Raw genomic sequence first — 287,616 nt, forward strand, 5'->3', positions numbered from 1 at the left:
GCCACAGCTGGCTCCTAATAAACTATTTTTATTACCTTTTACACTTTATCTCAGCTAAAAAGCTGAGAAATGATTTTTGTTTCTTTTTAAAGCTGTTATTTTATGTAGACAGGGGTGGGAGGGGACAGGGTTCCTGCTGGGCAGACACAAAGTGGGGTAGACATACCCTAGAGACCCAGAGGTACTAGCAGTCAGCCAGGAGCGTTCCCCAGGACAGTTTGAGTGCTGTGTGGTACCAAGGTAACGAAGCCTTTCTACCCCAGCCTTACACTCCTGACCTCTCCTGCACTCCCCTGGTGTGTGGCTTTGGAGAGTCAGCAGGACACCAGCCCCTCTGTCTTCTCTCTCTCCTTCTCTCCCTTCCCAGAGTCTTCCTCTTCTCCCAGACCCTCCTCCTCTCCCCCTAAACGGGTAGGTTCCTTCCCTCGCTAAGGTTTCCTGGTGCCCTTTGCCTCCTCTACCTTGAGCCCAGCCCTACATTCTGACCTCCTCAACCTCCCTGCAGGCACCAGATTGCAAAACAGACTCTTCTCTGTTTACCACTTTCTACTTCAGCTAGGGGCTGCAGGGACTCCCCCACCCTGCCCTGTAGCTTTCCCATGCCTTCCTTCTCTGGCAGAGGCAAGGCCACTTCACAAGGTGGGAAGGTGTGAAGTCAGCCATTGAGCCCCACCTCTGACACCTGCTTCTGATGAAGAAGGGGGAGGGGTGGAACTGAATGCAGTGGGAGCAGGGAATGACCCAATCAGCAATGAGACATCTTCCCTAAGCATTTCTAAACAATGAAACTCCCTCTGCTCTGTGTGCTTTGAAGGTAACTTTGTATTAGAGGTGATGGAGAGTTGTGTAGGTGGAACAGTGCAATGGGGGCTTTCTTGTAGAGTCCTCACTTTCATAAGTCAAATCCTCCCTTCAGATGGGAGCCACAAAGGGCACCAGGTCTGGGTAGGTTTCCAGGAGGACCTTGAACTCCTGCGGGTTCACTTTTGTCTTTGCAGACTTGGATACTTGGCTTGTCAGCACCCTTTAGGATACCCAGTCTCTTGGGGATAGTAAACAAATGCACTGCAGGGTCATTGTGGAGTGCAACTGCCAGCTCATCATGGCCAGGAATGTGTCAGTGTTCTTCCGTCCCCAGGAACCCTGCAGGGATCAAAGTGCCTAGGAAGCAAAACCAGCACTGGGAGCTGTTTGGAGGAACACAGAATGACAGTCAGGAAGTTGAATGGTGAAGACAGGGCAGCTCTGGGGGAGTCTGGAAAATAACCAAATCTGATATGTTGGATTTGGCTTTTATAAGGAAAGCAGGTTTTATAAGGAAACCTGCCCAAAGGTGTGGGCAGGTTAAGGACAAGGGAGGCTGGACTCTCTAGGGACTTCTCGGTGGGAAGGATAGCCTCCTGGGAGGATGGGGACAGCTTCTAGGCCTTGAGCCTAAGGTCTGTGAGTCTCTGTACTGGCTACCTTCCCTCCTTCCTTGTAGCCATGTTTTGCTTTGTTTTTTCTGGTGCTGGGGATCAAACCCAGGGCCTTGTGCATGCTAGGCTAGCACTCTACCACTGTGCAGTATCCCAAGCTCTTTTTATTTTATTTTATGTATTTGTCTAATTATTTGTTTATGAGACAGGCTCTCCCTGTGTTGCCCAGGCTAGCCTAGAACTCCTGGGCTCAAGTGGTCCTACTGCCTCAGCCTCCTGAGTAGCTGGGACTACAGGCATGTGCTACAATTTCCACACATAAAATGTATTTAATTGAAAGCAAGAAAAACTATCAAGTCAAGCTGAGGTTGTGCATTTTCAGCTTCTCTTAAAAACGAGGCTATTTGGAACCCTGAGGGTGACCTTTCTAGCTGGAAACATCAGACATAGCTCTACTGGGCTGCCCTTAGGATGGACTGTGTCCTGTGGTCCCTCCATTCTCACTCCCAGCTCTGTCCATCTGTTTCTCTGATTGCTGGCCTGGTACTCTAGGAGTGTAGGTTGTTTTTTGTTTTGTTTTTGGCAGTTCTGGGGATCGAACCCAGGGTCCTGTGCATGCTAGGCAAGTGCTCCACCACTGAGCCACATCCCCAGCCCTTTTTTTGGTTGTTGTGCTTTGAGACAGAACCTTGCTAAATTGCCTAGCATGGTCTGGAATTTGTGATCCTTCTGCCTCAGCCTCTGGAGCAGCTGGGATTGCAGAGCTGGTTTACAAGCATAATTTTTAAGTTCAGTTCTGTATTATGTGGGTGTGATGACCCAGCCATACTTTCAGTGTCTTTCCATCTTGCTACCATCTGCTTCCCCCTCCTGGCTACAGTTTCAGTTCCTTCTAACTCTGGCCTGCTGGCCACAGACCCCAGCCTCTCCTGTCCAGACTCCACCTCCTGCATATCCAAGGCAGTCCTCACCTTTAATGGCAAATGCTCTCTTCCACCTCTGGGTTCTGATTCTGGAGAGAATCTCCTTAGTTCAGATCTGTTGAGACAGAGCTGAACTGCTTGGGTAACCAGGCAGCCTGAGTGCTGGTTACTGTAGTTAGGAACCCCACTCTGTCTGAAAAAGCCGGGACCAAGGGGGGAGTTGGAAGGGGGAGCAGTGCCATGTGACATAAAGCATGTCCTCCTGGGCAGCAGGGACTATGGGTAGAGAGGCCTAGCAATGAGGCAGTGGCTAGACACCCAGCAGAGAGCTCCTTCTGGAGGACACAGTGTTCCTGAGCCCCAGTCCCTTCCCATGAAGCCAGCTTTGCTGCTCTGACCCCCCCCCCTCCCACTGCAGGCTTCTAATCCAACTGTTTTCTTTGTCAGCTGATGTCACCATGGTGAGGGGACCCTTTCTCTACTCTCCCAACTTTGCACTAAAAAGTATTTTGCCTCTGAGCCTTATGAACTGATTCTGTTGATACACTAAAAGGATTCTAGCTGGGTGCCAGTGGCTCAAGCTCAATCCTATAATCCTAGCTAGTTGGGAGGCTAAAATCAGGAGGATCAAGGTTGGAGGCCAGCCTGGGCAAATAGTTTATGAGACCCCCATCTCCAAAATAACCAGAGTAAAATGGACTGAAGGAGTGGCTTAACAGTAGAGGGCCTGCTTTGCAAGTGTGAAGCCCTAAGTTCAAACCCCTGTCTTACAAAAAAAGAAAAAAAATATTCTAAATGTATCCTTTTCCAACTCTTAAGTAGTTCCTGGATATTTACCTGATTCTTAAACTTTTCCAGGAAGGGACTTGGTCCTGCCCTACCTTTCTGTTCATGTGAACCCTGCTTCCAAGACACTTAATGACTGTTTCTCAGACCGTGCACACTCATGTGATCCTTGCATTCGGATTCTTCTGGGCTTTCCTTTCCTCCCAGTGGCTCTCCAGTGTGTTTAACCTGCTGACTATGCCTCCTTATCTGGTATGCATGCTCACGCGTGCACATGCGTAGTTTTTACTTTCCTAAGTGACATTGTGCTGTAAATCTTGTCCTGTTTCCTATTTTTCTCACCCAGCAGCACGATTTCAGCCCATCTCTGTTGAAGTACGTGGAGTTCTAGTGCAGTGTTTTACAAATGATTTACGTCCTGCTAGTGGTGAGTGAACCCCATGTGACGGGCACAACAAGCATTTGTAAAAAGTGAATGTCCTGACACAAAGAAACCTGCTACTTGCTCTGTTGGGAAATCTAAGATAAGTAGATCTAGTGTGTCATTCGGCTTTCCTAAGCTGTGACAATCTATGCTGAGATCATTGATGATAAATTTGTGAGGTGACAGATATGGCAATTAACACAGTCTGATTATTACACATTGTATACATTGAGTGAAAAATCGCCCATAAATATCTATGACAATTACATGCCATTTAAAAATAACTATGTATAACGAATAGGAAATAGCAGAGTGGCTCACAAATAATTAAAATATCTTTTCATGAATTTTTTCCAAGGCAGATAAGTTGATTGCAGGTTACAATGTAAAAAGTGTTTCCTTATTGTGCCACAGTAAGTTCATAAGCTTCTGATCTAGCTGCTGCTTCTCACTGCTGAGTTTGTCCTACTGTTCATCCAGCTATTTTGTTTGTTCATCTCAGTAATGAACAACTAGGTCACTTCAGCGTCCCTATCCCACCCACCCCCAACCACACTGATGAATTCCTTTGTCTGTGTTCTGTCATGTGCAGAATTGTCTTTACGCTGTAGAAGGCTCCAGTATACTACTTGGGCAGGTGGACCTAGGGGTCAGAGAATAAAAAAGCCTCACAGATCAAATGCGGATGCCTGGGCAGAGTGGGGAGTGTAGCTCAGTGGTAGAGTGCACGTCTCATATGTGCAAGGCCTTGAGTTCAATCCTCAGCACCATACATATAAAAAATATTAAGGTGCCTGAGTCACATAACTTATCAGATCATTTTAAAGTACACAGCAGTTTCAAGTATGATATATTTGATATATCATAAGAACTTTTGTAAATGTCACAATGTACCCCCACCCAGCACAACAATAAAAACAAAAGAAGGTACACAGCAAGAAGGGATGGAGAGGTTTACACACCTTGGGTAGAGTGCAGGTGCATTGGACTATCTGAACCTTGGGTAGGTCGTGTTCATGTGTCTTGTCTACCCCCACTTACTTACCCTCTGGTATTAATCTTTGTCACTAAAAGTGAGTTACAAGAGCTAGACTTGAGGTTTGAGGGAGCCCAAAGGTGCCCCAGGGTAAACACGCATATTTGCTCTGTTAGGGAGTCAAGGATAAGTAGGTCTACTGTGTCAGTCAGCTTTCCATTGCTGTAACAAAAATACCTGAGATAATCAACTTATAAGAAGAAAAGGTTTATTTTGGATCTTGGTTTCAGTTCATGGTCGCTTGGTCCTATTGCCTTTGGATCTGTGGTAAAGCAGCACATCATGGCGGGAGTACACAGTGGAGCTAAGCTGCTGGGGTACCAACATCTCCTCCCTAATGACTTACCTTCCTTTCACTAGGCCACCTCCTGAAGATTCCACTACTTCCCCACAGCACCACAGGTTTTCAATACATTAGGTTTTGAGGACATCTCAGATTCAGACCAGCCAGGCATAATGGTGCACACCTGTAATCCCAGTACTTGAGAGGCCGAGGTAGGAAGACCATGCAAGTAGCTTGGGCTACATAGTGAGACCCTGTCTCAAGAAGAAAAAAAAATCAGACCACACACCTAGGCACAATGATTTCATATGGAAGCAATCCAGAATATGCTACCATGCCATACAAATTGTTTTGAATTGAAGGCATTTGAGAATAATTTTGTTTTTATTTTCGCTAAACTCCCTAAAAGCAAAGCCTCCCAAAAGACCAACTAGGGGAGGAAAACACATTTTTTTCCTGGACCCACATGTTAGGTTCAGTGGCTGGGAACTTGTAAATTAGATTGACAAAGGTAAGTTAACGGGAGGAAAACAAACTTAGTAACAAGTGCATCTTGCTTACTCAAAGCGATAGGTAGAATTTAGGCATATGTTGCATCCTAACAAAAGCATGATGCATGTTTGGACAAGTAACAAGACAAAGGGCCAAGGTTTTGAGTTTCTAGGACCTCAAATAGTGTGAGGGAAAATACAGTGCATGGGTAACGGGTGGTAGAGAGGGTGAGTTAACACCTTTTGTTATACAGTAAGCTTGCCTTATTTGCAGATTTATTGCAGACTGTTCTGACCAAGGGCATGCACTATAGAGGTCAGTCTATGCAGAGAAGCTCTCAGTCACTCCTGCATTATTGTCACTTGTGTTTAAGCTCTATGCATCCTGGGCATTCATGATTTTTCCTCAGTGGTGGTCTTGGAACTATACACCCACAGATACCAAGATCCACTTCCTCTGGTGTATCTCCAGGCTGAGAAGGGTGTAGAGTTGGCTCTGGTGGTCAACTTCTGACTGTCCTGATAGAGAAGGTAGGGGGAGGACACCTTTACAAATTCATCTCATGCCTTTGGGGAAATGGAGGATGACAGAGAACTTGTCTGGTATCTATCTGCTTCTCCTCAGTTGCCTTCAGCTCAAAATAGTCCTTATGTCAAAAAAGCATATTTTGGACTAGCAAAGTTAATTGTCATAAGCTTTTCCTCCCAGGGAGCAACCAGGGAATATGGACTTGTTATCAGAAACAAGAAGCGGGCGCCACATCTAAACAGATGCTGTCAGGAGACTATCATGTGTCATGTCTCCCCTCTGTCCTGCAAAGGGCCATTTATCTTTCCAAAAAGTTGTTTATTTGTCCTTTCCACCTCCTTCTCCTAGTAAGACTTCCTTCCTTCCTCCCTCCTTCCCTTCCTTCTTTCCCCCTCCCCTCCTTATCTCCCCTTCTCCTCTCCCGGCCTCCTCTCGTCTCCTCCTCCTCCTTCTTCTTCGAATTCCCATATGTATTTGATGAAAATTTTTCTCTTTTCCTGCTTGTCAGTCTTTTATCAGTTTAATTCACAGACCTCACCCCGCCAATAAATGAAAGTAAAGGAATAGAAGAAAAGGTTTTCCTTGCTAAGAGTAGATGATATCTCCTTATTTTCTTTCCTGTACCAATGTTCTGTTTCTTGGTGACTTTTTCCCCTAACCAGTGGTTCCCCCATCTTTGACGTTGAATGGAATCCTGTGGAGAGCTTTGAAAAATGTGGGTGGCTGGGAGCCACTGCAGAGGATCAGATTTCATGGCTGGGGCTGGCCTGTTGACCACCAGTGTCCTCTTGAGTTGTGGCTAGGACACACTGAACCCCAGAACCTCCCCAACATTCTCCACCTTTCTTTCCTTCCTTGACCTGGAACTCAGCTGGGAGTGAAACTAACTACCACTAAGTTGTTAGTGGCCAATTTACCCTCCTCTCGGACTTTTTTTTTTGCTGGGATTTGAACCCGGAACTTTATGCATGCAAAACACATCCTCTGTCGCTAAGCTCATCCCTAACCCCAGAAGTGAACTTTAATGTGAAGAAACTGGTTAATAGCAACAGGTCTCTGGCTCTCAGACTGGCAGTGTGGAAACATAAATCGAAGCTCAGAGTGTTGGGCAGACGTCAGATCCTTAGTCAGGAATCCTGACTCCGAATGCGCAGTACAATTATCCATGGGAAACTTCGAAAATGAACACCTGCTCAGCCCAGACCACAAGCATCTCTGTGGGGCAGGGCACTGACATTCATTTATGAAGCTCCCTGCTTGCTTTGAATATATGTTCCCCAAAGGCCATCTATTGATGGCTTGGTCCGTATCGGGAGGTGGATGGAACATTTAGGAGGAAGGTCATTGAGGGTGTGCCCTTGAAGGGTGTATGGGGACCCCAGCCCCAACATTTCCTTTCTTTTTACTTTTTTTTGGCATTACTGGGATTTGAACTCAGGGCCTCACACTTGCTTGGCAGGTGCTCTATCACTTGAGCCATTCTGCCAGTCCTATTTTGTGTTGGGTATTTTTGAGACAGGGTCTCATGACCTATTTGCCTAGACTGGCTTCGAACCTCTATTCTCCTGATCTCTGCCTCCTGAGTAGCTAGGGTTACATGCGTGAGTCACCAGTGCCCAACTCTCCCTTTCTTTTCAATTCCTAGCCGTCATGAGGTGAACAAGTGCTTCCAGCACCGTGGCAGCCCTACCACTCCAAACAGCAGGCCAACTGACCATAAACTGAAACCTCTGGAATCATGAGCCAAAATAAGACTTTCCTCTTTTTAGTCTGGTTATCTCAGGTTATTTTTTTCAGTAACGGAAAGCTAACACATTCCAACAGATTTTTTTCTTTTTTCCAGACCTGATCCTGCCCCCTCCAACAGCGATTTTAATGTGCAATTGTGGTTGAAAACCTTGACCTTGAAGGCTTTTTCTTGCCTTGTTCTCTACCCCTCTCTGGATTCTCAGAAGATATCTTATCCAGTAGCTGATGGTTATACATCAGAGGCTGCGTGTGTGTGCAAAAACACACGTGGACATCTGTGTATTTGCATCTGTTCACATGCATCATTGGGAGAGAAGTTATCCTTGGTCATCTGTGTGCCAACCTCCTGGCGATTCACACACATCCAACACTAGTGAGAACCAAGCAATAAACCCTCCCGAAGTCTTCAACAGTCAAATAGAGTCCCAGAAGTCACTATTAAATTAACTTGGTGCCTGGATTGATGTTCTCATAACTCCAGGGCTGCAGGAAAGGACAACTTCTGCTTGCTTCAGAAGGCAGGATGCCTTCAGTCCTTAAAAAGGTTTTTCTCCACTGCTGATGGATTGTTGGTTCCTGAAGGGGTCAGGTGTAGAAACTGGGGGGATGGATTACATGCAGTCAGGTAAGTAGGGTATATAAGATAAGGACACATAATAAAATAATAATATTTGTGGAACACTTATTGATATTGTGCTGAGCGTGCCAGAATGCACCATTTCTTTTATTCCTCACACCAGCCTGTGAAGATAGGTACAACTGTATTCCCATTTCAGAGAGAGGAAACTGAAGCATGAGAAGACCAAGTGACAGACCCAGGCACACAGACTATAAAGGCAGTTGGGGTTTCAATCCAGGCCTCTCTGTAGGATTGGTCCCCCTGCCCAAAACCCACAACCTGGACTCACCTGCCGGGGTACAAGGACCTGTGTCTATGTCAATGTAAAAGAGGTGCTTAAACAGCTTTTGCTGAAAAGCACTGACTCCTTCCTTGGACCTACAAATGAACTAAAAGCAGGAAAAAACTTGGCATCCCTGGCTCCATTTTGTATTTGTCTTTGTCTGAGCCATTCTCTCCTATAGTCACCTTGGGTCCCAAAAAAGGACAGGACTGATCCATAACATCTTTTTAAGAAGGGACTGAAACTGCTCCCAGGCAATGGAGGGCCTTGCAGGACAGACCACCCCCAAAATGAGGGCAATCACTGGAGCTGGAGAAATCCAGCACCTTGGAGCAGGAGTGATCATCTCATGGGAACCAGGTTGCTCCCCTTAAGTGATGACAGCCATAACTTCTCAGGAATCCCTAAAGAACGAGGAATGAGGTAATGGTCAGCCAGGCCACACCCAGCCAATCCTGAGACAATGGATGCTAGGCCATCTGCTGCCTCCTCTGACCACAGAGTCACCTGTGATTCAGACTGTTTAACTGTCATACATCTCTCCTTCTGTTCCCAGTCCTTCCAGGTCATGTCTGTACCTGAAGATGGCAGAAGTGCTGTCTCCTGTGCCACACAATAAACCTCCTTTCTCTGCCATTCACCATATCTATTTGGCACATAGCAGCGAGTGACTGGACCAATGTGTGGAATCCCAGGAGTTTGGGCCTAGAATCTGAAACTCCAGGTTCAAATGTTTCCTAGAGCCTTTTCAGAATACCCAGCTGCTTAGATGATAAGTGGAGAAGCAGGAAAGGCCATCTCTGGGGACAATTCTGGGGGACAGGGTAGGCTTGAGAATCATGGGCCTATAGTTCTCAGCCTGCCTGCCCCATGCACCTGGGCAGGCTGGTAGAGCTGGACAAATACACATGTCCTTTTGTCCACCCCATTCCCACAGCTAAGCCCCTCACTCTCTCTTGAGCATGGATAGATGCTTTCAAGTCACCCAGGGGTCCAGGTCCTGTGTTTTTAGTTTAAAACGTCATCAGGACAAGCCTCAGTTTACCCAGTGACATGGTCTCATGGCAGAAGCTCTCCCCATCCTCCACCCAGCCTCTGCCTGCGGTGACACTGGAACCTACAGAAGCAGCATCTCCCACATGTCCGCACACGTGAGTTACAAAGGGCGAAGATTTAATTACCATTTCCCCACAACTGGAAGTCCCAAATGCAGCAAAGACAATTAAAAGTGCCAGTGTTGGGGATCCAGTGGTAGATCACTTGCCCAGCAGGTGTGAGGCCTGGGTACACACACACACACACACACACACACACACACACACACACACACACGAGTGCCGATTCTGCATTCTGGGGATGGTGGTAAAAATTCCCTTTTTAGAGAAGATTTGATTTGACTGGGAGAAGTCAAAAGAAAAACTTTGAGAAAGTCCCCCACTCCCACCAAACCCTTCCCCCACGTTTTAGACTGAAGAGCTTGATCTAATCATAAACCACCGAATTTCTGAATAGTCATCTGATGTTAATCTTTTGTGCTTGAGCCACTCTGCCAACGCTATTTTGTGATGGGTATTTTCGAGATAGGATCTCATGAACTGTTTTCCAGGGCTGGCTTTGAACCACCATCCTCCTGATCTCTGCCCCCTGAGTATCTGGGATTACAGGCGTGAGCCACTTACACTGGCTTGGTTTTTCTTTATTATTATTTTTTTGGTGGTTCTTGGGGTTGTACTGAGGGCCTCATGCTTGCTAGCAGACGCTCTACCACTTGAGCTGAGTCCCCAGTCCTCTCTGTGTTGGTTATTTTTGAGCTAGGGTCTCGCTTTGTGCTGGGACAAACCTGAAACACGATCCTCCCATTGTGCTTCCCTGCATAGTTGGATGACAGGTGTGCACCACCACACCCAGCCACTGGTCAAGATGAGGGTCTCATGAACTTTTTGCCTGAGCTGGCTTCAAATCACCATCCTCCTGATCTCCACCTCTCGCACAGCTAGGATTACAGGCTTGAGCCGCTGTGCCCAGCAATCTTTTTTTAATTCATTTATTCACATGTGCATACATTTTTTGGGCCATTTCTCCTCCCTGCCCCCACACCCCTCGCTTCCAGGCAGAACCTGTTCTGCCCTTTTCTCCAATTTTGTTGAAGAGAAGACAGAAGCAGTAATAAGAAAGGCAAAATGTTTTTGCTAGTTGAGGTAAGGATAGCTATACAGAGAGATTCCTAGCATTGCTTCCATGCACAAGTGTATTACAACCTGAGTTGATTCATCTCTACCTGACCTCTTCATTACCTCCCAGTCACCTTCCCATATTGACTTCTATCATTTTAAGGTTACTGTATTAGCTCCTCTGCAGTGGGCACATCAAACACTTTCAAGTTTTGGGTTTCCTACCTATCCCCATTCTTCCCATATGTGCTCTCCCCTTAGCGTGTGACCCAAGTCCAACCACATTGCTGTATTTGCCCTAGATCTAAAGTCCACATGTGAGGGAGAACATGTGATTTTTGTTCTTCTGAGCCTGGCTAACCTCACTCAGAATGATGTTCTCCAGTTCCATCCATTTACTTGCTAATGATAAGATTTCATTCTTCTTCATGGCTGAGTAAAATTCCGTTGTGTATAAATACCACATTTTCTTAATCCATTCATCAGTGGTGGGGCATCTTGGCTGTTTCCATAACTTGGCTATTGTGAATAGTGCTACAATAAACATGGGTGTGTAGGTGCCTCTGGAGTAACCTGAGTCACATTCCTTTGGGAATATCCCCAGGAGTGGTATTGCTGGATCATATGGTAGATCTATGTTTAGATTTTTCAGAAGCCTCCAAATTTTTTTCCAGAGTGGTTGTACTAGCTTGCATTCCCACCAGCAGTGTACAAGTGTTCCTCATACAACACCTGTTGTTGGTGGTGTTTTTGAAGATGGCTATTCTAACAGGGGTGAAGTGGAATCTTAGTGTGGTTTTGATTTGCATTTCCTTTATGGCCAGAGATGGTGAGCATTTTTTCATGTGTTTTTTGGCCATTTGAATTTCTTCTTTTGAGAAAGTTCTGTTTAGTTCAGTTGCCCATTTCTTTATTGGTTCATTGATTTTGGGAGGGTTTAGTTTTTTGAGTTCCCTGTATGTTCTGGTTATCAGTCCTTTGTCTGATGTATAGCTGGCAAATATTTTCTTCCACTCTGTGGGTGTTCTCTTCAGTTTAGAGACTATTTCTTTTGTTGTGCAGAAGCTTTTTAATTTTATGAAGTCCCATTTGTCCATCCTTTCTCTTAGTTGCTGAGCTGCTGGGGTTCTATTGAGGAAGTCCTTGCCTATACCTATTGCTTCCAGAGTATTCCCTGTTCTTTCCTACACTAACTTTAGAGTTTCAGGTCTGATATTAAGGTCCTTGATCCATTTTGAGTTGATACTAGTACAGGGTGATAAACATGGATCTAGCTTCAGTTCTTTTGCAGGCGGATAACCACTTTCCCCAGCAACATTTATTGAAGAGGCTGTCTTTTCTCTGTTGTGTATTTTTGGTGCCTTTGTCAAAAATAAGGTGGTCATAGCTGTGTGGATTCATATCCAGGTCCTCTATTCTGTTCCACTAGTCTTCATATCTGTTTTTATGCCAGTACCATGCTGTTTTTATTGCTATTGCTTTGTAATATAGTTTGAAGTCAGGTATTGTGATACCTCCAGCATTGCTCTTTTTGCTGAGTATTGCCTTGGCTATTCACAGTCTCATGTGTTCCAAATGAACTTTAGGGTATATTTTTCAATCTTTGTGATGAATTTCATTGGGATTTTGATGGGAATTTCATCAAACATGTAGACTGCTTTTGGTAATATAGCCATTTTTACTGTGTTGACTCTACCAATCCATGAACTCGGGAGATCTTTCCACCTTCTGTAGTCTTCCTCGATCTCTTTCTTCAGGGGTTTATAGTTCTCCTTGTAGAGGTCATTCACATCCTTTGTTAAGTTTACTCCTAGGTATTTGATTTTTTTTCAGGCTATTGTAAATGGAATTGTTTTCATATATTCTTTCTCAGTTTGTTCGTTATTGGTGTATAGAAAAGCTAATGATTTCTGTAAGTTGATTTTGTGTCCTGCCATCTTGCTATAGCGATTTAGGAGATTTTGGATAGAGTTTTTTGGGTCTTTAAGATATAGGATCATATCGTCTGCAAATAGGGATATTTTGACAGTTTCTTTACCTATTTGTATTCCTTTTATTTCTTTTTCTTGCCTAATTACTCTGGCTAGGCATTCCAGGACTTGGTTGAATAGGAGTGGGGAGAGTGGGCACCCTTGTCTCGTTCCTGATTTTAGGGGAAATGGTTTCAGTTTTTCTCCATTGAGTATGATGTTCACTATAGGTTTGTCATCTCTAGCCTTTATAATGTTGAGGTATTTTTATTCTATTCCTAGTTTTCTTAGAGCTTTTATCATGAAGTGGTGTTGGACCTTATCGAAGGTTTTTTCTGCATCTATTGAGATGTCAAGTGGCTTTTGTCTTTGCTTCTGTTAATGTGCTGTATTACATTTATAGATTTGCATATGTTGAACCACCCCTGCATCCCTGGGATGAAGCTGACTTGGTTGTGGTGAATGATCTTTTTGATGTGTTGTTGGATTCGTTTTGCCATTATTTTATTGAGGATTTTTGCATCAATTCATTAAGGAGATTGGCCTATAGTTCTCCTTTTTTGCAGGTGTCTTTGGTTTTGGGATGAGTGTAATACTGGGTTCATAAATGAGTTAGGCAGTGTTCCTTCCCTTTCTATTTCATGGAAAAGTTTAAGGAGAATTGGTATTAGTTCTTCTTTAAAGGTCTGATAGAATTCAGCAGTGAATCCATCAGGTCCTGTACTTTTCTTTTTTGGGAGACTCTTTATTGCTGCTTCAATTTCATTTTGCATTATAGATCTATACAGGTGATTAGTATCTTCTTGGCTCAGTTTTGGATGGTCATAAGTTTCTAGAAATTTGTCCATCTCTTCAAGATTTTCAAATTTATTGGAAAATCTTGAGAGACTACTCAAAGTAGTCTCTGATGATTCCTTGGATTTCTGTGGTGTTTGTTGTTATCTCCCCTTTTGCATTTCTGATTTTACTGATTTGGGTTTTTTTCCCTCTCTTCATTTTAGTCAGGTTTGCCAGGGGTCTGTCAATATTGTTTATTTTTTTTTAAAGAACCAGCTTTTTGTTTCGTTGATTCTTTGTATGTTTTTTTTTTTGCTACCTATTTTGTTGATTTCAGCCCTTATTTTTATTATTTCTCTCCTTCTGCTTGTTTTGGATTTTGCTTGTTCTTGTTTTTCTAGGAGTTTGAGGTGTAGCATTAGGTAATTGATTTGATCTGTCCTTTTAATATATGTACTCATGGCTATTTACTTTCCTCTTAAGACTGCCTTTGCTGTAATCCCATAGGTTCTGGTAGGTCGTGTTTTTATTTTCATTAACTTCCACGAACCTTTAAATTTCCTCTTTTATTTCATCAATGACCCATTGATCATTGAGCAATGTGTTGTTCAGCTTCCAATTGTTTGCATGTTTTTTACTGCTGTTTTGTTGTTGAGTTCTAGTTTTAATGCATTGTGATCAGATAGAATGCAGGGGATTATTTCTGTTTTCTTATATTTGCTGAGGCTTGCTTTGTGCCCTAAGAAGTGATCAATTTTGGAGAAGATTCCGTGAGCTGCTGAGAAGAATGTATATTGTGTGGAAGTTGGATGAAATATTCTGTAGACATCAGCTAGGTCCATTTGACTATGGTGTGATTTAGTTCTAGAATTTCTTTATGGATTTTTTGTTTGGATGACCTATCTATTGGTGATAGAGGGGTATTAAAGTCTCCCACTACCACTGTGTTGGAGTTTATATATGTTTTTAGGTCGTTCAGAGTATGTTTGATTAAATTGACATTGGGTGCATATAGGTTGATAATAGTTATTTCCTTTTGGTGTATTTCCCCTTTTATTAGTATGGAGTGTCCTTCTTTATCTCATTTGATCAATGTAAGTTTGAAGTCTACTTTGCCTGAGATAGTATTGCTACTCCTGCCTGTTTTGGGGGGCCATTGGCTTGGTAAATCTTTTTCCAGCCTTTCACCCTAAGCCAGTGCTTGTTTCTGTTAATGAGATGAGTCTCCTGTAAACAACAGATTGTTGGATCTTCCTTTTTAATCCAGTTTGCCAAATGGTGTCTTTTGATGGGGGAGTTAAGCCTGTTAACATTCAGTGTTAATATTGATAGGTATGTGGTGATTCCTGTCATTTAGTTGTTTTTGTTGTTTAAGGGCTTGATTGTGTGCAGCTGAATCAATGTTACTCTCTGATTCCTTGTCTTTTCTTCTCCTGTGGTTTGGTACTGCCTATCCTCTCATGGTTTTGTTTGCTTTCATTTTCTGTGTGCAGAATTTCTTGAAGAATCTTCTGTAGTGGTGGCTTGGTGGTCATATATTGTTTTAGTTTCTGCTTATCATGGAAAACTTTTATTGGTCCATCTATTTTGAATGATAGTTTTGCTGGGTAGAGTATCCTATGGCTGAAGTTATTTTCATTCAGTGCCTGGAATACCTCACTCTATGCCCTTCTTGCTTTTAAGGTTTCCATTGAGAAATCTGCTGTGATTTTGATGGGTTTACCTTTGTATGTTATTTGTTTTTTCTCTCTTACAGCCTTCAATATTCTTTCTCTATTCTCTGTGCTTGTTGTTTTAATGATAGTATGTTGTGGGCTAGTTCTATTTTGGTCAAGTCTGTTTGGTGTCCTAGAGGCTTCCTGTACCTGATTGGGCATAGCTTTCTCTAGATTTGGGAAATTTTCTGTTATTATTTTGTTGAATAGATTACAAATCCCTTTTGCTTGTACCTCTTCTCCTTCCTCCATGCCCATGATTCTCAGGTTTGGTCTTTTGATGGAATTGGTGAGTTCTTGCATATTCCTTTCACAGGTCTTGAGTTGTTTGAATAATAGCTTTTCACTTTTTCCCTTAATTTCCATTTTATCTTCAGTTTCTGAGATTCTGTTTTCCTCTTGTTCTAGTCTGCTGGCGTGGCCTTCCATTGTGTTTTGTATTTCTGTTTCATTCTTTTTTCTGAGGTTTTCTGTATCATGGGTCACTTCCTCTTTAATATTGTCAATTTTTGTCTTTAATTCATTTATCTCTCTATTTATAGTGTTCTCTGTTTCACTTTGGTGTTTATTTATGGCTCCTGTGAGTTCATTTATTTGTTTCTGTGTCTTCTCATAATCTTTATTTTTGGTGTCTTGAAATTTCTTGAGTGCCTCTTGCACATTTTGGTTAACCATGTTTAGTAACATCTCCATGAAATTCTCAGTGATTACTTGCAGGATTTCTTCTTTGAGAATGTTCTTATGGGCATCGTTGGGTTCCTTGGTGTCCTTTATCTTTGTTTTGTTGGAGTCTAGGATTGGGTATCCATTTTCTTCATTTCCCTCTGAATCCTGTATTAAATTATTTTGGGGGAGATAATGGTTTCCATCCCTTTTTCATCTTCCCATCGCTCTACTTGGTACTGTGTAACTATGTTCTTGATAGGCTATTGGTGGTTTCAGTCACCTGTTTTCTTTCCCTTGGTTTAATTTTGTTTTGTGGCTGTATTAGATTTTCAGCTAAGTGTGTGTGTTCTATTTCTGTCCATGATCTGGGTGTAATTTAGTATCAACTAATTCACAATAGTAAAACTAACAACAACAAAAATATCCAAAGAAATCAATGGGGAGAGATGAACAAACAAACAAGAAACAAAACAAACACACAGAAAAAAACTCCAGGTTCAGGAACAATAGAATTTCAGTCTTACTTTAAGTTCTGATGTTACTCCTCCAGCATTCAGTCCTGGTGTTGGTATTTAAGCAGAAGCTCTGTCGTAGTCTCACAGGTGGTTGGCTTGTGGGTAGTGATTTATTTTTCTTCTGTCTTTCAGCAGCTGCTTGGTCAGCTCCTCCCTCAGTGAGGTGTGGCAGTTTAAGTTTGTATGTTATCCTCAGGTTCCGGAGATCAGCTCTGTAGTCCACCAGAGATCAGCTCTACAGCAGCTGTCCTGCTTTGGTGTTGGGTTATCATTGTGCTTATTTACTGGGGACTTGTTTCCTTGCCTTGCCACCTTTCTCTAGGGCAAGGTCATTGATCTGTCAGCCAGACCCCTGCTGTCAGCGTGTCATGATGGTTTGCTGATTGTTTTTCAATTTTGCAGAGCCATTTGGCTTTGGGTGTTGCTCACTGGCTCAGGAGATGAGTTTTGTGGACTGCTACTTGTCCTATTTTAGGCAGTGGCTTATCACCCTCCCACTGTTAGCCTTCCTGCCTTTCCAGGGCTTACTGAAAGTTCGAGGCGTGGAGATCAGCTCCTTGCCCCTCCTCCCTTCTCCGGTGCGCTTTCAGCTTCCTGCACCCTCTGCTGTGTATTAGTTTTCACTTCCTTGTTTATTGTTCAGTTTTTTGTGTCTGCGTGTTGGGGGTCAGTCTGCCCAAGGGACTATGCTGGTTTACCCCAGGGGTGCCTGGGGGAATACTGCATGATGCTTGGTGTGCACCTGTTTGGTCTGCTGGATGTCTCCGAAACAGGTTTGGAGCCAGTGCCTGGTGGCAGTGGTAAGCCTCCTGTTTTCCCAGTGCAATGTGGCATGGAGAAGTTTTCCATGGACTAGGGGTTCAGGGTGTTGAAGTTTTGATTCTCCTTGGTGCTTTATTTCCACCAAGTGTGGTTCCAGTGTCTCAGCAAGATTTTTGACTCACAGAGCTCTCATTGTCTGCTTCTGCGCCCTGGTTGCCATCTTGGATCTCTTGACATTCTTTTTTTCTCTTAACCTTCTCTGAGGGATTTGGAAAAAGGAATGTTCAAACAAGACCCATCAGGGTACCAATGGCATCTCCCATTGATGGGCTTAATCTCCAGAATGCAGAAATAGTTATAATTTTAAAAATCAGGAATTTAGGGCAAGGGGTGTCAATCTGTGTCAGAGGGCATGCTTAGCATACAAAGGCCCTGGGTTTGACCCCCAGCACCACACAAAATAGTCATCATTGAGAACTCAGTTTTTCCACATAAGCTGGTGTTTGGAAGTCCAGGATCGATGTAGCAGCCTTGTGTTGCTGTCAGGGACTCAACTTTTTCCATTTTTCTCCTCAGCCATCTTTAGCAGGTGCATTTGAGTCTTGAACTGGTCTTCTCTTTTTATAGCTTTCCCCCGAAACAGATGGGATCACACTGTGTAGCCCAGGCTGGTCTCAAACTTACAATTCTCTTGCCTCTGCCTCCCGATTATCTGTGAGTACAGGCATGTGCTCCTGTGCCCAGCTGTCAAGTTTGTCTCCTTGTGCCCACAGTGGCTACTCCACCTTCACTATGGCATTTCCATTCTAGGCAGAAGGAAGGGGAAAAGCAAAGACCAAAATCACACATCCCCCTTTCCAAAGATCTCAGAAGCATCCCTATCAACTTCTGCTTCATCTTCTTGTTCAGACTGGCCATTTTGAGCTGTGATTAAGAATGGAAACTACAGCTTGTCACTGGCACAGTAATTTCCCATGCAATATTAGCATCCTGTTAAGAGAAAGACAGGGGGAGTTGATACTAGTGGGTGATGGGCAAGTCTGCCACAGTCATCACACTCGATCCATGCTGGAATGTTCTGAGGTATGCATCGCCTGCTAAATACCCACTTAATGGTTCTTCTTATCATTAGCATTTGGTCTCATTTTCTGTTTGCAAGTCCCAAATAAATATGGATTTTATGCACAAAACTGGGTGGCATTACTAATCTGGGTAACTTACACAGGAAGGCCCCTTTTAAAAAACCTGCTAAGGGCTTGGGGGTGTAGCTCAGTAGTGATGTTTACCTGGCATGCAAGAGACCCTAGGTTTGATCTTCATTACCATAAGAAGAAAAGAAAAGCTTTTAATCTGGTTGGGACATAGCTCTTGGTAGAGCAAGTGGTAGAATGTGCTGGGTAATGGATTTAATCTCCAGCACAAAACCAAACCAAAACAAACCCAAAAACTGTGATCTGATTTGTGGGAGTGAGTTCTTGGCAATGTCAAAGTCAGTTTCTGCTAACAGTCAGTCACTCCCAAGTCTTCTTCTGGTCCTCCCCCCACAGGAGTGTAGTGAAGTTTTGTTGGGAAGGACTGACAATGGACAGGTTGACAGGAGAAAAGCTGTGCACATTTACTAGTATGCATAAGCACTGGACTCACACATACACAAAGTAAGAGACTCAAAGAAAGGGCAGATGGCTGGATCTTGAATGGCATTTGTGCTGCAAAAAGAAATAGGGGCTGGAGGTTTCCAGGTAGAGTTGGGGACAGGTGACATGAGGGAGAGGGAAGAGACCTACTAGAATAAAGATCATCTTATCCTGAAAATAAGTCTTCTAAACAATCTTTTGGAGCTGCTCTCAGAACAGCTGAAAGCTGGTTTGCATTGTGATGACTTTAGTTTCTTCTCTCCTAGGTTAACCTGTGCTGGTTAGTTAATGAGATTGCCAGGGAAGGGGATTTAAGCCGATTGCATTTCTTCTGAGAGAAGTTTGCTCAGTTAGATGGGGGAAACTTCAGAGAAAGCCCTTCCCTTTCCCCACAAGAGAGAAGGGTTGCAGAGATGTGAGGGTGGGGCTGGAGTCTAAGACTTTCTCCACCTCAGTATGCCACTTTGGTGTATCATTTCCTGAATCCCAATACAATAGAGCAAAATACCAGGGAAAACAAACCTGTCCCCTTCTTACTAACTTCCTAATTAACTCCAGAATCTCAAACATGTTGGAGCTACAGACTTGAGTACTAATCCCTTGTTCTGTGTGGGATGTGACTTTTCTTGTCAGAAAGGACAAACTCATCCTGGCTTCCTCTAGCTCCCCAGATAATTTAAAGATAAAATTGCAGGGGCAATTTGCTTCTGCTCTGTCATGGTCAAAACCTTGATCATGGACAGGAGTAAATTATTGCTCTCTGGTAAGAACTTTTTTTGTGTGTGGTGCTGGGGATCGAACTCAGGGTGTCGAGTGTGCTAAGCATTCAGCTTTTGTAGAAGGTACAATTTTGTCAAGGGAACTTTTGGGATCAATTAACTGGCAGCTCCATTAATTCTTCTTGGGTTAGTGAATTATTCAGTATCTTTTAGGATTCTAGAAAAGTCTGTCCATCTGTCTCTCCAGGCATGCATGCACCATCCTCAGCCACTCAAGCAGTGGATTTGTAGCATCTTTGATGAGATTTCCCTAAGGCTCTGATGGCTAAAATGGCTTCCTGAACATTCCCTCAAACCCAAGAGAGTTAAATGAGGCTTCTGCCTGAGACAGTAATGCAAAAGGGTTCCTTTGTGAGGTTCAGGGGAACTGAGAAGACTAGAGAGTTAGCCATTCTTTACCTGCTGGAAATCAGAACCCTTGGAGAATCCCAAGACACTCTTGTACCCTCAGGCAGAGACATAGGTGCCCAGGTCACGCATTTTAATATCTTCTTCAGGGTAGTCCTAAACCTATTGATAGTAAGGGCTTATGTTCTAAATTCTGAGCAATTGCTGCACAGACAGAAAGCATGTCCCTGTCTCCCCTGCTATGGGGGACAGTGAAGGAAGAGAACTAGAAAGACATTAGGAAAGGGCAAGGGAGCAGGACAGGAAGCAGGAGCAGGACAAGTGCCTCCTGGCCTTGAGGACCTCCAGTCTTCCAAGCCAGCCCCATCCTGCCCACTACTAGGTCAAGTCCAGACTCAGAGCCCAGGGTTGTGCCCATTTCTCATCAAGAGAGTAGAAGGAAGCACGTAGTCACCCTTGCTTCTGCCCATTCTGTCCTTGAGGTCTAGGAGCCAGGGCCTGCTATATTGGGGGCTCCTGTCCCCTCCCCCACCTTCACTTCTGTTTCTGCTTGTGTGTTAGTGACCAAACTTTCTTAGTCCAGGATCGCTCCTTGTCCTCTCCTTCTCCCAGCCCAACTCTACCTTTTGAAGGACTGGAATTGCTATGGAGTGTTTGTGCATCTCCAAAATTCTTGTTGACACTTAATCCCAAATGTAACATTATTTAGAGTTGGGATTTTTAGGAGGTGATTAGGCCATGAGGACCTCACCCCTGTGGATAGAGTTAGAGCTCTTCTAACAGGGCTGGAGGGAGAGAAGTCATCCCTTCCCTCCTTTTTTGCCCTTCTATCCCCTCTACCTAGGCAGAACACCTAGGCAATGGTATCCATGAAGAGGCCGACCAGACACCTGGCTCCTTGATCTTGGAATTCCCAGACTCTAGAACTACAAGAAATAAAACTTCTGTTCTTTATAATTAATCAATCTCAGGTATTTTCTTATAGCAACAGAAAACAGACTGAAACAACTGCTACAGTTTAAAGATGGCTGAGAAGCATGGCTGGGAGTAAAGACATCTTTCTAGAAACCACCAAGCCTAAGTACCAAAGCCTCTCTGTTGTATAGTCTTCTTTAAGTAAATAATGAATTTTTTGTGTATGGTTCTGGGGATGGAACCCAGGGCCTTGCATATGCTAAGCAAGTGCTCTACCATTGAGCTACATTCTCCACCTCAAATATTGGCTCTCAAGCATAATATGAATTGAACTATTTACGTTATTTATTTTAAATTGGCCCCCCCAAATGCAATGAGCCCACAAAACCTGCCTCCATCTGGGCAGTAGGAGAGCCTCAGGAAGAGCCCAGCATGACTTAAGGAGCAGTGAAGCAAAAACATACAGTTTTGCTTTGTTTGCTGGTGTTCGTGAGTGGTTGCAGCAATGTGGGTCTATGAAATGGTTGGATCTGAGGTTGCTTTTCTCAGGCTTCTCCACTGACTCTGCCCATGGGGTGATCTCGGTCCTCCTAACAGCATGGCAGCATGGAAACAGAACTGCTTCCATGGTGGCAAAATGGTCCACAGCAAGTACTCCAGCGAGAGATGCAGAAGGGCATGGCATTTAACATCAGTCTGAAGCTTTCCCTTTCCTGTGGGGTATTATCTATCCCTTGAACTCATGAGGCTTTTTTCTGTAAGACCCAAGGGGCTCCACCCAGCTGCATGGGGGCAAAACCAAGGCTCTGTATTTCATGCCAAACTCCAGCTCCTAGAATATCACGGAGGCAAAGACCCGGTATCTTCCTCCTTCAGAGATCACTCAGCACCGTGGGGACAGAGGTGTGGTGGAATCAGGTAGACTAGAATCTGATTCTTAGATGCAGGATCTTGGATGAGACTCAGCCTTCTGTGTCCTCATCAGAAAAACTGGGCTAACGCTCAAGGCTGGTGCAAAGATCTGTTGGGTGTGGAAACCCAGTCACGGCCTGTAAACCATTTAGTAAGTGTTGCTCCACCTCACTCATTCCCTTACTTCCCTTCCCTGGGGAAGAAGACACAGCATTTACTGCTTGGGTAGCTGCTGGGCCTGGAGCATCTGGGAGTGGAGAGGGGTTGGCCTGAGTCTGGTGGCCTCCTCCATGGGCTAGCCTCATTCCTGCACAGTACCTCCAACAACAGGAACGACTCAGGCATCCTGAACCAGGCCTAGGACTCCCTACTTCAGCTAGCCTTAACCCTCTGTGCCTGGAAGTTGGGAACCCCTGGAGGGGCTCGCGGGGCTGATCCTCTAGGGCCATGGAGGGCCTTTCTGTATACCAGTCCCCAGTTCACTGGTAAAGTTTGTATTTTCAGCACTGGACTCTGGTGTGTAGCACACAGCAGCATTCAGCAAATGCTTGGTGAGTGAATGGATGGAAGAATAAATGAAAAGTGTGAATGGTACCTGGAGGGAGGGGAAAAATTCTTCTCCCAAATGCCTTCGGGGAACTGTATTTCAAATGCTGAGCAGAAACTCCCCTGAGGCCCTTGTCCAGAGTGGAGTGTGGCAGAATGGGTCATAAACCAGAGATCTTTGGCCCTGTACTGTGGCTGCTGTTTAGAGTCTGAGCATGTTGTGACAGCCTTTGGTGCTTAGGAAAGCACTACCTTATCACACCTGCTCTCTCGACCCTTGTGACAGGGAGTTGCAGATCCCATCCACATGGTTTCTTCCCACCTGGTGCTTGCTGCAGGATGGGGCCAGAAAGAGGGAGCAGAGTTCAGAGCAGCAGTTCTCAAACTGGAGTGTGCATCAGAATCACCAGAAGGGCTGTTAAGACCCAGATTGGGAGGGCTGGGACATGTGTGGTTCAAGTGGCAAAGCACTTTCTTAGCAAGTACAAGGCCCTGAATTCAAAATCCCAGTACCACCAAATAAGATAAGACAGATAAGATAAAACCCAAATAGCCAAGCCCCACCCTCAGCGTCTGGGATTCAGGGGGTCTGGGGTGGGGCTGGAGACTTGGCCTTCTATGAAGTTCCTGGGGGAGACTGAGTCTGCTGATTCAGGAGCCACACGATGTTCTAAACCATCGGTACAGAACATTGAACCAAGAGTGTGGAGACTGGTGCTGTGCTGCTAAGTCCCTGTGTGACCCAGATAGCCCTTGATCTTCCTCCTGCCCACATTTTCTCATCTGCAAAATGATGAAAAATAACAATCCCAGACCCAGTCATTGTGATAATTAAATGAGATAATATGTGTGAAACACGTGCCACAGTAATGCATATAGTAAGTGCTCGATAAATGTTAGCAATTATTATCTATAAAATAAGGTGTTTCCTAAGCTTGGAATAGTCGGTGCCTGACGTGTGTGCACTTCTATAACTCCCCCCCACCCCGACACCCAGAGCAAGCTTCACTAACTAATCAGAGGTTTTTACTGAGGTCTGGAGTGGACTTCAGAATCCACTCTCCGGGCAGCAACTCCCAACTGATCAGTTGGGCTCAGTCCTCAAGCTGAATTCTATTTTCTTTCCTTCCATGTGGAGACCAAAAGCCCTTCCAGCGCTAACAATCAGATATAAACTGAGTCACACAGCCTCTTCCCTATCTGAGAGGACATAAGTTAACCTGAGGGGTAGCAAGTGGGAGGAAAGTCCGCAGGAGGAAGGAAGGAGTGATGGTTGGTGCCAGGGATCACAACAACTTGTCCAGGAAGGAGTCCCTCAGGGAGCCATGGTGTGCAGGATGACAGGCACCATGAACCACTGATGCATTTAATGCCCTTCTGTCAAACAGGAAGGAAGGACTCAGAAATTCTAGCCGTGTGGTGTGGATGCATGGACAAGTTCCACACAGAGGAAGTCATCACACTAACAGTCATTGTTATTTTCTCTGTATCTATCAATATTAATTTTTTCATTAATTTTTAAATCTCTAGTTACTAAGGAAAATTTATAGAGAAAGCATGATAAAGTGAAGACATTGTACTCACCAGCTTGGAAAAACTACAGTCTCGTGGTGGAAGGATGGAGGCTGTGCTGTGAGATTGACCTGGCTAAAAGCCACTCAGGTGTGGGCTGAGGTGGCCATTTGTCCAGGTTTGCACCAGACTGAAGGTTTTCCCAGACACGTGACTTTCACTCAGAAAAGTCGTGAGTGAATCTGTGAGGGGTGGCTCTGCCCACCTGCTGTATCCATTTGAGTGCCAAATAAGCTGAGAGCCAGGTGGACAGTCGCTATGTTTTGAACATGAAACGTCCCCCACAGGCTCATGTACTGGGGACTTGGTTGCCAGCTGATGGGCTTTGGGAAAGTGATGGGATCCTGAGGTCTCTGACTTAATTTAATCCACAGATGGATGCATATTAGGAGGTGGTGAAAAGTAGGAGAGGGGGCTAGTTGGAGGAAGTTGGTCCTTGGTGGCCTATAGGTAAAACAAGAGTGTTCATGAGTTCATTCTTGTTGAAGATGGGTATGTGGGGGTTATCTCTGCTTTTGTAAAGGAATTTTAATAGAATTCACGATCAAATAAGAGCATAAATGTGTAAATAATCAATGATCCTATTTGCAGCCCAGGCCTCAGACCCGAACCTCCACATATGGATCACACCTTTCCCACCAATGGGCACTGAGCTGTCCCTAATTCACAGAGGCCAATCCTTGGGACTGTCACCCCAGCTACTAACAATAAGCACTTAGCAACAAGTACAGTTGTGTTAAGATAGTTTTAGAAAACTAAAAAGAAAAAAAAAAGATAGGTTTAGGTCCCTGTGACCAAAGACCTGAGAAAAACAAGGGAGGAAAGATTGGTTTTACTTCAGTTTTAGAGGTCTTGGTCCATCATAAAGGGAAAGACATGGCAGAGCAGAGCAATTCACATCTTGACAGCCAGGAAGCTGAGGCAAAATACAGGAAGTGCTCAGGACATATTCCACAGGGTGTCACTGTGTAGCCCAGGCTCGCCTTAAACTCACAGTCCTTCAGCCTTAGCCTCCCCAGTGCTGGGATTACAAATGTGAACCACCATATCCATCTTCCACTGGATGATTTTTAAAACAAATAAGTCATATTTCATCCATAAATACCTTTGTATCTATCTATCCAATATAAATATTTTATATTATATTATATTTATAAAATTCTTTTTGGTGGTACTGGGGTTTGAAGGCAGGGACTCATGCTTGCTTGGCAGGTGCTCTACCACTCGAATCACTCCATTAGCCTATTTTAAGAAATTCTGATTGGTGAGCACTGGTGGCTAACTCCTATGATCCTAGCTACTTGGGAGGCATTGATCAGGAGGACTGTGGTTTGAATCAGCCTGGACAAATAGTTTGCAAGACTCTATCTTGAAAAAACCCATTACAAAAAAGGGCTGGTGGAGTGTCTCAAGGTGTAGGCCCTGAGTTCAAACCCTAGAACCATAAAAAAAAAATTCTTTTGGGGCTGGAGGAGTAGCTCAAGCAGTAGAATGCTTACGTAGCAAGCATGGGGTCCTGAGTTCTAACCCCAGTACTGCCAAAAAAAAAATTTCTTTAAAAAACATAATCCAATGTAATTATCCCACTCTCCCAAATAAACAGTAATTTATTAATATCATCAGATTCAAAAGTTTTGCTTGTCTCATCACTTGAAAAAAGTTATTTCGTTTAAATCAGTATCTGAACGGGGTTCATACACTGCACTTTGTGGACTTGTTTCTCAGGGGCTCTCCTTCCCTTGTTATTTCCCCCAGTGTGGTGTGCATGCATATGTGCATGTACATATATGTGTATTATACATATACATACATATGTTGTGGGAATCTCAAGCTGAGATATGGGACACTGAGGCAGTTTAGCAGGAAGCAACATTTTATTGTGCTGGCACAGACTCACCAGACTCCTCTCCAAAGGCTGAGCCCCGAGAACCAAGGGGTCTCACCTTATACACCCTTGCAAGCAGGTTACAGAAGCAAAAAGCAAAGCTTAACCCATATATGGTTGCATGTGACTGTATTGGCTATTTCATTCCCCCAGTGCTACGTGACCTTCTTCATGTTTCAATTCTGTAAGTTTTATCTCTCTGCTATGCTTCCCTTCCCCCTGTTACATTATCAGAACACAAACTTGTCTGTTTCTCTTCTGGTCTTCCTCCCTGCTACATATATACATACATCTCTCTATATCTGCATATATATATGGGATTGTTTGCACTGTAGAGTTTGTACCATCCGAACCTTGTTGGTTACACCCCTGTGGATTAGTTCAATGTGTTATTCCTCTGTGCCCTGTATTTCCTATACTCTGACATTAGATCTGGTGTTTGGACCAGGCTGAGGTCATGTTATTTGGCAAAGAAAGCTAGAGATGGTGCAGTGGTTGCATTGCACCACTCTCAGGTGACAGAGCTTTTGCAAGCAGGGACAAGTCTTACTGATTCACTATTTCCATGGCCTAATGCAGGCCTGCAATATGGCAGAATACATTAGACAGCTTTCCATTGCTGAGACAAAATACCTGAGATAAACAATTTAAACTTCAGAAAGGTTTATTTTGGCTCATGATTCCAGAGGTTCTGGTCCACGGTCACTTGGCCCCATTGTTGCAGGTCTAGGGTGAGGCAGAGAGCATATGGTGGAACAAATCTGCTCACCTCATACACACACACAGGAAGTGAAAGAGAGGAAGGGGTGGGGTCCCATATCCCTTCAAGGTCAAACCCCCAATGACATTCCTTCCTCCCAGTAGCCCCAGTCTCCTAAAGGTTCCACCACCTCCCAGTAGCTCCACAGGCTGGCCACCAAGCCTTTAGCATATGGGCCTTTGGGGACAGTTAAGATCCAAATTATACCACCACTCCACATAATGGTTTAGAATAACTGCATATAGCTCCCACATACACCTTAGTTGGTATTATTTTCAAGACTAGCTGAACACTCAGGTAAGTGCCGAGGTCCTAAATGGGGTGCAGGTCGGGAGACACGAGGAGCCTCAGTACAGTTTTCCTGGCACCTCTTGCATCTCCAGGGGTAAACAGTGCCCTGTTTCTCATTTCTCTTTTTGGAAAGCAAATGTTTCTACAGCATTAAACCCTAAGCATGATGAAAGAGAAAAATTCAGAAAGTAGAGGTTTCTGCTAAGGTCAGCTCTGCCCCAATCCTTAGGAGCTGTTCACAGGTGAGAGGTTCTGGGCCAATGTCGCTCCTTCCGAATGGGGGCAGCCCCAGGTTGTTCTGGAGCATCTTTTCCAGCGTCATATCAGAGGGAACACGTGCATGTGTTCCTGCAAGCCTGGGGTGGGGGTGGGGCATGTGAATTTAGAAAATAAACTAGAATTACAAAAGTTACATTCAGAAAAGGGGAAAAAAAAATCCATAGCTTTGCAACATAGCTCGCGAAAGTAGGTTCAGAAATCAGAAAGCTGTGATTGGCTTGGGCTAGAGCGACGGTGTTGAGACAGGGTCTCCCGATGGATGTAGCTGGGACTGGCCTGGAACTCACGATCTTCCTGCCTCAGGCTCCGGAGTACTGGGAGATCTGGGATTAAAAATGTGCCCCACTATGTCCAGCTTGTGAAAGATCGTCAAAGATGTAGAGTGGGCTCTGGTGGCGGGTTCCATCTATGGGTTTTCATGAAACTGGAAAAATGCGGGGTGGCTCAGTCAGCCAAGGCGACCGCCGCGCGCCCTCTAGAGGCCAAGGGTCAAAAGTACAACACGGGCCGAGCCGCCTGGCTCCATTCTTCAGTCTGGTCCACTGGGGCTGGGTACCGAGGACTTGCCCGTTACTGGCGTCTCCGTCTCTTCTGGTTTAACAGAGACTTCTGCAAAGACTTGGTCTCTTCAGACTTAAGATTCCTCCTGTTAGGATCCCCCCACCTCTCCTTCCAAGGTGACAGGGGCAGGGGCGATGGGTCCTGGCATTGAGCTGTTCAGAGTCCTCACTGTGCCCTCTCCCGTGCCCCTGGCTGGCTTGCCTCACCTCTGCTCTGGCTGGGGCTGCCCTCCTTGAAGCCTCTCCTTGAGACAGAGGTGCAGCGCTCAGGCCTGGTTTCATAATCCTTTGTGTGTCACTCCCTCCCCAGAGCCCTCTGCAGCCTCTTCCTCAGACCAAGTCGGCGCCTGGGTTATCTCTGGGCAGTGGGCATCTTGGATCCAGGAGCACTCACAGCCCTGGCCCTCCTCACCAGAGCCCTGATATCCTGGGCAGGGGCCTTCAGGCCTCCCCGAGACCCAGCTGAGTGAGAAGAAGCAGGAGAGGCACCAGTCCTGAGACTTGATTTACCCCCTCAGTATTGGACTGAAGACAGAAGCAGAGAAAAATCTGGGGGCTCACTTATGGCCCTCTTCACCATCTTCTGCCAGCTTCCTCCCCCAGACCTCCTTAGAGGGTTCTTCTTGGGGCCATGGAGCACAAACACCCATGGCCCTTTTTCTTCTCTGCTTTATGGGGATGGCTCATTCCTGGTCCTCTGAGCTTTCTTGAGTAACGGAAGTTGTTGGAAATCAAAATACCTTTTCTCTCTCCATAAAGTTGGCTTTTCCAGATTGTTCTTTCTCCTAGTATTTTTTTGGTCATATTGGGAATTGAACTCAGGACCTTGAGCTCACTAGGCAAGTGCTCTACCACTTGAGTCACATCCCAGCTTTCAATATTGTTCTTTCTTGGTTAAAAAAGAAAAAAGTAAGTTTGAAGGGTGAGACAGATTTGTAACTTCAGAGACATCTCAACAGAACTATTTTGCCTTAATTCTAAGTGTCTGGGTTTTGTACTCTAATGTAATTCTACATCAAGGTAAATCAAGTAGAAGGAAACTGATGTCCTGTCCATGTTCTGGGAGTAGAAAAAGATCAGAACGGGCTTACAATATTCTGCTGTTAGCTCCAAACACTGGAAGATTTCGACTATGTAGTGTAATAACCAAAGGTACTGCTTCACCAATCTGTAATAATTGGGAAGAGTTTCTCATAATTTGAGTGTCAGAATGGAATAATAATTGTAGTTTAAGAATAGATGTAGTCAAAGAAGACATGAGACTCTGATACCTGGAAAGGGAGAAGTTTATATAAAGTGTACAGACAGTATTTGAGATAAACATAGCAAGCAAGGAGAGTGTTGCTATGTGTAGATGTCTTGGTTCTTAGCCCATGTCTGCTTATAGAGCTATGTGTGATGTTGTCTCCACTGCTGGGTGGGAAGGCTAAAACACAAAATGTGAGCAAGTGAGAGAAGACCAGAAGTAGGAAAAGACTGATCAGCGTTGGTCATCACACAAAGTCACAAGTCAAGAGAGGCCCCAAGAGTGCCCTGTCGCATAATGACTTAGGCAACTTCCCAAAAGGAGGACCGCCTGCCTAGATGTCATTCCTTGATTTCTGGGGATGAAATCTGTAGTTGTCCTAATTAATCAAAATGAATGTTGCTAAAACAATCGTGTGTTTCTCCTTTCCTCCCCTTCCTCTTCCTTTCTCCCTTTTTCCTTTTTCTTTCTTTCTCCTCAATTTCTAGTTTCTTTGTACTTCATCCCTTTAGGTGTTAAAAATAAGCACTATCATCATCCTAAAAAGGTAAAAGAATAAGTGTAAGGGTGGTGGTTAGAAGGTGAAACCCGTGGGTTTGATACTTATTCTGCTGAGGATTGAACCCAGGGCCTTGTGCATGCTAGGAAAGTGCTTTACCTGAGTTATACTGCTGCCCTGTAAACCTGTTTTAATAGCAACCCTGGGATGGGGGTATAGCTCAATAGTAGAGCACCTGCCTACAATGCACAAGGCCCTGGGTTCAATCCCCAGCACCACAAACAAAACACAGTAACAACAAGGCTTCTAGTAAGTGCACTGGGAATAATTTCCAGATCCCAGTGAATATCTGAAATTAATAGTACTAAACCCTGTATGGTAGTTTATTCCTAGACATACACTCTATGATAAAGTTTAATGTTTAAATTAGGCACAGTAAGAGATTAACAATAACTAATGATAGAATAATTATAAAAATATACTGTAATAGAAGTTATGTAAAATATATAGTCTCTCTCTCTCAAAATATCTCATTATACTTTTGCCTTTTCATTTACAAAAGCACTTTATGGCTTTTCTTGTGGACATATAAAAATTGTCAGTGCCACTACTAGTAGACTTTGGGACCATTATTTAGTAAAACAGTGTTACTTAACAAAAGCTCTGTGATACTGAGACAGTCCATCTGATAACCAAGATGGTTACTAAGTGTCTCACAGGCAGGTAACATATACTGTGTGGATACTCTGCACAAGGGGATGATTCAGCTCTCAGGCAGGACAGAGTGAGCTGGCATGAGATTTCATTACACTACTTAGAACAGTATGTAATTATAACTTAGCAATCATTTCTTTCTGGAATTTTTCCATTTAATATTTCTGACTGTAGGTGACTACAGGCAACTGAAACCATGGGGAGAGAAAGCACAGATCAAGTGAGACTACTGTAAATGTAGTACTGTAATTAGTTTTGTTGTGTTTGTGGATATTTTGTTTTAGTTTTGGCCCTACTGATGGTCTCTTGCAATTACTCAGCCCTGCTCTTGTAGCAGCAAAGCAGTCATAGCATGCAGAGGGTGTGTCTACTTGCTAATAAAACTTCATTTTTAAAAGCAAGCAGTGAGCTGTAATCTTCTGACTCCTGGACTAGAATATGTGAGGTTTCAAATAACTAGTCATGATAAAACTATGTTTTTGTTAAATTGTTTAGAAAATGTATTGAAGTGTGTAATCACTGTTACATGTTTAAGAAAAATCATTTTCTAAATGTAGTTTATTAAAATTGGATTGTGCTTCATAAAGGCAACATTATTGTCACATAAGTAACATTAAGTGTTCCTCTCTCCTTACAAAAGCCCTCCTGCTGTTAAAATAGTCTATTGATGTTAATGACAGAGCTGAAGCTAAATCCTCAAATCGGTCACCTGGAAAAGAATTCCTATTAAAGTGGTATGGCACTGGACGCTGGTGGCTCACACCTGTAATCCCAGCTACTCAGGAAGCAAAGATCAGGAAGATTGAGGTTTAAAGCCAGCCGGGGCAAATAGTTCTCAAGACCCTATTTCAAAAATACCCATTACAAAAAAAAGTCTGGTGGAGTGGCTCAAGTGGTAGAGTGCTTGCCTAGCAAGTGTGAGGCCCAGAGTTCAAATCCCAGTACTGCAACAAATAAAATTAATAAATAAATAAAGTGATAGGGCAGGGACTTGGCTGGCTGCTATGCAAACCCATTTTCTCTTCTCTCTGGGTACATGCAGCGAGATTACATTTCTCAGCCTCCCTACAATGAGAGTGCCATGGGACTGAATTCTAGCCAATGGAATGACAAGCACATAAAACCTCCCTTGTCTTTCCCAGGCCACAGGCTGAACGCAGAGGATGTAGCGGAGGGCAAAGGCAGAATCCGGAAGGAGCCATCCTGGGAGCAGGAGCCCTGTTTGGGTTTTGCATGGATGACCAATGACATTCTATTGTATTGAGCCAGGAGGATTTTTTTGTTTTTGTGTGGGGAATTGGTGCTCCACCACTGAGCCACACCCCCAGTGAGCAGCTGAGGTTTTTGACAAAGCTGTTACAGCAAATATCATTATCTTAATTGTGAATGATTGATAGCAGTGGGGAGTTACTAATATAATTTGTTTTGAAATACAGATGGTCACCAACTTCGGATGGTTAGATTAAGAATTTTAATTATACAATGCTGTGAAAGTGAGATCTGTTGGGTAGAAACCTTACTGCCCATTTTGAACTTTGACCTTTACCGGGGACTAGTGATATGCAGTGTGATTGCAAAAAGGGCAGTCCCAGTCACCCACGCAATCATGATAGTAAACGATGGACATTCAACAGGGTCCTGTGCTGCTAAGATGCAGTGTTTGGCCGTTAGTACTTACATGTGTTTCCAACTCATGGTGGATTTTTTGGAGGCAACCCCAAAAAGCATTTGTTCTCTGAAGAGGTAGAGCTGAAGAAGGCAAGGGGATGGAATTCTGATACCCATCCATCCCCTCATTCAACAAATATTTAATGAGAACTTATGTGGCTGAGTCTGGGGATACAGAGATAGAGAAGAAGATACACCCTTGTCTTCAAGAACCTCCAAGTCCCAGGAGGAAGCAGGCAGCTAACAAAATACTTGTACTGTGGTGTTTAGAGCTGTCTATGTGGGTAGGTGAGGTAGAGGAGGGGGCTACCAAGTGCTGGAGAGTTGGGAGCAGCTTTCTCAAGGGTGGTCAAGGGTGCCAGAGACTGGGGTTAGGTTGGAGTGGGGAAGAGCACGGAAGAGGTGAATCCAAGAAGCAGGTGCTGTACAGGTCCCACCAGGCAGGAGGCAAGAGGTAGGTAAGTGGGGTCTCAGATTGACATCTGCCTAAAAAATTCAAGACTCAGCAAGAATCTACCTTCACAGTGCTTATTCCAGCCAGCACAAAGAGAAGCTGCACCCTCAGTGTGGGTTCCCACACCCCCCTCCCAACCCGCAGAACTTAAATAAGCTTGTGGGACCCCTGCAGGGAAGGTTGGTTCAGCTGTAGTTATTCTTTCAACCACCAGATGGCGCGCCAAAGCTTCCCTTAAAGGGTCATCATTTCCGTGCACTTAGTGAACGTGTGCTGTGTGCCAGGTACAGTTCCCGTCCCACCATCCCGAAGGCCCAAGGGGCAACAGATACAGAAACAGATCATTTAGATCCATGCACGTGGTTAGTCCACTGGCCCTTATGCATAGGATATTACAGGAACTCCCGGGCGTGGTCAGCTGTGTCCGTGACAGGTGAGGACTTTGTTCTCATTTTCTGGAATTTGTACACCAAGTCCTAGTTGCATCCACGCAATAAAAGTTGTCTGACTTATTGAGCAGACGCCAGGTACCAGGTCCTTTATACATTTGAACACATTTGATTTCATTCAATCCTCATAACATAAGAGAAAAATAGTCTCAAAAGCATTAAGTACCAAGTGGTAGAGACAAGCTTTGAACCCACAGCTGAGGGGATCCCATGCCTTAAGCACTATCCCCCAGGCGCCCTCGCTGGGGGTTGCATATTTGTTCACACGCCCCAAGGACTGCTTCCTCCAGACCTGGGCCCACTCTGCTAGGGATATTCATGCCACTTCTCTGTATGTCCCTCTGGAAGCCTGAGAGTGGGTCTCTGGGCTGTCCCTACCCTGCTCCACCTTCCTTCGCCATGCTGGGCAGAATTGTAGGGCATCTTCTCAGAGATGCGGAGCAGTCAGGTCTCATCAGAGCCTAGCCACCTTCTCCCCTTCTCCTGCACAAATGTCAAGGCTGTTGTCACCTCCACAGCTTTAGGATTGGGGTATCTTCACCTCTAATGCCGTCTTCTGTATCGGCCCCAAATTCTACTCAGCGCAGCTTCTGCCTCAAATTCCGCCTTCCCCAGAATGAGAACCTCGGCTCATGAAAGAACTAATTATTTCTACTGCTGGGACACTACTAATTGAATTATCACGTATCGCCCCATGATCTCTCTCTTCTACAATACGTTATTCTAGTACAGTTATCGTACATGTGACAGCCCTTTTTACTTTAGCTAAGCAAGAGGTGTGTCCCAGGGGATCCGGAGGCTTACTGTGTAAGATAAAAGTAAAGTGCAACTTTTTTCCTTCAATAATCATTTCTTGTTTTTGTTTTTAATTGTTTTTAAATTAACTTTTTAAAATTTCTTTTTCTTGTCTTTCTTGTCTCTCTCCCTCCCTCCCTCTCTCCCTCCCTCCCTCCTTCTTTCCTTCCTGTCTTTCTCTCTCCCATCCCTTTCTCCTTTCCTCTGCCCTGAACTCCTGAACTCAAATGATCCTCCCACTTGAGCCTCTCAAGTGCTGGATCTACAACACAAACAAAAAAAAATTATTGAGGCATAATTTAATATAATAAAGTGGACCCATTTTAAATGTACATTTTGATAAGTTTTGGCTGATTAATATAACCAAGTTGGATCATCACTATCAAGATAGAGAATATTTACGTTACCCCCAAAGAGTTCCTTTCTGGTCATTTCCAATCAATTCCTCCCCGGGATCCTGGTCTCGGGGAAACCCGATTAAAAAATCACTCATTTGAACCTGGTGTGGTAGCACGTCTATAATCCCAGTTGCTCAGGAGTCACAGATGGGAGGATCACTTGAGCCTCTGTTCAAGTCCAGCATGGGCAACATAGTGAGGCCCTCCATCTCAAAAAAGAATTGCTGGATTGGTTTCTGACACTATAGATTTGCTCTACTTTTCTAATTTCTCTTTTTCTTTTCTTCTTTTGGTGCAGTGCTAGGGATTGATCCCAGAGTCTCACACATACTAAGCACCATGCTTGACCACTGAGCTCCATCTCCACACTACTGATTTGGTTATTTTCTAGAGTTCATGTACATGAAATATAAAATATGGACTCTTGTGCCCAACTTCTCTCCCTTAGCATAACATTTGGATGTTCATCTGCATGCCTGTGGGTAGTTCAGTTTGTGGCTGGAAGTAATTCCATTGTATGAATATATCGCAAGTTATCTTCCCATCCTGCTGTGATGGACATTGGAAGGGCAGGGAGACAGATCCCCAGATGGCTTTGACCAACCCAGCTCTCCCACTTTTGCTTGCAACTTTCCAGCACAGAATAATGAAAATGCAGCATCCCAAATAATGAGGATTGTCTAGAAGGAGTGAAGGCTTTGTCTTCATCACTCCTAGATCAGTATGCCTACAACTCTCATGTTCAGACATGGGGGATCCCAGTATCCCTCACAGCATAAAACCCAGAGCAGACGGCAGTGCAAACTGGACGAGACTCCACCCACCCAGGCAGCTGTCCTGGGTCAATTCTTTTTTTAATTTTCCGTTTCAATTTTCAGTTGTTTACTTCTGGCATATAAAAAAATTGGTTTGTAAATATTTACCTTGTATTCTGTAATATAGCCAAGCTCCATTATTAGTTCTTGTAGCTTCTTTTGAAGATCCCCTTGGGTCTTTCTCTAATTGCATCTATGACATTATGCTTTTTCCTTTGCAATCTAGTTGGCTGTATTTATTTTTCTGGGTACATTACCTTACATCTTCCAACATTCTATGAAAAGAAACAGCGAGAATGTATGTTTGCACTTTGTTCCTGACTAGGGGAAAGCACTCAGCCTGTCACCCTCAAGAATGAGGCTGGCTACAGTTCTATTATTCACGCCCTATATCAGGTTGAAGTTTCCTTCCAGTTAGTGTGTTGAGAGTTCTTGTCATGAATAAGGGATGAAATTTGTCCAAATATTTTTTTCTGTATCACTTGAGGTGACCACATTTTGGATTTTTTACTCTTTTAGTAGGATAAATTACATCAATTGGGTTTTTAAAAATTCTATCATCTATTTATCTATCTATCTATCTATCATCACCTCTTTTGTGGTGCTGGGAATGGAACCCAGGGCCTTGAGCACTCCAGGCAAGTGCTCTTCCATTGAGCCACACCCCCAGCTCAGAAATTGTTTCCTGTATGTTAAGTCAACTTGTAGTCCCAGTATACATCTCACTTTAATATCTTGATGGATTTGATTTGCCAGTATTTTGTTAAAAATTTTTGCACTGCTGTTATCATTTATCCCCTCCCTTCATTCACTGTCTGACATTTATCAAATTGTCTCCTGAGTTGTAGTTTCTCCATTCATTACTGCATATTAGTCCATTGTGTAAACATTCCACATTATTTAATGAGTCTCCTGTTGATAGACATTTGGGTGGTTTTCCATTTTGTATTATTTTTGAATAGTGCTAGTATGGATATCTTTTTACAAGTTTCATGTGTGTGTGTTGGATTTGAACTCAGGGCTTTGCGCTTGCTGGGCAGGAGCTCTCTATCACTTGAACCCCACCTCCAGTAGTATAGGACTTTTCAGGGACAAGTGTGTGCATTTCAGCTGGGCACATGCCTAGGACGTGAATTGCTGGGTCACACAGTACACGTGTTTAGCTTTAGTGGATTCTGCCAGACATTTGTGCACAGTATTTGCCCGGAGGGATTTGTGCCATAGGAATGTCATCAGTATACAAGAGTTCTCATTTCTCCACATCTTTGCTATTTTTTTTGTCTTTTTCACTTTTGTCATTTTGGTGGCTATGTGGTTGTATCACATTGTGGGTTTAATTTTCCCTGATGACGACTGATACTGAATGCTTTTTCATGTTTATTGGCCATTTGAGTGGCCCCTTTCTAGAAGGTCAAGTCTTTTATCCATTTTTGTTTTGTACAAGTTCTTTGTATTTTGTAGAGCAGATGTACTGCAAGCATATTTTCACTCTGCATGCCTTTGCACCTTCTTGCAAATATTTTTCCCCATTCTGTGAATTTTCTTCTCATTCTCTTGACACTCTCTCTTTTTTTTTTTTTTTGTGGTACTGGGTCTCGAACTCAGGGCCTACACATTGAGCCACTCCACCAGCCCTTTTTGTGTGAAGGGTTTTTCGAGATACTGTCTCACAATCTATTTGCCTGGGACTGGCTTTGAACTGCAATCCTCCTGATCTCTACCTCCTGAGTTTCTTGAATTACAGGCATGAGCCATCGGTGCCCAGCTCTTGACACTTTCTTTTGCAGAGTTGTTTTTAATTTGAATGAAGTCTGACATGTCAGTTATTTCTTTTATGGATCCTGCTTTTGGTGTTGTATTTAAGAAGCTGTTGCACAGCCAACGTCGCCTGGGCATTCTCCCATGTTATCTCTAGGAGTTTGTAGTTTTGCATTTTACATTGGATCTATAATTCATTTTGAGTTAGTTTTGGTGGAAGGTCTGTGTGTGGCTTCATTTGATTGTATGGAGATGTATCGTTGCTCCCGCACCATTTGTTGAAAATACTATCATCTCTCATTGTATTACTGTTGTTCGTTTGTCAGAGATCAACTGACTATATTACATGGTTCTGTTTCTGGGCTCTGTATCCTGGTGTATTGATATGTTTGTCAATACCACACTGTCCTGATTATTGTAGCTTTGTACTAAGCGTTGACGTCAGGCAGTGTCAGTACTCTGGCTTTTACTCCTTTAGTAGTGCTGGTCATTTTGGATCTCTTGCCTCGACACATAAACTTTAGAATCAGTTTGTCAATGTCTATAAAGTAACTGCTGGCTTTCCCCAGCAGGCTTTGTAGTTGGCCGGTTTCCTGCTACACAATAAAGTGTTCTTAGATGCAGTGAATGAAGCCTCACATAAAAAATACAAGTGTAGAATTTCATTTTTATGAATTTGCAGAACAGGCAAAGCTAATGCATGGCAGAAAAAAAATCTAATCTAAAAATACTTGCCTCTGGGAGTGTGTAACAGACATTGACTGAGAAGGGGCATGAAGGAAGTTTCTGGATTGAAGACCGTGCTCTATGTTTTGATAGGATCTGTGTTGTGCATGTATATGCATTTGTTAAAACTCATCAATTGGTACACTTAAGATCTGCACGTTTTGTTGTGATGTTAGCTTTTCATTACTGTGGCAAGATGCCAGCAATAAACAACTTGAAAGGAGGATGAATTTATTTTGGCTCATGGATTCAGAGGTTTAAGTGTATGGTCACTTGGCACTATCATTTTTGGGCCTGTGATGAGGCAGAATGTCATGGTGGAAGCACATGGTGGAACAAACTGGCTTACTTTTTGGTAGCTGAGAAGCAGAGAGAGAGAGAGAAGAGAGTGAGAGAGAGAGAGAGAGAGAGTTGGCATCCCAATGTCTCCTTCAAGGATGCACCCCTAATGACCTAACTTCCTCTCATTAGGCTCCACCTCCCAGAGGTTCCATCACATCCTGACAGCACCACAGGCAGGTGACCAAGATTTTAACTCATGAAATTTTGGAGGACACTTCAGATCCAAACTATAATAGTTGAATAAATTTTGCCCCCAAAGAAATGCTAGAACTGTCTACAAACACTAGTGCTAACGTTGTACGTGCTTAAGTAGTAGAGGCAAGTGTACCGAGAGCTGACACAGGCCAAAGAGTGACTCAGATTGCTGGAGAGATAAAGGGGTGAAAATTTGGTCCGATGTATGATAACACAACCAGAGTCAAAATACTGTGATGAAATTTACTTAGTGGACATGTGGGTGTCCATTATAAAATTCTTTCGACTTTCCTGTGTGTTTGAAAGCTTCATAACAAACTGGTCAGGAATAGTTTGGTGTAGCTGAAGGAATGTTCTCTGTTCTGGCCCAGGATGCCCTGTCTTGCCTTTCAGTCCCCTGGCTTCAGCAGCTACTTGGCCCTCTCTGTGTGTCCCCCTGTCTGTCCTGAGGCTCTTTCTGCTGGAAAGTGGCTTCCTCCCTTCAGACCCCAAAAAGCACTTCCAGATGACTCAGTCTGCCCACGCAAGACTGTCGGGCTCCTTTTGTAAGCATTTGGATCCTGGTTGCATGTGTTGTTGTGGAGGTTTGCTTCCTCAAATGCTGGCTGCAGGGAGTCCCGGAAAGGCTTGGCTTTTGGCAATCCCTGAATGCCACATCCGGCCCCAAGAGGCGGTGCTGTTGTGTCCCACAGAGCAGAAATGCGCACTGCATAGCACTGCGGGCTCCAGAGGGCACCTGCTTAACCATTTCACGCACAGTGTCTTGCTGAGTGGAAACCTGGACAGCTGTTTCTAAGTACGATTAGACTTTGAGAGTGGGGTGGATCTGAAAAAAAAAGTCTACTGAGAGAGAGAGAGAGAGGAGCAAACATTGTCGAACTCTCTGGGGTGTCACTGCAGGGCTGTGAACCATCAAAGGGGCAAAGATTTTTGCTACTGCTGTCTTGCAACATAGATGGCACTAGTGGCAAATTTCTTCCGTCCACAGGGAAAGTGAAGGGTCACGAGAGAAGGAATGGGGCAAGGGAACTGAGAATTATGGAGTCCCCACTGTTGGCCACTGTGATGGGAACTTTACACACATTATGTCTCATTAATCCTTAGAACAGCCTTGTGAGGTGTGTCCTGTAATAGATAGAAACCTATCGCACGCGAATAAGCAAAAAGATGTATTGGTAATGTGATTGAAGAGCTAATGGATAAATGGATTAATGTGTTATCCCCAGAATGACTCTGTCATAAAAGCCAGTTTGGCTAGGTCTCTCCCCATGTGATGTTCTATATCACCTCGGGACTCTGCCAGTAAGAAGCCATCACCAGATGCAGCCCTTTGGCCTTGGGCCAGAACCATGACCCAAAATAAAAATCTTATCTTTATAAATTCCCTAGTCTGTGGCATGTTGTTATTAGTAACAGAAAATAGACAAAGATGCCCTGGAAATGAACTCTTGATTTTATCTAGGTTAGTGCTGAACTCACTCGTTCTCGTAGCTGGGGATGGCTGTTTGGTTAAATTTTGGCCAGTGAGATGCAAGCAGAGTGTGTGGTCCTTTCTAAACAGATTCTGCCTCAGTTTCCTATTAATGACCACAGATTTAGTAGCTTAAAAGACAAATTTATTGTCTTCCTCTTCTGCAGGTTGGAAGTCTGACACAGATCTCACTAGGAAGAAGTCAGGGTGTCACAGAACCATTTTCCTTCTGGAGTCTCCAGGGGAGAATCTGTTTGTTCGATTTTTCTAGTTTCTAGAAAAGTCTTCAAAGTCAGTGATGACAGGCTGGGTTGTTCCCACCTCACACCACTCCAACACTGACTGTTCTGCCTGCCTCCTCCACCCTAGGAACCCTCGTGTTACATTTGGCCCACCTGGATAATCCAGATACCTTAAATTAGTGGGCCAGCAACCTTACTTCCACCTGTTCTCTTAGGCCCCCTTTGCTGTGCAATCTAAGGTATTTACAGGTTCTGGATATGAGGACACAAATGTCACTGTTCTGCTAACCATGAATCTTTAAAAAGCAGTAGCCTTTTGTTCTTTCTTCTTCCTTCCTGCTACCTTCAATGGACTTGTGGGACAGTCACTTCCGGAATCAGGTACTGTGATTAGCAGTCTGCCAGATCCACCTTTTGGCAGTTGTCCTAAAGAAAGAGGATTTGTTCTTAATAAGATGGGAGAAGGGATGCCAGCTAGCCAGACATGTCAGGAGCCTACAATAAACATTTCATGCAATGATTCTGCAAGGCTGACTAGTCATGACAACATTGACCCAACTCTTTTTAGCTTTAGTTTTTGGTGGCTCTGCCAAGGTTGTCTGCAATCAGTTGGACTTGACTCCATTTGGGTTGAGTTCAAGCGTGTCCTACCTGTCTTTCACCCACCTGGCAACAGCTACTCATCAGGCACATTTCTCTCATCGCAGATGCAAAAGGACAAGAGGGCTGTGCTCATGGAAAGCCTTTGCTTGCATCATGCCTGATGACATTTCATTAGCCAAAGCAAGTCATAACCAAGCTGGGACCAATGGGAGTGGGGGATGAGCCTTCCTCCTGCTCTCAGAGGCTCTTCACAGTGGTGTAGAAAAGGGCATAGATATCTAGCCCATCATAAGCACTTTGGGAGTCACCATCTACTCTACCACACTTGGCTAAGCCACGCCACCTCTCCCATCAGAGGGGAGTCTTGTGGGATCCTTCTTTATGCCCACTTGACCTGGAGGAGTATAATATGGTGATCTTCTGCCCCCACCTCCACTATTGTTAAAAATACTGAAAACACTTAGACAAGTGCAGAGGCTAGTATAACAAATACTGAATATATACACTCACAACCCAAATTTATGAGATCTATCTATCTCTCCATCTATTCTGCCACTTAAGCCACACCCACATCCCTTTTGTTTGTACTTTGTTTTTTGAAATAAGGTCTTGCTAACTTCGTTCAGTCTGGCCTCAAATTCACACTTTTCCTACCTTCACCTCCTGAATAGCTGGGATTACAGGCATGGGCACCACAGCCAGCATAGAATTCTTATTCAAAAGGATTCCCTACATTTGCATCCTGCTCTGTTTCTATTTCTGGAGTATCACATTTTTGAGACTCTTAAATATCTCTAAATGCAATAGTTTCTTGTGCAGAATTCCAGGTCCCACATATGAAGATTTTACCATAGTGACCTAATTTGGACACAGAACCTGGATCACTTAGGAACTGCATTTAGCTGTGTGTAACAGTGGCCTGGAAAAGATGGTTTCGACAGGCAGACATCTAGTCTGTTATGGAAAAAAATCTTCAGGTAAGCAGCCCAGGGATAATTCAACACTTCTTCAGTATTCAGGAATCAAGATCCTTTTTTTTTTTGCTAGGAGCTGGTGCCTCATGCCTGCAATCCTAGCTACTCAGGAGACAGAGATCAGGAGGATTGTGGTTTGAAGCCAGGCCAGGCAAATAGTTCTCGAGACCCTATCTCAAAGATACCTAACACACACACACACACACAAATAGGGCTGGTGGAGTGGCTTAAGGTGAAAGTCCTGAGTTCAAACCCCAGTACCACAAAAAAAAAAAAAAAAGATCATTCTTTTTGTTTCCATTCTCAACTTCTCCCCATGGTTCAAGATGTCTGCTGAGGCTCACTTCATTGTAACTGCTCCCGTGTCCTTTTTCTCCCTCATTGCTTCATGTGCACTGCTTCTGAAATGAAGGACTTGGTTGCAGATAAGGACCATCATGGACCAAGGGTGATAGCCTTTGTTCAGGAACAACAGAAGTAGAGTACTCATTGTGATCTAGGACTTCCCAGCTCCCATGCCTACTTTCTCTTCTAGATTGTTCTCAATTTTTCTCTTCCTCCCCTTATGGCAGAAATACATATCCATGCCTTTCCCATGAAACTTTGCCTTCTAGAGTGGCAGAATGAACATCCTTGCCCTTTGGATTTGGCCATGAGACTTGATCAATGACACGGTGAGACAGCATGGTTGGCTTCTTGCACTTTCTGCATTCTTCCATCAGAAGACTGCTTCCCAGGTAGCTGCTGGTCCAAGAACAAGGAGACACATGAAGCAGACATGAACCCAAACCTTAACCTGGAGGCAAGCTCAGCTGATCTCAGGGAAATCCATCAGGGTCATCGCTGATCTGCAGACTTATGAGTGAGAAATGCATACTTGTTTTTGTAAGGCATTGAGTTTGGGGAATTTGTTACCAGGCATTAGAATAGCAAAAAACTGACTAATACACTCACTGCTAGTCAACTCAGGAGAAAGGGTTAAGGATTCTGCTTTGTACTCTTACTGTTGAAAGTGATGAGAAGCCAACTCATATCAATATGAAAAGGGAGGACTTTTTATCCAGGCCTAGCCAATTGATATGGTTCATGCCCCTGGCATGGAATTGGCAACCCAAGGAATCAGTGTTCCCTGAGATTTTCATGCTGAGACCCTCAGGGAAAGCACTCTCTCTTATAATCTAGGGTTCTGATGGGTTCCAAATGCTAGGACTAGGGATGGCAGGGTGGGGGTCAAGGGATTAGGCCCCAAAAGAAAAAATGCTGGTCCAAGCACAGAAGACATATAGTAGAGGACTAGAGGAGAGTCTGGGCTTCCTCTATCCAGAATGCCTCAACTCAAACCCCTAAAAAAAACTGATCCATTCTTTACTGATTCAAAACTCATTGCTCCCATGAATTGATATTTCTATTGTGTTGTGAACTTCAATATCTTCATGTAACCCAACACCATAGGAGTTATCCCCATCTTATAGCTCAGAGATAACAAAGAACTTGTTCAAGATCACAAAGAACAAAAAGGGCCTTGATGTGAATCAAACTCAAGTTCATCTACTGGAGGTGTATGCCTGTAATCCCAGCACAAGGAGGCTGAGGTGAGAGGGTCTTGAATTTGAGGCCAGCCTTTGCTAACTGGAGAGACCCTGTTACTACCAAACAAAGAAAGGGATGATCACTTTCTGGGGTTCAGTTACCTGCAGTCAGTTGTGATCCAAAATATATGAAATGAAAAACCAGAAATAAGCAATTTAAACTGTGTGCTGTCCTGAGTAGCGTGAGATTTCATGCTGTTCCCCTAGGATGTGACTCATCTCTTTATCTAGCACAGCGTCTATCTAGCACAGACTAACAGGTCTGCTAGTCACTTAGTAATGATCTTGGTTACTAGATCAAATGTCTTGGTATCACAGGGCTTGTGTCCAACTAAGCTTTATTTCGCTAACACTGGCCCCAAAGTGTGAGAATAGTGATGGTGGCAATTCGGATTAGTCAAAGAGAAAATATACAGTGCTTCCTTTAAAAGTGTTTAGAAGCCAGGTTCTGTAGCTCATACCTGTAATCCTAGCTACTCAGGAAGTGAAGATTGGGAAGATCATAGCTCAAGTCCAGCCCAGGCAAAAGGTTCCAGAGACCCATCTCAACCAATAAAAGCTGAGTACGGTGGCATGTGCCTATCATCCCAGCCAACTAGGAACTTTAATAGGAGGATCATGGTCCAGGCATAAATGCAAGACCCATTAGAAAAAAATACGTACAGCAAAAAGGGCTTGGGGGTGTGGCTCAAATTGTAGGGCCTCGTAAGTGCAAAGCCAAGTTCAAAAAACAGTACTGAAAAAAAAGGTATTTGAGAGAGAGCTAACATTCATATAACTTTTATCATATACATTGTTATAACTATCCTGTTTTATAATTAGTTACTGCAATCTTTTCCTGTGCTTAATTTATAAATTAAAGTTTATCATATGTATGTATGTATGTATGGGGGAAAATACGGCATTTATAGCATTTAGTATTATCCCTGGTTTTAGGCATCCCCTTAGGGGTGTTGGAATACATCTGCCATGGTTCACAGGGGACTACTGCATTTCCAGATGAGGTCACATTTATAAACATAGGGGTATGAACTTGTACATATTTGGAGGAGGGCAAAAACCTCAAGGTTACCCATCCTTAGTGCAGAGCCCTGTGCTATGTTTGACATGCACTCATTTTTCTGGAAAGACTTTATGAGACTATCATAAAAACCCAAATATTTACAGTCTACTTATGCTCATTCTTTGCTTAGCAAAAGTACTTACTGAAAAACAAAACAAAACAAAACCCATAAAACATGAGGAAAAGCTGTAGACTGACTCCTGGTCTTCCAAGGGTCAAGTTGTAGCCCAGGCAGGGTGTTGCCAGCAGGGGTGTTCTGTTTGTGGCTTTCAGGTCAAGAGTGAGTCTTAATTATCTTCACACCCTGGGGTCCTGCTCGGGGCTCCTTCATTCCATTTCCTCACAGCTACCCCTCATCCTTTTAGAGGAGAGGAGGAGCCCTGTCACAGATGAACAAACAAGAGAAGAAGTGTCCTGACCTTCTCTACCATAGCACTGCCAAGAGCATGGGACCGTATAGCCCAACCCAAAAGTACAACTGCTGAAAGTCCGCCTTGTTGGTGACTTCTCTTGGCTCATCCTCAGCTCCAAATACCTATAATTCCATTGAAGCACCTTTAATCACCTTGCTGCTTATACCACCCCCTCACAACTTCCCAGCTTGGCTCTCAGCCTGGCTTCCCAAGCCACTCACCTATAGTGGCCTTCTCTTCCCTTTCTCTGGCTTTCACAGGACACCAACCTTCTGCTCAGCCCCATTTTATGGCTGAAGTGACTGAAGCTTGCAGAAATGACATAACTTGTGACAGCAACAGAGCCAAAGGCCCCTGACTGGCAATCCAGTGGCTCTTCCCTGTTCCTTTGAGAAGTCAGGTCCTCAGACTTCTGGATCGTGGGGCATCTTTGTGTGGGGAGGACAGTCTTAGACAACTCTCATTTGCTTGCATGGTTGACCCCCCAAATTACTGGAGTGCTGTCAGACCAGGATTTGTACAGATAGCAGGGAGGACAGTTATGAGCATGCATGCTGGGAAGACCTCCAAGTGGCTGGCAAGTTGCTGTTAGGAAGGCCTTGTGAAAGCACTTGACATTTTGTCAGTCCTGCAAGGGACAGATTCTCCTTATTTACAAGATGAAGGGACTGAGCTCACGCCCACAGGGTAAGTCACCCAGCTCCTGAGAGTGAGGCAGATTCACAAAAAGCCACATTGGAGGTAAGACATGCCACAGAGGGGTTGAGGTTTCTCACAGAGAAGGGAGATGGGTGACCCCCACTACAATGCCATTTGTTCCTGGTAACATCCTGTGAAACCCCTTTGGGTTGTACACAGGAAAACAGCCAAAGGCCTCTTCTGCCTCGCTCTCAGAACACCTGCCAGTTACTTTCTGAGAAGCTGGTACTTTGGCTCTCTAGAGCCTGGGAGAGGGTACCTCGCAGACCCAGCTAAGCCCTAGAATCACCCAAGGTGCTGAGAAAGCAGATACCTGTCATCCCCACTCCCCGGGCCCTGCCCCCAGCTTAGAGATGGGACCTGCTTGCGTAAGCCGGGGCCTCGGGAACAGGATACACACTGAATGTGGAATTTCACATCAGCAGTTCAGGCTAGCCTGAGATGTCACTCTTGTCATCTGACAGAGCTGCGTGGTCACAACAGGAAACATGACAGAAAGTGACAAGCAGGGTCTCCCCATGCAGAGTGCTGCCTCAGAATCCCTTTCCATCACCTGAACGTCATTTCCTCATCTGGATAATGGCAACAGGAATCTCTACGGCCCCTTCTGTCTTTTGCTCTCTGTGGTCTCATTATCTGTGATAAACAATGGTCTAAAAATACCCAATGAAAAATTTCAGAAATGAACAATTCCTACGTTTTAAGTAACTTTTATTATAGAATTTGTAACTGTTTGATTTGATCAATGTAGTTGTTAATCTCTTGCTGTGTATAATTTAGAGATGAAGCTATATCATAGATATTTGTATAAAGGAAAAGCAGTACATTTGTAGGGGGTGGGTCTATCATGGTCTCAGGCATCTGTGCAGTGTCTTGGAAGGTACTCCCCGACCACTGTAATGAGACATCTCACTGTAATGAGGTGTATGCTCCACACTGGAGGACTGTGCGATGAAATGCAAGCACTGAAGTAAAGAATCTTAGTTGGAGCCTGGCCCTAACAGATCCCCAGTAAACAATGGTCACTAATCAGAGACCACAGCAGCAGTGGCTGTGATGGACCTCTGATACATGCCTTTCCATTCTCAAATAATGGTTCTTATCCCAAGACAGAAGCGACATCAAAATACATCTTAGCACAACCTAACTGCTGAGTTCCAGACTGCCCACTATGTGAGGGCTTCCTTATGCAGAGGCCCATTTTCTGGTTCTGGCCCATGGTAAGGTGGAGACATGGTGCCTGGGTTCCAGTCTGCCGGCCCATCTGCCTCTCTCAAGTCAGAAATGGGCTGGAAGCCTGGATAGGGCCTTATCCACTTGCTCCAATGATACTTTGCTCATGGACTAAGTCCTAGACACATACGGCTATGACAGGAGGGGTTGCCAGGGGTAAGAGATGGTTTGAAAGCTGGTGGGGAAAAAGATTTCTGATAAAGTGGCAGGTGCTGACATCCACTCCGTGTCAACTTCTCATGCAATCTCACCGTCACCCTCCAGGCAGGTGTGCTCCATGGAGTCCTGAGCCAGGTCTGGCTGGACAGGAGCATGTTGGACCTCATTTAAGGCTGTTTTCCTTTGATTCTCTCTCCCTCTGAACTCCTGGACTCATGATCTGCCTTCCTTAGCCTCCTGAGTAGCTGGGATTACAGGTGGGGTGCCATAGTGCCTGGCTCTTTTGGCTTACTCTTGAAGCCATAAAAGCTGAGCAAAGGAACTGATCCAGATATGGGGGCAGGCGAGGGGTTGCTACTTTCCTTGGGTCTGAAGGAGGAGCTTGTGAGTTTGGTGGTCTGGACAGTCTTGGTGAGTAGAAACAAGTGGGGCCAGAGCAGGACTGTGGGCTCTCTGGTCAGTTACATCAGCACCCCAAAAAACTAACTCCACTGTGACACTGCCACTCAGACACTGAGGCCCTGGGACACGAGGGGGACTTTGGGACCTTGGCCCTGTGCTATGATAGAGCAACCTCCCCATCTACTCCTGAGCCAGATCTGGAGCCATCACTTTCTTGACATCTGTCAATTTACTCAGATGGCCTTCTACCACATCCATGCCACTCCCATAATTCCATACTCTCAAGAGTCTCCACTCTCCAGTCCTGTCTTTAGAGGGTCCACCTTAGCTCCACCCCACCAGGCAGCTGCCCTTATATTTCCATTTCTCTGGGCGCTCAGGTTTCAGGACCAGATTTGCTTAGAAAGCTGGTTCACAGTCTATTTACCAGCAGAGACTTTTGGCAAGTTATTCTCATGCCTCTGAGGCGAGGGTGAACTATGTTTAAGGTCAGGGTATGGACACTGGAGGGAAGAAGATTAAGAACTGCCTGGCCTCAGAGCTTCTCCTGAATTCCTTTTGGCCTCAGCATCCTCACCTGCAAAAGGGAAAGCCACTACCAGACCCCTCACGTGGAGTGCAGAAGGGACCCATCTGGCAAGGACAGTCTTATCTGCTCTGTTTTCCTTTCTTCCTTTTCAACAACCAGGGTTCTCCATGAAACTCCAGCTTTTCTTCTCTGCAGCCTCCCAGGCCCTGCTCCCCACTTCTTTCCATTGGCTCTTTGGCTCCCCACCTCTCCGTCCCTTCTATAACCCAGCTTTCAAAGGAAGAAAACACCTTGGGCCCGGTGCACACTCTGTTCTGGATGGGGGCTCCTACTCTTGATCCATGGGCTGCTTGGACCTCAGACAAACTTCAAACACTTGTCAACTTGCCTTCCTTGAAGCCTGAAGCCAGCCACGTCCCCGACAGATGCCTGGAAGTTCCTGCAGGATGAAGTTCCAGCAAGTGCACCTGATCTCTCTTGGAGTGGCTGGAACTGGGAGGAAGAAGGGGGGGAAAGGCTACTTCTATAACCCTGTTACCCCCACAAAGCTGAGCACATTGGAGGCTGGGAACAGGTGGGACCACCTGACTCACACCAGCAGGGTACAGAGGAAGGTGGCAAGAAGGACATCTTTAAAAGAAGCAGGAATAATCAGAACAGAATTTTGGAAAAAATTATTTCAAAAATCCATCCCACTAAAGACTTAAAGTAACAAATGTACTTTTAATTGATTTCAGATAAAAACTACTAAGGGAGAGCCAGTAACTAATTCTGTCCTTAATCTGTTAAGAGCCACATCATCCACAGTATTAGAAAAAAACAAGGCATTATGCATTATTTTAGATTAAGTGTGTGGCTGACAACCAAATCCAGTCTCTTAGATTCCATATTTCCCCTTTAGCTCTTCTACTTTGTCGATGTAAGCTTTCATGGCATTTTCCTTGGATGTCCCTGTAAGAAATCAACAAGATTATATGTCACGAAGGTAGCAAGGTAGAGGAGAAAGCAGGCTTCAGGGCCCTAGCTGTTTTTCACCTGTCAAGTGGGGCTTACAACTGGTGGAGTGGTCAAGTGGTAAATCGCCTGAATAGGAAGTGGGGCTTACCCGTCTCAGCGACCCACTGACAAAAGCACCCAAGGAGCATGGTCCAGAGTTCTGCTCCATAATGCATTGAGTTCATGCATGGTAGGGCTGGTCCGAGGTGACCTCATGACAGTGGGGGAGCAATCCTGGCTTTCCAGACAGGTAGGCAACGGTCACTGCAGTGACTTCATTGGTTCTGCAGATCTCATGGGTGGCTTTGGTTTACCAAGTATCTTTATGTTGGGTTTTTATCTCCCAGAGCTTCTACACTGGCCATGCAAAAGCAAAGGCAGCCACCCTCTTCTCCCCAGAGAGAAGCAATGAGAAGAGGTCTGAGACTGAGCAAAAGCAACTGGCTCTTAGAGGAGAATGAGACAAATTTTTGTCTCCTTGCTGCAGCACAGAGTACACTGAATACATATTCACAGAGACAGTCACATCCAGTCTCCTGGATTTCCACGAAGGGAGAGGCCCTCTGGGACTGGGAGCTTGTTGTAAGGCACTGGAGAGGGCTTGGGGCTGGAGAATGGGGTGGAAGTGTCTGATGAAGATGGACAGCCAGACAGACAACCTGACTTCTAAATCCTGCAAGTGCATTTTCTGTATTGTGGTCTTTCTGAATTCATGGGTTTCTCATCTGCAGGAATACAGAGGGCTTATTCAGCAACCAGCTAGTGAGGGCGAAAAGCTGCTAGGATCTTTGGTGCCAGATTTTGGGCTTTGATGCACATAGAGCACGTGATGCAGGGGGAGCCTGGACACTTCTTGGCTGTTGGTGCTCAAGCAAATAATAGCTCCATTCACTGAGCCTAGCAGCGGCTGGCCAGGCATTACCTCACTCTCTTCTTCATGTGCCCTTCTGGCTGGAAAGGAACAGGGGATAGCCACTTGGATAAGGGGTCACTGCTCAGAGAGGGAGGTGTGGACAGGAAACTACCCCTATCCAGTGCCCACACCAACATGACCTTTTAGCCTGTTTCTCAGTGGGCAGTTTCTCTAGCTCCTCCTCTCCAGATTGATACCCTTGCCCAGAGATAGTCCTTTTAGAAAAGGCCTGAGTAGTATTAGGGGAGAAAGTAGGTGGCCCAGTTACCCTCTCTGCCCCAATCTGGCACAGGTTAGGCTGGTTTCCAGCATGTGCCTTCTGTACTGTTTCTTCCCCTCCCCCTTATACTCCATAATGAAGAGCCTTTCATTACTGGGCTTCACAAGGAGGGAAAATGCTCAGAACAATTACCTTTCAGCTGGTTCCAGGCATCCCACTTGGCCTTGCCTTTGAGGTCCAACATCCCTGGCCGCTCTGAATCAAGGGAAGGACAGACAGTATTTTAAGTCTGCTTCAAGTTCTAAGGGAGAACTCTTCCTATAAAGTCATCTTTTATTATATCAATTCTCCATGGGTCTTGCATGGTGGGTTCTGCCTTATGAAACCCAGATACCTCTTTTTTTTTGTGGGACTGGGGTTTGAACTCAGAGCTTTGTGCTTGCAGAGTAGGCACTCTACCACTTGAGCCAATTTCTAGCCCCATTAAATATACAGAAATACAGAAATCCAAACTTAAAATTGAGAAATTAGGAAAGCTGTTCACATTTTAAAAAGTTTTTAAGTGCAAGTTAACTATTTAAACTCCAAACTTTTTCCTTTTAAAATTTGTCAATAAAATATTTTTAAAGTATCTATTCACATGGCTCAGAATTTCAAAACTACAAAGAGAAATTTCAAGCTTCCCTCCTACCTCTGCTCCCCACTATTCAACCTCTCTCCCTGCTGCATTAGTTATCAATCTTCTGGGTGTCCTTATCTGTCAACTGTCTGTTTATAACCTGGTCCCAGTTTTCTACCTCCTGTTAAGTCTATTCATGTTGCTTGCTGGGAGTTTTTACTGAGGGCAGGGTTTCTTTAAGTTATGCCATGATTTTATGCTTTCAGACCTGCAATTATCTGATGCTCAGAAACCCTTCCTCCCTAGGGCCTATTTCACTGTTAAGTAGAGCAACTGCAGTGTCCACAACCTGGTGTACTCTGTGTGAGAAACATCGAGTGTCCCAAGCATTTTCAGACTCCTAGAGCTGCACTTCCTTCCCGTCAGCCCTTCTGCCACATGGAAACAGATGTTTGCAACATCCAACTCAGGACACTTGCACAGGTGGCTACCAAGTCCCTGAAACTGAAATATGTGGCTAGAGACTGGCTTGTGACCTAATTTTTTTTCTTTCTCTCTCTTTTTTTTGGTGGTACTGGGGTTTGAACTCAGAGTCTCATGTTTGCTAGGCAGATGCTCTACCACTTAAGCCACTCCGCCAGCCCTGTTTTGTCGGGTGCTGCTGGCTCACTCATGTAATCCTAGCTACTCAGAAGGTAGAAATCAGGAGGACTTTAGTTTGAAGCCAGCCCCAGCAAATAGTTCACAAAACCCTATTTGGAAAATACCTAACACAAAAAGGGCTGGTGGAGTGGCTCAAGGTGTAGGCCCTGAGTTCAAGCCCTGGTACCGCAGAAAAGAAAATAAAACCCAGATAGGGTCTCTCGAACTATGTGCCTAGCGATCTGCCATCCTTCTGATTTCTGCTTCCTCAGTAGTGACGTAACCTCATTTAATTTTAACTATTTTTAGCTAAAATGTATGAGTGGCTACTGAATTGAACAGTATAGACCTAGAAGGTCAATACTTCCCTGATCAGGTGGTGACATATTACAAAACGGTCTACTTACACTCATCTTAAGACTTTTTTTTTTTGAACTCAGGGCTTACATGATTGCTAGGCAGGTGCTCTACCACTGGAGCCACTCCACCAATCTCAGTCTACTTACACTCATATTAGATCTAGTACCTCTAGCATAAACTGAGGCCAGGCTCTGGGAAAAGCATCTCAGTCCCTTTGGCCATCCTAACTTCCCCTCCCTTTCTCCTCCTGGGGAGAAGAGCTTATAAGCTCCACTGTAAAACTCATCTTTGACACAAGACCTTCCTTCACTAAGCCCTTGCTGTGAACTACAGTGTTTGACTTGGCAGTGCCTCTGATCCTTTGTTCTGGGTACCATCTCCTGCTGCAGCAGGCTAGCAGCCAGCCTACCTGCTCCACCAGCCACCCTAGTTCCAGTGGAATCAGGAGCCATGCTCATTTTCCTCCTGAACAGGGGAGGGGAAGTACCTTCTTCTATGCTGCCATCACCACCAACTTTTGAGTCCTTTCATGGAACACACTGTGCTGTTGCCTCAATACATAGCCACATTTCAGGGACTTAGGGACAGGATGAACACTGCCCAAGGCAGGAAAGACAATATTATAGACTATTACGGTAGTTCGAAGCATAGTTTCAAATCTGTACCAAAACTTTTGGATAGAGAATAGTTATCAGGAAGGTACAGACTGTGGCCAGCAAAAACACTTCTGATTTGCCCCAGGCTACCAGGTGTCCCAAAAACTCCAGCAGGCTTGGCAGGTTGCCAGGTACTCTGACTTTGACCCTGTCCATCTGGCAACAAAAGCAGTAGATCAAAAAAGCCACTAGAGTGGAAAGCTTACAGCAAGCTTCTTCTGCTGGGGCCTTGCTTCCTGCGTAGTAGATGGGAGTTGCTGATGATAACTGGCAGAGCCTTTCTAAAGTCAGGTTTGGAATTCTGCCATCCAAATCACTGAGAATCTAGGAAGATGGTTTTTTGGGGGAAATTCTCCCAGGTGAAACCCCAGGAACCCAGTGAACTGTGATCCTGCCCCCTCCAGAAGGGAAGGCCTTGGGTGGTTTCAAGTTCCCACAGACTTCCAGCTCTGCCAAGAGCCTGATTTGATTAGCAGTGCGGCACACCTGTATTTATGTCGCCCACGGTGGCTTGTTTGAAGTGGCTGTAGATGAACAGCATCTCAGCGTCTGATGGCTGTGTCTTGAGGCGCTTAACTTCCTCAGCAGCTTTGTCAAACTCAGCCTGAGTGGGAGGGAGGGAAGAGGAATGAAGACTGCCTTGAGTGGGAAGGACAGCAGTCCTGCCCTCAGCAGGTCAGGAAAAGCAGCCCTGCTTCAGTGGAACTCCTCTCTTCCCAACGGGACAGCTAGGAAGAGTTGCAAAACAGGAAGGGGAAGAGCATCTGTTACTCATTCAACTCTCAACTATCTGCTACTCTCCCTACAGCAGACATCAAGCCAAGACTTGGCCTACGGTTAAAACACGTTAAAACAGCGTGGCCAACTGCCTGGCCATCATCCAACCAGGCCCGGGAATGGTGGGTCTCAGTGAAGCCCTAACCTATGGATGGGGGACACACGGAGTTCTCAAAAGAGCTGATAAGGAGGGGGGCATCGCTGGAGCTCAATGGCTCCTTCCCGCTGGGTCAGGGCGGTCAGCGGTGACCTCTGTCCGAGTGCCCAGATTGGGGAGAGGCAGGTGGGAGGAGCCAGAGGTCGCTCCACAGTCGGGGGACCTAGTCAAGGGTCTACAGTAGAGGGAAGGGAAAGGCCTTTGGGTGACTTCTCCCCGGGTCGGGACTCTCCTCTTGGGGGCACGCAGGGCACTCGGCATCAACTTCCCCTGACTTCCAAGCTCCCATCTACAGCCTCCATGCTTCCTCCCCTTCCTCCCGCCCCCCCTGTCCTTCCGGGTGTGGGGCTCAGCCTCCTCTCTTCTTCAATTCACGTAAGTCTCCATCCCCCAATCGCCCCATATTTCTATCCAGGACCCTGCCTCCCATTCTTGTGGCAGCAACACCGCGATGTCCACCCCATGGGCAACTTTCCAGCAGTTGCGGCGTGGGTAGCAATTTTAGAAATCCTCAAACAAAAAGTTCTACTCCCAAGGTTCTGTGCAAAGAATGAGGACTTGGGCAGGGGTCCAAGGGCAACCGCGACGCATTCAACGGAAAGACCCCGCGGAGTTCTGTCTGCCGAAGGTTCCCTCCACGCGCCTCCCGCCCAGCTCCACTTTCGCAGCCTGGCTGGGCACGCGCACTACCTGAGACATGCTGGCGCGGTCACGAGGATCCCAGAGAGCCGGCCAGGAAACCAGGGAGCTGCACGCGTTAGCGTAGAAGAGCGAACTGGCAAGCACCTTTAAATGCCCAGCCTCTGCGTTTCCACCCGGCTCGGGCGAGCGTCAGCAGCCAATCAGAACACGACTCTATGTTCGGGGCGTGGCCAGCCTGGCGGCAGTGCTAACTCCGCCCCAAACCGGGCGGACCTGATTGCGCACGCGCGGGAAGGAGCAGCGGGGCACGCTGGGAGCAGGTGGGGTACGGGGGGGGGGAAGGGGAGGCGTGGTGGGAAGGGCTGTAGGTCAGCATCTGGGTTCACTCTCGGGATGGGGATGGGGGCGAAAGTGGGGGTGTGTACGGCTGAAACCTGAGGGCATAGGCCTTCTTGTGTGTTTCCCTTAAATCTCCTGCCGGACGTGAAGAGGCCGCACTAGTAACTTCTCAGGTCCGGGGATGGTGAGTGGAACCCGTTGGAAACTAGGGGGACCCTCTTTAGTAACTGCCTGATGGTAGCAAGCTGAACTGGTCCCCAGAAAGGCAAAACCCAGGCCCTTTCCTCTGAACTTTTGGCATTGTTAGATCTGTTCCTGTACCCGCAGTTTTCAGCCCTGAACACGTGGTGCAGTGCTCTATCTGAGCGTTGAAGGCAGAGACAGTGACTTTTCTTGACCTAACAAACTTGGACGGGAAGAGGTGCACACAGACCTCTAGGTGAATGACAGTTTATTGAGAATAAACACTAACACACTGTTCTAGACCTTGGGGTATATAACAGTGGACAAAACAACTGAATCCCTGCAATCATGGAACTTACTGTGGGATAATAGTTAAAATATTAAATTAAATAGGGAGTTTTTTAGGGGCACGGAGACTGGGAAATTTAAGTGTTTGTAGGGGGGGCTGTTGAGGGAAGGTGACATTTGAGCAAGTCCATAAGAAAGAGGAGAAGAGTGAACAAGTGTAAACAAGGTGCGAGCAGGGATTGAGGGTGAGAGAAGAAAGGGATGAGGCTGGAGAGTTGAAGAGGTGGCGGGATGGCTAGCTGATGCAGAAGTTGGCCATTCTAGGGACTTAGACTTTCATTCTGATTACAGAAGTTTTTGTGTAGAGATGATGGTGATGATGGAGGGGGTGTCTGTAAGGTTGTTACATAGGCCATCTCCATGGGAGTGGGAAGCAGCACAGAGGGATGAAAAAGCCTGAGGGTTGATGTTTACATGAGGCTAAAGGAAGATTTTTCTGGAAGTGGTTAGGGGGAGTCAGTGAAAAAAGAAGTTATGGAAAATTCTATGGAGATCATTAAAAAATAAGTCATTTCTTAGCAACTCCTAATTTGTGCTGAGGACTGGATGGCAGATCGCATCTTTTCTACCTTACTGCCACCATCTGTAGCTGTAGGTGTTTACAAAGGTCGGCCAGCAGGGCTGGTCATAGAGCTCAGTGGTAGAGCACTTGCCTAACATGTGAGAGACCCTGGATTCCATCCCTGGCCAGCTTGCCAGCCATGCTGATCCAGCCAGTCAATAGAACCATTGTCATGGTTGCACTTGTCCCCTTGTCCATGGGATACCATTTTGACTGCCCAGGGGCTCACTTGCTGTCTCTTAGCTTAAGCCAGATAGGCAAGATACATTAGCAGGTGAAAGCTGTTCTTGCCCAGTGGGTGTGAATAGTGTTTGATATCAGGTTTCTTGGTATAAATGAAACCTCTCATTTCTAAAAGTAACCTAATTGTTAAAAAAATGAACTATAGTTGCAAGAGAGCTTTACTGGAAGAAAATGATGAATTTCGTTCATTCCATACGTGTGTTCCATTTTCTTGGAATGTGACTCCCTTGGCAGAGCTCCAGCAAAGCTGGGAGGAGATGTGTGTTTTAAAGGGAAGGAGGCATTTGGGAAATTCTTCTGGGATAGGAGTGGGAAGATTTGAATGGAGATGTGGGTCTTGTGAAGGTTGAGTGTGGTAGGATAGGATGGCAGCATGGGAAGAGGAGGGGTGGCTGGAGGTCTTAGGAATCCTCCTTTGCTGTTCTTACTCTGTTTTTCCTCAGGATGTTCATGTTTAGAGAAATTGTAGCAAGGCAGGTGCAAGAGAAGTGTGTGTGTGTGTGTGTGTGTGTGTGTGTGTGTGTGTGTGTGTGTGAGAGAGAGAGAGAGAGAGAGAGAGAGAGAGAGAGATGCCGCTGGTTATCATTTTCTCCCTTCCTGTTTCTACCCAGGTAGCTTGAGGAGGGTGGAAGTGCTGAGATGACACATGGAAATGTCCTAAATTGACAGAATAAGGAAGAGAAGACTTTAGAATCGTTTATCTACAGGTTGGCCATCTACTGGTCAACTGTATTCTGTTTAGAAATACTTATTTTTTATTTTTCCTATTAAAAACAATTTAAAAAAAATTTTATTATCATATTACTGTTGTACTGGGGGTACACTGTGACATCTACAAAAGTGCTTACAATTTATCTTAGTCAAATTCACCTACCCCATCATTCTCCTTTATCTCCTCCCCGTCCCCGCTCAGGAATACTAAGGATTGGAGCTGGGTTTGTAGTTCAGTGGCCAAGTGCTTCTTCCTAGCATAGATTTGATCCCAAGTACTGCTAAAAACAAAAAATAATCCCCCATACAAATATAAATATTTTTGATTGGGCATCACATGAAAAGTCCACAGGTCAATGCTGCAGTTCTTGCTTGGTGTCATTAGAAGCACGCACTCTCTTTGAAGTCTAATTGTCCTCAGCATCTTTGCTTGTGCCCCTAGCTCCTAGTTGCACATGACAGGTCAGTAAGTGCTTCCCAACTAAAACTGTTGTAGATCAGTTTTTTTTGGCAGCAGTGGGGTTTGAATTCAGTGCCTCACGCTTGCTAGGCAGGTGATCTACTAATTGAGCCTCTCTGCTAGCCCTTGTGATGGTTTTTATAGAGACACAGCCTCATACACTTACTTGCTGGGGATGGTTTCGAACCTTGATCCTCCTGATCTCTGCCTTCTGAGTAGCTAGGATTATAGCAGTGAGCCGCCAGCGCTCCGCAAGATGAGTTTTCTTTTTTTTTTTTATTTTATTATTCATATGTGCATACAAGGCTTGGGTCATAAGATGAGTTTTCTTAGTGAGCTCTTTGATCGCTTGGCAACAAGAGAATTAGAAATATTGAAATCTGGTAGCAGATGTTTTGACTGATAATTCCTTGAGAGGACAATGCCATTAAATAAAAACCCACCTTTACTTTGAGATGCTGTTATTTATCTACAGAGTCAAATGCAGTTATATGAAATCATGTAGAGAGATCCTTTGTATCTGTAACCCCGTTCATCTGAATGGTAATTACTGTAGTTTGAATATGGACAGTGTTACCAAAGGTCCATGTGTAACAGCTTGGTCCCCAGAGTGGCAGTATTAGGAGGGATGGGCCTGGTGGGGGGTCCTTAGGCTTTTGGGGGTGTGTCCCCAAGGGGACCCTGGTCTCTTTGCTTCTTGGCTCACGATGTGACCAACATGCTGTCCTGCCATTATGTGCCACTCTTATCAGAGGCACAAACCAGTGGGGCTGCCCACTCTTAGACTTGAATCTCCAGAACCAAGAGCCAGAACAAAACTCTGTACTTCATAAGTACCCTGTGTGAGGTATTTTGTTACAGTGATAGGAGGTGAACACAGTAAAACCATCTATAATGCATAACGTACTCAGCACATGGGTAAATTTCAATAAGACAAGAGAACATTACCATCATAGAGGACCCCTCATGTTGCCCTGTGATAGCCATTACCCCTCCTCCGCAGCCCTAATTGAAGAGTACAATATGAGTGAAACCACGCAGTGGTTTTGGGATTAGTTTTTCACTTAGTTCTCTAGAGCCATCTAGGCTGTTCGGTACAGTAGTTTGGTCCTTTTTATTGCTGATATCTGGATTATTGCAGCCTTGTGTCTACTCTGAATTAAGCTGCTGCTAACCACTCATGCACAGAATTTTGTGTGAACAATGGTCTTTGTTTTTCTGGAATAAATGACGAGTACAGTACTGGGTCATATGGTAATTCAATTTGTTTTTTTTTTATAAGAGACTATCATGCTCTCCAAAGTAGCTATACCATTTTACATTCCCACCAGCAAGCAATGACAGATCGTTTTTCCTCATCCTTGCAGACATTTGGCATTATCTATTTTTTATTTTAGCCATTCTCTCTCTCTTTTTGGTGGGACTAGGGTTTGAATTCAGAACTTCACACTTGCAAAGCAGGCATTCTACCACTTGAGCCTCTGGTCTATTCTGGTGTTGAGTCTCTTGAACAAACTATTTGCCTAGGCTGGCCTCAAACTGTGATCCTCCGGATCTCAGCCTCCCAAGTAGCTGTTATAGGCTATTTTAGCCATTCTCAGAGTTTTGAAGTGATATTGCTGATTGTGGCTTTAATGTGCTTTCCCCTAATAGCTGGCAGTGTTGAATATCTTTTTGGGCTTTCTTTTGCCATCTGTACATTTTTTTCTGGGAAATGTCTTCATGCCTTTTAGCTATCCTCTCATTGGTTGTTTCTTTTCTTTCTTTTTTTTTTATTTGATTCTTCATATATTCTATTTGCTAGTCTTTAGTAAGACACATGGTTTTCAAATATTTTTGCCCAGTTTGTAGCTCTTCTTCATTTGCTTAGCAGTCTTTCACAGAGCCCAAGTTAAAAACTTTTTTTTTTTCCCCTTGAGACAGAATCTTGCTATGTAACCCACACTGGCCTTGAACTCTCCATCCTCTTGTCTTAGCCTCCTGACAATTTTTAATTTTGACGAAATCCAATTTATCCATTTTTCTTTGTATGAATTGCATTTTTCATTGTCAAAGCTAAGAACTCTTTGCCTAGCCTTAGAGCCTCAAGATTTTCTCTTTTTTTTTTTTAAGCAAATATTTTGTAGCTCTAGCTACATGGGAAGTTGAGGCAGGAAGGTCACTTAAGCCCAGGAATTTGGGGCCAGCCTGGGTAACATAGAAAGACCTTATCTCTTAAAACAAATGACAAACAAACAAATGATTTAGGTTAAGGTTATTCTTCCCTACCACCTGTCCAGTTGTTCCAGCACCATTGGTTGCAAAGGTATTCTTCCTCTGTTGAATTGGTTTTGCACCTATGTCAATAGGCATGGCTTTGTGTCTTTTTCTGGGTTCTCTGTTCCATTGCTCTGTGTGCCTACTCCTCCACCAATAATACCTCATGGTCTTGAGCACTAAAGCTATATAATAATTCTTCAAATGGGATAAGCTAATTCCTCCCCCTTTATTCTCTCTCATAGTTGCTTGAGCTATTAGAACAGCTCAAATAGTTCCTTTGTTTGTATAAATTTTATTTCTACAAAGTCTCGCTGTGATTTTGATAGGAATTGTGTTAAATCTATATATGAATTTGGAGAGAATTGATGTTTTTATTCTGTTGAGTCTCCTAGTCTATGAACTCAGAATGTTTCTGCATTTATTTAGATCATTGATTTCTTTCATAAGTGTTTGATAGTTTTCAGCATACACGTCCTGCACGGTTTGTTAGATTTACATTTAAATCTGCTTCTGTTGGGAAGGGCACCTACCTAGCAAGTGTGAGGCCCTGAGTTCAAACCTCAGTGCCTCCAAAAACAAAACTTAAATAAATAAATCTTTTGAGTGATTGCAAATAGTATTATATTATTAATTGTGACCATATATTAATGGTTAGAACACAGAAATAGACTTGGATTTTATGTATTTCTTTTGTATCCTGGACTCTGATGAACTCACTAATTCCAGAATTATTTTGTAGATGCTTTGGGATTTTGTGGGTAGATAATTATTTCATCTGTAAATAGTGACAGTTTTGTATCTTCTTTTCAGTTATGTGTGCCTTTTGTTTTTTAGAAATGAGATAATATTCATACATCACAAAATCAACCATTAACCACTTAATAGCAGCATTAGTACATTCACAGTGTTTACAACCATCATTTCTGTCTAGTGCCAAGATATTTTTGTCCCTCAAAGAAACCCTGTGTTCATTGAGCAGGCCCTGGTAATTGTCCCCTCCTCTGAGCCCCTGGTAATTATTAGATGGCTTTCTGTCTTTGTGGACTGTAGACTCATGGGATATGTGATCTTTTTTCTGTCTTTTTGCACTTAGCATAATGTTTTCAGGGTTCACTCCTGTTGTACCCTGTGTCAGTCGTTCATTGCTTTGCTTGTGGCTAAATGCCTTTCCATCATATGTGGAGTACTGCATTTCATTCATCTCTGCGTCAGTTGGCAGGTGTTTGGGTTGTTTCCTCCTTTTGGCTATTGTGAACAGTGCTACTGTGAGCATATGTGTGTACGAGTATTTAAATACACACCTGTTTTCAATTCTCTTTCTTTTGCTTACTGTTCCTGTCATAGATTTTTTTTCTACCTTTTTCCTTTAACCTACTTATTATTTGAAGTGAGGTTTTATCATAGATATCATGTAGTTGAGCCCAATGTCTATCAATTAGGGATTAGATAGTCTAGATTTAGTATCACTACTGACACATTAAGGCCTGCATTTTATTGTTTGTTCCTTCTGTTTCTTTTCTGTTTTCTATTTCTCTTTTCTTTTTCCTACCTTTCTGTTGGTTACTGGACCATATTTTAGAATCCCTTTGTATTTACTGGTAGAGGTTTTGTATTTCTTTCTATGGTTTTTTTAGTGGTTGTTCTAGATAGTATATATTTTCTATCACAGCCTCCTGCTGTCCTCATTTTACCAGTCTGAGTGAAGGATGGAATCCTTACCTCCCTTATATCCTCCTTCCCTTCCCTATTTATAATTGTGGTAAAACTTCCTCTACGTATATTTGAATCACATCAGGTAGTGTTATAATTTTTCTCTTTCTGTAATGCATATAATTTTTGCTGTAACTTAGAAAACTCAAGAGGAGAAGGAAGTCTTGTATTTGCTCGTGTTTTTCCTTTGTGTTCCTCATTCCTGCTGGTTCAAGGTACCTTCTCTGGTTGCTTTCTTTCTGTTTAGACTTCCTGTTTCTGTCCTTTGTGGAGAGGTATGCTGGTGACAAATTCTCTCATTTTCTTTCCTCTGAGAATATTGAATTTTTAATTTCTGAAAAATATTTTCACTAGAGATAGAATTTGGGGTTGACAGTTTTTTCTCTCCAGTGCTCAAAAAATACTGTGCACTTCCTTTTGACTACCATGATTATGGGAAATTCCCATTGCCATTTGAATCGTTTTTTCCCTGTAAGTATCATATTCTTTTTCTCTCTGGTTCCTTTCAAGATTTTTTTCTTTGTTGAAAAGGTTGATTATGATGTGTTTTGGTGTGGATGTCTTTGGTTGTGCTCACTGTTAGGTTCACTTCTTGAGTCTGTAAGTTTCTATCCTTTAATAAATTTGGGGAGTTTTCAGCCATTGACTTTTTGGATCCACCATGTCCTCTTTAGATGGGAATCTGTCTTTGTTGCCCAGGCTGGTCTTGAATTCCCGTGCTGGCATTCTAAGTTGTACTTAGCAGGAAGAACAGGTAGAAGTGCATCTGTTCCATGTTCTACAGATAGGACAATGCTATTTAAAATTTATTTTTGTTATTTCTCTGAAGTACGTAGGATCCTGGATTTGTAACTTCAGTTGTGGCTTAAAGCCCACTGATGACTTGTTCTCCTACTTGCTCTCCTTTTCTTTCTGTTTTTTTTTTGTCTGTTTGTTTGTGTGTGATTCTGTGGTTTGAACTCAGGACCTTGTGGTTCCTAGGCAGGTGCTCTACTGCTTGAGTTGTTCCCCCAGCCCTTTTCCCTTTAGCTGTTTTTCATGTAGGGTCTCAGACTGTGATGCTTACTTATACCTATGCTTCCCGCATTTGCTCGAATGGGGTCTTGCTAACTGTTTCCCCCAGGGTGGCCTGAAATAGTGATTCTCCCGATCGCTGCCTCCTGAGTAGCTGGGAATACAGGTATGTGCTGCCATGCCCAGCCTCATTCTCCCAGTTTCTTCAGGAGAGCATTAGTGCTGGTGTGGTTATTGGGAAGATGGGTCACAAGGCTGAAGATTCTTCTCTACCAAATCTAATAATAGGGTGTTGGTGTTCTTAAGAATCCAAATAGTTTATTGGTTTGTCCATTAAACACGAGTTACAGTAAGCCCAAATCCAACGTTAGTGCTTGATAAAATGTTCATTTTTGAGTATTAGCAGTAGAAGTAGTTTATTTTAGAAAGCATTCTTCCTGGCTTAAGTGTTGCTGAAACTGTGGAATTTACCTTTCCCAAGTGTCTTTCCCTTCTTCACAGTGTGTCAAATACTGTATTAGTGCGGTGTAGTGGTTAGCTTTTGATGGAAGTGAGAAGATCTGTTTAATCTCAGCTCTGCAACTGGATTAGCAGCATTTTTCTTAACACACACCTTCATTTTCTCATGTGGAAAGTGGGGGTAATTAGGATTATAGGTGAAGCGTTCAGCCCTATGTTTGACACACGCTGATCAGCTGTTATTACCATCACGAATGTAGTTTCTTAACACAGCCTTGAAGCAAATGCACAACAAAGCCAAAGGTCAAATAACTCATTTCCATTCTGAAGTTGTAGAATTGAGTCGAACAAGCCTGTGGACTTCAGTGACACCATTGTAATTTGTCAAGAACTGTTTTGTTCTTTTTAGCATGCACTAGTGTAATAAGAGGCCTGGAAGTAAGACCTCACTTTAACTGTAGTCTATGTTTTATAATTAGGTTACTTTCAAAAATGAAAGTTTTAGTTTAAACCAAAAAACATAATATTAAAACTGCCGTTCATGCCTCCTCTTGCTTCACCCATTCCCCCTCAAGAGCCATGGGAAAGACTCTGGTCTTTCTAATTTGGCATTTGTGTGTGGTTCCTAGGCCTGCCAGAACAAAGTACCACAAGAGAATGGCGCAAAGCAATCGGCACTGACTGTCCCTTAGCCTTGGAGGCCAGATGTCCAAGTTCGTAATGTCGGCAGGGTCGGTAACTTCTGAGGCTCGGAGGGATATCTGTTTCTTGCCTGTCTTCCAGCTTCCAGTGACCCCAGTCCTTCTCTATAGTTCAGTCCTTTGTCTTCTCTTGGCGTTCTCCACGAGTATCTGTCTTTATGTAAGGATACCAATCTTGTTGAATCGATTAGGATCCTGCCTTGTCTGAGTTTGTTCAGGCTGCCACAACAAAATGCCAGAGGCTAGCTGGCTTGTACACAATAGCAGTTTGGTTCTAACAGTTCTGGAGACCGCAGAGTCCAAGATCAGAGGGCTGGCAGATTTGGTGTCTGGTGAGTGCCTCCTTTTTGTTTCATAGGCAGTGCCTTCTAACTGTGTCCTCACATGACAGATAGGACAAGGCAGCTCTCCAGGCCTCTTTTACAAGGTAGTAATCTCATTCACAAAGGTACTTCCCTTACAACCTAATTGCCTCCCAAAGGCTGTACCTTCTTTTTTTTTTTTTTTTTGTGGTACTGGAACTTGAACTCAGGACCTTCACCTTGGGCCACTCTAGCCCTATTTTTGTTGAAGATTTTTTGAGATAGGGTCTTGCAACCTATTTGCCTGGGCTGGCTTTGAACTGCTATCCTCCTGATCTCTGCCTCCTGAGTAGGTAGGATTATAGGCATGAGCCATGGCGTTTGGCTAGGCTGTGCCTTCAGAGATCATATTGGCATTTAGGTTTTGGAATACAAGTTTTGGGGGAGTTCTGCCCACTAAGCCAAGTGACCACATCCATTTTCAGTTCCTCATATCTGGAGCTAGGCTGTACCATCAGAGCAGCCTGGGGGATGCCACTGTTCCAACTTGGCCAAGCCACCTGTGAATGAGGCCTCGGTGTCTAGGGGAAGCTCAGTGACTGGAGGATCCTTAGGATATAGCAGCTTTGCTTCAGTGACAGTGTGGCAAATGAAGTTTTCCTTAAAGGGAAGCTGCCACTTTTCCACATGAAGCCGATAATGCTGCTGAGGTGACCAGCCGAGTTTGAATATGTCATTTTCATTTGGCAAGTGAGCTTATTTGTCCTTCTCACCCTGTCAGTCATTGAGTTGGTGTTGATTTTTCCAAAATGGGAATATGAGGCCCAAGAGTGACAGGACCCCATAGGTCAGGCCATTAGTTTCCACAGCAGCTTGTCAAGAGGGCATGTGAGGGAGGCAAAGTGTCTAAGCAGGGCCACTTCCATGTGGAGGCTTGCCTCTCTTTGCTAGAGGCTCTAGTTGACAGAGTCATCAGCCAGAGAGACCACTGTTTCAGAGGACTGTTAGGATTGTGGAGCCCCAAAGGTAGAGAATGTGCCATAGCTTGCTGGTGGCTTTCAGTGTGGCCGGGTGGTTTGGGCTCCCCTCGGGGTGCTGGTGTGTGAGTTAGCCAGCATAAAAGACCAAGGAGAATGTGCAAGTTGGTCTGTGTCAGTCAGAGTCCAACCAGAAAAGCAAAAGCATTAGAGAAAAAGCACTGTACTTGTGTATGTACACGTATATGTTCATACATGTACACGTGTGCATGCACAGACGTGAATTGTTTTAATCACTGTGGGTGCTGGTTAAGCAAGCTTGAAGTCAGATTGGAAGTCACGAAGGGTGGATATGGAGAAGGCTGGGCCTTATAGGCATGAGCTGAACCTGGTTTTCCCCAGCAGTGCCTAGGAGGGGGCCCTAGGGTAAGGGAGAGCAACTGCAGACCCAGCTGAAGTTTGGTGTCTCTGAAGCCTACATTCACCTAAACAGCTTCTAATGCAGTAAGGCCCACCAGGGTCACCTTTTGGCTAAGTTGAAATCAGTTGACTTGAGTCTTGAATCATGTCACTAACATCCCTTCTTAGCAGCCCTTGATATGATTAAATAATTGGAAGGTGTGAGTATGCTCTAAAATGGCCAATGCCATGTTCAACCTCTAACTCTCAGGAGAAAATGCCCCTTGCAGTCCACATGAGTCAGAAACATATTAGAAAATGTGTTTTGAGGATTATAACTCAGCCTGGCCCACCTGACACATCACAAAGCCATCCCAGGCACAAACTGCCTCCAGTACCTAAGAGCTCAACAAGGTGCCAGATTTCCTTTTTGGTGGTGTGAGGGTGGAAGGACAGCCCTTTTTCCTTGGTGGCCAAAGGATGGGCATTGCGAATCTACCTACCTAGTCCCAAGAACCATAGGCAGTCTAGCACAGTGGTTAACAACAAAGGCTCTGAAGTCAGACTTGTCTGAGTTCAAATCTGAGCTCTGCTGCTTGCTTATTCCATAACCTGGTAACTTAGTTAACTTCTTGAAAACTTGACTTTGCCCAGTGTGAAATGAGGACAATAGGATTAACCACTGCTCTGAGTTGTTAGGAAGATTAACATTTGGGGGTGCAGCTCAGGGATAGAGCATTTGACTACAGAGTCCCAAGAAATTGAACTTGGTGAGTAAGCCCCTGATGCTACTTGTAGAGGTGGGACCATGGCACTATTTGTATCAGTTTCTCTCACTCTGGAAGTGCCATGGGGACAGTGTGACGTGGCCTGGATAGGTGTTGCACCTGCAGTGGGTTTGTGTAATACAAACCTCAGTGTTGGCAGAAGACATGAGTGGGATTCTTGGGTCAGTGACAAAGGGTGCTGGCTCATGGCCTGGCCAACAGTGTGAACTCTTGTTTGTGTCAGTCAGTTTCTCTTGCCTCAGAAGTCCTATAGAGTCTGTGTAGGGTAGCCCAGTGGTTGCTATGCATGTGGCATGTTTGTGTCACAGCTATAGAACCCCAAGTTTAGGTAATCCAAAATTTTTATAAAAGGCTGTAAGCAACCTTACCATGGAGGGAGATTCTGTCTTTATTTTACCGTTCTGGTGGGAGATGCCTTCTGTCTTGCCAGGCTGTTCACTATACATACCTCCTTGAAAGACAGTTCAGAACAAAAGCAGTCACCTCTGCTTGTAACACTTACAAAAGTGTTAGAGAAACACCGAGAAATACCTCCTAACACGCAGAGCAAGGATTCACGTTCTCTCTGATGATTGTGAATCAAGAAAAGTAGAACTTACATTTAGTATGCCTTTAAGAAGGAAAGTGTTAAGTCTGTAACACTTTGGACAATGCAGCCATCCAGAATCATTTCCTGAGAGAGTTACACGCCTTGAGCAGAGAAAACAAATGATGATTTTGTGTCTTCTCTAGATGGAAGGTCACAGTGAAGTACTGGCAGGTCTGTGCAACTGTAGGTGCTGATGTCAGCGCATGGTGTACTCTAGGTGTGAGCAGGTCTCTGTTTATGTTTTTAGCATTGACTGTGACCCATCCTTAGATTGGCCGGCTGCTAAGGTCATTGTGCAATAAAGCAGGGAAGATTTTATTTTGTTTCATTTGTGGACTGGGGTTTGAACTCTCCTTCGTGCTTGCAAAGCAGGGGCTCTACCACTTGAGCCACACATCCAAGAATTTTATTTTTCTTAACCATTTAAAAATGGTTGCAGTTGAAAAGCTTAAAATCATTCATAAATTTATATGTTGGAAGTATTTTTCTCAAAAGTTTTCTTTTAGTGAAAGATGAATAATCTGATGTTTTTCTAAAAAAATGACACTTTGGCTTGAATTACACAATTAAATTCAAAATGGCCAGGAAGTTTTCAAGTGTTTATTTGATTCTCACATGGTGTGTTAATTATATGTATGCTTGGTTTCATCTCATGATATAAATATAACTATATATTTATTTGCTTTTATATATATATATTTGTTTATTTTTTTAAGACAGGGTTTCACTAGGTAGCCCAGGCTGGCCTCAAACTTGAGATCCTTTTGCCTTAGCCTCCTGAGATCTGGGATTGCAGGCATACAACCACCACATCCAGCTTAGCTTCATATTTTACACATCATGCTTTTGAAAAAATGTAAAGCAAATTCTTTTAGCTTTTTTTTTTATCATAATGACCAGCTTTTGGCTTTTCATTGTTTCCAAAATTTTAGAATAAAATTTTGTTTTCCATCTAAGAATTAAAAACGAAAATTACACTTTTGAGGTAAAATTTGATTTTAGATTAAAATTGGCCATAGTCTTAAATGTAAATTGATTATAATTGTCATTCTCTTGAACTTTGTTTATTATTATCTTTTAGGCAGTACTGGGGTTTGAACTCAGGGTCTCACACTTGCTAGGCAGGTGCTCTACCACTCAAGCCCCTCTTCCAGCCCTGTTTTGTGATGGGTTTTTTCGAGATAGGGTCTCGAGAACTGTTTGCCCAAGCTGTCTTTGAACTGAGATCCTCCTGATCTCTGCCTCCTGAGTAGCTAGGATTGCAGGGTAAGCCACGGTGCCTGGCCTTTTGAACTTTCAACTGGAGTTTTATATAGACTTTTTGCCAATGTTAAGTTCTCATTGACAGGTAAGCCCTATCTTTTGCCTGCTAGCACTATACTAGATGTTGAGTGTTTTGGGGAAGGGAAATTAAGGAGGACAGGTTTCTTTATCACCCCTGTCCTTAAACACTTCTTTTTTTTTTTGTAAAATGATATATTTGAATGTTACTTTTCTCATTTCCATGACTAAATGCTGGATGAAAACAAGTTAAGGGAGGAAGGCTTGTGTTAGTGTACACAGTTTCACAGGGTTCAGTCTGTAGTCTGACTAGGACTTGGGCAGAACACCATGGCAGTGGGAACATGTGTGGACAGAGAGGAGGAGACCAGAGACCAGGTAGCCTTCAAAGGTGTCCTAGTATCGCATCTCCTCCAGGTGGGTCCCACCTCCTAAAGTTTCCAGAACCTCCTACTAAGATTGTGCCACCAACTGGAAGCTAAGGATTCAGCACAGAAGCCTGTGAAGGACATTTCATAACCAAACCATAAGAAAATGATATTTATTATAACTTCAGGGTTATTCAAGATTATTAAGGTGCAATTGCATATTCATTTGCATATTCAGTGTTTTTTCCCTCTTCCCAGAACTCTATTCTTTCTATGTGTTCTTTTGTGTGTGTGTTGGGGGTAAGGGAAGGTGGGGTCTTTCTGTATTACCCAGGCCTTCACCTCCTGGCTCAAGCTGTCCTCCTGCCTCAGCCTCCCAAGTAGCTGGGATTCCAGGTGTGCACTACCATGCCTAGCGCACTTTTTCTACTTTTATTCCTGGTCATATTGCCGATTTAGTCACCTCACACCAAAGGACAAAAAACTGGTTTGTATCTTCTTTTTATTGATAAATTGTTTTTAAAGGAAAGTAGTAGACTTTTTTTGACCCTTAATACTGCTTCCTAAACTTGGAAAGTTTACATATTACTATGGTAATAATTATTATATATATATTACTAAGTGCTCCTAATTATATATACCAATTATATTACTAATCTATTATAATTATTATATATTATATATTACTAATTGGACTATATATGTTTTTTGTGTGGGTTAGGACCATACTTTTTTCAGGTATGGTTAAAACCAGTTTTAAAGCAAACTTGATAAATGACATTTTGAATTTATAATACTTAAATGGAAGGAGAGATACAACTTTACAAAATATTTTGGTTTTTCAAAGTGATTTCTTCTAGGAGTCTGCTGAGCTTCTGGGCATACACCTCACTTCTTGGACACCTGCCTGTTGCATGATGGAAGGTCAGCCAGCGTACTTCTGTGCTGGTGGCTGCAGACATCTTCAAGTCACTGCCTTGGTGCTTTAGTGCTTTCCTGCCCCTGAAATGTCTGATAGTTAGCTCATCTTGGGTTCCATTCTCTTTGATAAAGGTCAAGAGTATGCTTGCTTTAAATACTGGAAGGCAGTGCCAGGCACGGTGGTATTCACCTATAGTCCCAGCTACTTGGGAGACTGAGGTGGGAGAATCACTTGAGCTCAGGCTCAAGACCAGTTAGACAGCACTGTGAGATCTCAAAAAACAAACAAAACAAAAGTACTGGAGGTCAGGCATTGTGGCATGTGCCTATAGTCCCAGCACTCTGGAACTCTTGAGGGGAGATGGAGGCAGGAGAATAGTGAGTTTGAGGCCAGCCTGGGTACGTACCAAGATCCTGTCTCAAAAAAAAAAGAGCTGGGTACTGTAATCCTAGCTACACAGGAGGCAGAGAGCAGAGAATTGAGGTTCGAAGCCAGCCTGAGCAAATAGTTCCTGAGACCCTATCTTGGAAATACTCAACATAAAAAAGGACTCAAGTGGTAGAACACCTGCCCTGAGTTCAAACCCCATTATTACAAAAACATCAAATACAGAGGAAAAATGTATTATTATTTTGCTAAGTCAGTCCTACTTGTTTGCAGGTTCTGTAGTTGAGAATTCATGTACTTACTAAAATTTACTCATTCCCTACACCCAAATCCAATACTCGGGGTGCTTTCTTGGTCACTCTTGGGTATGTGCAGAATTGTGAAAAGTTTTGAGTTGTTCTGTGCTGGTCTTCCCAGCTGAGGGGAGACAAGGCAATGATGAGCCTTTTTTACTTCAGTGTGTTGCAAACAAGTGTCCAGTTTGTAGTTGTTTAGTGCAGTTTTTGCTTCTTTGTGTTTTGCTGTACATACTGCCCTGATACAGTGCCGAAGTGCTGTTGAGTGTTCCTGAGCACATGAAGCTGTAGTGGGCCTTCTGGAGAAAATGCATGCTTTGGATAGCTTTGTTCAGGCATGAGTTAAAGTAACATTGGCTGGGAATTCAGTGTAATGGATCAACAATGTATGTCAAATAGTGTCTTTCAACAGAAATGCTCATAAAATGAAGTTGCGTCTTGATCGATTGACAAAAATATTGTGACCAGAAACTACGAGGAACCTAAAAAAAAAAAAAGCCTGTATTTGACTTTGGAGAGTGGTTCAGGATTTCCTAATTCACTGTTTGTAATAGACAGTCACTGCCACCAGTAGTCAGAGTCAGTTGTGGTTACATGTTTTTCTTTCAGCAGATGGAGATCAGTAATCTAAAGTCAACAGTCTGAGCATGATGCAAGCACGTGGGCTCTGAGGTTTTACCTGCTATGCTAGTTTTTCGCCCCAGGAACCAGCCTTGCTGCTTGATGACTCTTCAGCTGATCCCTGTTCCCGGGGAAGGAGGAGCCAGCATGGGGAGGGTGCAGCCAGGATGATTTGGGAGCCTGGTAGCAGCTTGTCTGGCTTTTCCTGCTTGCTGGATTTCCACTTCAGGCTCAGAGGCCTGGAGGCTGAAGCCCTGTCTCAGCTGATGGTGCTCAGGATGCTCAAGCCATGCTGAAGTCTGGGCCAGAAAAAGTCCTAAATTCCCAGAGAGGACCAGGAGAGGAACAACTGGCTGCAATGATGCGGTGAGGCACTGGCCAGGAGCTGAGAGTGCCATAAGGTTCCAGCCAGAACTGGTTTTATAGGTGGGGAGGCTTAAGGACCTGCCTGAGCCCAAGTTTGCTGACTTTTCAAAGCCCCACCCTATCTCATGTGTATTGAGATACACTCATATCTCACAATAAATCGAACCTATATGTAATTTTAAACAAATTGAGTTACTGTCATTATGTTTTACAGATATTTAAATACTGATTTTAGTTTTTAAAAAAGTTTTCATACACTGAAGCAATAGATTTTTTCCCAGGTCTTAAGCATTTTCTTTCCTTTTTTTTTTTTTTGTGGGGGGTGCAGTGCTAGGGATAGAACCCAGGGCCTTGCATTCCAGGCTGGTGCTCTACCATTGAGCTGCACCCCAGCTCTCCAGCCTTTGCGGGGGCCCTGGTCTTCAGTGCAGGATTGCTGTGTCAGTGTGTCCTGGGAAAGAGGTTTTCCTCTACCCTCTGGCTGCTTGGCAGCTCTACAGACTTTCCCAGGGCCTTTGCTGAGTGTAGATGTATAAACCTTTCAATGTTCTTTCCTTCAAGGAGCCCATGGCTTGACTCCTTCAACAGGCAACTTCAACATGGAAGCAGAGGCCTGTAGGTCAGCCTGGGGGAGAAGCTGACCTTGAAGGTGGCCTGCAGAAGATGGTCTCTGGAATGAGCCTTGAACAGTGCTTATGTTGGAAGGGGTTTGGAGAGAAGCTAAGAGTGGGAAGGTGTGGCACAGGCTTGGTGTCAGCAGAGGGAGCTGTGAGCTGTCCTTGCGGCTAGAGGGATATGTGAAAAGTAGATTTGTGATGGTGAGGCATACCTTTCAAGAGTTAGGAAGGGATGGAGTGTGGAAAGTCATCTTAGACAATCAGACTCCTCTGGGCTTGGGAGCTGCTTCGAAATGCTAAATGCTTTTTGGTTTATTTGCTACCTTCAGTCCATAGCAGGAATATAACCACCTGGTGCTGAGGTTTAAATCCAGCAGGCTTCACATGTACTGTACACACTGAGCTACACCTTTAGCTGAGGCCCTGCCTTTTAAAGGTGCACCTGTGCACACAACCACACTGAAGACCAACTTTCAACGTATAAACCATTGAGACACACTTAAACCATGTATAAAACATAGCATATCCATAAATATATAGTGCCCTTTAATGCATGCAAGATATTTTATGGTGTGACATAATTTATTTCACTAGCTCTTCATTGATGGACATTTAGATGGATTCTAATTTTGTTAACTATTAGAAACACTTCAATGACAGAACATCTTTCTTAAATGTATATCTTGTGTACTTATCTACTCTTAACATGTTTTTATTCTGAAAAATTTCAAGCAAATGCAAAAATAGGATAATTAGAATAATATAATGTTTTATATACACCCACCTTCAACAATTAACAGTGTTCTACCATTTTTTTTTTTAAATGCTGGGGATCGAACCCAGCTCATGTATTTTAGACAAGCACTCTATCACTGAGCTATATCCCAGCCCTATTTTTTTTAACCTACATTTCCATAATTGTTTTTTCTCAGCCAGTGTATTTGAAAACAAATACCAGTTATGTCATTTCATCTATACAGACCTCAGTCTTTTAAGATAAGAATTTTTAAACCTAACCATAATTCCATGTAAACAGAGTTAACATTCATTCCTAATGTCATCTCACACTATGCAAATTAGGATCCCTACAAGGTCTGAATGCCGCATTGGTTGTACATCTGTCTTAAGTCTCTTCTAATTTAAAACCTTCCTCCTGTTCTTTCTCATGTGATTTATTTGTTGAAGAAACCAGGCCACTTCTCTAGCCGACTTTCCCACCATTGGACTTGGCTGATGGCCTCCTTGTGTCATTTAACATGCACAAGGAGATCGGGGGTTTGATTGACTCACGAAGTTGTTAGTCCCTGGTGCCTCCATTCTCAAGTCTTACCTGATGTATTGCCTACATTCATTGTTTCGTAAGGGTTTCCAGAATAAGTTTTTACTTTGAGATAATTGTAGTTAGTTGTAAGAAATAATCCCTCACTCCCTCCAGTTTTCTCCAGTGGTGGTATCTTACTTGACTATAGGCCATAGTCAAAGCCAAGGAATTGCCATTGATACAAGCCATGGTTTCAGTCCAGATTTTGCAAGTTGTATGTGCATTTGTGTGTGCGTTTATTTCTGTGTGGTTTTATCACAAGTGGAGAAAGCATGGGTGACACCATCACAAGGATCCTTTGTCCTCTGCTCTTACAGCCACCTCCTGTCCTTCCTCTTGCTTACCCATGTTGGTACTAATCTGGTTTCCATCTCTATAATTTTGTTATTATAAGAAAGACAGGAAATTATACAGTATGAACCTTTTATGATTGACTTTTTTTTTTAAATCACCTTAATTTCCCATGTGGTCCATCCAGATGGTTGTGTGTATGAATACATTTTTCCTTTTTATTTCTGAGTACTTGTAACCTATCACACGTTGAAGGACATGTGAGTTGTTTTCAGTTTGGGGTATTGCATATGGATATGCCTCAAGCATTCTCATACAGGGTTTGTTCTATTCTCTGGCAGATTCCCAAGAATGCAATTGCTGAGTTACGTAATAAACATGTTTAGTTTTGTAAGAAAGTACTATATTCTCTTCCAGGGTGGCTATGCCATTTTATATTGCCACCAGCAATGGGTGAGACATTCTGATTACACCAGCATTTGGGGTCATCACTGTTTTAGCCATTCTGAGAGCTTTGTAAGTGATTTTTATATTTTATCTTTCAGTACTTTTTAGTTATGATTCTTCTGTAAAGAAGAACCTTTCTTTATGAGCTGTTTGAGAACCCTGAAATAAGTCTGAACAAGAAAGGAAAAGCTAAAGTTTGTTTTACTTCTGCATAAACCCCCATAAGTCAGTTTTCGGAAAAAAACAGAACAAACTTACCTGTTCCTTGCTCGCTTCCAGAGTGACTAGATTTTTTTCCCCCCTTTAAGTATCATTATGAACTCGTGGATTTAAAAGTATTTAGTGTGATTATTTTCTCAGGGTTTATTATTAGAAGAGAAATTGCCATATGAAAGGATAGGTAAGTTCAAAGTTGGATAGATTACCCTTCTCACTGCCAGAAAGGCCATATTATTTTATGTCCTTACCGATAGTATGTAACAATATTTAACCATATCCTTGCCATCACTGATTTGGCTATTTTAAAATTTTTTGTTATTTTATGTTTTAATTTTACTAATCTGATGGCAAACTGGTATCTTACCATTTTTGTTGTAATTCTTTCGTTAGAATTGAAGTTGATCTATTAACAGTCTTAAAAATGTCATCAATTCGCTATTAATATATTCAGCTATGTTTCTATTAGGATATTGTCTTTTCTTAATTTTTATGTTGTTATACCTACATTTTCCTTGGTGGTTTCTGTATTCTGTTTACTTAGAACCTTTTTTAGCTTAAGATTATAAAATTATGTCCCTTCTTTTCTGGTGCCTCCCTATGACTTCATAGGAAATTTAAATATGTGCCCATGGACAGTTTTATCTTGCAGAGGGTGATGTGAGAATCCAGCATTAATTTTGCCCAAATGTCTGACCCGTTCTCCAAATGCCAACTTGTTAAATAGCTCTTTTTCCCCATTAACTTTGTTACCAAACCCAAGTCCACTTACCTCTAGAAAAGAGGCCCAGTGAGTCAAGGACAAGTTGTTAGGACGAGGAGATTTACTTGGCAAGCCAGGAAAATCAAGAAGGTAGTGGCTTAGCACGTACAGTGACCATCTTAGCTCAGCATGAGTCTCAGGCTCCTTCTGTCCATAGGCAAGGGGGAAAGAAGTGGGGCTTGGGTTTGGGCAGCATCAATGACCGAGACTTCTAGATGCAGCTGTGTATGGAAGGGGCCATATAAAACCTGGTCATCACTGTGCCCCTGAGACTCGTGCACATATTTTAGTCACGCTTGTCTTGGCATCTTCATCTCTGAAGGGGAGAAAGAGACAAGGGAGGCTTCAGGTATATCAGCTTCTGCCAACTCTGGACATCAATTGTCTCCATGCAGAGTTGAGCAGAAACGGTCAGATCCAGAGGTTAGGGTAGCAAAGGAACCAGACAATGCCAAGCTTTGCCCCCCATTTCAGTCACCTGTCAGACACTTGCACAGGCCCAGGAAGAGTCAGTGCTTTGCACAAAAGAGGCATTCAAGTCCCTGGAAACTGCAAGTCGGGTGACCGTGATCAACATAACCCACACTGCAGAGGTGTCAGTTGCAGCAAGCCAGTGGGGGCGGGGGTGGGGGGGGTGGGCTAACACTGCACTGCTCCTGCTACCTTAGTGTTTATTACTATAACTTGATCATCCTTTGTCATTTTTATTATTGGAGTTTGTAAAATTATGGAAATCTCACAGACTCATTTGTGTATGTCTGTTGATGTATAATGATATTTGTGTGTGAGGTGCTGGAGATGGAACCCAGGGCGTCAAGCCTACTAGGCAAGTGCTCTACCACTGAACCACACCTCTAGCCCCTATAATTTTTATTTGTTTATTTAATTTTTGTCATACTAGTTTGAACTCAGGGCCTACACCTTGAGCCACTCCAACAGTTCTTTTCTGTGAAGGATTTTTTTTGAGACAGGGTCTCCTGAACTATTTGCCCAGGGCTGGCTTTGAACCTTGATCCTCCTGATCTCTGCTTCCTGAACAGCTAGGATTACAGGTATGAGCCACCATCACCCAGTGTGTGTTTTAATAATTGTTGCTGCCATTGTCTTTCTTTTTTCTTTTATGATTTGCTGGCAGTGCTCACAAATTCATCCAGAAATATTTTTGTCAAGTTCCCCAAACATCCCTTTCACATTTTGATTGGGATTTTCATCAATTTATAGATTATCTTAGGACAAATTGCTTTCTTTTTGTTGTTGTTGTTGAGACAGGATCTAACTATGTTGTCCAACTCTGGATCCTCCTACCTCAGCCTCCTGAGAGCTGTGATTACAGTTGTGCACCACCATGGTGGCTTGATGGAGTTTCTTTACAATTTTGAACCCTCATCAAGAACATAGTTTTTCATCTATTTAAGCCACTTTTTATGTCTTTGAATACTTTTATTAATTCATCCCTAAATTTATTGTTGTTAATTTCTCTGTCCCTTCAGCGATGCCTTTTAAACCTGATCAGATTCTTTTTCTTTTTTTTAAATTAAGTCAGATCTTCTAGGAAAATTGTCAGATTTTATAGTCTGTAATATTAACTTTCTAAACTACCTCTCCAAGCCACCAAAGTATAGCAAATTAGATCATGGTAGCTATTGTGGAGTTGCTGAGTTTAGTTACAACAAATTTCTGAGAAAGAAATTAAATATTGTTGACCAAAATTAAATATTAATGCAAATGTGGACATTTATTTATTTATTTATTTGAGACAGAGTCTCTCTGTGAGACTTGAAATCATAATCCTCCTTCTTCAGCCTCTTGAATGTTGGGTTACAGTTGTGTGCCACCATGCATGGGAAATTTGGAGGTTTAATTGAAAACTTGAGTTCTTTTTTTTTTTTGTACTAGGGATTGAACCCAGGACCTCATGCTAACTAGGCAAATGCTGTACCACTTGAGCTATGCTGCCAGCCTTTTTGATTTTATTTTGTTTTTGAGAAAGGGTCTCCTGATCCTTCAGAGTAGACTTCAGAGTGGCCTTGAACTCCTGATCCTTGAGAGTAGCTGGGATTATAGATGTATGTTACCATGCTCAGCTAAAATGAAATATTTCAGTACTGAATTTGGGCAACTTTTTATTAAGTGACAAAACAAACCTACAGTTATAAAGAAGTTTCATAAGCCACACATCTGCCATCTTGCCTGGTCTTCTTGTTTGGATCATCTATATGAATCATTTTGTCATACGTGGAAACTCATTACGTTTATTTTCTGCTTATATGAGCTGTCTTAATGCTCAAGGCTATTTTATCCCAAATAAAATAATAATGGTAAAAACAGCTACTGTGTGCTGAGATCCTCCTGTGCTAGACACTGTCTTGAGTGTTTAACACATTCATTACCCAAATTCACCGAACAACATTCTAAGGAATTCTCCTTATTTTACAACGCTTCTCAACTACAGAGGCTTTTAAAATACAGGGTCTCATTCTCAAGAGCTAGTCATTAGGCACCTCAGTATCTTTACAAGTTTTACTTTGTAGATTCTGTGAACTGTTATTATTGGTAGACTCTAGGATTGCATTTTCTCTTTTTAAAATAAATTTATTTATTTATTGGGGTTTGAACTCAGGCTTTCAGCTTATGGGCAGGTGCTCTGCCACTTGAGCCCACACTTCCAGCCCCTAGGATCAGATTTTCTTGAAATCTATGTAAACCAGAGTTAATAAGAAGTGTCAGAACTATGAAGGGATGCATTAGGTTTATTAGCCACAACACAGATTATAAGGTGACTCTTTACCTTACTTTAGGGGGAAAGTCTACTTTCAGCTCTTTTAGAACCCGTTTTAATTATAAATAACATGCTAATTATACTTACAAATTATTCTTTTGCATTCAAACAGCTGAACCCTTGGCTTTTCATACACAATGAGCTTCACATTTTCTTAAATTTAGTAAAATAGTTTTTTTTTTATTATTCATATGTGCATACAAGGCTTGGGTCATTTCTCCCCCCTGCCCCCACCCCCTTGCCTTACCACCTACTCCACCCCCTCCCTCTCCCCCCCACCCCCTCAATACCCAGCAGAAACTATTTTGCCCTTATTTCTAATTTTGTTATAGAGAGAGTATAAGCAATAATAGGAAGGAACAAGGGTTTTTGCTGGTTGAGATAAGGATAGCTATATAAGGCATTGACTCACATTGATTTCCTGTGCGTGTGTGTTACCTTCTAGGTTAATTCTTTTTGATCTAAGCTTTTCTCTAGTTCCTGGTCCCCTTCTGTTGGCCTCAGTTGCTTTTAAGGTATCTGCTTTAGTTTCTCTGCATTAAGGGCAACAAATGCTAGCTAATTTTTTAGGTGTCTTACCTATCCTCACCCCTCCCTTGTGTGCTCTCGCTTTTATCATGTGCTCAAAGTCCAATCCCCTTGTTGTGTTTGCCCTTGATCTAATGTCCACATCTGAGGGAGAACATACAATTTTTGGTCTTTTGGGCCAGGCTAACCTCACTCAGAATGATGTTCTCCAATTCCATCCATCTACCAGCGAATGATAACATTTCGTTCTTCTTCATGGCTGCATAAAATTCCATTGTGTATAGATACCACATTTTCTTAATCCATTTGTCAGTGGTGGGGCATCTTGGCTATTTCCATAACTTGGCTATTGTGAATAGTGCCTCAATAAACATGGGTGTGCAGGTGCCTCTGGAGTAACCTGTGTCACAGTCTTTTGGGTATATCCCCAAGAGTGCTATTGCTGGATCAAATGGTAGATCAATGTCTAGCTTTTTAAGTAGCCTCCAAATTTTTTCCCAGGAGTGGTTGTACTAGTTTACATTCCCACCAGCAGTGTAAGAGGGTTCCTTTTTCCCTGCATCCTCGCCAACACCTGTTGTTTGTGATGTTGCTGATGATGGCTATTCTAATGGGTGAGGTGGAATCTTAGCGTAGTTTTAATTTGCATTTCCTTTATTGCTAGAGATGGTGAGCATTTTTTCATGTGTTTTTTGGCCATTTGAATTTTTTCTTTTGAGAAAGTTCTGTTTAGTTCACTTGCTCATTTCTTTATTGGTTCATTAGTTTTGGGAGAATTTAGTTTTTTAAGTTCCCTATATATTCTGGTTATCAGTCCTTTGTCTGATGTATAGTTGGCAAATATTTTCTCCCACTCTGTGGGTGTTCTCTTCAGTTTAGAGACCATTTCTTTTGATGAACAGAAGCTTTTTAGCTTTATGAGGTCTCATTTATCTATGCTATCTCTTAGTTGCTGTGCTGCTGGGGTTACCTATACCTACTAACTCCAGAGTACTTCCTACTCTTTCCTATATCAACTTTAGAGTTTGTGGTCTGATATTAAGATCCTTGATCCATTTTTAGTTAATCTTGGTATAGGGTGATATACATGGATCTAGTTTCAGTTTTTTGCAGACTGCTAACCAGTTTTCCCAGCAGTTTTTGTTGAAGAGGCTGCTATTTCTCCATCATATATTTTTAGCTCCTTTGTCAAAGACAAGTTGGTTATAGTTTTGTGGCTTCATATCTGGGTCCTCTATTCTGTTCCACTGGTCTTCATGTCTGTTTTTGTGCCAGTACTATGCTGTTTTTATTGTTATTGCTTTGTAATATAGTTTGAAGTCAGGTATTGTGATACCTCCTGCATTGTTCTTTTGACTGAGTATTGCCTTGGCTATTCGTGGCCTCTTGTGTTTCCATATAAATTTAACAGTAGATTTTTCAATCTCTTTAATGAATATCATTGGAATTTTGATGGGAATTGCATTAAACATGTACATTACTTTTGGGAGTATCAACATTTTTACTATGTTGATTCTACCAATCCATGAGCATGGGAGATCTCTCCACTTTCTATAGTCTTCCTCAATCTCTTTCTTCAGAAGTGTATAGTTTTCCTTGTAGAGGTCTTTCACATCTTTTGTTAGGTTTACACCTAGGTATTTGATTTTTTTTGAGGCTATTGTAAATAGAATTGTTTTCATACATTCTTTTTCAGTTTGCTCATTATTAGTGTATAGAAATGCTAATGATTTTTCTATGTTGATTTTATATCCTGCTACCTTGCTATAGCTATTGATGATGTCTGGAAGCTTCTGAGTAGAGTGTTTTGGGTCTTTAAGGTATAGGATCATGTCATCTGCAAATAGGGATATTTTGACCCTTTCTTTACCTATTTGTATTCCTTTTATTCCTTCTTCTTGCCTAATTGCTCTGGCTAGGAATTCCAGTACTATGTTGAATAGGAGTGGAGATAGTGGGCATCCTTGTCTGGTTCCTGATTTTAGAGGGAACGGTTTCAGTTTTTCTCCGTTTAGTATAATGCTGGCTGTAGGTTTGTCATATATAGCTTTTATAATGTTGAGGTACTTTCCTTCTATTCCTAGTTTTCTTAGAGCTTTTATCATGAAATGATGTTGGATCTTATCAAAGGCTTTTTCTGCATCTATTGAGATGATCAAGTGGTTTTTGTCTTTGCTTCTGTTAATGTGGTTTATTACATTTATTGATTTTCGTATGTTGAACCACCCCTGCATTCCTGGGATGAAGCCTACTTGGGCGTGGTGAATGATCTTTTTGATGTGTTGTTGAATTCGGTTTGCCATTATTTTGTTGAGGATTTTTGCGTCAATGTTCATTAAGGAGATTGGCCTATAGTTCTCCTTTTTGGAGGTGTCTTTGCCTAGTTTTGGGATAAGTGTAATACTGGCTTCATAAAATGTGTTTGGCAGTTTTCCTTCCCCTTCTATTTTGTGGAACAGTTTAAGGAGGGTTGGAATCAGTTCTTCTTTAAAGGTCTGATAGAATTCAGCAGAGAATCCATCAGGTCCTGGACTTTTCTTTTTGGGGAGACTCTTGATTGCTGCTTCAATTTCATTTTGTGTTATAGGTCTATTCAGGTGATTAATTTCCTCTTGGTTCAGTTTTGGATGATCATATGTATCTAGAAATCTGTCCATTTCTTTTAGATTTTCAAATTTATTTGAATATAGGTTCTCAAAGTAGTCTCTGATAATTTCCTGGACTTCCATGGTGTTTGTTGTTATCTCCCCTTTTGCATTCCTGATTCTACTAATTTGGGTTTTTTCTCTCCTCATTTTAGTCAGGTTTGCCAGGGGTCTATCGATCTTGTTTATTTTTTCAAAGAACCAACTTTTTGTTTCATTAATTCTTTGTATGGTTTTTTTGGTTTCTATTTTGTTGATTTCAGCTCTTATTTTTATTATTTCTCTCCTTCTATTTGTTTTGGGATTTGCTTGTTCTTGTTTTTCTAGGAGTTTGAGATGTATCATTAGGTCATTGATTTGGGATCTTTCAGTCTTTTTAATATATGCACTCATGGCTATAAACTTTCCTCTCAGGACTGCCTTAGCTGTGTCCCATAGGTTCCGGTAGGTTGTGTTTTCATTTTCATTGACTTCCAGGAACTTTTTAATTTCCTCTTTTATTTCATCGATGATCCATTCTTCATTAAGTAATGAGTTAGTTAGTTTCCAGCTGTTTGCATGTTTTTTGTCTTTACTTTTGTTGTTGAGTTCTACTTTTACTGCATTGTGATCAGATAGTATGCACGGTATAATTTCTGTTTTCTTATATTTACTGAGACTTGCTTTGTGCCCTAGGATATGATCTATTTTGGAGAAGGTTCCATGGGCTGCTGAGAAGAACGTATATTGTGTAGAGGTTGGATGAAATGATCTGTAGACATCTACTAGGTCCATTTGATCTATTGCATATTTTAGATCTTGGATTTCTTTATTGATTTTTTGTTTGAATGACCTATCTATTGATGATAATGGGGTGTTAAAGTCTCCCACAACCACTTTGTTGGCGTTTATATATGCTTTTAGGTCTTTCAGGGTATGTTTGATGAAATTGGGTGTGTTGACATTGGGTGCATTCAGATTGATGATTATTATTTCCTTTTGGTCTATTTCCCCTTTTATTAGTATGGAATGTCCTTCTTTATCTCGTTTGATCAATGTAGGTTTGAAGTCTACTTTGTCAGACGTAAGTATTGCTACTCCTGCCTGTTTTCGGGGGCCATTGGCTTGGTAAATCTTCTTCTGCCTTTCCTCTTAAGCCTATGCTTATTTCTGTTGGTGAGATGGGTCTCCTATAAGCAACAAGTTGTTGTATCTTCTTTTTTAATCCATTTCATCAAACAGTACCTTTTGATGGGTGGATTAAGTCCGTTAACATTAAGTGTTAGTACTGATAGGTATGTGGTGATTCCTGTCATTTAGTTGTCTTAGTTGTTTGAAGGTTTGATTGTGTGTACCTAAGTTGAGGTTACTCTCTACAGTCTTGCTTTTTCTTTTCCTGTGGTTTGGTGCTGCCTGTCTTTTCATGGTTAAGTTGGGTTTCACTTTCTGTGTGCAGAATTCCTTGCAGAATCTTTTGTATTGGTGGCTTTGTGGTCACATATTGTTTTAGTTTCTGCTTATTATGGAAGACTTTTATTGCTCCATCTATTTTGAATGATAGTTTTGCTGGGTAGAGTATCCTGGGGTTGAAGTTATTTTCATTCTGTGCCCAGAAGATCCCACCCCATGCTCTTCTTGCTTTTAATGTTTCTGTTGAGAAGTCTGCTGTGATTTTGATGGGTTTACCTTTGTATGTTACTTGTTTTTTCTCTCTTACAGCCTTCAATATTCTTTCCTTTGTTTCTGAACTTGTTGTTTTAATGATGATATGTCGTGGGGTAGTTCTATTTTCATCTGGTCTGTTTGGGTCCTCGAGGCCTCTTGCATCTGTATGGGAATATCTTTCTCTAGATTTGGGAAATTTTCCATTATTATTTTGTTGAATAGATTACGCATTCCTTCGCTTGCACCTCTTCTCCTTCTTCGATGACCATGATTCTCAAGTTTGGTCTTTTGATGGAGTCAGTGAGTTCTTGCATTTTCTTTTCACATGTCTTGAGTTGTTTAATTAATAGTTCTTCGGTTTTTCCTTTAATTACCATTTCATCTACAAGTTCTGAGATTCTGTCTTCTGTTTGTTCTATTCTGCTGGATTGGCCTTCTGTTGCAGTTCTGTTTTGTTCTTTTTTCTGAGGTTTTCCATATCCTGGGTGGTTTCCTCTTTAATGTTGTCTATTTTTGTCCTGAGTTCATTTATCCATTTATTCATCGTGTTCTCTGTTTCACTTTGGTGTTTATACAGTGCTTCTGTGGTTTCCTTTATTTCTTCTTTTGCTTATCAAATTCTCTATTTTTGTTGTCTTGGAATTTCTTGAGTGTCTCTTGTACATTTTGGTTGACCCTATCCAGTATCATCTCTATGAAATTCTCATTGAGTACCTGTAGTATGTCTTCTTTTAAATTATTCTCGTGGGCTTCATTGGGTCCTTTGGCATAGTTTATCTTCATTTTGTTAGAGTCTGGATCTCAGTTTCTGTTTTCTTCATTCCCCTCTGGTTCCTGTACTGATTTTTTGCTGTGGGGAAACTGGTTTCCCTGTTTTTTCTGTCTTCCCGTCATTGTCTTTGGTGTTGTTGCTGTCCCTGTACTGTGTGCAATTAAGTATTTTCTAGCTTGTAATAATAACAATGGTAATATTTAGAATGGAAGGGTGAGCTGAAATGGAAAGCAAGAAGTTAAAGAAAGGGGGAAAACAAATACACAGACAAGAGGGAGAAAGCAGAACAAGGTTTCAGACAAGAAAGTTTCAAAGGTATAAACAGGGAGCGTTAGTGTACTAATTGACAGTAAGTTGAACAGACATTAGAGAGAGAGAGAGGATTGAAAATCAAACATAAAAAAAATAAAAAATAAGTAAATGAAGGAAATATCTATATATAAATATGAATTAAAATAAAATGGAAAATAGAAAATTAAAAAAAAAAACCCAAAAAACCTCCAAGTTCAAATGCAATGAAGTTTCATATAATAATTTTCATATAATAATTTGGGTGTCTGTCTCAGTCTCCAGTCCTGGAGTTGGTGCCTTAGATGTTGTTCTGTAGTTGTCTCATCAAAGGGGACGCATAAAGTAGAACAAAACTACACACACACACACACACACACACACACAAAACCCACCAAGTGTCCCAAGTTCAAATGCAATACAGTTTCAGTAAGTTCTTCCTCTTGCAGGTGTAATTCAGTTGTTCTCTCATCAAAGGTAGGGAGAAAAAGAAAAAAAAAAAGAGTCTGAAGACAGTTCTGAGAATGGTATCTGCAGCTGTGGCTTGCCTGCCTGCTGCTGTCAGCCTGCTGTTGCTGGAGGCGTTATTTATGCAGATCTGTGGGGTGAGCTTAGCACTCATCTAGCCCTGCAGGCTTTGTTTACTCAGATTTCTACTGTGCGTGAGCCTCTGCTACAAGCTTTCCCCTTTCCCAGCACACTGGGAAAGGTGATACTGCACCCGCCTTGTCAGGCCTGTGTGTTTATTTACAGTTCATGTGGGAGGTGGGTCTTCCCCCCTCTCCTGTGGAGTTTTCCTCCCACCACCACTTTCACAAGCTTTCCTGCTCCTGATTACCGGGCAGTGCTGCTGCTCCTGCCAGCCGCCATGTTTGTTTGCAGTTCACGTGGGAAGTGGGTCTTCCCCCCTCTCCTGTGGAGTTTTCCTCCCTCCACCACTCTCACCAGCTTTCCCGCTCCTGGTTGCTGGGCGCGCGCCCCCGCTCCCGCCAGAGCCTGCCCGGCTTGTTTATTTACAGTCCCGGGAAGGATTCCCTTCCCCCAATCTTCGGCGCTCAGTGCACCCCACCCTCTTTCCCAGTGTCTTTATTGTTCTTATTGCTTATTACTCAGTTTCTCTTTTTTCCCGGGTGGAGGTCAGTCTGTCCAGGGGCTATGCTGCTCTGGCCCAGGCTTGTCTGTGGGAGTACGGCGGTACCGTGAAGCTCACCTGGTCCGCGTCTTCCCAAGCCGTATGGGCGCTGGCGACTGGCATCCCCGGGGACCCTCCTGGTTTCTCCATTTAACGTGAAGTGGAGAGCCTCTGCGCCGGCTGGAGGTGTGGAGGGGTCAAAATTATGCCTCTTCTCAGTGATTATGCCTGCAAAGTGTGTCTCCAGCGTCTCTCCAAGATTTCACTATAGGAGGCTCGCTTTCTGCTTCCTCCCTCTAGCCACCATCTTGGAATCCCTCTAGTAAAATAGTTGTATAAGTATTCTATAATTCAGACTGTCCAAGTCACATTAATGCAACTCATTTGCATATGACAGGAACTATCTCAAACACACTAAAGGCATAAAGAATATGCATTTCCCATATACCTACCATCTTGCTTAAGCATAGAACATTATCATATAATGGAGCCCTGTGTACCCTTCCTTAAGTGGATAACTTCTTTTGCCTCGGAAATAGCAATTGATTATCTGCATTTAAAAAAAAAGCACCATCTCTGCAGTTTGAATGAGTGATAGTTGCGCTGGTTGCTGTGTAACTTGCTTATTTCACTCAGCATAGTTTGTTTGCACTCATCCATGATAACAGGTGTGGTCTGCCTTTATACTGCCTGTGATATTCCACGATATGATATGCCATCATTTACTTACCCACTCTCCTGTTGGTGAGTTTCCAGTGTTTGCACTTGACAAGCTCTTAATTGTCTCTTACAGTTCTCTCCCTGCATATATGTGAGAGGCTCCTGGGGCAGCGCCTGTGAGTGAAGTCACTGGATTGAAAGGTACATATTTTCAGTTTTAATGCCTGCCTTCTCTGATCAGGTTCTCATGGCTATGCCCTTGCAAGCACTAGGTATTGTCACATTTTAATTTGCGATTTCATGAGTGGTGAATCTCATTGTTATTTAGAATCTCCTGTATTATTAGTGAGATTGAATTTTTCATCTTTTTTTTTTAAGACAGAGTCTTGCTATGTAGCACAGACTGGCCTCCAACTTTCCATCCTCCTGCCTCAGCCTCCTGAGTGCTCTCAAGCCCTGCTGAACTTTTATTCTTATATTTATTAGTGTTCCAGATATTTTTTTCCTATTATGGTCAACTCTCCATATCCATGGGTTCTGTGTGCATGGCTTCAACGAACTGCCAAAAAAATCCTCAAAAAAGAATTGCATCTGTACTGAACATGTAGACTTTGTTCCGTCATTCATTATTCCCTGTAGTTAACAGCTGTTTCCATGTGCATATTGTGTGGGCAAGTAAGCAGTCTAGAGAGGGTTTAAAGCATGCAGTAGGCTGTGCGTAGGCTGTGTACAAGACGATGCCTTGTTCTGTGAGGCCTCAGCATCTTCACACTGTGGTATGGGGGGTGGATATGCTGGAACTAATCTCTGAGGATACCAGGACCACTGTACTTCCTCTTGTATGTTATGGTTGAAAAGTTGAAAGTAGCATGGCACAGCTACCACTTGTATCTTTAAAATGCCAACAACGGTGCAGGTGTTTGTGACATATAATTTGTGTATTAGAAAGCATGGACTTTGGAATTAAATCAATGCCTGAATCCTGATTTTGTTAGCTATATGTAATCTCTTTGAGTGACTTGTCTCTTCTTCTTTAAAATGGGTTTGATACCTCATGGTTTGATGAGAGCCTTAAAGGAGACAGCATTAGCCCCTGGCACATAGGACTAGTACAGAGTTTTAGGATGAAATGTCCATACGTGGCCTCAATAATGAGAAAGATGGGCGATAACATGGTGTATATGTATATAGAGCAGTCCTGACATCTGGAAATATTTGTGAGATCAAAATGCCTGCTGGTAGTGACTGTAACATCAGTGCACTTTCATCCCAGGGCCAGTTGAGGAGACTGCTGACAGGAGATCCAAAGCCATCGTGTGTCTGTGGGTACACACCCCTCCTCACTTCCCTTCATCTTCTCTGATCTGGCAGTTTTCTGCAGGTCACAGTATCTGTGACAGTGGCAGGGCAGTCTAGGATCATAGTGGTGGCTGGACATAATCTTGGGACCTGGCCTCTGGAAGCTGGCCTCCGTCAGGGAATTCTGCCAGTAACAGCATGGCATGGGGGGACCCGATGCCAGAAAGCTGATGTGCAACAGACTCGCCACTGTAGAGAATTGTGAGTTGATTTCACTTAGATTGTTTTCATATTTTTACCGCAGGAATTTCATCACATGGCGGCTGAAGAAGTGACCATTACGGTTCGTCTCATTCGTTCCTTTGAACACCGAAATTTCAGACCTTTAGTGTACCATGGAGTTAATTTGGACCAAACCGTAAAGGAGTTCCTAGCATTTCTAAAGCAAGGTATGCACATAAGGTCTTTCTGTTTTACTATGTTTTTAAAATTAGCTGGCTGTGCCATTAATAATCCTTAAAAATAAAAAAGTAAGTTGGGTGTGGTGGGGCATTTCTGTAATCCCAGCACTCTGGAGGTAGAGGCAGGAGGATCTGGAGTTTGAGAGTTTGAGGCCAATCTGGGCTACATAGAAAGTTCTAGGCCAACTGAGCTACATAGTGAGATCCTGTCTTCAAAAAAATCTTGAAGATGTTGATGTAGATGCTGAGCTAGGGGCTGGGCTGGCTGCTCTTCTGACCTTGGCATAAGCCTGCCCCAGTGGTTAACATGCATCCTCACCAGGTATTGTTGCCATCGGGTTTGACTGAAAAAAAAAAAATTAAATCATGTTTGCTTGTGATGGCCCTGTGTCTTTGGAGGTGGATTAACAAGGGACTCAGCACAGCCGCTTGTGTTACACAGCTGAGCACACAGGGGACCTCGGTCCAGGCATGGCAGAAAGGTAGCAGAGGACTGTACAGCCAGGAAATCACCAGAGTTGATGGTCACTGTGGTTACAGAAGTGACATCCATTCTAATGCTCTTGGTTTATTACTTTGAACTTAAAGTAAGCAAGAATTTAATCTTTACTTTGATAGATCCTTCATGGGTTTCTCATTATTGAGTGTTGCATTTGATAAACACCTAGCATAAACTTTTATTATTTTAACTGAAGTTGCAAGAGGACAAAGCATCTCCCTGGCTGTTCTTCGTGCTGAGTCCCCAAATGCCAATGTATGCTGGCTTTATTTTCCCCTTCTCACTCCTCTTCTCTGTTCTCTCACTTTCTCTATCACCCTCAAGCCACTTTTTTTCTTTCTGAGCCATTTAGAAATACATGCCTGACAGGATTCCCCATTTCTCTTCACTATTTCGGTGTGTCTTTCCTTAAAAAAAAGGAATTCTCTTTTTTACAAAACCACGGTGCAATGATCAAACTCAGGAACTTGACATCAAGATTTAATTGAGATTTTATTGAGACTGTAATTGTCCCAGTAAGGTCTTTCATGACAAAAGAAATGATAAAGTCATATGTTGTACCCGTTCCTTTAATTGGACACGCTTGTGGAGTGTTTTGTTGTATTTATCACCTTGACAGTTTTGCATGGCACAGTCTGTTTTCTGGAATGCTCCTCCTTGGGTTTGTCTGATGTTTTCTCCTGCTTTAGATTTAGGTTCCACTTTGGGTAGGAAAATCGTAGAAATGATGCTGGTGCCACCATACCAGGATAGGTGCCCAGGTTCAAGCAGTGGTGAAGGTGGTGTCTGCTTTTTCAGTTGTAATTGAAAAGCTTTCAATGGAGACAGAGCCAGGGGCTCTGCAAAGATCCTGTCACTTCTCTGCATTCACCCACCAGTTAGCATTCTTTGGTAATTCTGCAGTGTCAGTTATGGTGACTTTTTATGGTTATTTTTTTCAAACTGATTTTTCTACTCCCATAATTCCTTTTTACAGATATTAGTTGGCTTTTTACAGTAAGAGCTTTCTACTTTCCCCTTTCTGATTTATTTAATAATTTGTTTATATCACTGTATCATGGATCCCTACTTTATCTAAAGGCTTGGCTGACAGAGTGGTATAAGTGGTAGAGCGCCTGCCTAGCAAGTATGAAGCCCTGTGTTCAAATCCCAGTGCTGACAGAAAAAAAAAAACCCACGCAAAATTAAAGACTTATAACTCTTTATTATCATTGGGAGCCCCTACCATCTGGCTTTGGAATCCTTTTAGGATGTCCCCATAGTCTTGAACACTACCTTTTGGTATAACTAGATGTTCACTCTTATTGTATTCTTTGTCTTCCCACACTCAGTGTCAGCCATTTATTTCTCTGAGGAGGTCTCATTCCATTACTGGAGAATGGTATTTGAAAATCAAGATTTTAGTTTCTATATGTGCAATGTGTGTATAGTTAGATATAGAAATACACATTGTATTATATATAATGTGTATGTATATACATACACATAGACATAGATGTATTTATTTATTTATTTCTGTGGGGCTGGAGATGGAACCCAGAGCCTCTCACATGCTAGGCAAGTGCTCTAACATGGATCTGCATTCTGAGCCCTACCTAATTTTTAAAAATGTAGGGAATGCTTAATATTTCAATTCCTGCTTGACCTTGTAAGCTCTTCTCCCTAACATTTTTAATTCCCTGTGTATTTGGGGGTAGTTTTCTTACTACCCTGTATTATGGAGAAGTAAAGGTTTATAGATCCTTGAAGAAGACTAAAATTACAGTCTAACTAAGGGAAACCTAAACAAAGCGTCTAGCTCCACTTGCTTGTAGCTGACTCTCAGTCTCTTATTTGGAGGCCATGCAGGGGTAGTGTGGTATTAGTTTCCCGACTTGCTGTTGATGACACCTCTGACGTGTGGGTCATGATGACCATGGTCACCCAGCTTACTTTCCAGGAACTTAAAGTCCACTTTTGTACAAAGCATTGACTCTTCCCTGGCCTGTACAGGTGACTGAAACAGGGACAAGCTTGGCATCTCTGCGTTCATGCTGTGCCTGTCTTTTTTGCTACCTTAACCTCTGGGACAGACTGTTCCTGCTGAACTCTGCATGCAGACTGGTTGGTTACTCAAAGAATGTTTGTCCCAACTGGTAGTAAAAGTGACTTTCCTTAAATTCACCTAATCTCTCCTCCCCCTTTACAGCTGGAGACACCAAGATAAGAGTAAGATACATTCAAGCTTTACAGGGGCATCACAGTCTTGTGATTACATGTGTACTAGCCACCAGGTTTCACAACCCGTCCTATTCTATGCCACCAGAGAGGTGTCTGGAAGTCTGCTTCGGCAGTCCTTTCCTAGCCAAGGGTCCCTTCTTTCCCCCTTACCTAAGGATCAAAGGAGCTCAAAACTTGCGCTGAGTTAAGCTGGGGTTTTTCCAGGGCACTCACCTGCCCTCTTCTTAACTTTGGTGGCCTTCTGAACAAATCTTTTTCCTTGTCCCAACAGTTTGTTCTCCACTCATTAGGCCTCTATTTGGGAAGTGAGTAAACAGACTTGAATTTGGTGACAAGTCTACTTTGTAGAGAGTCTTTAAAGGATAAAGTAACTTTATTGACTTATATATACAGTATAGTTTTATTGCTGTCTTCTAAATTATTAAGGGAAAATTGACAGTGTGTACTAAGAAATAATGCTTTAGGGGAGAGGAAATAATTGATTCTTCAACCTTATAAGTTCTTGGGTGGAAGAGTCACCTTTAACAAAAGACAGATTAACAAGAGAAAACCGAGTCATTTTATTAGTGACTATCTTTCGCTGGGAAAGACTCCCTGGGACTGCCCAGGGAGTGACACATTCTCACAGTGGAGGTCCTGAATTCCAGCTTATATGGCATCTTTTTTTTTTTTTTTAAATTGGTAAATTTAATTGTGTATGAACCATGCCTCAATACAAGCAATTGGAAGTACTAAGCAAAAGACCTCAAATAAAAACCTGGAGAGGTCACCATTGTGATCTTGGGATTAGCAGTAGGAGAGTTAAGTAAGGACTGAGAGTTTGTATATGGCATCTTCAACAAAGAGCAGTCGATTTTTAGAGAAGTGCTAAGACATCGGAAAATGAGTCCTGAGGGAAAGGAGCAGGCAGCCTTGGTACAGCTCCCTCTACTGCCATCTGCTGGCTGGTAGGAAAAGTTGTCTTCGGTGGTTAACCTTGCCCTGGTGGAGAGGGGTAAGGATATCCTTGTCTTTGTAAATCTAAGTGCTGCTCTTAGGCAAATACAGAGCTTTCTGTGTCTTTAGTTCCAAACAATCCTTATGCGAAATAGGCGTATATTGGGGGCGGCACATTCTGTCTCAAAAAGAGTATACTGCTTTTGAGACAAAAGTATATTGACATTTTCAACTAAAAAATTCCTACATTTTGACATGAAACGTGTATTGAGTGTTACAGCATTTCTTGGTGTTAAGTGCTCTGATGTTCTTGATACAGGCGGAATGGGTTCCTTTGGAGTAAGATATACTTTTAAAGCTGCTGCAGGCTAAGGCAAGTTGTCCTCTGTCTCCCCAGGTCCCCAGAATGATTCGTTGATTGCAGTGAGTGCTGTAGTTGTCCCCAGCAGAGCGTGGCCCCGTCACCGGCAGATGGTCAGGCCTGCCTGCTCAGGCCTTCCCATTAGGAGTAACATAACTGCTGCGCATTTGGACTGGGCACATGAGAAAGTGTGTTCGTTCCACTGCCACAGAAAGTGAGCTAGGGGTGCAGACTCTGAGCTGTGGGTTCAGTGCTCAAGCCTGTCTTTGTCATCTGATTTGTGGTCCTGTGGAACTCTGAAAAGTTGGTGGGGCACACATTTGCATTTTATAAATTGTGTGCATAACAAAGACCAAATATTGGATGGTGAGAAATTTCTGCAATATCACAATGATCACCATGGATCAGAATTCTGCCTAGACTGCCCCATTTCATCCTCACAGTAGAAGCTATTTTATTCCCATTTCACAGGTGAAGAAACTGAGGAACAGAGAGGCTAAGAAACTTGCCTGAGGTTACAGGGCTAATAAAAAGCCATGCTATAAATCAACCCAAGGCAGTTCAACTTTGAATTGTGTTCTCTTAAACGCTACACCAAATTGCTATTTCAGGCTTTTTCTGTGCCTCACCTGCTTAAGTAAGATCTCTGAAAATAAGTGGATTTCACTCAGTGTCAGAAGCTTTTGCAGCGGGCATGGTGGTGTTACCTGTAATTCCAGCACTCAGGAGGGCTGAGGAAGCAGGACTTTGGGTGTAAGGCCAGAGGCTACATAGCAAGACCCTGTCTCAAAACAAAACAAGTCTTTGACATTCACTCATCTTGCTCCACTGTCTGGAATGCTGAAAACTGGAAGGTTGGTTGATATTGTGGCACAGTGAACTGTGACAAGTGATCTTCTGGGACAGAAGATCTTGCTTTGCTAACCACTCTTTTCTCATCGTAGTTACTTTTTACCATCTGTGGTTTAACCTGGTCACCTGCTGTTATTCTCTGTGTCCTCCCTGGAGCAAGGAACTTCAGTTCAGTTTGCTTTACTCTTCATTGAGAGCATACCATTCAAACATAATGATGTATACACGTAATGTGTAATAAATAGACTGTGTATATCTATAAATAAATATAAATACAAGATACAGTCAAATGTAATAAAGCTGTGACAGGTGAGGAATGGATATTAATGCACATGTGTGCACACACACATGCACACACACACACACACACACACACACACACTTGTACTTGAGTTTACTTTTTCTTATTTCTTTTTTGTTTGTTTGTTTGAGACAGGGCCTTACTATGTAGCCCAGGCTGGCTCTGAACTCATCATTTTCCTGCCTTAGCCTCCCAGTGACTGGGATTATAGGCATGGCCCCTATGCCTAGCTTAACCAGATACTTTGGTTACAGAGGTATCTATCATCCTACCTTATATAGAGGGCTAATTTCCTAGATTCAGAACAGTATATAAACCAATTAGCTAGACAATATAAAACATTTTAATTATTCTTTGGTTTGGAGCAAATCAGTACTTTGCAATATGTTTGTAGGGGTTTTTTGGTAGCAAAAAATATCTGTTTTTATTATTGCTGTACTAGAGTACATTGTGATATTTACCAAAGTTCTTACAATATATCACAGTTGAATTCACCCTCTCCATCATTCTCCTTTATCCTCCTCCCCCATTCTGGGAATAGTTTCAACAGGTCTCATTTTTCCATTTACATACCTGAGTACACATTATTTCCACCATATTCACCCTCCTACACCCTTTCCTTATATCCTCCCCACTCCCACTGGTACCAATCCCCAGACAGGACCTGTTTTACCTTCTTGCTCTTCATTTTTGTAAAAAAGTGACATTTTTGTTTAAAATAGCTATACAGGGAGTTTCCTTGTAACATTTCCATGTGTATATGTATTATAACCTGAATTAGTTCATCTCCTCTATTTTTTTTCTTTCTACCTTAGTTCCCTTCTTGAAATCACCTGTTGTGATTTCAACAGGTTTAAAAAATTCTGTATTCATTCTTGTATAGAGAGTACATCACCTTTTTAACTTTGAATCTTACTTCTGAATGAAACTCAGTCCACCTCTGACAAAGAAGATTGTTGGGACACTTTAGTGCGTATCCTGTCACTGCTGGTGGTGCTCCTTTGTAAAATCATCTGGTCTATTGAGAGAACTCTGGAACTCCCACCACTCTAAGATTTTCCTTTCACAGTTTTCTGTGAAAGGTCCCTCTGTCAATACATTGTGTATTGCTATGTTGCCTTGGGTACAGACAGTGAACCTGTGTCCACACATTGTCTTTCACTGAAGTCCTTACCTTATTCACATTTCCTTAGTTTTTACCTAATGTCCCTCTTCTGCCCCAGGGTCCCATGCAGGGACCCATGTTAATATGTGGTTGCCATGTCCTCTTAGGCTCCTCTTGACTGCAAGAGTTATTCAGACTTTGATTTTTTTTCCATGATTTTGATAGTTTTAAGGAGGACTATTCCGATATATTGTGGGATGCCCTCTACTGGAGTTTGTCTGATATTGTCTCATGATCAGTGTGGGGTCACAGCACTTTCAGGCCTGTGGGACCAGGGAAAGTAGATCTTCTGTAATGCAAGATTTAAAGAAAGAAGAGGTGTACTAAGCTACAGCGAAGGCTGCCCAAGATAAATCAAGAGTGAGATGGAAAATGTGGCTGCTTTCTAAGGAAACAGATTTTCAGGTAGTGATAGAATTAAATTTTCCACCTCTTTTCATCCTATAGATAATCCCAGAAAAAGTTGTGCAAATGTTACCAGGATGAAATTTAAATATTGATGCTCCATCCTTTGCACACTGCTCTCTTAAAGAAATTCCAGAGAACTCACTGGCGGGGGAAGAAAATTTTCTGAGTTGTAACTAGTTTGTGTTTGTGATTTGACTTGAAATTTCCTTTTTAAGATCCAGCATTGTATTTTAATAAGCTTTTTGCATTCCCTCATAACCCAGCCCCCAGAATGAATCAAGTTTATTTTTGCAGCATACATAGCGTGGATACAGTGTAGATGTTATGAAAAGTTGTTCTCATTGTCCATGGACGACTTCATCTTGTAAAATCTGTTTCATACAGTTCAATAAAGACCTTCCACGACCAACACCAGGTCATTTAATGGACCTTGGTACACCCAGCCCCGAGGCTCTCCTATTACCTGAGCTCCTCCACATTAGCCACACTCCTGGCAAGAATCCTCTTTTCCCGGTGAAGCTTCTTGATCTCCAGTTTGAGAATTCTCATGTCCTCCACCCTCTGGTTGTACTGGCTCTCACCCTTATTCAGCACGGACTGCTGGATCTTGATCTTCTCATAGAGCAAAGCCAACTCATCATTGCGCCGGACAAGTTGGGACCCCAGGATGTCTGTCTCACTGATGACCTAGAAAGGTGGGGAAGGGCATGGAAAGAGAAACCAACACACAATAAATAATGTATTTTATTTTCACAAAAAAAAAAAAAAAAAAAAAAAAGAAGATCAAGGGTCATTTTTATCATATCATATCAAGGGCACCTGCCTTGCACATGGTTTTTGGTTATTGGTGTTGACCTTGATTGCGTGGCTGGAGTAGCCTTCGTTTTTGCCACTGGAAAACAGTTCTTTTTCCTCCCTTTTCGCACCACACTGTGGGGAAGCAAGTTATGTGCACAGACTGCAGTTCAAGAATGGGGAGTTGTACCCCTACTTACGGTGGAATATCTGTGTAGTGTACAGAGTCCTTCCACATGGCAGCTTTTATCCATTGCTGGCTTGTTTTATTAACTTTCTCTAGTTGCTCTGACTTTGGGCCCTAGGAGTTCTTCCAGTTGGCTCCCATGCCCCCTTGCCATGTGCTGTGTGTGTTCATATGTGTGTACTGAGTGCTTTCTTACTTTCTGGTGCAACACAGTGCTCCAGGCTCCTTCCTCTCTTTCCCTTCTTCCCTTCTTTATCCCTCCCTCATTTCCTTCCTTCCTTCCTTTCTTTTTGGTAGAACTGGGGTATGAACTCAGGGCTTTGTGCTTGCAAAGCAAATGCTCTACCACTTGAGCCACACTTCCAGTTCACTTTTTCTGTAGTTATTTTGCAGATGGGGAGGGGGGTCTCTCAAACTGTTTGCCTAGGCTGGCCTCAAACCACAAGCCTCCCAGTCTCAGCCTCCCAAGTAGCTAGGATTACAGGTGTGAGCCCTTGGCACTTGGCTCAGGCTCATATTTTGTGTTTCCTGTTGAGTCCTAGACACCTTGGTCTGACAAATTTCCTTTTAGGGGTCTTGGTGCTCACAACTGCTGGTTGAAAGGATTAAATTGTGTTTATCCACTCACAAGTGTTTTTGAGTGCAGTCCACATACAAGGCCCTATTTTAGGTACTGACAACACAGTGAACAAAACAGACAGTGGTCTCTGCCCTCACGGGACCAGGTTTGTTCATCCATTCTGTGCTGGCCACAGTGTTTAATCTTAAGGAATTTATGAATCAGTAGAGAATATAGACAACAATGGGTACACAGGCAAAACCGACTGAAAAATGTACTGTGCGGGAGGGTCACAGTCTGAGGCTGGCCCTGGAGAAAACGGGAGACCCTCTGAAAAACAACGAAAGCAAAATAAATGAAGGAAGGAATGAATAAATGAATGCTGGAGGCACGGCTCAAGTGGTAGAGCACCTGCTAAGCAAACGTGAGGCCCCGAGTTCAAACCCCAGTACCTCCAGAAGAAAGAAAACGGTGTTGAAGGCAATGGTATGAGGGTGGCCAGCGGAGCCTCTGGAGGTGACACTGGAGAGGAAGACAGCAAGTGCTCTCGTGTGACTCTCTGTCTGAAGTCTCTAAGTGATGACAGTGTCATGGAGCTGTCTGTTCTTCACCTTTTCCCCTTCTTCTGGGGTTTTCATTGTCTAATTCAGGAAATATCAATGGCAATTCATTAAACAGATTTAATTCTGCTTTTTTAGTTTTTGGCAGTACTGGGGTTTGAACGCAGGGACTTACACTTGCTAGGCATTTGCTCTGCCACTTAAGCCACTCCACCAGCCCTTTTTTTGTGATGGGTATTTTCGAGATAGGGTCTCGCATACTATTTTTCCAGGGCTGACCTTGAACCTCGATCCTCATGATCTCTGCCTCCTGAGTAGCTAGGATTATAGGCATGAGCCACCGGCACCTGGCTTAATTCGGTCTTCTGATGTTTAATGACTACTGTTTTTCTTTGGCCTGTAATTCATAAGCAGTGAGAAGCAAGACAGGATGAAGAGCATGTGCTCAGGTTTCATGGTGGTGTCTGGCAGGCAGATGCTGCCTTGAGAGAGCTTGCCTTTGGCCTCCAAGGTTTAAATGTCCAGAATTTTCACCTAACTCCCCAGACTTAACAGCATTTCCACTAAAATATCTAGGTGTGGCCCCAGGGCCTGTGTCCTGCAGAACCGTGGTCACTCAGGACTGGACAGGAGCCCCTGTGATGGGGTGCATGCTGTCAGACCTCACAGCTTCCTCTTGCTTCCCTGCTGTCCTCACCTGCTGTTGGAGCAGTAGGAACTCCATATTGAAGTGGTTTCTTAGCCCTAGAAGACAGACATTTGTGAGAACTTAATGGCTCACCTGTGGCGTCACTAACACAGAGCAGACATGAGCACAGCCTTTCAGCATCTGCGTTTCTGCACACAGGTGGCAGGAAGCATATGGTCTCTTAATGGATAGCTGGAGGCGGCTATCTCTACTGACAACAAACTGAGTCACAGAAGCCCTGAGAGGTCTGGACAGCGTCAAGCCAAGACAGCCTCATGACACCTGTAGCCTGCAATTCAAAAATAACTTCTTTTCAGCTGGGTATGGCAGCCAGTGCCTGTAATCCCAGCTACTCTTGAGGTGGAGATCAGGATGATTGAGGTTCCAGCCCAGCCTGGGCAAGAAATTAGTGAGATTCCATCTCAGTCAATAAACTGGGTCATGGTGTGCACCCAAGGTCCTAGCTATGATCATAGTCTGAGGCTAGCCGTGGGCAAAACTGTGAAACCCTACCTGAGAAGTAATCTATAAAGCAAAAAATGGGCTGGGGGCATGACTTAGGTGGCCTAGCAAATGTGAGGCCCTGAGTTCAAACCCCAGTACAGCACCCCCCACACACAACAACAAAGAAAAACCCAAACTTCTTTTATGAGCCAGGTTATCCTCCTTGTCTCCTGGCTTCATTAGCCTGCTGTTGCCAGCAGACAAGCTTGGGTCCAGTAGCATTGTCACGTACCTGGGTCTTCTGTGAATGCTTGACCAAGTCCTTTCAGAAGGTTTTTTTATGTGTTTAAATATCTCCCACATATGTCTGTTCAGCATTCCCAGTACCATTGTGAAGAGGCTGGCTTTTTCCTCAGTGGGTGTTCTTGGCCTATGGATTTCTTTCTAGACCCTCTATATTTGCTCTGTTGGTCTGTGTATCTGCTGTAAGCCAGTTCCATGCTGTTTGGATCCCTGTTGCTTGGTAGTATATTTGAATTCAGGCCACTGGTGTGATAGCGCCAGCATTTTTTTTTTAATTGAGATAGGGTCTTGCTTTGTAGCACAGGCTGGCCTGGAACTCACAATCCTCATGCCTCAGCCTCCCCGTGCCATACCTGACCAGCTTTGTTGCTCATCCTTGTGTTGGCTATTTGGGGGCTTTTGTGGTCCCTATGAGTTTTAGGATTTTTTTTTTTTATATTGTTGTTAAGAAGGACATTGGTGCTGGAGGTATGGCTCAAGAGGTAGAGTGCCTGCTTTGCAAACGTGAGGCCCTGAGTTCAAACCCCAACCCCACCAAAAAAAAAAAAAAAAGACATTGGTGTTTTGATAAGGGTTACATTATCTTTGCCTGCTGCATCTGATCTGCTGATGCTGGGCTAGATGATTCCACCATGCACCCAGGGGTAAGAACGACACCCCTGTCAACTTACCCTGTCTCTAGAGTCACCTCTGGCCTGCACTTGCAGGGGTGGAGACTTCTCTTGGCATCCACTCATTTGTCCTGTCCCTGGTAGGCAATAAAGGCTTATAACGTAAATGAGTACATTGTATTTTAATTTCAGTATGTATTGGAGCTCTAAAACACATTTTCTAATTCAGATGGATGGATTTTCTTTGCTTAGCTTTCTTTAATAGCTAACACATCCATGTGGTCTAAGATCACAGTGTACAGTGGAACACGGAGGAAATTGTCTCTTCAGTTGCTGTCTGACAGTGCACCAGGCCTGCCCACACACAAGTGCAAACATGTATTCTTGTTTTATCTTATATTTTGCTCAAAAGGTAGCTTATTAAAGCAATGTTCTCTTTACACCTTGATATATTTCAGAGATCTTATATTAATAGAGAGCTTTCTTTCTTTCTTTCTTTTTTTTTTTTTTTTTTGAGACAGGATCTTACTACATAGCTCAGGCTGGCCTCGTAATCGTCCTGCTTCAGCCTTCCAAATGCTGGGATTACAGACATGAGCCACCATGCTCGGCTGCCTTTTAACAGTTAAAAAAATACCTTTCATTCTTTGTGCAAATTATAATTTTTCAAACAAGTACTTCATTGAAGGACATTTGGATTTCTCTAGACATTTGCTACTGCAAACAACTGCAGTGGTACCCTCATCTGTGTGTCTTTTCACACACACATATACACATGTGGGTAAAATATATCTCTGTAATAAATCCTGAGTGGAGTGGCTACAAGTGTATGCATGTATAATTTTAATATATGTTACTAAATTACCCTGTGTAGGAGTTGTACTATCAGATTTATTATTTAAAATTAATGCTGGTATTTAGAATATGTTTTAAAAAGAATATTTACTCTTTGTATTGTTTTATTTTCTTTGAGGATTTATTTTGTAGGCTCTCTGAATTTTGATAGGAGTAATAAGATTGTTCTAGATCATTGGTTCCTATTAATGGTCAAAGACCCCCACGGGGTTCTCAGACTCATGTGCTGAACAAACATCAGCTATGTAGGAAATAAGCAAGGCATGTTACAGGTGTCAAGCGCACATAGGCACTGTCACAGGTAATAAAGCAAGAATTCTTTTAATGGTGTTTCTGAATCCTTAGTTCAGTTAATAACAGCTTGACAGCTTACTGATGGTTCCTTTATTTAGATGGCCTGTGGGGTTTTTTTTGGTGACACTGGGGTTTGAACTCGGAGCCCCACGCTTGCTAGGCAGGCACTCTGCCACTTGAGCCACTCCTCCAGCCCCACGTGCATTTTGATGCCATGTTAGTTTCATTTGGTTTTCTGTCAGTGTTTTCAAAGTAACTTAGTCTATGGATATAGGGAACAGATGACTATTTTGTAACAGAACTCATCTTTCTCTTGTAGATGTCCCTTTGAGAACCAGCCTGCCACTACCATTCAGAAATTATAAATATGGTAACTATTTTTTATTCTTTTAAAATGTATATAGGGTAATTTTGCATTAGTTTTTTTGTTGACGTGAATTCAAATTTGGTTTTGAAAGTTTAATTTAACATCTGGAACTAAAAGTGAATTTGGAGGCGCTGGAGGTAGAGCTTACTGGTGGTCTACATGCGCTTAGTATGCACAAGGGCCTGGTTTAGTCCCCCAAACCCCCCAGAAAAAAATCAATTCGGAAGTTTCTTAACAAAAATGGAAATTCTGGTATGCTGTTCAAGTCCATATAACCGTTTAGGGAAGTGGCACGTCTATGAGGAATAGCATGGCTGGCAAACCTCTTTCTAAAATGGGTTTCTTTGTCAGATAATCTGAGAAGAAAAATGATTGAGGACTAAAAATTAAAAGAAGAAATTTAACATTTTAAATGTCAATAGCTTGAGCAGATTAGTCTTACGTGTTGCAGTTGGTGATTTAAAAAATATAGTAATAAGGCCAGAGACTGGGTGTCGTTATTCAGTGTAAAGACGGTACAGTTTCTCTCAGCATTGTGACATTCAGCAAACATGAATTTGCAACTTGACTTGAAAATTATGATGCACCTAATAAATATCTCTGCTAATTGGCACAGACATTTTAAAGTATAAATTTTTTATTACCTTAGCTCATGTTTTGGAGTGGCTTTTCATTCTGTTGCCATTCGGTGGGGCACCCAGTGACCCATCGTCCTTTGAAATCACAGTCTGCTCATGTGTCTGCATTTTAATATCCAGAGACTAATTGTGAGGTCATAAGGGGTAGTCAAGCAGGAGTTGAAGGCGCTGAGTGGAAAGGACCTTGACTGATTGCACCCCAAGAATTTACACACTCAGTATTGAGTAAGAGAGAGGAATAAAACCTGATTAAGGTAAATAAGAAACTTTTCAATTGTGGCTTTCATGGCCTTTGAAGAAGAGTGCCTTGAAATGGAACCTTCAGCTAGAATCACCCTGCAGGTGCCTCTTAAATCATAATAGTTACATAAGGTTTCCTTTTGTGTGTGTGTCTGTATTCAAACTTGTGTTCCTACATTATTTCAAAAGAAATTTTAAAATAATGTTGGCATCAGACTATCTGAAATGCTGAGCACCATTGTGGTAGGTAATGACCCTCTAAATTATTTCGTCTGATTAACCCCCTTGTATCCTAGCATTTCTATTCAGATTTCTGTATTCAGGTGAACTGGAAGAAGAATGACAGGAAGAACTTATAGAACAACTGGAGTTTTAAAAGGCTTCAGAGGCCCTTTGTCTGGGTTTGGCTCTTGAACAATGGGCTGCTTTGTGTTCAGCAGGAGAGGCTAAGTTACTTTTTCACCTGTCCTCGTCACCCAGTGTTGCGACATGGCCTGTGTGAACAGAACACTGCTATGGGTGTGGGGAGCAGGAAGGGGGCAGAGTCAGATTTCAGTGTTACTTCTTTCTGCTCTTGGCAAAGGGCTGGCACTCTGGGTATTGGTTGTTGACTTAACCACTCACACTACTCATTGTTTGATCCTTTCCTGCCTAGACATCACACACTCAGGCACACGTTAACGTTGACTCATGTCCAGGGCGCATATGCTACTCCCAGTCTGATTTAGAAGGCTGTGTAAAATTAGATTAAACATCACAGTGCCAGCGTGTTAAGTGCTCCACAAATACATGGTACTGTTTTTATTCTTTTCTCTTTTGTATGTGGTACTGGGGAAGATACTATTTTTATAAGGTAACTTTCCTCAAGGATTTTCATTAAATACAAAAGCCACAGATGTTGTTTTTGTTAACAATGAGCATATTTTTAGCAAGTCAAAGTAAGTGAAGTAGACCGCTTACGTAATGAAGACCTTCTGCTAGCCCGCTCTGCTTGCATTTCACCAAATTCTGTTGGAGAGAAAAAGCAGGTGAAAATTTCTATTAAGTGCATTTCTTTTTCCACTTAGAAAAATGTAGTTTTCTTGTTGTGGGTTTGCCAAACCGATTTAGACAAAGTTATTTCTCATTCATAGGCTATTAGCAAAATACCTAGAATATTATTAATATTTCTAAGTTCAAACTTCAGTTTGCAGGTTGATTGTAAGAGATTTTAAGCTTTTTTATTAAAACAAAGTCACTGTTGGCTTCTCTAACTTGTCTCAAGTAATAAATGGATACAGATTTATTATTGAGAAAAAGAATATAATAAGGTAACTCAGAACAATAGATAATGCAAAAGTTACATTTGTTTATTTTTTTAGGACAGTGTTAACTGATTTTTTAACATTTATGGCATATTTACATCCCTAATATGCATATTTTACTTAGAGTAGATTTATTTTTACTTAAGAATATAGAGTTATAAGCTGGGTGCCAGTGGCTCACGCCATTAATGCCAGCTACTTGGGAGGCAGAGATTAGGAGGATCACAGTTCGAGGCCAGCCTGAGGGAATAGTTTGCAAGACCCTGTCTCGAAAATACCCAACACAAAAGAGGGCTGGCAGAGTGGCTCAAGTGGTAAGAGCACCTGCCTAGCAAGCGTGAGGCCCTGAGTTCAAACCCCAGTGCTGCCAAAAAAAAAAAAAAAAAAGAAGAAGAATATACAGTTATAGACCTAGTGGTGCTGCCCTTGTGGTAAAAATGGCAATAGAAAAAAATTGTAAGATGGTTGAAAGTTAACTACTTAAAATGCCAGGTAATTCAGAGTGCCAATTCTTACCTAGGTGATAGGTACCCTAGTCTATATTTTGACAACATAGTTAACTCTAGGTCTGTTTTTAAACAGATCCTTCCATTTCATTTCCCCACTGGAATTTCTTGTTACAGTGTGACCAATTTTTAGTTTTCCGTTGAGAGGTTATGCAGATGTAATAATACATTGTGATCATTAAGAATTAAATGGCTAGCTAAAACTGAGTGGAGAGCTGGGGCCTCTTGGAATTTAAACCTGTCGAATAGCTACATCCGCTGTGTAATTGTGCAAGAGGTGATTGTCGCAGGTAGAATTTTCCCAGGGTGTGGAGAAATTGCCCATTACAAAAGCTCACCTTGCTTCAGAATAAGCAGATTGAAGCTGGGCATAAAGCCCCCTACATGGTGACAGCCTGTGTGGTATTTGAAAACCAAGACGCAGATATTGGTAATCTTTGGGTGTTGGCAGCCTGGCTGGGATTGCCAGTGATCCAGATAACGTGTGACTACCGACAGTGATGACACTTCCAGCACGGTCATTCGACCTCCTGTCACTGTGTCTCCCCTGAGCTCAGTACGCTTTTAAACCGCTGTTGTTAATGTCTGTCTTAATTTAAGATACATATGTACTGTTTTTTACATTATTTACTTATCGTACCCTTAAATGATTCTAAAATACAAAATGGAGTGATATGATTCTCTTTGCTCGTAAGGGAAAATATGGGGGTTGACTTCAGGTGCGATACACACACTGTGGCTGGTGTCAGAGGCCAAAGCTTTAAAGTGTCTTCATACTTTTATCTTTGTGTGTGTGTGTGTTTTTTTCTTTTTCCGGTTCTGGGGATGGAACCCAGGCCCCCATGTGCTAGGTGAGTGCGTCACCACTGCGCCACCCCTCCAGTAACTGCAGATGGCGCTTTAGACAACCTTCTAAAGACAACTTGCTTTTTTCTTTCAGATAAACTAAAGATCATTCATCAAGCACATAAGTCAAAGGTATGTAAAGTATATTGTACACATGTATGAAAATGTTGTAATGAAACCCATTGTGTATACAATTAATATATGCTAATAAAATTTTTAAATAAAATAAATCACAGGTCCGCGTATAGCAGTAACCGGTGTGGGTTGAATTGGTGAGTAAGTGAATGAACACGTGTATGTTTAATATCTTTTCCAGTATCGGAGCATTTTTTATTTTGTAGGGTTTCTTTCTATAGCCTTCCTTTCCCATTAAATAAAAAAAATAATTCACATATACTTGTTAGTAGTAGATGCTTTATAAAGATGTTAAATAACATGGTATCCTTTAAAAATATATCTAGCATGTGTTTATATAAAACTTGGTGAAGTCAGGTTCCATATAAGGAAGCCACTTCCTATCTGGCAGTCTGGCCTCTTTGACTTTTCCTAATTCTGCACCAGAAGAAGAGGGCAGCCGTGGACACTGGCAGAAAAGCTGCTGTCTTGGCACTGGTTGTCCAAGAAGGCCAGGACTGGGTCTTAAGGCCCACAGGCCACAGCCTGAGACTCTAAATTCATCTTCTTCAGCCAGAGCTGTTTACATATGTGCACATTGTGTGCTCATATTTCTGCTTCTTACTTTTTACAGTAATGTTTCGGTGAAGTTATAATCAAAGATAGAGTGGTCTTTTCTTGAGTCCCAGGCCGTATGTGGGGGCTCCCTGAAGCAGCCATCTTGCTCTATTATCTGAACTGCTCAAGAGCAAGGCTCCATATCTTATTCTTCATACTTTTTTTTTTTTTTTGGTGGCACTGGGATTTGAACTCTGGGCCTCAAACTTGCTGGGCAGGCACTCCACCACTTGAGCCACTCCATCAGCTTATTCTTCATTCTTCTTGGTTTCTCTAATACCTAGTTCAGTGCCTGAGTTGTAGGCGTTATGTTATGGAAGCATAACAATTTTTGGAACACTTTGTTCCATTCTTGTCTCTAGTCAGAGGTGCACTCATAAATTCAGTCAACTTTCAGGTAAATATATGCCTCATATCACAAAGACAATGGCAGAGGGGTGTATCTGATTATGGGTTAGCACTTCATGGGGATTCTGTTTTGAAGCACTGTTCACTGTCAGATGCTTCAAAATCTTGTGCTTATGTATGTGGGGGCTTCGGTGTGGCTTCTGCCCCTTTTATGGCCACTAAAATGGCCTACCACTGTGTTTGGACACAGACGTTATCTACTTTCTCTTCTCAGGAATGTTTTAACTTGGTTCCTAAAATGTGGAGACTAGGCAGTGTGGTCCTCCCCTGGGACTGGTCCTGGGACTGTCTTGGAGACCAAAACCCACAGGTGCTCGAGACCCAGAGATAAAGTGGCAGGTGTCTGTGTGTGACCTACACACACACGTCCTCCTGTATACTTAAATTATTTCTACATTACTTGTAATGCCTAATAACTGCAGTGTCATGAAAACAGTTGTTATACTGTGTTGTCTAGGAATAATCACAAGAAAAAAAGATCCTTACATGTTCCACATACACACAGCCAGTGTAGCTTAGTGATGTTTCCAGTCCACAGTTGGTCAAGGCAACCGCGCCCATCCTTGGATACAGAGGCCGACTAGGCTGCACCTTAGGCCTTTTTGTTTTTGTTTTTCCATTTGAACAGTTCGTTTGTTAAGGGGGATTCCCAAAACAAATTTAAGTCACTTTCTGGACCCCAGCTTTATGAAGTCTGTTGCAAACCATACAATCCCAGGTAAGTGCAGACTCTGTACCTGGAGGAGGAGTCTGCACGTTTCTGAGGAATTCTGATTTCCTTACAGAGTTTTAAAACATCAGAAAAATGCCTTAGCCGGCCGCCACATGTTTTCCTCACCTCCAAATGAGTGTCCTTTCCCACCCTTGTCACAAACACTTTGGAAATAGGAATATAAGCTCTGTGGTTAATTGCCCAGATGCATTAAAGTGAGCGCCTCCTAAGATCTGTGCATTTTATTATGTTGAATTCATCTTCAATTTAACAAAAAAGTAAAACATGTTATGAGGGATTCAAAATAAGACTCAAAAGTGCTGAGGACGTTTGGATAGTGACATGCAACACAGCAAGGTGTCACCTCTCAGCCTGGTTCACACCCGTGAAGCTCCTGAAGGTAGGAGGATCCCAGTCCAAGGCTGACCTAGGCAAAGTGCGAGACCCTACCGAAAAACACACTGAAAGCAGAAGGACTGGGGGTGTGGCACCTGCCCAGCAAACCCAAGGCCCTGAGTTCAATCCCCAGTACTGCCAGGAAAAAAAGTAAAGATGTCAGTTCTCCCTTTCTTAATTTACAGATTTAATGCTGCGCAATAAAATACTAATAGTGGTTGTGCGATATAGTTGATTATAAAGTTATATTTAAAAATCAGTAGTCAGGAGAATTCTGAAAAGAAGAGAAGGAATGGTGACTGGCCCTATATTAAGGCACGATACAAAACTGTAATAGTTAAAGTAGGGTGGCACTGGCACATGAACGGGAATATACACCCGGAATATAGTCCAGAAATAGACCCAAACATGTGCAGGAAGTTAGTACACAGCAAAATGGCAATCTTCTTTATAAGTTCAGAACATGAAATTCATAAAAATACTTGTGTGATATAAAACAAAGCAACCATAAAGGTCTGATACATTTACTTTTCATGCACTTACTAACAGAAATTTATTTAGCACCTTTTTGTGTGGTACTGAAGTTTGAACTCAGGGCCTTGTGCTTGCTTTGTAGGCATTTGAACCATGCCCTCGGTCCTTTTTTTGCTTTTGTTATTTTTGCCCAAGGAGGATTGCAGCCTTGAACTGCAATCCTCCTGCCTATGCCTCCCACATAGCTGGGACTATAGAAGTGTACCACCATGCCCAGCTTGTTGGTTGAGATGGGGGTCTTGCTAACTTTTTACCCTGGCTGGCCCTTGAACTGCAGTCTTCTTGACATCTGCCTCCCAAGTAGCTGGAATTACAGGCATGGCCACCACAACTGGCCCTAGCACTTTTTTTTTTTTTTTAGAGAAACACTGTAAGAGCTGGGGATGGTGACTCATGCCTGTAATTCCATCTATGTGGAAGACATGGGTAGAAGGATCACAAGCAGAAGGCCTGAGTTCAAACCAAGTGAGAGAGAGAGAGAGAGAGGGAGAGAGAGACAGAGAGAGAGAGAAACTCTACAAGAAAAGTCAAGGAACAAATAAAAAGTGGAGACATTTTTTCTAACATAGATAAGGCCTAAATTTCCTTGTATATTAAGATATTATACAATTATATTAGATAAATTACCCTACAACTCCTTTAAAAACCAGAAAATATTCATAACTTCATTGATGACAAAATAAATACAGATTAAAACTGTATTTAGTGTACATCTGTCAGACCTACACAGAACATTTTGGTAAGTCATGTCGCTGTTGGCCAGAGCGTGGGCAGCAGGTCCCCTGGTGACTGGTGCTGCTTCTTGGGACTGTTGGTGACATCTGCTGGAATCAAAGTCACGCACAGCTCTCTGACCTGATGACTCTACTTCTAGGAACTTATCATACAGATCAAACTGTGCGTGTGTCCTGCACGAGGATATTCATTGCAGGATTATTTATGGTAGCAAGAGGTTTGGTACAACTTAGATGCCATCAGTAAGGACTGAGCATGTGTGTCCTTCAATGAAACCTGTTGCAGGTGCTTACTGATGCTGATGGGTTGAGCAGAAGTGCAACGTGAGAACTCGGCAATTAGTAAGCCGCAGTTTGTGTAGACGTTTCTGCTGTGTTGCACAGAGACAGCGTCTGGCAGGATGCATAGAACTAGGAACTGGTACAGCTTCTTTGGGGGAGACCTAGGTAGCTGGAGGGCAGGGGTTGGAAGGAGACCTACTTCTCTCTCTCTTCATATGTGATTAGTTAATTTTGTGTCATATTACCTGTTCTGGATTGAATTTTTTACAAAAGCTTTTTTTCCTTATAGTGCATGCGCTCTGGAGCTTGAGTCCCTGTGCTCTGGGGTGAATGAAGTTCACGAGCTTTGGAACGTGGCCTCTGGCTTTGGGGGCTTCATTTTGGCAGCAGAGAGGCCTTCCTGTCCCAGCTGTGTTATAGAAATAGGACATGTTGGTAACTGGCTGCATTGTGGTTGACAAGTGGGACTATGTGCCCAAGTAACAGTCACTTCCGTGTGCTGTTTGGGGACAGTTCTCAGCTCCAGACTGTTCCTGTATTTATGATGTCTAACTGGCTTTGTAAATATCACTGGACAGCAAAGTCATCCCCCTCACCACAAATCCCGTAGAGAAATAGTACAGTTAATATGACATGAGATGACATCCTCGTTAGCCTGGGCAAGGTGTTTGGATATGTGGACTTTGGGCCGTTTGAGGTTGAGTTGCTTCTCTCAGAAGTCAGATGGGTGGGAGCCTGGACCCAGCTCCAGTGGACTGTACCTTAGCCTTGTGGAGGCAGTGATGACATCAGATCACAGCTCTGTGCTTACCATGTGTGCCCAGGGTCCATGCACTTCCTCTTAGGTCCTCACTGCAGGGTGACGGGAAGACACAATCTCTTCCCCTTCTGTAGAGAACACCATTGGTTCTGAGGGAGTCTGAGTCTGAGCCCAGGTCTCACTCCAAAGCCCATGCAGTAGCAAGGTCACTGCAGCACAGTGTGTGCACGTAGTAGGTGTGTACTGTGTATCTGCTCCCTTCTCTCCTGCACAGTGGGAGTGGAATGTGTTAGGTTATTGCTCTGACTCTAGAAGCGCCACTGAAATGCAAGTCTTCTTTCTCTGCAGACGAACGAACTGGTGCTGAGTTTGGAGGAGGATGACAGACTTCTGCTGAGGGAAGACAGCACTCTGAGAGCAGCGGGAGTTGGTGAGCATGGGACTTTGTGTCCAGGAGGGATTCTCTGCAAAGCACAGAATTCTCTGCTCCCCCACTGCTTGTTCCCCTGTCCCTCACTTCTCAGGGGACAAGGATGCTCAGTGTTCCCATCATTTGACCAGGGCAGTGGCTGTCTGCTGTCCATCTGTGCAGAATGCAAGCAGTTCTTCTCAGAAGGCTTGCTCAGAATTCTGTGAGGGTCGTTCAACATGACTGGCAGGTCACTAGTGTCATGGTACTTCCTCACATCAGCGTCATTGGTGTGGACGGTGTAAGGGAAGAGGCTGTAGAAGAGAGTATGGAATGATAAAATGAGATGTTGTTTGTACAACATGCACGTGGTTTCTGGTACTTGTCCAAGCCACCCAGGATCCATCAAGGTGCAGAATTTAAAATAGGCGCTTAGTGTTTGCAGCTTAACCTTTCAACCTACAACATGCATGTAGTTCTGTTTTAAAGAAAGGCTATGTGACATGTCCTATGGCCATTAGATGTCACTGTTACCCTACTTATATGCTACTTAAAGATGGGCTGGCTGTAAGGTGTGAAGACAAGCAGGGAGTCCTTAGCAGTTGAGGGCATCATGCCTCTGACACGCCTCTGTGGCTGGTGACCATAATGGAACATCACACTTCACCCTTCCTTCATAAATCTCTGTGCACGCTGGTTAAGGAACACTCAGAGCAAGGTGCATGCTGGGAAGCTGGGCATTTTTTTGACTGGTGTTCTATTGAGTTACTTTAATCACACGTGTCAGGAATTCACGTTTGAGTGATTTGCATGACCTATGTGAATTCGTGGCAGAGATCTTTCCATTTTGATAGGATGTAAAATAATAGGTTGTGAAACTACAGACTTCTTTTCCAGGTTAGGTTTACACTATGTGCTAGAATTAATGTCTTCTCATATTATGAATGCATAAGATTGATTATTATTTGAAAAATGGATTTTCACTTGGTATTTGTTTCTTCAGATGAGATATGTGGCCCCTAGAGTAGCTTGGCTTGTTTTTAAAGCAGAAGCTATAATAGATGTAATAGATTGCTGTGGGTGTGGGAATTGACAAGTAGTTCATGGAAAAGTCTGGAAAATCCAAAAACAAACTAAAAAAATAAAAAGGTAAGATTTTGTAAGATGATCAAATTGACATCTCTGATAAATGGAGAAAGAATGAATGAGCCAGAAAATTGAATCAGGCCCATTGCCAAAGTAGTCAGGAAAATAAATTGCAAATTTTTATCTCAGTCTTTATTTCAAAATAAATTCTAGGTGGATGAGATATTTATAATGAAAAAAAATTCTTTGAAATGTAGCTTAGTGATTTCGTAATCTTGGGGAGGCAAGCTTTCAAAGTATGATATCTAAGTCAGGTCCATGAGGGGAAAGGTGATAGAAAGGACCCTATAAACTATAAACAGAGCTAAAGGAGAAATAAGCAACCATGAAAAAATGTGTGCAGCATACATGACAGATAAAAAAGTTATTGCCCTGACTTTATAATGAGCTCTTATAATTAGCATGAAACAGATAAACAAGAAAATCTACTGACAAAAGGAACAGCTAACACAAAAATAGTTCCACCTTGTTGATACTGAGAGACAGGCACTTTAAAATAGACACTCCTTTGCACAACTAGTCCAGTGGTTTGGAATTGCAGCCCAGAGCCAGGGTGCCTGGGCTCCAGCCGATTGCACCTCTTACTGGCTGAGTGACCCTGGGACAAGCAGCCATGATTACAGGATTAGCGTCTGTGGCGTGTGGGAATGCGTGCTGCCTGGAGTTAGTCCTGAGCTGTGGCATACCTTCAGAGGGTGGGGGTTCTCTCTCTCTCCTTCCGATTGTGAATCTCGTAGAAATAGAATGTATGGGGTGATACCGTTATCATTTAAAAATGTGTGGTTTACGTGTTTGCAGGTGCAGATGGAGGAAAGATCACAAACCAAAACCATAGAAGTGGCTTCTTGGGGTGCTGGCCTTGCCAGCATTTGATTTTTTTTCCCCCTTCTTCTCTGTTTTATCTATTATTTCCATTTAAAACTTTCTATGTATTATATATTTATGTTTATATGTGTTATTTGTAATTAAGGAACCAATTTCTAAAAAAGAATAAATCATTAAAGATGGGGAAAGAAATCAGTTTGAGTGATGTCTGTACATCTTACTCACTTTGTGACCTTCTATGAGCCAGTTGGCTTCTCTGAACCTCTGTTGCATTTTCTGTGAAAATGGAAACCACAAAGCCTATTTCAGAAGATTGTCATAGGGTTGAGTAAAAAGAATGGAGGTCTGGGAACAGTGCAGGAAGGTTGCATTGTCTTAGGGTTTTGTTTGGAAACCGTTCTGGAGATGACAGCTGGCAAGTATTTTGAGTGCACTAACACTGAGTTGGCGTCACATCATTCATTTCAGACTCACTTATTTAGCACACCCCCTGCAAAGGCGAGAACCAGGTCCACCTTTCTGTTATTCTTGTTTTAAGCCAATGGGACTTTGACCAGTCAGATTCTTTTCATGGGTTCTACATTCATTTCAGGGTGGCCTGGGGACCCCAAACTGCCCTTAGACCCTGGCAGGCAACAGCAGTGGCCATACTGTGACATCAGCCCCTTGACAGAGGGGAGTGACTTCCTCTTTGTCCCCTGGAGTCATGTTGCCACATTGCTTCCTCCATGAAGCAAGCCCAGGTTGTAGCTGGGGAAGAAGATGAGGATCCCCAGAAAGCAGCAGAAAACTCTGAGTGGGAATCAAGTTGTCAGACCCATACTTGAAGTGTGTGGCTTTCCTGGGGAATTTTCCCTCCCTCTGCACCGCATCCGCTTAGGTTTCAAAGAGGAAACTTAGGTCCTCCCTCTCCCTTTCACCCTTGATCCCTCTGGGGGCCCTCAGTCTGCTCTCCTGACCTGTTGCCATGGAAATAGTGCCAGTGTAAGAAATCTGTCGTTGTGATGATTCTGCAGGAGTGAGTGGTGGAAGAAGGAGAAAGGTCAGGAGCGGGAAGTGAGGGGAAACTTGTGCTCCAGTTCATACTGGCCTTCTAGGTGCACTTCGAGTGCCCCCTGTTCTGCACCTGCTTCCATTCTAGAAGGAAGAGGAGGATTTTTACCTCTAGATGTTACTGACAGCATACAGATTTTTTACATTGCTTTAGCAATTATAGTTTACCAACTAATTCTCTCAGTAAGAAAGTTGCATGGAAGGTGGGTTGTTGTTGTTTTTCGTGATGTTTTATCCTGTTCATTTTGCTGTCTCATGCTCCTGTTGTCTTTTGACTCTGCTCTGTTTTAAGAAGCAGTTGTGGCAGGGCAACTCTTCTAACACCAGTTGCTTTTTGAAAATATTTTCAAGTGAGTTCCAGTGGGCTAAATTCTAAGCACTTACCTGAGAGAAGCGTTCTTGTCAACCCTGTCCTTGTAATAATCTCAAACTCCCCTGTGGTGTGTTTTCATTTTGCCTGGCGTTCCTGCCACCTGCCCCCAACTGGAAGCTGTCTTCATGCCTTGAACCTTTGGCTGTCTCCTTCCCACATTTAATACTGCAGGAGTCTTGGGCTCCACTTCTTCATCAGGGTCGTGTTTCCTTAAGGGTCCGGCACTTTCCCATTCCTTTTCTGGGTAGTAATATCTTGGGACAGACATGTTTTCTTCCTTTGACAGAGTGTCATGGTAGCCATTCTTCATGTTAACATCCTAACAGTGACATAGTCTGGGTCTTAGTAACTTAGGGGACAACCCAGGGCATTGAGTGGTTCCAAAAATAGGGAGTCAGAATGTACCCCATAGGTTCTTCTTTTATTATTGTTATTATTTTTTATTTATTGCTTTCTTTTGGTAGTGCTGGGGATTGACCCCACAGCCTGGAATATACTAAAGCACTCTCCCACCAAGCTGTACCAGCAGCCCTATTTTTTCGCACTTAAAGAAAAGATATTTTTGATAATAATAATTTTATGTATTTGTAATAATTGTATGTACTTAGAAATAAGTAAACGTATGTGTCCATAAGCGTATTTATGGAATACAGTGTAATATTTTGATACATAGGTAATGCATAGTGATCAAATCGAGGTAATTAGTGTGTCTGTCACCTCAAACATTTATCACTGTTTTTGCATTGGGAATGTGGAAAATGCCTTTCTTTTAGTAGCTGTTTTGGAATAGACAATAAATTATTGTTAAATGTAATCACTCTGCTGCTCTATGGAGAACTAGAACCTATTCCTAACTGTAAGCTTTTTTATTTTTTTTTTTTTGGGTGATACTGGGGTTTGAACTCAGGGCCTCACGCTTGCCCACTTGACCCACTCCACCAGCCCCAGACTGTAAGCTTTTACCCATTGACCAAGCTCTACCTTTCTTCCCTCCCCAGCTTCTGGTAGCGCCTCTTTTACTCTCTAATTCTATGCAAACAACTTTTTACATCCACATGTGAGTGAGAACCTGCAGGACTTGTCTTTCTGTGCTGGCATATTTCCTTAACATAATGGCCTCCAATTCTACCCAGTTCCCAGAAGTGATAGGATTTTACTCTTTCCTGTGACTGAATAATAGTTCATTATTTATATGATTCTTCTTCCCTTTTTCTTTTCCCCTAACCATTGGGAGATTACAGGCATGTACTTGTTCTGTGAAAAGTCAGCTTTTCCTATTTATTGTCTTCTATGATATTTGAAATCTATGCTTGCTATCCAAACAATTGATCCAAAACAGACATTTGAAGTATAACATGAAAAGCACAGTATTTGAATGCTGGGCATGGTGGCTCACACCTGTAATTCTAGCACTTGGGAGGCTGAGCCAGGAGGATGGAGAGTTTCAAGGCCAGGCTGAGCTATGTGGTGAGTTTGAGGCCAGCCAGGGCTTTGTAGTGAGACCCTGACTCAAAATACAACAAACAAAAAGCACAGTTTTTGAGACCTCTTGTATAGATTGTGGTCTCCTTGGGTAAAAACCTAGTAGTAGAACTCAGCTGTGAGCACTTTGGAGGTGGGGATGCTCCTGAGCAGGAGAGGGGGCCACATTTTGTCCTGTTGGTCTCAGATTTCCCACGAACTTCAGCCCGCCTGCCCTCCACTTAGCATTTTTAATCTGCAGTTGCTCTCACGTGAGCCCCGTCCTGATTGTCCAGAACTCAGTGCACGTGTCTCAGTCTCCTTTCTGTGGCCCACAGGGCTGTGCCTTATGCCAGTAAGGGACTCAGGAAGTGTGCAGTGGGCCCTTGTCCACAGGCGAGGAGTTTGTATACAGCGCATTTAATTTTTCTTGAGATTTCATGGTTAAAATGGTTTTCCGTGTTTTCTTTTATTTCAGGTCATTATTATTTTCCTGTTAAAGGTGTCTGTGTGTGTCTGACCTGTTTGAAAGCTTTATAAAATTCTTAATTTTATAGCCAAAGCTTGAATGCCTGGCTTGTGTTCATTTCATCAGACTGGAACGTCAGAATGAAAATGGTCCACCAATGTGCTTGGAAAGGTCCTACTGGATTCATTTGGCGGGGGTGGGGGGACGAGATGGCTGCATGGTTATTGGATTTTAGATTGCATGTTCACTTCCGATTCCCGCACTGGGGCTCTGCACCTGGCTGCACTGCCGCCTGCAGCACATTTAATTTAAAGCCAGGGCCCCAGGGGACAGCATGTGGCAGGCTTCCTGAGGGCTTCTCCCTGCCACGTTTAAAGGAGCCATTTTAATAGAATTTGGGCAGTGGGAATTTGGGGGGTAATGAGGACAAGAGTGATTTTGAAGAGGTCTTAAAATCACGTAATTTGTTTCCACCTGAACTGCAACGTCAGTCCAAGCACAGTGACCCGAGCCTGTGGTTCCAGCTACGCTGGAGGCGGAGGTGGGAAGATCATCAGCCAAGGCCAAAATTCACTCAAGACCCTGTCTGAAAAACAAACTAAAAGCAAAAGGACTGGGGGATCTGGTTCAAGTGGTAGATGCTGGCCTCGTAACCAGGAGGCCCTGAGTTCAATCCCCCAGTATGGCAAAAATAAAAATTAAATAAAACATTACTCTTTCAGCTTTATGAACAACAAAAATAAATAAATGAATAATAAATACATTACTCCTTCCGTTTGAAGACTACATTGCTACAGTTTAAACTCCATTTTATGTTTTCCTTTTGAATGTTCAGAGTAATGAGTAATTTGTATGTTTTCCAGTTTGTTAAGGATTTTTTTTGTGTGTGTGGTACTGGGGTTTGAACTCAGGGCCTTCACCTTGAACCACTCCACCAGCCCTTTTTTTTCTAGTTTTATGCTGAGTATTTTGGAGATAGAATCTCTTGCACTATTTACCAGGGCTGGTTTCGAACCGCAACCCTCCTGATCTCTGCCTCCTGAGTAGCTAGGATTACAGACCTGAGCCACCGGTGCCTAGACATGTTTTTTTTTTTTTTTTTTTTTTTTTAATTAACTTGAAGTATTTGAGTTTAATCTCTTTGTCAATCCAGTTTTCCTTTAAAAAAGAAAAGGTCTGAAAATAAAATCTTTACCCTAGATGGTTTTATTTTGAGCCTGTGAGAGATGGCATGTCTAGAGAACCATTTGCTCTCACAGCTAATGAGGCCCGAGAGGACAAAACTGCTTGGTCAGTGGCTGCTTCCTTTCCACCTTTTATTCTGATGAGGAGCTGCGAGAGGAATTAGCGTCTCATATGGGGCACCAGTAAAGTGAACGCCGTGATTACAGCCAGCATGGCGTGAGCACAGCACTGTGTGCAAGTAACATGTCACAGGTAAAGCCTTGCTCTGCCTTTTGCCCATCCTTTTAGGAAGATGGCTACAATCACTTGCAAATTATGTAGGTCCACCTCCAGCAGGTTTTCCTTCAGAAAGGAAACCCCAGGAGGCTTTGTGTAGAAAAGATAGGTCTCCAAATATCCTTCCTTTGAGCCAATTTTTTGAAGTCCTTTTTTAACAAGTTACTGGTTCCAAGTGTGGCGCCTCCTTGCCACTCTGTGAATGCGCTTTCTTGTAAAATTTCCTGCACACTGACCACTGTCTGCCCTGTGCCTGTGTTTGTTGCTTGGGGACCTTCCTCATTGACCCAGGTCCTTCCTGCCCAGCAAAGGTTTCATCTTGACACGGTGGGGCTAGAATGAGACTTGAGAATATGGCTCATTCATTTTCTTCTCTCAACTTTAGTTTATTTTCCGTAGTGCACATAACTGCTCATGGAGAGATACTACATTTGATATTCTTGCAAACAGCAAAAACAGTTTTAAGGAAATGTCATGCTAATCTCTTTAATTTCTTTCTTTCCTGATAATTCTAGTGATGAGATTAGAGCTATAAACTACAGACCTCCGGTAATCCTTGCCACTCTCCTTCTTATCCTATTTGTTTGACTTGCAAAGTTTTACTTGTCTGTTTTCGAGTGTATGTTAATTGAGTACTCAGTATTCATTACAAATAATCCTGTCTGCTTTCTCCCTGAGATTCTAAAGGCCCTTTTGCTCTTTCTGTGAAAGCCAAGCAGACTGTATTAACTTCTGGTTTAATTTATAAAACCAATGTGGAACTTGTTGGCATAACACCTTAAAGAATGGCGTATTTAATAATTGGAAGTCTTTCCATCAGATTTGTCTCCAGTGTGAATTAATATGTTGCTGACTTAGTGTTTGAGAAGACGGAGTCCTTGACCTGCTAGGTTGAAAGAATTGTGACTGCTCTGAACCTCTGTGGTCTTATAGCTGTGCCATTTCCCCGGTGAATAATTAGAGGCATTTGAAGGTAGTGCGGCTGAAGCCAATTTGTGTCTTTCACTTTGCATATTGTTGAAGGCTCATGAATTAATCATAAGCAGGGCAAAAAATTAACTTCTTCAGACACATACTTTGATGGGTCATGAGGGAGAATGTAAAGTGATCTGTAAAATATTCTACTGATCCTCTAAGTATTAAATTATTATACCTACAGGCTAATTTCGGGGGGAAGAGTCCCCCCTTTCAGGAACTGAGTAACATGTTTGAAAAAAGATCAAAGTTTGTTATTTTCTAGGACTATGAAGAGGCCTAGAAATGAGCAATGTTATGATTTCCTGAAAATCTTAACTCTCATGTTGTCTTTATTTTAATTTCAGGTGTATTTGTTTTACTTTTAAATTATTCAAGTTTTATGCTCTTATAACCACACCTGAAACTTCTTATTGATTTGGCCAAACATATTGTGCAAGCCAGCAAATTACTTATCCTTGCCATCCTACTCTAAAACACGAAGCCAAAGAATACAGACCTCCATACTTGTTGAAAACTTAGTTTTACATTAAAATCTTTTCCCATGTTCTCTTTTTCTTTCTTTTCAGCGAGCGAAACTGAAATTGCATTCTTCTGTGAAGAAGATTACAAGAAGTACCAGGCTAATCCCGTTTCATCCTGGTGAAAAAGTCCCAGGAGCTGCAGTTCTGCACACCTGTCTTAAGCTCTTTATTCCCCTAGTGAGTTTTTGAAATTGACAAATAAATCTTAAAAAATTAATCCCAGGCTTGATGATTTCCCTCTCTGCAGATCCCTTCTCTCCCCCCTTCCCTTCCTTCCTTCCATTCTTGTTGTGAAATAATATGAGAAAAACACTTGATTTTTTTTTAATGCAAGAAATCTTTATTAAAAAATCATAATTTGTTTTCTAAAATTAGGGATCCTTTGGGTGTTTTTCATGTTGAGCTCTTTGAAAAGACAAGACTAAGATCGTATTTTTTATTAGTATTTTTTCCATAGGTTCTTATTGATAGTGGATTGTTGATCCTGAGTTCGTGTCCTGGCATAGTCAGTGATCAAAGATGCCAGACCAGGAGTTCAGTTGAAGCAAGCGCTAAGTTTATTGATGGGTGGGACTTGGTGGAAGAGAGCCAAGAATGGCTGAAGTCTAGGAGATGGTGCAGGGCACTAACTGGCTGAGGTCCAGTATTCTACCTTGAAACGATATTTGTGATTGGCTGGTGCCAAGTCAGCTTCTCACTGAACGTGGCCACCTGTCTGCACCTCTCATTATTGAACTGCTTATTTGTAGATGGTCTGGTCAGTTTGTCCTGGCCTCAGGGCCCACATCTTGCAGCTTCATTTTGTTATTTTTGTTAGAGGCTTGTTATTTTTGAGAGAAACCTTGTTTCTCACGCACCTTTTACATGTCTGTTTCTAAAGTGCCTCTCTCGTCCAAAATGGAGTCATCTTTGTCATTGCTCCCCTTACATTATTAGAGCTCTTTGTCTACCAGGATGGTCAGGACCCTCCCTTAGTTCAGGGAGTGTGGCATTGAATGGCACTTGTTTTGGGGAGGTCTTCAGATGTAAGAGGGTTGCTTTTTTCTTTTTAGTACCTTAGTCTGCACAAATAACATTGTGACAGTTTTTTCTGGATTGTGTTTCCTGACCGTTGTTATTGTTCCTATAATGAGACCAAGTTCACTTATTTGGAGAGAAAGTAGTCAGATACTTCTGGAGAAAATTGTTCATGGAGTACAAGTCTACATCCTGGAAAATGTGTTCTTTCAAAATGTTCACTACTTGGGGTTTCTGAGAATGGCTGACTACCAGTGCCTGAGCAGTGGTTGTTCAAAGTGCATCTCAGTTCCCTGCATCCAGTCAAAACTCCCAGAGAGATTTCTAGAATTACTGTTTACCATGAAGTCGCCACTGGGATTTCAGGTTTTGTGATGGTAGAATCCAACTTAAGAAAACAGTGTATTCACATGTGAATAAATGAATAAAAAAAAAGAAAAAAGAGAAAACCTATTATATATTTTTTTGAAGTCAGCATTGAAAGTCTGATTAGTATGGTCAGAAGCAGCTTCACTTTGTTGAAAGATTTAATAGAGTTTTATAAAACAGAAATTTATTTTATTCATTCATTCATTGTACAAAGTACTGAGTAAACAGATGACCTGGAACACAATTTTTGCCGTGGTGAGTGGGGAAAGATATACACACCAGTGATTTTGGTAGCAAAGCAGAAAACTTGCTGTGGGAGCATTGACAATGGGCTCGTTAATTCTGTGTGGGATTGTTTTAATTTTAGTTTTTAAAAAGTGATGATTGAGGACTCCAGGTATGGCTTAAGTGGTGGAGTCCTTGCCTGGCAATGTAAGGCCCTGAGTTCAAATCCCACTAGGAGCAGAAGGAGTGCTGGTGGAGCTGTACCTTCAGAGATTTAACAGGTATTTTTTCGTAGAAAAAAAGAAGGGAGAAGCTTTCTGGAAGGGGGGCTGGCATATGCGAAGGACAAGTCCTGTGAGGCAGCTTGGGGTTTCAGTAGAAGCACAGCTTTCAACTTGCCGTGCACCAGAGTGTGAACTACAGGAACAGTGAGGTCAGAAAAGTGGGGGAGCCAGGCCTTGGAAGTCACACGGAGGCCTTGGACCTTGACCTAGTATGCAGTTGGGAGCTAGTGGCAAGATTTTAACAGGTGAATTGTATGATTCCATTTGTATTTTAGAAAATGAATTGTGGCTGCTGCAGTCCAGACACAGTTTCGTGTCTGGATGATGGAAAGACTGGAAGCCAGCTGTCACAGGCAAGGTGAAGATAGGAAGGCCTGGCCTGGGCAGGGGAATTTCCGAGGGGATATTGAGGAGAGGAGACCACCTTGGCTGTGTTCCCCAGACCTAAGCTGTGGCAACAAGGGCTTTATGTGTGTGATCTCATTCAATTTTGACCATAGCTCTTCAGACTGGATGAGGAAATTGGGGTTGCGGGGAACTTGAGCCAGGTCTGCCTTAAAATCCTGACCTCTCCCATTCCAACTGGTGGCCTCCCAGTGGAGAATAGAATGTTTAGGACTTGGTGAGTACCTGGGGGTGGGCAGTGTGGAGAGGAGGGAGGAGTGAGGACGCCAGTGACCTGCTGTAGAGCAGCTGGGTTGATGGTGACAGCTACAAACCAGTAGGGAGCTCTAGCAGAGCAGGCTAAAATGTATTCTGTTCATTCATTTCCAGAACATTCAATTTACATACAGGCTTTCTCTTTTATCTGAAATTAGCATGTCTTTACCTGTATGTTTTCTTTTAAATAAACAATACAAAAGTATGTATAAATAATGCCTTTTTGGTGGTATTTTGTCTTATAAAAATCAAATATAGGCTATTTTTACTTGTAAATACAGATTTAAATTTAAAAAATATGGATTGGAAGTATGGCTCAAGTGATCAAGTGCTTGCCTCATAAGTGTGGAGCCCTGAGTTCAGACTCCAGTACTGCTAAAATAAACAGATGATAGATAAAATAAATACATTATGACTAAAAAGGACTTTTACCAGGAATGGGAAATTGGTTCAAAATTAAGAAAGGTATCTAAGTAATTTACAAACTTTACAAGTTAAGGACGAGAAGTCGTGCTTATCTCAATTGACGCCAAAAGAGCATATACCTGAATGAAAATCAGCAATGGGTAGAAACACCTTTGACTCAATGAAGGTTACTCACAAAAAAGCTACACAATGGATAAGGGTTTCAACAGATATATTTGGTATGAATGAGACAAGGGCGGCCGGGTATTGTTCTGTATTGTTCTGCAGGTGTCATTGTAGCCAGTGCAGTACGAAAAGTAGTAAAAGCCACAGATCTTGGAAAGGAGGAGCCAAACATTCATCTGCAGACAATGATTGCTAGAGAATCAAGTGACAAGTGACAAAAACTAAGAGATTTCAGGAGTGCTGGATAATGAGCCAAAAATGAACTACTCACAAAAGCTATAAAGCATTATTTGAGGGTTATAAAAGACCTAAATACAGAGAGGGGTTCCATGTTCGTAGGTGAAGATACAAGGTTGTAAAGAGGCAGAAGTGCTCCTAATCTGTAATTTAGTGCAGTCTCTATCAAAATCCCCAGGGAACTTGAGCGTGGATTCTAAAGTTCCTTTGGAAAAGTAAGTATGCAAGAATAAGATCAACTTGGAAAAACAAAAAGTGGGTGTTGGGGGAGGGTTGCCTACCAGACTTCAAAATATATTTGTAAAGTCGTAGTAATCAAAGTGGCTTGGCGATGATGCAGAATTAAGAAGGCCTGTGGAACAGTGTGGAAGCCAGCAGATTGTAGGGAAATTTAGTGCGTATCGGTGGTATTAGCAATCGGGGAGGAGAGAGACAGCACCTGGGCCACATTAAAGATGATCGCTTGACATCATTCACTGAATTTCAGATGCATTCAGTAAACATGAGAAAATGAGTTTATTAGAAAAAAATGGGAAATTTCAAAAGGCCTGGGCAAGCATGGCCTCCAAGCTTGCCATTGTGGGCAGGTTGTCCCCAGACACGATGGAGCGTGAAGTCACTTAGCATTAGAGAGCACAAGGTAGCAGGAAGTTTCAAAGGCAAAATACATGAAGACCTGAACTTGTGACTTCATCGCAAGTTGTAGGCAGTGCAGCAGGGACATGGAAGGCATGCTGGGACAACTGTTATCTCACACAGTAACAAGGGGCCCAGAAAATGACAAGGTGGCACTCATGATGAGTGGGAGAGTTAAGATTGTTCTGTGAACTTTCAAATGTTCTGCGAAATACTAAAAGCTCTCTGTGGGCTATAAATATATAGGAAATGAAAAAGATAGCAAAACTAATATTTAGTGCAATGTAACTTAAAACATTGTAAACATTAATAATTAAATGTTTTATTTCTTTGTTAAGAAATAAAAACAAAAACCCAAACATCTTGGAGGTGAAAAAGTAAAAATCTCTTTCTTCAAAGGTCAGTCCTTTGCATAACTTAACGTACATACTTTAGCATGTTTTTCTGTTTATATATCATTTAAATATGTATCTATGAACCGGGCACAGTGGTATGGATCTGTTTGGGAGGCTGAGGTGGGTAGATCGATTGATCTACCTACCTATCTATCTCCCTACCTGTTTATCTATTTATCTTTCTATCTGTCCATCTATCTATCGATCTCTATATAATATTAATGTGCCAGACAGTGTACTGTTGTTTAATGCTCACAGTAGACTTGTGGTAGAACTTCCTCAAAGCTTGGTTCCCCCTAGAGAAGAGAATGAAGACCATCTTGTAGAGTTTGGAGGAGCAAATGAGACGTGGCCTCCAGAGCCCTTGGTAGACAGGCTCTGGCATGCAGAAAATGCTGGTTACATGTCTTGAGATGAGCAGTATGGCAGCTACAACCTCATTTTGAAGCAAAGCTCTGACCCTCACACATATTACACAACTGGCCAGGTAATCTAGCAAGTCAAAGAGCAGGTGTCTCTGGCTTCAGACTCCACTTTCTGCCCCACTCTGAGAACATGGGAGCACCAGGAACTTGGAGAAACTGTGGGAAGGGTGCCAACCATGGGTCAAAAGACAGCACGGCCATTGGTAGCCTGTTGTGCATCTCCCTACGCCAAGACTCACAGGCCCTCACCCACCAGCTAGCCAAGCTTATGTGAGTCGGAGGAACCTCTTGCCATGGTGAATCTGTTTTCTGTCCTTTCTTGTCCAGACACGTGCAGGAGCAATGATGATGCCCTGCCTGTGTGGAACACCCAAGAAATTGGCCACCCTTTGGAAAATGGCTGATGATTGCTGAGAGTGTGGTGGGGAGCAGGGCTCCCCCATTCTTGCTAACGCATGTGTGATTTGGAGAAAAGGACCGCTTCTGTAGTTGGCAGAGTTGACCTGTGCTCAGCAGTGTGGAGGAACTGGACTCTGGCTGGCTGTCCCTTGGTGTGTGTGTGTCTGTGGGTTGAGGAAGGGCTCTGATTATTGGTTGCTGGCTGGTTCACCTCACTTCATACTTAGAAACTCTGATGATTAATCCAGTTAGTAAAGGTAACCAAAAGAAGTGGAATATTTACTTAAGGTTGCTGTTTAGAACTCCACCATCCAGATAGCAGGTCTTGCAACTCTGTAGACCTGGAAAGTACCCACACCCCACGGTGACCCCTCTGCATGAGACCCCTGGCCTCTTCCCTTTCACTCGAACTTTTAGCACCTCTGGGAGGCAGGGGCAGGGAGGAGGAAGGCACAGCCCTGCCATTTCTTTCCATCAAAGGAGAAAAACATTTACTCCATGAATCAGACCTGAGATCAGTTTCCCATCCCAAATGTGCATTTTGGGTTAGAATACGAACATAACAGTTTAGATAATGGCCTTTGGAGAGTCATTTTTGATCATTAGTGAGAGAGGATTGTGTAACGTGTAATGACTGAAAAGAAACATCGCGGACATGTGTCATTCCGCTGTACAATATGGTTTTCTGGCCAGCAATGCCCTTCTCCATTCTGTGCTTGTGGGATTTAACACGGACTCAGATGTCCCACGACTTCTAAAATAAGTAAAGGTGGACTGTGTCCAATACACAGGAAAAGTGCCACCACTGATAGCAGTGTTCTCGTTCCCAGTCAAACCAGTGACCAGAGGACTCCTGAGTCTGGTTCTCTAGCGGAACCAAGGCACATGGAAGGGAGGAGGAGGACTGGGTGGGTTTTTTCCCTTTCTTTTCTGATGTGGTGGGGCATGAGAGCTGGAAAGATTGGGAATGACCGTCCTCCATCCTTTCAGAGTTAAATTCTGCAGGTGCCCCTTTCCTCCTCACCATAAGCCCAGACTTGAAGCCTTATGTTATCAGACTATATGTCCCTGGTCCCCGGCACCTTGCAGACACCTCAGCCCCTGTGCTACTCTCCCTTATTCCTTGAGGAATTGGCTCTCTCCAATAGGACTCCTGTCATAACTCAGAGAGACACAGATGAGCCTTCTGTCCTATAGAGCTCTTAGGTCACTGATGACCTTTTTCCATCATCTCCTCTGTCTCAGGAACCTGCTCCCACACTCCCACTTCAGCTGCAGTCATCATTAACCACGTCCTAGCCCACAGCAGTCTCCAATGTCAACCTCCATTCTCCAACCACCACCTCCCTCTTCCCCTTTCCCCACCTCTGGGGTCCCCCCTGCAACAGTGTTTCAACCCCACCCGACCTACAGCTCATGGACACACCCGTCCCCTCCCAGGCCCTCTAGCCTAACTGACTGTCCCAGCTTCTCACCTTTCTTGCCACTCCCTCTCCCCAGGGTCACCTCTGCTGCCCTGAACAGCTGCTCAGGGCTGGAGGACACAGTGACTGACCAAGCCTTAAATCACGAGGCCAGCACAGGCCTGCAATTTTGCCTTCACTCTTGGGTTCACCTGGGCCTCCATCCTATCACTTGTTGTCACTGACCTGCTGCCCTCACTTGGGCAAAGGACAGTCCATCAGAATAAGACATGCTTGTGCTCCCGCCACCCTGCATCCCTTCCTGGTGGCTTTGCCTGGGTGCCCTGATACCTTCTTCCGCCAGTGGGTGAACCAGCAAGGCTTATGTCTGTCCTTAACTTGTGAGGAAGGCCACCACCTCTGGATTACTCGTGAGCGCCACTTTGGCACTGTCTTCCCTCTCTTCTGCATCATCCGGGTTCCCCTGTCCCCACTGCAAGGTTCCCATCTCCCCCTGCCGCATTTTCTCCTCCCAGCAAAGATCCTTAGTGGTTTCCACACACTCGTGTTCCACTCTTTCTCCTACTTTCTCTTCAACTCTCCAGTTGGGCTTCTGCCCAATCACTCTATTGAAACGTCTCTTGCCATAGTCACCAATGTTGTCATAGGAATATGTTCTAAAGAGTTTCACTTAGCAGCAGCCCTTGACACAGAATCCATGAACACCCTTTGCTGTGCTTTGAATGTGTCTCCCCACCCCCCGGAATTTCATGTGCTGGAAACTTAATCTCCAAAGTTGGGGCCTCTGGGAGGTAATTAGGGTTAGTTGAGGTGATGAGGGTGGGGCCCATAATGACATTAGTGGTTTTGTAAGGAAAGGAAGTGAGAACTGAGCTGGCGCCCTTGCTCAGTGTTGCTAAGTGCTGTCCTCTGCTGTGTTATGATGCACCAGGCCCTTGCCAGATGTGGTGCCATGCCCTTGGACTTGCCAGCCTCCACAGCTGTGGGCTAAATATGCTTCTGTTCTTTATAAATCTCCTTGTCCCGGGTGTTTTGTTATAGTAGTGGAAAATGGACTAAGACACCCACCCTTCTTAATGATACTTTTTCCACTTGGCTTTGCCAGCCACTCCTCTCCTTTCCTTGCTGTCTCCTCTTCTTCTTAACCTGTAAGTATTGGACTGCCCGGGGCCCTGACTTCTCTACTCACACCTGTTCTCAGGTGTGCGTCCTCACACTTGTGAATAGGCAGGATGTTGTGGGCTCTGTTTCATACCCAGTCTGGACCCCTCCTCTGGAATCCCACGCGCTACTCGGCCTCTCTGGTAAGGTGGTTATATGTTCCTACTGGAAGAAGTCTCAGACTTTAACAGGTCAAACTCTGAGCTTCTGAACTTTCTCCCCCACCCTGCTCCTTCCGCAGTGTTTCTCAGCAAAGAAATGAACTCAGTCCTCCATCTGTTCAGCCAAAACCTTGGGGTCCTTTCCATTTTCTCTTACCCTCCAACCCCAACATGCAGCCCGTGCCAAAGTGCACGCAGCATCCAGCCTCATCTTGCCTTTTTCACTACTACCACCTGGTCCAAGGCACCACCACTCACACTGGATTATTGTCGCAGTCTTCTTTCCAACTCGGCTTCTTGCTTCTACTGCTACCCCTCTACGATTCTCCACCTGGCAGTCAGGATGATTATTCCAGGACAAGAGTCAGATCCTTTCCTGTCTCAGCTCAGAACCCTCACTCAGAGGCAAAGTCAGTTTCCTGCTGAGGCTTACAAGTTCCTAGGTGATCAGCATCAACCACCTCTCTGACTTATCTCCTTAGCATCTCCCTTTACTCATCAGTGGGGCCACCATGACCTTGGTTCTTGTGGGTACACACCAGACATATTCATGCCTCAGGGCCTTTGCACTTGCTTCTCTCTGCTTGTAAGGCCCTTTCTATGGCCATTTGCATGGGACATCCCCTAATTTCTGTCAGGTGTCTATCTGCTCAAATGCCATCCAAAAGGCCTTCCTGGGGCTGGGGTGTGGCTTGTTGGTGAAGCACTTGCCTATCATACACAAGACCCTGGGTTCCATCCCCAGGCCTGCAAAACAAAACAAAACAAAACAAATCCAACAAAAACCACCCTTCCAACTTTGTGCTGTTTTAATCTTTTAAAAATCTTCTCCCATGTGCCTCCTGCTATTAAACCATCCCCAGTGTGTAGGATAGCAGCTGGTCCTGAAGCAGCCAGCATGAACAATGAATGACTTTGAACTTGTGTTGGATTTTAAGGCAAAACTTGACAGATTCTTGAAGCTTGTCACATAGCAAAGGAGATCCAGTAGAGCTGAGTAGATGGGATAAATTTAGTCTTCAGGTTTATAACCTTGTAGCCTGGGCTCTGGAGCGAAGTAGTCAGCAGTTGAGAGTGAGCATATGTTCCAAATGGAGCGAAGGAAGTGTGATTAGAAAGTGTGTTCAAAGTTAGCGTGCACGAGTGTAGACACGGTAGCAGCCACCTCTGCTTGTCCACACGGCTGACTGCTTTTCTGCTGCTCAGTTCCCCTGTGTGCCCAGAGGCGATCCTGCGCCTTGTGAGGGCTTTTTTTTTTTTCTTTGCCAGATAGAAAACAAAACGTTGTGCTAGTTATTCACAACAGGCAAGATAAGTGTCCTAGATTGTCATTTGTTTGAACTGTCCCTGGAAAGCTGAGTAGAAAACTGAACAGTGATTCTCCAGCTGTACAAATTACAGCAGATTTTCCCCCCACTTGCCTTCAAGCAAAGTTGCTTGTTTAAAAGTGACCTAGAAGTGAACTTGTGGTGACATTTAAAATTATCCAAATTGGAAACGGCAAATGGTGCACTTTTGCATGGATCAGAATTATTTATCTTGCTGTGTTTGCTTTCGGCAAACGTGAGCAGGAGGAAAAAGCATTGGCTTTGTAGGCTGACAGCCACGGGGTGGCAGAAGGCACACAGTCCCTAGCTTGCTGGCTCAGAGGTGTGCCCCGGGACAGCTGCCCAACCTCCTCAGGACTCAGTTTCTTGATTTGTTGAATAGGGATGGTAACACTAATCTCCCAGAACTTCTCTGAGGCTTCAGAAAGATGACCTAGCTCAGTGCCTTCACACACACACACACAAACACACACACACACACACACACACACACACACACACACACTGGTACCCGGGCTCGGGCTTGAACTTGGGGCTTTGTGCTTGCACCTCCAGCCCACATACACTGACTGTTTTGAAGAGAACTTTTGTCACATGGATATTTCACAAAGAAAGAATATTAATTCCCATTATGCAGAAAACTTAGACATTGAGTGAGACTTTCTGTCCCCCATCCCCTGGCTCCCCACCAAACACTTGTGCCAGGCCTTGTCCTCCTGGCAGGCACGGTCGCACTGCTTGCAGATTCTTATCCACCCATCAGCTCCGGCAACACAGCCCTGCTGTGCTCTCAGGACTCAGCAAGGACTTGTTTCCTTCCCTTCCTTCCCCTCCCATTTCCTTTCCCCAGGTGCCTTGTCCTTGGGTGCAGGTAGCCCTGAGCACAGGACACATTTCTTTTACACATCTCCTTTCTTCTGCTTGCAATGTTTTCTAGTTGGGATGAATGGGCTCCTTTACAGCAGGACAATGTAAATTTCCTTTCTGGAGGGAGGCAGCCACCCCTGTGCTCTCTGGGCCTAGACCAGGGTGGAGTGCTAGCATGAACAGATGCAGAGGTTATCTGAGCAGTCTTGCGAAGGCAGCTTTTGCAGTTCGACTTTTTCTGGATCTCTGCCCAAGCCCCAGCTGGCCAGTGCCCAGCCATTCATCGTTAGATTGTGCAGAGCCGCTGCTTCTCTAATATAACACCTTTCATAGCCAAGGTTCTTAGCATAGAAGAAAGGCCAGGCAGTGGCAGGTGAGGGAAATGAGCTCGCATCTGTAAGCCATCAGCCACCAGGTGGCAGCAGAGTCTTCCAAGGCCTGGATGGTGGTGAGGCAAAGTGGTGAGTCATTTCTTTGTGACAATTGCTGGTGGGTGGGTTTGCCCATCTGCAAGTCAGCCTTGGAGTCCTTTTGCTGAAAGCAAAAGCCATCAGCTTGGAAATGGTGTGGCATGTTGTACGAGTGCACAAAAGGGAAAGTAGGATAGCTACTCCTAACATTTTGGTTTATTTTAAAAGTCAAGTCAGGTGTGGTGGTCCAGGTCTATAATCCCAGCTACTCCCCAGACCAGAAGGCAGGAGAATCGTAAGGCTGAGCCCAGCTGGGACAAAGTTAGCAAGACCCCATCTCAAAAACAAAAGTAAAAAGCCGGGTAGATGTAGCTCAAGTGGTAGCAAGCACAAGAAAAAATAAAAATGAACAAAAATCAGTGCCCAATAATTTTATAGCCAATGCCCAACTTTATTCAGTTGTACCTCTGCTGCCTTACTTATTTCCAGAATACCAATGACATGCCACCACTTCAGAGCATGCCCCTGCTGAGTTGTTGAGGGTTATTTATTTTATTCTTTGGCAGCACTGGGGTTTGAACTCAGGGACTCCCGCTTGCTAGGTAGATGCTCCATCACTTGAGCCACTCCACCAGTCCTTTTTTAAGTTGGATATTTTCGAGATAGGATCTCTCCAACTATTTGCCTGGGCCGGCTTCGAACTGTGATTCTCCGGATCTCTGCTTCCCAAGTTACTAGGATTATAGGTGTGAGCCCTCAGAGCTTTACTGGGGGTTATTTTTTGGTGCTGTGGCTGAAGGTTAGTTTTTGGAGCTGAGGACGGAGAGACGACAAGAAGTGCTTCCAAGTACACTGCAGTGTGTGCAGCCTCCTTGCCTTGGTCCAGGGGAGATGCTTAATTCTTTCCCAAACCAGCCCCAGAGAGAATCCGCTCAGCTCTGCAGAGGGCTTGGGGAGCAACGCTTTTGCACAGGGAAAGGTGACCCTCTGCAGAGTGCCAGAGCTTAGGGGCACAGGGAGCCTCACCTCAGGGATGTAGGAACTATTTTTCAGAAGAGGATGTCCCTCATTTCCTTCTGAAAGCTGGGTATTCTTACATAGGATTGGGCAGTGCCACTCTCATAGTGTACAAAACCCTGTGTTTGTTTCCAGATTCTTTTAAAAATTAAGAAATTTCACTTTCAGTCAATAAACAGAATAAAACTAGATCTGCCACAGTGAAGAGCTGCACCTCCTGGGTTCTCTGTGTGGGTCAGCTCACAGTGGCTGAGGGCCGAGGGCTGAACTGGGGCTAGGAGCAGAGCTGGAGGTGACAGTCTTGTGATAGCTCTGAGGACTCCCTTGGTGTCTAAATTCAGTCCCCAGTCCTGCCAGTGCCCCACAGTGTTTAGTCATGCCCCTCAGCTGCTAGACACTTCCAGGTGGAGGTGGGAGGACAGGCTGGGCTAGTGTGGGAGAGGGTAAGCATGGGAACTGAAAAGGAGAGAGAATAGGAATGCTGACAGTGCTGGTGGAATGGTTCAAGTGGTAAGAGTGCCTGCCTAGCAAGCGTAAGGCCCTGAGTGCAAACCCCAGTACTATCAAAAAAAGAAAAACCCAACTCCCCCCCACACACAAAGAAGAGTACCCAATGCCAAGCCCACCCCAGCTCCCCAGTCTCCAAATTCTTCCTGCCTCGGATGAAGGGACTTGCCTGACCTAGTGCCTGTTCTGTGATCTCAAGTTCTCTGAGTTTAATGGAAATGTATTGAGACATGCTGGGTAAAGGTCCAGGTGACCTTCGTCAGATCAAGGGGACAGAGTGACTTATCGAGACAACAATTTCCATGTGCTTCTGTCTTCTCCCCTCCAACTTCCATGGCAATTGGACTCTTGTTGTCTGAGCCTAGTTGTGGAAAACAGTTTGAAAGTAAATTTAGCCTTTCCTGAAGGTCTTGGCCAGTCAGGGGGAGTTTGCTAGATGGACAGAGGTGGAGGGGAGGGAGAGCAGGACTAGGGACTGGAGGGCTTCCTCACAGCTGGGAGGGTGAAGGCCTGGCCTGTAAATGGAGACAAGAGATCTCCTGGAATACTTTACCCATGAACTTTGTATAACCCTAGGTGCAGGCAGATAGGGAGGTCCAATTATGACCCAGGCTGAATTTCAAGCCAGAGTGGGGCTTGGAATTAGATTTTTTTTTAAATATATAGGAAATTTACTTCATAAATGTAGTATTTCATTCTTTTTGCTACTTTTATTATTATCCTTTTTGTTGGTAAATAACCCAAGAGGCTACATTGTCCTTCCTTAAATCTTATGTTGGGCCAACTTGGTATCATGTTTATGAATTTTCTATTTCTGTGAAGAATGTCATTGGAATTTTGAAGGGGATTACATTGAATCTGTAGATTGCTTTTGGCAATATAGCCATTGTCACAATATTTATTCTGCCCTTCCATGAACATGGGAGGTCTTTCCATCTTTTAGAGTCTTCTCCAATCTCTGTCTTCAGAGTTGTATAGTTTTCATTGTGAGATCTTTCACCTCTTTGATTGGTTTATTACTAGTCATTTTTTTAATCTATTGCGAATGGGATTTTTTCACTATTTCTTACTCAGCATGCTTTTTTCTGGTATATAGAAAGCTACTCATTTTTGTATGTTGATTTTGTGTACTGCTACTTTGCTGAAAGTGTTTATCAGATCTAAGAGTTTTCTGGCAGGGCTCCTTAGGTCTTTTAAGTATAAGATCATATTTGTCTGCAGGTAGGGAACATCTGACTTTTTCCTTTCCTAGTTGCATCCCTTTTATGTTTCTCTTGTCTTATTGCTCTAGCTAGGAATTCATGCATTGCACTGAATAAGAGTGAAGAGAGTCGAGCCCTGTTCTCATTCCTGATTTTAGAGGAAATGCTTTCAGATTTTTCCCATTCAGTACAATGTTGGCATCAGTTTTGTCATATATAGCCTTTATTATATTGAGGTATGAACCTACATTCCTAGTTTCTTCAAGGCTTTTATTATGAAGGGATGCTGAATCTTGTCATTTTTTTTTTCTGGTATCTATTATTGTGTTATTTTTGTCCCTGATTCTCCTTACATGCTGGATTGCATTTATTATTTGCATGTTGAACCATCCTTGCGTCCCTGAAATGAAACCAACTTGATTGTGGTTTATGATCTCTTTAATATATTGTTGAATTTGGCTTGCAAGAATTTTATTGAGGCTTTTTTTATATCTGTGTTCATCAAGGAAATTGGTCTGTAGTTTTCTTTTTGTGCTGTGTCCATATCTGATTTTGGTATTGAGGTGGTACTGGCTTCACAGAATGAGTTTGGTAGCATTTCTTTCTTTTCTGTTTCATGGAATAGTTGAAGGAACATTGGTGTTAGTTCTTCTTTAAAGGTCTGGTGGAATTCAGCAGTGAATCTGTCTGGTCCTGGACTTTTCTTTGTTGGGAGACTATTATTGCTTCAATCTCATTGCTTGTTAGACATCTGTTTAGGTTATTTATATACTGTAGGTTCAATTTTGGTAGGTCATATGTGTCTAGAAATTTATCCATTTCTTCCAGATTTTCTAATACATTGGAAAACAAATTTTCAAAATATTCCCTAATGGTATTCTGAATTTTAGTGGTATCTCTTGTAATATTCCTCCTTTTGCCTCTGATTTTATTAATTTGGGTCTTCTCTCTTTTTCTTTTGGTTGGTTTGGCTAAGAGCTTGCCAATCTTATTCATCTTTTCAAAAGATCAACTCTGTGCTTCCCTGATCCTTTGTGTTGTTCTTTAGTCTCCATTTCATTAATCTGATCTTTATTAATTCTTTCTGTCTACTAATTTTAGGTTTGGCTTTTTATTTTTCTAGCTTATTTATTTAAGATCTCTCTCTCATTTTTTAAATGTAGGCACTCATAGCTATAAAGTTCCCTCTCTCAAGCCTGTAATCCCAGCTATTCAGGAGGTGGAGATTGAGAGGGTTGTGGTTGGAGGCCAGCCCAAGCAAAAAATTATCAAAACCTGCATCTCAAACAATAAGTTGTGCATGGTGGCATGTACCTATAATCCCAACCACGTGGAGGCATAGGTAGGAGGAGCATAGTCTGAGGCTGACCTAGGCAAGAGGGAGAAATAAACTCTGATGATTTGAGAATTAATTTGTTTTCACGGTAAAAATGAAACTATCCTGACTAGGATATGGTCATGTGGACTTTAAATGTTCACATCTGGGAGTATTATTATTTTGTGGAGTTAATCAGTTTCTCTAGAGAGCGGTTGTTGCTTTTTTATATTTTATTATTATTTATTATTATTATCATTTTGTCTTCTGAGAGCAGGATCGGGGTCAGGGCATGAACTCCTATTTACAGCAGGATGAGGGAAGCAACATGAACTCCTATTTTAAGCCTGAGCTTTACCCACTTTCTCCAGTGCGTTCCAGCTCCCAGAGTCCAGAGAATAACTCTGCAGTTTGTGGCTCAGGAAAAGCCTGAGCATCCGGGACTCTGAGCATGCATTGGTCAGCTTTCTGGCTGCATCGGAGTTGGTGCTTTCTCAGCTCTGTCAATTCTGGCTCCTCCAGTCCCTGTCCATTTTCACAAATTGCCTTGAGGGCTGGGGATGTAGCTCATAGGTAAAGCACTTGCTTCACACACTAGGGCCCTGGGTTCTAGCCCTAGCACTGGCATCCTTCCTCCAGATCCCTTGTCTCTATAGGTGTATACCTGTACCATCCCTTTACTCTTATCCTAGTGGGATTTCCAGAAGGAATCATGTAAACGAACAGGGCTGGTCTATCATGTCTAGCCAGAGATCTGCTTGCATGTTTTCTTCCTTCTTTTAAAACTCAAAGAATACTTTACATACAGTAACCCACAAAACTCTTAAAGTTACAGTTCTTAGAGTTTTCACACATGTGCAATCCAATCCCAACCCTGGTGCAGGGCATAAAATCTCCTTTGTGCCCATTTCAGCTCCCTCCCTGCCCCTACGTCATCAGCCTCTGCTCTGATTTCTGTCATCATACATGAGTTTTGAACCATTGGTTTTGAATGTTTAAGGGAAATGCATATATGTATAACTATATCACATATCACTTTCCCAAATTAACTAACTGAAGAGAAACTCTATTATTATATGACACTGGAATTTAAATAAGAACTGTTTATTAAAAAAAAAAAAAGAAGAAGAAGAAGAAGAAGAACACCGGTAGGGACTTGAGGTGTAGCTCAGTAACACAGCGCTTGCTTAGTGTGCACGAGGTACTGGGCTCCATGCCCAGCACTGAAACACACTCCAATCCCAAAATGACAACAAAAAGAACAAAACAGCCCCCCCCCCCAAAATGCATAGAATGTTGTCCATATCTGACCTCCTGCAGGAGTGAGGAGGGATTTGTTTTCTAGAAAGGCGTCTGAGGAAGTTGCCTTCTTAACCAGCAGAACTTCATATCAGTTTACAAACTTATTCAGAGAAAAACTCAAGTAATCAAGATCGATCCCAACATCTTTGAACCAACACCGTGTCTCCTTCACTGATCTTAAACACCGTTCTTCCCCTTCTTCTAGTGAACAAAACCTGAGATTTCCATTTTTCAAAATGCGTATCTGACCTCATCAAAAAGCCCCCATATGACTAGCTCTCCTTTCAAATGGCCTTCTGCAGCTTGTGCACCCAGTGGGTACAAGGCCCTCCCAGCAGGGATGCTGGGTGAGAGGTGGCTCTTGGGTCCTGCTCATGGAAATGAACAAGAACCTGTTACATGGATGTGGTGAGGGCTGAGGTGGGCCATCTATCTGCCTAGTTCCTGGCTAGTGATCATTCCTATTATGTATTCCATTAGCAACAGAAACAGTATTTCAAAATTCCAAGCAAGCTCTGCAGGAGAGGCTAAGCCTTCAAAAGGTAAACTGAGGCTTAACAGGCAGCATTTGTGGAGTGCCTACTCTGCCAGGACTCACTAATGCATTTGCTTGTACAGCTGTCTCTCAGTAACCACAAGGGATAGGTTCCATGGCCCCCATGGGTCCCCAAATCCAAAATCCACGTCCCTCGTACAAAATGGCACAGTGTTTGTGTTTAACCTACACACGCGCTCCCTTATGCTGTAAACCGTCTTTAGGTCACTGTAGTACCTCGCATAATAGAAACGCTATGTGAACAGTGCTTTACGCCTTACTGCTCATGAAATAATGCCGAGAAAAAAAGATTACACATTCAGTACAGATGCAAGTTTTTTTCGAATATTTTCCATCTGGTTGGTCGAATCCACGGATTCGACACAGAGGGTCAACTGCACATGCTCATGAACTCACGAAGTTCATGAGCACCCTGTGAAGCAGGTGCTGTTATACCCTGTCGCCATTCCAGGGATGAGGAGTGAAGCTCTGTGAGGTACAGTGACCTGCCCGAGGGTAAGGGATGGAGCCTGCTCATAACCAGTGCTCAGGAGGACTGTGATGGGCAGAGGGGATTCCCTCACCTCCCCAGGGCTACTAGAAACAAGCTCCTCGTTTTAGCTGCAGTAAACATACCCCTTTGCTTTGCACTTCTTGTGGTACCTCCTCATAAGCCTGCTCAGAATTGCTGCAATTGATGCTCCCAAGAACGTGCCGCCCTGTTCTCTTTCCACTGCTGTCCTGGTTTGGGCCTCCTCATTCCTCATCTTGACCACTGAGACACTCTCCTGTCTGGTGTCCTTCGCTGCAGACTCTCACCCAGAGAGTCCATCCTTCATGCTTGCTGCCAGAAGGTCATTTAAGGATGCAAGTCTGACTCTGACCCTACCTGTTTTATTTCTTTTCTTTTCTTCTTCTTCTTTTTTTTTTTGGCAGTACTGGGGTTTGAACTCAGGGCCTTATGTTTGCTAGGCAGGTGCTCTACCTCTTGAACCACTCCACCAGCCCTGTTTTGTGTTGGGTATTTTCAAGAGAGAATCTCCACAAACTATTTGCTCAGGGCTGGTTTTGAACCTTGAGCCTCCTGATCTCTGTCTCCTCAGTAGCTAATGTTCCAGGCATGAGTCACTGGTGGCTAGTTACCCTTGCTGCTTTAAAACCTTCTGATAGATCCCTGTTTCCTTCAGGATAAAATGAACAATCTAGCTAACAATGAGCCAGATTGCCCACTTTTGCTCTTCCTATCTGTTTCTCACAGTCCTCCACCTTTCCCCCTGGACACACCGCCCCCCACATCCCTCAGATTTCTCCCTCTGGTCTCTGGAATGCTCTGCCTGCCACCCCCTCCCCGTCACCATTCACCTTTCATCTTGGGAGCTGTTGCCAAGGCTCGTGTCCCTAAGACCTTTTCTGCCCACCCCTCCTACTGGCTAATGGAGAGTAGACTGAACTCTGCACTCCTTTGGGTCATCACCTTGACCTGGCTAGTGTGTGGCTATATGCTGTGGTCTTACCTAACCCCACACACCTCCCAGTGCTGGGGAACCTGCAAGGCAAGGGTTCTACCGTGGAGCTACACACCCAGTCCTCCTTGATTTTTATATGTTGGTCTTCCCAGTGAGAGGGGGCTCTCCCTGAGTTTGGGGATCAAGTCTTTGCTGATGTATCTCTGCTACCTGGCACCTATTGGGAGTTAATAAATGCATGGATTTATTTATTTGCATGTGAATGAGTGGGTTGACTCTTACTGAGGCACTGTATACTTTTCCAAAATTTCCTGGGCTTTCCAGAATTTATATTAAGAAATTCAGATACCAGCACTAATATCCAGATAACTCAGCTTCTGCTCAAATTGCTTACAAGATGATGTGTGCCTCACAGCTAGGACCACAATTTCTGCTGTGTACAGATTCTCTACATGCTCTGATACAATGTTGGATGGGCGTTCCTGTTTTATAGTTTATTTGTTGGCCTGGGTTTACTGGGTGTGAGGGGTGGGATACAAAAGACAGAGGAGATGACAGTTATGGAGGACCTGACACATAGAAAAGGGAGACAGGGCAGATCCTGGGTAGAGGGGAGCCTCATTAAACCAATTAATGAGACTTTGCTCCAACGTCCCCAGAGGTGCCTGCATGGAGCTGCACGAAGCCCTCCTGAGCTGCGTGACCGTGAGGAAGGTCTTCTTTCACCCTGTGATTTGTTGCAGTAAAAATAAGGAAGGAATCTAGAAACAGTTAAGGTCACTTTGTACTGAGACCATAGCACTATATCATGTTCAATAAAATGTCACTTGGTAGTTACTGTGTCGTTCTTTTCACAGGATTTTATGCACAGTAGATAATTTTATTATGATGATTTGTATTTGACTACATTTTCAATTTTTAAGACTTTAGTAAGGGCGTGTAAATAAATCCATTTTCCCTATTTAAGGAAACCAGAGAAAGCAACTAGAGGAGTGTGAGGACTGTGGGAGACTTTTTCTGTATGTCCTTATCAGATCTCCTCTGCCACCCAGGAGCATCTATACTGTGCCCCCTCCTTACAGGTAAGAGAACCAAAGCTCAGACAGGTGAGTCTGCCCACGGTCTCTTATAGTCCCCATCATAGAAATGTGTTCAAATTTTAGGTTTCTCACATTCTGCTACCTGTAGATATTCAAATCTAAATCTGTTCACATGAAATTATGGGCCAACCCTTTAGAATGTTGTCAACCATAGCATTTTCTTGACAAATATCAATGATATATTTATTTAAAAAAAATTTTTGTCTCTGAATTTGTATGTAAACATCAGAATACTTGAACTGTTTAAACTGAAAAAGGGTGGATGAATAGTATACAAAATAATCATGGCCTGATACATATCAATATTTCATGCAGCAATCTGGAGCCATATTTTGGGGAGGAGGTAATTTGGCAATATACACCTAGCTCAGAATCATCCAGGGCTAGTCATCTATTGAAGCCTCTCTTGGGGACCCTGTGTGCACAATGACACATGATGCAGAAATTATGGTAGTAACTAAAGCCCTGCTGTGGAGGTGCTCTGTAAACTCTGGGTAATGTTTGAGCCCCTTTTTCATCCTTGGGGAAGTGAGGCTACTGGCTCATACTTCGTGGTGTCAGTGCTGAATATCGGGCTGTCTGTGGAGTGCTTGGCCTGGTTCCTGACCATAGCACAGCCCAGCAAGGGACAGGGAGCTCTTGCCATGGGCAGCACAGACACACCTGCCTCATGGTTAGCAAGGTATGCTGTCCTGACTCTGAAGAATGAGGACACACAACTGAGTTTGATTCTGGTAAGCCACCAAAGTTTCTGGGCACCTCAGAATTTGAAAAGTGAAAAAGATGTGACTCTAAGAGGAGGGCCTGGGGCCTGCCATCTCTTTTTTTTCAAGATGAGCAGGGTGGGAGCTGGCCTCCCCCTCGCTCCTCAAGTCTAGGTCCTTTCTTTCATCCTGTGGTTGCGGAAGCTCACTCGCATGCTGGACTTTCTGGGAAGCCCCTGGGCCCAAAATTCAGTCCCATGGTCAAAGCCCCAGTTCTGACTGTTGGATTTGATGATGTGGTGTATCAAAACAGAAAAAAAAAAATTCTCTCTCTGGGCCTTTATTGTAAAGTAGAAGTGGACACGGAGAAGAGAAAGGGGGAGAGACAGGTGCAGAAGAATGGGGTGTGGTGGGAGGAGAAAGTTGGAACCAACGCAGACCCTGGGCTGAGCGCCCAGCTGCGAGGGGAGAGGAGGTTGCAGCACTGGGGTGGGGGTGGGGAGCGGGGAGGTGTTGAAGCTTTCCCCTGCCAACGCATTATATAAACCACAAAGGTAGGGCAATGAGGAGGCCACTGGAGAAAGCTGAATGCTTAGCTCCCTGTCCCAAGCCACTCCTGTGAGATATCACAGGCATCCACACACTATCTCAAAAGAGATGGTCCCAGCATCCCCCAGATAGCTGGGCATCCCACCAAGGGACCTGGAGAGAGACTTCCTAGGTTGGGGAGGGTACACTAACCAGGGCCCCCCAACTGTGAACGACCCCAGACTCTTTCCCAAGGCAACTCAGCTTTCACAGCTTCTCCCAGACTCAGCCTCAAAGAGAGATCCTCAGAAATGGACACTTCTTCCAGGAGGGACTCTGAGAAGTTCTAATTCTCCCGGCTCAGCCTTGAGGTTTTAAAAGAGTGAAATTGGGGTTTTGGGTGCTGGGTTTAATGCTTTTATCTGATTTCCCTTTTCAGCACAGTCCTCAGTGCTATGAAATCTGGATTACTTTTTAATCTTCCCTTCCCAGTTGTGTTGTTCTGGTATTGAAGTGATTATGCAGAATTGTGTGTTGATGGCTCTGTGGCAGGAGCCCTCTAGGGACAGGGCTCTGCCTTTAATCCTTTTATGAAGGGAGGAGCCTGGGGTGCTCCCCCTGCCCATCAGGGCCTGGGAGACTGACACTTCACAGGTGCTTGTAACCTGGGCCACCAGGCAGGATGCTCAGAGGCTCTGATATCCCAAATCTATGACCCATTCACTGTCTAAGGGGGTGAGGGAATAATGCATGAAAATGAAGAACTGAAACACGGTGGAAGAGGATGGAAGGCAGTAGGCTGCAGGCTGTCACCTGGAGTCACCTCCAGGGAAGTGCTGAGTCACCCCTAGATCAAGGACAGGAAGGAGGCTTGGTGAGTGACAGTCCTATCCTGGCAGTGCCTCTGACAACACAGCTTCAATTCAGAGTGAAAACAGATTGGCTGCACTAGAGGCAGGCTCTCAGTGTAAGATATCTCACTCTGCACTCAGGGAAGTTTGTGATAAATAGATCTGCACAGGACGCCGGCTTTCATTTCTCATTTATATGGGCTACCTGGGACACCTCTCACTTCCCAGACTTTTTACATCTTAATGGTCTTTCCAGAACTCTCCAGAAAAATGTATAGTCCACTTCTGGTGGCCTGGGAATGATTTTAGTTGGTAGCACAGTGAGAAAGTTGCTGTCATTTTGCATCTTCCAGTTGAGGGGAGAGGCTGGTATACCCCTACACTCCAGTAACCTCCTTCTCCCTGTTTTAGTTTTTTTTTTTTTTCTGACAGTACTGGAGTTTGAACTTAGGGCCTCACACTTGCCAGGCAGGCGCTCTGCCACTTGAGCCACTCTGCCAGCCATTTTTTTTGTGTTGGGTATTTTCGAGATAAGGTCTCACAAACTATTTGCCCAGGGCTGGCTTTGAACCTCAATCCTCCTGATCTCTGCCTCTGGAGTAGCTAGGATTACATGTGTGAGCTACACTCGTCTTCTCTTTTAGTTTTTTTTTTTTTAAACAGAACAAGTATGCATGTATGGAATTAGCACAATGAAATCCCTTTATTAAATAAATCTCCCCATTAGTATGTGCTAATTCAAGAATTTAAAAAATGTCTGCAAACCCCTACATGTTTACCAAGTGTTTTAGCAGGTAAATAATCAACTAGAATTTAATTTTCAATAAATTTAAATAACTGAATTTTTTATTTCAGGATTGCATTTGTTTTAAGATGTTACAGCAAGGAATACAGGTTTCTGTTTCTGTTAGAGATGTGTATCAGACACATAGCACTTCCTCTGTGAAAGGTCTGTCTGTTTCAAGCAGTTTACGAAGAGAAACTCCTATGATGCTCATAAGCTATCAAAAGCTTCGACAGTGTGACTTGCAATCACCCTTATTTTATTCATGGAGAAACTGAGGCACGAGGGGGTTAAGCCAGATTAGGAAGGGGCAGAAGCTGTGTTGTGACCCAGGCCATGCATCTCCAGGCTTTGTGGTTTTCGTGGGGGGGGAGTCGATTTGAAGGAAACACTGATGTGAAGAAACTGAGGTGTAAGTACCCAGTGGAAATGGCAGGTATGGTGGAGAACCAAACAGAGTGCATTGAGCCACACCAGCCCACAGAACGAAGAAGGAATGAGCAGATTCAGCACTTGGCCATGGACAGAGCTCACTCTGCAGAGGGGTCCGTGTGTGTGTGTGTGTGTGTGTGTGTGTGTGTGTGTGTGTGTGTTGTGGGGTTGGTTCTGCAATGGAGACATCTGGCAGGAGTCCATGTATATGTAATAACCTGTACATACACACGCACACATGTACACACATACTGCTGCTCTTACTCGGCACGAGGAAATGAGTCAGACAGCACCATGGTCTCTATATCTTCATGACAGCGAAGGGGGTGGTCCTCAGCCCCACTGCGGGTCAGGAAGCTGAGCTAAGCTGTGTCCTCCCCAGGGTGGTGTTGGACTGGAGACAAGTGAGGTCTTACCCACCAGGGTTACACTCCCAACTACTTAGCATTGGAAAGGGAACTCAGTTTTCCAGTATTCTGTCTCCAAAAAAGAAAGTGTTGAGTCAGAATATGACTTTGGGCCATGATTCTCAGACTTTGGGATTTAAGTAATTAAGTATTTATCAAAAATAATAAAGCTGATTTAGGTTTATAAGCTCTTTATTTTACTAAGTGTCTTAGCTCGTTTCAGTTGCTGTAACAGAAATCCAGACCCTGGATAATTTATTTTTTTTAAAAAAGAGGTTTATTGAACCTCTGAAATTGGGATGACTGAAAAATTTGAGATTGGTGACTGCCTCTGCTGGGCTTTTGACAAGGGCTCATCGCTGAAGAACAAGGACAAATGGGCATGTGTGAGAGAAGAGAGCGAACCCGTTCCCTGAGAACGGGGTTAATCCATTCAAGAGGACCCAAACCCTGCTTAGCACCACCACACTGAGGCATTTCTACACTTGAATTCCAGGGCACGTCTAACCACAACACCAAGAAAGACATCAGAAGGAAAGCAGTACTTCCCTACCCACTAACAAAGTCCAGCAACCATCGATCACACCCACTAGTTCATAAATGAAGGGGTCCTAACTGACACAAAGGGAAGAAATAAACTTGTATGAATTGGTGTGTTTGTGTGTGTACACATGTACGTGGGGATCATGTTGCTTAAGATAAATTAAGTTGGGCACAGTGGTGCATACCTGTGGTCCCAGCCACTTAGCAGCAGGATCACTTGAGCCCAGGCATTCGACGAGGCCAGCCTGGGCAATGTAGTGAGACCATCTCAAAAAAAAAGAACTCTGTGGAAGCAACCTGACTGGAGCACCTGTTAGGTGTCTCTACTGCTTCTTTTCAGGCACCTTAATTATCTTAATTAAAAAAATTACCTCCTTCAAGTGATACCAAGATGGTATTTCCTAATTATCCTGAAACTGGTGGTCCAATTATGGGTTGTCCCAGCTCCAACTTCTACAGACTTAAAAAGCCAGTTCACACCCAGCGTGGTAAGTCCTGGGAGGCTGGGATGGGTCTGTTTTGCTCCCTGATATGTCCTAGAACCTAGCACAGTGCCTGGCACACAGCAGCTATTCGTTGAGTGACTGACTATATAGCTGATAAAATGGGAAGTATAATTTTATCCTTGGTATACAGATCCAATAAACTCTTCATAGAAAGCACATTTATCAGTTATGAAACATGACTATGAAAAGTGCTCCATGAACCCACCACACAGCTTAAGAGAAAAACTTGTGTGCAGCAGCCATCCTCCTTGCTTCCCTAGAAATAAAAACTAGCCTGAATTTGGGGTTCATCATTCCCTTATTTTTTTAAAGCATGGTTTTAAAACTCATATATGTGTGCCTTCCTAAATAATGTTGCTTAGTATTTACTTGTTTCTGATCATTGTAACAAACTATCAAAACCAGGATATAATCTATCCTAAATGTTGTGCTTCCCTAAAGCACAATTTTAAAAGTCACACACACACACACACAAAACAACATTATTTAGTTTTTGCTTGGTTTCCAAGGTTTACAGGAATAGTAGCATATGGCATGTGGTGTTCTGGTCCTTGCCTTCCCCCCATCCCATACCATCTTTCTAAGTTTCATGGAGCTATCAGTCATTTATTTTCCTTGCTGAATAACAGGTCATCCTCTGAAGAGTATGACTGGTTCACACAGCCCTGTTGATAGAATGCAGTTTGTTTCCAAGTTTGGAGCAATTATGAGCAATACTGCTATAAACACTCGTTTTAAAGTGGCAGGAAGTGTAGGAGATGGAATGAGAGCCTACAGAATAAAGGTGATATGAAAGAAAAGAGTGGAGAAGGAGGGAGAGGAAGGGAGAGGCCATGTTTAGAAATGGCTGTCACAACTGCTTAGAAAAGCACAGACAGAGGCCAGAGGTGGCACTGAGCGGGAAGGGACGTGGTGTTTGGGAGAGGAAGGTATGGGCTATTGGGTCAGAGCCAGCTTCCTGCTCATTCAGTGTTTAAAGGTGTTCATTGTTCAGTTTCTTTAAACTTGTCTTTTGTTTTAAAGTCTTTGTTTATGGGCTGTAGTAGATTGACACCAGCATGTGTGAGGCCCCGGGTTCAATCTCAGCATTGCAATACAAAAAAGCCTACCTGATAAGTTCAAAGTGGGCTCCTTCAGGGCTGTTTTTCTATTAATTGCTTTTCTCCCTGTGCACAGGCGATGCATTCTCATTTCTTTAAATATTTCCTGATTTTTTTTCTCAAGTATTCAACATTTTAAATAATCCAACCTGGCAACTCTAGAAATCTGCTTTGCTGAGATTTGAAATTGGCCCTCCCAGATTCAGGCACTGAAACGTCATGGCCTGTGTTTATGGCATTAAGAAGTGGGGTCTTTAATAGGTCATTTGGCCATGAGGGCTCCTCCCTCATGAACGTGATTTTAGGCCCTTATAAAAGAGGCTCTCTTGCCCTTCTGCCATCTGAGGACATGGAAGGACATGTCTTTCCCTCTGGAGGACACAGCAACAGGTGCCATCTTGGAAGCAGAGAGCAGCCCTCACCAGACCCAAACCTGCTGGCATTTTGATCTGGCACTTCCCAGTCTCAAGTGGTTTGTTATGGCAGCACAAACAGACTAAGACAAGATTCTCCCCCTTCCCAGTGGTTTATTATTGTTGCTGTTTCTTCTCATTGTTGTTTCCTTGGTGACCTTCCTGAATTAATTCAGTAAAGTCTGTGCCCTCTGTTGTAAAGGACTGGCTCCCAAGCCTGATTGATTGGCTCAGTTGTCAGTTAAGTACTGGCCACAGAGTAGTTTAAATAAGTCACAAAGTCAGACGGTTGACGGCTCAGCCTTAGCTTTCACTCCATGCTTGTGTAGTGTCTCAAGGTCAGTAGGAGGGAGTGTACAGGGCATAGCCCTATGCATACACCGGTTCCTCTGAATTCCAGGGAACACTCAGAGGTTTTCAAAGACCCTGTGATCATCATGTGATCCAGCTTTTCCCTTTAAGTTTTCTGCTTAGTGCATTGTTTGCCCTCACTCTTACCAAATATCTCAGCAGCCACAGTTATATAATGCCTGCAATGGTTTTCAGCAAATGTCCCTGGCTGGGTGTGGTGTGTGTGCCTATAATCTCAGCTACTTGAGAGGCTGAGGTGGGAGGATTGTGAATTCTAGGCCAGCTTGAACAATTTAGCAAGAACTTGTCTAAAAAACCAACAAACAGAACACCACCACCCCAGGGAAAGCTTTTTTCACTGGGCTACTCAGAGTCAGGTCAAATAAAGACAGCCTTGTGGTGTTGAGACCCTCAGGGGACCATCACACAGTTCAAGTGACACGGCTCTCTGGGAATGAGGAGGCCCCACCCCTCTTCTGTACTCTGTCTGGCCATTGGTGTTTTCCATTGATGGTTTCCAAGGCAACAGCAGAGGTAGAGAGAAGGGGATGGGAGTGGAGTGAGTTCAAACACCACCAGGCTCTCTGTTGTCACCAATGTCCAGATTTTATCACCAATAAATGTTCCCCAGATTGTTGCAAGGGTTTGATTATTTCCAGAGTCAGAAAAAGGTGACTTGTACTATTTTTTTGCTAGTTTTCTCACTGTTACAGAGGAGAGAGTTTCCATCACTCTCTCTGATACTCCATTTTGGACTTAGAGTTATTGGTTTCATGTTTTTCCGCAGAATATAAAACTTTGCTCCATCAAGAGCATTGTCGACACATCATTTAAAAACCATGCTTTGAAGCATGATAAGCATACAGTTAAAATGTACAGGTCTTAAGTACACATGGTGTTGATTGTCTGCAATTGTAAACACCCAGAACTCTCTTATCAACATACAGAACACTTCTGTCACCCCTAGAAAGATCCCTCCTTCCATTTCCAGTCCATCTCCACCCCCTACAGGTGGCCTCTTTTCAGATTTCTTTCTTGAACAGGACTTCATCTTTTCACAAGGGGGAAATTGGCTATGTCCTGAGGCCAGGTGAGTAGCCCTACAGTGGAATTGGGATATTGCCCAAATCAGACTTAGGGTAGAGGCAATGAACCCATGGCAATGTCCCTCAAAGACCACTCAGGCACTGGGGTCAATGCAACAACATTTATTCACACTTCAAATGCACACTTACAAGGTCCAGGAGGGAGTCATGGCATGCGGTTGGTCGCCTCGCAGAGCACGGTGGCAGGTAAGGCTTGTGCTCCACCTGGAAGTCCCATGAAGCAGTCAGCTACTACACAGCAAGACCTCTGTTACTCAGGGAGAGATCCTTTGGCAAGGAGAGGCACCTGCAGGAGAGAGTCCCTTGCTGCTAGCTTATGTTGCTCATGAACCAGAGGATGTTGGAGAGTACACTCTGCTGAGTCCTGAGCAGGTGCCCTTTTTATATGTCTTTTTCCCCCAGGATGTTCCCCTCTTATGTCATTTAGTCCTCTGCTGACTGGTTACACCTTTGGGTGTACCTCAGTGGAGGTGAAGTTTGCTGTATACGTCATCAGGTCTTAGCATGGGCGTTTCCTGGCTGCATGCCTTATCAGTCCCATCCATATAGACTGTGTCCTGGTGTTGATGGCAGCCATTGATCTATAGTCCAGAGGTCTGGTAGCTCACTGATTCTAAATTGCAATACACCCAAAGTACAGGCAAACTTTGCAGTTTGTTAAGTGAGGCTTTATGTTCTCTACAATTGAGTTCTTTCCCCTTAACCTGTTATTATACACAAGTTCAAGAATTCCATATGCATGGATTCACAGAGTATGTGCTCTTTTGGGACTGCATAAAGTTTTTTATGGTTCATCCACAAAAGCTGTTATATGCATCAATAGTTCATTCCTTTTTATAATAATGCAGGGTTTTCATAAGAGTACTTGCAGTTTTTTTTTTTTCTGGAATTTTCTTTCATACTGCTTCTATTGTACGTTGTAGTAAAAATGCTTTTGTTTTTTCTGACAGTACTGGGGGGGTTGAACTTGGGACCTCAGTCTTGCTAGGCAGGTACTCTACCACTTGGACCACTCCTTCAGCTTTTTTAATATTAGCTGTTTTTCTAATAGGATCTTCAGTTGTGCCTGGGACAAGCCTGTACTGCCGTCTTCCTATTTGTGCTTTCCCATATAACTGGGATGACAGGTGGTCACCACTGCACCCAGCCATTTGTTGAGATGGGGTCTCATGAACTTTTTTTTGCCCTGGTTGGCCTTGAACAGCACTCTGCCGATCTCCGCGTTCCAGGTAGCTAGGATTCAGTCTTGAGTCACTGTGCCCAGCCAGAAGAGCACTCTTGAATTTTACCAGATGGCAGCTATGAAAACCACCTAGACTCTTGCTTCTTTTTCTAATATTTCTTAAATTGCTTGTTGGCTGAAAGATCGAGTATGACAATGGGGAACAAAATCTAGTCTGTGTATTTGTGGGCCGTGACAACTAATATCTGCTCCCTGGTCAGTAGTGTTGATAGATGTGACCAATTGTGAGAGGCTTTCTGATTTCAGAGAAATTGAACTAGGTAAAATGTGTATCTGAAAATCAATAAAAGATGGTGCATCAAGTTTCCATATCTGTGTAGGTCTGTTTTTAGGTTCTCTGTTCGATCTATTCCTGTGCTTATACCATATTGTGTTAATTAGTGTAATTTAAAATACATCTCGATGTTTGGCAGGGCTAGGTTCCACATCTAATTCGTCATGAGTACCTTAACTTGTCTTGGGATTGGACTTATCCACAGAAGTTTTGGAATATCTTTATGTACCAGCCATGTTTCTAGCTCTGTAAGCCCTGGGCATTGCACCTGTCTTACCTGCCCTATGCCAGACTCAGCTTAGTCTGGACAACGTGCCCTGGCCCTTGGCCTGTCACCAGCACCCCTTGGGAGGACTCCTCCTCTTGCACTTTTCTTTTAAAAAATGTTATTGGTATATATCAAGTTGTACACAGGAAGGGGTTTCATCCTGAGACACTCCGTTCATGCATAGAATGTGGGCTGTACTTGTACTGTTGAAGCACAGCCCAAAGCCTGTAGCTCCCACCAACCTCCTAACTGGGCTCTCACACTCCAGCCCACTCTACACCCACCCTAATCAGGGTGGGTACCGGTAAACCACAAGCAGTCCTTATGCCCCAGGGCCCTTGAAATCCTTAACCTGCTTACCCTACCTTCCCTGTTCCCTCAGGCAGAAGTGACAATGAAAGTTGCTTGTCCACATTACCACCCCAATGCTCCCCCGTGTGGCCCACCTTGGCATTACATGTAACATCTGGATCTCCTGACCTATTGCTGTATAGGTCCTAAATAATAAATGAAGCCTATTAAAGTAGCCTACCAACTTCTTTTAAAACACCTTATTGGTTTTTATTGCATTGGATCTATAGATCAATTTAGAAAAAACTGATAGCCTTAAAGTATTGAGTTTTCCTTTCCAAGAGCATGGTATATAGCTTGCTCTCCAAATAAAATTATATAATTTTCTCATTATAGGTCTGCCACGTATGTATTAGATTTATTCCAGGAAGATTATATATTTGTTGCCATTGTAAAAGGCATTTCTAAAAATTGTTTTCTTACCATTTGTGCTAGTATGTGAGAACTCAGTAGATTTTTATAATAATGAAAATCAGTTACCTGATTAAACTCTCTGATTACCTATATTAGTGTTTAGGTCCACTTGGGCTTCCAGTGTAGGCGATTCTGTCCTGTAAATAATGAGAATTTTGTGTCTTCTTTTCCTGTTCTTTGTATCTTTATTTCTTTTATTATTTGCTACTTTTGCATTGGCATTTTGCACAATCTTAAACAGAAATGGTGATAGAACAGGCATCCTGTCTTGTTCCAGATTGTGTGTGTGAGTGTGCGTGTGAGTGTGTGTGTGTGGTGCTGGGGATGGAATCCAAGGCAAGTGCTCTATTGCTGATCTACTCCCCCAATCCTTGTTCTTTTTTTTTTTTTTTTTTTGGTGGAACTGGAGTTTGAACTCAGGGCTTTGTACCTTGTTCCTCATTTTATGTGGATTACTAATAGGATTTCACCACTAGAATATTTCCTGTAAGTTTTCCATAGAGTTCCTTTATCAGGTTAAGAAAATTCCCTTCTATTTCTCTTTTTCTGTTTTGTTTTTAAGTGAAGAATGGTGTTTTAGTCCATTCTTGGAGGGAGCACTGTTTTTCACTCCCTCCCTTGTTAGAGCGAGCTTTCTCTCTTGCTCCTGGTTATTACTGAACCTAACTGGGCTTCTCTGGGGGCAACTGGAAATTCAGAAAAGACACAGGATAGACAGACAGACAGAAAGTGGGGTCAGGTGTGTTGAGAGCTTGGGTAGAGATGCACAACCCTCATTGCTTCTTTTCTCTATCTTTATTCTTTAAGGCCTTAATCCTTGCAGTTCTTTAAAACCTTGCTTCTAAAGTCTTCTTTAAAACCTTGCTTAAAATAGGAAAAGGGGACCAGGAACTAGAGAAAAGGTTAGATCAAAAAGAATTAACCTAGAAGGTAACACCCACGCACAGGAAATCAATGTGAGTCAATGCCCTGTATAGCTATCCTTATCTCAACCAGCAAAACCCCTTGTTCCTTCCTATTATTGCTTATACTCTCTCTACAACAAAATTAGAGATAAAGGCAAAATAGTTTCTGCTGGGTATTGAGGGGGGGGAGTGGGAGGGGGTGGAGTGGGTGGTAAGGGAGGGGGTGGGGGCAGGGGGGAGAAATGAACCAAGCCTTGTATGCACATATGAATAATAAAAGAAAAATGAAAAAAAAATAAAAATAAAAATAAAAAATTAAAAAAAAATAAATAAATAAAACCTTGCTTAAAACCTCTTTCCCGGGACTCTCACTGTCCCATGTGTTTTCTTAGCTTATCTTTAGCCTAATCACTCTTAGAGTCTTTTGCCTCCTGGCTTGCAGGTTTTCTTTAGCCTTCTTCTCTTTAGCTTTCTTAAAGCCTGGGTGCTCAGACTTGCAAAGTCTCAGTGCTCTATCTTGCACTCTTCCATGTTCTTTGGCTTTTCTTTAGCTTCTAAAGCCTATGTTAAAGTTCTTTCTTTGGCTTAGCTTTCTAAGGCCTATGTTAAAGTTCACGGTGCAGACTTTCTATCAACTGCTCTTTAGCCATTCTTTTCCCTTTCGCAATTCTTTTCCCTTCAGTAATTCTTTTCCCTTCCCAAAGCTTCCCACACCAAAAAGCCCAAAACAAAAGAAGTCAAAGCTCAAGCCAAAGCCCCAAGAAACCCAGGCCTCAAAAGCCCAAGGTGAAAAGCAAAAAGCCTCAAGCGCTCCTTCTACGAACAGCTGCAAGCAGGGTGGAGCAAAGACTCTTGGGAAGGGGTGTGACATTGTAACAGGAAAAACCTGCCTTCCTCCTTCTCTGAATGCAAGCTTAGGAGATGCAGCTGTTCTGCTCGTTTCTGTGTGTGGCCGGGGCTGTGCCTATCTTGGCCTACAGGTAAAAGCAATTACGCTGCATCTCGCCTTGCTTTCGTATAGTTCTCACAGGCTTTTCATAATCTGCTCTCCATACATTCTCCCTTGCCATACTAAAATGCCTGAGGCTCAGCAATTTATAAATAAGGAGGTTTAGAAGGCTGAAATTCCATGATTTGGCCTTTGAGGGTCATAATGATGAGAACATGTAGAGGGACCGAGCCCACGGTGAGAGAGGAAGCCCAAGACAGGACTTGTTCTTTTTATGACAGCTAACTGTTGCAGGAAGTAACTGGGGTCCCTTGAGAGCTACATTAATTGCTTCCGTAGGCAGTGCCACCAATGGTGACCTAATCACCCCTCCTGCAGCCTGGCCTTATCTCTTAAGGGTTCCACCACTTCCTAACACTGCCACACTGGGACCAAGCTTTCAACACTTAAACCTGAGGGGTACATTTACACCAAATACAAACCACAGCAATGAGGTGCTGAATTTTATCCTTTTCTGTTTCTCTATCTATTGAGATGATCAAAAATGTTAATGTGGTGACTGCAGTTAGTAGTATTTATAGAGTTTATGTTAAACCACACTTGCATTCTTCTAATAAGCTAAATTTAGTCATTTTATATAGTATAAGATTAAGTTTGCTAATACCCTTGTTTAGGATTTTTGCATTTCTGTTAGGAGTGAAATTGGGCTATAATTTTCTTTTGGTGGTACTGGGGTTTGAACTCAGGGCCTTACATTTGCTAGGCAGGCACTCTACCACTTGAGTTACTCCACCAGCCCTGTTTTTGTGATTTTTTTCTTTTTTGAGATAGGTCTCTTGAACTATTTGCCTGGCGTTGGCTTTACACTTCAGTGCTCCTGATCTCTGCCTCCTGAGTAGGTAGGATTACAGGCGTGAGCCACTGGCAACCAGCTTATAATTTTCCTTTATATTGCCTAATTTTTTTTTAATCTTGCATGGCCTCATAGAATAAGTTTATCTTTCTTTCTTTTTTTGGTAGTATTAGGGTTTAAACTCAGGGCCTTGTGAATAGATTATTTTTGGAAAATACCATATAAAATAGAATTATTTCTTCCTTGCAAATTCAGTAGAATTTTGCTGTAAAACCACCTGGGCTTTGGGGCTCTGGAGTGTGTGTGTGTGTGTGTGTCTGTGTGTGTGTGTGAAGGGGGATTTTAACCTGCTGATCTAATTTCTATAATGATTTTTAGGAATATTCAGACTTTGTGCTTCTTGAGTGAATTTTCGTGTTTTATTTTTGTCCATTTTTTTGTAGTACTGAGGATTGAACTCAGGGCCTTATGCTTGCTAGCCAGGTGCTCTACTGTCTGACCCATGGCCCTGGGTCTTCTTGGTCTTGGTTTTTTAATAGAAAGTCATGTTTATGCCCAGGCTGTTTTGGGTGGAGATCATCCTATTTATACTTCCTGTGTAGCTGTGATGACATGTTTGTGGTGCCACACTCACTTTTATTGGTTGAGATGGGGTTTTGTGAACTTTTTTGTCCAGGCCGGCCTCAAACCACAATCCTCCTCCTGATCTCTGCCTCCCAAGTAGCTGGGATTACTTGAAGCCACCTTCCCTATCTATTTTTATCCATTCTAAGTGTTCAAATTTATTGCATAATCTCATATATAATATTCTTATTGTCTTTAAATTTTCGTTTTATTTGTTGTTTTGTCTCTTTATCATACCTAAAACTATTTATTTCAGCCTTTTACTTTTTGTTCATGATCAGCCTTACCTAAGATCCATGCATTTGATTAGTTTTATCCAAAAACCAACCCTTGGCTTTACAATCCTCTCTATTGTATCTTCATTTCCTGTTTCACTAATTTCTGCTGTAATGTTTTAGAGTATCTGTTTACTTTTGCTGGATTGCATTCTTTGTGCATTGACTATCAAGTCTATTTTTTTTTGGTGAGACTGGGGTTAGAACTCAGGGCAAACTAAGGTTTGAGCCACACATCTCCAATCCATTTTTTTCTGGTTATTTTGGAGATAGGGGTCTCAGGAACTATTTGCCCAGGCTGACCTCAAACTGTGATCCTCCTGATCTCAGCCTCCCAAGTAGCTAGGATTATAGGTGTGAGACACTGGTGCCCAGCTATTGGTTTCTTTTTATTATAATGCATTTGTCCTATCCACAAGTTTTTGATTGACAAATTTGGTGATCATTCAATTTAAATTTTTTGAAAAGTTTCCATTATAATTGATTCCTTGATATGCATATGTTAAATTTCAAAATGTTTAGATATTTAAAATAAAACCTTTTGTTCTTGACTTCTGTTTTTGCATTGTTAAGAGAATGTAGTCTAGGCTGGCAGGGTAGCTCAAGTCCTAGAGCGCTGGCCTTGCATACTGGAGGTCTGGAGTTCAAATCCCAAGACCACCTCAAACGATTTTCAGGGCTGGAGGAATGGCTTAAGTGGTAGAGTGCCTGCCTAGCAATCATAAGGCCCTAAGTTCAAACCTCAGTGCCACAAAAAAAAAAAAAAGAGAATGTAGTGTATATTTATTCTTTGAAATTTGTTAAAATTTGCTTTATAATCTGTTTTCAAGAGAATAAGATTTTCCTATTATGACATCAAACTTGTATTATTATATACACATATACACACACACCTAATTTTTTGTTATAACCCAGTATAGTGATGGATTTACCCATCTCTCTCTTCTTCCTTCCTTCTTTCCTATTTTTCCCTCTCTTTTGTTTTCCTTTCTTCTACTCTACATATTTGGAAGCTAAATTATTAAATGCATAGAATTCTACAATATTTAAATCTTTTAACATTATGTAATGACACTACCCCTAAGAATGACCGTTTCCATAAAATATGCTACATATAATATTCACGAATAGGGAGCACATAATGCACAATAATACATAATATGAAAAATGACAATATAATAGACACCCCAGCTTTGTGTTAGTTTTTCCTAACACATTTTTCCATCCCTTTACCTTTTATGTGCATACCTAAAAGTATGCACATAAAAACAGCCTGTAACTATATTGGAAAAAAATCAAATTTGACAATCCCCATCATTTAGTTGAAGATTGTAATCTACTTGTATTTATTTTGATGATTACAGTAGCATAAGTTTGTGAATGGCCTAAGCTGACCCAGCTCCCCCGCTTTTTGCAATTCTTGGGCAGAATGTACCCTGAGCTAAAGAGCAGTCAGGAACACTCTCTTCTTCCTCCTGGACCAGCAGGCCACGCCCTAGGATGCTTCAGCTCAGTGAGTTCAGTGACCCTCAGGAGAATAAAACCCTGGAGTGGATGCTAAGGGGACTGGCTGGCCATGGATCCTAGGCTTCTGTCCTTCATGACTATCTGTGAGTAAAATTCTGCTGTGCCTGACTTGTGTGAGTGCTCTGTCTCACTCAACCCTGGCAGCCAGTTTGTGCAAAACCTGGGGAGAGGGGGGCTAGGTGTGTGTGAACACTCCTGCCAGTCCTGGGAGTCAAATGGATCTAGAAATCTTAGCAGAAATTGGTGAGGAGTGTAAAATCCTCCCCTGACACCCAGTGTGTGGCAGGGATGGACACTGGTGAATGTCAACAGGTAGACTTTTTCTAACATCTACTTTTTGCTTCCTAAGCTTTTTTAATGGTATTTTTCTCATTTTTTGCCCTTCCAAAATTGAATTTTTTCTTTTTTCCTCCTAACGATTTGGATGCTGTAGTTGTATTATTTTTTGGTGGAACTGGAGTTTGAACTGAAGGCTTGCAAAGGAGGAACTCTGCAGCTTGAGCCACACCTCCAATCCACTTTGTTCTGGTTATTTTGGTGATGGGGTCTCAAGAACTATTTGCTGGGGCATCACACCTCGATTCTCTCAATCTCAGCCTCTCATGTAATTAGGATTACAGACGTGAGCCACGGTCACCCGGCTAAATCCTGTTTTTACCTGTTTATAATTTGCCTCCCCACCATTCTTTCCTTCTGGAGCTCCAGTTACTGGTATGTTAGAACTTTCATTCAAACTGCTTTCTCCTTTAACCTTACATTTGTATTTTCTATCCATTCTAATTTTTTTTTTGCATTCTGAGTAATTTATTCAGCTCCACTTTAGAATTCACTAATTTCCTCCAATCAGCTGTTTAAGCACCTAATTTGGATTGTTTCCAACAACTTTTTACTTTTAAAAGTTGTTCATTATGCCTGGTCCTTCACAGTGTGTTATTGCTTTCCTATTTCCTGAGACTGTATTTTTAATTCCTTAGAAAATTAACATATAGTAATACTCCATTCTCCATAACAATTCCATTCTTTGAAGTCCTTGGCAGTGCTTCTGTAGACTCATCCATGGTTTGTTGATCAGAGAGGTTGGACTCCTATGGAGTTGGTATGTACCCAGGTTGTTTTTCATCAGAAATGATTTGAATTTGCTTCTGCCAGGAGCCAAGGAACACCTTTGTTTCTGGACTTGTGTGTCCCCGTTTGTTTCCTGCCCTGGTGACTTTCTTACCTCTTGGTGGTCTTCCCTTCTACCTTAAAAAGTATGATTTTTGTTCAGAAACTAGTTGTTTCGTAGAAGGAAGACCCTGCAGAAAGCCGAACCCATAGTGAATTCTCTGGTTGGGGAAAATTCACTGGTAGCTAAGATGACATTTTTAAGAGTGGGCTCTGAGTATGGTGGTGGTTACAGAAATGAGTCAGGTTTTTGGTCCAGTAATGAGGTCAGTTCTCAGTAAACAGGGGCTGATTATTCACCTGACTGGCAGGGTAGGGGGAAAAGGAGAGGGTGTTAGTGGCTTAGTGTATCAGAGGGTCCATTTGTGAGCTTGATTCTGAACAAAGAAAACAAAAACAAAGCCAAAGCATTTTTGAGTAACTATGAAAGACCAAACTGAGCCAAGATCAACTATATGGAAGTACCATAGAGGTCTGGGGGCGGGGGGCGGGGAGGGAAACAGAAAGTCACTGAATAAAATCCCTTTTGCACACTTCCAGGAAACACAATTAGGTACATTTCTCTTTAGACAAAAGTATTATCAAGTTTTTTTTGAATCCTACTAAACGTCCCTTTTCACTTTCTCTAAGAATTATTATTGTCCTTTTCAACACTTAGGGTCCATCCTTCTTCCTTCCCTGTCCACTCAAAGATGGCACAGCTGTTCTTACCACAAGCAGGGCCTGTGCTTACTGACCACTCCAGGAAGCCTCCCCTGTCACTCTGCTGGCCAGACTGCCACCTGGTCCTGCCCATTTCCTCACTGGCCTGAGGCTGTCTGCCCTTCTTTGGTGGACAGCTCTAGCACCCTGACACCTATTAAACAATGAACTGTGGGAAAACAGAGGCTGGCCCAGGTCATGAGCAAACCAGTGTGCACTTGATCCCACTCCAGAAATAAAAGCCTGAAATTCACAGTTTAGGTGTTTATTTTTACTGCTTCTTAGACAAACTCTACAAGGTTAAAAACAAAATGCATAGGTTTTACATATCGACCTCAGGCCGTGGCAGTTAGCATGTGGGTTGAGGCATTTCTGTACCCAGAGGCACACAGACTGGACCAGGCTTAGGGCGCAGCTTGCTCTCTTGGGGATGTCATTGCCAGCCATCTGATGAGGTACAGACACAAGGTCAGGGCCTTTCATGAGCTGATTGTCTGTATGGTGGATGACAGCTACCTGCCCTACCTGTTGCCTCCTGCTACTTTTTTGGAATTCTTCCCTCCTGGAAGTAGGAGGGTGAGAAACTAGCCTGGACTTGCCCATGTAGCAGCATCTTTGGTGTAAGGGACCACCAGGGAGGTCTGGAGAAGGAAGGTAGCCAACACCCACTAGGAAGGAACCATGGGGGGATTTCTGCTGCCTGTGATCTTCCTGCTTCCCCTGAACAGGGGACACAAATGCTGAAACCTCTGCTCTGCTTGTCCCCTTTTCTGTGAGCTTCTGTGGGCCACAGCTGTTGCTCCATCAGGACCAATTTGTGCCACAAGCTCTTACCTCCCACCCTGGAGCAGCAGCTATAAAGTGGTTTCTCCCGGACCTCCCTCCACTAGTCATGGACCTAATGAAAGGTTCTTGTGCTGGGCTTTCGCTCTTTTCCCCTGGGAGATGCTAAGGTGCCCTGCAGACAAGCGTGTGGAGCCTCCTGCAGGGCTGCCCCGTCTCACGTACTCTGGTCAGCCTTCAATGGCCTTACTCTCTTTTCCAACAAGAAAAGATGAGTCTGGGCACAGGAGGAGGATCTTCATGTTCAGAGATGAGTTTTTGGTGGCAGATCACTCTGACTCTGCAGGGGTTTGGGGAACTTAGGGGACAGCAGCTGTTTCTATAAAGAGGAAATCAACCAGTACCTGTCTGAATGAGGGGTGGATGGCACAAGACTGGAGAATAGATGCCTTATGGCCCTGACTATGGTCTGGCCTCTGGTGCTTTGGTACAGTGGCATTTTAGGTTTGTAGTTTGGGCAGAAAAGTCCCTTCCAGCTGTTTGAGCTGTAATATGATTGTCCTCCTCCACCTTCTCCAAGGGGATACCTGAACCACAGACAGTACTGATCTCTATATGTATGTATATGCTATGTTTTTCCTATACATAAATACCCATGATAAGGTCTAAGTAATAAATTAGGAAAGAGATTAACAATACAATAAAATCAAAGAATTATAGCAATATATAGTAATAAAATATGGGAACGTAATCTCTCTAGAAAGAGTCAAGACAAACAATATTTTCAGGCTGCGGTTGACTGGGTGACTGAAACAAAGTTGAAACTGAAAATAAGGGGACCACTGTACCCTGTGAGGAGGACCTAGGAGCTAGTGTGGTTTTCTGCCCAGAGGCAGCAGAGGACATTTGAACAGGTCTGTTATTTTCCCACAGACTCAAATTAATGAAGACAGTCCTTCAGCAGGGCAGGTCCAAGAGGGTCTAGGCAGGGGTGATACTCAGGGAGTACTGCCATTCCTCCCCGACACCCGATTTGTCAGGGGTCTGCTGCAGGCCTTCCTGGGAGACAGTTAAATTAATGATGGAAAAGGCGAGAAGGCACAGTGGTTTAAAAAACGGTCACCACCAACTTAATGGAGAGAAAGCAATTACACTAGCTCTGAACACCGGGTTCATTAGTGGCTCCAGTTCAGAGGTGACTTTCACACCCTCACAAGAGGATCAATTTGCAGGCTCTGTGGTGACTTCAGACTTTCAGGGCAGGGGGAAAACCCCTTAGCTCAGTGAGGCTCAAGTGGAATAGCTTCGGCCCCAATCCCCTGCCCTCCCCTATGCTGCAAAGGACCAATCTTCAATGGCTCCAGCACAGACTCCAGCTGTGCCCCTCACTGTGTTCCTGCTAAGCCTCCTCTCCCCTGCTGCTGCAGAGGCAGCAGGAAGATCAGATCTGCACCCCTGCTCCGTGGCTCCTGGTGCAAGGTGGGCAAAGCCAGAGCTGTTGTGTCTTGGCCACTTAAGAGTTCCATCTCTGCACCAGCCTTGGGATGTAGCTAAAGAGGAGCAAGGGAGGGGGACAAACGATACAAGATTCTTCGGTACAAAGAGTGTGAGTGTCCCTCTGCAAATGTCACAAGAGTGTGAGCTGTTGTTTAACATCGGACACTTGCTTTTAAATCTATACCTTGAAATCTCAGGGACTTAACTTTTTAGCTAAGTATAATCGCAAATCCTGTTAGATATAGGAAATATATGTACATACATATCACACACACAGGTGTGCCATTCTGAATAGTACTGCGTACATCGTGTCTCAGGAATTCCAACCCCAAACCACCCATTTGCTCGCAGTTACTCTGCTCAGCACCATCCAGAAAGAAAACCCAAACAGGCTCAGGGCTGCAACCCCCTGTGCCTGGTTTTTGGCGCCTCATACGTGGCTTGTTTTCTCCGGCAGGACATGCTCGGTTGACACTGTGAACCTGACCGCGCCATCCTTCTCCCAGCCCCTCCGGATCTTGGCGAGTCTGCGGCTGAAGCAGGGCAGGAGGAACAGGCCCTTGGCCAGGATGACGACGCAGGGCACCAGCAGCGTGAGCGTGAAGGTGGGCGGCAGGTAGAACTTGTAGCGGCTCTCCTCGAAGGCGCGGGTCCAGCCGTAGGTGAGCGTGTGCAGGGTGCTCAGCACCAACGCCACAAAGCCCAGGGTGGACTGCAAGGCAAGTGAAGGCTGGAGTGAGGACCGGGCAGTGCCACCGCCTCGGCTCCCTGGCGGGGGAGGGGCGCGGCTGTAGGACTCTCGGCTGCGGGTTCAAATCTATATGCCAGAGGACCCCTAGTAGAAAATGGTAATAGGCTTCTATGTGAAAGGTGTACAAGGAGTGAATCACGTAAATTTCCTAAGGTGATGAGGCTTTCCCCATCTGGTGGCTGCCAGATGATTTTAGGTGAACTTTACTAGTTTTGTGTATATTTTAATGTGCATTAGAGTACCGACTGTCTGTCAGCAAACCAAATCAGAATTGCACAGATAACAGTTGGCCTAAGATAAGGCTGGATTAAAAAAAAGGGGGGGGGGAGGAATTGAAATTGATTTTAAGCTGATTTTTTTAAAAAAGAGAAACACAAAGTAAATAGTTTACAGGTGGCAGGTGGACCCAGCTCCAATACGGAAGGTGACACCAGGAGCCTCTGATCTGGGTGGCCTAGCACTGTAAAGAAAGCACAGATGCTCTGTGTATGTTGGTCCTTCATCTCCTGCCCCATGCTGAGCTAAGAGCACCCAGGCAGAAACCCTGCCAGGCCTACCTCCCATCAGGAAGGAGAAGAGTGACTGTGGGGTGAGAAGTCATCATAACTCCAAATAGAAACAGTATGGGTCTTCTTACAACCCGAGGCTTTTGTGGGTCACTGGCAGGCAAGAGTAACTTCTCCATCTCCACCCCAAACACGAGCCAGGATGTGGAAATGTCCCTAAAGCACTACTCTGGGTAGCCCCGGCCCCTTTTGCATGGCAGCGTTCTCATGGACCACAAAGGGAAGGTGCAGAGTCTACCATGGGTGCTAGTTTTAGTTGGCACTGACCCTGGGGGAGTGACTTAATCAGCCTCAGTGGAAAGCAGGGGATCCTACCAGCCAACATCAGTGAGCGCAGGGCAAGGGCAAAGGACACTGCATGTTGGGCTGTATGGGGCAGGAAGCAGAGGTCCAGGCAGCTCTGGTTGAATTCTGTGAGCACCAGGAGCCATGGAGAGGTACTGGCCAGAAAGACCTACTTATATCACATAAATTACAGTGATCCATCACGCAGGGAATGCTATGCATTTTTTTGAAGGAGACATTGTAAGGGTTTAACTGAAATGTGGTGGGAGTGAGGGCTCTCTATACTTTTGTTTGGAACATTCCAGAAGAGCTACAAATGGGCATCCTAGACTTCCTCCTAGCCCAGCTTGTCAGCACTGACCCAGAGGTCTGGCTGAGAGATGCTGTCTTATGTGCAGTCTCTTCAGACCCCTTTCTGAATTGGGCTGGAGAACTGCAGGTGTAACCCGTGAACAAGCACTTGCCTAACATGTGCGAGCCCTGCAAAACAAACACAAATGAATCAATGAATGGGGCTGTTTCTGCACTGGCCCTCTCGTTCTTGCTGCTCTGGTTGGGGTGGGGGTGGTGAAGGGAGGGTGCTCTGCTTGTTTCCACTCCCGTACAAACTCCCAGACAGTGAGTTCCAGTGAGTGAAGGAACATGGTTCAAACTGGGGCGTGGCTCAAGTGGTAGAGCACCTGCCTAGCAAATGCAAGGCCGTGAGTTCGAACTCCACTACCACAACAACAGTAACAACAACAAAGGAGTATCATTTGTTCAGAACAATCGCTTATCGTGATTTTGCTAAATATAGTAATAAGCATTTTCCAGTGGTTGCTCAAGAAAATTGTAAGGGCTGCTACTGGGCACATTTCTACACCAGATAAAATTAGACACCCAACTCTGTCTTAGCCATCTCTGGTTCTTCTTGGCCTTGTGTCCACTCCAAGGACTTTTTGCTCATCCTTAGTGACTTCCTGTCTCAATGTGGTCAGTTGGGAAGCCACGGTTGGCTTTGTACTATGAACTACAATTAACTCATATGTCATCTCTCTCCCCCAAACAGAAGCTTCCTTGACTGTAAGTTAGAAGGAACCAAATCCTCGTCACTTCCAGAAGTGTCTGTAAAGAACTGCAAGTTCTGATCCACAACTTTTTCTAAATTCTGATCTCTCACTATGGAAGGCTGGGATTAAAAAGGTTCCGAGCTCTGACCATGGGGCTGTCTTGCACACCTGTCAATCACCCTGATGACCTGCAATGGCACACCCAGGCCAGTTTGAGGTCTCCCCACTTTCCAGTCATAGAGTACTGGGAGTATCTTTTGTTCCCTGAGAACTGATCAGCCTGAGGCTGGTTTCAGACCCGAGCTACATGTTACCATCACCTGGGCAGCTTGGGAAAAATGTCAGTGCTCCAGCCCCACCCCCAGAAATTCAGATTAAACTGGTTTGGGGTGGGGTTCAGGCATCTGTTGTTTTTCAGAGATCAGCAGATGATGCTGATGTACCGCCAGGACTAAGCCACTAATTTTGGAAGCTCGTCACCCACGCCCTTCCAGCTTGAGGTTGAAGAGTCCACTTGGGCTCCTGTGCTCAGGTTGTTTGGTTGAAGAGGACTTGGAACCAGTGAGGCTGATCGGTGCCTACATGCTGTGCCATGGCTTTCCCATATAAAGCAGCAATGAGAACCCACACAGGTCTAGGCCTTACAGAGGCTTCAGCGTCTCCCTTGTGTGACATGGCCTGTACTCCAGTGTTCGGCCTATATGGGCCACCATTCTCAGTCCCCCATCTGGAGAGTGAGAGATGGGCTCTCACAGCCCAGCACTAGAACAGTAGAGACACTGCCTGGGCCCACCAGCTGCACTCTACTCCTCCTGTTCATATACCCTCATCCCTTTGCCTTCTAGAATCCCATGGTGCAGATGGCAGGAAGCCCCAGCCTCCAGCTAAGGGCTGACAGCCAAAGACCAGCCAATAACAAAGGGCCTTTTGAGTTTCTAGTGTTGCTGGGAAGCCTGGATGACTCCAGCCAGTTTGTTTCACTAAAACTCTCTTTCCTTGAAACAACTGAAAAATTGCAGAAAGGCCAAAGGCAACCAGAAGAAGGGAAGGGATTGTCATGGGGCAACTAATAAGCCCTAGCCCCAGATAGGGCCATCTTTTTTTTTAATATGGAAGTTTGTTAGCAATAAAGACACAGCCAGGTCATTGGGGGCTCCTGTTGGTGCTTGGTTACTATGGCATGAGGGGCTTTGGCAATTGCTCTCCAAGCTGGAGAAAGGGGCTGTCTGTCATTATTTCAGACAAGTAGCTGGAGAGAGCAAGGTCAAAGGCATCCTCTCTAACTGTGGGACTTAGGTGCTGAGGACTGAGTTTCAGCTTTTCTGGGCACTGAGCTGCTTCCAGCTGGGTCCTTTGCAATCTAATGTTTAACCAGCTGAATTGGGAGCGTTTAGCACAGAGACCAAACAAAAACACCCAAAGAAACACGGAGCAAAACTTAACACTTTAAAAATAACCTTGGAAGCAAAAGGATAAATGCAAGCAGCAGTCACCTTTTTATAAAGTCAACAGTGCTCTAATGGCTCTTAGCTAAACAAAGTACTGATGGACCCAGGTCAGCCCAGGTCCCTTGGAGACAGGGCCAGTTTCTAAGTCTCAGAGCTGTGTGCTGTTATTGGGTGCATGGGGGGGCGCCCAATACACATACCCTGCTTGCATCTTCACGATGACCACGTGAGTGACACAGGCACAAGAAGGAAGCAGAAGCTCAGAGGAACTGGGGGCCTTGGCTGAGGTGCAGGGCTGGTAAGCCTTAGTATTGAACCCAGGTCTGCAGCTCCTCCTCTTGTGTTCCTGCACAGGAGAGCACCACACACTCGAGCACATGCACATAGGGGTCACCCTGCTTCCAGAGCCATCTCTAAGCATCTGAGTCCCCAGGTGGGGGGCAGGCCTGTAATTCCCCAAACTCTGTGTCTTCTAACACTCACACTAAGAAAATGCAGCTCACACTAAGAAATGCATTTTAGTTTATGCATGACAAATGCCCAGTGACAACCAGGGATCTCACACACACACACACACACACACACACCCCTACTGAATCAGTATAACTGAAAATATCTACCCTTTACACCATGCAAGGCACTCTGGTATTTTCTTTGCCATTTTACTCTATTTCATTTTTTAAATTCTGGGTTCCATTCACTGAATGGATCGCATGACCCACTCATGAGCGCTCACGGTATCTACAAACTCTGATTTGGACCACTTTGATGCCCAGGGTTGGAGTCTCTTGGCTTCTCTCCCACTGCCTCCTACTGAACTCAGAAATGGATGGTTGGATGTGGTGACATGTCTCTGTAGTCTCAGCTACCTGAGAAGCTGAGACAGAAAAATCACTTGGGCCCAGGAGTTTGAGGTCATTCCTGGCAAAACATCAAGATCCCATCTCAAAAAAACAAATTGAAGCAAAAAAGGAATGGGTGGTTAGTAGCTTAGTCAGTAATAGTGGAAATGTAGCCAGATACTCTGAGAAGAAGAGCAAAAGGCTTTCTATTTTTCTTTATCACACAGAACCTCTCACTGTGGCTCACAAAAACTCCCTTAGGGCACTTACACCATTTTTCAGGAGTATAAACTGAGGCTGGGGTGGTGGTGGACATGATCTGCCCATAGTTACACAGCAAGGACATGGGGGGCAGGCACAGCTGAGCTCAGGCGCCCTCCATTGCATACTCAGGAGACAGCAGATTTCGGTGGATAGAGTACAGGCATTTGATTTCCACAAATAAAATCCTGCCTTTCTACTCACCCCACCCCCTCCCCTGCTCTTGCAGTGGAAGGACTTTCATATTTTTATTTCAATTCTTCAATATGTAAAGCAGAGTGCAGCATCGGGGGACCCAGTGGGCTTTTGCTAACAAATCCACAGGCTTTCTCTGGCAGCCAGAGTCAGGACATGTAATCTGTGACTGCTTAGCAGTGCAACTTCTGGTGAGAGGAGCAACCTGCAGTCTGCTTTAATTGTGGACAAACCATGCACCCAGGATACTCTAGGCGGGAACAGGAAAACCCTAGATTTGGTTGTGTGACACACAGGGATTAGTGACAGATCAAGAAATTCCTTTCCCCCAAACTTCTTATGCCAGGATGTGTTAGCCCTGAGCCCTCCTCCAGGGACCTTCTGAGGTGAGCAGAGCCAGTTAGATTCACAGATGCTCTTTAAAAACAACCACAACTGTTTCATTCTAAAGTACACTAAGGGTCCCCAGTCATGAATAATTAATTTGGGTTACATAAGAGCAGTACACTGTCACTGTCCCTCTGAATCCTCTCTGCACAGAGAAGATACTTGACAGATTCTGGTTGATAGTGGGGGTAGATAATAATGTCTGTTCTCTGCCCTGATACAATAGTCACAGGAGCCAGTGTTAGTCAGCTCCTATCCATGGGAGAGGCTGAGTTAATCTGCCAACCCTGACCACGTACTCTGTGGAGAACAGTGGAAGACGCCAAGGAAATGCAAGAAATGTCCCCATATCCATCATCTCCATTATAACTGAAACAAGGCTCTGCTGGTCTTGCCCACATTGCATCCCAGACCTGGGGCATGCAGCAAGTGCTCAATAAATGCTTACTGCAGGAACAAATGCATGGAGACCCCTTGCCACCAGCAGCATTTTCCACACAGTGTTGGTAGCTTTATCTGAGAAATGAGGTGGGGAGGTGTTTGTTTTTGAGAAGCTCTCAATAATTTTTGCCTGAGCTGGCCTCAAACCTATCTCTGCCTCCTGAGTAGCTGGGATTTTAGCCATCACTGGAAACTTACTGTGCCAAAATGTACTGTGACTCTCTTGGGGGAGGGAAATCTATTCTCAAATTTATTTGATGACAAATCTGCTTCTTTTAAAATGTATTCCTTTATTTTTCTTGCAGTGCTGGGGATGGAACCTAGGGCTTTGCACATGTCAGGCAAGTACTCTACCAATGAGCTGATAGCCTGGCTCCCAGACCTCCTTTTCTCTGGATTTTTCCCAGGAATGGTGCCCTTTGGGAAATGCTGTCTCATCCTTTATAAAGGGCAACTCAACCACTCTCCTCCCAGCTGCCCTGTGTGGGAACAGCAGCACCAGGTTGAGCTGAAGGTACGGTGGACCAGGTTCACTCACAGCTGAGCCATTCCTATCGAGACCAGCAAGGTACCCGACAAGTGCACGGCATGGAGTTATGTTTGGGAGGCTCAAGCACTGTATTAACTCAGGTTAATACATCCAGCATCCTCTTGTCTTGTCCCAGCCTCTAATCTAGCTTCCTGAAGTCAGAGGGGTCAAGAAGAGCTTCTAGTGGGCATCCCATTATCAGAAGGCCAGGAGGCTCTGCAGAATGCAAAGGCCCTGGTACCCAGACAGGTAATCCCACTGTACCAGCGATGCAAGTCCAGGTAGTTTTGGGAAAGACACTAGCACCAGACAGGTGGCCCATAGCCCAGCTGTGGCCAGCTCATAGTGGGGCCTACTTTACCTGCACAAAGCTGAACTCCCTCCAGTTCAGTGAGTTTGCAATGGACGGCAGTGAGGTGACGGCCAGCAGGGACAGTGTGCCGAGGGCCAGCACGCCCAGGGAGAGGTATATCTCCATCCGCCAGACTTCTTCCTCGTCCCACAGGTAACCCTTATTGGCAAAACCTGATGCAGATGGAAGAAAAACTATGAGTACCCTGGCAAAGGCCGATGCCCCGGGACGTGAGTGAGCAAACGCCACAGCTGCCTTCATGCCCCACCGAACACGAACATGTCCTGGTGGGTTCCAATCACTTCTCAGGTATTAGCAACTCATTTAATCCCAGAGTCACATTGAGGTAGAGATCACTATTAACCCATTCTATGGACGAGGGAAAGGAGGCATGAGGATCAAGTTGCCTTCTCAAGGTCATGGGCTCTGTGGGGCTCCCACACGTGTGCTTGGGGGCCCCAGATGGGTCACGTCAGTCAAGAGGAAGGGCTCAGAGAAGTTGACAAGAAATACAGATTCTCTAAGCATGACTGCATCACGGTTTTCTGGTCCCCATATCCAGCACAGCAGAGAGGTACGATCTCAGCTCTGAAACCCTAGGTCAGATGGAGCCATGCCTCTGAGGGCTGCCTCCCCTCCCAGCCTTCCTCATCCTGGACCTTTTGTCTCTCTGGTCCCTCAACCTACTGTGTCATTTGCTGACATTCAGGACACCCAAAGATACAGACACTCATCCTCCAACACCTCTGAACTCAGAGTCCCCAGGCTCCCACCACCCCCCATCTCAACTTGTCCATTGCTTTCTGAGGCACTCAGTTTTGGTTCGACTGTTACTGAAGTCCAGTCACCAAGCAGTCCAGCAAGCACTGAGGATCCGCTTACTGTGTGCTGAGCCCTGGGCTGCACGGAACATGAATACCTGCTCTCTGGAGCTCTGGGGTCTCCTATGCATAAATCAGGGATCCTGATCGCCCCACCTGAAGTGAGCCTGCAGCTGAACCCCTCCTCTTTGGCTGCCGCTCACTGGCATAGCACCTGCACGGGGAGGAACGCGTATCACGGGCCTTCCATTAGCACCGTCATCTCCCGGGCAGCTGGGTTCCTGGAAGTCAGGGTGTTGTCTGAGAAGCCGCATGACACGTTAGTACTTCAACTTTACCCGCAAAACAAGCAACAATACATCCATGAGCAAATGGGACTATTTGTGAGTGGGCTGGTCCTTGCTTCTCAAACCAGAATGACTCATCCAGGTTTTCTGAGACACTACTTCAGCAAAAAAGAAAATAACATAAGCCCAGTTACCCGATAAAATATTAAAAATGAATCCGGGGCTGAACCAAAGTGGTTGTAAAGCTTATCAGAGAATTTAAAGAGACTCAGAGAATGCCACCCCCTGGGTACTCAATCTGAAAATGATTACCTCCTTAGTATTTTAGGGCAGGCTGGCTCACGTTTACGTCTATAAACCACAAAAGAACCAGGAATCTGGGGACCCTGCCTCTTGTCCTGATCACTAGCTGTGGGGGAACTCTGGGAAATTGTCTCTGGGCCTCAGTTTCTCTACCTGACAGATCTGGATGAGGGAATGCCTGAAAGTCTGATTTTGTTTGTACACCTGGCGTGACAGAAACAGACAGCAGGATTAGTGAGAAAGATGTGGCTGGTGTAGCCTTGCACAGGGCACAGGTCTGCTTCGTAGCTGTGCCCAAAGGAGGCTGACTCACTCCTGGCAGTATGAACCACTGCTGTTAGAGAAGTAGGCAAGTCATCTCCGCGTGGCACACTGTTTCTCAACTCTTCTCATTACTCATTCCCCTCTGCGTTTTGGTAAGCTCAGGCAGTTAATGTCACAAGTCAGGCTTTGGATGACGGCATATGTATACTACAGTGGCTTGCAAAATGCCTTGGTTTTTTTCCTGGTATTCCTACCTGCAGCGGATCTGGGATGGGAAGAGTGAGATGGGCAAGGGAGTGGTGATGGGGGGGACACCTGCCTGGGGATCTGCATTGCAGCCATGTTTAACGGCCTTTGAGATTCATGTGCAACTTCTAAGTCTACAGTGCTGGACTCGCAGCTCCCCAGGGCCAGTGCCACACGTGCTCTCTGTCCCCTGGGAATGCTCCCACATACAGAACTGATCAAAAGGCGATGGACCAGAGACTGGGGCTTCTATGTGTACAGAGGGGGACTTTTACGGTTCTGGCCACACTGAGAAGGCCCAGGAGAGCAACTGTCAGCCACAGATGGGTGTGGGACTGCCTCTCCTTAGTGGTGGGTCTGAGGCTGCAGGATGCAGGGGTTGGGGCTGGTGAGGCAGCAGCATCACCCTTGTCCAAGTCTCCATGGGTGGTGGTAGTGGGGAAGAGTGTGGTGTCTGCTGCCTGCCAAACCCCAGGAGAAGGCAGGGGGTGGAGGGGGCAGCCAGGAGACCCTTCCCAATAGGACCACTGTCTCTCTGAATGTGTTGGTTTTTTTTTTTTTCAATACTGGGATTTGAACTCAGGGCCTCACTCTTGATAGGCAGGCCCTCTACCACTTGAGCCATTCCATCAGACCTTTTTTGTGGTGGTTATTTTTTGAGAATGATTTGCCCAGGTTGGCTTTGAATTGTGATCCTCCTGATCCCTGCTCCTGACTAGCTAGGATTACAGATGTGAGCCACTGGTGCCCAACTGTTACTTTTTTTTTTTCTTAAATACAATCACACAAGGCCTCCTGGATTTCTGTTAACACTCTCTCTCTCTCTCTCTCTCTCTCTTTTGGCAGTACTAGGGTTTGCACTCAGTACCTCTTACTTGCTAGGTAGGTGCTCTCTCACTGGAACTCTACTCTTGGCTGTATTTCATCTGCAAGCACAAGAAGGATGTTTGGGAAACGAGTAGCTTGTGACTGTCATACAGTAGGTGCTTAATTAACAGATGGCGGGGGAGAAATGACCCAAACAATGTATGCATGTGTGAATAAATGAATAAAAAAAAATAAAAGAACTAAAAAAAAAATGGCCATAGTTCTCACTGGAAGCTGGTACTTAAATGAGTTCGTGCCTAAGCTCTACATACAGTGCTCTTTTAAGAAGACTCTCAAGAGGCAGCCAGGCACCGTTGTCTCACACCTGTAATCTTTGGGAGGCTGAGATTGGGAGGATAATAGTCAGCCCAGGCCAAGGTTAATGAGATCCTGTCTCCAAAAATAACCAAAGCAAAAATGGACTGGAGGTGTGGCTCAAGTGGTAGAGCACCTGCTTTGTAAGCTCTGAAATCCTGAAGCCCCAAGTTCAAACCCCAGTCCCACCAAAATAAAAAGAGAGAAATGCCTGGTATTGGCTTTGTGGTGGCCAATTTACAACCAGTCACTCAATGAATATGCACTGAGGACTCTGTGATAAGAATCACGGACCTCAGGGTGGAGGAGCTAGATTTGATGAGGTGTATAAGAAAAATAATAGAAGTATGTACAAAATAGAGCAGATTAGAAAGGTGGGGTGGGGAAATTGGGGATAGACTAGGAGATTTTAACAGAGATGAAGTTTTGCAGGAGGATTAGAAGTTTGCCATGATTCTCTGAGAGATATGTGCACATCAGATTTGGGGTGAGGGAGATAGAAAACTGTGTGTTAAGCATTGTCTTTGATCTTGATTTTGACCTAAAAATGCATCTCTAGGGAGCCATACAAGTAATCAGAAAACACTATATAAACATCGGTTATTGGTGGGCTGGAGGTATGTTCAAGCTGCTTAGCAAGCTCACTGAGTTCAAACTCCAATACTGCCAAAAAAAAAGGGAAGAAGAAGTGGAATTGTTGGTTCTGAGTCCTAACTCTGCTGTTTATTGGCTGTGTGACTTTGGTTGAGTCACTTAACCTCTGTGCCTCAGTTTTCTCATCTGTAAAATCAGGACAGTACAGCACTTGCCTTACAGGGATAATAGAGGTTCGATGAATTCACAGTGGGTAAGTAAAGCTCTTACATTGGTAACCAGAACATGACAAGCTTTCTTTAGGGATCATGACTAGTATTTTCCCCTTTCCACTCACTTCCTGCAGGTAACTCACTTCTCAGCCTGAAGTCTGAAGTTCTTCCTTTCTCAGGAAAATCTAAGCCCACAGAGGTGATGGTGCCAGGTGTCTGTGGGTGGGAAATGAGGGTCTCTGAGAAGCTGCCAGTGGAGAAGCAGGAGCCCCGAGAGTGGGCAGGGGTGGAGGCTTAGGTTCCCAGGCAGCAGCCAGACTCACTTGCCAGTCCTCTGAGGGACAGCCTCATGGTGGGCTTTTCTGTGGTGGGCCTGGCCTCATTAGAGTCTCTGTAGCTTGAGCAAGACCCCAGGCTAGAAGAGGGAGTGGATGGAACATGTCTCATTGGCACCAAGCCAAACCCTGTTGGGTGAATAGTGTCCTGGAATGGACAGGACCCAGTGCCAACCTGGGGGCTGGAGGTGGGACTCTGTAGGGTGAGGGGAGAAAATACAGAAAGGCGCAGGCGGTTTCTGTGCACACTAGGATACCGCCTGTTCCCACCTGGCTTGGCCAAAGCCCTGCATTTCCCAGGAACCCGTGGGCAGAGGAGCTCCATATGGCTCTTTTAAATGAGTAATAATAACTCCACCAATAAAAACCAAAACATAAACCAAAAGCACTCACTCCTGCATCAGGCCCCAACTTCGCTGAGGACCCAAGTCCCAAACCCCAGAGCCATCTTAGACTAGCCCCTCCCCAGCTCTGAACCCCAGTCCCACTACATCAGCGATGCTGTGTTTTCTAGTTTCAAAATATGCCTTCACTATCTCCTACCCACCGAAGCTCCCACCCCACTCCCGGCCTCCACTGACTCCTTGTGGCCTCCAGTGTCTGTTCTAAGCCCGGCTGCTGGAGTGAGTCAGTCACAGCATAGGCAGATTCCAGTCCTCCAATCAAAACCCTTCACCAGCTCCTGGTTTCCCTTAGGCCCAAGGCCAAAGCCTCTCCTCCACCTTCAAGGCTTCAGGTCTGGCTGTCACCTCTCGGACCTGGACCTCCTCCACCTACCCCATAGGCCTCCTGGCTACCCTCAAAAGTGCCACACCTACTTGAAAGTGCTCCTACTTGAAGGCCCCGTTATGGTGCCCTTTCAGCCTGTGGCACCTGCAGCTGGCCACCTGCTAGCTCTCACCTGCTAGACGTCTTTGCTCAGACAGTCCTGCTCATAATGCCTCCCTGACCCCTTTAAAGCTTTACCATGGGCCAGGTACAGTGGCTCATGCTTATAATCCCAGCTACTCAGGACCTCAGTGTGAGGCCAGTCCAGGGAAAAAGTTAGTGAGACCCTACCTAAAAAACAAGCTAAAAGCAAAAGGACTTGGAGGGGTGAGGCTCAAGTGGTGGAGCACTTGCCTAGCAAGCAGGAAGCCCTGAGTTCAATCCTCAATACCACAAACAAACAAGAAACGCACCCTGCCCTCCCCTGCTCTGCTTTGCTCCTCAGTGCTCATAACCCCCAAGTGCCTGCTCTCCCGTGGCTTCCTCCTGGTTAAGCCTGTGCCCACAAGGATGGGCTATTTGTCTGTTCTCTCCCTGATGGCAGCACGTGGGCAGTGCCCTGCCGGAACAGAACCTGCCCTTGACCAGTGCACGATTTCACCCAGGGGTCAGGCTGCACCTGGTGTAGACAGCGATGGACAGGCAGGTGCAGGGGCACAGGCAGGAGGCGGCATCTGCTTGATGGCCAGGTTGACCAGGTCGTAGCGGTGGGAACGGCGCAGAGGCAGGCAGAAGCTGTAGAGTGCGTGCAGGACTGCGCAGAAGAAGCTGAGCAGCCCGATCTGCTTGCGGTGCTGCAGCCAGTGGTCCAGCCAGTCGGGGAAGCGGCGGTACTTGGTGCCGCGCTGCAGTTGCAGGGCAGCCGCCAGCACGCCGGGCAGGTACACCAGTGACAGCAGCATGTAGGCTACACACGGCAGCGTGGTGTTGACCACCGACACTGGCAGTTTGTAGAACTTGTTCTTATTCTCCTGCACATAGGGATGCAGCACGTCCCGGATGAAGTTGTAGCCATAGAAACAGACGAACAGCCCCAGCGCCAGGAGGGTGGGCACCTTCCAGCCTGGGAGCAGGCGCAGGGGCATGGCCTCCACCTCGCGGGTGGATGCCAGGGGTCCCATGTCCACAGGTTTGAAGCCCATGGCATGCACCATCTCAGAGACAGAGAGCTTGGCTTCTGGCTGGTCACTGCAGATGGGCACCTGTGTGGAGAAAAGGGGTGGGGGACACAATTGGATGGGGTCGCAGGTCAAGGCCTCAGGAAGCATCTGGGCCAAACTCTCCACTAAGCAGCTAAGGACACTGAGGCACAGAGAGGAGGGGTTTGTCTAAGTGAGCTGTCAGTTAATGGAACAGCTGGGGGCACAAGATGGCTGTGACTCCCAGGCCAGGGGTCTATCCCAGTTCTCCTGTGGCCTCCCAGCCAGGCTCACCACTCAAGGAGAGAAACCCGTCTCAGTGAGTTCCTGCCTGGCTCACTGAGATCAATGGCCACAAGTAAATTCTCATCCCAACAGCCCCCACAGGCTCTGGGAGTTGCCTGTGGGTTTGCATGTGGCCTGGAATGTGTGGCCATGGCTGCAGCACCATCCCTCAATATAGGAGTGTCTCCTTTGGTGATGTCCCTTGGTCCCATGGGAACCTCCACCCAAACAGAAGGCCTTCCCCAAGCCAGCCTTGCCTGCCCTCTCAGTCTGAAGCCCACTGAGTTCGCACTGAACACATGTTGGCATCCTTAGATCCCGAAGCTCTCTGGGAGCCTTGCTGGCACTGCTGGGGTCAGTCTGCTCTTCTAATACCAACTGAGCACCTAGTCTGCGTCAGACTTTGTATACGTGATCCGCTGGCCTCCCACAAGCCTGCAGGTAGGGACTATTGTCCCCATTTTTCAGATGAAGAAACTGAGGTCTGGGAGTCTTGTTTTTCACCACTGTGGCTTTGTAGGTTGCGCCCTTCCTACTCCTTAGTCTAACATGAGGTAGGCCCAGGTCCAAGCCCACTTCAAGGTCTCCCTCAGCCAGCCTGCTTGCTGTGCTCCCTCCAGGCCCTGTACCTAACACTTGCCCCACTCTGCCCTGCCAGCCTCCATGCAGGAGCCCCTATGGTGCAGCCTCATTCCAGGCCCTGCGGGCAGGGCTGGCTGGACTTGTTGGTGGACATTCTGCACATGAAGAATCTCACATTTTTGCTCCAGGAAGAGGAAAGTGGCCTTTCAACACTAAAAACCACCCTGTCTTGTTAAGAGTTCCTCTAACCAAGAAATTTATGGAGCTTTTTCTGTTCTGCAAAGCCATTTTTCAGTCCCCAGAAAAATCTGCTGTTGTTACTTGCTCTAGGAAATCCACTGAGCTCTTGGAAGCCCTTGAAATATAGGAGATCAAGTTCGGGACATGCTTGCCTCCCCCAGTTACTTTCATCTTTTACAGTCCAATTTCATAAGCCATGTGGCCCCTTCTTGACTTCAAACAGTAAAAAGCTATCACCTGTTCCACCTTTGCTCACTCCTAGGAAACCCAGTTACCACAGCAGAACAAACATGGGTTTCAGATTCCTCTGAACAGGGTTCAAATCCCAATTCAGCAACCTTGGGCTTTTGAGGGCGATCACTAACAACTCTGAGCCTCAGTTTCCTGCCATACAAAATGGAATTTAACAATGATGTGAGATTAGCTGAGACAATGCACAAACAAAGCTGGTGTGCTGATGGCTCTTGAAGACATGAGTCATTTATATTTATTGCTGTGATGGCTATTTCCCCAGAACCTACCTGCTGGTTCCCATCCCTCGGGCCAGCCTGCCGGGTCCAGGCAGAGATGACATTGAAGGCCTCGACCACTGTACAGGCGGGGAAGAGAGAGGCCAGGAACTCATCATTAGACTCCCGATGCGGAAGGTGCTCGTTCTCTGTGGGGTTGCTCACATCCACCAGGATCTTGCCGGCTAGCTGGTCACTGAGCGCACACAGTGAGGAGTAGTGCTCCCGGAACACCGCCACAAAGATGATCTCCGGAGAGCTCACTGCCTGCTCCTGGAAAGTCACGTGGACAGAGGAGGGGAAGAGCCCAGCTATGCGTTTGGGGTTGCGGCTTCCCACCACCACGCTGAAGCCGGAGCCCACTAGGCGTGTAGCCAGGGAGCGAGCAAAGTCCCCACTGCCCAGGATGCCCACTTTGGGGGTCCCACTAGGGGTCTCGGCAAGGCTGCCATCACTGTCCATCAGGCGGCGGCTGATTAACGGCTTGTCCATCTTCCCTGATGTTCTGGTGGCTGCAAGAGAAGGCAGGAACCTGGTCACTGGAGAGTGCTCAGACTCTGCCCACCTGTAACTTCCTCCCCTTGTCCCACGGGGATGGTCAGGTATTTGCTCAGTGGGTGCTCACTGAGTGCATGAGCTGAGCAAGACCAGTCCCTGTCCCCAGGAGGGCACAGACTCAAGAAGGAGACGGGAAAGGACATCTGCCCTCCACCCTTTGTCCTTCTTGCAGAGTTGGTGGAATGAGTTTTAGAAGTGGGTACATACCTGAAGGAATATAAGTCAGGATACAAGACACACTTGCACATGGATGTTTATTGGAGCACTGTTCACAACAGCCAAGGTGTGGAAACAAGTCTAGATGCCCTACATCTGATGAATGGATTATGAAAATGTGATACACACACACACACACACACACACACACACACACACACACACTCATACATACAATAGTGTTTTATTCAGCCATAAAGAAGAATAAAATTATGTTGTTTGCAGGTAAACAGATGGAAGTGGAGAACTTCATGTTAAGTGAAATAAGCCAGGTTCAGAAAGACAAAGGCCGCATGTTTTCTCTCACATGTGGAAGATAGATCCCAAAGATAAATATATACACAAAGCAAACATGATCATACACACATTTTTATGGGGACCATGTTTATAACAGAGGAACTAGTCTATGGAACTCAGAGGAGAGACAAAGGAAAGGAAAATGAGAGCCAACAACACTGAAATGCATTGCATCCGTGCAGATGGAGGATATAAGGATACACACTGAACACTGTTGAATAATAGGGGTAGGAAGGAAGGGTAGGGGCGAGTAGTAGAGGGGGTGAACTGACAAAGCAAAGTATATTCACAGCTGGGGTACATCGAGAAGCCCTTAAACACTGACTCTGGAATTAGGAATGAAGGACAGGACTGTAAAACAGGTACCACGGAGGGGCGTATTTGTGGGAGGGGGGAGGATGAATGGAGGAGATAAGGGAAGGTGAATGTGAATATGGTTGATGTGCTTTGCATACGTATATGAAACAGAACATTGGAATCTTTTGCAATTGTTTTGGGGGGTTGGAGAAGGTGATGTGAGGAGAGACGGAGCGGGCAAACCTGACCAACGTACAATGCAAGGCTATTCAGAAATGTCACAGTGAATCCCTCCTGTACAATTAATGTGTGCTAATAAAAAGGAAAACTATAAAAAGCAGACTATGAGATTTCTATGGCCATGTCATGCAGGGCCATGCTTCTTTTCAAAAGGATTCTGTAACAGAAAATATCGTTAGCCAGGAGTGACCATTCAGCCCCATCCTCACCATTGCTGGATGTCATCTGTGATTATCCACAGAGCCAACATGCTTCTGTGCTGGCTCTTCCTCTGCAGTGTGGAGCAGGAAGTCCCTCTCCTGCTCTTCTTCAGTAGGCAATGAGCAAGCAGCCTGAGGCAGGGCCTCCTCTTACCTGACTCTGGACCTCACCATCATGGGCTGGCACTGATGTGGAGTTCAATGTTTGCCAGATGAATGATGAACACCGAAACCCTCCTCTATGAGGGTCCCGGAGGACATAAAACGAATGGGACCCTAAAGTGGCATGGGTACTCTGGGATTTCCTTCAGTGAGCTTGAGATAAAGGGGATGTGGAGGATGTCCTGGACTTGGGCCAAGAACCCAGAGTAACTTGTTGATACAATTATATTTTAATTGTCACCAACTTTGAACTCAAATTGGCTATTTCCTTCAAGTATGAGGATGAACGACAAACCACAGTAGTTGGCCGGAACTCTGAGTTTGTCACCAAAACTGACCAGAGTCAAATCACAGATTCAAGTATAAGAGTTCTCAGAATACTATTACACCAGCCACTAGGTCTTGCCATTTAACATGCTACTAAACAAGTGTGCATATTACATGCTTTTAAAAAAAAAATTAGCATCTGGAGGCCAGCGCCAATGACTCACACTGTAATCCCAGCCTTTTGGGAGGCTGAGATTGGGAGGATCAAGATTTAAGACCAGCCCAGGCAAATATTTTGCAAGACCCCCATCTCCAAAATAACCAGAGCAAAAAGGGACTGGAGGCACAGTCTAAATGGTAGAGATCCTGATTTACAAGTGCAAAGCCTTGAGTTCAAATGTCAGTTCTGGATGTGAGGGTAATCTGGCTACAACATCTGTCACCCCACTGATTGCCAGGGTTGATGTGACTGATTTGGCTGGCTACTCGGGTGTCCCCTTCCTCTATCACTGCCCCATGTGCATTCCTACTGAAGCTGTGCACCATCCCCGATAGAGAAGGGTAGCTGCATTCCCCTGCTAGAACCTCCAAACAAGCTCTCAAACTCCAGTCCACCAAAAAAAAAATAGTATCTGTGTTGCAATTGTTTTCCTCTGTAACCTTAGGGTACTTTAATTTATGCATTTAAGAGCTTTATTGTTAAATGAATAATAATAAAAAGAGCATTATTGTGATCAGAAGAAGTTCACAGGCTTCACCAGCATATGGGTCCCTCAGGGTCCTTGGCGCAGTAGGCTCAAGAGGCCACCTGACCCCACCCCATAGTGCAGACTTGGAACCCTATGCCAAGAAGGGAGGGCTGGGAACCAGACCGCCAGGATTTTTATTCTAATGTGGGTGTATACTGAGTGACCTGCGACCTGCCTGTGCCTCAGTTTCCCTAGCTGTAAAAGGGAGACAATCCTAATACCTTCCTCATGAGCAGGTAGCAGCAGCAAGCAGAGCCTGGAACCACGCTGAGCTGTCATTAGCAACACAGGTATCATTGAGTAGTTACTTAAGCAAATAATTGGGCAGCAGAAGTCAAGTTCACCTGTGACAGGCCAGAGGTGGAGGAGGAAGGGAGACCCTGCCCGTGCTCCTCCTGCTAGAGGGGACCCTAGCTGCCCAGTCACCTGGGGCATGGGGGTGGGGGGTGTCCTGCCCCAATGGGGAGGGAAAGGAACCACTTGGAGCTTTCCAGACAAGTGTGTCCACATTTGCTGGAAGTCTAGGTGACACCAACTGGGTCCCCTAGTGGACAGAAGCTTGTCCTTCATCTTTGCTCTCTCCTTCCTGTCTCCTAATTAACTTTATGTTAGGATGGGAAAGATGGAGTCACTGATTTACAGTCCACTTGGGGAGATGGACTTGGATAAGACCTGTTTACCAGCAACTAGTCACAGGGCACCTGGGGGCAGAGCCCAGCTGGGATTCTGTCCAGGGGACCAATGCCACCCCGCAAGGGAAGCTAGAGAGGGCTACAGGGCAGCCTTCGCCTCTGATGGTCTGGAAGATGCATGGATGGTTTACAGTCTCAAAATAGCGCAGATCCAAACCAAGGTGAAGAAAGGCAGCCAGACTCAGATTTTGAGTCAGACCTGTGCTGAAGCCACATTTAGCATCGCCGGGAGAAGGATTATTTGAGACTGGCCCTCCCGGTCCTGGAGGAGATCCTGCTTCAGTATTGGCTTCCTCTCAGGGAGTGAGACAGAGACAGAGGGACGCTGGGGGCAGGGGTTGATCTCGTCTGTGTCCCCGACTGGTGCTGCGACATTGGAATATCGCTAAGCCTCCCTGGACGCTCCTCCCAACCTTTTATTGAAGCGACCTACTACAGTCACCCACCCGGTCCTGAGGGCCCGGCTTTCAGCAGCTGGAGAGATGGAAGCTGAACACAGTGCACCTCAAAATTGCTTTGGCCGCCAGATTTCAGTCCTTGGGTCAGGAAAACGCCATGCTGTTCTGCTCCCTTGTGAGTCCTCCTTTTCCCAGGGCAGGTCCTTTATCTTCCTTTCTGAAATAGGGACAGTGCCACTTGCTCGGGGAGGTAGCCAGACAGGGAATCTTATCCAGGTCACTGGAGTGAAATCATGGCCACCGCTGCCTTTATCAGCCAACTGGACAACCTTGAGCAAGCGACTAGCCTCTCTGTGCCTTCATCCCCTTACCTTTGATTGTCACTTCCTAGGGTTGTGAGGGTGACATGAGTTAATATGTGCAAGAGCTGAGCTATCTTGTCTGACTTATGCACGTGTGCATGCTACCCTTAGTTCTTCCTGAGCAGTGGCCACATCGAATTCCCCTATCCTGCCAGGTCCCAGCACAAGCCCTGCTGCGGGTCTTTCAAGGCGGGTGGGGGCAGGGCAGGTGGTAGAGTCCTGGAGATCTGAGAGGCCCAGCAAGTACCCCACTGCCTGCGTATGTGACCTGAGGTAAGGGGTTAATAAACCTGTCTGGGCCTTGGCCCAGGCCTGGCTCTCCTGGGTTTTATTTATAGAGATGGAGCATGGAGGGGATCACATTGCAGTCAGTGGGCCAGGCCTGTCGCCTGCACATAGACCTGCCTACTGCCCTCCCAAGCTGTGGACCAAAGGGCATTGAGGCTCAGGTTTCCCTAACCCTTGGCAGGGTTAAATCATGGGTTGTAATTGTGGCTGGAAGGCCACGCCTGGCCCACAGGCAGTCTGCCAGCTCCTGTCTGCTCTTGGGCAGGCACTAAGGATAGGCAACCATGCCACCAACAACCCCTAGCCTTTTCCTTGGGGGCTGTGACAACTCTTCAGACATAGAGAGGCTAGGGCAGGCCACCACTTATCCTTTGGGTGCAGAAAAATTCTTCCAAGATGCAATACACAATTTAAGAGAAGGCAGTCAGATCCTTATCTAGAACCCAGGCATCACCCCAAGCCACTTCCCTGTGTTGTTGTTTATTTATTTTTTGATGCTGAGGGTCAAACCCAGGACTCTGCATGTGTTAAACACATGCTGTACCACCAAGCTATACCCTTGCCCTTCCTATGTTTTTATAGAACATCTTTGTAGGTCCTCGGCCTCCTCTCTCATTGTCAGGACTTTGTCAAAGCTGACTGCTGGCTGCTTGCTTCTGCAAGCCCACTCCCAACCCCATCCTGCTAATTTGCTGCAGAGAAGAAATTCCCAGTGCACCCTATCAAGACAGTGAAAAGACAGCCCACAAAGTGGGTGAAAGACATGGCAAATCACATATTGACAAGAAACTTGTTTTTTTGGGGGGGCGGGGAGGAGAGGCAGGACTGGGCTTTGAACTCAGGGCCTCGCATATGCCAGGCAGGCGCTCTTACTGCTTGAGTCACTCTACCAGCCCTTTTGTGTGTGTGTGATGGTTTTCTTTGAGATAGGGTCTCACAAATTATTTGCCTGGGGCCGACTGAACCATGATCTTCCTGATCTCTGCTTCCTGAGTAGCTAGGATTACAGGTATGAGTCACAGGTGCCTGGCTGGAACTTGTTTCTAAATATATAAAGAACCTGTAACTCTTATAACTCACTATTTAGAAGACAGTCAACTTATATAAAAATGGGCAAAAAAATTGAATAGATGTTTCTTCAAAGAAAATACATGAATGGCCACTCACCACACAGAAGGATGCCAAACATCGTTAGCCCTCAGGAAAATGCAAATTAAAATACAGTGAGATGATCCTTCACACCCACAAGGATGACTACAATGAGCATCAAAAAGGAGAAAAACAAGGGTTGGTGAGGATGTGGAGAAACCAGAGCCTCATGTGTCACTGTGAAATGGGGTGTGACAGGTCCTCAAAAAGTTCAACTTAGGGTTGTTTTTCTTCACATGCTCCTAGATACAAACCAAAGAGACATGAGCACATGCATCCACACAAAAATATGTACACCATATAGCATCATTCCCGGTACCCAGAAAGTAAAATTAGCCAAAGGTCTATCAGCTAATGAATGGCTAAACAAATGATGGAATAACATTCAGTCATAAAAAGGTAAAAAGGAACCACATACAAGTATCTGCTCCAACACGGATAAACCTTGGATGCATTGTGCTTGCTCAGTGCAAGAAGCAGGTGACAAAGGGCCACATATTATATACTTAGGTTTGTATGAAATGCCTTGAACAGGAAAATCCATAGAGACTGACAGAAGCAGATTAGTGGTTGCCAGGGAGATTTGGGGAAAACAGGGGAGGGACCGCTCGATGGTACCGGGCTAGTTTGTAAGAGGATGGAAATATTGCAAATTGATTGCAATGGTTGCACAACTGAAAATACTAGAAATCATAGACCTGTATACTTTAAATTTGTGAATTGTATAGTATGTAAAGTATATATCAATAGTTATTATAAAAGAAGTTGCTGATTAAAAGTAATTTATAAACTGGGCGCTGGTGGCTCACATCTGTAATCTACCTGTAGCTACTCAGGAGGCAGAGATCAGGGAGGATCAAGAGGTTTGAGGCCAGCCTGAGGCAAATAGTTTGTGAGACCCTATCTTAAAACACCCATCACCAAAAAAGGGCTAGCAGAGTGGCTCAAGTGGCAAAAACACCTGCCTAGCAAGCGTGAGGCCCTGAGTTCAAACCCCACTGCTACAAAAAAAAAAAAAAAGTGTTAATATGCTTACCCACATCAACAAAAAAAATTGTAAAAAAACAAATTGAGATGCCACAGACTGTCATGAGTGTGTGAACGAGAGTAAACATGTTCTGGGTGAGAGCTACAGAGCTCTTAGGGTTTTGTGACATCGTGGCATCTCTGCACCTTTCCACAAGCTACTCCCTAGTTGTTTTCCACATAGTTGAGGTTTCTAAGCCCCATGACTTCAGAGAAGTGTAACTGACACTGTTAACTGTGGTTGGAGGAGAAAGAAATAGCGCCTTTGGCCAAACAACCCCCTTGGCCTTGGTGGGGCCTGGGGCCTAGGGCCTCTGCTCCCACAGTTGCCCCCCTGCAATTCCTGGGCCCTGTGGGATGATCTATGTGCTGAGGTTGGAGGCCCACCCCACCCACTCCCAGGGTAGTGGTGAACAGAACAGATGTGCTCCAATGGGAAGGAGAAGGAGGCATTATCTGCTATTCGCCCAAATGTCTGGGGGTTTAAATAACACACAGGTGGAAATCTGGGAAGTGTGGCACTGGATCTGACTAGTCCCTGCTATGGTTTGAATATGGTTCATCCCCTCTGAAACTCATGTTGAAACTGAATCCTTTTTAAGAGACATTGAAAGGTGGGACCAAAATGAGAAAAAAACAAAACAAAACCATGAAAGGTAGGACCAAGTGGGACCTTTAAGGGGTAACTAGGGCCAGGCATGGTGCCTCATCTCATGTCTGTGATCCCAGCATTCAGGAGGTTGAAGCAGGAGGATTAAGAGATGGCGGTCAACCAGGCACTAGTGGTACATGCCTGTAATCCCAGATAGCTTCTCAGGAAGCTGAGATGTGGAGGATTAAGACCAGCTCTGGCAAATAGATTAAGAGACCCCATCTCCAAAATAACCACAGCAAAATGGACCAGAGGCGTGGTTCAAGTGGTAGAGCGTCTGCAGTTCAAACCCTAGTTTGAACTAGGAGCCCTGAGTTCAAACCCTAGTTTCACCACAAAAAAAAAAAAAAGAGTTCAAAGCCAACCTGGCTATATGGTGGGACCCTGTCTCTAAATAAATAAACGAATAAGTGTTTAGGGCTCTGTCTTATGGATTAATAGGTTATCTGGGTAGATCTTCTATAAAAGCCAGTTGGGTAGGTCTCTCACCATGTGATACCCTGTCCTACCTTGGGACCCTGCCAGCAAGAAGGCCATCACCAGATGTGGCCTCAAGACCTTGGAGCAGAATAAACCTCTTTTCTTCATAAATTACCCAGCCTTGTGTATTCTGGTACAGCAGCAGAAAACAAATTAAGTCATCCCTTCTTCCTCTCAAACTCATCCATTCCCTAATTAGGTGGAGCATCTCACCACTCCTGGGTCTCTCAGATCACACCCCTCAAGCCACATTCAGTCCTGGGCAAAGCTTACCCAGCCACCTCAATGCTACCAACAGAACATGGGCTCAGGAAAACATCTAACATTATAGATTTATTCAGGACCCATCACCTTAGTAAACTCCAAAGTCAGCCTGGAAGGGCACAGCTTGGAGGCAGCTTGATTCCTGTCTCAGGCTGAGTGCTTACCAGCCAGGGGGCCTGGAGTCTCCTGTCTACACAGGGGGGTGGTGTTATTTGAATGCACTGTAGTGAGGAGTCCATGAGATAAGTAAAGGGTCACACTCTGCTAAATTCACTTGAAATTCATTTTATTCCTCTGTCTAGGAGTTTTTACTAAATCTTGTCTGTGTAAAGCAGAAGAAATAGATACACCCAAATCAATATACCAAATGGAAATTTTTACTTTAAAGTTTTCTAAAAATGCACTCTGAGGTAATGGCCTGGAGACACACACATTTTTCCCTCTGAGACAGCTGGACGAGAGGAGATTCCCTTGGGGAAGAGGGGTGGTGGGTGGAGGCAGGAAGCGGTATACTAGGGAGGGGCTGCAGTAAGGTGCAGGGTACCAGGGTGTTTGGACTAGGGCATCAGGCTCCCTGCCAGGACAGTGATCATGCCATGGGGTCCCCCGGCCACTCTTCCCTGCCAAATCCCTGCTCTTGGATCAAGCCCCCACCAAGCTCTCCAGAGCAGCCACTGTCCTGCTGGACAGTATTCTCTCTTTCCTGTCACCTCCCTGGACTCCAGGCTCCTCCAGGGCGGGAAGTTGGCACCTTCACTTTGTGACAGCCAGCTCTTATCACAGCGCCTGACTTGTTAAGTCTCACTGAGGCCCACTGCCAAGTTCCTTCCCTGGGATTCTGATACTGCTGGTCCAGGAACCACACTTGGAAGCCACTGCAGTGGGTACTCAATCAAGTGCTATGGAAGGGGTGGATGCATTAAAGAAAGAACCACTCCAAAAAACCACTTCAGGCTTTTCCCCTGGGTCCTTACAGTTGGTCCAGCTCCCAGCCCACCTCCTCTAGAAAGTTCCCTTTGACAATGCAGACCCTGGACCCCTGCAGCTGGGGTCTCCTGGGCTGGGTGAGGAGAGGGATATTGGCAAATCACAAAGATCTGGGGGCCTGGAACCCCCTCCCACCCAGAAGACTGAGCGTCCTGGCTGACCAAGAGTCTAGATGGCCACTTCCCATCTAGGACTCTGTTTCACTGCCTTCATTTGAAGGCCCAGTGTGGAAGACCAGCTTATTGGAACAAATCATCAGTACCTACTGCCAGCACATGGGCAGCATGGTTGTCAGGACTTCTTGGGAAGGGCAAGAGGAAGGCCTAGTGGTCAGCACCAAGGCCAGGGACTCCAAGTACCTGGGGATACTCTAGCTCCAGGGTCTTCTTGCTACACACTCCAGGGGGCATCATTTACATATGAATCCGTGTGGAGCCCGCTCTGCAGCTGTGTTGAGCAGTGCTCTGTGCTGCCACACCCTCTCCAAGAAATTCCCTCACTTATGATTCCGAGTACCCACTGAGTACTCAGCAAGGAGCAAGGCCATAGGGCCATGCAGGAGGCCAGAAGATAGTCTGCCTTCCTGGGGCTTTTAGGAAAAAAGCCGACTGGCTATAGAGTGCACACAGTGCTGAAGGGAGCAAAATGCTCCAAAGAGGTTCAGCCAGGAACTAACAGCTTCCCTCTGTCCCAGGAGCTGGCCTGTGGGGGCAGCTGGCTCCCTGGAAACTGGTTAATCCAGCCAGGCTGGAGGCCCTGAGACTGAATCTGCAGCCTCAGCATCTGGCATGGGCTTGTTTCTTGCTTCCCAAGGAGACTTGGAGCTGCAAAGCCTGGGGCCAGTGGGTCTTGTGGGCTGTGGCTGCCCCTCCTCTCCCCTTGCCATGGTGGAGGATTTGCAGAATCAGGAAGAAGCCTCAGCCCTGCTCATAGGCAGAGTTGTGTGGTGGCAAGTGAAGGGCAGAGGTAGCCAAGACACACAGAGGCAGCTCCAGGGTTGAGTTCAGCTTGCCTCCTGGGGCTTGGGGATGTCACTGCTTCCTGGTTTGCCCAGCTATGAGCTCCTTTTCCAGGAAGCCTCTGGTGGGCATTCCCCAGGTCTGGGTAGCTGCTTCCTCTTGACTCGTAGGGACACTGAACTTGGCCTCTTTCCAGCTGCTTTACGTGGGGAGGATCATACAGCCACTTCCCAACCCCTGCTGTGGGCCAGCTCTGACTTTTGCAAGAGTGCTACAAGACTAGCCTCAGCTCCTGGCTTCCTCCTGGGAGAGGACAGAGGGGACCCCATGATCTGGGACTCACCCTGTACTTCTGTCTCAGTACCATCAAGTGCATCACTGCCTCACTTGTCTGTCACTCCACCAGGTGAAAGCCACTTCTTACTGTTGTGCCTCTAGCACCAACCCCGGGGCCTGGCACCCAGTAGGTGCTCAATTAGAGTTTGTGGCTTGAGTGACGTAACTTCTCCTAGGGCAGGGTATGCTTGTGGGTCTTAGCTGTTCCCCTAGAACCTAGTTGGGGTCTTGCTGCACCGATGGTGATGAAGTAACACATGAGTTTCTAATCTCACTGCAGCTTGGGGATATGGTTAGTTCTGGCCAAACAATGCACTATTTGAGAAACTTATTAACATGCAGATCTTATATTACACCAGTGTATTAAAATACTGCAAATAAATACAAAAGCATAATAGACATATGCAGCTCTGGTCAAAACGGAAAACCAAATACCAGATCTGATGTGCATCCTGGAATGGAGGTACCCATGCAAGCTTTAAGGATATTGGGCCATTGGCTCCAGGGCCCATGGTTTCTGGGCCAGGGCAGAGCAACCATTCAGAGGCGTCAGGTTGGTTTTCATCAGACAGGGGCATAAAGGGGCAGGTGAGAACCAGCCATGGCCAATGACACATGGGCATCTCCTTGCCCTTCCCAGCTTGGACTAGCCTGGTCTACCGCCTCTCCCCAGCCAGATCTTATGCCTTTTGTCTGCTCAGGTCTCTTCCCTCCAACTGACAAAATTCAAGGTCAACAGGAAGACCCAACTCTTCCTGTGGCTTTCTGCACACAGGTAGAAAGATGACCTGAGCACAGAGCAGCAGGTACCTTCCTTTAGAGGTCCAGGGGAGTAGAGTTGGGACTAGATCCCCAAACCTCCATCACAGCTTCCCACTGCCGATGTTAGTATTAAACCTAACACTCTTTCATATGCATAATTCACACCTCCTAGTTAAGGAGAACGATTAATAGCTTCTATAACGTCTCTCATTTTATGGATCTGAAACACGGATGTTCCTTGATCCTTGACTTACAATTCAGGTGTAGCCAATAAGTCCATTGTAAGTTGAGAACATTGTTTCCCAGACTTTCACCAGTCTGGGAAAAGATCCGAATTCGAAAGTTGAAGAAGGGTTTCTACTGAATGCTTTTACATCATCGTGAAGTTGGAAAATCCTGCCAAACCATTGTAAGTTGGGACTCCCTGTATAATATAAGTAAATGCTATGCTTTTGCTATGCAAACAGAAGCAGCTCTCTGGAAAAGTCCCTTCCCTCTTCCCTTCTGTCACATGACTGCCTGTAGTAAGCAGGGCCTCCCTGAGGCATAAGGTCAGTTCCCTCCCCCGACAGGGCTGGCACCCTGGCGCATCCCAGGGCCCAGCAAGTGCCAGCACGTGACCTTGGATATGTTGCTTGCGTATATGACCTGAGGAAGGCTATTATTATTTCCATTTTGCACATCACAAACCTGAGGACCACACAAGTTAGGGGATTTATTTCAAGCCCTGTCACTGGCTCTGGTCCAATCTGGAGCTACTGAGCATCCAAGCTGCTTTGTGAGTGGTGAGGGCACGGCTCCTTTTCTGGGTGTCACAAGCAGTCACCTGGCCAGCAGGAGGCCCATTGCTATCAGTGATCAGCCTCCTCCTCACTAAGCTGCCCTCGCTCACTTCTCTGTCCTCTATCCCAGACCTAAACCATGGCTCATCTCATGAGGCTCTCATGAGAGAGCCTTACTCTTTTTGGATCTCTCAGGCTTAGGGTTTCAGGACCCCATGTTCCTCTTCTGGCTCCACCTTTACCTCCCACAGCAGACAGAAGGATAAGAGGACAGAAGACGCCAGCTTCTAATCAGGTTTTAAAAGCCAGCGATAGCCACACACTTCTTAACTGGCACATTTCTATTCTCTCTGTGGGTATCTTCTCTTTCTGATGGACTCATAAACATTTTACTGTTATATTTCTTGTAATACTGCCTAGAATCACTATTTAGGCATCATGAAAAAATCATTATATTTTTAAAAGGAAGGAAGATATGTTCCTATCAAACAGAAGACAGAAAGGTTGGAGCACATGTAAGCCAATTCTCACACACACATGTGCAAGTTCGATCTGACAGAAAACAGAATTTTATCCCCACGCCACTTTGCAAAATAAAAGTGAATGAATAATTTATAGGGCTTTTTACCAACATCTAGATTTTTCGAATCATTCTAGAAGAATACGGTCCGATTACTTAAAGCAGCAGTTCCGTAATAAAGCAATGCAGAAATGGTTACCAATAAGCAAAATTTATAATTCCCAATGGGCCGGCTTTCTACAGAAATGCATCATAAATATTATCTTTAAAAAAAAAAAAGAAAGAAAACAACACACATCAGAACCCACAAAGTTGTTGTTCTCTCTACCTGCAAGCATTGTAATAAATCTTGGGACCCTTCACTTTGAAAGGCTCCCATCTTAATTTCCTGGATTCTCCCTGGAAAGGATGCCATAAGAATGAGCAAAGGAGACAATTTCCCCCTTTATTTTGGCAAGAACCTCATTATCCTTCACTTTTTGCTGCCAGCTCAGCCCTCTGGGAGAGGTTGACTTCTCTGAACAACCCAGAGATGCATGGGGTTTCAGCAGGCCAGTGGTTGTGGGAGAGGGGCCCCCACCATTCTCCACGCCACCTCAGAGTAGATCTGAGCCCTAACGGGACTTACCAACAACAGGCAGGTGCGACATCTGGTTGAAGCCCTTGGTAAACCCACTGTGAGCGGGGCCACCCTGTCTCACTCAGATCTTCACCTGTGGCCAGCCTGACTGCTGCTTCTCAGAAGGTGGGTGACCTGCCAGGAGCATGGGCAGTTGGACCCCCTCCCCTTCAGCCTGCACTCCTGCTGCTGGCCTCAGCGACTGGCCCGGGAGCAGTGACTGATGCTCTAGATCAGAGAGTGCCCTGAGAGAGGGCAGTTCTGCCTGAGACTTCCTGTTTGGGGAGGAAACCTCGATGGTGGTAATTAGTGGCTCAGACTCCACAGGAACTGGGGCGGGACAGCCAGCAGAACCCAGGATGCATAAAAATGAAAAAATGTCATCCAGCACAAGGCACAGAGAGAGAGACAGAGAGAGGAAGGGAGGGAGAGAGGTGCTGAGATGCTTCAAGATACAAAGTGAAGCATAAAGACCATAGAAAAGTGGCAATTTTTCAATTTCTGCAGGAGTAATTTATGGCAAATCACCATGGCTGTCACTGGCTTAGTGCTAATTCTCTCAGCATTTTGTGCTGACAAAGGCTTTGCTGTCATCTTTACTTGCCAGACAGTACCCACGATGATGAGAAAGACAAACAGACAAAGACTCACAAACAGAAGACAGCTCAAACCTCCACCCTAGTCCTAACACCACCCTGGCCCAACCAACTCCCCCTTCATGAAGATCCAGCCTGAGCTCTTGGGCACTTCAGGCACCTGCCACTTCCAAGAGTCCCCAACAATCTCTCCCTGCTCTGATTTCACAGGGGTTCAACCACATGCTAATAGTGTGACCTCAGGCCAGTTATTCTCCTCCTCTGTTCTGATGAAGTGAAACAGATACATCAGTGAACAAGAAAGCCCCAAGGTCACAACTTAGAGCTGCTCTTGTTGGGTTGGGAGGCGTGAATCAAGTGGTAGGTACAGTGCCTGCCTGACAAGCGCAAAGCCCTGAGTTCAAATCCCAGGAGGTGTGGGGGTGGCATTACTCTTGTTTACATGAACTCTTGCCCTGCTTTAGCCACCCATCATACAGGCCTGGATGGCTCTCTCTCTGCCTCTGTGGATGCCCCACAGTCACTGCAGCATGAGGAGGGGATGGCAGGGGGTGGGGGGGACGGGCAGCAGGGACCTGTGTATCCTCCATATGCATGTCCCCACAGTTCTGCCCACTGTGATGTCAGCACATCTGTTGGTCAATGGGCTCAGGCAGTGCTTTCTTTCTTTCTTTTTTGTTTTGCAGTACTGGGGCTTGAACTCAGGGCCTTCACCTTGAGCCATTCCACCAGCCCTATTTTTGTGAAGGGTTTTTCGACATAGGGTCTCACGAACTATTTGCCCAGGCTGGCTTCAAACTTCGATCCTCCTGATCTCTGCCTCCTGAGTAGCTAGGATTACAGGCGTGAGCCACCGGTGCCTGGCTTCAGGCAGTGCTTTCAAATGTTATTAAACCCCAGAGCCCTCAAGAATTGCCCAGGTAAGTGGTCTCCCGTGGCTCACACCTGTAATCCAAGCTACTCAGGTGGGAGAGATCAGGAGGATTGTAATTCGAGGCCAGCCCGGGGCAAATATCTTGAGAGACCCTGTCTCGGAAAATACTCAACACAAAACAGGGCTAGTGGAGTGGGTCAAGTGGTAGAGCACCTGCCTAGCAAGTGCAAAGCCCTGAGTTCAAACCCCAGTTCCACCAAAAAAAGAGAGAGAGAGAGAAAAGAATTGCCCAGGGAGCATGAGCAGCAGGTTTCTGGGTGGCCCAAGGCCCACAGTCCCTGACTCAGTGTGTGTTTAGTGGAGGCTCGGCAGCCCTGTTTCTATCAGGGCTGTGGGTGGTCCCCTGGACGCCCTGAGTGGAAATGACACTTCTCTAGGAAAGAACTCCCACTAGGCAGAGCACACAAACTCTCCACAGTTCCTCACTGAGACCCTAGCTATACCCTGAGCAACCTCAATCTCGGACACCCTTCTCCCCTTGGTACCCTACCTAACCACAACAGGTATTCATCAGGAGTTGCAAGGGCCATGGGAGGACAAAAAGTAGTCTTACCAAAACTTGCAACAGCATGGGGGTTGTGGTTTCCACTCCAGGATATCCAGGGCAGGGCTTTCCCAGATGGCCCCCTCCCACCCGTCCTTGACTCAGGGTAGTCTGGCTTTCTTCCCTTCCAGTCTGGCCAGTCTACAGCCATCTCCAAGGACAAGCCACAGAGGCCTAGTCTCACCTCCTGCATCTGCTCAGACCTCACATCCAGAACCGGGCTGAATGACTAGACAGCACCCTCACTATATCTAATATGCTACTGAGCCATGCGCAGACCTGGTTGACCACCATGGCCTCAGCACAGTGCACTCAGAAGCCATCAGCCCACTGTGGCAATGTGCAGGCCACTCCCCACCACCCCTAGGCCCAGCTCACAGTCACCTTAGACTCTATCCAGAGCAAGTTCACCCCTCACTCCAACTGTGGGTGTTCTGTCACCCTCAAAAGCCCACCAGGAATATCACAAACCCACTCTTCCCATACATAACCTGATAGCCCCACCATAAGCATCAGACACTTACAGTTATGGATGGGCTGCCAACCATGGGTACCCTGACAGCCCACTCCACCCAGTGAAGCTTAGTAACTCTTTGCCAATCACCACATTCCTTTACAGATATATCACTGACTACTTTTATCGTCATTTTTTTTTTGTTGTTTTTACAGTTTAATCTCCTAATCCAATAGCTCAAGAAGGCTTAAAAATGGGCTATTTGGGACTGGAGGCATGTTACAGCACTTGCCTAGCATGCTCGAAGCCCTGGGTTAGATCCCTAGCATAGTAAGAAGTTTTGCTCAGATCCCACATGAATGGCTGTCATTACTCAGAAGACCAAGATAGGAATAAGGAGGTAGGAATAATCACTTCCCGACTGCAGAACATCAGTGTTCACCTGCTGTATGTTCTGCACATGGCAATAGACAAGTATGAGGAGGGACTGATTGACGGGGAGTTGAGCCTGGAGAGGTGTTCCAGAGGCAGGATTCTTCTGCTGTGATAGCACCTGATTTGTCGATTCAGAGCAGTGTTTCTGAAGAGCTGGCCACATGCAATGAGGAGGGACCACTCTGCCCTGAGGTTAAAAGTGTAGGAGTTTATGATTCACTAGCAGTCACCTGTCAACCCTGCTGCAGCACAGTGGTCAAGGTCAATAACTCCAGTGGGGGTGGGGTGGGGTGGAGGCGTTCCTGTTGTCTCTGGTTTTGAATCCTGGCTCACACTAGCTTGGGCCTCACTGAGGTCCATTTCCTTTCTTATATTTGGAAATACAGGAAGTATGGGGGGGTGACAAATGATAGCTGAGACATTTATCCTGCCAGATGTGAGACTCAGCCAGTCTTATTATACTTGGCACAAAGTTAGTGCTCAGTAAATGTTTGTTGAATGAATGAATAATGAGCAGAATTTAGATAGGCATACAGACAGTGGTTAGGAGTCTCAGACTTGGGGTTGAAAGAAGAGACCGGAGTCTCGTCTCTCCTCGGAAATGTTGCGTGGTTGGGAGAATAACACCATTCATCTCCTAAGAGTCCTGAGGCACAAAAAAGCTCATGTATATACTGGATTTGGCCAAGGCTGAATGGCTAGGGCCGGGAATGAGGGCTCTGTTGTCTCAGGTATGAGTGCTGTGCATGGCAGGGAAAGGATGGAAGAGGCTGGACAAAGCAGAGACCTGGAAACTTTGGGAGGCCAAGTTCAGAGGCAGGTGGGAGGAAGTGAGACCTCTGTATACCACCCACAATGCCACACCTCATCCCCTCCTTCCCATCGCCAAGCTTCTAATCTCCACACCCTTCCAAACTGGGGTGGGGGTGGAGTGGGGGTGGAGTGGGGGTGGGGGGAGGCACACATCCTTTCAGGAAAGAGGAAAAGAGCCACCCTAGCCTGAAGTAGTTCTAATAATTACTTAATCGACAAGCTTTGTTTTAAATCCACAGGCCATTTCTGGTCCAAATATTAGAAAGCAGTTTTACAGAGTACTTAACTTACTCAGCTCCAGCTTGCCCAGCCCAGGAAGTCCTGGCCACCATGGAAGGTAGGGAAGGCAGGAAGGGGTGGATTCAGCCTCAGTGGGAAGGCAGGGGAACCCAAGTCCCTGAATGGCTGTTCCTACCCCCACCTCAACCCACACAGGCTGCACAGAGAAGGAAGCAGTTGGTATAGAATTCTCCTAGGCTGGAGGCCTCCGCCTAAACACTAAGCAGGGATCTGAGTCTAGGAATGAGGCCACTCTGCCACAGAGAAGGGGACTCTCTGGGCCTTTATGAGAGGGGTTCAGACTAAAAGAGCACTGAGCCTGGAAGTTCCCCATCAAATGAACACTCAAACGCTAGGGGAAGAATGAGGGATCTCATTCTTGCTTTCAGCAAGGTTTACAAGTGAAGAAACAAGTGCAGCAGGCTGAGGACCTCAATGTCAGTCCACCTGACTCCAAAGCCGGGCTCTCTCCCTGTACTCACCTGCCTTCGCCCCACACAGTGCTCAGGTGTGAGGCTTTGGACTTTGGTCAAGAACTTTCACTTTTTAACCCTCTGAGGCTCTGCCCTACACTTTGGTCTCTGTTAAGTCCAGGGAGAGAAGAGCCATGGGGTTCGGACTGGAAACAATAACAGGAGAGAAATCTACCTGTTTGACATCTCCATGCTGGAAAAGGCACATCTGCAGGTCCAGTTTGACCAGACTGAGTCCTGGGGACCTCAATAGGCCTGGAGAAGGCTGTTCAACCCTCGGGTGACCAGGTAGCCTGGCCGAGTTCCTTGCCAGCCCCGAGGTCAACATTACCCCATGCCAACTCCTTATCTTCATCCCAGGTTGCCTGGCTGAGGCCACCTCAGCACCATTCAAGGCCTCCTGGAAGTTCCCTCCTCCCCCCACCTTTGACCAGTGGCACCATCTGCTCCACTATGCCCATCTGTCCATCAGACATCCATTAAGCACTTCCTCCCTGCCAGCCCCTTTACAGCCCACTGGTGACAGAGATAAGTAGGACAGGCTGGGCCCTCCAGGTGCTCCTGGCTGAGTGGGCCAATTGCCACTGGGCACCTGCAAGTTTAACAGAGCTTGCAGATGACTGAAGGGGTACACCCAGCTGAGACCCTATGGTCTTCTGAGCATTCTGGCCCCGGCATGCATTCTTTGGGCTGCCAGCATCCTCTGAGGCCACTAGTCTCTCCCCACCAAAAGATCATCTGGGTTCCCAAGTCTGGAAAGTCTGGGTTCAAATTCTACTTCTGCAACTTACTACCTGTGTAACCTTGCTTTTTAGAACAGTCAGGCTCTCTGAGGCTCCACATCCCCATGTGTAACAAAAGATGATAATGGTGGCTTCCTGCTGTGGTGATTAGCCGGGGATGTGTGTGCAGAGCCCTTAGCAAGGGGCCTGGCACACATAAATTCGCAATAAATGCTTGCTATTATTTATGTCATGACTGCACTTTGATGGGCAGAAATACCTCCCTGGGGCAATTCCTGAACCCTTACTTCTGTAGCCTGTCTCAGAGGTGGCCATGGACCCCTGAGAGGCCTCTTGGTGCTCTATGCCAGGGCTCCAACAGAACCTGCTGGCATTTTCCTCCTCACCCCCGACGCACGATCGCACCTCTGGTCTCCCAAACGACATAATGCACACCCTCCTTTACATGTAACCAGTGACCAAAGTTCCAACCACACTTCTCCCGGCAACCTGCTCCCAAATTTCGGAGAAGTGAGCAGGAGGAGGTTCGTTCCAGACTAGGGCTCTGCGGGCAGAGACGGGCACGGGGCAGTCCGGCTTCCTAGGCACAGGGTCGGTGTCCCCGCCCCAACCGCTAAGGGGTGGGAGGCCTGGAGAGAAAGGTCCCGCCCACAGGGTCCTCTCTCCCCTGGGACCCGCAGGAAAGCCGTGGGACACTCGCGACCTGAAGTCTTGTCCCAGCTATCCGGAGGGGCGCCTGCGTCTGCACCCCGGGCTCCCGACGCCTTCTCTCCCCCAGCTGCGTCCCTGCCCTGCCCACCCCACCTGCCACACGCGGCTTCCGTCCCTGGGGAAGCAAGCTCACTGGGTGGAAGACCAGGACCGGGTTCCTCTGCCGCCCGGCGCACGTGGCTTGGGTCTGGGGGACTGAGGCAGCCAGACGTGTAGCGACAGCTCCGATCGTCACCGGGCGGGCGCAGGGCAGGGTCCCGGGGACAGGGCGCAGCCCACAGCCCTGCGACGACCGGGGAGGGGTCACTCACCTCTGCGGCCCGCCACTCAGATCAAGCGACGGCGGCTGCAGGTCCCGGCGGAGGCGGTCGCTCGATCTCAGGCTCCTCCCCTCCGCGCGCCCCGCGCGCCCCGCCCGCCAGGCCGCGGGGCCGGACCTACCGGGGAGGTGGCCGCCCGCGAGCCTGCCGCTGCTTATCCCGCCGGGCCACCTCCCCTGCCCGCAATCGGGGAGTTGCAGGGTCCTTGGTCCCCGCCCAGTCCTGCAGTGGAGGCCACCTGCCACCCTCCTCTACCGCCCCCTGCAAGACGCTCGGAGCCAGCCTGGCCACTTCCTAGTCTGCACCGTTAAAGTGAGCAGAACTCCTGACCACCTCTTAACTAGAGTAAGCAGAATGTGGCCGACGAGGTGACCCCCGCCCCCTTCAATCTGAGGGATGCCTCAAAGTCAAGTCCCGTTTTATGGCCGAGGTCACAGCGCGGGTCAAGTGGCTGGTGAAGGCTGCAGAGGCAATGGTGCTAGGTAGATCGGGTCCCTTCTGTCCCCTGCAGTGGAAGTGCAGGCAGGAGAGGCCCTTCCTCTTCCCTCCAACAAGATTGCATGATCCCATCACATCTCTATCCCTTGTCAATCCTTGGTGCCAACCTATGACCCTTCCTTAGAGTCCGCAGGTTTCAAGGCCCGGCTGGACTCCAGGACCTGCTGACTATCTGGAGCCCTGTCTAGGCCTTCTGGGCTCCAAAACGTCACCCTGCCTCTGACAAAGGTGCTCACCTGCCCAGGGACACTGCCCAATGCTGCCACTCCCAACCCTAAAGGCCCATGTCTTCATGGCACACTACAGGCCTGGGGCACAGCACAGTGTCATTGGGTACTCTCACCTATGAGGACACCCGCTGCTGACAGTTACCTCCCTGTACAGGCAAGGAAGTTGGTACCAACTTCACTCAGTTTCTGAAAGCTGAGTAGGGATTTCCTGGCCTCTAGGAGTCCTTCTGGAATATTCCAGACTGGGGGGGTGGGTACTGGGGTTTGAATTCAGGGCCTACACTTTAAGCCACTCCACCAGCCCTTTTTTGTGAAGGGTTTTTTCTACATAGGGGCTCATGAAACTATTTCCCTGGGCTGGCTTCGAACCATGATCCTCCTGATCTCTGCCTCATGAGTAGCTAGGATTACAGGCATGAGCCACGGGTGACACACCTTTTTTTTTTTTTTTGAGACAAGGTCTTGCTATGTAGCCCAGGCTGGCCTCCAATTGGCAGTCCTCCTGCCTCCATTTCCCAAATGCTGGAATTACTGGCACATATCACCACACTCACCTTCAAGCTATCCCTAAGAAGTTCCTAAGAGTGCCAGGCCTGGTGGTGCACATCTGTAATCCCAGCTTCTTGGGAGGCAAAGGCAGGAGGATTGAAAGTGTAAGACCCTGAATTCAAACCCCCCAATTCTGGCCAAGAAAAAAGGTCAGAGTCCTTTTTTCCAGGAAGCCACATTGTATCAGTGAGATAAGGCCTAACGTGGTCAGAGGTAGAAGTGGGGGCTGGGCTTCAGGAATGGCCCTATAAAATGGTATCCTAAAAGGTATAGTGGGGCTGAAGAGACAGAGTTCTGCCCTCCCTGTGTAAGAAGTGCAGCTGTGGGCGGCCCCTCTACCTTCCCACCCACCTAGGAGACCCCCTATGAGCACATCATGCTTTCTTCTCCTGCCATGCCCTCTCTCCCTTGGTCTCTGCTTTACCAGTCTACAGGTCCCCAAACCCTCACCTGTCTTCTTCAAGAATCCTCCTGCCCACCCTGCACCAGGCGAACACCCTCTGAGCTCCAGTAGCAGTTCTCGAAGTTCTTTTATCCATTCAACTCAGTGGCCCACTGGGCCAGACAATGTTCCAAGGACTGCCACAGATGCCCAGTGCTGGCCCCTGCCCTGGGGATATCAGGTCTGGCAAGTGGCCTGTGCAGTGGGTTGTAATCTTGAAGAGAAGACAGGAACCAGTTCCTTTCATCCTATGGATCTTAAGTGTCTGCTTTGGCTGAGGGGAGTCTCTGAGTACCCTTCCTGCAACTCCAACAAGGTGGCACAAGGAGCTCAGGCTTGGGAAATGGAAGTGCTGGGAGGGGGTCTTCTGGCATCCTTGGAAGAATCCATGCCATTAGCTTTTGCACTTGGCCACCTCCTCCCCTGGACCGGGCATGCCTTGAGTGTGAGCTCGCCTCAGCTGGCACAGGATCTTGTGTGGGTGCGAGCTCAGTAAATGTCTCCTGAGGTTGGGGGGCCTAATACCCCAAAGCACATGAGCCCTTCCATGCTCCAGGAGGGAGGTCATGCCCTCAGGTTTGCCCAACACCTCTGTAGGCCCAACACCTCTGGGGTCCTGGGTCAGCCCAGACACAGCAGTCAGAGCCCAAGTACTAGATCATATTACTTCTCTGCTGAGAACCCTGCCCTGGCTTGCCGGGTCACAGAGTCCTTGGAATGGCAAACAAGGCCCTACATGATTGGCTGTCCACCTCATCTATTGTCCCCCTCTCTGCTCACTTTCTATCCTGCCCAGCTGGTTTTCTCTAGTTAGGCAGGATGCTTAGGCAACCCTCAGGCAGGGCTCCACCCTTGCTGTCCTCTTCGCAGGACCCCAGGTGTCCGGGTGACCCCATCCCTCCTCCCTCAAGTCTTTGCCATAATATCACTCTGAGAATCCCACCCTCATCAGTTCCCATCCCGCATCCTCTGGCCTGCTCATTTTCCTTTTTCATAACTGATGTCACTTTCTAACTCGCAATAAAGCAGATTTCAAGGTCTGTTGTTTAGCAGCGAAGTCTGTCTGCTTTGCTCATTCCCATATCCCTATGCCTGACCCAGTGCGTGGCCCAGGAAATATCTGTTATCCTCATCTCACCCTCCTCATCTCACTCTCCGTTGCCTCCTTCAGCATCTCTGGGAAGCTTCTGCTGGGCTCCTGATTTCCTGTTTCATGTGCTCAGCACTGTAGGCCAAAGATACAACAAAGGCCATATGTGCATTTATAGTGTGTCTGCACCTGCAGTTGCTCAGAGCCCCTGAGGTAGCCGTTTTCCTTGAGGACAACAAGGCTTAGCCCTTTGGCTAAGAGGACAACAGTATCCAGGACAAGAATCTGGGTTCATCTTCTACTTGGGCAGGGAGAAGTGAGATGTTCATACTCCGCTTCATGGAATGACCTCGCATTTATAGATAGGGACAGAGCACATCCATTTCACAAAATAAATACTCTAATTGACTGTTAAAAGGAGATGGCCACAGGAAGCCGTGGGCCCTGGTGTACTCTGACAGCCCTGGTCAGAAGCCAGGCCACCTGGATTTGGTCCTGCCCAGGCCGTGTAGTGTGGGCTATGGCTTCAGGGAAGATTCTGCTCCCTACTGATGGTACTTTTTCCTACTAGACAGGCACTGTAGGACTCCCCCAAGCTTTTGGGGTGCAGGAAGCTGTTCTTTTCTGTCAGGAAGGGAGGGACTGCACTTGGGGTGGAGGATCCTGACAGTGAGTAGGCAAATGGGGAATTGTCTTTGCCATCATGATGACCTGGTGGGCAGGGCCTTGTAGGCTATGCCCAGAGCTGAAGCAGGCAGGGAGAGGAGAATGGTCCATGAGGCAAGCTGGGGCTTGCTTTCCAGGCTACATTATTGTGATACAGTATCATATATTGTGTGGCTTTGTATAGTGTGGCTTGTGAGGTTCTGGGAACCACCCCAAGCAACCCCAAACCTCCCTGCAACCAACATTGGTACCCTGCTGTGGTGTAAGTTTGCTTCCTTCCAGCCCTCTATGAAAATGTAAGCTCTCAAGAGAGGAAAAACAAGTTCAGGGTTATGAGAATCTGTGTACTGTGGCAGTGAAAGAGCCTGGAGAAGGTTCTAGAGGCAGGTACTAGGGAAGGACAGGATAGGGCAGGGTGGGATGGGCAGGACTGGCCATTTTTTTAAGGAAAAAGTACCTTAGCAGGGAACCTGCTACACACCAGGTACTTAATAAACTTACGAGAAATCCAGGGTCTTGGCTTGTGACTAGATCAAGGTGGCCAACTGGGACATGGGGAAGCCCGGCTGGCACCTGCACGTGCTCAGCCAGGGATCAGATTCACTGTGTCTGTCACAGACACTGTATTGCCTTTCCAGTGGGGCCGCTGGATAGGTGCTTCTGATGTTGGGGTCCGAGGTCGACCACCCCTCAGAGGAACAAAAGACACTCACGATAATGTAAGCCACAAAGCAAGGTTTCTAGCTGGGGTCCAGGTATCCGCCCGACGCAGCGGGTTTCAACGAGGACCCCGAATGCAAAGTTCAGGCTGCTTTTATATATATATTTTTTTTTATTTTAAACATTAGTCATGGTCACACAGCAATTTTTATGGCCCCTGGGGTCACATATTTCTGATATCACCCACATCCTGGTGGTGGGACAAGATTACTTAAAGATTACTTATCAGGAACTTGATAGACACCAGGTGTCTTAACTCATACCGTTTAGCAAGATTAACCAGAAACAGTCCCTGTTCCCAGAAACCGTCCCACCTCGCTTTGTTCCAGTAAGTGGCGACTTGGGTCATGTTAGCCATGGTTGGTTTCAGGCTGAGTGGGCTGCAAGCCTCGAAGGTACCCTAACACTGACACTTAGAGAAGGCTGGACTTCAGCCCTGCTGCCAAGAAGCGGGTATGGCAATGGCAGGGAGGTTTTCAGAATCGCAGTGTCAGACCCACTCCAGAGTTCCCAAATTAGGACCTCATTTCAACAGGGTCCTGTAGTACAGCCGAAAGCACTGGTCCACAGTACAACTGCAGGAACTGACCACTTTCCTGGGTCAGGAAAGATCACACTGGGTCAGGGCAGATCAACAGAACAACACTCATCTGCTCTGGGTTACACTTCAGTGTCATACTCTGTGTTCTCAAATGTCCTTGTAAGCCGAATAGCCTTTAGTCTGTTTCCGAGTTTCTATAAATATGGAGTAAATGACCCTACCCTTCATAACACTCAATGCCTACTATACAGAGCTTCCAGAAAAAAAGAAAGAAAGAAAACGCGACAAGTATGCTTACTCCTTTCCAATAACTGGCTATATTTCCCTTCTCACTATGGTGACCAGGGTACTCGGAACCATGCTCTGACTATATTATCCTTATTACACAATATTATCCATATTCTTAAACATTTTGATTTTATTTTTTCCCAGCCCATGACTTTTCTGTGCTTAGTTTATTATTAGCCTTATTGTTAAGCTATTCATTCTAAGTTATCTCAAGTTGCCTTTGGGACAATCCAACTCAGTAAGCAAAATAAATAGGAGAGATGTGTGCACTACAGAAGGTGATCCCCTTCCTTTTGACTGAGTCCAAGTGACCCTTTGGTGGCCATGGCACGACTTTGGCTGGATTTTGAAGAAAGGTTGAGGGCATGGAAGATGCCCACCTTCTTAGGGTTCTGCTGGGGGTCACTTGATGGTGGTAAGGATCGGCCCAGGATACTAACTGGGTGCCATGTGCCACTTTCTGCTTCCCCCCTGCCCATCAGAGCCCAGCTCACCAGGTCTGGAGCTGGAGGCACTGTTCTTGTCAGGTGGCTTTCCACAGCCCTGGGCAGGGACAGTAGGGCAGGAGTCGTGGTCATCAGGAGCCTCAGCTGCCATCTCTCCTTGTGCTGCTCCTTCTGCTGTTGGGACACCCAGGTTGGGTGGCTGGAGCTCACTCAGCACAGCTGGGATAGCGGAGACCAGTGTGAGCTAAGGCTGGAGGACAGGCAGGTCACAGTCCCGTCCAGCACACAGGGGTTGGGGGTGGGGCAGGGGGGAGAGTTGGGGAGAGTGGGACGTGCAAGTCAGTGGCCTCTGGGCCACGTGCAAACACAGAGTTCAAGGGCTGCGATGAGGCCTTCCTCCAGGCCTGGGGATGCATCACCCTGCTCAGTTTTCTGGCAAATAACTCCTGATCTCTGGGTCCTGAGTTGCGAGGATTACAGGTTCATGCCTTGAGTTTTAACTTTAAATAAACAATGAATTAGGGCAGGGGGAGAGGAATGCATACTTACATTGGTCTGGTTTGGTCATTATATGAGTCCTTGTTTTGGGAGGAGGTTACAGAGAAGTTGTTATCCAGAGTCATTGTCACCTGGCAGGTGGTATCTATCCTGAGGAGGCTCTACTGTTAGGGTTAGTCTCAGTGCCTTGTCATGAAGATGTAATCAATTCTGGCCTTCCTGGAATCCAAGGTGACTGCAGAGACAATGGCTTAGAGTGAAGACAAATCTAAAACTGAGGCAGGGATGCCAAGCTTTTCTCCTGCTTTTAGTTAACAACAAAAGCAGTTTAAGCGCCTCTTATGCTTCCTGGGGCTTGGCCCTCAAGGGGAGGGCAGGGAAAGAAAGTGACATTTGCTGAGCCAGTGGTGAGCACTGTGCTACACTGCTACTACAAAATGAATGGATCAGCCCCTCTTTTCAAGGGCTGGATGGATGTGACTGGCTTAGTATCACACAGCCAGGAAATGACAGATCTGGGAGTTGGAACAGGTTTGCCTGATTTCCTAGCTCTGCTTTCCCAGATAGAATGCTCCTGTGGTCAATGGCCTGCATGCCTCTGGTGAGCTCTTTATTGCAAGGACTGGGGCCAGCTGGGTGTGAGGCACCACAGAGGGGTGCATGCAAAATGACTGGAGGGAGATAATTCTCTCCCAACACTCCTCAAAATGCAGCCCACCCTGCCAAGAGAGATCTCCCAGCCCCAGCCTCTTAGCAAAGTGACAGCTCCATGTTGCATCCACCTGGTCTGAGATCTGCCCTGCAGGAAAGCAGGTGTATGGGATGTCAGGGAAGACACCAAGAGTCTGTTTCTGTCAGGCACACTGGCTGACTTCATGGATAACACTCTAGAGGGCTGTCATTCAGAGCCATCTTCAGACATTGCCAGTGACTGCAGCCTGGAAGAAGTCAAGGCCCTGCTGGGAAAAGATAAAGGAGACAATGGCCCTGGATGTGGTTGGCTTAGGGCCTCCAGGGAAGAGGAGAGACAAGACCTTGACCTCTGGAACATCTACAGAGTAAAAGAACATGCTTGGTCTTTGGAGTCCAGTGGACCTTGGTTCAAATTCACCTTCTCAGCCAGGTGCCCGTGGCTCATGGATGTAATCCTAGCTACTTGGGAGGTTGAGATTAGGAGGATTGGGGTTCAAGGCCAGCCCTGACAAATAGCTCGCAAGACCCTATCTCCAAAATAACCAGAGCAAAGATAGACTGGAGGTGTGGCTCAAGTGGTAGAGCACCTGCTTTGTAAGCACAAAGTCCCAAGTTCATCCCCCAGTCCCACTAAAAAACAAATTCACCTTCTCTGCTGAGTTTTGCTGTTTCCTCCATTGTTAAAATGGAGGTCTATATTCCTCCTGGTTGTAGTGAGTGTGACACTACCAGGGAAATACCTGGCACTAACGAAGTGTTCATTAAAAAATAGATATCAGAGAGGAAAAGAAGGGGTGTTCCAAGAGAAGGTAGACTGCTGAGAAGGCCAGCTGAGGAACTGTGCCTCCAGGCAGGGCTGTCTCCTCCCTGGGAAAAGGACTTCCTGGGAGAAGCTGGCAGGGAACTGGGCTTCCTCTTACTTCCCCCTGTTCCAGGGCAGGAAACCCAGGTGAGCAATGGCTGCCACCTGAAATGTTAGTGCTGAAAGCTTCCCTGCTGCTGTGAGAGCTGGGAGCAGGCCCTGTCCTCTGCCTGGGTTTGGGGGACCTGAAAAGAACTGCAGGAGATGGGGCAGGGGAAGAAGGGGTAGACTGGCAAGGCCTGTTTTGCCTTTGGTAAGAAGTAAAGCTTGACCATGCTGGTAGTGGGAACCAGGAAGATTTAAGAGGCATGACTGATAATGATAGCTAGATTTTTTTTTTTCTTTCTTTTGAGGCCTTGCCATATTCCAGGCACTATTTTTTGCAGAACAGAACTGCTAACATCCGCATGACAAGAGACTGAAACTATCCTAACAGTAGAGTCTCCTCAAGATGGACCACCTGCCAGACAATGACTCTGGATAACAGCTTCTCTGGAACCTCCTCCCAAACAAGAACTGAGATAACGTCCAGTCAGACCACACCTCGGACTGGGACTGTTTATCTATGCCTACTTCTCTCCCTCTGCCTCCAGTTCTTTGTCTAGTTAAACCTATAGCTCTTGTCTGTACCTTGAAGATGGCTAAAGAACTTTGTCTCTTGGGCCATGTAGTAAATCTCCTTTCTTTAACCTTCATCCTGTCTCTTTATTTGGCATATAGGGGACAGTGGCTGGACCCGGGATATAGAATTCCAGGAGTTTGGGCCTCGGGTCCAAAACTGTTTTCAGAGCAACATAGTTTAGCATGTGATTTATTGGGTATTCAGTCCATAGGTCTGTCTCTGTACCCACTCCCACCACATTCTTGTCCAGATGGCCTCTTTCCCTTCAGAAATGCCAATCTCCCTGGCAGTCATAGAGAGGGGGTCCAAGGGAATATGTGAGGCTGGGTTAGGACTAATGGGAAGGTTGAATTGTCCAACTGTGTCTTGAAATCTAGCTAGGCGACACAGTAAGTCTTGAGAGCTTGCAACAAGTCCCCAGGCCCAGGTTGGCGTGTTTAATCAGTTTACCACAGCAGGCTCCTTTGGGGTACTGTTTTCTGAGCTCCAACACCCCCATTTTTTCAGAAGTAATATGAAGGGGTCTCACTTTACAGAGATCCCTGCATTTTTCTCTAGGAGAGTGAGGGCATAGACCAAGAATGGGAAGCCTGGAGTTCCTACTTGCATTAAGCTGAGGTCACATTTAACATTTTAGGTTAGCTACACATCCCAGGGCCCCTCCACAAATTTCATTCTAATTTGATTAAGTTAGGCTTATAAAGGTCTTGCTTCCCCCAGTTAGTAGAATTTCTGGCAGTATCCACCAGAAAAGGACTTGAGGACAGGACAAGTAGGCCCAAGGGAGTCATTTTCTGCTCAGGGTTAGGGAAGGGCTTTGGGTATCCCTTTGTCATGAAGCCCAGGAGGCCACCCCTATGCTAATGCCTCTTCCTAGAAGTCAGAGCTTCCTAAATGCAATAATTGACTCCAAGACACACTGGGATTACAGCGCTTGGGCAGATTTATGCAAATAGCATGCAAATGCAGCCAGCCTTAGGCTGGGTACCCTGGGATAGCAGCTGGTTGGGTGTGGGTACCCCCATTTTTTACTTCTGACTTTGCCTTAAGCCTCACAGGACTTCACGGGGAGAGGCCCATACTGTCCTCAGCAGACTTCAGCAATGACAAGAAGCTACTGTGGCGTGCCAGTGGTGAGTGGGCCCTCTGAGCAGGAGGTGTCAGGGCACTGAGAGGTCACAAGAGGCAACAACTGCAGGCACATTCTCAGGCCCATTTGGTAGTATTCTCGCTGGATAGGAAAGGACGGTGGACTTAGAGAGGTGCCGTGGATCTCCTTGTCCCTCAGCCAGGGGCAGAGGAATGGAAATCCTACCTGCAGCTGCCTACTGTGTTGTGCTGCCTGATCAAAAAATCAGTGGCTCAAATGGTAAGAGTGCCTGCCTAGCAAACTCAAGGCCCTGAGTTCAAACCCCAGTGCCACCAAAAAAAAAAAAAAACCCAAACAAACAAAAAAATGACATAGGCTAGAGGTGGGCTCAGTGGTAAAGTGCTTAGCTAGCATGCAAGAGACCCAGGGTTCATCCCCAGCACTGGAAAAATAAGGACATGTTGGAAATAACTAACAGGTCAAGTATGTGTGTGGACATGGGGTCACCTAGGGCCTCAGATCCCCTCTGAAGGCCCTCCCACCCCTGGGTGAGGCCCAGATCTGCTTAACACTGCAGCCCCAAGGCCTATCTTCCTTCCCAGTGCTTTCTGCTGCTTGTGGGGGGGTCTTTGTTATTGGGTTTTTTTTTTTTCTTTTTTTTTGGCAGTACTGGTGCTTGAACTCAGGGCCTCCACCTTGAGCCACTCCACCAGCCCTCTTTTGGTGAAAGATTTTTTTGAGATAGGGTCTTGTGAACTATTTGTCCAGGCTGGCTTCGAACCACAATCCTCCTGATCCCTGCCTCCTGAGTAGCTAGAATTGTAGGCATGAGCCACTGGCACCCGGCTTGTTATTGTTTTCTTAAATCAGCCCTATGTAGACAGGGTGCACTGTGTGCTGGCTGGGGTGGGATTCTCCTGCTGTAGGAAATGGGTGTCCTTTTAGCCAGTCACCTGGGAAAGAAGCCAATGCTGGGTGAGCTATACCCACCAGCCATAATGTTGATGTTTTAAATGTATATTTGTTTAAGGGAGCAATAAAAATACCTTTTGAGAAACTTGTAGAATAAGTGGGGAGTGGCGAGTTTGGAGGGGACATGGATTGTATGCTTTGGTATGGACAGGGAAGAGGCCCTACTAGTGGGACTAGACTGTCACCTCCCTCCTTCCTCCTCCCACTCATTCACTCTACCCTTGGGCCCAGAGAGTCATGAGGGCACAGGCCACGACTGACTGGAGTTCAGCTACCAGGCGGAGGTCTGTGTGAGCAGAGGGCTGGACTTGGGCTAACTCCAAGCTTTGAGAATATTTCGCTCAAAGTCATGGCTGGGTGGTTGTGCAATCAGAGATCCCATCCCCTCTCCAAAGCAAGCAGGGACATCAGGAGAGAGCTCATCACATGTGGTCACCCCCATCAGCTAGACATCAGTGCAGTGCCCAGATCTGAGGCAAGGGGAAGGCTCCTCACTTGAAGCCCTGGGAGTCAGCTGGCTGGGACCAAGGATCCCTGTGACAGTGTGGGGTCTCAGACCCACAGCCAGCCTTCTCCACTGTCCAGCTCTGAGCATCAGCATCATTTTCTGCAATGAGCCCTTCAGGATTTGACTGTTTCCAGGTGAAGTAAGACAACTTTTCACTTCCAGGCTAGCACACAGGGAGCAGGTAGAATTAAGGGTAAGATTCGGCGCCAGACCCACCGCAGGGCCTAAGTCCTTGGCAGAGGACAATCCAGAGCTGATGACAGTATAGAGACCAGGCTGTATGGTGGTCCTGGGCCTCTTGCCCAGGCAGGGTTGAGGTAAGGGACCCCCAGGACTCTTACGGGCATGCGGGTTCAGTTTGTTTCCTGGGACCATTAGCGAAGTGAGGGACTGTTGAAAACTGAACTGTGGGCCTGGGTAATGTACTTCAGAGAGGGGCACCACATGGCCTGAGAGCTGGGTGAGGCCCCCAGGACTTTCTGCCTTTTCGAACAGGAGAGTGAGGAGGAAAACAAGGAGCCTGCTCCACACAGACTTTCTCAAGAGTGCAGGCAGTGAGCCTGAGGACTGGGGTAAGGCTGCCATCAGCTCGCACTTCAGTCTCAGGCTTGGGAAGCCATCTTTGATCCTTACCTGAGGCTCTGACTTCTCACCTTGAAGACCTACCAATTGCCATGTGTTCTGAAGACAGGCTGGCACGCCCCTGTCAGCTAAAAGGCTCTTTCTTGAGGCAGAAGCTTGTCCTTCGTCCTCCAGAGAGAGGAGAGGGGCAGGGTGAGGGGCTGGAGGGTCCTGGGGTTCCTCACTGATGGACCTACTGTGCTCCTGCATGTGGGGTGCGCCACTTGCATCATTACTAACATCTGCACCCTTGTGGGGAAAGTTTCCATATACCCATTTCTCAGTTGGAAACATTGAGGCCCCAGCATGTCTGCTTAATCTATAACAAGCAAAAAGTAAGCTGGATTTAATTTTGATCCAAACTTTGTTTTCGGCAGTGCTGGGAATTGAATCCAGGACCTTGTGCATGCTAGGCAAGTGTTCCATCACTGAACTAATTTTGATGTTTTAAATGTTGTATACAGTATTTGCTTAAAGGAGCACATACCTTTTTTGGTTTCTAGAACAAATAAAATACAAAATGTAACACCACCACTTTCCTCTTGTTGCTACAGTTTTAAGTAGGTTTTTTGTTGCTTAAACTATACATCCAGGAAAATGTATTTTATTTATTTATTTTTTTGGCAGTATCCGAGTTTGAACTCAGGGTCTCTCACACTTGCTAGGCAGGCACTCTACCACTTGAGCCATTGTTTTTGTGTTGGGTATTTTTGAGATAGGGTATCTTGAACTATTTGCCCGGGACTGGCTTTGAACCACTATCCTCCTGATCTCTGCCTCCTGAGTAGCTAGGATTACAGGCATGAGCCATCAATGCCTGGCCCTCCAGGAAAAGTTTTAATTTTTAATTTTTTAATTTCATATAAATGATTGCATAGCAGAAGATTGAATAGCAGAATAAATGAAAATCAAAAATACTGTCAGATATATGAAGGTCCTAGAATTGATCCTCTGAACATATTTTACAAATGGTATTTAATCATCTTTTGTTTTTTATAGGCAAGACCTACATTTCTGAAGCCAAACTTGAAAAAAAAAATCCTGGAAGATATCTTTTCTCCATAATATTCCTCATGTGTACAAAGGAGCAATCTGAGATTTGTAAAGATGCCAGACGCAGTGAACATGTCAAGTGGCCTCCACTCCTTTTTTGCTATGACAGCACCCGAGTCTTGGAGTTAATTCCAGGCTCCAGGTCTCTCTTTTTGGTTGGCAAATGTTCATGTTTGAAAACCTTTGTTGGGTGATTGGTTTGTCACAGCGGTGCAAAGCAATGGCTTTTGCTTTTTGTCACCTGGTCTCACCACCTGACTCTGTATACACATAATCAAATATAATTGAAATAAAAGTGTGCAGACTTACCTGTATGATTGTGATATGATGTGATTTTAAAAAAATTTATTGTTTCATTTCATTTTTTTCATTAAAGGCAGAGCTTTAATGATGGCAAAGCTTCAGTGATGAAGTTGCAAACCAAAGTTTGCAAACCCTCGCTGTTGGCAATCTGTCTGTCTGGAAGTGGTGCTGAGCAGGGCACTGGTGGCTCACGCTTGTAATCCTAACTACTTTGTGAGGCTGAGATCAGCAGTGTTGTGGTTCAAAGACAGCCTGAGGAAATAGTTCATGAGATTCCATCTCCATAAAAACTGGAGCAAAACGGACTAGATGTGTGGCTCAAGCAGTAGAGTGCCTGCTTTGCAAGGGCAAAACCCTGAGTTCAAACCCCAGTCCTGCTAAAAAACAAAACAAAACAAACAAAAAAGTGGTGCTGAGCCCGATGCTGGGTGGCTCTCGCCTGTAATCCTACCTACTCAGAAGGCAGAGATCAGGAGGATCTGGTTTGAAGTCAGCAAAATAGTTTATGAGGTCCTATTGTGAAAAAAACCATCACAAAAAGGGCTGGGTGAGTGGCTCAAGTGATAGCGCATGCCTGCCTAGCAAGTGTGAGGCCCTGAGTTCAAACTCCAGTGCCTCAAAAAAAAAAAAAAAAAAGAAGTGCTGTTGAGGGCTGGGTGTGGTGGTACATGCTTGTCATCCTAGCTACTCCAGCGGCGGAGGTAGGAAGATCACAATCCAAGGCCAGCCTGGGCAAAAGCATGAAACCTTATCTAAAACCAAGCTAAATACAAAAGGACTGGGAGTGTGGCTCAAATGATAGACAGCTTGCAGCCTGAGATTCTGAGTTCAAATCCTAGTACTACAAAAAATAACAACAAGCCAACAAAAAACAATGGTGTTGAGTATTACATCACAGGGGTGGTAGGTTTTTTTTATTTTGGGGCCCTATGCTATAGCCCAGTGTAGGTAGAGGGTCGTCCCAGCCACAAACCCTCTCTAAGCATGTACCCCAAGGGCATGGCTGGGGTAGTCAGAGCTACTCTGCATCCACAAAAGCCCTGATGCCTTTGAGTTAGCCACCTGTTTGTTCCTTGCTCCTCAATTGAGCACCTGGGAAGGCAGAGCCAATAATGGCTTTTCCAGCCAGGACCTTCTGGGATTACCTGAACCTGAAGGTGACTTCTTTTGTTCTTATCTCCACTTGTCTTCCCAGCCTTTAAAATCCTACCCAGAGCTGTGATGGGCCTGTCACCAGTCTGAGGAGGGCACTGTACCGTAGAGAGCTGGCCAGAGCTTGAGGGTAAGGAGAGAGGGGACCCGCAGGCTTGCCTTTGTGGTTCTGGGGATAAGTGGAGCCCTGTTGTGGAGGAGAGGCCACTGTGCTTCTTGTCATACCCTCCTTGTTGGACCTTCTCCTGTCCCTTGGATGTCAGTATCAGACAGTAGCAGGGCAGACACCTGGCCCCTCACCACTTACACCATGGTCAGTGGCAGCCCCAGCTACTCCACTCTTCCCAGAGCCTTTTGTCACTTAGCCGACCAGTGTGTCTCTTTCATATTGGTTTAGGTAGACATTTCTCTAATAAAGAAGGATATCATCTTATTTTTAAAAGGCAGGTTGTCTGTTGAGACACTCGGGCTGAGAGGCAGACGGCTGCTTCTTTGGGACAAGGCCTTGAAGGAGCCATTTAGCTGAGAAAGAGAAGCCTCTCGCTCCCTCATCTGGGGCAGAGGGACCAGATACATGGGGCATAAATTGTCATGCATCTTAAAATAACTGGACTTTTGAATTTTAGGCCATTGAGGAGAGATAAGTGAGGAGCTAGAGCTCAGAGCCAAATAGAAGGAGAAATGTCCCTGAAACACAGGAATCTAGGGGCTTCTGTCTAGCCACCAAGACATGAGACATTCCTCTAGCATCCTTTTCAGCCACATGCACCAATTATGCAACAGGTTTCCTAGTTGTCCATGAACTGCTGTCCTGGGCACTGCTCCATTGCTGGCAAGCTCTGGAGGAAAAGAGGCCAGGCCATGTTCATGCGAGGGGCCCCGGGATGTGGAGACAGTGATGGCTGGAACACCTCTAATGCAGTTACTTCTGCCCTGTGTTCCCTCCTCCTTGCTCCACGTCAGAATCCCTCACCCTTACCCAGGGTCCCGCGCAGTATCCAGGAGGCTCTCCTTGGCTGGGGTCTGCTGCCCAAGCCCTACGCCCCATGCTTCTCTGGTTCCAGCTCGAATCCTCAGGGTGAGTCTCTGCTGGGATCCCACTAGAGGCAGAGCCACATCTTGGACATGCATATGTATGTGTGTGTACACACGTGCACATGTGGTCTATTTGGGAGGCAAGCTTGGCTCAGGGAACAGAGTGAGGGTTTGGGGGAATGGAATGAAGAAGGGGAAGTGACGTCAAGGGTGCAGTGTTGAGATGATCTCTGTTCTTCTGGAAGTTTCCGGAGAGTGTGTAGGCTTCTGCTTCACTGCCCTGCAGCCTATAACACCTACCCTCTGAGGGCCCTTGACTGTCCTGCATGGCTGCTTGTGACATGTCACAGTGTTGGAGAAGTCCTGGGGAAGCAGGAGTAAAAGCCTGCAGAGACATGGCTGAGGCAGATGGTGGCTAGGGATGGGTGAGATGGGGTGGAGATCTCTGAAACAGCAGAGACAGACTCAGCCACACAGTCCACCTGTTGGTGGCAGCACATCCTTGTCTTCAGGCACATCTGTTTCCAGCTGGAGAAAAAAGATCAGAGGTGCCAAACTATTGGTGAGGCCAGAGGGCCTTATCTAATCCAGTACTGCAAACACGTAGCAATGAACAATGATGTCAGAGCTAGAAGGAATTTTTTCTTTCTTTTTGATTGAGATGGAGTCTTGCTTTATTGCCCAGGCTGGCCTTGCAACCCTGGATTCAAGTGATCCTCCTGCTGTAGCCTCCAGAGTAGCTGGGACTCCAGGCACATGCCACCTGGCCTGGCTTGAGAGAAATTTCAAGCATCCTCTTATTATTAATTTTAGCCCAACCTTCTGCCTTAGAGATGAGAAAGTCTGGATTAATTTATTCATCTGTTCAATAACCACATCCATTTTTATTTTTTGGCAGCACTGTGGTTTGAACTCAGAGCCTCATGTGTACTAGGCAGGTGCTCTTACCACTTAAGCCACTCTCCCAGCCCTTTTTTGTGATAGGTTTTTTTCCAGATAGAGTCTCTCAAACTGTTTGCCCGGGGCTGATTTCGAACCATGATCCTTCTGATCCCTGCCACCTGAGTAGCTAGGATTATAGGTGTGAACCACTGACTCTCAGCAAACACATCCATTTTTATAATAGTGCAAAGGGAGAGGGGCTAAAGTGACTCCCGAAGGTGGCCTGTGTATGAAGTGATACACCACTAGGTTCCAGAGGCTGTGTGAGTATGGGCTGGATGTGGCCGGTGGAAGGGTAGGTGAGGCTGCTTCCAGCAAGCAGCTTGGCTGACCTAGGCTATTACAGAAGCTGAGTCCCCATTATTTCTGACACATCTAGGAAAACCTGGGGCTTTTGCTAACGACTTTGTCCATCTCCTCCAGTTATTAGTGGACATTGATCTGTAAATAAATGTCAAAATACAGAAGGCATGGGATCCACTTAAAAAGACAGGGTCCCAGTGCTTGTGGGAGGATTTGGAGTCTTATGGCAATATGAACACTCCTCTCCTTACTTGCATTTCCTGTTCTATCTCCTTAACGTTAGGTGACTCATCTTTCCTGTCTCTGGGCTCAGTTTCCCCATGTGTGTAACCCCACAAGAGCTTTGCACAAAGGCATGCTTGATGACTGACTGCTTGGCCCAATGTGTGGGCCCATAGAGCCATTCATACACCAGCCTTAGAGGGACACTTTTCCAATCTCCTCTCTTAAAGGTGGGGAAACTGAGGCACACAGACAAGAAATGTGGATTGTCCCCAAACACCCATAAACAAATGAAGGAGGCAGATGCTTTACCAATACCAGGGGACAAATGTTGTAGCACAGGTGCCAGCAAAAATGCAAGCATTAATGAGAAGCATGGCAAAGTCAGTCCCCCAGACACATGGAGGGATCTGCCAGCACCATGTTCCCCCTCCACTTCAGTGATCCTCAGAGTTCTGCCCCCACACATGTGGGCTCTGCTGGCCTGGAATAGGACACTGGCCCTTCATGGGATCTAGTGGGGCTGAAAGGAGCCACAGGCAGCTGGGTCATTGGACAGGAACAACCTGGCCAGGACACTATGGCCACCAGTGTGAACACCAAATGCCACCACTGCCCTACAACCACTGCAGTTAGGGCTAGACACTAACTCAGCCAGTACAACTTCTGACCCGCCCTGCTTCTGGGTGTCACTCATTACCGACCCATGTTCCTGGCTGAAGTGTCTGACTGAAGGTGGGACATTTATCAGCTGCCTAGGCCAAGGTGAGTAAGGCAGGGCCTTTAATCCCATCATCAGGAGGTAGGCCTGCTCTTCCCCCAAACTTCTTAAGGGCCATTTCTTTTCTTTTCAAGATTTTAATACAATTCTCTGTGTCTGATTCATTTTAGCTCCTTCACTGCCAAACCTGGGGGCAGTGACTGCTTTAGCTTCTCAGTCTTCTCCTTGTCTGTGATGACCAAGGTATAAAGGGATCTGCTGCAGCGAACTTTAAATTTCACATTATCCTTGTTTTTCTTGATCTTGACAGATTTGGCATCCTTCTGCCTGGCCTTGATTTCTTCAATTTTCCGAGGCATGGCGACATGGCACTGCAGGGAGACTCACAGCCCCTTAAGGCCCATTTCTGAAACTTGAGTCCCTCCTCCGTGCATTTTGTACCTTCTTGGCCTCCTGTACCTGTCCTGTGTCCTTTGTCCCACATAAGGGTGTATGTCTTGTTTTGCTTGTTTGTTTTGGCAGCACTGGGAATTGAACTCAGGGCCTCAAGCTTGCTAAGCTCTACCATTCGAAGGAAGCACTCCGCCAGCCTCAATAAGGGATGACTGGGTAGGAATGGTGTGAGTGGGTTTGCCAACGCCCACCAGCGCCCACCAACAAGGCACTGCCCAGTGATTGGCTGTGGAGATATTTTCATAGTTTTCTGGCTGAGTTGTAAATATTAACTTCCTGAATGCAAAATGTTGTGCCAGAGCTTTTCCTTCCTGATGGCAGAATTGGTCTCAAGAGCCTCCATTAGCCTGTGGTGTGATGGCTGTGAGGGTGAAGGGGGAGGGTACAGAGGGAGCTGTCCTCTGACCAAGCCCTCTCTTACATTTGGAGCTGACTGGCCCTGTGGCAGGAAACCACAGTGGCCCAAATAGATCACTCTGAGACAAGCATTCCTTCACTCACATACTATACTAGCCATATCCATCCATCCGTCCATTGTCTGTCCATCCATCCATCCATCTCTTCTTTCATGCAACATTTCTGAGCACCTGCTCATCCATGCTTGGAGAACTCTGAGGTGAGTTTTAGGCAGGGGGTACAGAGATGCAAACAGTGCATCTTATGTGACGATGGAGAAGGTTGATTGCAATAGAGGTTATTTCTTGCAGACCCACTGGGTGCTGGGCCCTTGCTAGGCTTTGCCTGGGCCACAGAAATGCTGAAAAATCCACCACATTGCCCTAGGGAGATCAGGATCTCCTTAGGAGGAAGGACAGTCACGCAGAGAGCCAATATCAGGGAAATGCCTTGGGAGCACTGGAGACAGGGCTTAGTTGTTGCTGGGGGTGGAAGAATATCATATTGTTTTGTCTGCTTAAATCCTATTAACCTGGCTGCAAGCCCCCAGTCGTAAAGATGGATGAGAAACCCACGTCGGAGGGGTTTGGGATAGGCTTGCCCAGGGTAAAGAGCCCTTTGCTCTCTGCCTTCCTGGGTCACTCTGCCAAGTTTGTACCCCAGGAGGCTATGTCCCTCTGCTCCAAGGCAAGATGGAAGCTTGGAGGTCTCCACTGAGGTTGGGAGCCCCAGATGCAATGACAGCACCCACCCCCAGGCACCCTTCTACATGAGGTTTGCTCTCTGCTTGGGAAGGAATTCAGGCATGAATTCCTGCCAGCTTACACCCTCCTCACTGTCCCCTTTTTTCCGCCCTGGGGAAGACTCCCAATCCTTTCTTCTCTGGAGTCCAACTTTCCTAAACCCTGGTGCCCTTTCCTTCCAGGGAAATGCAGCTCTGTGGACTACATGAGCCCAGACTTCTGAGCACAGAGGCTTGATGGGGGCCTGTGTCCCCAGTGCCTTGGCAGCTTTGATTTTGACTGGCCAAGCAACACAGAACAGGCAACTCTGGTTAGCCAAAGTTAACCCAGGGCACCTTCTTGGTAATGGTGTGGCAAGAGGCCTACAGGAATGTAGTGGATGTGGCTCTTGATCCCTCTCCATGCATCTATGTACCCGTCCCCTGGTTTCTGGGTGGTTTGAGCCTCTACCTGTTGCTCTCCCCAGCAGCCTACTTTGTGCAGCTGGTGGCCACCCTACCAGCATGCACAGATGGCTGGGAATCAGGGAAGGTGGAAGCCTCTTGGGGCAGCCCTTAATGACTGCCAGGGCTGGGGCATGAAAGCCAGCTCCTGAGCCTCAATCTGGGCAATTTCTCTTGAACTGAGGTGGGGGCTTTGTGCCAGGCAAAGCCTTTGCTCCCCCCTTGGATGTGATGAATGTGCTGTTTCTCAGCAAAGCTCCACAGCTAAAGAGACCCTGGAGCCCACCCAGTCTTCTTTGTCTCAGTTAGGTAGAACAAATGACAAGCTGGCCCAGCACAGGCCAAGGAGAGTCAGCTCTGTAGGTCACAAGGGAGAAAGATAGAGTGGTCTGAGTTGACCACAAGCTCAGGGAGACCCAAGTGTGGCCCACCTGCCTTATTAAGCAAATGCCATCACGATGTGGGTGTGGGGTGCTGGCAAAGCCTAAGCCTAGAATTAGGGTCATGAAATCCCTCCTACCCCAGCAGGGCCACACGTCCCTGGAGTCATAGGCTCATTGGGAGCTGAGTTAAAGAGAAAAGCTCATAATCTGAATGGGCCCTCCAGGTGACCTGTTGTAGTATGGCGAAGGGGCTGGAAACTAAAGTATGTGATCAGGGTGGCTTGCTCTCTGGTGACTGGGTGAGGCCTCGGCCTTCCTAAAGAGAGTGAGGAAGACTGGTTAGAGCAAGTTGGGAGTGAGCTGAACTTTGGAGGAAGAAAAAAGTTTAGCATATTGAATAAGGGTGGATGGAGTTTCCTTGGCCTGGTATTGCTGTGTGACCATGGGCAAGGCATTTTACCTCTCTGAGCCTCACTTTCCATTGACGTAAGATTCATAGAATTCTGGTGATGATGACATAAGCTAAGCAGTGAAAAGCTCAGCACAGGACCCTCTGCATAGTGTAGGGACAACCTTAGCCACTGAGGGTATGTTTGTGTGTGGAGGTGCTGAGGGAAGTGAACATCCACCTGACCAGCAACTACATGATCAGGAAGCCCAGGCCAAATGGGAAGATGTGCCTGCCCTTCTCTCTCTTCCTGCATCTTAGACTTGGCCACCCCTTCCCAGGGTATCCCTGAGTGTGTCTTGCAGAGAATGCTGTGGCATGCCACCCAGACCCCCTTCTGGCCAAGGCACCTTTTCCCTACTACCTCGCTGCTGGCTACAGATGAGACAATGGCTGTGGCCTCCTGCTGCAGGCTGTGCCTTGCCCCAGCTCACATCCCTCCCTGTCACAACACTTTAGCAGGTGGCATGGAGGCAGAAGCCATTCCACCTACCTCAATTTGAGACAACTCTGAAAGGGTTATCCAGCTTCAGGGGTCCTTGTGGGGCCAGCAGAGACCTCACATCTCTGTTTAACTTCTCCCTCTGCCAAGTCTTGCTTTGATCCTTCCATTACAAGGGGATACTGTAAGCAAAGGTACCGCGACACCCTTTTGCCTGTTCTTCAAGTCTGCCTGTTGGTTGGTTTGCTTCCTCCAATAAGAGGGTGATCTCCTTGAGGACAGGGGCCATGTATTCTTATTGATGTTCCCGTGATGTGGCACAAAATGACCCACTGAGTCAGGGCTAGTCGAGGGGAGAAAGCACTTGGCTGTGAGGAGCTGCTTCCGGTGGAGGTGGCTTGTTAGCTGAGTCTAGTGCTTGCCCACTCTGTCCTTACTTGACTGGTTGGCTAAGCACCGAATGCTCTGCTTGGGGGAGGATCTCCAGGACTGTGACCCACCAGGGAGCGCAGGCCCCCAGAGTGGGTGGCAATGACGAGTTCCCAGTTCCCTACAAGGGGCGCCTCCTGAGCTTCAGCAAAGGTGAAAATCACAGGGAAGGCCATATGGGCAGCCGAGCCCATCAGTATGACATCTGGCTGAGCCACAGGAGGTGGCACTGAACCTGGAGTTTGCCCTGGGTGGGTAGGAAGATCAGACGTTGTGATCCACACCACACTTCTGCTGGAGGCAGTGTGGTGAAGGTTGGTAATGCCTTTGCAAACGCACTTTTGGAGCTGAGGTTTGGGGGCCTGGACACACAGATGTGACAGGTGTAAGGGTAGTTGCAGGAGTTGAGACCTCAGGCAGCCAGCTGGATAATGTGGAGGGAGAAGAGAGGAGGAGATGAAGGCCAGCCAGGAAGTGACAGGGCAGGAGACAGGAAGGGGCTCATTGGGGTCATATGGTGCTTGGAAGTCAAGCAGGTGAAGCCACTAGAAACTTTGGACTAGCTTTTTGGGAGGCCCATGGTGGCCTTGGGGACTGGCTAGGACATCAATAGAGAGCACAGGTTTTAGGATCTGAGCTGGGCTTAGGTTGTAGCTCTTTCACTTGTTGCCTGTGTGGCCTTGGGGCAATCGTTTAATGTCTCTGGTGTTTGTAGTTGTTGAAAGGACTGGAGGACATAATAGTTGTAAGAGTGCTTGGCACAGTGCCATCTACCTTGCTGTGGGGAGTTAGTGTAAGGTGGGCTCTATTTCACCTGGGCTCTCAGCAGGGGTGGGTGGGGTGGGCAGAGGGGAAGATTCACCGACGCAAGGACAGGTGCACCACTGAAGACAGAGAGGAGTATGGATGCTTCCTGGGCCCTCCAGGCTCAGAGTTGCGGAGTCCCTTGTAAGGCAGTGGTATGAACCATTTCCCAGCATCGTGGATCTCCTCATGGCTGTAAAATATGGGATGACACTAAATGTAATCATTAAGTAAATGGGATAAAGAAATAATTGGAAAATGGATCCCTGTCCGGAAGGAACGGAATTGTTCCCAGGGCTATTGTCCCTGCCCTGCTCTCTGAGTAATCTGCCAGAACCAGGCAAAGAAGGACGTCAGGATTAGGGCTGATGAGAAACTCCACCTTGAAAAGAACCGGAAATTACCCACTGCTGTAACAAGAGCCTTTGTCTCCTGAATAGAAGGAAAAAGGCCCTGAGTGTTCCCTGGGGCTGGGGAGGGAGAGCGGAGGCGGAGGGAAGGGAGGACAGTCACAGCCAGTCTGAATGTTATACCAGAGCCCCAGTGCCTTCCCTAGTGGGAAGGAGTGACCAGGGGTCATCAGACACTGCTGGGGGCTGGGGTGACAGGGTGCCCCCAGGCTGCGGAGGCTGGAGGAAGTAGTCACATGTGAAGAACAGAGGCTCTAGACTGCAGGTGCTTCCATCATTTCCTGGCTTCTGAACCTTAAGTCCTCACATTCCACCCTCTGCACACCCCCAAACGACAGCTCCTCCATGGGCCCAGGTGGGCAGAAAGTTAGTGTAATTATCCAGGACCAGACCTGGGAGAAAGAGCCAGTGTTCTGGAGGAGAAAGTGTTGTGGGAGGTTGCTAGCTGAGATTCGGGACCCTTGAGGCAACTAGCAGGAAGCAATGTTTTATTGTGCCAGCACAGACTCAGCGGACTCAGGTGCAAAGGCTGAGCCCCTGTGAACAAAGGGGTCTCACCTTATATAACCTTGCAAGCAGGTTACAGAAGCAAAAAAGCAAGGTCTAATCCATATACGGTTACATTTAATTTTATTGGCTACCCTAGTGCTACTTGACTTTCCCCTCCCTGGTGCTACATGGCCTTCCTCATGTTCAGATTTCTTAGGTTTTATCTCTCTGCTATGCCATCACTACCTCCCTGCTACTTTCTCAGGACTCAGGCCTAGTCTGTTTTTTTCTGATCCTCCTCCCTGCTACATCATTCCCCCTTTGATGCTCGGACCCACCTAGGGTCAAAGAGCATCATCTTAATTTAGGGGTTTGTATTTTTATAACATCATTACATGTAAGGCCTTTTGTCATCCTTTTCCCAAGCCCAATGGTCTCCTATGTTGGTCCCCACCCCACCACAAACATAGCATGAAGTGACATTTAGAGTCTGTGCTATAGACTCAGCCAGTGAGAGGAGCATGTTTTTAGCTTTGGCAGAGATGGAAAATTCATTTTTCATCTCCTTATAAAAGGAATGAAAAATGGTATGAGGAACTCTCATGGGTAACGGTTACTAATTTGAGGTATATGAGACTTTTAGGGTCAAGACCCTTTTTATCTATTTTTATACTAATTACTTTTTCCCGTGTTTAATCAAATGACTTAAGTACAGTGAAATTTACAGGGTTTCAGGTGCCACGGGTGCAGTTAGGGGCAGCTTTCCCCTTGTGGAGGAGCGCTGCGTAGTTAGCCCTCTGTTAAACCAGATCAGTAACCATAAATAGTAACTATGCATCCTGCCCAAAAGAGATAGAAGAGAGCAAATAAAAACCTTTCACCGTGAGATAAATCAGCAGGGGTGGTTTCTGCCAAGCCTATGGCGAAGACTAAGGTGAGAACTACAGCAGCATATACAGACAAGAGGTGACAATGCATTACAGTGAGATAACTGGGGTGGCAATCAACCCGTTTGTCCCGTTGGAGAGTTGACTCCTCAAGCTTCTGTTGTGCTAGACTAGTCAGCTTCCAGTGGCGACTAGCTCAGGGCTGTCGTCCCTTTGTTCTTGGTCCCCTGTTGTTTCCTGGGAAGCAGAGTCCTGCTGAGGGAGGTTGCTCAGGTTCCGGAGGGTGATCCAGCATGGTGAAGCTGGATCAGGGATGCACTCCCAGGCAAGAGAAGCTGGCTTGACTCAACTGTGGTGGATTCAAGGAGCAATCACTGCTACTTTAACTATGGTGGGAGTAGACAAGATAACAACAAAAGGGCCCCTCCAATGGGCTTTTAATGATTGGACATTTTAGTTTTTTTTTTTTGTTTTAGTAGAATTACCTTGACAACAATATACAGTTAGTATATATGTTCAGGAAAACTCATTGTTTAAAAAAGTTAAAACCACCATCTTTAAGTATTAAAAGACATGTTTAGAGCCAGTAAAAATAGTTATTTTGTCTGTATTTTAGTAGAAGACCCTGTCTAAAAATATGAGTTTGTGCCTGGAAGGTCTTTAATGCCAGATAGCCACACATGCATAAGAACCATTTCTTTAATCCTCTTGGCCTTGGTTATTTTTGAGAGGTCTGGCACCAGTGACTCCATTTGAACTTTGATGGCTTTCCTCCCTTGTCTCCAATCTGTCCCTGAGCAGTCTCTTCTGCAGATCTGTCTTCCATCCAAGTACTAACCAGGCCTGACCATGCTTAGCTTTCAAGACCAGACGAGATTGGATGCGTTCAGGGTAGAACGAAGATCTTTCTTGATTGGTCATCGTCAGGATTTCCTTTTTCCTGGATTTTGTTTGGTTGGTTGGTCTTGGTACCACGTTGGGAGGGAATAACGAGCAGATCAGGTGGAAGTCAGTGCCAACTAGACCCTTTTGGCCAAATTTAAGCAACAAAGAGGCTTAGAAGGAGTGGCTCCTAGGCAGAAGGCTTCTAGACAAGGACAATATAAAACAAAATCTAACAAAAGCAGATGTCTATAAAGCTAACCTGGATGACACATAAGTAGTTATTAGAGTCATTTTATATGGACTTGATTATAAATGTCCCAGAAGGATCAGAACTGTAATGACAAAAACTTAAGAGTCATGCTTAAAATTCTGGTGGACAACTTAGCAACTAACAGAAGAGTATATCAGTACCACTAACTTTTTGTCACCGTATATCTAAGTTTTGTATTTTAGAAAGCTAGATATACTTGAAAAACATAAATATATTTAATATACAGGAACCAGCAAGAGCATCACAGCTCTATAGAGGTTATATATGCATATTAGTTTACTTGTTTTTGAAGTAAAACCTTAGATTTTTTTCATTATTTGGAGGGGAACAGTGTCAGTGACCCCAAATAGCCCAGTCACAGACCATATAGTGTACCAACTGTACCAACCCAAGACAACAGTTGTTTAACCATGAGGTCATCCAGAAAGTTTTATATAAACTGTTACAAAATAAGAGGCATGGAAGAGGCAGAGAGATGGCTCAAACACCAGTACAGGGTTTATTGTTTAGGCAGGAGCCCCATGGAGGGAGACCCCAGTGAGAGAGCTAGAGCCCATTGCCATACACAGGCTTGGGCTAGATATAGGGGGCTAGTGGAAAACTACCAGGAGGGTCACTAAGGGATATTGTTGCTGGGCAACCAAGAAAGAAAAGTTGTAGTTAGGTCACTGTCTGCCCAACTGTCCTTGGCATCTATCCAGGGAGATAAAGGTAGGCCATCTGCAAGGGGTAGGAGCTCTAGTCCTAATATGGCTGTCTTCATTGTTAACCCCTACATAAACCAAGTCTTAAATGAACATGACTCAGTTACCATAGTAGTTAAAACACCAACAAAAATCACCAGAGAACACAGGTAAATATTTATGGGAACTAAGTATGGAGTTAGGAAACACAGTGGACAAGAACCATGGCTCAGATGTTGATAAGGGATCACATCCCAGATTGTTGACATTAACACATGGCTCATGACATACAGCAGGATCCCACCAACCTGTAGTCAATGGAGCCCCCCCTAAAATAACAGGCCCAATCTGGACATCCCAGGGCAAAAATTCCCTACATCCAACATGTGGAAGGAGTAGGACTAACATCTCCATTCTGTTGAGTCCAATAGAAACTGGAGGTCTTGACTTCTAATGTAGTGCTCCTTTTTGAGGTTTTTTTTTTTAATCCCATCTGGAGGGTGCATTTTGGCTTTACATAAGTAAATTTGTACCCTTATATCAGTGCAGCAGTATTCCTTGTGCTCAGCTGCCTCTTGTTTCTCTGTGTTTTAATAAACTCTTGTTGTCTTGACAAATTTGTGGATTAACCTGTTGTACCAAAAATTCCTGACAGTTATTTTGAGAAAACAAAAACCATTTTAAGACAAGATTTTTGTAAATGTTATCAAGAACAATACAATATTTTAAAGATAGCCTTGTTACTATGGGCTTAGAGAATTAAGTTTTTAGTTTAGTTTAACATCAGTACATTAAATTTTGACCTTATAAAACCTTTAATGTAACTCTTAGATTTTAGTTAACTTAATCACTTATATAAGTATCTATAAGCTCCATCTTTTTATGACAACTTACTCAGTACCTTTATGACAACTTATTTTGTATCCCCTGGGGGAGCTTGTCTTTATCCTTTTTAGAGTACTTTTTTATCCTTTTATTTTAAAAAATTGTATCTTTAATATCATGTTACTTGTTGAAATTAATTTATAAACCCTTTAAACTTAGAACCGTATATTTGTATGGGAAAAAAACCAGAAAGAAAGCAACCTTAAAATTATTATTTTTTTTTTTATAAAGACAATTTATAGAAAGCCCACTTGTTATTAGACCCCTGTATTATAAGAGAGAATTAAATTCCAGATTGTAATTATGGCATATGAAACATGCAAAAGTCATTTCTTTACCCAAATTCCAAGATTTTTGCTGCAGGCTGCAGCCCCCCCTTTTCTTCTTCTTCTTTTTTTCCCCCCTCTGGTCTAAGCCAGAGGGTTAACCCCTGAATGTCTGCATCTTAGTGAGACCTGATTAAAATAAGTTTGATAATCTGTTTCTTAAAAGTAGCAGTAAAACAGAGTAACAATTTTTACATTGACTCTATAAGAATCATTCTCAAGATGTTTACATATTTATGTATAAAAAGCCCAAGCAGTTTATAACAGAGATCTTTAAAATAAATGCCCTGTTTTTTTGTTACTTTGAGTATCATATTAACCTTATAGCAGCATTTTAGGAACCATTTTGAAGAAGTTTACATACACATACACACTGAGCACACCATGAGATGGATGCATAATCTGACCAGCCATTAGCAAGGGACACATAAGCATCTCATGACTGTCTCAATAACAGACCAAGCTTACTGCACCAACCTTTTGAAACAGTTATTATTATTATTTTTTTAACCAACAACAGTCAAAGTTGCTCCTTTTCTTTTTCACCCTTTTAGGTAGGTTCTCTCTGTTTATGCTCCCTAGAAGTAAAGATGCCAGCAAATTCAGTATTTCTGGCATACTTTAATAATCCTAAATTGTTTTCTATTTACTTTTTATTTTTAAGACATAAAAACTCAATTGAAGGAGTGTATTAAACCTTTAATCCTTTTCTGTCTCTAAACATTTTATGACATTTTATTTTTTCTTTCTCTTTTTTCTCTTCTCTCTCTCTCCTTTCTCTCTCCTCTCTCTCTCCTCTCTGTCCCTCTTTCTCTCTCCCTCTCCTCACTTCATCCATAAAGACCTTATCCCAATTTTTTTCCATTATTCCACTTTTCTCTCTCTACATTCACAACCCTTCTGAAACATTCCTTTTCTTTCAAGTCAGACGAGATCTTATGTATCAGTGTAAGTCCATCCTTCATGTGTTAATTTTTGTAAGAGCTCAGTACTGAGCCTCAGTCCTCCTTCAGGATGCCCATTTTGGGTGTGCAAGCTGGGGCACCAAAGCTACCCATCAAGACTCTGATTTTTCCTTAGTTCACCCAATAAATTGCTAAACAACAGAGTCTGGTTTTTGAAGACTAATTTTAGCCTCTTGGCTTTTCCCATTCTCCTAGGTGTTAGGGTTTTTTACAATTACTCTGTAAACTTCATTAATCACAGTTTTATCTAGTGTCCCTTCCAGGGACCATCCTACACCAAAAGCAGGCCAATCTACTTCACAAAGGACCTTTAGCTTGTTAGGAGTTAACTTAACTCCATAGTCTCCATTAAATCCCTTTTAAAGTTATTAACCATACACTCCAAGGGAGTGTTTTTACTCTGATTTCCACCCATCTCCTCCCGTTACTAGATGGGTAAACAGACATAGAGCAGGAGGGAATTCCTCACTCACTTTGCAGTCTGCATCTCAGCTTGCATTTTCATATACTCTCATATAGCACCATACTTCCATACTGCTCCCTGAACCTGAGAGACACGGTTTCACCCCACAAAAAGGTGGTTACTAGGGTGTCCCATTGGGTGGTGATCAAGCTCCCCTTCTGTCTCCTGGGGCAGGCCTGCATTTGAACCTGGGTTCTTACCAGTCTGATGAACAGTGCTCATCTCCCCTCACTGGTTCCTGCACCTCAGTGGGTTCCATTGTGCATCCGAGGCCTTCACCCTGACTCACTGGGAGGAGGAGTGTCCCTCCAGATCAAGCTGCCCATTGGTGCCTGGTGAGATCTCCTCCTGATGGTTGGAGGGATGCACCCCAGTGACAAGGGAGGTGATAACTCACCATCTCCACAATCCTGGACGAGTCCCCAAGAAATGTTGTGGGAGGTTGCCAGCTGAGATACGGGACTCTTGAGGCAATTAGCAGGAAGCAATGTTTTATTGTGCCAGCATAGACTCACCGGACTCATGTCCAAAGGCTGAGCCCTGCGAACAAAGGGGTCTCACCTTATATACCCTTGCAAGCAGGTTACAGAAACAAAAAGCAAGGTCTAATCCATATATGTCTATATTTAATTTTATTGGCTACTTTATCCTAGTGCTACATGACTTTCCCCTCCCTGGTGCTATATGACCTTCCTCATGTTCAGATTTCTCAGGTTTTATTTCTCTGCTATGCCATCCCTATCTCCCCGCTACTTTCTCAGGACTCAGGCCTAGTCTGTTTTCTTCTGATCCTCCTCTCTGCTACAGAAGAACTGGCGTTCTGGATAGGGACCACCCCTTCTTATTACAGAATGCTTTAGGCCCCACACCCAAACTCCTGGTTGCTTAGGTTAGGTCCAGCCACTTACCCAACATGACAAATTAAAAAAAAAAGGAGTCTTATTACACAGCTTGGGCAGCCATGGGAAGAGGAAAGATAGCATTTAAACCATCTTCCCCAAGAGAAATTTGCTTTAAGGTATAAATATGAGGAAGAACTGGAGGCTGGAGGAGAGGTATGCATAATTATTAAAGTCCCAGTTGTGGGTGTTAGAGATGGTCAAGATGGCACGGGGTGGCAGCCACAGGTGGTCAGGCAGTTCATTGTCTCAGGATTCATAAGGTGGAGCCTTGTTGCCACAGGAATCATAGCTGCCTGTCAGGGGGGTCTTTGTCTCTTGTCCTGTCTTTCTTGGACTCCAAGATGGCTGGAAAGTAAATGCAAAGGGAATGGCTCAGAGCAAATAGGTACAAAATGGAGATGGAGATGCCAAATTTTCTCCTGTTTTTAGTTAATTCATGGGCCCAAGCAAATAGCCAGTGCTTTTTAGCAAAAGCACCTGTTACAATCACTCCCAGAAGAATAAGCAGCCAGGTGGCCAGCTGATGCACTGTTTTTCACACACAGTTGAATGAAATTAAAAATTCAATTCCTTGGTTAGGGTATATATACACTTCAAGTGCTCAACAGTCACCTATGGCTAGTGGTAGGTATAACACATCCACTAGGGCCAATATTTCTATTGGAACTTATTCTAGTCCACAAAAATAAAAAGAAAAAAATCTATCTATCTATCAATCATCTATCTATAATATATAAAATGGAAGAAGGAAGAGGGAAGAAACAAAGGTGAAAGTAAATTTGACATTAAAAGAGATAGACTTGATTAATAAACCCAAGGCCTAGCTGGGTGCTGGTGGCTCACACTTGTAATCTTAGCTACTCAGGAGGCAGAGCTCAGAAGGATCACTTCAAAGCCATCCTGGGCAAATAGTTCATGAGACCCTGTATCAAAGATACCACCACAAAAAAAGGCTGGCAGAGTGGTTCAAGTGCCTGCCTAGAGTACCTGAGTTCAAACTCAAGGGTTGCCAAAAAATAAAAAATAAAAACAAGTCAATTCAAAGCCTAGATCCTTAAAAAGACCTCCACTAGCAAATCCTATCAATAAAACAAGAAGCAAGGTACAATAAACCAAAGGAGTGGAAAAGGAGACATAGCCATAAATATGGAATATTTCTGAATTATATGAATAACTTTATGCCAATAACTTTAAAACCTAGATAAAATACTTTTGACAATAATGAAAAATGCCAAAAAAGTACAAACAGCAATAACAATGAGGTGAGTAGAGATTAAATTCAGATTGAGGTAGGCTAGAAGTAGGAAAAATTTAAGAGGCTCATGTAGGTTGCCTGGGGATGGCCCAGACCACCCTCATCTGGCCAGGAACCACCCATGCCCCTCCCAATCATTGATTATTGGCTGGGAATCTCCTCCTTCTTCCCTTCTGATAGGCTAGCATAGGTTTTAAAAGCACCTGAAAGGGAGAAACATGCGCTCAGCTTCTAGCTTCTATCTGGGCCCGGCCATGCTTTCCTTTGTATTTCCCTTTCCTAACTTTTATTTTATTTTATTTTATTTATTTATTTTTTTGGAGGAGTTTCCGGCATAAGCCAGAAAACCTGCTGGACAAATTCTAAAAGAGCTGTGACACTTTCCTAACTTTTAATAAACTCCATTTACACCCACATGTCCTACCATGGATTCTTTCTGGTGGGATAAAAAGAGTTTGGAATTCTTCTGATCATAGACTGCAACAGCACCATTAACAAAATCTACCCTAAAAAAAGGGACAAGTTGAGCACATTTATGGATAGCCTCTGTTAAATTTTCAAGGATGAGTTAATGTTCATCTTATGCAAACAGTTCCCCGAAGGTACAGAGCATACTGTGTTTTACATTCAGGGCCTACATCTTGATCTGCACTCCCAGCCCTGTTTTGTGTTGGGTGTTTTCAAGATAGGGTCCCATGAACTATTTGTACAGCTGGCTTCGAACCACAATCCTCCTGATCTCTGCTTTCTGAGTAGCTAGGATTACAGGTGTGAGCCACTGGCACCTGGCTGTCAGAAAAATTTTTGATGCAACTTGGGAAACTGGTTTTAAAATTAACCTGGAAAGCTAAATGGGTGAGAACTGTCAATATATTGTGAAAACAAAGAATAGTGAGGGAAACTAAACATGTCAGGTCTGAGACATGTGAAGCCAGACATGTAAATAGTATAGGATTGAACAGGTTTAGGTAAAGAGAGAAAGGGAAAACAGTAGAGACCCCATCCATACAAGAGAACTTGTTACCTGAATCACATGAATCTGACACATGAATCTTTGGGATAGACTAATAAATGATGTTGAGATAATTAGCTAGCCATGGGGAAAATTTTTAATTGGATTTTTACTTCATATTGCGAACAAAAATAAATTCCTCACAGAATGAAGATCCAATTACAAAACAAAAACATTAAAAAGTATCAGGAGATAATATTGGAAGCTTTATTGTCTGGGCATAGAAGACTGAAATAAGATACCACACAAAGCATACAGGAAAAACTGATAGCAGAATCAATGATACTTAAAACAATTTTTTTGAGACAGTCTCTCACTGTGTAGCCCAGGTTGGCCTCAAATTTGCAATCCTCCTGCCTCAGTATCCAGAGAGCTGGGACTACAGACATGAACCACTATACCTAGCTTCAAAATGAACAACTAATATACACACAGACAAACAGACACACATGCACACAAAGTAAGAGGACATGTAAAGGAATGGAAGAGTATATTAGTTAACAGATATATCACAGGCTTAAGGTACAGAATATATGAAAAAACCAAGAAGAAAAAGGTAAAGGTGAATCCCAACAGGAAAACAGGCAGAACAATTCATGAAATAGAAAGTCTAAATGGGGCCTGCCAAGCAAGCGTGAGGCCCTGAGTTCAAGCCCTACTACTGCTAAGAGAGAGAGAGAGAGAGAGAGAGGGAGAGAGAGAGAGAGAGAGAGAGAGAGAGAGAGAGAGAGAAAAACCAAACCAAACAAGCAAAAAACCTAGAAGAAAGAATTAACTGGGTGCTGGTGGCTCACGCCTGTAATCCCAGTTACTCAGGAGGCAGCGATCAGGAGGATTGCAGTTTAAAGCCAGCCAGGGCAAATAGTTTGTGAGTTCCTATCCTGAAAAAAAAAAAATCATAAAAAAGGGCTGGTGGAATGGCTCAAGGTGTAGGCTCTGAGTTCAAACCCCAGTACTTCTACCACCACCACCCAAAAAAAAAAAAAAAAAAAAAGAAAGTCCAAATGGCCAATAATCACAGCAAAAGATGACTAAACTCATTATGAAGAGAGTCCACTGTCCACTGTAATAATAGGGAAAATTGAATTTGAACAATACAGAGTGTTGTCAAGAGAGGGTACAAAGAAATGGGTTGTTTTGTTCACTGATTCACGGAACATAATTGTACAGGGAAACACAGAGGATGATTTTGCACCTGAAAAGTCTCATCCTCCATGAACATTTCATTGTTAGACAATGAAATGGTACCCTGCATAGGAAAAATGAAATGACATCTGGTACCCTGCACAGGAAAAAGCATGGGTGCTGACTGCACATCCTTTATACAGGAAGAAAATCAAAGTAGCCTGAGTGCTTGTCAGGAAGCGAGCACATGCAGCTGGGGGAATGGCTCAGTGCTTAGCATGCATGAGGCCCTCGCTTCTGTTCCTAGTATCACCACCACTGACAGAAAACGTGCACCAAAGAGAGAGAATAGATCAGATCAATGGGAGCCATCACAGATAGAATGTATGTATTGCTCAGGAATGAAAAGCAATGAACTCCATTAGCAGCTCTCAAACTGATTGGTCTCAGGACCCTTTGCCCTTTTAAAAATTACTGGGAATGCCTACAGATGCCACTAGAAGACTCTTAGATCTGTTACCCACTTTGCCAGATATCCATCTGATTAATATCCAGAATATATAAAGAACTCGAAAAGTTAAACACCAAAATCACAAATAATCCAATTGATGAATGGAAAATGAACAGAACAGACTCTTTTTCAAATGATGAAGTCCTAATGGCCAATTAATATGTGAAAAATGTTCTACAGCCTTAGCCATCAGGAAAATCCAACTCAAAACTGCATTAAGATTCCGTCTCCCTGGGCTGGTGGAGTGGCTTGAGTGCCTGCCTAGCAAGTGTGAGGACCTGAGTTCAAATCTCAGTGCTGCCAAAACAAAGGTGATTTTATCTTCTCACCTTAGTCAAAATGGCTGTCATCAAGAAAACAAACAACAGCAAATGCTGTGGGGTTTGGGGGAAGGAACTCTTATTCACTGTTGGTGAGAATGCAAATTAGTCCAGCCATTATGGAAATCAGTATGGAGGTTCCTTGAAAAATTAAAAATGTAACTCTCATATGATCCAGCCATACTGCTGCTGGGAATATACCTAAAGGAATATTAAGTCTGCTTACTGTAGAGATAGCTCTCTGTATATCCATGTTTTCCTGCACTATTCACAACAGCCAAATTATGAACTTAAGCTTATGTGCCCATCAATGGATGAATGGCTAAAGAAAATCCTCAGCCATTAAGAAGAATGAAATTATGCCATTTGCTGGAGAGTGGATGGAACTGGAGGTCACCGTGTTAAGTGAAATAAGCCAGACTCAGAAAGACAAGGGTCACGTGTTTTCTCTCATTTGTGGAAGATAGGGGGAACCAAAACAAATCAAAACAACACCATCAAGGTTAAGAAGCCAGAAGGGAGACAAATAGGGATGTAGAAGGGGGAGGGAAAAGAGGAAGGGAGAAGAAAGGGGAATAGGGAGAGTGAACATGATCACAGCACATTATATGCACATAGGTAGTGTCATGATGAAACAAAGCCCATGTTCCACTTAATAGATGCCAGTAAAATAACAAAAAATGTTAAAAAAAACTATTGGGAATTCAGAAAAGCTTTTATCAATTTAACACTGTAAATTGATTTAAGGAGAGTGGGAGGTACAAATGAGAATGATAGAGGGGATGAATTCAACTATGACATATGTAAGAACTTTGGTAAATGTCACAATGTACCACCCCCAGCACAACAACAGCAGCAGCAACAACAACAATAATAAAAAGAAATTAAGATGGAGAAAAATTTTAAATACTTAGTTATTGTCTGATGTCCTAGATGCTCAGGAGGCTGCAGCAGAAGAATCATGAGTTTGAGGTCAGCCTGAACTACTTAAGGAGAAGCTGTCTTAGTTTTAAAAATTATGTATTAATTCATTAAAAATAAACCTAGCCAGTAAGGTGGCATATACCTGCAATCCCAGCACTCAGGAGGCTGAGGCAGGAGTATTGAGATTTTGAGGCCAACTTTACTATATAGTAAGATAGTGTCTTAAACAAATAAATAAACAAACAGCAAGAAACCAACCTATTACCGATCAACATAGTAGTTATAATACATAAAAAATATTTTAGTGAAAAATAGCTGTAAGGGCTGGCAAAGTGGCTCAAGTGGTAGAGCACCTGCCTAGTAAGGCCAAGGTCCTGAGTTCAAACTATGGCACTGTCCTCCCCCAAAAAACCTCAAAACACAGAAATTCAGCTAGAAAGTGGTATTGTTTTAATTTTTTCTCTTACCTGCTTCTGCATTCAGCCCACCGCTCTTTCACATGTCAGTGGAAAACACTGTAGACTTGCCAGAGAGGAAGAGTAAAAAGGCCAAATAACGTTGTTATGTGTTTATGGAAATGGTTTTGACCTCAGGTACCCCAGAGTGAGTGTCAGGGACCGAGTTCCATACCACACTTTGAGGACCACTCAAGAAGAGGCACATTGCTCAACACAAGAGTTATTTTAAACAATATTCTTAATTTAGTGTCTTAGCTTGAATTCCACAAAAATCTGAGCTAAGGGATTGCATTCAGGAAATTTATTTTAGGAAGGGATTCCAGGGATCAGGGGTAGGACATGGAGAAGAACGAAACATGGAAACAGAGAAAGCCAGTTATTGCTGTGGGCAATTGGGTCTCAATTTAATTGAGGATCTCCAAAGAAATTACGCAGAGTTTGCTCTAGACTTATGTGCCTGGGACCAGGGCTGTGGAATGCTTACCCACTGGCTCCCATCTCCAAGAGGGCAAGAATTGCTCCAGGAAAGTTACCTCCCTGTCACTTCTAGATCTGCCAGTGCACCAGGAGGCCTAGGGCAGAAAGGAAAACACACCTGGTGCTGTGAGGGGGAGCTGTCAGGGAAGAGCTGGTTGCCACGGCAACTGCTATGTACAAAGGAGCCAAGAGAATATGCGAGAGGGGCTGAAAGATGCCCAACACATTAAGGGGAAAGCCAAGTTACAGAATAATCTATACAGTAAGACATCATTTCTGTGCAAAACAAGCCCACCAAAATAATAGTATATGTTTTCTGAGCATACATATACATCTAGCTATACACTGCATAGCGATGTTTGGTTGAGGGACAAATATAGGATAGTGGTCCCTTAAGATTATATCACTTAGTGACATTGTAGCTGTCTTAGTTTGTGTAAGCATAATCTATGATGTTCACCAAATGACAAAACAGCCTAACACAGCATTTGTATCACTATTGTTAAACACTGCACGAATGCAAACATGGTCACATTTATATTTATATCGTTTCTGTCTGTGTCTATGTTTATGCATTTACAAATGCATTAAATTCATACACACATGTAAATATACTTAAAAGTATTGGATTTATAGACACCAAATTGCAAGGGAAGGGGTCTGGATTGGGGGTATGGGTCATTTAAGAGAACATTAGCTTTTTCTGTAATTTCCTACTCTCTCTTTCTCCCCTCATCTCACCTCAGTAAAAACTGAGGATTAGAAACTTAAAAAGAGCTGGGCACTGGTGGCTCATGCTACTCAGGAGGCAGAGATCAGGAGGGTTGCATTTTGAAACCAGCCCAGGCAAATAGTTCCCAAGACCCTATCTCAAAAAATACCTAGCACAAAACAGAGCTGGTAGAGTGGCTCAAGTGGTAGAGCCCCTGCCTAGCAAGCGTGAGGCCCTGAGTTCAAACCCCAGTGCCAAAAAAAAAAGGAAAAGAAAAGAGCCTCACTGAAGTTACTTCATAGAGTTTGTCTGTTCATCCCTTTCTTCATGGGGGACAAGACAGTGTCTTAGACCTGTGACAAACAAAGGTGCCTAAAGAGAATGCCTTGTTGAGTTTGGGGCACCTACAGATTTTGGTTTATTCATATTGCTATAATGAAATACTGGAGACTGGGGAAATTATAAATAACAGATTTTTTTTTTTTTTTTTTTTTGGCCTCACAGTTCTGGAGGTTGGGCAGTCCCAGATCAAGGAATCAGCAGGTCTGGTCTGGTGAGGGCTGCTTGCTGCTTCTGAGGTGTGTCTTATTGCTACATCCTTCAAAGGAGATGCATGCTGCACCCTCCACGGCAGAAGGCACAGGAGAAAGCCTGCTTCCACCAGCCCTTTCATTCGGCACTAATCCATTCACAAGAGCAGAGCCTTCATGACCTCATTCCACCTCTCACACTTTGGGATTGAGGATTGAGTTTCAACATGAATTTTGAAGGAGTCACATTCAAACCATAGCACTATAAGAGGGACAGACTGACATCTATCCTTAGCTGAATGCTTGTCCCCAGATGCCTGGTCAATGAAAACATTGGAGGATGGTGTGATAAGGGTCCCAGAGAGTTTGCAATTAAAGCTGGGTAGAAGCCAGGTGCTGGTGGTTCACACCTGTAATCCTAGCTACTCAGGAGGCGGAGATCAGGAGGATCGCAGTTCAAAGCCAGTTCTGGGCAAATAGTTCATGAGACCCTATCTTGAAAACACCCAACACAAAAAAGGGTTGGTGGAGTGGCTTAAGTACTAGAGCACCTGCCTAGCAAGTGTGAGGCTCTGAGATCAAGCCTCAGTACTACAAAAAAAAAAAAAAAAAAAAAAGCTGGACAGAGATGAGCTTTGCCTCCTCTGGAGAGGAGGGAGGGTGTGAAATAGTAAGAAACAATGCTCTCTGCCCCCCAGTCCCTGGCACAGAGCTCCAAAACCCCTTGTATTTCCTGAGTGGTGGGGTGCCAGGAGAATCTTTTTTTCCAATATTTGGTCTTGACCTGGCTGATACACAGAGCTCCTAAATGCCCTGAACCTTCCTGCATGCTTGAAGCACTTTTTCCTCCCACAAGGAGACTGGGAGTGGGGAGTGCTCCTGATTGGGAACTGTCACTAGAAAGACCAAGTCATGATTAGAAGCATGGAGCTTTCAGTGCCACCCCCTTCTCTGGAGAGGGGCTAGAAATAGAGCTAATACTCTGTCAAGCCTCCATGAAAATCCCTGAATTGTGTGGTCTGGAGAGCCTCTGGTGAGCACACCCATGAACTGGCAGGGTGACACTCAGCACTAGGGGGCAGATGCTGCTGTACTCAGGACTCCTCCAGACTTGGCCCTGTGCCCACTTCATCTGGTGCTCCTCTATACCCTTTGTTGCATCCTTTATTAAGAAACTAGTGTCTGTGGGTGAAGTTTTCCTTGAGTTCTATGATCTATGCTAGCAGATGACTTGATTCCAAGGAGGGCATGGTGAGAACTGATGCCTAGCTAGTTGGTCAGATGAACAGGTTACATCTCTGTTTCTACCTCCATCTACAGGTAGGAAGTGTCAGGGCTGAAGTGGGGGGCACACAGCAGGTGTCCACTGGAGAACTGCTGGCCTCGTGGAGGCACTATGCCCAGTGGCTGTGAGTAGGAAAAACACCTGCTTTACTGTATGTCAGAGGGCCATCAGAGCAAGGCAAATGCAGGAGTTTCCTAGAAGCCAAATGGACCTCCTGGGAAAAGGCTGGGAGGAGTGAACCAGTGGAGGCCAGAGGGACAACCCAAAGGCTAGTCAGAGAGTGCTGTCCATGTCTGGAAACTACTGTGGAGTCCAGAGATCCTTGTGGGGAGGGGGCTCCTCAAAACCCACCTGGAGACCAAGACAGACTCACGTGTGCCACTGAATACCCACATTAGTCCTCTCCATTTCACCCCTCCCACAAATCTCCTCTTTCCCCAGCCTGAACTGGGTGGAGGGCAGTGGAGAGGGGGCAGAGCAGAGCCACCCACTCTCCTCCTGTCCATGAGGTAGTTCTAAGCTGAGTGAAGATGCTCATGCAAGATTGAGTTTTTATTTAAATAAAGCTGTGTTCCCATGCCTGAAAATATTACCATGGTTGTGGTATCAACAAGTGACTAAAAAGCTATGGGACTGCCTGAGCTGTCAGCTGGGGTCTGAGAAGGGAGAGCTGACAGCACAGAGTTGAAAAGTTATGATAGGAGCAAAGATAAAGCCCATACAGTCAATGGTACATTAACAGAATGTGTCATTCCATAAATCAGTTGTTCTTACTTGTATTTTAAATATATACAGCTAAGAGTAGTGGTGTGTGCCTGTAATTCCAGCCACTCTGGAGGCTGAGGCAGGATGATGGCTGGAGCCCAAGAATTTGAGACCTGCCTAGGCAGCATAGTGAGACCTGGCTCAAAAACAAACAAACACATGTAGACATAGGAAAAGCCATATGCAAATATATCCATGTGTTTCTTGTGATGATGAAACTGTTGATTGCCCACTCAATCTCAAACTGCCTTCCCCATATTCTATCAGCTCTGTTTTGTTCATGTGTCCATCCACCAAGCTCTGTGAAGTCCCATGGGCAGGGAGTGGCTGTGGGTCTAAGCTGGTAGTTCTCAAAGGAAAAAACACTGTTCTTCAGGCATGTATGTGTGTTGTGGAATTGGTGGAAACTTGAACATTTAAAAAAATTATTATTATTAATTTTTTTTGGTGGGACTGATGTTTGAACTTAGGGCTTTGCACTCTCAAAGCAGGCACTCTACTGCTTGAGCCACACCCCCAGTTCATTTTGTTCTGGCTATTTTGCAGATGGGGGTCTCGTGTACTATATGTCCAGGCTGGCCTCAAACAGTGATCCTCCTTTCTCAGCCTCCCAAGTAGGTAGGATTATAAGTGTGAACCACCAGTACTGGGTGGGACTTTAACATTTTGAGGGGAGAGTGCCTGCTATAGGTAGTCAATAAATGGGGTCAGGGAATACTAAGTGTCCTACAGTGCGCAGCACACTCCATATGAGAGGGACTGGCCCCATCTCCCACCAGACTCTCTGATGTCCCATGAGTCTTTCAAGTGGTTGAAAAACCTTTCAAAGCCTAAAACATCATTCCATTTGTATAAGCTCCAATATCTTTGTGCATGTTTTTAACTACACTCTGAATTTCCTAGCAATGTAACCATTGTGCTCATCGAGGGAGGACTGCACTGTGTTTTGTTGAAGCTTTCTCAAGGCTTGTTCGCTATTTTTTTGGAAAATCATGCCATCAGTGACAATGGCCTTGTACTAGGTGAGTCATCCAGCATTGGTCTGTGCTCCTGGCTGATGCAGCCTTGGGATTTTTCAGTGTAGCTGTAAGCGCCTCACTCTTCCATTGTGTCCTATAGAGCATGAGTCCTGAGCATTTGCTTAGTAAAAGATATATTCTTTCATCTTACGTTTTGTGGGGCTGGAGCTCAAACCTGAGCTTTGCTCCTGCTAGGCAAGTGTCGTACCATTGAGCTACACTGCAGCCATCAATTGCTCTTCCTTTCCTTCTTTTCATTATAGCCAGGGCATCATTTTGATTCTTTTTTGAAATGTGAATTTCAGGTAAATTGCATTATCTATGAATTTTGGTTTTGGAGGGAGAGTGGTTATAAGAATAATTGTTTCCAAGCTGTTCTGACAGTGTTGAGAAACTGGCTTGCTAGGACAAGTTCAAGGTGGTAGTCTACCTTTTGCCAGTGATTGGGTTGAGTGTGGACCTGTGATGGTATTCTGGCCGGTGAGACTGTGAAGGAAATCTCCCAGAGGACATTGGGGGTTTCTTTAATCATAAAAACAGAAAGGAAGAGAAATGGCCCCTTTTCTCTGGGCAGTGTGCTGCCTGACTCTCAGCCATGAGTTTAGGAAGCTGAGGATCAAGTCCACAAGCTGAGGTGGCAGAGCTGAAGGACTGAAAGGACCAGGTCGCTGGTCCTATTGCTGAGCTGCTAAATCATCAGTCCTGGGGCCACCCCTCATTTGCATTTAGTCTACTTGTAAATCCGCAGACATGAGTAAATCAGAGAGGTGGGACTAAGCTATTGTCATTTTATTTTGTTATCGTTAAAACTTGCTTCCCCAGACAAAAAGACTAAAATAGCAAACCAAAATTCCCTTCAGAGGAAAAAAGTAATAATTCATGTGATAGAAAATTCAACAGTGCAAAATGATTAGAATGAAAGCCAGTATCCTACCACTTGCAATCTATTTTCCAGAGGCAACAAATGTCGCCAGTTTCTTGTGGATTTTTTGGCAGTACTGAGGTTTGAACTCAGGGCTTTGCTAGGCAGGCGCTCTACCATTTGAGCCATTCCACCAGTCCTTTCTGTGGTGGGTATTTTCGAGGCAGGATCTTGAGAACTATTTGCCCACAGCTGGCTTTGAACTATAATCCTCCTGATCGTTGACTCTTGAGTAGAGTGACTCACCAGGGTGAGTCACTGGTGCCTGGGTCATGTGTAGTTTTTAGACATGTTGTGTGTATCCACAAGTGCGTGCATCCATGTGTACCTATGCAGGTGCAACTCTGCTTATGAGGGGCTATGTCGTGATAAAGCCAACTGAAGTTGAAAAATGTCACTAAGTGATAGCTTACCTAACCTGCCATACATCCAAGCCCAGCCTCGCCTGCATTTGCCGGGCTCAGAATCTATTTCTGGGCAATCATCTAACATAGCCTCTTCACAACACAGTGTTGAGTGGCTCATGGAATTTCTTGACTACCTGGATCCAATCAGGCTTGGCCACACAGGCCACAGTGGGGTGCCAGCTGTTTCCTCTTGCAATTGAAGCGAGGGCTGCCTGGTGACAGTGATTGGCTTCTGTCCAGCATGGCAAGACAGGGTCCTCTACACATCCCCAGGCATGCAAAGGCCAAAACTCAAGATTCAATGCACGATTTCTACTGGGCATGTATAGTTTTTGCAACCAAGTAAATTGAAAAACTCATAATCCTGAACCATCATGAATTGGGGACTGTCAATACTATGCACATGTACACCCTTGCAAAACACACACTTGATTTTAATCTTTATTGTATTTACTTATTTATTTTGACAGTGCTGTGGATCAAAGAGCGCCCCTCAACTCCTCCTCCTCTTTTGGCTGTACTGGGGTTCGAACTCAGGAACTCGCCCTTGCTAGGCAGGTGCTCTACCACTGAATCACATTTTCAGTCCTTTTTTGCTTTACTTCAGGGCAGGGCTCAGGCTTTTTCCCTGGGGCTGGCTGGGAGAGCAATCCTCTGGGATCTCCGCCTCCCGAGGAGAGCTACGTGCCAGCCTAGAAAATAATTTGTGTCAATAATTTTTTCAGTACAATTTTCCTTTTGTTTATTTTCTTAAGCTGTAATTTTACTTTCAGTAGTTAAATGTGGCCCTTTTATTCCTGGCCACCATGATGTGATCTCCTCTGCTCCACCACACCTTCCTGCCATGATGGACTAACACCTCTGAAACCACAACCTGATGGAGAGATCTGAAAGAAAAGTCCCCTCTTTTTTGGCTCAAGTACCAGAAATAAGGGCTGAAGATACCCTATATTTGGTGAGGAGCATAAACTTAACAGATTCAAGAAACTTAGTGACCCCAAATCAGATAAGCTCAAAGAATTAGACTCCCAGACACATCATAACTGAACTGCTGAAAACCAGAAGGAAGGAAAATCTCGAAAGCAGCTAGAGGAAAACAATTGCATAGATGCGTGGTCAATTTTGTCAATTTAGCTTGCCACAGGGCCTGGATATTTGGTCCAACATTGACCTGGATATTTCTGTGAAGGTGTTTTTGAATGAAATTAACATGTAAAAAGTTTAAGTGTGAGATGGGATGGTGGCACACACCTGTAATTCCAGCTATTCAGGAGGCAGAGATTGAGAGGATCCTGGTTCTAGGCTAGCCTGAGAAAAATGTTCATGAGACCTCTCATTTCAACACATAAGCTAGTGTGATGGTGTGTCAGCTGTGATCTCAGCTACTTGGGAAACTTAAATAAGAGGATCAAGATCCAGGCCAGTCTCAGCATAAATGCAAGCAAAAAGGACTGGAGGTGTGGCTCAGTGGTAGAGGGACTGCCTATCAACTGTGAGGTCCTGAGTTCAGATTCTGGTACCACACACACACACACACAAAACAAGTATGGAATGCCCTTTATAGAAATAAAATTCTGAGCCAGGTGTGGTGGTACAGTCTTGTAATTGTGGTCTGAGGCCAGCCCTGGGCAAAAGCATGAGAAACTATCTGAAAAATAGACTAAAACCAAAAGGACTGGGGGCGTGGCTTAAGGGTAGAGCTCTTGCCTAGCAAGCACGAAGCTGAGTTCAAATGTGTACCTTTTAATCAACACATATGCACAGGAAATTAATGTGCATCAACACCCTATATAGCTATCCTTATCTCAACTAGCAAAAACCCTTGTTCCTTCCTATTATTGCTTATACTCTCTCTTCAACAAAATTAGAGATAAGGGCAAAATAGTTTCTGCCAGGTATTGGAGGGGTAAGGGAGGGGATGGGGGAAGGGGGGAGAAATGACCCGAGCATTGTATGCACATATGAATAATAATAAAAAAAAGAATGCAAAGAGTCCTGGCAGAGGGGGATGTGGGCAGTGTTGGTGTCAGAATCATGAGGTTGAGTTTGGAGAGCCAGTGCCTGGACCCTTGCCCCCACTGTGCATCTCTGCCCATAGAGGGTCTACTGTGGGTTGAGGTGGTGGGGAGAGCCACGGGCCTGAGGCTGGTTCCCTCCTCAGAGCCTCCATTTTCCCTCTCTGTGCATTTGAACACATTCCTCCGTCACCACTCTCCCACGTAAAAGTACAAACAAAACAATGTATTTTGCCCTGGTTACTGCATTTGCCCTCTCTCCCGCCAGGCCAATTCTCAGAACCATGTCTCCACTTTGTTTCCATCCATTTCAACTGTGTGTAGGAAGCTGTTCTTGTCCATCCTCTGGTAGAGGCTCCTGGCACCTCATAGAGCTGTGGCTGGCCACAGCTTAGAATATCAGCTTAAGAATTGTAGCTGCATCAAGCCAGGAATGATCCCTGGGCCCCACAGATACCATGGCACAGCCATGGTGTGAACATCACCCCTCCAGATCTATGGGCTACACGCTGGGTGGGGTTGGGTTCCAGGTGGAGGGGACAGGCACAGCAGCAATATGGAGGTGTGGGCATCACTGAGGGCAGGACTCCAAGGAAAGTATGGTGGTCCACAGAACATTCCAGAGGGAGCCATGGTGATGGAGAGGATGGGCTTTTAAAATATTGTAGTAAGGAATGTGTAACATTAAACATACTATCTTAGCTATTTTTAAGTGCTTAAACTGTACCCCCCGAGCCCCCCCCAAAAAAAACCCTTCCAAGCAACCCAGACTGATTTGATCCCTCTGGAGGATGCCAGCAAACTAATTCTTTGCATTGAAAATCGGTGTATAAAGGGAAAGAATGGGGACTGGGAATGTAGCTCAGAGGTAGAGCATTTGTCTAGCACTCGTGAGGCCCTGGGTTCCATTCCCAGCACTGCAAAAAGATGATGATGATGATGATTATAATAAAAATAAATGAAGAGTAAAAAATCCAACTTTATCTCTAGAAATCACATCACTGGATAACCAAATAGTAGATGAGGGGTACTCGCTCTTTACCAGAGCACATGGAGGAATGATACAATTTGACTCTCGCCAGTTCTTCATTGCCATTGACTTACATATCTAAGGGTCCAGCACCAACCACTGCTATCATTACAGAAAGAAACAATTAGACACAATGTACTTTTCCATGGAAAAATACTACACCACTTTGGAAACAGTGTTGCCAAAAGTTCTACCACTAATCTGATCAAAATCTAAGTTCTAATTTACAGAAATGCAGAGGACAGAGAGATGAGTAATTTGCACCATGGTGCTGAAATCAACACAATCCAGGCTGGGGGAAATTTCAGAGGAAAGACAATCCAGTTTATGCAGCAATTAAATTGCAGGACTGAGACAGAGAGAAAAAGGGGGAGAGAGAGGAAGGGGGAAATGGGGATGGGGAAGAAGGAAGGGGAGGAGAAAGCAAAAGACAGTAAATTAAAAGAAGCTGAAAAAAATACAGATTTAGCAGTAGTGCATGGATCTTATTTGGTTTCTGACTCAAACAGATAACCATTTGGCATTTAGACAATTGGGAATTTGAACAGTGAGAAACATTTGATGATATTCAGCAGTTACTGTTAATATTTTAGGCAAATAATTGCATTATGGCTATGTCTGTCTATCTATCTATCTATCTATCTATCTATCTATCTATCATCTATCTATCAAGAGTTCTTACCTTTTAGGATGCTGGGACTTAGAAAATGATACCCAAAACAAGGCATTTTGGTGTATGGAGCATTTTGAACTAAAGGACATGGCAAGATCTTAGAAGGATGTTCTCTTGTCCCCTAAGTGGAGAGTAGAACCCTCTCTCTGAAGTTCCCTTGTCCAAATTTCCCCCAGAAGGAACATTAACATCATGTCTCATTAAAGAGGGCTCAGGAATGTCACCACTGCTAGACAGACTCTGCCCAAATTATTGTCGGTCCTTCAGGTCCACTCAGCTCCCTAAAACTCACTTCCTATCCCTCAAATTTGCCTTCTTTCCATCTCCCTCTCCTGTGCAGAAAGAGCATGAACATCTGCACCTCGCTGGAGTCCTAGGCTGTGCCTCTCTGTGATTCCCACATGTGCAAGATAAACTTGTGGGTCCTTTTCTCCTATTAGTCTATTGTAAGTTTATTTCAGGTGATTTTAACCTTCAAAGAGGGGGAAAATTCACTTTCCCACTACAAAAAATTCTGAAATATTGAAGAATGAAATAATATTGTGCCTGAGATTTTCTCCAAAGTAACCAAGAGTAAAATGGGTAGCAGTAGATATGAAACCAAACTGACCGTGTGCTGATAATTGTTGAAGCTGAGCTGGCATGATCCCACCTACCAGGAAGGCTGAGATCTGGAGGATAGCATTTCCAAGGCCAGTCCATGTAAAAAGTTCATGAGACCCTATCTTAAACAAGAAAAAACCGGGTGTGGTGATGCATACTGTCATCCCAGCTACCTGTGAAGTATAAATAGGAGGACTGCACTCTAGGCCGGCCCTGACATAAATGTGAGAACCTATTTGAAAAATATCTAACCCAAGAAGGGTTTGGGGCATGACTTCACTGGTAGAGCATCTCCTAGCAAGCAAGAGACTCTGAGTTCAAACTCTAGTACCACAAACAAACAAACAAAAAAAAAAAAAAAGAAAAGAAAAAAAGGTTGAAGCTGGTTGGATGGTCCAAGAGATGTCATTACACGGTCCTTTTTTTGTATGTTTGAATTTTTCCATTAAAACAGGAAGATGGAAAGATTATAAGGTGAGGGCTTGGGATCAAACTGAGTTTATATCCTGGCTGTGTCATACTAGTCATGTTGTTGACAGTAATGATGTAGTCTCTGATCTCAAATTCTTTGATGCTTCCAGGTGGGACACATGGGGTTATTAAAAGTTAGGGAAGGGAATTAATTACAAAAGGCTATGGTGGGTCATGTGACAGCTGGAAGTAGAGACAGTCTTTCTTTCCAGGTGCTTTTAAAACTTACTAAGCTATGGGAAGGGAAGAACTTGGTGATTCCTGATCACCAATAACAGATGAGTGGGGAGGGGCACTGGGTTGTCTCTGGGCCAGGTGGAGGGGTGGTTTTTCTTGTCCCTGAATCAGAATAACCTATGCACATTTGCAATTGAAAAGAAGCCTTACAGAAAGAGAAAAATGTTCAACTTGAAATATAATATTAAGTCATGTATGTTTTCAGAGTCCAGAACTTTCCCTAAGTGCTACTAGCCTGCCACTATGTGACCACAGGCAAGTTTTAAAAAAATCTTTTTTTTACCTTCCTGAACCTGTTTTTTTTATCTGCAAAACAGGTATAATGGGCTGTGGCTCATTATATATAACCCTAGCTGCTTACTTGCATATTAGTTTGCAGATGTTGGGGGAAGAGCAACTGATAAGGGAACTTAAACTGGGTGAGGTAAATCATGATAGAGTAAGGAAATGGATTACATGCCAGAAAGCACATATCACATGGACACCTTCCTGCCACAAAGGCAGATAACCAATTTAATCCCGCCTCTAAAAATTCTGACCAATCTCAAGAGGCATATTTTAAATAACCCAGTAGGGGATCTTGGTGAGGGGGGGTGTACACCCCACAGAACTGAGACAATGAGGAGCCTGGGGAGGGACTCCTGCACCAGATAATAGAATGCTTATTGTAACAGCTTCCAGGGTCTCTGCTTATCATGCATAACATACATATAGGCATGACAACAGTGTGTAACTCATCAGGTAATTAGTGAAAATTAAGTAATTAATATTAATTAGCATTTATAAAGCATGTAGAAGTGCCGGGTGCATAGTAAGCACTTGGTTGCATTATTATGGTTATTTTGCTGCCTCCCTCTCTGGCAGACTTATCAAAGTATCCCAGTGCTCTGGCCCTACTTACCTGTGCTGTGGGTATAACAGGAAGGCTGGGGTCACATGGAAGAGGAAAGCAGCACTCTTGCCACACAGTGTGACCAGGTGGCCAGTCAGCAGGAGTCACCAGAGGTGGGGAAGAAAATTCACCTGCAGCCTCCAGGCACCAGATCCAGTTGTCTTGTCTTGGGCAAGAGCCTCCCCTCTCCCCATGGCAGAGCTAGTTCCTCTTGGTGCCCACAGTGGCCCTGTGTACTCCTCTGCACAGGTGCTCCTCCACTTACCTGGGGATGGGGTGATGTTCCAGTAAATTCATAGGAACTTGAATGTATCACAAGTAGAAAGTGCGCTGAGCACACCTCAGCTACTGAACACTGCAGTTTAGCAACACAGTACTGCAGTGTCCCTTGCTTCCCGAGATTGTAGCCTTCTGGGAGCTGTGGTCACTGCTGCCACCCAGAAAGATGAGAAGGAAACACACCACATTCTCCTCGCAAGGGAAAAGGTTCAAATTCTAAATACGAATTTTGACACTGGGAACCAGTGGCTCACACCTATAATCCTAGCTATGCAAGAGGCAGAGATCAGGAGGATCAAGATTTGAAGCCAGCCTGGGCAAACAGTTCACTATCTTGAAAAAACCCATTACAAAAAAGAGCTGGTGGGGTGGCTCAAACTAGGCCCTGAGTTCAAGCCCTAGTACCAGCAAAAAATAAAAACAAAAACCAAAAGACCGAATTGTGAATGCTTATTGCTACTGCACCAATGTAAAGTTGAAGAATAGAATAGCTGGGCACAGTGGTGCACACCTGTAATTCCAGCACTTAAGAGGCTGAGGCAAGAGGATTGCAAGTTTGAGGCCAGCCTTGGCTATGGGACCAGAGCCTGTCTCAAAAAAAAGAAAAAAAAAGGAGAAGAAAACTTGAATCATGGACTCATTGGAAGTCCAGGGCTGTTCGTTTTGGTTCTGCGTAATCCCTCTGCATTTTTTTATCTGCAGTGTCTTTAACCTGGAGGAGCTCCTGAGGACAGACCAGATGGTCTCTGGTACATGTCTGCTGCCCTGTGAAAAGCAGGGCAGCTGTTTTGAAACCCTCCAGGGAGCAGCAGAGGTAAAACTCAGGCTGAGAGTTGGCAAAACAGTGCTGGGAGAAGTGGGAGGTATAGCAGCAGTTTAGTGTGGCTGGAGGGTGGCATGTGTGCAGGTGCTGGTGTAGAGGAGAGGTGAGAGCAAACACTGGCTCTGGGAGGTGACTTTGGTGGCTCAGATGAATCACAGTGGCATCTTGAAGACTCTGACTGGCAGGCCAAGACACTCTCCTAGCATCTTGGGGAGAGCCAGGAGTTACTGGGAGCAGCTGTCCAGGAGAGGGGATCTAACCACTACCCCTCCGCTGTGAGGGGAGGTCTGTGAGCAGTGTGACTTTTGATTTGCAGGAAGCCAGCTGTTCGTGTGGGAAGGGAGAGTGGGTAGACAGCACTTAGACAGTGCAATGGGTTGAACATGCTTTGTCCCCACCCAAGCTCCTTTGGGGTTCACTTCCTCAGCATGGCAGTGTTGGGAGATAGGGGTGTTTTGGTTGCAAAGGTGCAGCTGATGAATGGATTTGTGCTTTTGGAAGAACTGGGTTAGTTATGTGCAGAGCAAGCTGATATAAAGCGAGTTGAGCCTTCCCAGCTCTCCTCCTTCTCTTCTGCATACACCAGATTGCCCTGGGCAGCGTGGGGCCCTCAGCAGAAGCCAAGAGCATGGACCTCTCTCAGCCCGGAATGGCGAGCCAAAGAAACTTTTTTTTTTCATTTTTCTTTTATTATTCATATGTGCATACAAGGCTTGGTTCATTTCTCCCCCCTGCCCCCACCCCCTCCCTTACCACCCACTCCGCCCCCCCCACCCCCGCCAATACCCAGCAGAAACTATTTTGCCCTTATTTCTAATTTTGTTGTAGAGAGAGTATAAGCAATAATAGGAAGGAACAAGGGTTTTTGCTGGTTGAGATAAGGATAGCTACACAGGGAGTTGACTCACATTGATTTCCTGTGTGTGGGTGTTACCTTCTAGGTTAATTCTTTTTGATCTAACCTTTTCTCTAGTACCTGTTCCCCTTTTCCTATTGGCCTCAGTTGCTTTAAGGTATCTGCTTTAGTTTCTCTGCGTTAAGGGCAACTAATGCTAGCTAATTTTTTAGGTGTCTTACCTATCCTCACACCTCCCTTGTGTGCTCTCGCTTTTATCATGTGCTCATAGTCCAATCCCCTTGTTGTGTTTGCCCTTGATCTAATGTCCACATATGAGGGAGAACATACGATTTTTGGTCTTTTGAGCCAGGCTAACCTCACTCAGAATGATGTTCTCCAATTCCATCCATTTACCAGCGAATGATAACATTTTGTTCTTCTTCATGGCTGCATAAAATTCCATTGTGTATAGATACCACATTTTCTTAATCCATTCATCAGTGCTGGGGCATCTTGGCTGTTTCCATAACTTGGCTATTGTGAATAGTGCCGCAATAAACATGGATGTGCAGGTGCCTCTGGAGTAACAGTCTTTTGGGTATATCCCCAAGAGTGGTATTGCTGGATCAAATGGTAGATCGATGTCCAGCTTTTTAAGTAGCCTCCAAATTTTTTTCCAGAGTGGTTGTACTAGTTTACATTCCCACCAACAGTGTAAGAGGGTTCCTTTTTCCCCGCATCCTCGCCAACACCTGTTGTTGGTGGTGTTGCTGATGATGGCTATTCTAACAGGGGTGAGGTGGAATCTTAGCGTGGTTTTAATTTGCATTTCCTTTATTGCTAGAGATGGTGAGCATTTTTTCATGTGTTTTCTGGCCATTTGAATTTCTTAGTGGGAGAAAATATTTGCCAACTATACATCAGACAAAGGACTGATAACCAGAATATACAGGGAACTTAAAAAACTAAATTCTCCCAAAACTAATGAACCAATAAAGAAATGGGCACGTGAACTAAACAGAACTTTCTCAAAAGAAACTTTTATTATTTATAGATTACCCAGTCTCAGATATCCTGTTAAGGGAACCCAAAACAACCAGAGAGTGAGTTTGGAAGGACCAGTGTGTGGAGAGACAAGCTCAAAGGCCCAGGGCAGTCATTGCCAGCAATAACAGATGGCAGGGCTGTGCTGGGTCCATCCATCCCTCACCCCAGCACCTGGTGTAGGCTGGCTGGGGCTTTCCCTGTCACCCCCAGATGTTCCTGTGTGTAGCAGCCAGAAAGAACAGAAAGGTCAGGAAGTGTGGCTCAGCAGAGATTCCAACCCCGGCACTGCTACAAATAATAAATAAATATATAAAACAGAAAACATGAGGGCCACTGACCCTTGTGCTCCTCCAGGGCTTATTAACAAAGGGACAGGAGATGGAGCAGCCCGGAGCTAGCTCACAGAGAGCTGCAGGAAGGAGCTGGTTTGACTTGTTGCTGGCGGTGGTACATGGTGGGGATCCCCTATGTCAGCAAACTCGGCATCCAGGCAGGTCTCAGAACACCCGTGCTCCAGAGAGCATCAAGAGGACGCTAGCCAAACAGATGGCCTCACCCAGAGAAGCAGTGACAGCTGAGATTTCCTGACAATTGCTCATCTTGTCCAGTCCCCCATGGGAGGCAGTGTTAGACATAAAACCCCCAAAGACCACCAAGATCACAATTGAAGACACAGATACAGAGAACTGTCTCAGCAAGGCAAAATTTGCTTCTGTCACAGGCAGAGGTGCACAGCGAGCAAGAGGAGAAAATGGGCCTTCCTTTTTATTTCCCACGCAGTGGGCTCCGATTGGTAGAGCTCAGTGCAGAGTTTGGTCCGATTGGCTAATGTTCCACCTGGAATCTGGGGTTGGCTAGGTAGTAATTTCCACCCAAAAATTGAGCTCAGTGAACAAGAATGTGGAACTGAAAGCAGCTAAGATGGCAACACACGTTGATAGAAAAGACTGGTTTCTCACAGCAGGAACTTAGCAGGGAAGGGTGGGGAGTGAAACAACAGATCCTGTTGTCACCTTTTATTTATTTATTTTTATGAGACTGGGGCTCGTGTCTGCAAAGCAGGTGCTCTTACTAATTGAGCCACACCTCAGTCCATTTTACTCTGATTTTTTTTTTTTTTTTTGGTGAGGAGGTCTTGTGAACTATTTGGTTCAAGGTTGGCCTTGAACCGTGATCCTCTTGATCTCAGCCTACAGAGTAGCTGGGATTATAGGTATGAGCTACAGCATCAGGCATTGTCCTTACCTTTAAGTAGGGCCCAGAACCCTGGCCAGGGCGGCAGAGGGCAGAGGAGAAAAGCGATTCATTGGATGTGCGAATGAAGGTCTCATCTGTGCTGGAACCTGCCTGTGATGTCCTGTGGGAACAGAAAAAAGCTTTTTTTCTTTTCTCAGAAAAATGTACACTTTACTATATCTTTATGATTCAAATATTCATTTTATAACGCACATATGTATGACATACGATGTGTATATTAAACATCAGTAAGGAAAAGGCAAAACCCAACTAAAAAAAACCAAAAAGGCATTGTGCAGGAGAGAACACTTAATGCCCAGTGAACACATGCAAGCATGCTCAATGGCATTAACAATGAGGGAAAAGTAAATTCAGTCAGACAGAGAAACGGTTTATACCCCCAAATTAATAAGATATTTAAAACCAAGTTATGGAAACCAAAATAACAGAAAATCTTGCACACTACTGATGGGATTATAAATTATTCTAACCACTTTTGAAAACAACTTGACATTATTTAGTAACGATAAACATAGACATAAAAAGTTCTTTTTTATTTATTTTTATTTTTTATTATATTATCATTGTACTGGAGTTATATTGTTATATTTACAAAAGTTCTTACTAAATCATAGCTGAATTCACCCTTTCCATCATCTCCTTTATCCCCCTTCACCCCATTTCTGGAATAGTTTCAACAGGACTCATTTTTTCTATTTTCATACATGAGTACATAATATTTGCCCTCCTACACCCTTCCCTTGTATCTTCCCACCATTGGTTTTTAAAAAATTATTACCCTGTATTAATTGTACAAAACAATTTTTTTGTTGTTACATTCTCATACCTGCATATAAGGAACTTTGTTGCCCTCTCTTCTGCCATCCCTGGTCCTCTTCCCTTCCCAAATAGTCCCCCTCTCCTTTCATATATTCTTTTTTATTTTTTAAAATGTTTGAACTCAGGGCCTCAAGCTTGCCTAGGCACTCTACTACTTGAACCACTTTGCCAGCCCCTCGTATCTTCTGTTTTAAATTTAGATTTTACATATGGGAGAAAATATGTGATATTGTTGTTCTCAGTCTGGCCTATTTTGTTTAGCATAATGATCTATAGTTCTATCCATTTTCCAGCAAATGACATTATTTCATTCTTCTTAATGACTGAATAATATTCCATTGTGCATATGAACCTCACTTTCTTTAGCCATTCATACATTGTCAGGCACCTAAGTTGATTCCATAGCTTGGCTATTGTGAATCGTGCTGCTCTGAGCTTGGATGTGCAGGTGTCTCTACTGCATGCTGACTCACATTCCTTCAGGCACATGCCGAGAGTGGGGTAGTGGAGAAAGAGTTTCCATGAGCACATTGACGAGGATTGAGAAGTACAGCCATTCTGTGTCTGCATTCCCAGTGCAGTTCAGTCTGTCAAATACACTCATTCCAGGTCGTCATTTCCTCCATCTTCTGGACAAGGAGAAAGAGGCACAGAGCCCTTGAGTAGCCTCCCTGAGATCACATGGCTGGCCAGTGCTGTGGTAGGCAGCCTCCAAGAAACCTCAGAGGTCTTGGCCTCCATATTCACCGACATGGCAGTCTCTTCCTCCCTGCATATCAGCACTGGCCTGTGTGGCCACAGAGAACTGAAAAGACTTTGAGGAAGGGGCAGGAAAGGCTTTGAGGGTTCTGCTTGGCACCTTGCCCGAGGTTCCTCAAACAGCCCATGGTGAGAGATGAGGTCCATGCTCCCAGCTGGCACCACTTTGCCCCATGACAGCGAGTGAGCCACTGTAGAGCGAAGCCCTCCATGCTCTCAATATTTCACTTCTGTGACCAGATGTGGGGTTCTACATTGTAAAACTCTGAACTTGCTGAGTGTCACACTGTTCAATTCGATTCAGTTAGTGAAGGTCCATGGGTTAAGGGCTCATGGTGGGGGTTCAGACAGGGTCCTGCTTCTATAGCCGAAGCTGGCCTTGAATTTGGCAATCCTTCATCTCCTGTCAGTCTCTCCTGGGATTACAGGGATGCACTGCCATGCCTGGCAAAGGGTCCAGTCTTGCAATATTGCCCTCTACTTCAGATGCCAATCATAGGTAGTAGGTCTCCAGGTTACACACCACTTCCATCCCATTAGGCTACAAGTCTGAGGTTCCAATGACCCCCTTCTTGGGTTTGACAACTTGCTAGAGTGACTTACAGAACATGGAAACAGTATACTTCATTTTGGGGCATTTTAAAGGCTACCCATGTGGATGGCCAGATGAAGAGGTATGTAGGTCAGCATTCCAAATCACTAATCCAGGTTGGTTCCTCTGGCGACAGCACCTGTCCTATAGTTATCTAGGGGTCACTCGCCATCAGTCATAAGAATGCAAAATGATGTCGTCACTTTAGAAATTCCAAAGGTTTTTAGGAGCCCTGTGCCAGGAAATTGAGGCAAAGGCTAAAATACATATTTCTTCTTCAAATTTCATTTATTTATTTGGCAGTACTGGGGTTTGAACTCAGGGCCTTGTGCTTGCTAGGCAGGTGCTTTACTGCTTGAGGCACTCTTCCAGTACCAATTTTTAAAATTTTATCATACGTTAATAATACAAGAGGATTTCGTGTACACCGTGTACCTCAAACAAGTTCAGCCCTCCATCATATTCCCTTTCCCCTCCCTCTTCTCTCCTCTTTCAAATAGTGTTTGGTGGGTTTCATTATGCTGCCTTCATGTTTACACTTCCATCCTTTTCACCCCAGTATCCTTTCTTTTTCCCCTCTCTCTGATCCTCCCCAACAGTCCCCCCCATACATTTACTATTAATTATTATTATCATCATCATCTTTGCTCATTTGTGGAACATGGACCTAAAGTATATATTTCTTTTTATATCATAGTATTGCAGCCCAGTCTCTAGTCTTTGAACACAGGTCCCTTTGAGTGAAACCATCACAGAAATCAGAAGACGCTGGCATGTTATTGGAGTGCTGTGTAGTCAGTGTTGGTCCAGTCCATCACCCAGTCCACGTTTCCCAGGGTGAGGTGGCTGCAGGTTGTAGCTTCCAGTCCATTTTGTCACAAGCAGGAGCAGTCTCACAATATGCAGATTCACCCTTCCGGCACCTGGCGTGACTACACTGAGCAATGTTGTCTTCTCTGGCTCGAAGCCTCTTTTTAGGGTTGATGTGATTTCCTTCAACTAACCCACTTATTCATTGCTTTAACCTCAGGAACCTACCATTCCTTTTGTTATCTATCTATCTATCCATCCGTCTATCTACCTATCCATCTATCTATCCATCTATCTATCTATCTATCTATCTATCTATCTATCTATTTACCTATCTATCTATTTTCACCATGCTCAGATTGAATCCAGGTCTTTTTTTGTTTGTTTATTTATTTATATGATTTTTATTTTATTGTTTTGCTGGGTAGGGGTACACTGTAGCATTTACAAAAGTTCTTATAACATATCAAATGTATCATACTTGAATTCCTCCCCTCCACCATTCTCCTTTATTCTTCCACCCCCTGGATTGAAGCCAGGTCTTTGCACATGCTAGGCAAGGACTCTACTACCAACCTACCTGGGGCTCTTGTAGGTTTTGTTTTTTTTTTGGCTGGGGGGCAGCACTGGGGGTTGAACTTGGGGTTTTGTTTACCAGGCAGGCATTCTTGCAGTGTGGCTAAATGCCCCAAGTCCCACAGCACTTGGTGTTTAAAGTCAGGGTGTTGCTATGTAGCTCAGGCTGACCTTGAACTCTTCATCTTCCTGCCTCAGCCCCCCAAGTACTGGGATTATAGACATGTGACACAATGCCTGGTATCTTTTTCCCCATTTATTTTTCACCTTGAGGGAGCTCGGTTTCAGTCACTGTTCTGGTCTACACTGAAGACAGCAATTCTAGCCTAGTAAGTGCATACCTACACTTCACTCGCATCAGATAGGGAAAGGTTACCCAGGGGCAGAACTGGTGGGCTGTTTAGGGTAATACAGGTGTGTTCACTGTTAACTCCAATTCTTGCCAGATAGTTAGACACAACCCACTCCATACAGCCTTAGGAATTCTGACCCGGAGTTCCAAAAGATCATCTCAGTTTCTTGCCCAGGAATCATCCTTGCCTCTAGGACTTGTAGCTGCAGCCCCAGTCCTGTGACCACTGCATCAGGTAGGGGGAAAAAGGTGAAGTGATATGGGAAACATAGTTTAAATGGAAACCCTATATTGCATGTGTTGGAAACTGAATCCCCAAAGCCATAAGCTAATGGTATTTGGAGCAGGACCTTTGGGAGGTAATTAGTATCAGATAAAGTCATGGAGGTGGTCATTTCCCCATGGTGGCAATTAGACTTTATAAGGAGAGGAAGTTTGATGGAGCTTTACCACCTGATGCCCTCTGCCATGCCAGCAGAAGGCATTGGCAGAGGCTGAACAGATAGAGGCTGGCAATGTGCCCTTGGTCTTTCCAGCCCCCAGAATCGTGAGTGAAATAAACTATTTATTTGTTTGCTTTGTTTTGAGGCAGGGTCTTACTAAATATCCTAGGTTGGTCTCAAGTTTACTCTGTAGCCCAGGTTGGTCTTGAAGTTGCCACCCTCCTACCTCAGCTTCCCAAGTGCTGAGATTACAGGTATATACCACCACACCTGGCTAAACCTCCATTTTTTTATAGGCTATCCAGTCTGTGTTACTTAGCTCTAGCCACAGAAAACACACTAGAGGAAAAAAAAAAAAAGGTACAAAGGTACAATCATTCCTCCCTTGGTAGGAATTGCGTCATCACACCAGCTTCTATCCCCACCCTCTCTTCTCCAGACCCACCAAAACCCAGGGGAACCAGGTGGGGACTCATGCTGAGTGACAGCACTTTCTCACAAAGACATGCAAGCTAACCCTTTGTGACTTCATCTCCCCTGTTTTACTTTGGTATTTTGTAGTGCTGGGAATCAAACCCACACCTCATGCATGCTAGGTAAGCACTCTACCATGAGCCACACCTGCAGACTCTCCTGCTTTAGACAACCAAAGCTGTAATTGCCTGTTTCAGCTTCCTATCTAACTGTTACCATGAGGAGGACACCTGTCTGCCCACTGGTGGATATCATGGGCTGTGCAGTGTGTTCCCGAATCTGAATAAATGACGGTTGGTCATCCAAATCTGAGAATATCTCCTGTTCTCAATGTTTTATGGCACTCTGGGCCATTGCATTTTCCACAGGCCCTTAAAGCCAAGTCCAGAGTCAGAGTCTGTACTTGTCTAGACCGCTGCAGTCTTCAGGCCCTGGGCACCAGTCTCCCCTGCCAGTTACGTTCAAGGCCGAGCCTGCTGTTGTCTCTTGCCCTTGCTGACAGATAGGATGCTTATTACAAGTGTTTTGAGCCTCAGAGGGTGCAAGGGGAATGGAGTTAGTAGGTTCGGTCCATCTCTGCATCACTGCAACTGCCCCCCACAATCCAGTCCTTTCATGGACACACACACCTGTGTGGCAACCTCACGTGAGTCCCTGCTGATTTCAATCACCCCCTAACTCAGGAGGACGTGCCTCTGATGGTATCCTCATTTTCTACTTTGGTGCACTCTCAAGTTTCCTAGGACTGTGCCCCTTGAACATCCCTTTAATAGCCAGGTTTCCATTGTCCTCCTGCCTGAGCACTTGGCCACGCCATTTGCCACTGCCCGTGAGTTAAGAAAAACCCAGCCATTGCTCTTCAGTTCTCCCAACACTGCTAGGAAGATGGCAGCAGCCAGTGGACCTAGTCATTCCTTTCCGCCTTCCTCCATCACTGTTATTCTTCCCAGCAGGATGCTGTCCCTTATCTTGGAACCGCGTCCTTTTCATTATGGAACTGTCCTGGCCACTGCCATCTCCATTTGAGTATTTCTTTGGCATCACTCAAGACATGGCAGGTAGTTCAGGTTTCAGACTATTTTACGTCCTTTAGACGCTGAGTCATCTCTATTTAATAGCTAGCCTATCATTGTCTCTCATGTTCTCTAGTCCAAAGTCCAGTAGTCGTCCCTGGGAGGCACTCACAAGCTTCTGCTCATAAGCCCCAACCCGCGTCCTGCATGGGTGAGCGCACAGAGAGCTGTCCACACCTGCTCTCTGGTTTCTATGCTCCCCTGTGTGGCATGGCAGTTATACCCAGTCCCATTCAGCATGTCCAATTCATATTCTTGAAGGGCAGACCTACAGGCCTTCTGTTTTCCAGGACTGGGGAGGGGGGCATGCCCAGTTACATACAGTGACCATCCCTAGGACACATGCAAATCAAGGATTCAAAACCACTGCACATGAAGACCGTTCAAGCACACCAGTTCTCTTGCAAACCTTTCCCTTAATTCTAGCAACACTTATTTTCCTCACTGCAACCCCATTAGGGCTCTAACAATGTGTGGTTTTACAATATCAGGTAAGCGAGGTTTTCCCTAGACAGACATAACATCTATTCCCATAAATCACTCAAGTAAAGGAGACTCAACTTTTTTGCACTCAGCCTATCTAAGCATTCCAATTCTTACCCAAGCGTGGTCCTAGCAGCTATAATCCCAGCTACTCAGGAAGCCAAGATGATTGTTTGAACTCACAGTTTGAGATCAGTCTGGACAACAGCAATAAAAATCCAGTTTGTTTCATTATCTTATCCTAGGATTTTGGGCTGCAGAGCATGGCATCCCAGAAACTTCTCTTCTCCATCCCCATGGATTTAGGCTTTGGGTCTCTAGCCAGGGTTGGGACCCAGGGATCCTCTCCCTTTTGTTAATCTTGGTCATCCTGCCTGACCATTGCCTTGAGAATTCGCTGGCCAGGTTTCTCATTGTAATGGCTGTAATCCTAGCACTCGGGAGGTAGAGGCAGCAGGAGCACAAGTTCAAGGCCAGATGGACTATAGCAAGACCCTGTCTCAAAAAATGAAAACAATCAAACAAAAACAAAACAAACAAATTTCACCAACTGGGGCACATAGGCTAGACTTGTTTGGGGGCCCTTTAATATTGGAGGGCTAGTGGAAGGATAGATTGGGGTTGCTAGATTAAAATCTTTATTTTAATCCCATTAATATCCATCTTTTTTATTCTATTTCTTTCTTTCTTTCTTTTTTTTTTTTTTGGCAGGACTGGGGTTTGAGCTCAGGGCCTCACACTTGCTAGGCAGGTGCTCTACCACTCGAGCTACTGCACCAGCACTTTTTGTGTTGGCTATTTTCTAGATAGGGTCTCTGGATCTATTTGCCTGAGCTGGCCTTGAGTCTTGATCTTCATGATCTCTGCCTCCTGAGTAGCTAGGATTACAGGAGTGAGCCATCAGGGCTCGGCTCATTTTTCTTTATGCAGCCAATGAACCAGCTTCCCAGGAGTAGGATTCATGGTGAAATTCCATTGGTAACTTTCATGTCAATACCTCGTCTCATCAACTGCTCCTTGTCATGGGTGACCACTCGGCTACCAGGAATCAGAATTTCCTGATCTCCTGCCCTTTTGCCTTCCTCTTCCCAAATCAGGGCTATTGCAGGAAATCGCAACTCTCCCACACTGAAGCAGGCACTCTACCACTTTAACCACACCTTCAGTCCACAAATGCTTTTTTTTTCCTTTTCCTTCATAGTTCTTCAGTCACCATGAAGCAGAATAGATAGAATAAGGCAGTTAGAGAAATTAAAAACAATGACAAAGACAAAATTCAAGAATTAAAACAGAATCGGGAAGGAAAGTTGAAGATCACTGAGAACAGCAGCTTTCTTTCCATCACCTCCTCTTCCTTTAGATATTAAGTAAGTTGCAAACTTTTTGAATGGGTAGGAAGATTCCAGAATAAAAGGGCATCTCTGGCGAATGGATTCCTCAGACCACAGGGGAATGCCCAAAAGGTTGCACACATAGTCTCCACATTTTCAATACTAACAAACTCACTCAGGCTCCTTGTCTCCATTTGTGAGTGAAGCTAAGACCCATCTTAGGGCCCTTGTCTCCTTTTGGATAATAACAGACTCACCTAAAAACCCACTGTCTTCATGCTTGAAACAGCAAATTAGGGATTGTTAGGTGGCAGTGACCACCGGTCCAGGTGGGGGAGGGATTCAAGATAGAATCCCTCAGTTCAGAAGGCATAAATACACCTGGAACAGGGACTGCCATTTTGAGCCTCTTGGCTCCCACCCACTGCATGTCTTTGGGGTCTTCTTTCCCCTCTATTTCCCCCTGCTTTGCCCTTCTTTATTAAATAAACCTCTGCTAAATTTCCACTTGTCAGTTTCCTTTTTGTGAAACCCCTTGAAATGCCTTTTTGTCATGGATCTCAAGTTCATGTGGAAATTGGGAAGCTGAGTGGAGCATTTCTCCCTGCTTATCTCTTATCAGGGATCCTCCTTATCCCTTTCCTTTCTCCAGTAGTAAGAACGTGTGGAATTTTTCTCAGCTCACAACCTTTTGCCCAATTTTTGCAGACATTTTACATTTTCAACTTAATTCTGACACTATTTAGAGTTCATGCAGAGCCTATGGTTTAAGGGTTGAGACTCACAGGACTTCTGCCACTTTGGGTATCACTCACAAGTAGTAGGTCCCATTTTTCTCTTACTCGACTACAAATCTAAGGTTCTCAAGACCCCCTTCTTGGGTGTGATTATTTGTTAGATGACTCATGGAACCCACAAAAACTGTTTACTTACTCTTGCTGATTTATTACAACTGATATTTTAAATATTTAATGAAAGGATTTAACAAAGGATATTTTAAATATTTAATGAAATATTTTATTTCATTGCAAATGAACACCAGATGAAGAGATACATAGAGTGGGGCTCAGAAATGCTCCAAGTGCAAACACTTCTGTTTCCTTGGAGCTGGGGTACATCCCCTCCTAGAATATGGATGTGTTCTTGTTCACCAATCAGAAAGCTTTCAGAACCCCATCTTTCTGAAGTTTTATGGAACCTTCATTATGTAGGCGTGATTGATTAAATCTTTTGGCATTGTGATCAACTCAACCTTCAGCCATTATCTTCTCCCTGGTGAGTGATGGGTATTAACTGGTAGGACACAGTTGGCTCCCCTAGCAGCCAGCCCTTAGCTTCTGGTTACCTAGAGCCTCAGCCAGCAGTCGTTTTATTAGGACACAACAAGATACTTACCACGTGGAGCTAGGTTTTCTAAAGAAACCACATCTGTATCAAGGATGCTGAAGATTTTGACCTTGGCTGAGTAGGACATTGTGATTGTGAAGAGATGGAATGTTGCAGGTTGTCTTGGGTTATCTTTAAGCCTTTTTTAAAAAACAGCCATTTACTTCTAATGCCTTTCTTTGACCTAACATTCTTATGACTATTAGGTAAACCTTTCAGAGTGTATTTTTTTGTTTTGGTGGTATTAGGGTTTGAACTCAGAGCTTTAAGTTTTCTAGTCAGGGGCTCTACCTCTTGAGCCACTCCACTAGCCCTTTTTTGTGATGGTTTTTTCAAGATAGGGTCTCACAAACTATTTGCCTGGGGTTGGTTTTGAACCTCGATCCTCCTGATCTCTGCCTCCTGAGTAACTAGGATTGCAGGCTTGAGTCACTGGCACCTGGCTCAGAATGTATTTTTAAGATTAACAGACCTCTAGCTTCCACCAACCCAAAAGCTTTTGCTCTCTATCTTTTCCTGACACATAGTCCCTAAGACCTTTGGAAAAGTGTTTGTCAATGTAAAATAATTCTGCTTTAAAGGAATAAGAAAATAGTTGATTCTTTTCCAAATATGAATAATCGTGGCCACGGAACTCAGATTCAAATAATTCTGAATGATGGGGTCCATGGTGAAAGAAGCACATGAGCTTTTGTAGGGCTTAAGGTAGCCCCAGTTGACATCTGAATGTCATCAAATGATAGACTTCATGCCAGCACTGCCTGGTTAAGCCTCTCCCAAATTCCTGAGCAATAGAAACTGCAAGAGGCAATGCGTGATTGTTGTAGTCATATCATACTATATTTTGGGGGCAATTTATTACACATTCTTATGTCAAAATGTCACCCTGATGTGGGATACTGAGGAGGTCCCTGAGAGAGAGGGTGGAGGAGATCAGCTCATGCCTCCAGAGTCTTTGACTTTGCTGCAGAAAAGAATTTAAGAATGAGTCAGATGTGAGATTTAAGCAGATTTATTAGCAAGCGGAGTTACACATTTGAAGAGGTTGAGTGCAGGCCTGAAAGACATGTGGTATTCTATCTTTAGTGAAACATGTATATATTTTGGGCTACATTTTGAGATTCTGATGCTTGTTGGTTTTCTTTGTATTGACTATCTGGTTAATCAATTACTTGTTTTGACCTTAAAGTCTTATCTGATAGCTCCTGTCCTTATGCTGTGTGGCTTCAAACAGTGAGAGGGTCAAACTAGAGGGCATGTAGTTGCTTACTGTCATTCCACAAGAAACAAGTTCGATGTTGTTAGTGACACTTTCATATATGTTTTCTTTAAGGTCTGGTACATACTTTAACAGAACTGTTTATGGTCCTTTGTGAAAAGTTTCATATTTTACTTGTTTTTCTATTTTTCCTTCTTTGTCATCTCCATTTTCATATCTCAAAAAGACAAAATCCCAACAGATTTAGTTTAAGTACCTTAGTTGGTTTTTTTATGATTCTATAATCAGGCAAGACCTTGTTCTGTAAAATAGAATGGATGATTCTGATGAGCTGAGCAGAGGAGGTTGGCCTTGAAGGTCGGAAAAGCTGAGGAAGACAGAACACAGAAGACAAAAACTGGGCAGGTGGTTTCCAAAGCCACTTTCCTTGTAAAGGTTAGAGCACAGGGGACTTCCTTACCATGCCATCTAAAACCAGCTTGCTTGGGGGCTTGGCTATTGCCTCTCTCTTTCTTCTGATTTCCCAGAAGGCCAACTACAAAACTTAGTTTCGTCTTGATCAGTGACTCCATTTTCGTTTGGTCTGTTGCACTAGTGCAAAAGCTCAGTCCAAACCTATGGCCTCCTCTACATCTTATTTAACAGTGGAGTAACAGAGTAGCAAAGCTGGGATTTGAACCAGGTTGTCCAATTCCAGAGTCCAGTGGCATGCACACTCCACGGGCATATGTGAGAAAACCCCGTGGAACACGGGAAGAAAAGATCTGACTTTTCATTTCTGTGTATTTTTTTAACTGGAAACAAGAAAGAAGTTGTTTCACTGATATTTAGTGTACAGACTGTTCTGGTGCTCCTGGTCACCTGGCTTGCACAGTGCCTTCCCCAGGTGTCCTCAGGGTAGGGACTTCCCCCAGCCAGGGGAGAGTAGAGTCATCCACTTTCCCACTTTCCTGCCCACTGGGCCATGTGTGCAGCCAGACGCATTTGTGGACAACCTGACCCAGATCTACTCAAACAAACTTCCCAACGTCTAGGTGAATTTGGAAAGACACCTGCAGAGACGCCAAGGACCAGGGATGACACTGATAAGGAAGGCACCCATGAACAAAGTGAAACAGAAGGGCTGATGTCCTGCTCCTGGGAGGAGCTCTTTGTCAGACCCAGGAAGGGGGAAAAAAGAGACTCACTAATCTACCATTTTCAAATACCTTGCTCCCACTAACAATGCTATAATTAATATCTTTTAGTGAGAATGTGAAGTGGCTTTCTTGGGTACCACTAACAAGTAAAATTAAACATTGTCTTGGAAATGTTTATTTCATCTTTATATCGTCCTCTTATTTTCCTTCCTTCTTTCTTCCTCTCCCTCCCTTCCTCTTTTCCTCCTTCTCTCTCTCTCTCCCTCCCTCCCTCCTTTGCTCTTCCTTCCTTCCTCCCTTCCTGTCTTCCTCCCTTCCTCCCTAGGCAAGCACTCTACCAGTGAGCTGCACCCCCAGGTCCTTTTTTAATGCATAATTTTGCATGTGTTTATTAATGTACATAATTTATTAATGCTCTAGTTCACTTGGAATGGTAAGTAAACATGCTCATCTGGAGGTGCTGAGAGGTTTGTGATGACAAAAGTCTTGGGTTTGCTGCCCTGCTAGGAGAGAGGCAGGAAGCCCAAGCTGCCATCCCCTAGAGCACTTGAGGGAGGAGATGAGGAGATGGAGGTGAGCTCCAGGGAAGGCCTGGGGCAGATTTCCCAAGTGCCCTGCTCTCCTGTAGGCTCTGAAGGGTATGGTGTTGGCCTGTCTGAGAGCAGAGGCTGGGGACTGGCAGCCCCTGGACAGGTCACTTTCACCTTTTTGACTTTGGTGTACCATGAGCTGTAGAAGGGTGGGGTGCAGTTATAGTTTGGATCTAAATGTCTCCCAAAGGCCACGTGTTGAAGGTTTGGCCACCAGCAGGTGGCACTATTAGGAAGTGGGTGGAACATGTAGGAGGTGGGACCTAGGGGGAGGAAGTTAGCTCTTTGGGGGTGGGCCTTTGAAGGGGATATTGGGACCTCTGTATCCTTTTGCTCCTGGTTTCCACGAAATGAGCAGCAGCACTCCACCATGTGCTCCCTGCCATGCTGCTCTGCCTTACCATAGGCCCAAATGCAATGAAGCCAACTGAGCGTCCATGCTGAAGCTGTGAGCCAAAATAAACCTTCCCTCCCTTTAAGGTAATCAGCTCAGATATTTTGTCACAGTAATGGAAAGTTGACTTAACACAAGTGTACTGCTCAGAACTTCAGGGTCTGGATTTTTATACTGTGTTTGATTTACCTAGAGGTGCCAGGGTCCTTGGGAAGAGCCATTTCCATGGTGTCGAGAAGCAGGAGCCCTGTGGTGGTCTGGGGCAAGATTAGGAGGTGAATACAGGTGAACCTCCACATTTGGTGAGTCTGAACCTTTAGGTTCATGGAGGGGGGCATCAGGCTAGGGAGGAGCAGGCCTGAGTTGACCCTGGGGTGGGCTTCATACCTACCTATGAGGTGGCAAGGAACTCCTTGACAATTACTCTTGGTTAATCATATGTGTTCTTTTTACTCCCCCCCCTTCCGTGTAGCTTTCTTTGCCTCTCTTTTCTTCAAGCTTCTTCCCCTTCCCCCCTCTCCTACTCCTTCTTCTGTCCTACGTGGTCCCCTGTCTTTTCATCCCCAGCTGTCCCCTTCCTCTCTTTCACCTACGTCCCCCCCGACTTGTCCCCTCCTGTCTCTTGCCCACCTATCTTCTCCTTAACCCCCTTCCCACTTGTCCTGTCTTCTAGTGAGGTCGGAAGTAAATCCAAGAAAGATTTTGGCACTTCCTAGTTGCACAACCACCAAGCGAATCATTCGATCTTCCTAGATGGTGTTCTAGCAGTACCTTTCAAAATAAGAAAAACAAGTATCTCCTCAGCATTGTTTCTAAGAGTGAAAGTTTAGAAACAAGCCAAATATGCATCAATAGGAAGTTGCATGGGTTATTGTGTAAATATGAATAAAATGAATATAAATCATTTCATGTGCTGGAGTAACTTGTGTTTACTAAAAGAATAAAATTGGTCTTGGTACCAAACACAGGAAGGTGTGCCTAACCTGGTACACGGGAACTGAGTGAGCATGTGAGCTGACAGCACTATGTGTGTTACATATAGTGCCCCTTTGACACCAAATATCGGTGCACTTTGAAGAACACACATCAAATTATCAGCAGTGGTCACCCGTGGGGATTGACTGTAATGGGGTGGAGTATTGCTTTTTTGATTTTATACTCCGGTCTTATTTAAATATTATTAGAACAAACATATTAATTGCATAAGATAAATAATTTTTTAGCAGGGAAGAAAAACATTTGTTAGTCCTTTCCCTGGAGTGCTGAGTATCAAGTGACATTTACGGAGTGTGTGTGGGGGGTTATTAATTCACTCCTCCTTTGCCCCCCTACCCTTTCCTGCCTCTGTCCTTTTCCTTGGCCTCTTCCCTTCCAGTTCCCTTTCCCCGTTCTAGGCTTTCTCTTCTTGTGGATAGCATGTGACAGCAATGACAGGTTGGAGGGCAAGTCTTAGTCTAGCTGCCACTCCCCTCACTTCGGGTTCTGCCCAGGTGAGGACACGGCTGGAAGACACGCGTGCAAGACACGTGTGCAATCCCACTGTGGCTGCCCTCCCCACCCCTGGCCTTCCCCCGGGGCCACATCAGAGGCTCCTGTGTGCTCTGCTGCCTGCCCTGGTTCCCAGCCTGCAGTGTGTGTCTTCCAGAGTCCTGGGCTCCCTTTCCTGGAGCAGGGCAGGAGCAGTCAACGTAGCTGTCGAAGCCCTTAGGATTTCCATGCGGTGCTGAAGTCAGAGCTGACAGATGGAATCATATGGGCAAACTAATTATATTTTTCATTTTTTTCCTGGGCATTTGTGAGTCTGCAGGAGCTTAATTTATGTATTAATTACACCTCAGAGCTAAATGAGGGGGCAGGGGCTCCTCAGACAGCCTTTGCATCTATTAGGAAACATGGCACACACACTTGGCTTCATAAGGAACCAGCTACTGAAACTTCCTTCTGAAGACCCAGTGGGCTATAGAGAAACAGAACTCTCCAGAAGGTCCAGGTGGATGGCCCAGGTGAAGCTACCATTGGCCAGAATTTCATTTTACCTGTGGGCAGACTCCAAAACTGGCTGATTTGTCTCATTCAGCTGCACTGTGGGAAACAGTCCTGCTGCTGCACCCCACAGCTCCGGCTGCCTCAGCCACTGTGTGGGCCCCTCCCTGACTGGTAGAGGGGTGACTGTGTCACACTGAGCTGTTGGTTGTCTCCCAGTTGAAACCCAACAAGGGAGGCCTTGGAGCCAGGTATAGCATCTGGGGCTTCCAGAAAGGAGTCATTCATACCCAGCAGGACACAATACCAGAGAGCCCTATGTGAGAGGTGGGGCCTCAGTCAGGTGGGTGGAAGGAGTGAGAGGTCCGGCTTTCTCTCTTGAGTCTAACTTGGTGGCGTCTGGCAGTAGTGCTGTGGGGCTCAGCCACTGCCCAGGAAGCCAGATAGGGTCCTGCACAGGCCAAGATGTTAGCAGAAAGAAAGCCACTTTTTAGTAAGCCAGGCCATAGAGGCTGAAGCTCCTTAATTCTATTTTTTCTTATCTCCCAGTTTTTCATAAGGTTTTGCCTGCAGCCTCTAGTGCTGCTGTCCTCTGTCATAGGGTGGGGATGTGGGGAAGGGGTCCTGAATCTACTCTTTGGCTAGTTTTCATGGGGGAAACAGCATTAAGGCCTCGTGGTGGGAGTTGTTGGTATGGCATGGTCTGTAGAGGGAAGGACAGAAATAATGCCTTGGGGGTAGGCAGCCTCCTACAGGGCTGACCTTGGAGGGTCTATTCTGGAAGATACATTTCCTTATAAAGGGCTTGAGAAAGTCCCCAAGGCTGTCTTGACAGACTGATGACAATAATCCAGGTGGTGGTGGACCCAGAGCAGTGAGCTGAGGTGTCTAAATTGGTCCACCTGCCACTGACTGATGGGGGCCACCATCTGCACCTCACCCCCCAGTCCTTCATGTTGCTTGCTTCCTTCAAGGGTTGGGAGTACAGGCAGGCCAGCTGCACAGTGGCATGAACTTACACAAGCTGTCACCCCGATAGGTAACTAAACAACAAGTGCCTCATGAGGAGGAAGGAACAGTCAGGCACCAGTGTTTCATGCCTGTAATCCTAGCTACTCAGGAGGCAGAGATTAGGAGGATTGTGGTTCGAAGCCAGCCTCAGGCAAATAGTTCCCAAAATCTTACCTTGAAAATACTCAACACAAAAAAATAGGGCTGGCAGAGTGGCTCAAGTGGTAGAGCACCTGCCTAACAAAAGCAAGGCCCTGAGTTCAAATCCCAGTTAATTAAAAAAGAAAAGAACACATTCGGGACAAAAAATTTTTTTTTGTCTGACTTGCTCTTTGTATTTCAAGAACCCACAGGTCTGGGGGTGTAGCTTAATGGTAGAGCACTTGCCCAGTGTGAGCAAAGCTCTTTCATCCCTAGCACCAAAAGAAAAGAAAAAAAAAAGTTTTAGTTCAATTGCCAAATCTACCAAGACTAAAACTACCAAGAACCTAGAAGAACACGTGGCACAGAGCATGAAGGAGGCCAAGTTAGGAATCCTGGCTAAGCTGCGCCCAAATCATCTTTTGGGCAAAACTGATGGATAGGTGAGCACTAGCGAACCTCTCTCACTTGCCCAAAGTCACACAGTTAATTAAAGGCTGAGCCAGGCTGAGAATGTTGATGTACTTTATTCTCTAACTGGCCTGTGTCACACACAACCTGTGGTCACTGCAACCTCCAGCCAGCTGAGCTAATTGACAAGAAATCTAATTGGTCCAATGCTGTGGGGGTTGCCCTGATTTGTTTGCATCTCTGAGATGCCCTGATGCCTGGGAATCCTTATTAGTGAGATTCCATCACCTCTGTGAAGGTTTGGGCTCATGCATTTAGCAATGAAGAGGGAGAAGCCCATGGGATATCTGGAGACAAGGGAGTTACCCCTCCCGTGGGTGCTGAGGGCCGGGAGTGTCGGGGGCAGGGACCCTGGACTTTGAATCTTGAGAGAAGCTGGGAGGCTAATGGACTTCATTCCATAGTCCACCTGCATCCTGCTCCCAGCTACCTCCCCAGCTTCTGTGCAGGAAGTTTGTGAAAATGACACCGAGCCAGGAACAGGAGACCCTGTGTCCCTGTCCTTAGCTCTCTCTTTCTCCACCTAGCAGGGTGAAAGCCTGGCTGGAGCAGACTGTCGGTATGCTGAAATCATCTTGGAGTCAGATGTCTCACCAGACTCCACCTGAGGCAGGAGCAGGCACTGGCTGTTGGCCTCTCTGCAAGGGACTGGCAACGACGTGTGTCCTGACTCCTTCCCTGAGGGCCCTGCTCTTGAAGGCTCCTGGCTTTTCTTGTCTTGTCCCTGGAGCTTCAGGGTCCAACTCTGCTAACCTTTGTAAGATGGAATGGAGGGAGCCTACAAGATCTGCTGGGAGAGGTGGCCAGCGTGTTTGACAGATAGTGCTCTGGATCGAGGCTGTCCGAATGCATTTGTGTTGTCCCCTCATACCCAGCCAGCCCAGAGAAAAGACTAACCCTTCTTGACAGAATCAGTTCAGCCCTATCCTCTGAGCAGGGCCCAGGGTGGGCAAGGGGCTGGCTGGGGCTGGCTGGGCTCTCTGGCCCTCAGCCGGGGGGCGGGGAGGTCTGTTGATTGGGGAAGAGACCCAGGGAACACTGGTGCACCCAACAGTCAAGGCCCAGTCTTTCCCAGGGGACTGAGCTGGAACTTAGGGAAGCTGAATGGGATCCCTGTCTCCTCAGCTTCTTCCAAATCCCAGGCAAAAGTAGAGAAGAGGGCAGGGAAAGAGAGGCCTGGCTTGGTTTCTTTCACCCCATCCCTCTCCATCCTGAGGCCTAGTTCTCATGCACTGCCTCTACTTGGGGGGAATCAGGCTAGCTTGAGTTTGAATCCTGGGGGCCTAGGAGAGAGGGGAAGGGTCTTCTGGACTCCTTTGTGAAGCACTTGTGTGGGATGTCCCCTGCCTACCCTAGTCAGGCCCACCCTCAAGCAGAATACTGGATGCTCCACTCTGGCATCTAGTGCCTGTGGTCACCATTTGTGTCCCCTGTCCCCCCCTTACTGGAGCTTTGCCTCCTGCCCTATTTAATAAGTTGTCAATTTACAATGCTTGTGAGAGCTGAGCAAGGGCCCCCAGACTTCTGGGAGTAAGAAATATGTTCATGTTGCTGAAGACAGGAAGGCTGTGCAGAAGGAGGTGGGCTCGGGTCTCTGTGGGCATAGGGACAAAGCCTGTGGCAGGATTCACCACTGGGGTTTCTGCAGGTCAGGGGCAGCACCACATGGCTAAGAAGGGAATAGGGTCCCAGTTAGGGATGGGGTCAGCTGCCCTAACTCCTGGGCTGCAGACTAGATGCTGGGTGAGGCTGGCACTCTGCTGGGGAAAGAGGAAGAGGGAGAGCCCTACTGAGGATGTCTGGGGAGCCTGGATGGAACCCTGGGGAAGGAAGCCAGGGAGAGGCCTGCCAGACTCTTAAGAGGACTGGAGGATGGAGGCAATGCAAATTCCTGGCCTAAAAGGGTTATAAATTTCATGATCCCCCCAACACCCACAAAATAGCAAACAGCACTTGAGCATTTACCACGGGCAGGTAGGAATGCACCTGACCACCTCACGCATCTTTCCAGAGGAGGGGCAGAGAGGGGTGTCTTCCCAGACTAGAAGGGCAAGTGCAAGTGCAGCTGCAGCCATGGGACAACCACAGACTGCCTATGATAACAATGGTCCCAGTAGGTTGTAACAGAGTTGAAAATTTCCCTTTGCCTGGTGATGCTGTTGCTGTCCTAATGTCTAGTGTATTGTGTTCTCTTGTGTGTTCTTGTGTGTGTGTGTTCTTGTGTGTGTGTGTTCTTGTGTATGTGTGTTCTTGTGTGTGTGTGTGTTGATATAAACCAACCTACTACACTGCCAGTCGTATAAGGTACAACAATACAATTATGTACAGTACACAATCCGTGGTAATAAATGACTATGCTACTGGTGTATGCATTTACTATATGTCATTATTTCAAGTGTGTATGCCTTTGTGTTATGTAGGCAACAGCTTCATCTTTTTTTTGTGTGTGTGTGGTACTGGGGTTGAACTCAGGACTTCACACTTGCTAGGCAAGTGCTCTACCACTTGAGTCAAGATTCTTGCCCTTTTTGTGTTGGTAATTTTTGAGATAGGGTCTTGCCTTATTGCCCTGACCAGCCTGACGATCCTCCTATTTATGCTTCTTCATGTAGCTGGGATGATAGGTATGTACCACTGTGCCCAGCTATTGGTCTGGATGGGATCTCAAACACTTTTTGCTAGAGTTGGCCTTGAACCACTATCCTTCCGATCTCTATCTTCAGACTAGCTAGGATTACAGGCTTGAGCCACTGAGCCAGCCTCATCCATCCGTGTTTGCCACATCCAGTGGTTGACCTAGACCATCTGGGTTGGGGTAAGGGTGTTCTCTGATGTTCACACAATCCCAAATGGCCTAACAACACTTCTCTCAGAAGGTATCCTGTCATTAAACATGTGATTACAGTTCATCTGGGAGGTAAGGCCAGGAGACCCACGAGAGGGAAGGGAAGTGAGATGGAGCAGAGCAGGTGTGCAGTATGCATCTCTGACTGGCTTCTTGAAGGATGAGGAGTTGCAATTCTTACACACCAGTTCCCATGGCTGGCCAAAGGGCTGCTCACCAAGTGGTCCATTCCAGGGCTCCTCTGGCCTCCTGTGCAAAGGATCAGAGAGCACATGGAGTTCTAGTTGCCGGCAGGCCCTTTATATGTGGAGCACAGAAACGCAGATGCTGGCAGCTGAAAGGGTGGTTCTTGTGTATAGAGATAGTATCTGTTGTCCCCTTGTCAGATGGCAAAACTAAGGCTCAAAGAGGTCTCCTGCCCAAGGTCTCCCAGCTGGTGATTGCTGTTTTGAGATCTGCCACCAAAACCCATGTATTTTTTTCTTTAAAAAATATTTTTTAGCCCGTATCCTTTCTGTCTTAACCCTGGCACATTTTGTTTCCCTTCTCAGATGGCGAGCCCCTGGGGTGATGACTCTGTCCCCTGTCCCCTGCCAGTGCCCAGCATGTGTCAAACATGAGGCTGCTGTCCATCATGGCAAGTAGAAAGATTATTTCTGGCTCCTAGGATCTGAGCTAAGGCAGCTAGGCCTCATTAGTGCCATTGGTGTGGACCTGGAAAAATGTAAGCATCAAATTCTCCTCTCAACACACAGTGGAGGGTGGCAGTTCAAACTTCTTTTATACAATGGGGAGTGTCTTCTGTATTCTGGTTCAACTATGTCCCCTCTCCTAATCCCTTGGTTGAAGTCCTAACCCCAGTACCTCCTAGTGGGACTGTATTTGGAGAATAAAAGTGACATGAGTGGGTCCTAATCCACTATGACTGGTATCCTTCTAAGAAGAGGCTATCTGGCCCCAGACACACACAGAGATGATCACGGAAAGACACAGGGAGAAGATGGCTGTTTGTAAGCTAGGGAGAGAGACATGGGGAGAAGCAGGCTTGTTTGATTTCAGACTTCCAGCTTCCAGAGCTGGGGAAAATGGATTTCACTTTGTTTAAGCCTCCCAGCCTGAGGTATTGGTTACAGCAGCCTAAGAGGACTAATACAATCCACTAACTTAGAATTTAGAACTGACCAAAGGGTGATGGAGGTGGGGGTTCCATGGCTCATGCCTGTAATCCTGACTACTTTGGAGGTGGAGATTGTAAGGATCACAGTTCAAGGCCAGCCCGGACAAAAAGTTAACAAGATCCTATCTAAAAGAACAAGCTAAGGTGGACCATGCCAGCTATACCGGAGGCATATGTAAGAGGTTACAATCTGAGGCTGGCCCCAGGCAAAAAGTGTGAGAACGTATTTGGAAAATAAGTAATGAAAAAAGGGCTGGTGGAGTGGCTCAAGTGGTAAAGCAACTGTCCAGCATGAGTGAGGCCCCAAGTTCGACTGCCAGAACTGCCACAAAATATAACATGGAATAAAAAAGAAGTTGCTCAAAGTGCTGCCCCTACAGACCTGCGGGATCTTGGGTTTGGGGAGGAGCTAAAGGAGAAGGTGGTCCAGTCTCATAAGAGCCAGACAGTGACTCATTCCGGTGTCGGTCTTACCATCTGTCACACGGAAATCATGTCCATAAGACAGTTATGGTGTCAATGCTCTACCTGCAAGGGGGCTTCAGGGTGATTATGATTATGTCTAGGCACCTGTGGAACACAGCAAAAAGCCTGTCAAGGCTCCACATAGAACTGGGTTCAAGTATCACTTTTGCTACTTAACTGCTGTGTGACCTTAGGGAGGGTGCTTAACCTTTCTGAACTGCAGTTTTCTCATCTGTAAAATAGACTAACGACATATTATCTGGAGGGGTTGTTAAGGGATTACATGAGAAAACTCAGGTGACATGACTGGTGTCCCCAAAGGGATATGTAGATGCTTGGTACTCTATTCAAACCTGTGATGATTTTGTAGAAAGCTATGGGATTTAAACTGATGGGTTGCTTTTGCCCCTGGGTGGGGCTCCCTCATGTCCAGGATGGGCCTGTGCCTGGGTGTGGGCCGCAGTTCCCTGCCCACTCCCCTTCTGGTCCCAGGAACCTGTCTGTTCCCAGTGAGTTGGGTTTCTTTCGCCTGAAGGCCACTTTATGAGTCACATAAACGGGGACCAACAGGGGTCCTTTAGGATAAAAATCCCCAGTCTCTTTAGAGGCCGGGCTCTCTAGTTTCCTGATCACTGAGGGGCCGGCTGAGCCGCGGTGTGACAAAGGCTAGCTCCCACGGTCAGCGTGTGGACAACAGATTCTCGCTGCTCCTCCTGCCTATTTATCTCCACCTCTGCCTTCCCATATTTTATGGGAAGGACTCATGATCCCCCGCCCATATCTTTGCATATGGTTGCCGAGGCCTGAAAGTCCCTGATTTATGAAAACCTGATGCGATGCTGCCTTCTCCCAGGGCGCTCCCGGCTTTCCAGACAGAGCGACCTCTCTGTAGTGGTGACTGTGAACCCGGGCAGGAAAGGATTGGGCGGCAATCGCCGCCCGCTGCCACCAGGGGGCGTGCGGCGCAGAAGCGTCCCGGGCTGCATCTCATCCCGACCCTTGACAGTTTGAATCCTAAGCAGGGAGTGACACTTGCCTCAGAGTGCCAGAGCGCTGGACGGGGGGGGGGGGGGGACACGGCAGCAGGCGCTATCCTTAGGCAGGGAAGACCCACTCTTCAAGTGGGAGGGGCTGCAGTGGAAATGCAGCCTGTAGGTGGTCCATTCTCAGCAAGGAGGGCAGGCGAGTGAGGCTTGAACACACTTCTGCTTCTCCATGAAGACCCCAGCCAAGGGTCATCATAGGGTAGAGTCCATCTGGCAATTAGAATAAAAATTCTGGGAACAAGGGGTGTGGCTCAGTGGGGGGAAGCCTTGAAGCAGGCCATGCTGGCAGACCTTCCCCAAACTCCTTTCCAGAAAGGCTATTGGCTCTGTGAATGCTGTACCAGATGTGTACTTCTTGTCCCCTCCTTGTCTGCCACCCCACCAGGCAGGAGCTCCAACAGATGGTGACCCCAGCTTGTTCACTCTGGATTCCCAGGTGAGGCTGGTGCAAGGAGCATCCTGTAGGTGTCATCTTCAGGTCCTCAGACCCCCACATTTCCTGTAGCTATATGCTTCTGTTTCTTTTCTTCTCAACCAGGGAACCACAGCACACTGGAGAGACCCAGATACCTCACACAAGACAGGTGAGGGGCACAGGGCTCCAAATGAATGAAGGAGCAGGTACACTGAGTGCTTGGGAATTAGCTGAGGGGCCCACTTGAACCCCCTCTCCCTAGGTCCCCTTCCCAGTGTGAGAACTTGTCCTCTCTTGGGTGATGTGTTGGTCATTTCAGATGTTACCTTAGCTGTGCTACAGTCCTCGATTAGTCTATCACTCACCTACGAGTTGTTTAGAAGGCATTTTTAGGCATGGTGGTGCACACTCATAATCCCAGCACTCTCTCAATGATCATGGAGGGCCTGAGCCCATCATTTGAAAGGCCTTAAGAGCAGAGCTAAGGCTTCCATGAGAAGAAATGCCACCTGCAGGCCACAGCACTCCTGATGCAGGCTATGGGTTCATACGTGCTTAACCTCCATCTTCCTCCCCACCCCCCCTCATGCAGTTGTGCAGCAAATCTCTTAAAGATCCACCTTGTGCTGGTGTTGGTGCAGGTGGCAAGAAAGTGCCCTGAGCCTGGGATGGGGAGCAGGAAGCAAGATGGAGCAGAGCCCATGCAGGCCATCCAGGTGCTAAGCCTTTTGTCACATTTAACCTGTTAGAGCAATCCCCACTTGATAGAAGAGGCAACTGAGGCACAGAAGTGTTACGTGCTTGCAGCAGTATAGGGTCTTGCTAACCTGGATCAGAAACTCCAGGCTCCAGGGCACTAATGTTTAACCTTTTTGTGCAAACAATCCCTTTTGGAACCAGGTTAAAGCTCTGACTTCCTCTGAGTGATTCTTTCACATGCGTAATTAAATGCACAGGGTTTCAAAGGAAACCATTTAAGAAAAAATGCTTATCAAAATAATGATGACATAGTAATCTATGTAGCAAGACCTGTCTCAAAACAACAACAGAAGTCCCACATAACTGGTCACTGGTCCCTGGTTACCTTCCTAATGGGGGCAAAGTTGCAATGAGAGGTCCATGATAATGAAGGTTATTTATTCCCCTTCCAAGTTCACAGACCCTGACCCCTGATCTAGGATAGCCTTCCTCACCCCCTGGGGTGCCTGTCTTGCTGGGCTAGTGACTGATTAGTTCATGGATCCCAGTGAAACCTCTGTCTCACAGTAGCTATCCTCCCAGGAGCTCAGGTCCCAGGGGAGGACACAGTCAGCTGAACAACTCCCCTGCCAAGCTCAGCCCCTCCTGCTCTGATGCCCATGTGTCTTTGCTACAGTCCCGGGCAACTTGCATTCTCCCCACGTCCCCAGTGTCACTTGGAAACCTGGCTCTGCTGCTGTCTTGCTGCTCTTCCCAGGGACAGAGGCCGTGGTCACTGTGTTTCCAGTAAGTCCTTACTGTGCTGTCCACATGGCCTTACTGGCAGACTGACTTGCCCTCCTGCATGCAGAATGGCTTTGGAGGATGAGGTGGCATCTCTTGGCTGAGAGTCTGGAAGGCAAGGGAGAAAGGCAGGCTGCCTTGGGGGTTTGGCTAGCCCACTGTCCTGCCCTCCTACAAGTACTTGCTTTGTGCCTTGGGTGGGGGCTCATGTACAGCAGTTGGAGGGGCCATCTGTACCCCACAACTTTCTCCCCCCCACCCCCGGCATAGCCCTGATGAAAATAAATGTCTTATATGGCAGCTCAATTTGGCTCCACTCACACCTCTATCTCCTTCTCACTTCATGTGGCTTCTCTCACTCCGAAAGGACTGATGGGTGGCAAGGGGACTGGAGCTAACCAAGACCCCTTTGTCTGTCCTGGCAGGTTCTTGCCCCACCTTCTCACCCAGAGAAGTCAAAAGGGGCTCCAGAGAGTATACCCATTTGACAGCAGGGAAGACTGGGGCTGGAGAGGGGCAGGAGCTGAAGAGTACAGATAGAGCCTTGACTTGCAGCAGGAGGTAGGGGGAGACAGGGGAGGCAGAAGGAGGCAGAGGGAGGCAGGGGAGGTAAGGGGAGACAGGGGGAAAGAGGGGGAAGAAGGGGAGGCCCTTCCCTTGGTGATGCTATTCTTCACACAAGCTTACTACTTCCAAAGCTGACTCTAGAAATGCACTGGGTGGGGGGAGGGGGGTCCTTCTGGAAAGGGCCCTAATGCAGAATTTCTGAGAAGAGTTTTCACAAATGCTAGTGTCCCTGCTGGTAGTAATTGAGGCCGCAGTTTTCTGGGGCTTACTACACACCAGGCAGGTTTAAGAGCTCACCACGTTAAGGAACTTTCATATTATCTCTATGAGGTTCCTGGTGCTATTTTCTGCATTTCTCAGATGAGGAAGCAGAGGCACAGAACCTGCTCAAGGCAACACAGCTAGTCAGTGGCAGAGCAAGTTTGGTCCTCCAGCAAGAATGTTCTGGAATCCATGGTCTGCTACTGCATAAAATCTGGCTAACGGTGCCAGGGGAGAATAACACAATGATTACATGCACGTTAAAGTTCTAAAAAGTTCATCTGTGAAACAAACTGTTCTGGTTTGGATAGGAAGTGTCTCTCCAAAAGGCTGTGCATTAAAGGCTTGGTCCTCAGGGGTGGATCCAGTCACTTAGAGGTGACTGGATCACGAGGACTCCGACTTCAGTAGCGGATTCATCCACTGATGGATTCATACTTTGGTGGCATTATTGGGAGGTGACGGAAATGAGGGGGTCAGCCTGGTGGGAAGAAGTAGGTCACTGCGGTGTACCCTTGAAACTTGAAGGTTACGTCTTGTACCTGGTCCCTTTTTCTGCCATCTCTGCTTCCTGTGCCATGAGGTGAGCAGCTCTGCTCCAACACCCTTTCTGCTCACCATGCTATATTTCAGCACAGCCCAGAAACAATGGAACCATGTGACCATTGCCTGAGCTACAACAAACCTCTCCTCCTTCTGTTGTTCTCTCAGGTATTTGTCACAGTGAAAAAACAAACAAACAAACAAAATTTGGGGGTCATACTGGGGCTTGAACTCAGGGCCTCTGTGTTTGCTTGGCAGGAATATACTACCACTTGAGCCATTCTGCCAGCCATTTTTATGGTGGTTATTTTTGAGATCAGATCTCACTGTATGCCCTGGCAGGCCCAGGCAATCCCCCTATTTGTGATTCCTTATGAAGCTGGGGATGGCACTACATCCAAGCACTGGTTGAGCGGGGGGGGGGGGTCTCAGAAACTTTTCCCTCCTGCACTGGCCTCAAACCTCTATCCTCCCAATTTCCACTTCCCAAGTAGCTAGGATTACAGGCTTGAGCCACTACACCCGGCATAAACAAACATTTTTTGACTCAGAGTTTTCAAAACCAATTTTATCTAACAGTACTTTATTTTACTTTCAAAGATGGAGAACCATCTAGGAATTTCTGTCTTATACCCAAGAGTGACGCTAGTGAAGGCCAGACCTTTTGGTTGGCGGATGGGGATTGGAGGATTTTTAAAATTCTGATAACCCTGAAACTAGCTCTGTTTGGTGATGGGATCATGTGCTTCTTCCAAATATTTCACAAACTGAGAAAATGCAAACTGTGGTTGGAGTCTGGGAAGCTCTTCTGCTGTTAATACTGCATTTTTAGCCATGTGCTTGCTTTTACTCTCTCTTCTGAATGTTGGGGAGGGTTAGCTGTTGCCTCATGGCAGCTGTGTTTCACGACACTGAGCATGTGTGCACAGGGTGGGTGTATGGACTGAGTAGCCAAAAGGTGAGAAACAGGGTGTCAGAGCAAGAACAGAACCCCCCATGGTGTCCTGTCCTCTGGCCCAGCCAGGAAGGAAGTCTGTTGAGCAGGGATGGGCTGGGAGGGAGAAGATATGAATATGGAGTGTCTGGTGTTTCCACAGAACTGTGGCCTCATATGAAAGCCAGGCAACATGAGCTCATTCTTGGATCTCTGAAACCTGATTCCTTCCTGTCAAAGGAAGTCCAGCGGCCACAGCTATTAGCACCACGGACAGCGGCAGGCCTGGCAGGTGCCTCCTGGGGAAGGCAGCACTGGGCCCCCAGTTGCTCAAGGAGCAGACACTGGGGGACTGAGCTTTACAGAGACAGAGAGTGGCTTTGCACTGTGTAGATGGATCCTAGATGGAATCACTGTCACGTACCCATCCTCTAACCCACAAAATGGATAGATGGCCAAGAAGGTGGTGACAAAGTGAGGGTGATGGTACAGTGATGCCCTCTAGGAGGATGCAGAGATGACCAAAGTTCAGCAACACTGTGGCACGGCATTGCTTAAGCTCTTTGTTTTGCCTCAGTTTTCAGGACCTGGTGCATCTTTGGAGCGTAGCACACAGTAGCTTCCTGGCTCATGTTGATGCAATGGGAGGATGAGCCCAAGTTCTCTGTGTGAGCAAAGGGCAGAGTCTCCCTCTAGAGGGAAACCATATGGTCTCAGATGAGCTTTGCAACTGAAAGCCTGCTTCCCCAGCAGTCCACAGGTGTGTAGTCAGAATATGGAAACTTTCTTGATTCACAAAGCTGTCAAGAACAAACAAACAAAGAGCCACACCCCTCTAGTAGCCTTAGTGCTGTTGGCAGCTTGCTGTGCTGCTCAGGGAAAAACATACCCAGCTCTGGGCTTTCCTGTCCCACTTGGCTTAGCCACAGCTGCATGTTGTATCCAGTCCCAAGGCCAGCTCTGTGGGGGTGAGGATGCCCAGTGACGGTATCTTTGCTGAAAAACACACAGCCTCACATGGGGAGAAGCCACTTGGGGGCAGACAGGATGTTGCAAGGGTCATCTGAGGACTGCCACCTGTGTATTGTCTAGCCCCAGGAGCATAAGTGGTTGAGGGAGGTGACAGAGTCTATGCGGAGAGTTTATCAGGAAGGCAGAGAAGGTGGGGAAGGTGGCCTACACAGGCTTCTCAGCTAATGAGGGGCAGAGGATTCTGCTTGCAGCAGATCCCCTATATCTCACATAGGAAGGCTCTCAACAGATACTTTCTGCCAGGCGAGTCATTAAGCTGTACCACCCTGCCTGCAAGGGGACAGAGAGGAGGTACGGTGGGCAGTGGTGCCCAAGCGGTTGCTTCTCTAGCTAGCACGGTGTGAGGATAAGGCTGGCTCAGTGTGGAGCTCGAATCACTCTGGGTTTCTGAGACAGCAGTTAGGAGGGTAATGGGGGACTTGAACCCTAGAGAAAGCAGACCCAGGGACAGTAGCAGACCCACTGCTTTCTGAATACCCAGCAGGGCCAGCTCCTCAGAGGAGAGCTAATTAGGGCTCCCACAGCAGCCTCAGTCAGGGCTGGGAGAGGGCTCTCTGGGGCTGGGTGACCCTCTTGACTCAAATGTGTAAATGCTGCTTCCGGCTAATGGGTCTAGCTGCTGCCTCCTCATGGGCTCTTGAGAAGCTCTCTGAGCATCTTCAGGGGTACCCCTCTCCCCATTTACTGTGAGCATCTCAGGAGCTCAGCTGGAGATGGAGGTGACCCTTGGGTCACAGTGGCCTGACACTAAACAACAGCAGGGGCCCGTGGGATGAGTATCATTCTCCCTCTGGCTATTGACTGTGGAGTGCTAGTTCCTGCCTTAAAGGACCAGAGGGGCTGTGGTCTCCACACCCCACAAAATACCTAGCTCAGTGCTAGAGTGATCACTGGGAACTGCAAACAACAGTAACATTTGCAAAAACAGGGATTTATTTTAGCTTTTTCATATGTAAAATGGGTCAGTGCTGTGAGCATTAAAAGAGTGAATATATCTAAAATTTTCTTGGCATACTACTCAGTAAATACTACCTCTTATTTTGGCAGTACTGGGGTTTGAACTCAAGCCTTACGCTTGCTAGGCAGGCCCTCTGCCACTTGAGACACTCTGCCAGTCCTTTTTTTGTGTTGTGTATTTTTGAGATAGCATCTCAAGAACTATTTGCCAGGGCTGTCTTTGAACCATGATCCTCTTCATCTCTGCCTTCAGAGTAGCTAGGATTACAGGCAAAAGCCACCAGCACCCAGCTCACTCTTTTTTTTTTTTCCTTTTTTCTGGGGGCTACTCAGTGGTAGAGTATTTATTTAGTATGTGCAAGGCCCTGGGTTTGATCCCTAGTACTGAAAAAAAACCCACAAAAAAACAAAAAAAACCCACACATAAACATAGTAGAATGTCAATTTGTAAACTGCTCCCAAGTCCAATTTTGTGCTGCTAGTTTTAAAACTTGCTACTTTCCAGTGAGCAGAACTCGTGTAGAGTCTGCCCTTCTCTTGCTGTTTTTTTTTATTTTTATTTTTTTATTCATATGTGCATACAATGTTTGGGTCATTTCTCCCCCCTTCCCCCACCCCCTCCCTCTCCTCCCCACCCCCTCAATACCCGGCAGAAACTATTTTGCCCTTATGTCTAATTTTGTTGAAGAGAGAGTATAAGCAATAATAGGAGGGACCAAGGGTTTTTGCTAGTTGAGATAAGGATAGGTATACAGGAAGTTTACTCGCATTGCTTTCCTGTGCATGTGTGTTACCTTCTAAATTAATTCTTCTAGAACTAACCTTTTCTCTAGTTCCTGGTCCCCTTCTCCTATTGGCCTCAGTTGCTTTTAAGGTATCTGCTTTAGTTTCTCTGCGTTGAGGGCAACAAATGCTAACTAACTTTTTAGGTGTCTTATCTATCCTCATATCTCCCTCGTGTGTTCTCGCTTTTATCTTGTGATCAAAATCCAATCCCCTTGTTGTGTTTGTCCTTGATCTAATGTCTGCATATGAGGGAGAACATAGGATTTTTGATCTTTTGGGCCAGGCTAACCTCACTCAGAATGATGTTCTCCAATTCCATCCATTTACCAGCGAATGATAACATTTCGTTCTTCTTCATGGCTGCATAGAATTCCATTGTGTATAGATACCACATTTTCTTAATTCATTCGTCAGTAGTGGGGCATCTTGGCTGTTTCCATAGCTTGGCTATTGTGAATAGTGCTGCAGTAAACATGGGTGTGCAGGTGCCTCTGGAGTAACCTGTGTCACAGTCTTTTGGGTATATCCCCAAGAGTGGTATTGCTGGATCAAATGGTAGATCAATGTCTAGCTTTTTAAGTAGCCTCCAAATTTTTTTCCAGAGTGGTTGTACTAGTTTACATTCCCACCAACAGTGTAACAATGTTTAGCTTTTTAAGTAGCCTCCAATTTTTTTTCCAGAGACCCAGCTCACTCTTAAGTTTTATCTTTCACCTCACAGTACCTCCTTTATCTCACAACAGCGTTGGTCTTCCACTCCAATTCTTTGTCCCTTTCCTACCTGAGCCACTCGAGAGCTGCATATAGACTGTATGCCCTTTCCTGATCTCATGTTCACTCTGCAGTCTACTGCTTTCCAGCTTTTTCTCCCACTACTCAGGACAGGTGTCTTGTGAAGGCTCTGTATTAGTCAGGCTGATGTGGCATTATCTCTGCTACGTTCCCCAGTGACGTCTGTCTTCTCATGGCCCGTGGATCCCTTCCCTCTTCTTCTTAATCTCCTGGCAGCTTTCCAAACAAGTTGTCCTGCCTTCCTCTTGAAATGCTTTCCTCTACAAGCCATTCTCCCCCCTCCTTCCCTCTATTCCTGTCTTCCTTTCTCTCTCCTCTGCCTGTCTTTCAATGGCTGGGGTTGAGGTGAGGGATTGTTCATTGCGCAGCTGCTCCTTGTCCTCTCCTTTCCATCTCCCCTTCCACTCTCCATTCCCAAGGTTACAAACATCTGCACCCTGGAAAGGCTCAGTGTCTACCTCCATGCTACTTCATCCCTGAGGACCAGACTCGTGTCCACTGGCTATGATGTCTTCATTCAAACGGTTCCCTGAAGCCCACAGTAGACATGAACCAAACAGAGCTCAAAATTTCACCTCCTGTCTCCCTTAGAGGATCATTTGCCCCCAAATATCCCCTTCTTATGTTCATTCGCCCAAACACTCATGCCAGATCTTGAGAGTTAGCCTTGATTTTCTTCCTGCTCCTTCCTTAATGTCTCTCTCAAATCTATCGGCAAGACTCATGGATTATGCATTCAAAATGTAGCTGGAATTCACCCATTTCTCTTCTACTACCCCAAATCAAGTCATCATTACCGCTTGCTTTCAAACTCCTTTCCTCCTTTCTAGTCCTTCCTCAACATCCATCGAGCACACAGCAGCCCGGGTGATCTTTGCGAAATGCCGCTAGCATCTTGCCACCATGTCACCCTCCTACTCACAGTGCTTAGGGGTTCTGTTTTGCACTCAGTCTAAAGTCCACACCTTTTAACAAGGACTGTCTTGGTCATCTTTCCTTTACTATCACAAGTAGCTGAGATGAGCCAACTTAAAAAGAGGAAAGGTTTATTTTGGCTCACTGCTTTGGAGGTTTCAGTCCATGGTCAGTTGGCCTGTTGCTTTTGGGTACGTCATGAGGCAGCACATCATGGTGTTGACATGTGCTCACCTTGTGACTGGGATGAAAGAGAAAGAAGAGCCCTGGGTCTCACAATCCCTCAAAAGCACACCCTCAGTGACCCCCAAACTTCCCACTATGCTCCACCTTTTAAGATTTTTCCCATTTCCCAATATTGCCAAAGGCGGGTGACCGGACCTTTGCACATGGACCTTTGGGGTATCTAAACCACAACAGACACCAAGTCTGTGTCATCTTGTCTGTGTCTCCTCCCTGACTCACTGCATGTTTCCCTTCCCCTTGGGAATAGAGGCAGGAGATTAGTCAATGCATTCAAGATGATGTCTCTAAAGAGTTGGGGACACAGGTCTAATTTTCACAAAGCATAAACATCCACATGCTAAACAGTAGCTGTTTAGGTGCAACCCCCAAGTGATATGTAGAAAGAGACACTGGGAGGGCAGTCCAGGGACTCACATAGCACAGATAGAATGGAAGGCACCATGATTCTACCGTTTACCAATGCACACTCAGTTCTTGGCACAGTTCTTTACATACAATACGACCAATAACAACTGTTAATAATAACAAATTATTGAACAAGCAAATGACACAGTGCAGGAGTGCAATTCCTGCTCAGGCTTATTGGGACAGGCTAACAAGCACACAAACATTTGGTAGTATGATATCTGATTGCAGAGAACATTCTGAGTACTCTAAAAGTTACATGGAATGGTCAGCTCTGCTTGGGGAGGAATCAGGGAAGACTTCAGATGAGGAGGTAACACTTGGCAGCAACTGGAAGGATAACTGGGCATGAGTAGGAGTCAGGCATCCCAGGTTGAAGACACTGCAGTGCAGGGGAATAAAAGTAGACTTGTTCCTAGCGGGGATCACCAGAGCCCCAGACCAGACAGTGTATGATCCATGGTCAAACTATGTGTCATAGATCACAGGACTTCAAAGGGGAGAGGCTGGTGGTGACTGGCAGGAATGGATGGAAGAAATGCTGCCTGGATTGGGTTATGAAGGCAATTCAGGACAGATCTGAGTCTTAACTGGGCCTTGAAATGTAAAGCCAGACAGAAGACAATATGCTAATGAAGCTTGTAATTAATATTGATAAGAAGACAGTCATCCATGATGCAGACCACTCAGGAGGAGCAGAAGCCAGGGGGATGAGAAGGAGAGTGTCAGACACTCCAGGGCCCCTCATCTGGCCCTGTTCCTGGAAGGGAGGGTAGGGTCAGGGCCAGGGCCTCAGGACTCGGGCTTGCTGGGCGGAGCCTGCTTGCATGGCCTGCTAGCTGGCTGGTGCTGCACCTGCCACCTGGTGGAGGAAGCTGTTTTCACTGCAAGCCTAAGGGGTTCCTAGCAATGCTCATCCCAGGAAAGGCTGCTCTGCCTGTGGTCTGTGAAGGTGAACATCTTAATCTCCATTATCTGTCCATTTTTGCTTCTTCCCTTTCCAGCCCTTGCAAGGCCCAAACCACTGCAACTTCGGGACCGTGGTCTGCAGGGCTTGGAAGATAAACTGCATGAATGCCTGCCTGGACAATGTTCCTCCAGGTGGAACTGGTGGCTGGGGATAGCTAAGCAATCTTGGCAGAGGACAGAAAGCCAGAGCAACACAGGCAGGTGGTGGAGGTGGTTAGGGGTGAGGGGCGCGGACAGGGCAGCCACCTTCTGTAGTTTGGAGGAGGATATAGTATGTGAATGATATTTAAATCTTTCACTTTTTAGCCATAAGTCCCTCTGTGTCACCCTACTTATTGTTCATATGACTCATCTTAGCAGTCATAAACATGACAGTGAAGATATAAGGCATCAATTGTTGACTGTAACAGCTAACTTTCTTTTAGGCCAGCTATTGTTCTGAATTAATTAACTCATTTACTCCTCCAAGTAACTCTGAGGTATGTACTTTTCTCATCCCCATTCTACACACTAGGAGACAGGTTCAGAGAGGTGAAGCAGATTGCTCAAGATCACACAGGATGTTTTAGAGCCAGGATCTGGAAGCAGTGTGGTTCCTGTAGCACCTGTTGTAGGGATGGACCTGGAGCAGGGAGGAGAGGGCTCTCAAGACCCAGGAAAGAGCTGCACTGTGCCCAGTTCTGAGAACCCCTGGTCTGGATGGAGAAAGATTCTAGCTCTGTCATATAGGTAGAAGCCACTGGGCAAGTGCCTTATACCTTTGTTTTCTCATCTGTATGACGGGAGGATAGTCACTGATGCACAGGACTATTTCCAGGAATAAATGCAAGAGCACATGCAAAGTGTCTGATGCTTAGTAGGTGTCCAGTATATTGAATATCTTCACTTTCTCTCCTGGGTAAAGTTGGCTTCAGACAGGGCTCTGTTGTTCTTCCCAGGAGGATTACTGAGGGCCTGCCAAGTGAGGAGGGGTGGGAAATGACCAGAGTGACAAAAACGGATTAACTAACCTGCAAAAGCACAGCTCCTGATAAACGCAATAGGAGCGTTTATGGTTGTTCTAGAGATGCAGAATCAGAGCTGGGGGGTTTTCATTCCTCCCGTCTCTGCTTTTTTCTTTCAGTGCTCAGGATGGAACCCAGGGCCTCCAGCTCTGCAGGCTTTTCGTATCTGATCCTGAGGTCTTCCCAACATGGGATGTGGAGGTGGGTGATCCTTCCTTTCCTCAGCCTCTGCTGCTGCACTGGAGATGGGTAGACAATTCTCTGATCTGGAGTCACAGCATCTTCAAGACTTGGGCTAAGAATGGCTTGAGGGGTCTTCCCCGCCCCCCCTTAAATAACAAAGCCCACCAACGGAGTAGGGAACTGGGTTTCTTCCATGGAATGTGTCCTACATCTGTCTGGGAACGGTGGAGCTAATTGCCCCCAATCACCACCAAGTGCTGGTGTCAAACAATTGAGTTTCCAAAAGAGCTTTATACAGAGGACAAACTCAGCTATTTTCTGGTGAAAGAAAGTTCTGAGGCTAACAGGTTCTGGTACTAGGGGCTTTGGGCTTTTTAAAAGAGTCTTTCCAAGAGGTGGGCGGGGGTGGGGGGGGGTCCTCTGTTGAGACATACTTAACAGTTTGGAGTCCTTGGTTTACTAAATAGTGTCCAGGAGCAAGATTTGTTTAGTTCTGAAGTAACTCCGGAGGTCCTTCCTTCGGGGTCTGAGGCTTTAAGCTGTCCGGAACTTGTAGGGTTGAGGTCTGGTCCTGTTTAGGCAATGGGTGGGGGTGGATTTGGTGACCCCCGAAGGACCTTGCTGACGCCAGGATTCTGAGCCCCTTCGTGGCCCTGTGGGGTGCCTGTGTGCGCCCCGCGAATGCGCGCGAGGGTGTTCGTGCGTGCTGGTCGGTGGGAGGCGCGTGTGACCCACGGGTTGGTGTGTCTGTGTGCCCGGGTTGGGGGCTGCGCCCACTTGTGGCTCCCTTGCGCCGCCAGGAGGAACAGCGCCTTTGCCGCTTCTACTGAGGACGCCTCCCGATAGGAGGAGGACCCGAGGCTGATGACATGAGGGCGCCGTCTCCCGAGTGATGGCAGCGCGCGCTGCCTCGCCGCCTCCGCCGCTCAGCCCCGGACTCCTTACGTCAGGGTAGCTGGGTCCCCCCTCCGCGCGGGAGCCAGCCAGCTGCGGGAGAGCAGAGCAGAGTGCGCCGCGGAGCCGGGGCGCCTCACTGCGCGCGGTGCCCGCCGCCGAGCCCCGCGGAGCCCAGTCCGGCAGGAGGCAGCGTCAAGGAGCCACCGCCGGACGCCGCAAGTGGACCCAGCACTCCTCGGCTGCCGCCACCCAGACCTGTGGGGCGCCGGGCTCGTCCTGCGCGCTTCCCCGCCATGCGTGCCGGGCTCCACGGCTCTCCCGAGCAGCCCCAGTGTGGTGGGCACGGGAGCCCAGGCAGGGACGCCTCTTGCTGAAGTAGTTGGGTGGCCAGGGTAGGGGTCGCCACGTCGGGGACGCGGCCAGGACCCGCGGAGTTGGCCCCTGAGCGCGGGGAGCGGGGCCACCCGCGCCGCACCACCATTACTTCCCCGGGTGGCAAGGAGGAGCTGGTGGCGGTCGCCTCCCGGCTGTGGCAGCGGCGGCGCCGCGCCTGCCTGGCGGCCGTCGGCGTACTCCTGGCCATGGCCCTCGGGCTGCTCATCGCAGTGCCCCTGCTGCTGCAGGCGGCGCCCCCCGGCGCGGCGCACTACGAGATGATGGGCACCTGCCGCATGATCTGCGACCCGTATAGCGCCGCGCCGGGAGGGGGCCCCGCGGGCGCCAAGGCGCCACCGCCCGGACCCAGCACGGCTGCCCTGGAAGTCATGCAAGACCTCAGCGCTAATCCTCCCCCTCCCTTTATCCAGGGACCTAAGGGCGACCCGGGGAGACCCGGCAAGCCAGGGCCGCGGGGTCCCCCTGGAGAGCCAGGCCCGCCTGGACCCAGGGGCCCCCCGGGGGAAAAGGGCGACTCGGGGAGGCCGGGGCTGCCCGGGCTGCAGTTGACCACAAGCGCGGCCGGCGGCGTCGGAGTGGTGGGCGGCGGAGCCGGGGGTGGGGGCGACTCCGAGGGCGAAGTGACCAGCGCGCTGAGCGCCACCTTTAGCGGTCCCAAGATCGCCTTTTATGTCGGACTTAAGAGCCCTCACGAAGGTTATGAGGTGCTCAAGTTCGACGACGTGGTCACCAATCTCGGCAATCACTACGACCCCACCACCGGCAAGTTCAGCTGCCAGGTGCGCGGCATCTACTTCTTTACCTACCACATCCTGATGCGCGGCGGTGACGGCACAAGCATGTGGGCGGACCTCTGCAAGAACGGGCAGGTCAGTGATCCCCAACCCCACAGGGCCCCGCAGGCTCCCATAGACCCTTGGCCGAGCCAAGAACCGTTTCGGAACGAGCTCCCATTGTCCCCATCCGGGAGCGGTCGAACAAGCCCCGGGAAGGAGTGCGCCGCGGTGCCACGCTTCCCAGCGAGCAGCGCTTACTGCAACGTGGGGCCTGAGGTTGGGCCCCAGGAGCCCAAAGACCCTACCACCCAAACTGCGCTCTCGGGTAACTTGGGTCCTGGCCTGCAGCCAAACAAACCTCACTTTTCTTTAGTTCCCCGGTTGCACTTGGGTCGCCCCTTGCCCTCCAGTCCCCTTTCCCCTTAGTCCTGGCCCTTGGTTTCCATCCTTCCACACTGGGTCAATGTCCACGAAGCTCCCTGTCTTCCTCCTTCCTTGACTCGCCAGCTGTGGAGAGGAGAGGACCGGGAAAGAGTTGGCCAAGTTGGAGAGAGAGCTTGTAGCTGGGGAGGGAGTGTCAGCTATAAAATCTCAGGCAGACGTTTGGTTAGGGGACGCGCCATGTCGGGGCCGAGCAAAACCTCAGGAAGAAGTGCCCAGGCTCACCCGCTCCCCTGGTTCGCCCCCAGGTCCGAGCCAGCGCCATCGCGCAGGACGCGGACCAGAACTACGACTATGCTAGTAACAGCGTGGTGCTGCACCTGGATTCAGGAGACGAGGTGTACGTGAAGCTGGACGGCGGAAAAGCGCACGGAGGCAATAACAACAAGTACAGCACATTCTCGGGTTTTCTTCTGTACCCGGATTAGGGGCGCAGAGGGCGCGAGCCCCAGTGGCTTCAGGCCACCCTATCCCCACGAGGGGCGCGCAGCTCTTTGGCGAGGGGCGCGCAGCTCTTTCGCTTCATGACACTTCCTGACATCTCTGTTGGAAAAGACACATCCCTGCTGTCCTTGTCCCGCTCCAGGCCTCTGTGACTCACCAAGTTGCAGATTGAGCCCCTGGTCCCTGCGCCCAACATGGGGAAGGAGAGGGGACGCCTAAGTGGCGAGCTGAGTAGGAACCGAGCCCTTCAGGCAAGACTTTGCAAACATGATTGGACTGGACAGGCCATGCCATGCAGGAGACTGCCCTCTCCCGACCTCCTCCTCCCAGTGCTCCAGGCCAAGGGCTCCAGGCCCTGTGAGGGAACTAGGCCCACTGTGAGCGGCTCCCTGGGACCTCCCTTTTTGTGACCCGGAATACTTGTGCCAGATTTTCCTGTCCATCAGCCAAAACCCACCCCTAGCAGAATTCCAGCAAACAAAAGTCACCTTTCCACACACACCACACTCCCTCCTGATTCAGACCCACTGCGATGCATTAAATTATGTTTTTAGACTATGGGCTCCCTTGTTGTCTTTGTCACTGTGGCCCCTGGACTGGGGCTTCAGATATCCTCCTTGGCATAAAGACCAGAACAGTGCATCTATGCACTGCTTTCTAGCTGCTGTCCTGTCCCCTCCACCTGGGATGGGGGGAAAGATGTGGGGACACAGGGAGCACCTCCCACCCTTTCCCAAAGGTTCTTCCTAAGGGGAGGGGCTGTAGGGGGAGGAACGACTTTGAGGAAGGCAGAGATGAGTCCAGTTTCTGACAATTTGGACAACTTTGTCCTCCTGGACTTGGGGGAGGAGGTCAGAAGAGAGGACTGCTGTAAAATGAGGGATGAGTGAGGCAGCAGGACTCTAAGCTCCTGGGCTCTGAAAGGGAAGTGCAGAAGCCAGGTCAGAAGCCTCCAGGGGGAGGAGAAGAGACAGCATGTTCAGTTCTTGTCCATGTACTGGTGGCCAGGTCCACATCTCTCAAAGGAACTGGTAAACGGAGGCAGTTCTGTGGGTCATCTAGCTTCCTGAGTTCAATCAAAATGTGCTAAGGGAGGTAGACACTGTCTAGGAGAATTAGCCCTTTGCTGGGGTGTTTCCTTCAGGAGTCAGGGTGAGTTGGGGTGGGTTCCATATTTGTTTTTGTTATTAGAACACTGAATTCCAACAAAAAGTAAGTTCTCTATAAAATAGTCAGTTAGCAACCTGCTAGTACTTATGATCCTTTTTGTTTTGTTCTGCTTTTTTTGGACAGGGTCTTTCAATGTAGTCCAGATTGGCCTCAGCCTTCTGAGTGCTGGGTTTACACATATGCCCCACCATGCCAGGTCTCACTGAGCTTATTTTGACTAGTTGTTTGAAAAGAAATATGTCTGAGTGTGTGCAGAGGTAGTCCCGGAGTGTGTGTTTCTGTGTAAAACTGGATAGACATACATATCTCCAAGGTGGATATAATATTGTGGTTGATCTCACGTGACCCATGTTACTGAAGTAACACACGTGTTCATAGGTCCATGTCAGTGTGGTGTGTGAAATGTTCCTAACTGCATATCTGCCTCCGAATCACATTGTGCTGGACTTTACTTTCAGGAAGATGCTGAAAGCTGTGGTTCCCATTTAAAAGACAATTATACCCCCTGCCTTGAGTCCTTTTACTGTTCTTCCTTATGCTCTTATTTTATTTGAATAATGTGCCATCCACTTGAATATAAGCAGTGATTATGCCTGCTTTGAGGCCGGGGATAAAATGTACAAAGAGAGGCAAGGAAAAAATATACAAACTACCACCCTGCAGTTCTAGACCCAAACAGAACCCCAATACCCTGCCTCCCTTTACCCCCACTGACTGTGGGGCCTAAACTCAGCTGAGCCCACCTGCACCCAGGAACCGAGGAGGGCACAGTCAGTCCGTCTACAGTTCCATGCGTATCAGTTTCTGATGCCTTGCTGATTGTATCATCCAGAAATGAGATTAAAACCAAATGTCTGAGCCCCAAATGAAGTCTAATTGCTATGGCTCTGCAATCCCCAGAGGGGCCCTAATCCTTTTTGACTTATTCCTCCCTTTCCTCCGATGAGATGGAGCTTAGACACAAAAGCCCTCGGTTTAAATTTCAAAAATTAAAATTGACATGCAGCGGTGGCTTTCCTGAGAGCGGGAGGGATGTCTAAGGAGGTGCCCGAGCCTGGCTTCATCCTCTGCATTAAGAAGCAATTTGTACTTCTAACAAAACCCCCACCACTCCCCTTTGGTAGAAGGGCAGTGGAAATGCCTTGCTCTCACCTGGCTGTTCACAATACTTAGACAAATTTGAATCTGAGATTCCTCCATTTGTATTCCCTGGTGCAGCAGGGCTTCTTGCAATTCTAATTCCTGGGCTGCCAGGAGGTGTCAGAGGCTAAGAGGATGATGGATTGATGAGGCAGTGGGCAGGAGGCGCGGCTTGCAGGAGCAATGTAGGTATGCACACACACCCAACTGAGGCCTGGCATCGTGCCTCTGGAGGATTTCCTGAGCGGGGGACAAGCCAGAGTGGGGAGACCAGGCCCCCTACTGTTACTACCTTTGTGAAGCCATCAATCTTGGGGTGAAAGTGGTGTGCACACTCTTACCATTATAATTATAAAGTTTGCTTTACTGTCCCAGCTGCTTTGGGCACCGTTTCTAGTTGTGCTCCTGGGTTGGGAGTCTCATGCTAGCACTACCCAATAAGAAGGAAAGACTTTATTCTGTCTGTTTGGGAGCTGGGGAAATTGGGGCTCAGAGATGTTCCTGACTTACCCAAGTTTACAAAATCAGGACTTGAACTTGGACCTCCAAGCTACTGTCCTGCCTGACTGCACATATGGGATGTCTCCACCTCCCAGAGTTCCCAGGCCTTTGAGAGGAGAGCAAGTGATGGGGTGGGGGGTGGGGGGTGAGGAAGGGGCACCCTTTTCACTGCTCTTCTGATATAGTAAGAGTCAGATGAGACGAGTCAACCCTGCCTCTTCATCCAGGCCACCCCAAATGGACCCAGACATAGGCTTCCCATCTTGGGCCAGGTGGTCGAACACCCTGGCCGTGGGTTCAGTGTTGATGGCCGCTGGAACCTTAGGCTAGTAACTCCAAATATTGCATGTTGACCTGTCAACCCCACCAACAATGTCCCTCTCACCACACTCTCCTGTGGCAGGTCTTCTTTTCTCACTTAGTGACATCCTACAGGTGCAAGAGTTTAGCTGAAGTGGGTGTTGACTGTCTCTGATCGGCAGGTCAATATCAGTGTGACTAATAAAACACACCTGGCCCCGGAATTTCGGATCGAGTTTATGCCTTTTGCTCCATTTCTCTACTAGCTGTGTGAGCAGATGGCTCTCTTGGGCACTCAAGACAAAAATCCAAGTCCCCCTGTGCACTGGACAATGATTATATCATAGAAGACCACATTGCACAGACTGGCTGCTCCAAACTTCCCTGATCATGCAGTCCAATTGGTTAAACATTTTTCAGTGCTCATATCTAATATATATATATTTGACATATGAATAATTGATGTATCCCATCGCCAGTCTATACTTTAAAATTTTTCCATCTTTTTGTGTTTATATTCATCTAAGGAGCTTCACATCAAGTCAGTGTCTGTATCCCTGCTGGCTGATCAAGTCTAGAAACAAGTCTCTACTCATTGGAACAGAAAGAAAACAGGGTTAATTAATGTGCTTCCTTGCAACTGGCCATTTTCTCAGTTTTAGGCATGAAAATAGGTTCTTTCATTTATTTATTCTTTTTTTATTTTTGTGCTGGGGGTACATTGGGGCATTTACAAAAGTTCTTACAATATATCAGATATATCATACTTGAATTCATAGATTCCTTTATGAATCACAAATAAACCTGCACACCTTAATCCCTGGGATGCACAATTTCATTTCATTTTTTTTTTCTGGTAGGACTGGGGTTTGAACTCAGGGCTTCACACTTGCAAAGCAGGTGCTCTACCACTTGAGCCACACCTGCAGTCCGTTTTGCTCTGGTTATTTTGGAGATAAGGTCTTGTGAACTATTTGCCTGGGCTGGTCTCAAACCATGATCATCCCAATCTCAGCCTCCCAAGTAGTTAGGATTCTCTCTCTCTCTCTCTCTCTCTCTCTCTCCCCTCTTGTTATGTAGTCCAGGCTGGCCTAGAACTCGAGATCCTCCTACCTTAGCCTCTTGAGTGCTGGGATTTCAGGTGTGCACCACTGGGTCTGGCATGTCTTACTGCCTTTTAAAATTAAGATAAACTTCCGCCAGGCCTGGGCTGTGGGAAGAAGGATCTTGAGATTGAGGCCACCCTGGTCTACACAGGGGACGGCTCAAGGACAATAACAGAAGAGTTCCAATACTTCCTTCTTACACCTGATTTTTGGAGACTCGGCTGTTGGGGTTGAATTGGGCAGGGCCAGACAGGGTAGGGTCTCTCTGAGTATCTGGGAGGATGCTCCTGGCAGATGGAAGTGAGGAATCCCAAGGAATGGCTTGGTGTCCTGTGCCTGCTATACTCTAATCACTTCAGTGACAGAAAGCATCCCCAAAGGATGGCGATCACAGCAGTAAGGGGAGTAAACAATAGAGCAGTAGTTTTAAAAGCAAGTTTTGCCACAATAATTTATAAAATACACACAGAAGAGTGTAAAGAGACCACATGTGCCGGTCATCTGGCATCCTCACTTACCACATCGTGGCTGGTCACGTAGAGCCACAGTGTTTGTCTAATTAACACTTTATGATGTGTCAGGAATTGGAGCTGGGACACAGGGGTGTACTTAAAGATGAGGAAACTGAGGTTCAGAGAGCACAATGACTTCCGTAAGATAAGAGCCAGGATTGACTAAGGTCTGTGTGACCCCAGAGCTCAAACTCTTTTGGGACTATGGTAGAGCAGGAGGTGAGACCTTAAAAAGACAAAGGGGGCACATTTCTACAAAAGCACTCTGCAGGTAAAGCCAGGGCAAGGGGTTTTGTGGAGGCTGGGTAGTAAAGCCTGTTCTCCTGGTGATGTAATTGGTTTGTTTCCAGGACTTCTCACTTCTCCCCATTTTGCTGTTCCATGTACTAGTCATGCTGTTCCCTCTACCTGCAACCCTTTTCTTTGAGTTAGCTCTCACTCCTGCTGGCACATCACTTCCTGAAGCCTCTAGTCTCCACCCTAGTATTCCATGGAGTTTCTTTGTTGCTGTCCCAAGGATCCAGAGAACTCCACACTTCTGTACCCTAATGCTTGTCATGCTGTGGTGACCGCTTGTTGGGTTGCATGACTTCCCTAGATTGCAGGCTTTGCAATAGTAGACACTGAGTCCATGTGGGTCACCACAGAATGCTCCCTGCCCCCGGCAATTAGCATAGTACCTGGCACAGTAAGTGCTCAATAAATACTTGTAGAGTGATGGATGGATGGAGACATCCCCCGGGGATCTGGAGGGAGCAAAACTTGGAAAGATTCTCAGCGTGGATGTGTGATTTCGATTTCCTCTCCTCCTCCTTCTCCTCTTCCTTCGAGACAGAGAATTGCAATGTAGCCCAGGTTAATCTTAAATCCAAAATCCTCCTGAGTGCTGGGATTACAGGTATGACCACCATGCCTGGCTCAGGTGTGTGATTTTACAGTGGCTCAAAGCAGGTCCTCTGGCAAGTTGAATCACTGCCATGATGGGTCCCCACCCCCTGGCCCTGAGTTTGTACTGTTCCTGTGAATGCAGAGGAGCATTTACTTCAGCCTTGGGGGTCACATCTCTAGGAATGGCCAGAACCTCCCAGTGGGCACAAACATGTGGCCACGGCCACCCCTCAGCCTTGGGCTGATTCAGGGCGGCCTCCACATTTTGGGTCTGCTGCGGCAGCTGCTTTATTACTTTTGCTTCAGGAGTCTTTTCTCCAAATGGAAAACATCTTTTGAAAATTGTCGACATAATATGCACTTTAAAAAGATGTAAACATTATAGGGAAAATATAAAGCAGAAAATCAAAAAAATTCTGCGATTCCCTTCTGCAGATAATTTCTGTAATAGCTTGGCTTGTATTATTCTTCTGGACCTTTCAAATGCTCATAGGTGTGGATTTGTACACGGAAAGCAAAGAGCGTGGAACTCTAAACGCTGCTCCTCACAGGCTCTCCTCCTCCAGTAAGCAGTTGGGAGCCACTCTTAGCCCTTTCTCCTTCCATGGGCTGCATGGGTTGTCTGGACATTGAACATGACCTTGCTCAGTTAACCTCATCTCCCTCCGGCAGCTGACAGGACTCCTCTTGCACCCACAGGTTCTGCCCTCAAGTGGAAAAACCTGCCTATTTCCAAGAAGAATCATCAATGTGTTTACTCAATGGACAGGTATTTTCAGCACTTCCCCTGTCTCTGCCCCTCTTCCTACCTTGTGGCACATCTTTGACACCCAGCAGCTTCTCCCATGGGACTGAGGAGATTAAAGAGAGATCAAGTCCAAGTCCAGTCGTTTTTGCTGCTGTTGCCACGGGGAGGTGGAAGGGGACTGCTGGTTGGCGGGGAGGGGCATGGAGACCCCATTCTCTGGGCAGCTGGGCTTCAGTTAGGCAGGCCTTGGCTTCTGCCTAGATTCTCAAATTCCATGAAGGACATGGGCTCTCCAAGAAAGAGTAGAGGGGCCTGGTACCCTGGTCATCCTGAGGACACTCTGGGAGAACACCACTCTAGAATTCGAACTGGCTTCTTCATGGCATGGTACACATACCTAAGTGAGACTTTGTAGGACTTGCTTCATGACACACCCTGTGGATGTGGCACTCTGAAGGGCCATAGTCAGGTGGCTGTAAAATAGGCAGAACTTAGCTCCCCCCTGGCTCCTCCGTGGGTGCCTGTGTCCCCAGGCTGTGGCGCCCTCTCCTCTCCCTTCCTTCCCTGTCCTCCAGTTCTTGCCTCCAGGGCTGGGCTCTGATTCTTTTCCCACTGTACTGCACCTGGGGCCTAGTGAAGGGGCAGGGACTGGTAGGATGCTCTGCTCTGAAGCCTGGTGACTCCAGGCCAGCTGTGACAGACACAGGCACCGGGATACCAGGCCACATGGAGCATCTGACGTGTGCCCAGCAACCAGACTGAGCCGTGGGCAGCTCACCAAAATAGCTCAGCCCTTTGAAAGTAACCAGGCCACAACGTGGAGTGGAGACAAGAGGGAAGAAAATGGTTTGAACCTATTTTTTTTTAAGTTTTTTTATTGAGCTGAACCCTTTATAACTTGCTATATGTCAGCAACTTGGTTGAGAAGGTTGAAACAGAGGCATAGAGAGGGCTAGTGATTTGCCCTAGGCTGTACAGCAAAGATGTGCCCCAATATTTAAACCCAAGTTTGTGTGATTTCAAAGAATTTGCTGGGCACTGGTGGCTCACGCCTGTAATCCTAGCTACTCAGGAGGCAGAGATTGGGAGGATCACAGTTTGAAGTCCGCCCAGGCAAATAGTTCATGAGACTCTATCTCAAAAAATCCCTTCACAAAAAAAGGCTGGTGGAGTGGCTCAAGGTGTAGGCCCTGAGTTCAAGCCCCAGTACCAAAATAAAAAACAAAAAAACTTGCTTCCTGAAATCCAATCCTCCATCTGTCATACCAGCCCACTGGTCACCCTTGAGCCATAGTTTTCTGGAAAATGTCACCTATTCTACAGGTCTAGTGTGAAGACTGAATGAGCTAATGGACATCACTAGCTTTATTGGGACATGTCCCAGTGTGCTGTCATCAGCATTCAAATATTTATTTTGAAAAAGAGTCAATTTTCTGTTGGTCCCACTTGGCTACTTTTCTGAGTTACTGATGTTCAGTGGAACTCAACCATAATCTTTGAACTTGGATTCAAACCCAGCTTTACCATAAGTAGCTTTTCAGTACTTGAACAGGTTATTTAACTTGCTGAGCCTCTCTTTTCCCATCTGGAAAGTGGTACTGGTGTTCCTATCATGTGGGTAGGTGGGAGGATTACTGAGGAGTCATAATACAATAGAAGGCACAGAGTAAGATCTGAGACTGGAGGGTAGTAGATAGTGATGTTGAAATAATGATTAGGGATTGTTTTATTCTTTCTTGAGCCAACAATTTCAGGAATCATCAAATGAAGGCCACTTGGATTGAGAAAGGACTAGACTTCTGTCAACACCTGGAACTTTTGAGCACATCCATGTATTAGCAGACACCAAACATGTTTATATTCCTTTCAGTAATCCTGAGAAATAAGGCCAATTGTGCCCATTTCACAGATGTGGAGGCAGCCAGTGGTTGTGTTATATGTCAAAGCCAGAATTCAGCAGAGTGCCTTTTCCAACATTCATGCCTTGGCTTACCAGAGAGGACTGGCCATAGTGGTAAACACGGGTCTGTGTGGATCCCATACGTGGTATGTGTGCAACTTCAGATCACTGTGCAGGTCTGGGTGGGGCTCCGTTGTTGACTCCCAGGCTAATAAACCCCAGCACAATCGGGCCTGGAACCCTGAGTAAGTTTCAGGGCTCAGCCACATGAATATGCAAACCTCCATTGGCAGCCCAGCGATCACAGCTTGACTTCAAATTGATGCACAGCCCTCTCATCATGCATAGTAAGAACACCTGCTAATCCCCCTAAAGCTCCCAGGACTAGAGGTTGTGGGGGTCAATGCGGCCCCAGCAGGTACATGGACGGCACGCGGTCCAGGCGGAGGCCATCAGCACCTGTCTGCTGTATAGGATCAATATGGACCTTGCAGGTCTTGGGAAGGAGGCTGTTTCTCTCCCCAGCTCCACAGTGCACACCAGGGAGATCCAAGACCTTTCCAAGGACACAGAATCCAGTGGGAGCAGTGTGCTGGCCTCTGGAGTGTGAAAACTGGTTTTGCCACCAGGTGATCCATTCAAAAGCTGCTTCCTGGGTGTCCACCATGCACGTGGTGTGGTGGCAGGAGCTGTGTTTGCTTCCCTCTTTTGGTCTGATTCTTGGAGAGGCAGCTGTAGCCACCGATCATTTCGCGTGAGCCTTTCTGAGAGTAGCAGAAAGGCTCTCTGTTTTGTGGTGATGTGTCAACACCATAAGACTAGCGTGAGAGATTAAAGGGAGCTCCCTGCTCCTGCCCCCCTCAGACTTCATCTGATGATCAGGGTCTGTGTGACCCTGGGTCATTTATAACATCCCCATTTCCCAGAGGAGGAAACTGAGGCTGAGATCAGTGAAGTGATTGGTCCCAATCAGTCCAGTCATCTTCTAAGGGCTTTTTTGGCTCAAAGAGAGGGGTGTAAATATGGTAAAGCTGAAGGGGAGAGGACAAGCAGGTGATTCTACACCTATTTCAGGTCATGTAGAGCAGATTATTTGCCTGCATGCCCCTGTCTTCCGATACCTCCTGCATAAGCCAAATAGAGGATCCATCCTTCTATCTATCCTGCCTTCCACCTATCCTTCCATCCATCCATCCACCCATCCTTTCATCATCCATCCATCCATCTTCCATCCATCCATCCATCCATCATCTACCTTCCCATCCACCCAACGTTAGTCAGCTTTCTGTTGCTATGACAAAATATCTGAGATAATCAATTTATAAATAGGAAAGGGCTATTTTGGCTCAGTTTCAGAGGTTTTAGTCCCCAGTCACTTAGACTGTAGCTTTGGACTTGTGGCAGAGTAGTGAGAGCAAGTGGTAAAGGAGGTATGTTCACCACATGGTGCTTGTGAGGCAAGAGAGAGCTACCCCAAAAGTCCCTTCAAGATCACACCCACGATGACCTATTCTTCCACTGGAAGCACTTACTGAAGGTTCTCCCATCTCCCAATAGTGCCAAATGAGGACTGGGTCATTAATGCAGGGGTCCCTGGGGGAATATTCCAGATCCAAACCATCAATTTGGCATCCATTCATTCATCAATCTATCCATCCATCCCTTACCTGTTCACCCATTACCTGCCTCTCCACCCATTATTCATAATCTCAGCACATCTCCTGTGCCATGCCCCTAGGTATTGGGGAATGAGTCTGTCCCTACCTGAAAGAGCTCCCAGCCCACGGAGAGCTTCTTGAGCCTCTCCCATCCCTCCTTGCTCTCTCTACACATCCACTTGCTGAGAGATAGATAGAGGTCTGGTCCTCGCCCAGCTCTCCATGGGCAAGCCAGGCTAGCATTCAGCATGACTGTCTGTGACAGGCCACTCTGGGCATCTGGCACCTGAGAACAAGAAGTTCCCCTCTGGTGAGGCTGACTTCCTGAGTCAAGCTCACAATCTCCACTACGAAGAGCAGAGGGCTATTTGACTCCTATCCTGAGCCACAACCCAAGGTGTTTCCTGCCATCTCTGCAGAAAGACAAGAGGCTGGGGACTGTGCATGTCCTGTGTCTGGAGTTCATGGCACAGTGTGTCAGGTGTGGTGCTTGACCCCTGGCCAGGCATTGCAAGCTCTCAGTTGGCTACCTGTCACAGCAGTCCATTTCTAGGGAAGACATATCATGTCCCTACATTGCAGGGGGAGAAACCTGGGCCTCTGTTTGCTCTACTGCCACTGCTATGCAGAGAGGGACTCCTTGTGAGAAAGAAGAAGCAAGGCCACCGCCTCACTGAGCACAGGCACAGAGGCCAAATTTTTCCCCACTGAACTCTAGGACCAGAGGCCCTGGGCTGCTACTCTGTGAGATGTGTGTCAGGGGAGCTGGCTCACTGCTCTCTTAGGCAGCCTTCAGCTGCCTCCTCTCATATTGCTGGCCAAATGGGGCTGCCAAATTTGGGACTCCATGGTCCCAGCTCTTGAACAGCAAGCAATTGTTTTCAGTGCATGAGAAACCAGCGGGAGACCAGCATTTGGTGGCAGCTGGGGACAACCAGGGGCTGAGCCAGAGTTTTCCTCATGAACTCCCCAGTATTCTCATTCTAGAAAGGCTGAGGCAAAGGAAGCCAGGCACCATCACCTGCGCAATCACCTCCAATTCCCACAGCTGAGGACCAGCCTTTCTCAGCTGGCCTCGCTGCCTCCCCACCCACCTTGCAGTCAAGTGGAGATTCTTGTCTTCCAACAGTGGGGCTCTGCTTTCCCTCCATGAAGGACCAGGGCCAGGGTGAGGTGTGAAATTTAAAGGGAGGGTACCCTAGAAACTTGCTAGCCAAGATAAAGAATTTTAATGCAATATTTATAACATCAAAATCAGTGTAATCCACAATAAACACTATCAAAAATTGAAATGAAGAGACCATCCTTTGAGTCTTTGGAGTGTTTCTTTTTCTCTTTCTACTAAAAAAAAAACCACTTTATGGAGATATGATTTTTTTATTTATCTATCATTAATGTTTTTGGCAGTACTGGGGTTTGAACTCAGGGCCTCACATTTGCTAGGAAGATGCTTTACCACTTGAGCCAGCCCTTTTTTTTGTGTGTGTGATGGGTTTTTTCAAGATAGGGTCTTGCAAACTATTTGCCCAGGGCTGGTCTCGAACCTTGATTCTCCTGATGGAGGCATGCTGGGGATGTGCTCTACCACTGAGCTACACTCCTCACTGTTTTATAGACTTGGAATCTGAAGAACAGAAAGGCCAAGTAGCTTGCCCAGAGGTGCACAGCTCTGCATGGTTGAGATGGAAGGGAATCCAGGTCTGACTCTGACACCATTGTCCTCCAAAATTTCACATAGCTCCCAGGAAGCTTCTATCTTCTTCTATCTTTACCTTTTTCCCTGTCCTAACAATGGGGACTATTACCTATGATAAGTGACAAGCAGTCTCCAAAGTGCTCCATGTGTGTTACCTTTCTCATTTAAATTAATTTCTTTTTGCAGTGCTGGGGTTTGAACTCAGGACCTTGAACTTTCTAGGCAGATACTCTACCATGGTACTCTACTTGAGCCATGCTCCCAGCCTTCTATCTCATTTAATCCTCCCAACTACTCAAAGATGAGGTAGCAATTATCCCCATTTTATATATGAGGACACTGAGGCTCGAGAGATTGGGGAATTTGTCCAAGGTCCCACAGATAGGAAGTAGCAGAGCAGAGACAGGCTGGTCCCGGAGTGGCCTGCCAAGCAAGACCAGATCCATGCGTCCCCACCGCTCTCCATGTGTCAGGACCGGAAGATGCCTGCACTCCCACCTGCCTGGACCAGACCTGGCCTCACCCAGTTCTCAGATGACAAGGGTGGGCACCATTCCACCCACTGGGCACCCAGCGCCTTCCACGTCCACTGCTCATGGCAGACCCCGCTGTCATCCTCGTGGAAGACTGCCAGGGGGACAATGAAGGCATTCAGGGGCTGTTATTTATTTATTTCTCAATAAAGAAACTTCATGAATAGATGGATATTTATTCACCTAATTCACTTTTGCAAATGCAGTGTCCTTCAAAGGATGATTTGTTTGCTGAGCGGGCTGAGGCAGAAGGTTAAAAATAGCTCCCGGCAGTACCGTATTTCTCAGTAAATCAGTGTTGATAATTTAATAATAAAATTAGCCTTACATCAGGTACCAGATAACACTCCTCTGACATGCTAATTGAGTTCAACTTCCTACCCAGTGTGGGCCATTTGTGAGGTGGCAAGTTCACCAGCCTGGGTCTTTAGGGCACTAAATTTAGAGGCTTTTTTGGCATGTCAACAGGAGGATCTCAACAACCCCATCTTTCTAATGTGGTCATTCATAACTTCCACCAAGTTCCAACTGCAGATGACTGGGCTTCCTTTCCCTTCAGAGCTGACGTGTACATTGGTGGCCGGGAGAAGATGCCAGCCACACTTGTCCAATTTAAGGGACAGGACTCCAGTTCACTGAGAGTGTCGGGGCAGAGGGCTGTCTCTTCCAAGATGCGCTTCATTTGCTCTCAATAGAAGTTTCATGGCCTTCTACTGTGTGCCAGGCCCTCCAGTAGGTTCCAGGGAAGTAGGTGCTGGTCCTAAGGAGCTCATTTCTGGACTGGTGGAAGGACAGATGTGTCATGGCGGAACGGCATCCTGGTCTGAAGAAACGACACAGGCTCTAAACATCCAGGAGAGCACAGCAAAGACGAGGGCCAAGGAAAGAGTGTAGGGCCAAGAAGGCTTGTTTCCCAAAGTGACATTTACTTGCATTTGGCAGGATGAATGAGAGTTCTCCAGGCAGTCACATTGGAGTTGGGTATGAAGGCATGAGACTGGGTATCGTGTAGAGAAATTTTAATTGGTGCTTTGTGGCTAAAGGCTGGCAAGAGATAGGCTGGACAATCCTGTGGAGGCCATATTGCCTGTGTGACCTGGGACAGCTGAAGTGTTCCTCTGAGGGCATGGGAACCAACAAAGGGCTGGAAGCAGGAGAAGGTGGAGCCACAAGTCTATGTGAGAACTTTAGGAGAACGGGGAGGATGAAAGAAAGAGGGAAGGGTGGTTTCTGTCTCCCCCGAAGAATGGAATGCATTTCCTATCCTCTGTGAGTGACCCACCCTCCCAGATATTTACCAAGCCCCCCATTTGTATTTTTTTTTTGGTGGAAATGGGATTTGAACTCAGGGCCTCACACTCGCAAAGCAGGTGCTCTACCACTTGAGCCACTCCACCA

At 45.5% G+C, this 287,616-nt stretch overlaps 4 protein-coding genes, 1 non-coding gene and 1 pseudogene across 17 annotated transcripts; 2 read left to right on the forward strand and 4 right to left on the reverse strand.

Annotated features, from left to right (window-relative positions):
• Nucleotides 1-47,737: 47,737 nt before the first annotated feature.
• On the reverse strand, nt 47,738-53,222 carry Dbi (diazepam binding inhibitor, acyl-CoA binding protein). Its single transcript, XM_020184083.2, has 4 exons — nt 53,065-53,222; nt 51,927-52,044; nt 49,356-49,418; nt 47,738-47,985 (listed from the first exon to the last, which is right to left on the reverse strand). Exons 1-4 carry the CDS (start codon nt 53,071-53,073, stop codon nt 47,912-47,914), a joined length of 264 nt encoding a protein of 87 aa, XP_020039672.1. The 5' UTR covers nt 53,074-53,222; the 3' UTR covers nt 47,738-47,911.
• Nucleotides 53,223-53,362: 140 nt separating this feature from the next.
• On the forward strand, nt 53,363-153,540 carry C4H2orf76 (chromosome 4 C2orf76 homolog). 4 transcript variants are annotated; one of them, XR_012447174.1, is made up of 7 exons: nt 53,377-53,539; nt 85,008-85,152; nt 97,522-97,572; nt 101,198-101,235; nt 106,010-106,091; nt 114,403-114,534; nt 132,950-133,028. XR_012447174.1 is itself a non-coding variant. In XM_074070565.1 (6 exons), exons 1-6 carry the CDS (start codon nt 53,537-53,539, stop codon nt 153,422-153,424), a joined length of 342 nt encoding a protein of 113 aa, XP_073926666.1. In that variant the 5' UTR covers nt 53,372-53,536; the 3' UTR covers nt 153,425-153,540. The 4 variants fall into 4 exon arrangements, 3 of the variants coding, with proteins under 3 accessions (XP_073926665.1, XP_073926666.1, XP_073926664.1); XM_074070565.1 differs by lacking the exons at nt 114,403-114,534; nt 132,950-133,028 and adding an exon at nt 153,402-153,540 and having other exon boundaries at nt 53,372-53,539; XM_074070563.1 differs by lacking the exon at nt 132,950-133,028 and having other exon boundaries at nt 53,378-53,539; nt 114,403-114,574.
• On the reverse strand, nt 150,914-187,146 carry Steap3 (STEAP3 metalloreductase). Of its 10 annotated transcripts, none has more exons than XM_074070553.1 (6): nt 169,635-187,146; nt 168,583-168,687; nt 167,830-168,329; nt 165,682-166,264; nt 160,060-160,223; nt 150,914-153,656 (listed from the first exon to the last, which is right to left on the reverse strand). In XM_074070553.1, exons 1-6 carry the CDS (start codon nt 169,648-169,650, stop codon nt 153,375-153,377), a joined length of 1,650 nt encoding a protein of 549 aa, XP_073926654.1. In that variant the 5' UTR covers nt 169,651-187,146; the 3' UTR covers nt 150,914-153,374. The 10 variants fall into 10 exon arrangements, with proteins under 10 accessions (XP_073926654.1, XP_073926655.1, XP_073926656.1 ...); XM_074070554.1 differs by lacking the exon at nt 169,635-187,146 and having other exon boundaries at nt 167,830-168,090; nt 168,232-168,329; nt 168,583-168,760; XM_074070555.1 differs by lacking the exon at nt 168,583-168,687 and having other exon boundaries at nt 181,089-187,146.
• A 17,454-nt stretch (nt 187,147-204,600) lies between these two features.
• On the reverse strand, nt 204,601-204,807 carry LOC109699419 (large ribosomal subunit protein eL38 pseudogene; annotated as a pseudogene).
• A 12,922-nt stretch (nt 204,808-217,729) lies between these two features.
• LOC141422883 (U7 small nuclear RNA) lies at nt 217,730-217,792 on the reverse strand. Its single transcript, XR_012447586.1, has one exon. It is a non-coding gene; the product is annotated as a U7 small nuclear RNA (small nuclear RNA).
• Nucleotides 217,793-272,043: 54,251 nt separating this feature from the next.
• On the forward strand, nt 272,044-274,621 carry C1ql2 (complement C1q like 2). The gene is made up of 2 exons (XM_020184087.2): nt 272,044-273,274; nt 273,871-274,621. Exons 1-2 carry the CDS (start codon nt 272,591-272,593, stop codon nt 274,048-274,050), a joined length of 864 nt encoding a protein of 287 aa, XP_020039676.1. The 5' UTR covers nt 272,044-272,590; the 3' UTR covers nt 274,051-274,621.
• The last annotated feature ends 12,995 nt before the right edge of the window (nt 274,622-287,616 follow it).

The sequence above is a fragment of the Castor canadensis genome, chromosome 4, assembly GCF_047511655.1.
Source record: "Castor canadensis chromosome 4, mCasCan1.hap1v2, whole genome shotgun sequence".
NCBI classification, from domain to species: Eukaryota; Metazoa; Chordata; class Mammalia; order Rodentia; family Castoridae; genus Castor; species Castor canadensis.

Bases quoted from the DNA above. Each gene is read 5' to 3' on its own strand.
- Steap3 (XM_074070552.1), bottom strand. From the start codon at position 168,760: ATGAGTGTGTGTGTGTGTGTGTGTGTGTGTGTGTGTGTGTGTGTGTAT. The intron at 160,224-165,681 runs GTGCAGCCTGAC...CATCTGCATCAG, and splicing joins TCCATCGCTGTCTACACCAG to GTTTTGCCAATAAGGGTTAC. The intron at 153,657-160,059 runs GTAAAGTAGGCC...CTTGCCTTGCAG, and splicing joins GGGAGTTCAGCTTTGTGCAG to TCCACCCTGGGCTTTGTGGC.
- Dbi (XM_020184083.2), bottom strand. The intron at 49,419-51,926 runs GTGTGCCGCACT...CCCTTGATTCAG, and splicing joins CGTGGGCGACATAAATACAG to AGCGGCCAGGGATGTTGGAC. The intron at 47,986-49,355 runs GTAATTGTTCTG...GATTTCTTACAG, and splicing joins TGCCTGGAACCAGCTGAAAG to GGACATCCAAGGAAAATGCC.
- C1ql2 (XM_020184087.2), top strand. From the start codon at position 272,591: ATGGCCCTCGGGCTGCTCATCGCAGTGCCCCTGCTGCTGCAGGCGGCG. The intron at 273,275-273,870 runs GTCAGTGATCCC...GTTCGCCCCCAG, and splicing joins ACCTCTGCAAGAACGGGCAG to GTCCGAGCCAGCGCCATCGC.
- C4H2orf76 (XM_074070563.1), top strand. The intron at 97,573-101,197 runs GTAACTATTTTT...TTTTTCTTTCAG, and splicing joins ATTCAGAAATTATAAATATG to ATAAACTAAAGATCATTCAT. The intron at 106,092-114,402 runs GTGAGCATGGGA...CTTTCTTTTCAG, and splicing joins TCTGAGAGCAGCGGGAGTTG to CGAGCGAAACTGAAATTGCA.